This window comes from Candoia aspera, chromosome 7 (assembly GCF_035149785.1).
Source record: "Candoia aspera isolate rCanAsp1 chromosome 7, rCanAsp1.hap2, whole genome shotgun sequence".
Classification (NCBI taxonomy): domain Eukaryota; kingdom Metazoa; phylum Chordata; class Lepidosauria; order Squamata; family Boidae; genus Candoia; species Candoia aspera.
Genome location: NC_086159.1, coordinates 78032250 through 78320607, shown reverse-complemented (window position 1 = coordinate 78320607; position 288358 = coordinate 78032250). Strand labels below are relative to the sequence as shown.

At 40.3% G+C, this 288358-nt stretch overlaps 1 protein-coding gene and 1 pseudogene across 1 annotated transcript; both read right to left on the bottom strand.

Moving 5' to 3' along the window:
- Window positions 1-76508: 76508 nt before the first annotated feature.
- SEMA3A (semaphorin 3A) lies at window positions 76509-279596 on the bottom strand. Its single transcript, XM_063309367.1, has 18 exons — window positions 279575-279596; window positions 273432-274127; window positions 199910-200067; window positions 194508-194570; window positions 176497-176616; window positions 142138-142231; window positions 131544-131663; window positions 103419-103561; window positions 101251-101365; window positions 101073-101142; window positions 100284-100428; window positions 97950-98169; window positions 92680-92771; window positions 89635-89676; window positions 87234-87391; window positions 83646-83713; window positions 79908-80050; window positions 76509-77893 (listed from the first exon to the last, which is right to left on the bottom strand). The coding sequence occupies exons 1-18, from the start codon at window positions 279594-279596 to the stop codon at window positions 77438-77440; spliced, it is 2925 nt and encodes a 974-aa protein (XP_063165437.1). The 3' UTR covers window positions 76509-77437.
- LOC134501685 (U4 spliceosomal RNA) lies at window positions 163785-163949 on the bottom strand (annotated as a pseudogene).
- Window positions 279597-288358: the final 8762 nt, after the last annotated feature.

The window sequence follows — 288358 nt, the reverse complement described above, 5'->3', positions numbered from 1 at the left end:
ATTAACTGGCAAGCAAATATTGATTTAACTTTGGCTGCATTTTAGCTGGTTGACATAATTAGTTCACAAATGAACAATTTCTAACTGATAGGACAGGTGTATTGATTCAATTTTGATACTCAAGTTTCCTTTGAGAGAGTTATATAAACTACCAGGATTAATTAAAAGTAAACTCAGGACCTTACCAGACCAAGATTCAGTCCTGATTTTGGTAAGAGATGAACAAGACATTTCTAGTTAACCCTGTTCTTTGTGTGCCATAGAAATTTCATTTTTAAGGAATGATGGCTGCTTTATCTGGCAGGTGGCATTTCCTTGCAACTGAACCTGCGTTCTGAGCTCTCATTGGGATGTACTGTCTTGCTCTAAACTCCTAGAATCCCACTGGAGCAGTAGGTAGTAGTCATTTTATTTTATTTTATTTTTAACGATTTATATGACTGCCCATCTTACAGTAGTGATTGTAGGCAACAAATAAAGAATGAAAGCCAAAAGATAACTCAATCCAGTTAGGTAAAATAAATAATCCAAACTATCAATACACACAATCCTGAGATCCAAAAAGATCCCATATTTGCCATCAGAAACAAATCACCACCAAAGAAATCAACCAGCAGAGCTGACTTAACATCCTGGCCCAAATGCTGATGTGCATTCATGGCTCTCTTATTGATGCACGGATTAGGGCTAAAGAGGGCTATTAGGTGCAAGTTACTGACAGCAAGCGTTGCAGTAGCCGAAGCTGATTTCTGAAATGTGAGCAAAATATTTCAAATGCCACCTGCTCCTGGAAAAATCAGTAATTCCATCGTGGTGATACTATGTAACTGTAGGTTCCTTAATTGCTGTAATTACCTAACAGTGGGATGCTATGCATGGCTAGGCTGAAGTGAGGCCTTTTAGTTGAAGTCCAAGGACGTGTAGAAGGATTATGGGGCAACGTCTGCGAGGGCCCATGGCCTGGCCTGCCGGGATTGGTATTCTGCAAAGCTCTTAACAATCAGCTCTTTCTCTTTTCTTTTTGTACATATTTTCTGGAGCCACCTGACAAAACCTTTGCGTTCTCAAAGAAGCATTTTCACTTGTCGTCCAATGACCCTTTGGGGAAAACTAATTTCTACCTCAACAGCAGCGTGCTCACTGGCCTGAACGACACCTTGACTGTTCAATCAATATTTCTTTTTTCTCTGCTTGGTCTGCTTCCTTCTGATCGCCCCAGCACCAAATGGCACCAGCACTGCCTGGCAGGCAGATGTTTGTAGTAAATTCATGAAAGATTGTCATGAAAAAGGAGCCTCTGGAGCATTTTTCCTCCTCCTTTTCAAATATCCATAAATTATCAAATGCAGCAAGGAGTGCGCTTGACTCCAGTCCTTATTCATCACTTTTAGCCACCCTAAAACATTTTCAAAAGGAAAACCAACTAAACATCAAAAATTCGACCTCTACTAACAAAGTTTGGATGCCATAGTCTTCTTCTACATTTGTTGAAAAACTTCTTGCAGAATTGTTTCTAAAAAAATCCAATCCTTTAAGTTTAAGGATTTGTAAAAACTAATACAGACATAAAGAAAGGGCCCTATTTCCAGAGTAGCCCTGCAGATGCTTCTGCGGTCCAACGAACAGGACGTCAGCTCTTACAGCCTCCTGCTTGCAGCCTTACCGTGAGGCATTCTGGCTCCAGGACTGGAAGTGGGACTATACGTAGGGAGCATAACTCATAGGCCTGGTTACGCTAATCATGGTATTATCCAAATTATCAGGAATATGGCAGATCCATTCTTGTGTGTGTATGTGATTGTTACTATTTCACAAATAGATTAATAATTGAATACTCTAGGATGGATATTGTATGGGATAATTTTTTTTTCCATTTGTCAATATTATAACTTGATCTTGATCTTCTCACGTATTTTTTGGAATTATTTCTGAAATGATCAGTTCATTATTTATTTGTTTGTTTGATTTATAGGCACCCCAATCTATATGATTCTCGGTAGATTTGCTTCTTTTCCTGTAGTAATATTTAGTATAACACAATACTTCTCTACCCAATCTTCTAGTTTTTTAAATTATCTGATTTTTTAAAAATAACTTCATGCATCATCTTAAAAACAAACGTATTTTTGGTTGACTGGTAGATTGCAAACATTTTCATCAATCTCAGTCTTCTTCACCAGATATTTGATTGATATAAATAAATATTATGTCATAAATCACTTTAAGATACCCCAAGATTCTTGATTTTGTTGTGCTGTAATAGATTAACATGGTTATCCTTTTTTCAAAAGTTTTATTTTTATAAACAATTTTTATTATTTATAAAAAATGATAGGTTCCTGGCAATCCTGTCTGGCACTTCTGTTATCTCCTCCAATTTCCTTTGTGCAGGTCTCAGTTCAGTATTCAGTTCAGTATTCTGCCCACTGACCCTTGAAGTCAGAATTCATCTCCAATTTTAAGATTGCCTGTAAATGCCAGTTCAAATTAACATGATTTTTTTATCACTGAACTTCTGTGGCTTTGTGCTGGAGGCAGAGCAAAGTTAAGACCCTTGTAGGCCATATCTATGTGGGTTGGCCCTTGTTATGGTAGTAATTTGAATGTGTAGGGTTATAAAGGTATTTTCTAGACCTATATTTTTCAATAATGTTCAGGGAATTTTCTGTTTACTGTTCAAAAGCAGTACATTATTGAAAAAAAAAACCTTCAAAACAATTTTTGGAGGCCCCTAAAGGTTCATAGGTTGTAGAGACTGTGCCCACTGTGCTTGATGGATCATACAGTATAGGCACGACATGGTCAACACAGACTGTCAGTACTGGGCAAAGGAAAAGCAAAATCCTTATTTGTTCAGTTATTTGTTAGTTTTCTGGATGTTGCTTGTTAATCATGCTGATGACCACTTGGGTTCTAGACCTTACCTGAACTGGGTAAACGTTCCATCAGAGCATCTTTTTTATTTTTGATGCAACCTTTAAGTGGTTTGAAAGATCTGACTCTCCCCACTTTCCTTTTCCCTTTTCACCAATCCCCTTATAGGTGATACAGTTACACAGTTTCCTGTATTATTGTACTGGATTCCATTGCACTTTCTACTTGCACATGCACATTTTTTCTGCTCAATATTTACACACTGATGCAAACAAAGGAAAAGGGAAAACTTCTTTGCACTATGCCCCAAAGTTGCTACATAATTGGGAACCTCTAATTATTAGGAAAGTGCAAAAGTATGATGATGTTTTTGTTGGTGTGTGTGTATGATCCTGAGGATCAGCAGCAGAATTTCAGAAGAGCTCTGCCATTGAGAGAGAGATCAAAAAATCATGCCAGCAACTTCAACAAATATAAACTGTATTTACAAAATAGAGAGTAAAAGTTCTGCCTCTCTCCACGCAGGGAGATAAACTGTTCAAGCAGGACACAGAAGCAGGAGCAGGAAAGCCAGAGAGAGCAAGCACAAAAAAATCACCTTTATCTAGGCTACTGACAATTAGTTACCATAGTAACTATTAGCATATCAGTTTGGAAGACAAAGGATTTGACTTCTTGACCTGGCCACACTCAGACATTTTGGCTCCAGCAAGAAAAAACTACACCCACCAGAATTTTTTGCTTCTTGATTCCTGAGCTATAAAAAAATGAAATAACAACAGTTTTTCCGGACTAGTCTTTAACAGCAGGTAGGTATGGAGCAGAAGTAAAGCAGTCCCGCAGAATGTTCTGTCCCCAGAACAAAATGTTTTATGTATTCTCAAACACTATCAGAATGTTAAGAGCCCTCGCATGTACAGCTATGCATGCAAAGTGTTTCCTTTTGCAGACCTCTGTTATCGTACAGTGAGTCTCCAGTAACTCTAAAATGCTTGTCAACTGGACTGCTTGTTTAGTTGAACTGCAATGCTGTAAAAAACAGACTATTAAAATATATTTAATAGTATTTCAATGATGTTATTGCAATACAAATATAGTATATGAAATGAATAATTTGTTTTTATTTTGTAGATCCTATACTGTACATGTATACAGCTGTGCAGAAGTAATACAGTATAATGTATTTTTATTCTATGCAGTTAAAATTATTTCATGTTCCTGGCTGCTTTGAGCAATAAGAAGAACTAGGGCACCTGAACAGGAACTGTTTCCTAGTACACTTGGGGTGTTTTGTTTTATATTCCTTTCAAATATTAAAACTAGAGAATTTGGAATCAACACAGATACCAAACTTTGGGACTCCTCAGAGATTTAAGGACTGACTTTGAAACAGTTGTGGTTCACAGCAGTTGAACTTATCAGTGAATTCAAGAGATAGATTTAGCGAAACAAAAGCATCTAGTTGATTTTGGCTGATTTTGGAAAAAAAAACTAAGGGTCAGTTCTGCTTAGGTTAGATTTTCAATTTAAACATTCAAATGGTGCAGTAGAAGATACAGCACTGGCTCATTTTTAATGCTGTACCAACCTGTATGGTAGCAGTTTATTATTATTTATTATTCTGCTAGTTCTTTGTGAACATAGCTGTACATTCTGTGTCTTGTAGTTTCAATTCCTTCATTTCCAAGTGGTGCAGTGCTTTAGACAAATATGATCAGCAGTTCCCTCTATGCCCACTTCTCTTTCCACTCAGATATCTCAAAGCAGAATCACGTGTGTGTGTGTGTGTGTGTAATAGGTTGGAGAGGCATTGCATGTGCTCTCCTGCATGTTATGCTTTGTGGCATGCTTGCCCGCAGATTTACTGGGTAGTACAATCCCTTCTGATCCAAAAGGTATTTAGTCACCATGGAATCTTTGGGCTAGAAATAAGTTATCTTTCCTGTTGACATTGGGTTTGACTTGGAAAGGGTATATCTTTTGTATTCAATGAATTACTTCCAGCTCTTGTCACTTCTCGTTTGGTTTAAATCATTGCAATAGCAGCTAGCTAAGGAAGGTTTGTTTTAGAAATCGCTCTTAAAACATTTCAGAGTGAAAGGAGATGGTGAATGTCTCTGAACTCTGTAACACTGCCAGGAAGAAAGAACCCTTGTGCAATGGAATGCATTTTTTTTTCCAAATAAGAGTTTGAGATAGTTTAAATATGATCCATGAATTCTTCTCAAAATGGATTAACTTCTGATTATTAGCTTTTGCAGCATTATTATTCACATCTGCCCTTAAAGTCTACTGTATAAAAGGAAGTTCTATTCATATAATTTTTCATTTATAAACTTATTCTGTACAGATGCCATTAAAACTGCCCACATTAACTTTCCATAATCATTTAATGAGAACCTGAAAATAACAGCACCGATTCAGACCCAGATTTTGAAAGCTTACTACGGAAATATTTAGTTCTTTGAAAGCAGATATGTGGACAAATGTTTCCATTGGGATGCCTGACCTAGCTAACTCCGAATTCTTAAAATATTTAATATGCTATGGCAGGACTGAATTAATTTTAAATATTTTGTTTCATGTTGCTTAGCATTTTAGTGTTTCTTTTCCTTTGCAAGATGCTGAATGCATGAACATGAACAGGGAAAGCAACCAACCCACCAACAGTGCTGCAAGAAAAAAAAGACGGTTCTGTTCAAAAAAACTTCAGAGAAGAGCCAATTCACTTGCTGAAAAACATTGTAAAAGACAGCTAAAGAAGAAAAAAGTTGCAATGTAATGTCGGAACATATCCACAATGTCTTGTACTGTATTTGCAGAATTTTCTGTGGGAGGAAAAAGGGAAATAGAGAACAGGATCTCCTTCTCCACGATAGGAACTCTCTGTCTTCAACTCTGGAAGGGAATTTCCAAGGACTGTACTACCAGGCAACTTTCACACATCACCAAACTTAGCAGGTGAAATTTTAAAGATTAAATACATCATTTCAGTTGCAAGTAGGATCATGAAGCTAAGAATTGAACATATTTGATTGGTGGGCCTCCATTGGTTGATCTTGAAATATCAATGCTAAATATTTATTTTTCTTTTCAACCAGAATCTTTTCAAATGTGAATGGCCACATTAGGCCAATTGTCAAATCTTCAGATCTATCCTGTCTGTCTAAAATTATTACTGAGGAATGAAACATTGAATGCAATATTTCATATTTTTAGTAGAGACTGCTGAGGAACATTTTGGGGAGATGGTGCAACTGAAGCTCCACCTGTTTTTTTTATGTACATTGCACATGAAATAACACATAAAATAACCAGGCGGAGCTTTGATCACACCTTGACTTTTTTTTAAGCACACCCTATGGCGATCCCTGCACCTCTTGAAAAAGCCATGTCTTTTTTCAGACTTGGCCCTATCAGAACAACAAAATTCCCTTTGGCTTCCAGTGCGTTGTTCTGTGTGATACATACATACTGTTTATTTCTCCCCAAATTTCATTAACCTTAAACTTTGTCAGAATCAGCCTTTAGCAGACTTCCCCTTAAATTATTCCAGTTTAAGCTTTATAGGATCTTACATTTTATTTATTTATTTATTTATTTATTTATATTTCGAATTTTGCACTGCCCATCTCACTCAAAGAGCGACTGGGTGGTTTACAATAAAATCTATATATACTATATTATATAGATTTCATGTTTCTTGAGTATAATTAATGTGCATTTACCATTAGTTCTCATTTGTTTCTTGCACTGCTAATACCATCTATTCCGTGGTTATGCATTATTAGATTATATTACTAGTTGTTTTTAATGGGAAGTAGGAGAAACTTGTACCATTGTTTCCAATTTTCTTGTTCTTGTTCTTAATTAATGTAGAATTAATTGTATTTTGTACAGCATTTAATGTACAATAGCTGGGTTTCTGCCCCTGGCCTCTGTATTGTTCCAAAGGCAATGAGCTGGCCCAGGGGACAATCTGTATCCTCTAATCCTAGCTGGTATTGGGGAGTTAAGTGATTGAAATATATAAAGACAATTTCTAAATCAGATGTTAAATCAGTTAGCTGTGCATTTAAATAAAGGTGGTTTCCTCTTGATTATCAATTTTATTAATTAGTGCTTGCAAAAGACAAGCTACTTCTCTGATGTTTTATGTTCTGAGCAGAGCAAATGTTGAGATAACATTGCTTGGCATCTTCTAGTTAGAGCTACCAAGTGTGGGCTGCCAAAGTCCAGGCAAGGCCCCGCTGGTCAAGAGAAACAATGTTGCAAATAGTTGATGCTTCTGGGGCTGCATGGCCAATCCATGCAAGGATAAGTATTGCATTCAAAATTCAGCAAGACTCCAGGAAGCAAGGTGAAAGCATACTGGATTTATTTTTCAGAGCTCCCATGTGTATCATGTCAATTGCTTATAAGATTGCTTTTTTTAAAAGGACGGCTGTAAACCATGAAAAGAAACAGGCATACATTGGATTATACTGCTGGAATCCTATGCAGTAAATAAATGAATTATGAAGTCTGAGGAGCAATGGGAACATCATACTTCTTTGTTAGGAAGCAGCAGGTATGTCCATGAGGTATGGTAAAAAAATCGATGCTGTGATGACTCTTTGCTCATTTTTTATGTGAGATGCACACACAAAAAAAAGAAAGCAGAAATTCGATCACACCGTTGGGGTCACCATCTTGACTTTTTAAACCATATCCTGCTGACACCACTGGAAAGCTGGGATATGTGTTACAGATTAGAGCATATCACTGTGTTACCTTAGAGCCCTTGCAGGAAAGGGTGAGGGAGCTGTAGTTTAGGAACATCTAAAACACCACATATTGCCTGCCTGTGTTATGGTCTTTTTCTTTCTCCGTTAGAAATGTGGAAGGAAATTGTCCCATAATGCCATTGAAGGAAATCCTGCCTCCTAAGAAGAAGTAGAGAACATCCAGTGTGTGAAGCCTGTGTTTCCACTACCTGCTGGTTCCTTCTTCATCTAGAAGTCTGATAAAATTGAAGGAATGTGAACATTCTTCAAGGCAAGGATTGCTTGCATTATTATTTCATTAACTAATGATTATTACTTAATTTAATGATGATGATAATTATGCTTTGATTATATGGGTTAAATACTATAGATTGAAAAAATACGTTTTTTCAAGATTTGAAGCACTTTTGACCAAATCTTTATAAAGATCCTATAATTCAGACATGTCTAACATGTGCATTTCTCCCCCAGCTGGCTAAAAAAATGTTAATTTTTGTTTATAATAGAAAGGGCAGGAAATTAGTAGGTGTGCATTAATGTGTAAGGAAATACCTTGATCTTCAAATTACTTTTGTCAAACTTGGTTGGCAAGCAAATTATTCTGCAAAGGAAAGAAAGGATAATCACTGAGTTTTTAAAAAGAGCAGCTGATGTGGCAAAGTTGAGGAAAAAGCAAATAATTAGGTTTACTCCTTCCCAAAGTTTCAGAGTGTTTTCACTGAGATAAAGCAGCTGCTTGTTCAGGCTGTTCCAGTTATATCACTACTGCTTTACATGCAAAAGTAAAATAGGCCATTATGTATTTGTGTACTTGGGGAAAAGCAATTAAGAAAATGCTCTCAAAATAGGATGCAGCATTACAAGCTCAGCAAATACATCCATAGCCTCTTTCCTCTGCAAACTGCATTAAGAATCGATCCGTCCCAGAAATAATTACTTTCCCGGTTGTTTACAGTAAAGCTGCAGTATTTTCCAGATCTGCCAAACATTTGCCTTCTCTTGCAAAATATTCATTTTATATTTCAAGGCTTTGACTGGGCCATGAACTTAGTGTTAGGTGAAGGCCTGGATTAATTCTGCTGAAGCTCAAGATTATATTTGTGGAGAGTAGAAAGCAGTCTGCATCGTAGAGCCGCAGGGAAGATGGGGAAGAAGAACCACTGCTAGCAAAGCTAAGAAGAGCCATTAACTAGATTGCTGGGTAAGATTTCAGGGTACCAAGTCTCACACTTTAAAAATGATTAAGGGCTCAGTTGTATAGTACCTGGGGAAGCATCTCATGCTGTCATAGGAAATGTTGGACTCCCATCTCCCTGCCATTTTCTATTCTGTAATGGGTTTTTACCAATGTCATGAATCTCTGATGTCTGAAAAGTTCCAAAATAGCAAGAGGTGTGGCCCAAAGTGCTTAAGATCCGAAGTTGGCTTACATTCTTCCATGACCCCAAATATACTGAGAATGTTGACAAGAACTGATTGCCATGGGGAGCCAAAGTAGAAGAGAATGGAAAGATACAGATATTTCCCAGTCTTCAGAGTCTCATTATCGATTTACTGCTGACAGTATGTTCAGCCTGTTGGATGTTTCTGAAGTCTATGAATGAAGTGGGTGCTCTGTCCATTGAGGAACAGGCCTATATAGGTTAGTTCCTATACATTAATGTTTCTGAGTTTGGAAGCAAGGTAGGGGTGGGCCTGTTAGTAATTGGAGGGAAGGTCTTGATAAAGGAATGTAGAGATAACTTTGATGAAGGAATGTATGAGCTGTAAAGAGAGAAAAAATGACAACTCAGTCTGCGAAAGAGGCAAGAGTGAGAAATAAAATAACACTCCCTTGATTGTATTTGGCATAAGGTAAGTTAGAGAGATATTCTGGCAGGCTTTAAAGATTCTACCATTATACCCTACAACAGTGAAGCAACATTCCTGGAATCCTTGAAGCATCTGTTTCTTGATCTGGCCTACCCCAAAGGGCTGACAACCCCTGGGGAATTCTGAGGATGTAGGCTAGAGTGGAAATTGAAAAAAACTTCTTGGAAGAAGGCAATGGCAAGCCTCTTTCACATTCTTGCCAAGAAATCAACATTGCTGTGTCAGTGACTACTTTGTACATGTGCATTCAAAGTGAGTCCTGTTGATTAAGGGGGCTTATTTCCAAGAATCTGTATACCGTATAGGTTACATCCTGCTGATTGGCTAATTCTCACAGCAGCGAGCAAACAAGCAGATGTACAGGAAGGCAATAACAGCTCAGTCTAGTGGCGAAATTGCATCCTGTCATCTCAGTTGTTCTATCTAAGGCTGTAGCTTAGAGGCCATATTATGGTTTGGGTTCCAGGTTTAGGGGAAGATTAAGATTTGAGATTAATTTAAAATTCAACCTAAGATTAGGATGATTTTATCACTAAAATCTTTCCTCATCAATCCATACAAAGCAATGAGAATGCCCCCTGGAGCCCAGTGGCTAAAATTTTAGGATTTTTAATGGCCAAACAAACACGTTCTTTTCTGTCATGTAAAAGAAAAACCAGACAAGGATTTTGACATCCATCTCCCCCTCTCCTTTCTCTGATATTGCTGTAATATTCCCAAATATTCTTTTTTAGACACAAAACAGATTTGATGGCCCATTCTCTGATGTCAGGACCTGAGAATGGAGGCATGTTTGTGCGTAACGGATCAGGTGAGTGATAGTATGTTGAGATGAGAATTGCCTTGGTGCTTCAGAATCATAAACTGTGAGCAGATCTGAAAGGAAGATGAGGACAAGGGCAGCCTGTTAGAAGATGAGGCATGGTAAGGAGGTAAAGAGGAGATAGCAGAAAAATGCATGTGGAGAAAGTGTTTTGAAATAGGGGGAAGGGGGAGAGAGATTAACCTGGAAGGAGACAGGGAGCAGCCGGATTAGAAGCAAAAGCTTGCATCTCTATTTCATATGAACTGTTGGGAGGCAAGATGAGGGGGAAACTGCACAGGCTAGCTAGGTAATAATGTTAGGGTAGAGCTGGAATTTTATCTCTACTCTCCTCCCGTCCTAGCCTGTCTCCTTTGATCTTTATCTGTGGGGAGGACTCTCCCTTTTGCCAGAACTACTGGCATGGTGCAAGCCTAGATTACTATTAAAGCTGTCCTTTGGTTGGCCCAGCTTTTTCTTTCTTGGGAAATGCAAAACATACTCCCACAGGAAAGACATAACTTCTTTTGTGGCTTTGATTGTTCTCCTGGGGTTTTTTTCTTCCACAGCTGGATTTCCAGCAATGGTTTTGCCCAACTTTGCCTGCAGAAAACTTCTTTTTCTGTCTGTCACTTTCATGAACCTTCAAGCATTTTGCCAATTAACACTTCCCAGTTCTCTATATGTGCATATTCTTCAGCCCATGCTGTTTTAAGTAAAAGTGTGGCTATAATTCATCCAGAATTATGGCTGCAGTCCTATGGACATTTGCCCAGGAAGAGGCTCTCTTAATAAGATGTTCACCTGGACAGAATCAAACTGTTGACTGTAGAAAGTTCTGGGGCATTAAATCGATCATGAAAACAGCACCCAGAAATGACTACGGGACTAATTGACAATTAACAATACAAAGCCAATCACATCAGCTTGCAACCTTTGCCCCATTTGGAAAGCAGGGGCTTCTCAGTTGCTCAAAGGCAGCATGCTGAGGACAATTGCAGAGAAGGACCTGCTTTGTCTCCAAGCTGGCCAGTTTATTTCACAGTGTAGATTCTCAAGCAAAACATGGTTCACTGAGCATCCCTATTCAGTAGGGATTAATAAGTAGTAGGTAGAGCAGGGGTGTCCATGAAGCATATAAAAAAGGAGTGGAGGTTTAATCATGTGGCCACAGCTGACCTCTCGACTTTTTGGACCCCACTTCATGGATGCCCATGAGGCAGTGTTCAATAGGCCTCCCTAATAGCATGCATCCAATTCTAATGGAAGGTGCCCCATACAATTCCTGATTGCACTTCAGTGTGGTTGTATTACGTAAACGGGTGAAAGAGTGGATGTCTCTTCCAGTCAGATGGTTAGAGTCACAATCCGTTAATATACAGTATGTATGAATAATTCCAACATTCTGGGGTAGCAAACACTTCGGGAGGACTAGCAAAGGAGCCCACTGAGCTTACCAAACTAGCTGGTAAAATGCAACCATGAAACCTCCAGAGTGTCCTATTTTGGGGGGAAAATGTGCATTTTCAGACTAGCATTCTGCCTTCTCTCCTGCTCAGCATTTATAAAAATTGAATGTAATAAAGGAAAACGTGGCTGAAGCCATCTTATTCTAATGGAAGAAACTATTAAAGCCTGTCCCCTCTATGGATTTTTAAAAGAAATGTTTTCTCATTTTGGAGTCTCATGGAAATTAATTTGGCTCAGGAGCCAAATTAAGCCCTGGATTACTTGGATTGGAGAAATCCCAGGAAATCCCAAGGTTGTGGCTAGACTGAAGGTTGGAAAATATTCCAGACGGCAATGGCAAATCACTTCCTATGGCTGCTAAGCATTCAACATGGACATGTCCATGGAGTTCACCAGGAGCCAAGCAAACTTCAAATGAAATAATGTTTTATTCCCTAAACAAATGAAATGGAACAACCCAGATGAGTTGCTTGAATCCAGTGTTGACTGATGGGGACCAATGTTGGCATCACAATTTAACTTTCTGGAGAAAGCAAGCCAACTGCCTAGGATTTGGGGCATAGCAGTTGTCATTCCATCTACCCAAAAGGGAAATTATTTATTGATCAGATTTTTATGTTTCTGAATCTTCTGTACTCACAGCAGCTTGTAACAGCATACTAAAATACAATTCTAAATAAGAGTAATACAATACAGTATACCACAAGAAAACCAATAGTATAATATTTAAGAATAAATAAATGATATCTGAGTAAAGTTGGTGAACATCATTCCTAAGGCCCTCTGGCAGAGTTCAGTCTTTAGCCAAAAATACAAAGGATCTACAAGCCCTAATACCAAAAGTCAAAGAGCACAGTGAAAACATGGGACTAAAATTAAACATAAAGAAGACCAAACTAATGATAACAGGTAGAACAGCCAGTCTCAGAACTGACAAGATACCAAAATGGTGGATAGCTTCTGCCTTTTAGGATCAACCATCAACAGTAAAGAAATAAGCATTCAAGAAATACACCACAGATTAGCATTGGTAGAGCAGCCATGAAGGCCTAAGTTGGACTTTAAAGAAGCAGGATAGGAAGAGTATTGACACCTTTAAACTTTGGACAGCCATGGACAGCCAAGAAAACAAACTGATGGATCATCAAACAAATCAACCCTGAGTTCTTATTTGAGGCACAAATTACCAGGCTCAAATTATCCTACTTTGGACACAGGATGCAAAGACCCAGCTCTTTGGAAAAGGCTTTAATGCTGGGAAAGATGGAAGGAAAGAGAAGAAGAGGATGACCAGCTTCAAGGTGGATGGACTCAGTTACAGTGGTGATGTCATGAGTGCCGTTGAGCTAAAGTCATCAGCGCAATGGCACTCATGACAATGACAAGGAAATAAGTGAAGGGGCACAAGTTAAGTAGCCATCAACCCACAACGACTAACGGCTAACAGACAATAGCTAAACTAATCACGGAGCCACCCAAGCCATCAGCGACAATACAACGGGGATCGCCCAGCTGAAAGCAATCAGCAGAAGAATGGAAACCTGAGGATGGGCGATCCTGGAAACCCTCAACCAATGGCAGGGCAACGCATGGGACAAAGGGGGGTGACGTGACCGTGAGCGAGGGGGCGCTGACCGGCGCGGGGTATTTAAACCCCGCACCGGCGCGCTCCTGTCACTCTCAGCTTTTTTCTACCAACGTTGTACCTAACCTGAAATAAACCAGAACCTGCTTTGCAAACCAGCGTCTGAATGTTATTCAGAGGTAGGCAGCGCATGACATAAAGCTGAGAGTCATAAACTCAGCCTCGCCGAGCCCCACCGGACGACAACGAGCCGAGGGAGGAGTAGACGGCGAGAAGACCAGCAAGATGAGGCCGGAACGGCGCGGGCAAGGAGGGCGAGCCGCGCGGCAAGAGACAGAGGAGGACCGACCGAGGCCAGAGGCACCGCGGACTCCCGGAGCCATGGACGCCCACCCCACCCGACCCGAGCCTCAGCTCCAACCCCAAGGGGAGATGGCGACGGAGGCAACCCGACCGCGGGAGGGAGCAGCACGACTTCCGAAACCAGCGGAGGACCCCGCGCCCCACATCGCACCCCAGCAACGGGCGTGGAGCGACAGCCCCACGGTGCTCAACACGGAGGAGGACGACGGAGACACCCATCAGACGGAGGAGGAAGCGGACCCGCGGCGGAGGGACGATGAACCCCACCGGCAACCCACCCCCGAGGACGCGCCAACGGAACCGGCCCCAGCGGCGGCGCGGGCTGTGGACGAGGAGGCACGAGCTGAACTCGCGGCCATGCGGGCTCAGCTGACGGAACTCCGGACCATGCTCCAGGCGCTTATGCCCCCCACGCCACCCAACGACGTCCCCGCACAAGCCCACACCCCGAGCGAAGCACCGAACCCACACGGGCCAGCGGAGAGCCAGCAGACGGCACAGGCGGCCGACACCACACCCCAGGAAGCGAGAGGCGGGGCCGCACAAAACGCCCGGGCCCCAAAGGACTTCCCCATCTTCTTCGATGGGACCCCCTCAAAACTCTCGTTTTTCATCACCAACGCTAGGGAGTTCATGGGGAGGCACGGACACTCCTATGACTCCGAGGCCGACAAGATCGCCGCCGTGGCGATCAAACTCCAAGACAGGGCGGCGGACTGGTACGTCCAACTGTACGAGTCCAGCTCCCCCGCCCTCGCCACCTTCCCTGCTTTCATCAAAGAGATGAAAAACTACTTCGAAGACCCCCTAGCTAAAGTACGGGCGAAAAGCGCACTCCAGAGACTTAAACAGGGCACACGCACGGTCCCTGACTACGCCCTGGAGTTCAAAGCCCTCGCGGGAAAGGTCTGCGACTGGTCTGAGACCACCCTGCTGGAAATCTTCAAAAGGGGGCTCAACCGCGACGTTCTCCAATGGGCCCTCTACCGCGACGACCCAGAAACGTTACACGGGTGGATCCACCTCGCGGGGAGAGCCGAACACGCGCACCGCACCTTCCTTATGACAACCACGGAAGACACAAACTATGTCGGGGAAAAGGTACCCGCACCACACGGGGGGATGGCCGGCCCCATATACCCAAAAAAGAGGTTCAACCGGGAGCCCTGCGGGAGGTGTGGCAAATTAGGGCACAAGACGGCGGATTGCTTCGCCAACCGACCGCCGACCAGCGCGCCCAAGCCCGCCCCGAAAATTAGCCCCAAACCACCCAACCCGGGGCCGCCCCCTCACCGCCGAATGACCGTGGCCACAGCGACACCGGAAGAGGGCTGGGACGCGTACTGGGGGGAAGAGGACAATACCGACCCCGACCAGCCGGCGGGAAATGCTCCCCGCCTGCTCTGAGACGCGTGGCAAGGCAGGCGGTGGGACAGCAACGCGGACCACCTCAACGAAACGACAAAAGCTCCGTAATATTGGCAGCAATCCAACTCTCTGCCGGCAACGGAGCCACCACGGCCGCGGCACTAGTGGACTCGGGGTGCTCAAAAAACCTCATCCACCCCGACCTAGTTGCCAAACTCGACCTCCGCTGCTTCCCCCTCCCCACGCCGCTGGCATTCCACCAGCTGGACGGCTCTACAGCGGGAGGGAAACCAGCCACGCTACAAACCGAGCCGGTCACCCTGCAAATGGGCACTCACACCGAGCGCACATCGTTCGTAGTCACGCCCATCGGACGGCCCATTGCAGTCCTGGGGATGCCATGGCTCGCGAAAAACAACCCGCGGATCAACTGGGCGACCCGCACCTTCACATTCGGCGACGGCGAGTATCGAGCACCAGCACCAGCTGGCAAAAGCAACCCCACGGTAGGACGAGCGGAGGCGACCACACAAGACAACGCCGCTACCACAGCAGACCTACCAGAACAATACGCCGACTTCTCCGAGGTCTTCGGAGAGGCAGAGGCAGACCAACTACCCCCCCACCGCAAGACGGATTGCCGGATCGACCTACTGCCCGACGTCCCCCTACCTAGACCAAAGATCTATTCGATGACCCCGAAGGAGATGGCAACCCTCCGGGAGTTCATCGATAAAAACCTAGACAGGGGATTCATAGAGCCAGCATGCTCACCGGTCGGAGCCCCCGTCTTATTCCGGGAGAAGAAAGACGGGACCCTACGGCTCTGCACCGACTACCGGGGCCTAAACGCGGCTTCCCTGTCCAACAAATACCCCTTACCCCTGGTAAAGGACATGCTCGCCCACCTCTCCACGGGCAAAGTCTTTTCCAAATTGGACCTTCGCGAAGCGTACTATCGCATCCGAATCAGGGAGGGGGACGAATGGAAGACGGCGTTTAACTGCCCCCTAGGCGCCTTCCAGTACAAGGTACTGCCCTTCGGACTCGCGGGGGCCCCTGGGGTGTTCATGCAGCTCATCAATGAGGTACTGCATGAACATCTGTTTAAAGGGGTCCTGGTCTACATCGACGACGTCCTCATTTACACAAAAACACACGAGGAACACGTAACCTTAGTCAGGCAAGTCCTCGACAAGCTCAGAAGGGCGCAGCTCTACGCAAAGCCTACAAAGTGCGAGTTTCACAAAGAGCGCCTAGACTATTTGGGGTATCGAATCTCCGGGGACGGCATCGAAATGGACCCCGCAAAAGTCGAAGCGGTGCTAAACTGGGAGCGGCCCCGCAACAGACGGCAACTACAGAGCTTCCTGGGATTCGCGAATTTCTACAGGTCCTTCGCCCGGGGGTTCGCTGAGATAGCCCTCCCCTTAACGGACCTCCTCAAAACCAAAGGGGTGGGGGACACCCGACGCGCCAAGAACCCAGGCACAGTGCTGAATTGGACTCCCGCGTGCCAGACCGCATTCGACAAGCTGAAAGCGCTGTTCACGACGGAGCCAATCCTCGCACACCCGGACCCAGAACGGCCGTTCGTGGTCCAAGCCGACGCCTCAGACTTCTCCCTGGGAGCCATCCTGCTACAAAAAGACTCCACGGGGCTCCTGAAACCATGCGCCTACCTGTCAAGGAAGTTCTCCGAGACAGAGAGGCGATGGCACGTCTGGGAGAAAGAAGCCTTCGCGGTGAAATCGGCACTAGAGACATGGCGTCACCTACTCGAGGGAGCCACCCAACCATTCGAGGTCTGGACGGACCACCGGAACCTCGAGGCCCTACGAACGCCTAGACGCCTTAGCCCAAAACAGGTCCGATGGGCCCAATTCTTCAGCCGCTTTGATTTCCAGCTGAAGTTCATGCCGGGCAAGAAGAACTTCCTGGCCGACGCCCTCTCCCGGCTGCCCCAAGACGAAGAGCCCGCCCCAGACACCATTGGGACGGTCCTATCCGCCTCGCAACTGGGAATGGCCGTGACCACCCGAAGCGGCGCACGGAGGCAACTCGACGCTACGGCGCAGCCGACGGCGGGACAACCGGCGACGGAAAGAAGCCAACCGCAACTACCAGGGGGAATGCGCACGGACCTCGCCGCCGCCCTCAAAACTGACCCCTGGTTCCTGGCAAACCCCGACAAGGTAACGATGGCGCAAGACCTGGCATGGGGGGAAGGCAGAATCTACGTCCCGGACTCGCAACGCCAGGCGATCTTGCATAGGTCACACGACGCCAAGCAAGCGGGACACTTTGGGTTCCTCAAGACCCTACACCTAACACGGCGCCAATTCTGGTGGCCCGCGCTCAGGCGAGACGTAAAAACCTACGTGGCGTCCTGCCCAACGTGCGCTAGGGCCAAACGGGCACCAGGCAAACCCGCGGGGCTATTGCAACGAGTGGCAGAACCCTCCCGCCCATGGGAGGAAATCTCTATGGATTTTATAGTGGACCTCCCACCCAGCCAGAAGAAAACGGCCATTTGGGTGGTGAAGGACTACTTCTCAAAGCAGGCCCACTTCATCCCCTGCACGTCGGTCCCATCCTCACAACAACTAGCCAAACTCTTCCTCATCCACGTGTACAGGCTACACGGATGTCCCGCACGTGTGGTGACCGACAGGGGCACACAGTTCACCTCCAAATTCTGGCGGGCCTTCCTGAAGCTGACGGGGACCCAACAGGCCCTATCTACGGCTTGGCATCCGCAGACGGACGGAGCCACTGAGGTTCTTAATGCCACCTTAGAGCAATTTATACGATCATATACGAACTACCACCAAGACGACTGGGCTGAACTGCTCCCGTTCGCCGAAGTCGCATACAACAACGCCGTCCACACGAGCACGGGGAAAACCCCGTTCGAAGTAGTCTCGGGGCGCGACTTTGTCCCCATACCGGAGCTACCTCAACCCCCGGAACCCCAGGTGGACGCCAGCGACTGGGGACGGAAGATCGCGGAAGCATGGCCAGTAATCACGGCGGCGCTAAAGGAGGCACAGGCTGCTTACAAAGAGCAGGCCGACAAGCACCGGCGCCAACAACCGCCGTTCCAGGCGGGAGATATGGCCTATCTCTCCACCAAGTTCCTAAAGTCAACCCAACCCTCGAAAAAACTGGGGCCTAAGTACATCGGGCCGTTCCGAGTCACGCAAATAGTGAACCCGGTAGCAATACGCCTGGACCTGCCACACAACCTCCGGAGACTCCACCCGGTGTTCCATACCAGCCTCCTAAAACCGGCAACCACCTCCCGATGGCACCCAAGCACGCCACAGCCCGCACCGCTAATGATCGACGGGCAACACCACTTCGAGATCAGGGACATCCTCGACTCCCGCAAGCAACGAGGAACTCTACACTATCTGGTCAGGTGGAAACACTTCCCCCACCCGGAATGGGTGGCGGCGCACAACGTTAACGCGCCTGACCTGACCAGAGCATTTCACCGGGCATACCCCGACAAACCGCAACCAAGGTCAGCAAATCCAACCCCCCCCCCGCAGGCCCCCCCCCGCCTCCCGTGCCCCAAGGGAAAGGGCCCCCCCCAAGCCCGCGACTTGGGTGGACCTTCCCCCCCCGCCCCGGGCCCACGGGGTGGTGACAAACGATCGCCAGCACCCTCCCCCCGCCCCCCCGGCCGCGGGGGAGTGGCAAGCAAGTCAACAGGGCAACCTGGGGGCAACGCCCAGGAGACACAACAAAGGCGACGCACTCTAAATAAGAAAAGAAGGGCCCTACCTGGAGCTGAGCAGCACCCGACCAGCCACGCCTCTCGCCTCGCCGAACTGAGCCAAACAAACAGGGTGTGGTTGGAGCATGCGCACGCCAGGTCAGAACCCGAGCATGCGCACCATGGACACACCCTGGGAAGGCACGTGGTAGAGGGAGGAGCAAAGGGAGGGGCGACAACTACTCCGGCGGGAACTTTGAAAAAAAAAAAAAAAAAAAAAATGTGGCGCTTTGACAGCTCCACGGGGAAAACCCAGAAACCCGAGGGAGAACACTATTCGGAAAGGGGGCAGTATGTCATGAGTGCCGTTGAGCTAAAGTCATCAGCGCAATGGCACTCATGACAATGACAAGGAAATAAGTGAAGGGGCACAAGTTAAGTAGCCATCAACCCACAACGACTAACGGCTAACAGACAATAGCTAAACTAATCACGGAGCCACCCAAGCCATCAGCGACAATACAACGGGGATCGCCCAGCTGAAAGCAATCAGCAGAAGAATGGAAACCTGAGGATGGGCGATCCTGGAAACCCTCAACCAATGGCAGGGCAACGCATGGGACAAAGGGGGGTGACGTGACCGTGAGCGAGGGGGCGCTGACCGGCGCGGGGTATTTAAACCCCGCACCGGCGCGCTCCTGTCACTCTCAGCTTTTTTCTACCAACGTTGTACCTAACCTGAAATAAACCAGAACCTGCTTTGCAAACCAGCGTCTGAATGTTATTCAGAGGTAGGCAGCGCATGACAGGTGATGGGTATGCTGTTGGGAGACATGAAAGAACAGGTTACGGATAGTTCATCATGGAGAAAATCTATTTTATGTGGTTGCTAGAGTCAAAAACGACTTGATGGCACCTAGTCATCATCAATCATCACAAAGGGATCCAATCTAACTTCTAAGAGGGAGGCTGTTCCATAATGTAGGTGACATTTCAAAAAGCAACACTTTCTGGTCTCAGCACCCCTTACCTCCCAGAAGTACAATATTTCTCCTGGGAGGATCTTCTCAAGCAGGGTGAATCTGGTTGGAGCAGCTGTGGTCCTGCAAGTACCTGGGTGCCAAACCACATAATATAGGATTTATAAGTCAAAACTAGCAGTTTTTGAATGGTTCTTCAAAGCCAACCCTTCCAGACTGCATTATTGTAGTCTAGTTGTGTAGTTATAAGGGCATGCATCAATATAGCCAGACTTCCCACTCCAGGAAACACCACAAATGGCACATCCCTGGCCAAAGCCTCCCTCTGCCTCTCCAGCAGTAGCTGTGAATTTGGATAGACCTCCAGGTTGCAGACCAACTCCCTTCGGGTAGGGCCACCCCTTCAAGCTGCTGGAGATATCACTGGAGCTGGCAGAGAACCATGAGGAATGAACAGCAGCTCCAACTTGCTAAAGTTGAGCATTAGTATGTTTCATCCCATCTAGATCTCAACAGTCTCTGGACACCAAGACAAGACTTCAACATCATTTCCAGGGTAGCAATTCAATGCTCATTCATTCATTCATTCATTCATTCAGTCATTCATTCATATTGGCTGCCCAACTCCAATGGACTATCATCAGAATATAATGGCATCACACCCTGAACCTCTAGATTACATTTCCCAGAGCCTTCTGTTAAATAACGGGATTAAAGGAATAATAACTTGTGGCACCTATAAGGGAATGGCCACCGGGCCAGGCTCTCCTTCCAAATTACCACTGACTGGCACTATCCACTGAGGTACAAATGGAACAACTTCAGAACAATTCCTCCAGTCCTTCACTCTTTAAGTGGCCCAGGAGGATATTATAGTTGATGATATCAAAAGCTGCCAAGAGGTAAGTAGCACCACTCCCCCAATCAAGCTCAAAGTCATCCATTGCCTCTGTTTCACTCCCATGCCCGAATCCTGCCTGAAAAATGGTCCACTTCCCCCAGGGTTCTCTGCAACTGATTTCCACCATGTGCTCAATGCGTTTTCTAGGAAGAGAAGGGTAGAGACTAGTGGTAGTAATCAAACCCCACTGGATCTGGCGTGCCTTTGAAGAAAGGAGGAGCACCACAGCTTCCTTTGATGTTGGTGGCAGCACTCCCTCCCAAAGAGGGGCACTGATTATTTCCTGGATCCTGATTGTCATACACACTCCAGCTTCATGTAAGATCTAGGAGGGTATGGATCAATCCACAGGTGGATTATCCCTTCATCCATTTCTTTGGAATCAACAAAGCAAAAGAAGTCACAGATGATTAGTCATTATTTCAGACTCTGCCCAGGAGGAGTCAAGATCTTAGCAAATCTGAGCTACTTTGTCAGCAAATGTCCAAAATTGTCACAGAGGCCAGGTAGATCTTCCCACTCATCTTCCCCCAAAGTCAGACCTATGAGGTCACTGTCTGAACATTACAATAATGGAGCAACAGTTAAAAGTTACTTGCTTCTGTTATTGCCATGGCTTGGCCCTAATTTAGGCTCTACTTAATGCTCAGCCAGCTTCACCTCCACAGGTGCTCTAGGTGCTTTTTCAATTGCCTCCAAGCTGCTCCAGAGCAAACAGGGCTGGCACAGGGTAACCTGCCTTCCTTGGGACAAGCCCATGGTTGCCATGGAGTTTATGAGTTCCTTGTCTTTCCCAGCCCAAGCCCCCAAGGGATGGGGGTTGAGGGGACTCCAACACCACACTGACCACCAGATCAAGGAGTCCAGAGAGGGATCTAACTGCGCAGCAGGGTAGCTGGTATACCAGAATACCCAGCTTGTCCCTACAGTCCACTTTCACATGCAGCGCCTCACCCCCCACGCCTTAGGAGCGGTAACCCTCGTTGCAAACAAGAACAATGCTATTTCTTTCTGACTCTGGCCTTGAAATTGTGGTTGCTGCAGAATCTGGATCCCAGCCAGGCAAAAATATGTTAAGGGGCTCACCCCGCCACCCCACCTCAAGATAGTCTCAGTAATACATGGCTGATCTGCAGATGTGCACAGTTTTATTTCAAACAAACCTGGCATTTACCAGCAGCAGCAGCTTAAATGCAGAGTCACCAATGATCCAATTCCAAAGCCAAAAATGGAGATCGACACTAAGTTATTCATCTTCCTTCCCACAATCCAGGATCAAGATGCCTGTTTTTCCCAAAACATGGCCCTATTCTTCTTTCCACACCCAGTCATACCCAATCGTGCCCACACAATGAAAACACCCACAATTCATAACATGCACACTCTCAATTGACACCACCCAAAAACTCTCACTACAACCTGATTTCCTCACTCTGTCTCACCACCTCCTCATGGCTATAAGTTACAAGCTACAAGGTGTGGATGTATTACTCTCCTGAACACAATCTAACTTACAGGTGAAGCATCTATATTAGCCATTAGTCTGGATCTCTGTTGTGAGCGCTTTATTACATTTTTATGACACTTCTGATGAATTTTAAATGTATCTCATCTGTATTAGTATGTATGAAGGCTAGTCTTGGACCAAAACAAAGAGTTTTGTTCATACTATCAGTGATTTGTTGTTAATAACATTTCACTATTTTATCTCCCATGTTGCTGAGTTTTATTTTATCATCTCTTTAAATAGTACCCACTTATAAATATAACTTTCCTTTATATCTTTGCCTCCTGGGTCAGAGCAGGAAATGCAGAACAAAAGAAGCATCAGATTCTGACTTCATTGTATATTGGGTGTCCAACTGCATCCTGCCTTTACAAGTGTGGCTGGAGAAGCCTTGTGCAACCTTTTCATTAGATGTGTCAGAAAAACCATTTGCTTCCTCGGTAATTTTGAACTTTCAGACTTGGCCAAGTACTGAATCTGATTTCATAATGACCATTACACACTCATCATAGTACATCTGAGCTACAAATTCAGACAGTAAGTTATAGAGATATAAAAGTCCTTTTTAAAAGAGTTCATGGCCTTCCCATAAAGAAAATCTTTGCTTGCAAGCTTCTAAGGTTATTTTGCTCCCATGACTGGCTGCCAGTGCAAAGGAGTCTTGTGATCCTAAATCTAGAAAGCTATACATGAGTCAGCCATCAGCTAAAGGAAAATTAGCTGTTGCTCAACTTCTAACATACTCCTAAGGGGAAAACAATCTATCATCATTTATAAATATTTATAGTATAATTTTATTTCCTTATATTTTGGGATGGATGCACCTTGAATTCACATCTCGATCTCCCGAATTCTGCAGAAACCCTCACTAGCTGCTTTTGTGCTTTCCAGAGCATTGTTTTTGCCCATAAACCCAGAGAATGTGTTTTCAGTACGTTCTGTAGTTTCTCAGCTATGCGGGAGTCTTTGAAAGGCAGGGGTGTCCGCAGGGCATGATCAAAAAAGTCAGGATCGCACATTATGATGGTGTGTGATTGAAGCTCTGACCACTTTTAATGTGTGTCACAATATACATAAAAAACAGGCAGAACTTTGATTGCACCATTGTGGCTACCATTTTGACTTTTTTGACCACACCCTGCAGACAACCTTGTTTGAAAGGGTGTGGAGCTCTTTAAATGTGGATTCAGTAGCAAGCTGGGGTGAAGCTACTTAAAGCCTCAGTTAGGCCTAATCAAATGTGGAAACAGCAGCTGTTTTATCCAGAGGTGGACCTGGTTGTTAAAGTCAGGTGAAGAAGAGTTCATTTTTGATGAAGTCTGGAGTGTAGCACACCCTCAGTGCAAAAGCAGCCCCTCACTTTGAAGCAGGAGAACAGCCATGCTAGACCTACCTAGTCTGCCTAGTAGATTTAGCGCAGGAGAAATGCATGCTCAGCAGCAGGTGTGCAGAAGCTTTTTTCTTCCAGGTGAGCCCCTGGCCTTGGTTCCACTCTAATCAACAGAGTGGGGACAGGGTTCACCTGCTTCATGCACAGCAGCTGAAAAGCTCCTGTAATGGACTGTCATGGCCTAGAACCTGTTTAAACCCTTCATGCTGACTCTTCAGGACTAATCCCTTCCCTGGCCCAGGCAGGACTGGATGAGCAATTATAAAACTGGGAAAACAGTCCTTTATGGTCGTGCATGTAATGTTTTTTAATGCTCAGTTTCTATATACACACACCAGTTAAGATACAGATAGTCCTCATTTAGCAACTGCCTTGTACAACAACTGTTCACAGTTATGACAGTGATGAAAAAGCGACCAATTCTCACATTTACAACCTTCACAGGTCTGTAAAGCAAAGGAAAACTGAAGTGAGATCATAAGCACCATTGCAGTTTCATTTAGCAACTGCTTTGCTTAACGACTGAGTTGCCAGTTAGGGTTAAGGTAAGGGTTAGGGTTAGGGTTGCTAAATGAGGACTACCTGTACTCAGTTGAAGTCACTTCCAGCTCCCAGTGTCACAGTACACAGGACTGAGTGAGGGCCTTAAGCAAAGCTGCTTCTGTCTTGTGCGAGAATAAGCAGAACAAAGTGCCTTGGAGAGAAACTTGTCCTTTGGATTTTCTTGGATATGAACCTGAAAAGCAAAAACAGACTGAAAAACCATGATGATGCTGATGACGATGGTAATACTGTAGTGGTAATAATAATTGAGGAGGAGGAGAAGGAGAACAACAGCAGTATAATTGGCAAATTATACTTGGGAAAAGATACAAATAGTAATTGTCCTTCTCTTTTGCCATCTTTTGCAATTTTTCACCATAGAATCAGATGTCAGAAAAGACTTTCCCACGTAAATACCACCTAGCTTTGCTTTTGATATGTTAGTTAGTCCTTTGGGGTGTGAAACAGCTTTGAAGTGAAACAAAGCTGGTTTCTCCTCTGACAGATGTCAAAAGAAGGCTCCTCAAATTCTGTCTTAAGCAAAAGCAGTTTCTCTTATCTGGCACAAAGTGAGTATTGATTCCCATCACGCTTTTAAAAATAAAATCAAGAACAACTCTCCCTTTCAGATGCTTGGGTATATTGAGTTGCAGTAATGGATGTTATGATATCGTTTCAGAGGATAGGTCACTTTGTTCGGCATCCAACTACATTAGAAATCCTAGTATTTGTGTAAGCAAATGAAAAAATATTCTCACCACAGTGTCTGGGCTGTATCAAGAAGGCTGGCCTGTCCTGTTGCTTCCCTGGTCTTTCAAATGTCAGTTGAAAGACGGAGGACATCATACTGCCAGATTCCAAAATTAGGCTGGTGCTTCCTTGTTTCTGTCTTGCTATAGCAGACCAGCAGGACATCAACATGAACAAACACTAGGTAAAGGTAAAGGTTTCCCTTGACGTAAAGTCCAGTCGTGTCCGACTCTAGGGGGCGGTGCTCATCTCCCTTTCTAAGCCTTAGAGCCGGCGTTGTCCCTAGGGACACTTCCGGGTCATGTGGCTAGCATGACGACACGGAACGCTGTTACCTTCCCGCCGAAGTGGTACCTATTGATCTCACATTTGCATGTTTTCGAACTGCTAGGTTGGCAGGAGCTGGGGCTAGCAACGGGAGCTCACCCCGCCGCACAGTTTCGAACCGCCGACCTTCCGATCGGCAGCTCAGCGGTTTAACCCGCAGCGCCACCGCATACTATAAATTCAAGTAAAGTCCTGGGTACCAGGTGTTTTTAAAAATTATATTCTTATTGCATCTGTCCCAGAGGGAAATATACCAGATATCATCTCTTGCTTCTACTTCCAAAACAGAGAATGTTCACAAAAGCAGGTTCTGATACCCTTCCATTGATAGGATTACAGGGAAGATTTTCAGATATCCCATATAAGGAAAATATAATTGATAGAAATGCTTATGCATGTTTTACCTTTCAAGAGAGTGCTCAGTTAAGTATACTACAGCTTTTTTTGCTGCAATTCCCAGATCGTTCAGAGAACTTTTATATGCCTTTACTTTGGTCAGGCAAAAATGATTTTGTCAAGGATAATGTGCCCAGAGTGTCCTGGGGTATGGTTAAAAAAAAGTCAAGACAGTGGCCGTAATGGTGCAATCACAGCTGTGTGTCATAGCTGCCATCTTGACTTTTTTGACTATACCCTGCAGACACCCATGATGTGGCCACATCTTCTCTGTGGGTGCTCTGCCCTCTAGAGCCAGATTGCTCCTGATGTCTGTAGGCCTGGTGCTGATGTCCTCCTCCAGCAGGCATTGGAGGATGGAGATTTGTGACCCCTGCATTGGATATTGACTTGACTGTGACTGAGCAATGCATCTATGTTGTGCAGTTGTGCTGCTTCCCCAGCGTATGTCCTAACTTCTTCTGTTGCTAATTTAATTCTATCTCTGTGGCTTTTTAAAATTTCATTCATTATATTGTTGTATGTTGCCCAGAAGTGCTGCAGCCATTCAGCTGACATATAAAGTGATATAATAATAATAATAATAATAATAATAATAATAATAATAATAATAATAATATACATTTTGTGCCACTGCTTATAGAGTCCAATAGGAGATAATGTCAAGATTATTCTGTTGGCTGATGGCTGATAGTTGAGCATAATTTAATTCTTTCCTTGTTTCCATCATGTGCCTGATAATGAGCGATTTAATAATTCATGAATTTTATATTATTTGTAAGAATATATTTGACTGTAATAATAAAATATTGCATTGTATTCCCTGGCAGCTTGTCAGATATGGTGCAGTTGAATAAAAAAAGCACAAGATATAGGATAACTGAACCCATTTCCTTTTATTGCATTTTTACTGATTTTTATGAAATTGCAATAGCTTGCCATAAAATTCACTAAGAGATTACTGATTTATAGTGTAAACTTTAATAATATTTTAATATATTAGTATTTTATAAGGTCATTATCTAGTGTTAATAGTGTTCAGATAAGCTTTAATTTTTAGTGGTAGTTCAGTATTGATACTGTATTAGTGTTTTAGCTGTTGCATTTTCCCAATAGTATATATTGATATTATTTTAAAGCCTATTTTATTTACATTTAATTTACTTACTTAGCATTTTATTCTTTCTCTCCTCTTAATCTCCTAATCCTTTATGTTTAAAATATTTGATATGAAATTGTAAAAAGTGCTGGTGAGTGACTAAGGATTTGATTTCACTGTTTAAAGAAAGTATTTATATGCTGTCCTTCATCAAAATATAATATCAAGATTATTCCAAATAATATGAGACTGACAAAATACAACCCAAATAAAATTACCTGAGATGGAGACAAGATAGAAGACAAACATTTACAGATGTGTCTTAGCATGTGCTATATATCTATCATTTTTAATAAGTGTCTGTGTTGGTTCTGATCAAGCTATTGAAAAATAGGCTTCATGAAATACTAGCTTTTGGTTAGGTAACACATTTAGGGCCAATATCATAAGAGTCATGGATCCACATGCAGAATCAGGTTGACTATTGTAGAGTGGTAGTTGGGCTGAACTGAAAGAATTGTTTTAAATATAATATGGAGCAAATAAAGAGTAAGTCCATTTCCTCTTCTGTGTGACAACCCTTCAGATATTTGGAGACTTCTATCATATTTCCCTGCAGCCATCTTTTTTGTAAGAAAAAAACATATCCAGATCCTTTAACCGTTCCTTGCATGGCTGGGTGTCTGGACTCTACCATCTTCAGAGCTCTCTGAAGGCCATGTGGTGTAGACCATGGCATTTTTGATGTAGAAAAGTGCAGGCTCATGGCCATGTGGTGTCGAGTGATTCAGGTGTTGGACAAGGACTGGGGAGACCCACACTTAGCTACAGAAGGGAGAAAGCAGAAAAAGCATTTGGTGGGATTCTGGGTGACTTTGGGCCATCTGACATTTTCTCTTAGCCCAACCTACCTCACACGCTCTTCTGAACTGTGACACCCAGAACTAGACATGGTACTCTAAAGGGTGTCTAACAGGGACAGAGTACAGAAATTAGAACTTCGTATTACTGACTTCGGAATATTTTATTTGGTAAACAGAACTATATCCCTGATGATATGAGTTGGATCTCCAGCTGTCATATGGGAAACAAGATGTTAGGAGTGAATATTTTGAAAGTGACATGGAGAATTACATTTGGTAGCTTGGGGCATTATTTTTATTACAAAGCATATTTTTCATTCCTATTCAAGATATTCTGTTTGATTTGGAAGCTTTATATACTGAGTTTATATTAAAAATCTGAAGTTGACTGATATGAGAAATGTTAATTGCAAGAATGAAAGATCCCTGTGCTTATTTCAAGATAATTCAAGTTTTTTTTAACTTGCTTTTTTCACAGTAAGAAGCTTTAGAAAAAGTAGGTTGACCCTTGTGTGATGGGTCCATTGGAAAAACCATCCAGGTTGGATAATATAAAGGCTTAACCTCATTCTGCGTTCCTTGTTTCACTCTATAATGGGGAAATAATTATAGATATTATAAACTTTTGGCAAGGATGGTGTATGTCCAGTATTGTGGACTATTTGAAGTGCTGTAGAACCGCTGAGCTGCTGATCAGAAGGTCGGCGGTTCGAATCCACGCGGCGGGGTGAGCTCCCGTTGCTCGTCCCAGCTCTTGCCAACCTAGCAGTTCGAAAACATGCCAATGTGAGTAGATCAATAGGTACCGCTTCGGCAGGAAGGTAACGGCGTTCCGTGTCGTCATGCTGGCCACATGACCCGGAAGTGTTTACGGACAACGCCGGCTCCAAGGCTTAGAAACGGAGATGAGCACCGCCCCCTAGAGTCGGATTCGACTGGACTTTACGTCAAGGGAAACCTTTACCTTTACCTTTACTCCTGCATCAGACTACAGAAGTGTGAAAGAACTAGACACGCCCCAATTTTTTTTTCTTTCCCCCCCCAAGTGCTACAGAATGTCTATGACTGTAAAGCAGGGCCAAGAAGGATATCAGGCTATTTTCTGAGAAAAGCAACCACAGGTTAAATCTTTGAACATTTCATTACCAAGCAATGCCATCTGCCTCAAAGGGAATTATTTATATGGGATTTTTTTTCCTGTTAGTCTTACCTTCCAAAACCATTACATTTCTCAAGCATTCCAACTTAACTTTGAATTGTATCATTTGGAACAGATTCCTGAATTTGAGATATCAAGGTAATGAGAAAGAGCAGTCCTGTTTGAAACTAGGCAATTGTGGCACCTGTCTTCTTGGTGTTGTGACTTGTCATGTTTCTAACTTTGTTGAAATGATGCAGTTTTCCTTAAGGCACTTTTGTACATCCTGATTATTAAGCAGTTTGATTCTTCTCATTCTGAAGAGCTAACATGACAAATTATTGTCAACACTGGTTGTTGCCTAATTTAAATAACACCCCTGGTTATCTCCAAGGAAGGAATTTTGCCTTCTCTTTTCTTTTGGCCTGAGTTTTGTAGACAGTTTTCTTCTTTCTAAGCAAGAGACAGCTGTCCAAGCTTTTTGTTACGTTGCTACTCAGGTGTATCGTCTTCTGAAAACTGACTCTCTTCTCAGTTCTTGTATCCTAAAGTAGCAATAAAGAGAGATGCCGAACTGCTTGGCAGATCTGATTAATGGGCAACAGTCCTTTGCTTTGAATCCCACCAGATGCTTTTTCTGCTTTATCCCTCCACATTTTTGGTCTGCTTTACTTAGTTGGAAGACCAAAACAGAAAACAGGAAAGAAGTATTTCTGCTTCAGTAAGTATTCCAGGAAATGCAAAATGTAAGAGCTTTAGTTTCCTGGGAGGCAGATCAATGGTGAACATGCAATGCTGATTCAGAATTATACCTGAATGGCCTTTCATGTTCATCAAGGCTTCCTAATGTGGTTTTGTTCACTGTACTCAGATAGAATTTATTTGGGGGAGAATTGAAGTCTAATGTGTGTGTATTACCCCACTAAGCCACTGGTTGCTGCATTGTATTGGAGCCTTAGAATTCAAATAGTTTTCACAGGGCAGGATCCCACGCAGATTTGGCAATTCCCTACAAAACAGGTAGATGTGTGGCAGGGGCAAGGGAAAGAGGAAACCAAACCTTCACCTTCAATCTGTTCTGACTTGAAAACAACTTTTAAGCTGTACCTCCCATAGAGGCATCCATAGCTAGGATGTGGCAAGTTCATGATACAAGCTCTGCCCTTTCACACTTGAGCTGCAGTGTAGCATACAAGTGTGTAAGAGTGGGGTGGAGCTTGTGTTGCACTGTCATGATGCATGTTTTGTCACTTGCCCAGCTTTGTCCCTTCTCAAATCTCTATGTCAGTGTTGTCTGCAGAAAGCATCAAGAGAGGTAGAATGAAGAAAGCAGTGCTGGGCTATCACAGTGCAAATCCCACCCCTTTTGCACATGTGTGGTAAGTTGCACACATGACCAAAGGGGATGAAGCTTGTGGCATGATGGCATGGCACTGCGTTTGTTATTTTGATGATAGCATATTATTCTGATTGACTGATTTGCATAGATTTAAGACTTGCTTGGTTCCCAATGACTCCGGTGCTTTATATTAGAAAAAGGTAGAACAATAAAATAACAGAATAACAGAATATTTTTCTCTATTTCTTTATTTGATTTATATGGCTGCCCATCTCAAGAAACACAACTCTGCGTAACTAACAACAGCAATACCCCCTCCCCCCAATAGAAACAATAAAACAAAGCAGCAGCCTGACGCCTCAGCCATCTTCTTTCAGCCATCTTCTTCTGTATCCAACAAAACCACCCCAAGCTCCAACCTTACCCCATCCTGACACTTGGGAGAAGAGCCAGTTCCAGAGGGCTAAAAGGGTAGGGTCCTGACAGATTCGGGGGGGGGAGGGTTTTTCCATAGGGCAGGAGCTACTCTGGAAAACTACTCTGGGGGGAGATTGGTGGTGACAAAATTTGATGAACAAAAAGGCACATCTCCCACCAGAAAGCAGGGACGCGGTGGCGCTGCGGGTTAAACCGCTGAGCTGCCGATCGGAAGGTCGGCGGTTCGAAACCGCGCGGCGGGGTGAGCTCCCGTTGTTAATCCCAGCTCCTGCTCACCTAGCAGTTCAAAAACATGCAAATGTGAGTAGATCAATAGGTACCGCTTCGGCGGGAAGGTAACGGCGTTCCGAGTCGTCATGCTGGCCACATGACCCGGAAGTGTCTATGACAACGCCGGCTCCAAGGCTTAGAAACGGAGATGAGCACCGCCCCCTAGAGTCGGATTCGACTGGACTTTACGTCAAGGGAAACCTTTACCTTTACCTTTACCTACCCACCAGAAAACTAAGCTGTTGGTCACTTCCCAAGGATCTGCCCAGCTGGAGTCCAACTCCAAGTGAAGTTGAATGAGTTTATTTGTGAGATGATGAGAATGTTCCTCACAGCGGCCCTGCAAATGCTTCCCTGGTCCCTTCTTACCCAGGAGGGTCCTGGTCACCTGAAAAAGGGCTACCAGCTGGTTATCTGCAGAATGCAGTATGAGTGGTGAAGTGGATTCTCTTTGCTGCCCTTATCACCGCAAGGTAAGTCCTAATGAAGGCTTTTAGTTGTGCTCAGTTAGCTTCACTCTTTGTCTTTTGCCAGTGGCACTCTTGGCATCTCTTGTGTTGCTTCATCTCTTAGAGTTCCTCAGTAGACCATGGTGATCTTTCGGATCCACAACCTCAGAGCATCTTCGTTGGTGCAAATTGGTCCAGGGACCCTGCCACATGCCCATTCCACATGTGACAAGGGCCTCCTTTATTTTGTTTCCATGTGTCATCACTTTTAATGTCAATAATTCCATCAGGACAGCTTCATAAAATAAGTGTGGATATTTAGCCTTAGGAACGCAAGATATACAAATATGTGACTACAATAACATTAAAAATGATATTAAAATGACATTAAAACAGTAACTATATTAATATTAAAGCTATATACAGCAAATACAACCAAACTGATATCTCGAGAGACCAAGTATTCTGTTCCTCAAAGAACAGATCCTAGAGGCTTCTCCCTTCCGTTTCTGATACCTTGACAAATTATTTGTTGGGATGATGTTTTGTTCTGTACTTAGAACATGGGGCTATTGGTTCAAAACTGGTTCAATATTATTTGCAGTCTCTTGCAATTACAGAAGAAAGCAGGAAAAAGAGAAAAACCTGTTGATTAGAACCAGAAATATGGATGCCTCAGAAATGCAATGGCTTAACATGAGTTTTTAGAAGCTACATTACTCCTCTTTTGTGTAAACATAGGCTGATGTTCCCCTATTTATTCTTTTGCTTTGTTTACTAGCTGTTTATTTTTCAGAAACCCTTTCTCCTCAGCTGATTGCTTAGATTATTTTCATTTTTAGGTGGATGAGAAAATGGAAGGCAATTCTTTTCCAAGTAAAACAAATATGGAATTTTTAATCTTCTCTCTTTCCGTCTTTATTTTAAGAAAGGGCTTGAACAAAGCAAATCTTAGGGTAACAGAATGGGTTTCTCTTCTCCTGTGGCTTAAGGAAAAGCTGGCTTTTATTTTAAACATCTTCTCTAAACTGAAGCTCATTTCCCAGTCTGCTTTTTATCTTCAGAGGCTGTTGCTGTGGGGCAGCTTTGCAAGCAGCTTGTTTCTGTTCTTATTTTGAATCCAAAATTGTTTTAATAAATATTCTTATAATATCAAGAGATAATTAGGCAAGTGATAATGGCCTAGATTTATATAGCACTCTGTTGGAGTGAAGAACTTTTGTTTGCTACAGAGACACATTCAAAACCAGCTTACCTATAAAATGAACATAATCTAAAGTATGAGAATTTCAGAACACTGAAGGTTTAAGAGAGAAAGGGTGAATGTGTGCATCTATCTAAATGAAATATGTGAAAACTCATGTGGAAATGGGAATTAAGAAATGAGGTGAAATCAAATTGATTCTTCCATATTGGAGATTAATCTATAGATGCAGCATAAGAAGGAACTATTACTTAATTGACATGAAGACTTTACTATATTAAATGCAGTATTAGGCTTAAATTTCCTAGCCCTATCTGACTGGAAAAGTGGTGATGTCAATTCATTAACCAAAGTTGCTGTGATACAAAAAAGGAATTGATCAAGCATAGGCATTTATGAGATGTTAGCATTACAGCTTTCCCCCAAATACATGAATGTTCCTATTTCTCTTCAAATCAGCCAAATGAGTTGAACCAGTGAAGTAAATCAGATGGCAATTGCAAGTTGTTTGCCAAAAGTTGACCAACTGAATGGAAACCTAAATAATGGCTTTTACAAGGAATTGCCTGTGCAAAGCATGTTAGTGTGGGTGAAAGACCCCTCTAGGCAGCTGTGTCTTCTAGAAGCTTGGGGCAGTTGCTTCTCCACATGCACATGCATGCCCTGTCACTTTGCTTTGCTGCCAGTCCCAATGGAAGTGTTGCTTGTGCTTGTACATACACAAGCCTGGACAATTCTGAGAAACACTTTGAAGCAGGTGGGCCATCCTTACTATTGACCTTGATTAGGTTCCTTGTGACTTAAGGACTTAAGTTACAAGGACTCTGATAATTATTTCAATAACCAGTCCAAATGCCGTGTGGAAATACAACTAGTGAGAAGTGTACACATCACATCACCAGAAGATAATGTTCAAAAAGCCCACACTAATTTTTTTAAGTGCACACATACAGCCAAGCATATACAAACTGATTTGCCTGAGCCCTTCCTTTTCATACGCTGGTAGAAAATGAATGTGTTTATTTTTTAACTAAAATCAAGCTCTCAGAAGCTAGTGCATAGAAGTGCTAAAAATCTAAGTGGTGAACCCTTTCTTTAGTTATCCTGAAGAAAGTTAAAATGAACTGGGTTAAAATTCTTTTTAAGTCTTTCTTGCCTTCAGCACCAGATTCCCAAAAAGGAGGTGATAATGCATAGCAGCATCTTACAGGATTATAGTAAAGAATTTGGACATCCCTGAAATGCTTTGACCATTTAAAAAAATGCTATGAAAGTATTTTAAATATTCCAATACCTACTCAGAGTAGCTGAGCATGCCATGAATAATGAGAAAATGTATAAAGCTAAAACTCTCCTTCAAGATGGACTCCTAGTGACTTCATTGACACACTCATATACTTTTCTTGGTAACAATATGGGAAGTGGCTTATCATGGCTTGTTTTAGATCTCCCAGTCTAGTTATAGTCCTGGGATCTCCCAGCAATTTCCCATTGATGATCTGATCCTGCTCAGTTTGTTGAGATCTGCCAAGATCAACTGTGTGTTGTAAGATCATCCCAGCATCATACTCTTCCTTTGTCTAACAGGATTACAGAGGAGAGCTCATTTAATCAAAGTGTCACTGTTTAGCTGTATGTGTGTTTTTTTTAATCCGTTCAGTCATGTCCGATTCTCAGAGACCGCCTGAACAAGAATCCCTGCAGTTTTCTTGGCAAGGTTTTTCAGAAGTAGTTTGCTATTGCCTCCTTCCCAGGGCTGAGAGAAGGTGACTGGCCCAAGGTCGCCCAGCTGGCTTCATGTGCAAGGTGGGACTAGAACTCATGGGCTCCCAGTTTCTAGCCTGATGCCTTAACCACTACACCAAACTGGCTCTTTAGCTGTGTAATATGGTTCCTAAGTGCATCCCTTGTATGTAAGAATGATAATAAAATTCAGAAGCTTGGAGTTGTGCTCTGGATTGCACAGGACATATCTTCTACTGTAAATGAGATCTTCTCATACTGGTGTAGTTCACTACCTTCAGCTGACTTGGGAATTGCTGCTTGTTCACCATGGTAAAATGTGAAAGTTGATCTTTTCTAGCTACTTGTTATTAAAGTAATGCCTGCTCACCACCACTTATCCTGCTGTTCCACATTTGGCTTTCATTATTATAGTTGGAAACAAATAGGAATTTTAGAGAGTTCTTTTAAGCAGGTAATTTTGCATGTGTTGTTTTTTTTCTCCTGCATGTAGCAGAAAATATAAGCATAATTTATGGGCAGCTGTTTAGAACCAAATTTCAACCTGAAAAATGTCCAGGAGGAAATAGTCCATCAGTCTTCATTGCTTAAATTCCATTCCATTTATTCATTTAACATTAATACAATTGTAAGCAAGACTTCAAATACTGAAAAGTCTGTGTTGGACTGAACAAGATTGCAAAATGCCAGATTCCTAAGGTGTATTTGTGTGTGTGTGTGTGCGTGTGTGTGTGTAAGAGAGAGAGGAAAAGAAAATCTGGGCAATGTGTGCTGCTATGATCAATTCTAGTGTGCATATTTGATTTGCACATTTAAAGAGCCAGTTTAGTGTAGTAGTTAAGACAGCAGGCTAGAAACCAGGAGACCATGAGCACTAGCCCCCCACCCCCTTAGGCACGAAGCCAGCTGGGTGACCTTCGGCCAGTGTGTGGATCATGGGTTCAGATATCCCAATAGTAAGAAATCCCTCTGGAACCAGTCAGGTCTCAGTAAAGTATTTCTTTTATTGAAATATACAGTTCCATCTCCATCTACAGCTAAAGACTCAAGTGAATGAGATTTCCAAGTTCCCTCCTCTTACTAGCCCGTTTTCCACCTTCATTTGAAATTTATTTTTATTTATTTATTTTTATCCTGCCTTTATTGAATATTTACAACTGCTGTTGGTTTTACAACATGATTCTCAGCAAGATTCTTCACTGATAAGGAGTTAGCCACAACATTCTGGCATCAGCCTGTTGGGTCACTTCTAGATGTCTCCATTTCTCACACAACAATCAAACCTCCCCCTCCCTCCTTTACAATCCATGACAGGAGAAGGACCAGAAGGGGTTTTATGGCTTCTGAGGCCAAACCTCTGACAGCCAGTCACTCTCAGCCCTAGAAGGAGGCAATGGCAAACCACTTCAGAAATCTTGCCAAGAAAACTTCAGGGATTTGTCCAGACAGTTGCCAGAAGTCAACAGTGATTGAAAGGCGCCAAAGAAAGAAGGAAGCCATTTAAAAGAACACGATTAATCTGTTACAAACATCTCTGGTGTTCTACTAATTCCTTTAAAAAATATCATTATTTTGTCAGTCTTTGAAATAAAAAGTGGATATTTACTGGAATCAGGGACATTTGCAGGTGGTGTCAAAAAAGTGAAGATGGAAGCTGCAACCACACAATCACAAACCCACCCACACATGTAAAAAGGAATGAATGGAATGAAAACAGATTTGTTAAAGTCCTTAATGAAACCCTTTAGCCAAAAAACAGCCACAAGAGAAAGAATCCAGAGATGGAGAAGAACTCCACTGCCCACCAGTGCTTGAACGCATGGATACTACTGCATCCTGAGTCGTCAGCACAAGCATTGTCTTCCAGCTCTTCTGGTAATTCTTCTTCCAAGAAGCACATTGTCATGTTCCCCGTTGCAAGGCATAAGTGCATCACAACGGGGAACATGCACATCAGGAAAGAGGAAGGGATAACCATTATCCTTTAAACACACACATCATCCCTTAAGCACCCAAACCCATAAATAAATAATCAGGACAATAGAAGCGCACCTCGGACAGGATCTGGAAACCATTAACAGATTGGGGGAACTCCCACCCATTACCCCGGGGGACGCACCTGCACCAGACGAAGGCAAGGAGACAAAGGGGAACGTCGGAGATTGCCCGAATCACCCATCGCCGGACCCATACCAACGCTAATCACCCATCCGGACCTGGCTGGGGGGATAATAGGGGGTGGAGGAGAACAAGGTCCGCCACCAGGGTATAAACGGGGGACCCTGATACCACACCCGCATTCCCGTCTTTTTCTCCGCATGCATTCTGCTTCAATAAACCTGGAAATCCTTAAACCCTTTAAGCGAGTCCGTGTCTTATTCGGAGCAAGGCTGCCCTGACACACATTCCCTCCAGGTGAGAAATGTTTCTAACATTATTTATGTCAGTTAATTCTTTGATCTTTGTTTTCTGGGTTTGTGATTGCCCTTTTCCTAGAACTGATGGATAAAGACAGACAGACAATCTCCTGCATTCTTGAGCTGGCCTATGGACTCCCCCACTGAATGAATCTTAGAAACTTGCTGGGGGTTCATTTCATTCAAATGAAAAAGAGAGGGAAGGAAGTCAGCAATGCAGTTGGTCTTAATTTCTGATGAGTAAAACATGCATGAAATTAGCATTTCCCCTTGATCTGTAAAGGAAACTATCTCCAGGAAAGGAAATTACATAAATAGCGCCTAATTGATCTGGTTCAATGAATTAATTTATTATGTCCTTTTCAGTTCACTTAGATACATGCTCCTACAGTGAATGGCTTCATTTGAATTCAGGCAGTTCCAAGCTTCATTTATTTGGGGAGCCTATATTTCAAGAAGGGTTAGGATAGAATCTGATGTTTGCTCATTCACTACAAATCACCAGAGATCTAGAAGATGAAGTAAATTATATGTTTAAACATGAAGTTTACTTCGCATCAAGTTTGACTCCTAGCAACTGCTTGGATGCAGTCATAGAGTGTTCTTGTCTACAGTGTGCAGAATTGGTTTGACACCACCTTTTTCTGGATTTCCCCCCCCCCCCCCAACTTTGTGGTCCAGCCCTGGAATTCCCTGGTGGTCTCCGATCCAAATGCAAACCAAGACCAACCTTGCTTAGTATTTTAAAGACATGTCAAATTTGGCTAAGTGCTGCCACCTAGCTGACCAAATTATACATTTAATAATATTAAAAATACATATATACACAGCTATGTCACGAATATGATGGTATATATCTTATATGTTGCAGGGCAAACTTTTAAAGGACTGACTCACACACAATGCTAAGTAATAATGTGGTTTATTACTTTTGGTTTAATAATTTTTATTTCGTGAACTCACCCTAAATTAACCTTGGTAAAAAAGAATGGTTGAAAATCCTACGTGAGCATTGGGTGTAAATACAGCAACTGTCTTTGCTATTTCAGTTTCACAGTGGTATAGTGAAATATGCTTACAGGCTTGGGCTGTGTGAAGGCTTGATTCAAAGAGAATGAAACACATTTTAATCCAGATGAGTGCTTTCGGACAGATTTAGAGCCTTGATGAAGATGCATGAAAATACTTTTTACTGAATCTATTTGATTTCACTTGAATCAAATGATTCAGAAACTATTTCTTCCAATTCAGTTCAATTTGATTTGAAGCTGTTTCTCACTTGAGATAAAACATACAAAATCACAAACATTCACATTGTTAGCTCAAATCAATTGTTTTATCTCAAGTGAGAAACAGCTTTTTTTTTGTATAGAACTTTATTATTTTTCAGAGTATAATTAAGATACAAAAAAGGAAGTATAGAACAGATAGAAAACAGGACTAAAGGAAAAAAAACTATAAAAGTGTCAATAGAAAGAAAACAGAAATGGAAAGTGACTTCTGACTTTCTCTGATACAGATATAGATAAATTTACAAATCTAATCTTTTACAATTGATTCACCTATCATAACATCATTTCTGTTACAACAAACCATTTAATCACTAAAACCCAAAGTCAAAGCATCATTTTTTTCTATTACCAGCAAGTACTCTAAAAGTGGTTGCCAAGTAGATATAAATCCAGAAACAGAACATTCTCTTATTAAAGCTGTTACTTTCGCCGTTTGAGCCAAGTCCATTAATTTAACAATCCAATCTTCAACCGTAGGTATTTGTGGATCTTTCCATCGTTGTGCATATAACAATCTTGCCATCATAATCATGTATAACAGCAAAGCTCCATGTTGTTTCTTAACTCCTTCTCCATCAGTCCCAGAAGAAAAAGTTCTGGGTTTTTTTGTATATTTACTTTAAGAATCTTTTGAATAATAATACATATTTGATCCCGGAATTTTTAGCCTTCTCACAGGTCTGCCAGAGATGATAAAAGGTTCCTTCACCCTGTAAACATTTCCAACAAACGTTAGTTACACCATTATATGTTTTTGACAACTCATCAGGAGTCATATACCAACGGTACATCATCTTATAAAAATTTTCTTTTAGATTATAATTCAATGTAAATTTCAAACCTTTCATCCACATGTTTTCATATTGTTCCAACATGATATTATATCCAAAATTCTTAGCCCATTTAATCATGCAGTCCTTGACTTGTTCATCCTCCATAATCATCTGTAACAAGATCTTATACATCTTAGTAATAACATGATCATCATTTATACAAAGATCCATTTCAAGCTGAGTTATTTCATTAACAAATTTATAGTTCTTTTTATCTAGTTTAAAATGTTCCACCAATTGTGCATAGGTGAACCAATGACATGTGAACCCATCCAACTCTAGCATTTCCCTTGTTTTAATTTTTGGTTCACCTTCTTCAAACTTTATCAAGTCTTTATATTTTAACCAGCTTGTTCCTCCCACATTTTCTCTTCTAACAAATGCTTCTTGAGGTGACAACCATAATGGTACATTTGGAGACAATCTTACCTTATATTTATTCCAGATTCTCAGTATGGCGTTCCTAACAAAATGATTCTTAAAATCCTTATTAACTTTAACTTTATCATACCATAGATAGGTGTGCCACCCGAATCTTAGCTCATGTCCTTCAAGCTGTAATAATTTCCTGTTCTCCAGAGTAATCCATTCCTTCATCCAGAGCAAACAACAGGCATCAAAATACAATTTCAAATTAGGCAGGCTCAACCCTCCTTGTTCTTTGGCAACTTGTAGCAATTTATATTTAATTCTTGGTTTCTTGCCTTGCCAAATAAATTTTAAAATATCTCTCTGCCATTCTTTAAATGGTAAATCTGTTGACAAAATTGGTAGAATCTGAAAAAGAAACAACATCCTAGGCAAAACATTCATCTTAATCACAGATATTCTTCCCATGAGAGATAGTTGCAATTTCCCCCATCTTATCAAATCTTTTTTCATATCATTCCAAATTTTAACATAATTATTCTGAAATAACATACTATTCTTAGTTGATAAAATTACCCCCAGATACCTGACCATTTTTTCAATCTGAAATCCTGTCTTAGCCATCAATGAGTCTTGGTTGGACAGAGTCATATTTTAGTTAACATTTTAGTTTTTTCTTTATTTACTTTAAGACCCGCTAATGACCCTAATTCTTTCAGTTTCTTCATCAGTTGTTCTGCAGTATCCAAGGGATCCTGTAATATCAAGACTAGATCATCAGCAAAAGCCCTTAATTTAAACTCCTGTTGTTTGATCTTTAAACCCTTTATTTGTTCATCGCTTCTAATGTCTCTGTTTGGAACTTCCAGTACCAAAATGAATAGCAAAGGTGATAGAGGACACCCTTGTCTTGTTTCTTTTTGTTTCTGGCATGGTTCAGTTAATTCATCATTCACAATGATGTTTGCCTTTTGTGGTGTATAAATTGCCTTAATTCCTTGAGTAAGATGTTCTCCAAAGTCCATCATTTCCAAAACTTTAAACTTAAGGTTTAAAATCCTCTTCAAATGATCAAAGGCTTTTTCTGGATCCAAAAAGATAAGAGCCGCCTGGCATTTGTTATGCTATTGTAGATATTCTATAACATCCAAAACCACTCTAACATTGTCTTTTAACTGGTTTTTTGGCAAAAATCTACATTGATCATGATAAATAATTTCTTGTAAAATCTTTTTAATTCTTTCTGCCAACACTAATGCAAATATTTTATAATCATTATTCAACAATGATATTGGTCTATAATTTTTAAGTATGCAGGGATCTTGTCCTTCCTTTGGTATTGAAGCAATATAAACTCTTTCTGTGAGTCTGGCATTAAAGACCCTACCAAAATAGAATTCATCAATACTTTAAAAGGTAACAAAATCTGATCTTCAAAACATCTGTAATATAATATGGATAAACCATCAGGTCCTGGAGCTTTTCCCAACTTTTTTTTTTATAGTCTCAGCTATTTCAAAAGTAGTTATAGGATCATTCAGTGTTGATTTCTGTGACTGTGTAAGTTTAGGTAAATTTTGTCTATTCAAATACTCACCTATCTTTTCCAGAGAAACTTGTTTTTTATACAAATTAGAAAAGAAACTAAAAAATACTTCTTTAATCTTTTCGTTGTCCAAACGTCCCACATCTCCTTCCTGAATCTTTAATATCATTTTCTTTTCTCTCTCTTTCCTTAATTTATATGCTAACCATCTTCCTGGTTGATTAGCAAATTCAGAGTGTCTCTGTTTATTATTTCAACTTAGTTTTGATTTCTTTCACAGTCAATATTGAAACTTGTTGGTGTAATGATCTAAGTTGATATACAATATTAGTATCTGATGGTTTTTTCTGTAGCTCTATTTCCTTCAATTTAATCTGGTCCAGAAACTTCTGCAACTTTAGTTGAGTTTTTTTTTCTTAAGAATAGAATTATGATACATAAAATGTCCCATCATAACACCTTTACTAGTATCTCACACAGTCTTCAGGTTTTTTTCTTTGTCTAAACTGATTCCAAAAAAATCTTTTAGTGTCTTCTTACAATCATTCACAGCCTCACCTTTTTGCAAGATAGATTCATTCAATCTCCATCTATATGCTCTACAAACTCATTTTATCAACATCTTAACAGGGTTATGATCAGAAAAAGATCTTGGTAATATATCCACTTTAGAGATTTTCTTCAAGTCCTTTGAGACCCATATCAGATCAATTCTAGAAAAAGATTTATGTCTCTCTGAATAAAAGATATATTCTTCTACCAGCCCATTTTTATATCTCCGTGTATCCACCAAAGACAAATTATCCATCAAATCAAAAAAAGATTTTGGTAATTTGCCTTGTTTTATTTTAATTTGTTTTTCAGATGTTCTGTCAATTAATGGGGACGTAACTCCATTCCAATCCCCCAATAAGCACCAACTTTGATATGAAAAAGCTGACAAGTCACTCAAAAGTTGTGTAAAAAACTTTACTCTTATCTTCATTTGGAGCATATACTCCCACAATAATAGTTCTTCTCAAGTGAGAAGCAGCTTCTGAGATGAACCTGAAGGCACATCCATCAGTTCTTCCACCATTGTGGAAATCCTTTCAGTGAACGTAAAACATCTTTTTAAATATACAATTTTACAATGTACAATTTTGGATCCATCAAACCAGTATTATGACTTATCAGGAATATGGCTTATCAAATACATTTTATATGGCTACAGCTCTTACAATCACAGAATGTACAGTAAGAGTTGAAAGGGACCTTGGAGATAATCCAGTCTAATTCCCTGCCAAGTGTAGGAATCACTATTACACCATCCCCAACAGATCCAGCATCTGTTTGGCCACTTTCAGCAAGGGAGATTCCACCTTCTCCCAAGGCACACTGTCTGTTGACCATTTTTACCATTAGGAAACATTCTGGTGTTCCGCTGAAATCTACTTCCTTATAATTTAGTTTTTGTCTTGTCTTCTGGAAGAATTCTGAACAATTCTGTCCCAACTTCTTCATGACAGTCCTTCAGCTACTCGGAGACATCTTTCCCCACATCTTTCTTTCCTCCATGCTAAATATGCCCATGCTTCCAACTATTCTTCATTAGCTTTTCCTTCCAGATCCTTGTTTGCTTTCCTCTGCACATAGTCCAGCTTTCAATGTCCTTCTTAAAATGCAGTGTCCAGAACTGGATGTAATATTCTAAGTGTGCTTTGACTAGTGCAGAAAAGATAATAATTATCACTTCTCTTGAACTTGAGATTATCTTTCTATGGATGTAGCCTAGGACTGCGTGTGTTGTTTTCTGTTGCATTACACTGTTGTCTCATCTTCAGTTTGGGATCCACTAAGCTTTACTGAAGTCAAGATACATTATATCCACTTTATTCCTGTGGTCTCTAAATGGGTTACTCTATGAAAAATGGCAACTTGCTCCGGCCGAAGAATTTTTCTCTAAATGCTCAGAAACAAACTGCTGTTCCAGAGTTATCAATATAAAGCTCTGTGACCAGTGTGGAGCTACCCAATTCCTTCCTCCCCATTCCCTTTTTGAAGATAGGAGCTACATTTGCTCTTCTCCATTCTTCTGGTACTGTGCCTGTCTTCCACAATTTTTCAAAGATCACAGAAAGCCTCTCAGAGGGAGATTCAAACGCATTCATGGAAGCTGGTACTCCCTAGCTATCACTTCTTACTGCCACTCACTGCCACTCTCACCTTGCCTCAGATGTTCTGCTTTGGCGCATTTGGAATCAGGTCCCCTCTGAGGAGTAGACCAAAGCAACATGGGACTTAAGGAGCTCTACCCACCTCCTGTCACATATTACAATTCTACCACCTTCTCGAAGCGGCAGGCTCGCCTCTTCTTTCCCTTTCACTGATTTTACCTTCCCTTGAGTGCTAAATTTCTTTTGTGGTGTAACTTTTCTGATTTTCTCTACGCAGAATTTTATCTGCCTGCTGGCATACCTCCTTGGTATTACGCCCTTTCATTTCCTATTCTTGTCTCTTGTAACTGTTATCTCAGTCAAAAGTTCTCAATGCATTCATAGTGTTTTTGCAAGCTGCAAAACTTGCAACATTTTTTCTTCTCATTGGAATGATGTGCAATTGTACTTTGCTTGGCAGAGCTGGTAAAGTCCTCTTGCACAGTCCTGAGGCTTCTCGCAGCGGCTCTTCATCTGGGGAGACAAGAAGCTTCATCAGGGGGTGCTCCAGAACCTGTTCTGAAGCTTGACAGAATAGCCTTTCTTGACAATCTTGGTCCTTTACAAGATGTCTGTCCATCTTTCCATCCCCTTTGCCTCACTCTCTTCTGTCTCCTGGGAGCTTCTTGTGAGCATCATCCCTCCACAAATGCTTCTTGGGTTCTATCCAAGATTTCTCACTGTTCCTAGAGACCTTTGCCTCCGGCTCCTCCATCTTGCCTGCTAGGTGGGCCCTCTTTACTGCCTGCATTCCTCTCCTCTCCTCTCCTCTCCTCTCCTCTCCTCTCCTCTCCTCTCCTCTCCTCTCCTCTCCTCTCCTCTCCTCGGAAGGAAACAAACAGGACACAGACCTTGTAGCTCCCAAAAGCATTCTCTCCACCTCCATGTCTTCAGATAAACAGAAGGGGGGGTTTCATTTCTGTGGACCACTCCCCACCTTTCAAAACCCCATCCCGAATACTTGATTGGCTGTCTCTGTCACTGTCTTTTGAGAGGAAATGAGAGAGGTGCCTTTTTGTTAGGTGCTTTGCCCTTGAATTCTGCCAAATTCTTATTTGCTTCCCCTGTTTACTCACGCAGCTGAAAAACAAAGGCTTTCCCCCCAGATAATTGAAAGGATCAAGCACATGTCATTTTGAATATTGAGCAAGGACAATAACCCTGTTTTCTACCACATACATACTCTAAATGACAATTTTGCTCATATGACCCATATAATGCGTGTATGTAGGAAACATGATTGTGGTACAGGCATGATCGCTACAGGATCAGTGATAGGGCATACGGAGCATGGTAAGGGCAGACTTCAGCAAAGACATAAAGCTTGAATGACATTTTAGGGAAGAAGGTGGGATTGGAAATTGATTGATTGATGATTGATTGATTTTTGATTTTATTTTTGGCTTGGCAAGATAGTCATAGTCCCCAACTGGTTGCCAGTTATTTAGGCTGAATGCCTATAAAGCTTGTGTTCCCTTTTAAGCAGTACAGAATTCTGAAATGGGGTAGAATGCCTCACCACTATGAACGTATTTATATTTTCTATGTGGAGCAGGGTTATCCAGCAAAGAAAATCCATTCTGTGCTCCAGTTAAAACATCTGCAACTTTTTAGTTATAAAAGTAAGTGGCCAATTCACATGGTAATTTAATTCAGACCAATCTTTGAGAAAGATGGAAAGAATAAGTGTCCAGACCAATCTTTTCAGAAAACATTTTGGGAGCTAAGTGGTATTTGATAAAGGCTGAGTGCTTCCAAATGTTCATGATGTTGCATGCTTTCACCTCTCTAAATGATGTGCAGTCCCATGAAAGTGTCCTTGGCATAAATAATAGGAATGGAGGTTATATGTGCATGCGTTATGTAATAATGTGTTAATTTTAAGAACTTAAGATTAAGTATATATGGTACAGGAATCACCCAAGAGCCAGTTTGTATTGTTAATTAAATTCAAATCGTAGGTTCAACTCAACAAGCTCAGTTTGATTCAGGTAATTGGTTTGATCCATAAAATGTGCATGTTCATGTCCAGCAGTCCATCAAATTGCATTGAAGAACCTGTTTGAATTTAGGACACCAAATCAATAAGAAGACCAGTTAATCCTCATCAGTTCCTCAAAAGATAAGTGAGAACTAACTTTAATTAAGATACAGTTAATTAGTTAATTAGACAAAGACAACTCCTGGTTTTGATGTGGATTAAGCTGACTGAATATCAAATAATACTGTGAGGTAGGAGCCTGTATTTTAGTGAATGCCATGAATGATAAACATCTGTTTCAGCTGCTTTCTCCAAAATTAACCAATCATAAACCAACAGCTTGGTTAGCCTGTCCCCTGACAGAGAAGAAGGAAGGCCTCTCTCTCCTGCTTGGAGAAAACAGACTGTTCAGCTGGTCTATTCTCAATCTGCTCATTGCGATATGGACAGCAAGCTACAGAACGTTGTTTCAAGCACCATTCCCTACGGGTGGAATTGCCAGTCAGAAGAAGACTTTCAGCTGTTAAAATAACATCAGAGCTATTTCGGAAAAGTTCCTGGAAATCATCACTCATCCATTTATTGAGATCCAAATAGCTAAGCTAATTTGTTTTGATCCCTGTGAGTGGAGGAATATTCTGCTTTTCTGTGGTGTTTTATTATGTTTTTATACGTAGTAAATATTGTTGTAAGCTAGGCTGAGTGCCCAAGTTGTGGGAGAAAAATATTTTACATAAATACAAATAAAACAAATGCTGGGTTTGCATGTGCAAGCTGTGTTTTCAAAGAATGTGGAAATATGTAGCCAAGTGGGAGAAAACATTGCCAGAGGTTCAGATATGAAAGGATCAATCAATGAATCAATCTAGCTAGATGGTGATATGTAGCAAATACCCATCTCAGAAATTTAGAGTGAGATGCCCAGTGTGGTGTAATCATTAAAGATGTTGGACCAGGACCAGTGAGACCCATCTTCTAGTCCATCCTCAGCCACAGAAGCTCACGGGGTGGTTTTTAGCCAGTTACTCCCTCAGTCCAACCTACCCAGCAGGGCTGTTGCTGCAAAGAAAAGTAAAACTGGAGGAGGGAGAGCTACATCTGATGCCTTGAGCTCCTGAATGAAAGGTGGGATATAAATCTGGTAGACAGATAATTTACTACAATCTTTTTAAAAATATATAATTGATAAACCTGAATAGTTTGCTGCTTTGTATCTTTAGTCCTATTTTGTATTATATGTGTGTCTGCATATGAATTTCTGCTTAGAAGAATACTTTGAGTAAAAAGCCTATAGAATTCATGGTATTTTCATCCTTGATTTTCATTATAAACAACCTGTATCTTTGCCTGTTATCTGTAGTCTCATTCTGACAGGGAATTCAGCTTGTCATGCATCTCAGCCAGGACATCCGTGGGGAGGGGGTAAAAAATTCAAGATGGCAGCCACGAACTCACCATCAAAGCCGTGGCCATTTTTTGACCTTGTGGTTGTGGCAAGATCATCTTCACCTTTTTGACACCCCACCCAGTGTCCCAGCATCTTAGCTGGCCTGCTAGCCATAGAAGGACAAGTTCAGGAGAGCCTGCTAGCATCCTCCTGAATGAAGCTGCAAAGAACATTTCTCTGCAAATAATGTTTGTCCCCTCCAAGATTGTGGGAGGGAGCAACAGTAGGGATTTTGGGGTAAGGGCTTAGGATTGGTGCCTGAGAACCCACCACCACCCTATTCATGCATGTGTAAATTCATGTTGTTTTCCAACTGTCAGCCCTTTGAGGTAGGCCAGGTCAGGAAACAGATATTGCAAGGATTCCAGGAATGGTACTTTACTATTATAGGATATAATAATAGAATCTTGAAAATCTTCCAGAGTTTTCCCTTGTCCCCCTCTTATACCAAGCACAATCAGTCTCTTTCTCACATTTTCCCCTTTCCCAGGACTGAGTTGTCATTTTTCTCTGCCGTAACAGCTCTTGCATTCCTTCATCCATGTTATCTCTGCACTCCTTTATATATTTTGCCATTTTCATTTAGATAGCAGAGAACAATCAATATATGTATCAGACTGTAATTGGAAGCTCTCTTCATCTAGTGGTTAAGGCAACGGGCTAGAAACCGGTCGGCTGTGAGTTCTAGTCCTGCCTTAGGCATGAAAGCCGGCTGGGTGACCTTGGGCCAATCACTCTTTCTCAACCCAAGAGCCAATCAGACATGGTAGGAGAGTTCTAGTCCCGCCTTAGGCATGAAGGCCGGCTGGGTGCCCTTGGGCCAGTCACTCTCTCGCAGCCCAACTCACCTCACAGGGTTCCTGTTGTGGGGAAAATAGGAGGAGGAAGTATTTGGTTTGTTTGCCGCCTTGAGTTATTTATAAAAATAATAAAGGTGGGATAATAAACAAATAAACAAAGAAAAAGAAAGAAAGAAAGAAAGAAAGAAAAAGAAAGAAAGAAAGAAAGAAAGAGAGAGAAAGAAAGGCATTTGGTCCTCAGGCCTAGGCTGAACAGATACTTCAAATCTTTTTGCCCTGTGGGCACACTATGGTAATAAGGACCTAAATATTTTAAAATTAATTCTTTGCAAAGCCATTCCAGCATAATATGGCACATTCTTCAAATTTTCCTAGAAATGGTTCCCAAATTTATGAGTTTTTATACTGTGCTAAAAGCACCTATGTTAGATTTCAGAGGTCATTCATATCAAATGGTTGGAAGGAAACACTAGAATATTAACTGTGAAATTAATTTCTCTGTGTGGATACATATACCTGCCACATATTTTCTTTTTCTATCAGCTGCATAATGATTTTATTATATTGCAACCTTAGTAACAACTATAGATAAATAACAGTCAGAGAAGCCACTCAGGTGTTGATCAGCCTTTTCCGAACTGGTGCCTTCCAGGATCTTCCAGGATCTGGCAGCTTCCAGGATCCCCAAGTAGAATGCCATGGAGGCACCAGGCTAGGAGGGATTGATGTTCATCAGGAACTAGTTCTGGAAGTTTTAAAAAAATGCCTGCAATAGGAACTGTCAATCTTGAAAATCCCAGTAATATGGGAAAAGAGATCTCTTCAGTCATCTGATGTTGTGTCTTGAAACTCTGAAAGAATCTGATTTGCAATCCTGCTTCCCAGGTTTCCTTGTAGGAGAAAGTACAGCTTTATGGAGGCTGGTTTCTGACAGGATGACCTGGAAACAGGACATTTCCTCTTTTGACCTTCATATTAGATCCTTCAAGGTCCACCTTTCCTCCCTTCCCCTGTTCTTTAATATGTGTATATGAATTGGCCATAACAATGATAGATGATCAAGTGTCATCTGATGAAAGATGATGGATAGACAGATAGATAGATGATATAGGTATAGATATAGATAGATAATGATTTAAGTGTTATCTTAGTGTGTCTACAAGAGTTTGATCATAATATAAGTTAGTTGAAAATGATCCCTCGAAGCTAAATCCAGAGAATCAGTTGGTTTAGAAAGTTGTAATAAAGGGTGTTGGCACCTCTGGTTACTGAGGTACATTCCTGCACTTTAGGCTATGGTCAGGATGCTGAGAAGGAATTCAGTTCAGCAATAATGATTGGTGGCCATATTGTCACAGCACAATCCACCAGATACTATCCATGTTTTTTGTCACTTCTCAGATGGGTTCTGAGAAGAATGTATGAAGAAGTGATGAAGAAACCTGTGGCATTCTTCCTACACTATTATTGTTGATAAAGGGAAAGATCTACAGCAGGGACGGGACACCTTTGGGGCGAGGATGGGGGTGGTTACATTTGCATTTCTAGATGGAAAGTCAAGGATTGTGATTGGCAGGCAATGATGCAAGTGAAGGGCTCTGTGCAGTGGGAGACCATCTGTGTGTGTGTGTGTGTGTGTGTAGAATTAAACTACAATGAAATTGTTTTGGTCGTACACTACAGCTTTTGTATACTTGCTACCTCAAAGTACTAGGAAACTGCACTACCAATTTGCAGCCACAAAGGGGCTCAGGAAACCCTTGAGACTAAAGGCCAGAGTTTTCCAGCCTGATCCACAGCAATTACTTTTGGCTGGACATGGATAAGCATTGGAACTGGGGCCACTGATTGGATAAGATGACTGGTCCTTTTAAGCTGGTAACCATATTTAGCTGAACACAATGATGCCTTCAGCTACAGTCCTTCCCTATCAAGTTAGACAGACTTGGTATGAAAAGGTTGGGAGGGTGAAATGAATACCCCTTTCTCCCCATATGTTATTTTTAGAATATCTGTGAAGGACTATAAAGGAATTAGAAAGCATTCTGTTCTAAACTTTGATATTCTTCTTAGACAAAACTACATTTTTAAATGGATTAAAGCTGAAGAAGGCTGAGGATTTTAATGCATTGGGGCTGTCTGACTCATATCTGAATGATTTTCATTCTCTCTTGGTGGATTTATGCCAATTTCGAAGTCTGATAGACCCAGACTAAATAAATATAACAGACCATGTAAAGGGGGCAGTTATTGAAAAGTATTAAGGAATATCTCGCCTATTATAGTATAAAGGGGAACATAACAGAGGCTGTACCAAGAAAGATTTGGTTCGTGCTGTTGTCTACGCATTATGCCCTTCACTTCTTCCCCAAAATATAAATACATATTATAATCTACTAGGTTGAAACCTTGCAACCAAAAAACAGGATTTGAGGGATGGAAGGAAGGCTAAAACTTAACATTTGCTTAGGCCTCAAAATGCAACCTGGTTTTCTTAAGATAGTTGGATTCAACGTCCATCAGCTATAGGTTAAAACTTAAATCTAATATAAATTAAACTCACTTTTTAAAAAAATGTAAAAGGTGTTTCTGTTAAATCAAATTCAATTAAACCGTGTTAGTATTATTACCTCCTCATGTACTTAAGAATTTCCTTTCCTATCACATTGGAAACTAATGTTTGGTGGCAACTTTTGAATAAGCTTCTAAGGCTTTGGGAAAGGGGTTGGATGCGGCTTTGATATCAGGCTTCTCCAGAGACAGGGACTACTTAGCTTAGAAATATTTGTTTAATGTATACAGGATATGGCTGATATATCAGGTAGCTGACAGTCTCTGAGCAAATGGGAAAACACTGTGGTTGTATGTTTACATTCTCTGCATTCATGCTCTCCTGTCTAGATAATTCCCACAGTCTTCCTGCCACTAATGGATCCCTCAACATCTGCTATCTTAGATTGTTTACCCCTGATTTGTGGAATTTCTTTTTGCTTAAAATTTATTAAAATTAAATACAAATTAAAAATTATTTTTTTCAAAAATTTTTTCAGTGAAAATTTTAATTTCATGCATTTATTCCCTAGCATTCCATGCTCCTGAATTTATTTAGGAATTTATAGAGGCGAGGCGTGTTAGTTTCAGATTATATTATTATTTATTGCTTTGTTTTTGCCTTCTTAAGAAAATTATTTTGTCCCACTTCACTTGGCTGCATACTGCCCTCCCTTGAGAATGAATTGTTCTGTGCCCAATGGCATCCAGGACAGGGATTTCTTTATGCTGGTCTTCTCTCTTCCAAGCCAAGTACTTTCCTACCTTCTCCAATTATTCATCCAATATGGGAACTGAAATGATTACGAAACAGACTCACAGTAATGTCTGAAAAGGGAACAATTTCAAGGTATATGGAAGGATTGAAAATGAAGCACCTGGCTCTCTCCAACATGTTGGTGGAGAAAATAGACCCAAATCAGTTGTATGCATGACACCAGGTCAGAGTAGAGAAGTGTTAAGCTATTTATCTGTGTAAAAAGCTGTAAGTTTAATATGTAAGTTGGATTTCTATGGAATTTGTATGAAATTGTATGGATTTGTATGGAAAAGCTCTAAGTTCAAGATATATATATATAAACAAACAAACAAACAAACAAACACATAAATAAAAGTTAGGGGCTTTTTTTTACTATTTTCTCTTTCTCTGTCTCCCCCCCCCCTTTTTCCCATTATTTTCTTATCATTTTATTTGTATGGATTGTTTAGTTTAATTTTGTTATTGTTGTGTATCTTGGTACTTTGCTTATATTTTGTATTCTTTTAAAAGAATAAAGTTTGAGAAAACAAAATTCTAACATTCTGATCTGTTTTCTCAGGAAATCCAGAAAGATTTCTTCATAGGTAGCCTATCTACATAAACAGCTGGGGCTACAGGAGGTAGAAAAAAGTAAATTAGTCACTGTCTCAAGAATGTGTTCATTGCATTCTTTAATTCTTTTTATATAACTAAATCTTGCCATTTATTCCTATGGAGAAGAGTAAACCCTGAGCTTCGGGTCACCATCATGCTGGGAGATGGGCATGGATACTTGGCAGAAAAATGTGGTCTCCTTAGGAGTCCTTGCAATCCACAGATTTTCTCTCTGCAGGATGACTTTCTATCTTTTAGTGCATATTTCTGTTATTTGAAGTCATAAGGAGGACTCAAAGAAAATTAAGGGCGCCTTGTAAATTGTCAAATCAAACTAAATCATCACAAGGAAGAAAAGCCTTCCTTAGCCTCCTCAGCATTGTAAGATAGAAAGGATGAAGATAAAAACAAGAATTTATGTCTACGTGCATGTATTTATTTATTTTTTTACACTCATGTATGGACCTCAGATGGACTTAATTCAATGCTAGAATTTCTCCCTTGTGGACAAAGTACCTAACAATCAGTCCTTCCCATTTCACTCAGAGTCCTTATGTAGGGAGAACAGAGCTGACTCTTTCCTACCAGCCTTGAAAGCAAAGCTAGACTCAGCGGTTTTATCAGAAGAGAATTGCTGTTGTCCATGACATTCTCACAGCATTTTTTAAAAGGAAGTTGCTTGTTTTTTTCCAGTTGTAATTTTGTCAGTGCATGCAATGCACTAGGATTTTGGATGTGACAGAGCCTACTGAGGTTCCAGTTTGTGCTAACATTTAATCCAGCCCACTAGCCTTTAGAAAGAACGTCTGGAAAGACCAAAAGCTGGAGCACTTGGACCTTCGGAATGGGGTCATAGCATCATGGAATGAAATGTCCCAAAGCAGTTAATATCTGCACATACAAAGTCAATTCAAAAAGGCAAATTGGAAATGGTTTTATTTCCAACTGTTGGAAATGTTTCAAGAAGTTTAATTTCCAACATTTTAAAGGTTAAATTTGCTACTGGTTATAACCACTAGATGGCAGGCATGCACTTTTTAACTTTTAAAATTTACAATTCCTCCACATTAAGAAATGCCTGTTTGCCCTCCAGATGGAGAAGGTTGTGTGAAGTGCAGGTGTGCAGAATCTTTTCAGAACTTATGAAAGCTCGATAAAACCCTTCTGTGCTGCTTACGGAACAGCACATGCATCAATACTGAATGTTTATTTTAGGATTCTTCAAGTCATGGTGAAGAATGGAAGCCTTGTATCCTGCAGAAGCAAAGACAATTCTCTGTTGTCTTCCAAACTCTGGCAGTTTGAAATTTCCATTTTTCTGTTCTCCAGTGTAATGTGTAAGACCCAGCTTTTAAAACGAATTGGTAGGATACATCTCCGCTTAATCATCATATATATATTAAATACGTAACAAAACTTTAACCTATTTCATTTGCACTCTACAGCATTTTTTTCAGCACTCCAGTAATAGTTAGATAATTTCATCCTTGCATCTTTTTTGTGAGGCAAGTTTTATTATTCCCCTGTCACTGGTAGACAAAATGAAGAAAAAGGGATTTCTGGAAGCAGCAGAAAGTGCTAGTTTTCAAATGCTGGGTGGGAATTGCTACCCAACACATTTGGAGGCAATACATTGCTATAAGGCTTAGGAAGATCCAACTGCCTTGTTGCCAGAGGTTAAGGACCATCAAGGCCATTATCCTCCTCCCAGCTTTAGCCAGCTGAAAGGCTCAGGGAAAGTTCATGTTTCTACTAAAGTTGGCATCTCTGATTAGTGGCATTTACAAATAAGAGCTTTGTAAAGCAAAACTGTGTTTGTATTTATGAGGTAGATGGTCTCATCCTCAAGGTTTACTCTGTTCATAAGCAATAATTAAGAGCACCAAGTTAATACCCAAATTTTCAGCTCACAATTTTTCCTGTTACATTTGGGAAAGTCCATGTTGTCACTGTCAGTGGTAGGTTCAGTTCAAGAGAAGGGCGAATGGGTGACATGGAGATTAAAAACGCTGGATGATAAAATGTCTGATCCTCTACGCCAGCCATTCTCAACTGGTAAGATGCATCCGATGGGTAGGACTCAAAGGTAGTATAGGTGAGAAACAGGTTTAGTCATTAATTAAGTCATCAAAGCCTACCTTATAAATATAACAATGTATAAATGTGCTAGACCAGATGAGATCTTTTTGGGGGTAAAGGTAAAGGTTTCCCTTGACGTAAAGTCCAGTCGAATCCGACTCTAGGGGGCGGTGCTCATCTCTGTTTCTAAGCCTTGGAGCCGGCGTTGTCATAGACACTTCCGGGTCATGTGGCCAGCATGACGACTCGGAACGCCGTTACCTTCCCGCCGAAGCGGTACCTATTGATCTACTCACATTTGCATGTTTTCGAACTGCTAGGTGAGCAGGAGCTGGGACGAGCAACGGGAGCTCACCCCGCCACGCGGTTTCGAACCACCGACCTTCCGATCGGCAGCTCGGCGGTTTAACCCGCAGCGCCACTGCGTCCCTCTTTTTGTAACTAGCGATAATCTCAGTTTGACTAGTGAGATTGGTGGCTGTAAGTTACAAAAGTCTGACAACGTTGCTCCAAGATGCAACTGCCATTCATTGGGTTAGTGAGATGGCCAGCAGCGTCCCCCAGTTCCAGCTAGCACCTCCAAAGCTGGGACCTCTTTTTCCTCTTCTGCCTCCATGATTCCAGTTAGGAGCCAGGACATCACAACACACAATTAACCAAAGTTAATCAAGAATGATAACTTAGAATTAGGAAACAAGCAGATCTGACAATAATTGGTCATGTTAGCTCTTCAAAGTAATATCAAAGTAGTTAATAATCAGGACATACCAATATGCCCTAAGAAGAACTACATTATTTCAACAAAGATAAAAACATGAAGTCACAAAGACATGAAAAAACACTTTACTGCTTTTGTTTTAAATTGTTTTTCCATTTTAAGTGTAAGCTGCCCAGAATCACTCTGGGGCTGGGCAGCTTCTGACTCAAACAAGCAAGCCAGAGGTGCTCAAACTTTGAGGTGTCCTGAACCATTACAGGTAGTCCTCATTTAGCAACCACCACTGGGACCTGCAGTGCTTTCTTTTCCCCCCTCCCCCACCCTTTGTAATGCTCACCCTGGGGCTGGGATAATTAGCAAGAAAGGAATCAATGTTTGTATTTACTTTCATTGGCAAGGAAGGGATTACAAGAGAGTCAGCAGACACAAAATGGGAAATACACCGGGCTGTTTGCATAGCATGCTTGGGGCTGCTGGCGCCACTGCATTCCTTTCAATCTGTATTTCCCATTGTGTGCCTGCTGACTCTCTTGTAATCCCTTCCTCTTCAATCTCTCCACCCTGCAAGGGGAAAAACAACAACAACTGTAATGGCAATCACGTTACTGTAGGATGCTGTGAAGGTCATAAATGCAACCGTTGGTTGTAAAGTTATATTTTCAGCACAGTCATAACTCTGAACATTCACTGAAGGAGGCAGTTGGTACTACCTGTATTATTTCAAATACAGGACTACCTGAATTATTTCAAATAGGATTGAGCTTCTCAACATCTTAACATAATAAATCCATGAATATGTGAAAATAACCCAAAGTTAAATTAAAACTTTCAAAAAGTTTATATATATAAACTGTATATCTATATCTATATCCCCCTATTAGGAATGAATGAATGAATGAATGAATGACTATATATATATATATATATATATATATATACATACATACATACATACATACATACATACATACATACATACATACATACCATATTAGGAACTTTCTTTGAGCTGGATGGCATTTCTGGATAATAGAAATTTTGATCCTGATTGTTTTATTCAGAGAACTAAGGATATAAGGAGAAATAACTTGATGTACAATAGCAGAATAGTTTACCTACAGAGGTTGTTCTCCATCTCTGGAGCTTTTAAGTGGAGGCTACACTCCTTTTGCTTGGAAGTGGAATGACATAAAACAATTTTGTGCCCAGAGTCCTTTGTTGTTGTTTATTCATTCAGTCACTTCCGACTCTTCGTGACTTCATGGACCAGCCCATGCCAGAGCTTTCTGTCGGTCGCCAACACCCCCAGCTCCCCCAGGGACGAATCCGTCACCTCTAGAATATCATCCATCCACCTTGCCCTTGGTCGGCCCCTCTTCCTTTTGCCCTCCACTCTCCCTAGCATCAGCATCTTCTCCAGGGTGTCCTGTCTTCTCATTATGTGGCCAAAGTATTTCAGTTTTGCCTTGAATATCATTCCCTCAGCCCAGAGTCCTACTGAACTAAATTGGCATATGTACATACCAGAATTTGGGAGAATTATGCACATCACATTTTGTTAAAAAGAAAGCAGAAGTTAACTTCTTCACTAGGTGTAATTAGAGTGAGATACAAATTCACCTGTCTTCACCTCCATGCTGGCTGTCTGGAAAGCCAAGAGTGCAATTCTGGCTGGGTTCTGGTGCCCAGGTAGGCAAAGCTCAATTCTAGCTTTCCTTTCTGCTCTGCCCTGACAAGCAGGAAAATTGTGAGTTTGGACTAAAGAATGAGGTATGCAGCAATTTAACCATCTATTTTCACAAGCCAGGCCTAACTGATCTAGGTAACATCCCTGTATCCAACTGTCAATTGCCAATCCCCCATCACCATTGCTTAGAGGCCCTAGAGGAAGGTTCAGTTTTAAACATCTGGGGAGGTGGATGATAATTCTCTTTAACTGCTTGTGGAAGAAAATTATAATTATTAGCAGACATACAGGTTGAAGGTAGGATGGGTTTCAGCGATCTGTATTTTGGACTGGGTTGTTTCCAGCAACCAAGAGATCTGAACATCTCTTTAGGGATGGAAGGTGCTTCGACTTTAACAGTAGGATTTCATTTTGCCAAGAAACATTGGCAGGAGGCAACCTCCACTGCTTTTCTAGCTCAGAAACCCATTTTCCTGGTGATGACATGAACACACTCTCCGAAGGTAGAGCCGTCCTTTTGCCTTGCCCCATCACCAGTATTGGCTACCCACCACTTGAATGCAGGAATACTCCCAGCCCACACAGATGCACCCAGAGCCTGTGTTTTGAAGCTTCATTTCAAAGTGGCTGTTTTCTGTCTGAAGCTGTCTAAGCCCTTCCGAGCAAACAGCCAGCACTGCTTCCTTCTGGTCTGGTGACAGCTCCAGCTATGATTAGCTCCATTGATGCATGACCCCCTCCCTCCAGCAGCCAGCTGCTACTTTAATCCTGAGGTGGTGGGCTCCTAAGCTCTTTGCTGATTGGCAGCTGCCAGTTTTGTGGTTAATGGCCCATTCAGTCAATCTTTCTTCACCCCGTGTTTTTCCACCCCCTCTGTAAGTTCAATACTCGATTCAATCTTTACATCTCCCAGTGGGCACCCTTTTGCTTCTGTCCAGGCTGGGCAAAGCATGCCCCCCTTGCTTTCCCACCCCCTGCCCACAGGACTACAAAGCTTCCCTTTCCTTTCCTGTTCTCTAAATCTTTTAAGTTGCTATACAGGCAACCGTGTGCCTGGGGAAGATTAATGGGTGTAAGTAGCTTGCAGATGGCCAAGTACCTTTAGCTACCAAGGTTCTGCTGTTCTGGAAAAGGGGACTGACTTTGGCCTGGTATTCAACATCATTCACCTTTGGAGGACAGTCTTTTTTGTCCTGATCAGAACTGGAGGACAGTAATGGATCTCTGACAAGCCCAAGAAGTTTCAGTCTTGGCTGCACTGCTGAGGCCATGGTCAAGGCTGGTCACCTGTCAGAACTAACTACCAGGCAGTTGGGGAAGAATGTAATCTTCAGCCACGATGTCATGAGTAGCCTCTATGCCCTTACCTCTGTCTTGGGCATTTCTGTCTTCAGCCTGAGTGCTGCACTGGGAATGCTCCTTGGAGCCACAGGTACAAACCATAAATTTTTTATTTGAATGGGTTTGTGTACATTTCCCTTCATATAATGTCCACATCTGGGCTCCACTAAGAATGTGAGCAAGAGCTTTAGCTGCTGGAATTCATTCCCTTCCTTTGATGTAAAAGAACCTCTTAACCACTGAGGATTTTGAAGTTCTTTGGGCAAGATGCTCCTGGTGGGCTTTCCAAGTCCCCTATGCTTAAAAGACCACTCCCAAGTATTTGAAAGTATGCACTTGTTCGATTTTATTTCCATTTATTATCCAACTGTGTTGCTTTGCTTTTCTTGCAAATACCAACTGTTTAGATTTTTGGTAGTTTATCATCAGCATATTCATTTTGCTGTATTGGACTGTGGATTTCAAGGCTCTTTTAAATCCCATGGGAGTGTGTGAGATGAGTGCTGTGCCATCCACAGAAAGAAGAAGAGGGATTGTTTATCTAGAGATTTTAGGAACATGAAAGTCAGGATTACTTAAGGGTATTAGAACAAACATACAGAAATGTAAAAATACATTACACTGCATCCAATTTGAAAAGAAAAAAAAAACCATTCAAGCCTGCACAAGATACAGCTAGAAAAACAATCCAGTCCAGAAACTTCTAATTGACATAGCAATGGTACAAAATTTAACTACAATTCTGAGGATTTTCCAGTCCTGGTCATTTAGGAGATAGCAGATGAATGATTGTCATATGAGAGTGGTCCGCATCATTTGTAATTAGAGGGGAGATTTAATACTTTCCTCCAAAAGTGATTGTTGTTTATTCGTTTAGTCGCTTCCGACTCTTCGTGACTTCATGGACCAGCCCACGCCAGAGCTTCCTGTCGGTCGTCAACATCCCCAGCTCCCCCAGGGACGAGTCCGTCACCTCTAGAATATCATCCATCCATCTTGCCCTTGGTCGGCCCCTCTTCCTTTTGCCCTCCACTCTCCCTAGCATCAGCATCTTCTCCAGGGTGTCCTGTCTTCTCATTATGTGGCCAAAGTATTTCAGTTTTGCCTTGAATATCATTCCCTCAAGCGAGCAGTCTGGCCTTATTTCCTGGAGGATGGACTGGTTTGATCTTCTTGCAGTCCAAGGCACTCTCAGAATTTTCCTCCAACACCACAGTTCAAAAGCATCGATCTTCCTTCGCTCAGCCTTCCTTATGGTCCAGCTCTCGCAGCCATATGTTACTACAGGGAACACCATTGCTTTAACTATGCGGGCCTTTGTTGTCAGTGTGATGTCTCTGCTCTTAACTATTTTATCGAGATTTGTCATTGCTCTTCTCCCAAGGATTAAGCGTCTTCTGATTTCCTGACTGCAGTCAGCATCTGCAGTAATCTTTGCACCTAGGAATACAAAGTCTTTCACTGCTTCTACATTTTCTCCCTCTATTTGCCAGTTATCAATCAAGCTGGTTGCCATAATCTTGGTTTTTTTGAGGTTTAGCTGCAAGCCAGCTTTTGCACTTTCTTCTTTCACCTTCATCATAAGGCTCCTCAGTTCCTCTTCACTTTCAGCCATCAAAGTGGTATCATCTGCATATCTGAGATTGTTAATGTTTCTTCCAGAGATTTTAACTCCAGCCTTGGATTCCTCAAGACCAGCTTGTCGCATGATGTGTTCTGCATACAAGTTGAATAGGTAGGGTGAGAGTATACAGCCCTGCCGTACTCCTTTCCCAATCTTAAACCAGTCCGTTGTTCCGTGGTCTGTTCTTACTGTTGCTACTTGGTCGTTATACAGATTCTTCAGGAGGCATACAAGATGACTTGGTATCCCCATACCACTAAGAACTTGCCACAATTTGTTATGGTCCACACAGTCAAAGGCTTTAGAATAGTCAATAAAACAGAAATAGATGTTTTTCTGAAACTCCCTGGCTTTTTACATTATCCAGCGGATATTGGCAATTTGGTCTCTAGTTCCTCTGCCTTTTCTAAACCCAGCCTGTACATCTGGCAATTCTCGCTCCATGAACTGCTGAAGTCTACCTTGCAGGATCTTGAGCATTACCTTACTGGCATGTGAAATGAGTGCCACTGTTCGATAGTTTGAACATTCTTTAGTGTTTCCCTTTTTTGGTATGGGGATATAAGTTGATTTTTTCCAATCTGATGGCCATTCTTGTGTTTTCCAAATTTGCTGGCATATAGCATGCATTACCTTGACAGCATCATCTTGCAAGATTTTGAACAGTTCAGCTGGGATGCCGTCTTCTCCTGCTGCCTTGTTATTAGCAATGCTTCTTAAGGCCCACTCAACCTCACTCTTCAGGATGTCTGGCTCTAGCTCACTGACCACACCGTCAAAGCTATCCCCGATATTGTTATCCTTCCTATACAGGTCTTCTGTATATTCTTGCCACCTTTTCTTGATCTCTTCTTCTTCTGTTAGCTCCTTGCCATCTTTGTTTTTGATCATACCCATTTTTGCCTGGAATTTACCTCCAATGTTTCTAATTTTCTGGAAGAGGTCTCTTGTCCTTCCTATTCTATTGTCTTCTTCCACTTCCACGCATTGCTTGTTTAAAAATAATTCCTTATCTCTTCTGGCTAACCTCTGGAATTTTGCATTTAATTGGGCATATCTCCCCCTATCGCTGTTGCCTTTTGCTTTCCTTCTTTCTTGGGCTACTTCTAGTGTCTCAGCAGACAGCCATTTTGCCTTCTTGGTTTTCTCTTTCTTTGGGATGTATTTTGTTGCCGCCTCCTGAACAATGCTGCCAACTTCTGTCCAGAGTTCTTCCGGGACCCTATCTACTAAGTCCAGTCCCTTAAATCTATTCTTCACCTCCACTGCATATTCCTGAGGAATATTTGTGAGCTCATATCTAGCTGATCTGTGGGTCTTCCCTAATCTCTTTAGTCTGATCCTAAATTGTGCAAGAAGAAGTTCATGGTCTGAACTACAGTCAGCTCCAGGCCTAGATTTTACCGACTGTACAGATGTCCGCCACCTTTGGCTGCAAAGGATGTAATCAATCTGATTTCGGTGTTGTCCATCTGGTGAAGTCCATGTGTAAAGCCGTCTCTTAGGTTGTTGGAAGAGAGTGTTTGTTATGCAGAGTGAATTGTCTTGGCAAAATTCTATCAGCCTATGTCCTGCTTTGTTTTGTTCTCCCAGGCCATACTTACCTGTAATTCGAGGTGTCATTTGACTGCCCACCTTAGCATTCCAGTCTCCTGTGATGAAAATAACATCTCTTTTAGGCGTGTTGTCCAGTAGGTGCTGCAGATCCTCATAGAACTGCTCTACTTCAGCTTCTTCAGCATTTGTGGTTGGGGCGTATATTTGGATCACTGTGATGTTAGATGGCTTGCCCTGAATTCGAATTGAGATCATTCTGTCGTTTTTGGGGTTGTATCCAAGCACTGCTTTAGCCACTTTACTATTAATTATGAAGGCTACTCCATTTCTTCTGTGGTCCTCTTGTCCACAGTAGTAGATCTGGTGGTCATTTGATGTGAAGTGGCCCATTCCAGTCCATTTCAGTTCACTGACGCCCAGAATGTCTATCTTTAATCTTGACATCTCACCAATAACTACATCCAATTTGCCCTGGCTCATAGATCTTACATTCCAGGTTCCAATGGTGTGTTGATCCTTAGAACATCGGATTCGCCGTTCACCACCAGCACCGTCGGCCGCTAACCGTCCTTTCGGCTTTGAGCTAGCTGCGTCATCACGACTGGGGCTAGTTGAGCTCATCCTCTGTTCCTCCCCAGTAGCATTTTGACCATCTTCCGACCTGGGGGTCTCATCTTCCGATGGTATACCGACATATCTCTGGTTGTACTGATCCATTTAGTTTTCACGGCAAGAATACTGGGGTGGGTTGCCATTACCTTCCCCAGGGATCGCATTTAGTCTGACCTCTCTGTCATGACCTTCCCATCTTGGGTGGCCCTTCACGGTTTAGCTCATGGCATCATTGAGGTGCTCAAGCTCCAGCACCACGACAAGGTAACGATCCTTTGCGGAGTCCAAAAGTGATAGAGGGGGCATTTCAGAAGCAGGTGGTCTCAATTTCAAAGTCTGAGCAGATACACAAATGCACTTGGTAAGGGATCCCATTGTACCTCTCCAGAGTATTACTGAGGGGAGAGCATCCAAGTGTGCCAGTGTGAAGGCTGTCCTGGGAGATAGGATTAATAAAAGATACAGGTACTGAGGAACTGTAAAAGGGGAGCGTGGGAGCTTAATTGTAGCAGAGATGAGTACTGTTGATTCTGTCTCTTTGTAAATCAAGATCTAAATTGAATTAGTGAATAGTTTACTTACTACACTCCGTAGACTGGTGGGTCTGTAGTTAGCTATCCCCTTTCCTGCATATTGGGATTATTATGGCCAGTCCTCAGTCCTTGAGGATATGTCCTATCTGGTCACTGTGGGTAAAAAAGAGGTGCAAGAAGGAGTGTCCATCATGCACGGTTGGTTTTAAGCAATTCAGGTTGGATGTAATTGGTGCCTGAGGCCTTCACAATCTCTACAGTTTTAATCAATTTGGCCACTTCAGAAAAAGAGAGAGGCAGATCAGAGGGTCAAGAGCAGCTCATCTTGGATGACCTCCTGAGCTGATTCATCGTATAAGGTTCTGAAGTAATCCTTCTAATATGCAACAGCACATTTTGCCTCCCTTTCTCTCTCTCTCTTTCTCTTCTGGGTTTAACAGCTTGCCCACTAGTATGTTAACCTACTGTTGGCCTTACCTACTGTAATAGGATTTTGGATTAAAATCACACTTTGATTCTTCCTGCATGCTTCCAAACGATGCATTTGAGAATGAGCACTGGCAAAAGCTGCTGTATACAAGACCACAGAAATAACCAAGATAGTTTGTGGCACCTGCTCACTGTTAGATTCCTAGCTGACCTTGGCAGGATAAAAAAAAGTTAAGCCAACTAGTTGGATCGATGGCCACCAGAAAATCCCAAGATGGTAAGTGAGACTCGGAAGTTGAAAATACCAGAAATAGGCAAGGGCAGAACTCATCCAAAAACACACTACATGGACAGGTATGTGAAGTCACAAGAGTCAGTCTTGACTTACTACTTTCAATCACCAGGATATTTCTATGTTGTCAGCCAAAGAAAACAACTCCTACCTGAATTGAGTTCCAAATTTTAAAGAGAAGAAAATGAGGGTGTTTACCACAAGGAGTAGTAAAAATAAATATAGGTAGATATTGTAGTTGGTTTTCATGGTAGACATTGCAATAGATTTTCTTTTAAATTTTTCATTCCTTTCTCTCTACCATAAATTTTTGTATGAAGACATAAAGGGAGGGAGCATGATTAGCAGCAAGGAATTTTTGTTATCCAGACACGATATCATCATTCTGAGATTTCTAAGTGTTCATAGTCAGGCATGACCCTTAGTGGCTTCCTCTATTCTTGTCCAGCTGGATTCCTGACTTCCTTAACTGTGGTTTGCAACTACCCTAGTTGCCTAGGTCTATTACATCCCCAAATGAAACATTCAACCCCCCTCAAGTGCAAACCAAAACATATGGAAAAATCATAGTTCTTCTCTGTTTCCTCAAACATATTTCTCAATTCCATAAAATATGTGCAATATAAGGATGAAGTTGGCCATGGCCCATACCACAAGTCATTTCTTCTATGGAAAATGATACCTTTCATATAGAGCAATCATTCCAAATGTATGAAAATTTAAGGGACATTCTGATTGTATATAGAAGGGGAGGGAGCCAAGCAGAGCCTTTAATCAAATAATCTATGGCATAAAGCCTACCTGAATTGATATAACTGATGAATAGCACATGCAAACAAAGTAGAATTGCTACTTTTTTTAGCTGTATCATAACTTAAAATGTTTCATGCAGCCGGCAAAGACTTGTAGCATGGATACTGGTCCTCAAAGCTAAGCAAGTTACAAGTCCATGTGGGACCTCTGAAGCAGAGGCTGAGCTGTATGTCATTAATCTCCCACATCTTCTTTCCACACACCATGTATGTTCAACCCTCTGTGCAACTAGAGTTCAGCACCCATATTATCTATAGGAATGAAAATGTTAAAAAACCAGATCCTTTGACACTTTTGGTTCTACTCTCAAGAACTATCTAAACATAATATAAACCGTGTGTTTGTGTGTCCTGCAGAAAAGGAGGATTGTTGTTAGCATTGTAGTATGCTGGAAGGGGTGTTTAATTCTTTCCTATCCTGCTATGATTTTCATTAAAAATGCATCTCCTACAGAAATGCTAATGGTGAAGACTCCTGGTGAAAGAATGAACATACTCATGTTGTTTTCTTGGCAGCAACACAGGAGTGATTTGCCATTAAGTTTGATGTGTGTGTGGGGGTTCCCAGCTCCAAAGTCCATCTTACAACCCTGGGATTTCCAAGTGGGAATAGTCTCCCATCCAAATACTAATCAGGTCAGATCCCATTTAGCTTTCCAGGATCAATCAAGGTTGGCTCAATCTGCCACCTCTTGACTTGGCAGCAGGAATTGGTTTTTTTTTAAGAAAAATCCCTCTCTTGGTTTGAATGGGATTTTTTTCTCATTGGAGTTGGATTTAAAAAAAGAAAAAGAAAAATGGAACTGGCAGCCAGGAAAGGAAAATATTTTTTTAAAAAAATAAATAAATAAGCAACCACTTATCCTTGTATGCCATGGTACCAATGTGTATTCTCCAGCCCACCTACTATTCAAAACCCAACATGACCACTAATTCCTTTTGCACACATGAACTTGGGTCCTCACGGCCTCTTATTTCTCCTGGCCACTTAAGGGTTGCATCTGCATATTGGCAGGCCTTCAACAATTTATGCATAGGATGAAGCTTCAGGAAAAGGGTTGCCTCTGCTGGATTGTACTCTCGGAATATCATGAGAGTTACAAAGTATTATGGACTTCAGTGTTTTGGCTGAGGCGGATTGAGTAGTCACACTGAAATATTGTTATGGGAATCAATAAATACCTAGCTGTACATGATGTATGTTCTGTGTGTGTAAGTGAGCAGGGATCTGCTCTGCACAGTGATTAGGGAAACAGGTTTTATAACTAACAGAAATGAGAACCACTTTGGTGTGGTGGTTAAGGCACCAGGCTAGAGACTGGGAGACTGCGAGTTTTAGTCCCGCCTTAGACCCAAAGCCAGCTGGGTGACCTTGAGCCAGTCCCTCTTTCTCAGCCCTGGGATGGAGGCAATGGCAAACCACTTCTGAAATCTTGCCAAGAAAACTGCAAGGACAGGTCCTGGTAGTCATCAAGAGTCAACACTGACTTGAAGGCACCTCCCCCCCAAAAGCCACCCAGAAATGAGATTTACTTACAGGATATACATTATAACAGGCAAAACCTAGCACCTAGCCAGGTACATCCTACCAGAAGGAGACTCCAAAGTCTGGGGGAAAAGGCAAAAGTAAATGAATTCAGATTAGCAAACTCACATGTACAAACAGCCCATCATTCTTCTTCTACCTTGTGGTCAGTAAGTCACGAGGTTCTGAAGAGTCAGTGCCATTAGATTTACCTCTTGAGCACTCTTCTCTCTGGCTCATGCACTGATCCACAACTCCCAACATCTGTTCAAGAATTCTGTGTCAATCTCTGGGTGAAGGTCTAGTGGGGGCATGTTCCTGCATTCATTCAGTTCAGGGATTCATCATCTTCAGCATTTCAAATGTGTTTTTTGGTGTATGTTTTCTTTGTTCTGGATATTTTCCATTTGGGAGGGCCAAATACATCCTTGATGGTCCTCAAACAGGGCTTCAATTGCATTGTTGTGGCTGCCATCTTAACCTTTTGACCAGAAATCTTTGCACACAGATCTTGCAACTGTTTTATTACAAAAATACTATCTGCTGCTTCTTTCTTCTCTGTTGTGTGTGCCACAGCTTGGCAATTTCTGGGCAATGAATTTAAAATGAAGGCAACAAGTGTTTCTTGCTGTAATGAATGTTTTGCCTCTTATTTTGACAATCCATATACAACATATTTTATTTGATTTATGTGCAGATCCAGATCTCACCCACTCCACCAGATGCTTGTTGCATAGCTTTCTGAAAAGTCATATTTTGGAGGCTGTGTGTCATGTTCGCCGTTTCAATGTCTTTGATACATCGTAACGTTTCTCATGTCATTAGCTGGATGCGTGTTTCATCTTTCTCGGGAGGATGGGAGTATTTATCTTTTGGCTTTGCTCTGGAATGTATTTGCATTATCTACTGCGTTCAAGGTTACTTTCCCAGGCTAGCAGCTCTGACGACTGCTAGCACCTGTGACGGGCGGGGCTGTTACGAGGGAGGCGAGATACGTTTGCACCAAGGGTTTAAGTTTGTATTTGGCGCGCTTTTGCTCATTCTCAGCTTTCTCTGTATTTGCCTTAAGTTCCTTAATAAATCAGATTTCATATAGCAGCCTCTTATGAGTCTGAGTATTTGGGCTGGGGCAATCATTACACTGTGAATATTTTCTCACAAGTCTGAGAGGGTTTTTAGCTTGATCTAAATTATGTAAATCAGGAATATCCATAGGGAATGACCCAAAAGGTCAAGATGGGGCCCCAATGGTGCAATCAAAGATCTGCTGGTTTAAAAATGGGTGGAGCTTGGATCATCCTGTTGCCGCCATATTGTCTTCTTTGAACTCATCCTGTAAACACCCCTGCCTTAAATGCACAAGAATGGGGTGAGTCACCGCCACACAGATCATATGAGCTTCTCTATCATCTGCAGCATCCCAGGCTCTTTGACCTTGTCCTGCTTCTGTAGGTCTCTCCTAATCCAGGACAAAGGCAGTTCTTTGAGATTTCAAGAACATTTTCATCTTGAAAGATTAGAGGGAGAATTCTGCATATTACAACTTCTCCGAAACTGAAACTTTTCTAACTCTGTTTCTGAAAGTTGTCCGCTTTCTTTTTTAAGTTTTCTTTAAGCTGCTTGGGAAACTTACTCTTTCCTTTATGGAACCTCTTTGCAATCTAGAACCCATAACCCTGTTGGAGGTAGAGCATTCTTTGTGTGCTGTGAGTATTCTGAGAGTACAGCTAAATGTGTAACAAAGGCAGAAACAAGAGATCTGAGATTTGCAATCTCTTAGAGCAGGCAGAGAGATAGACAAATAGGAGATGCAAAGGAAATCCTTAACTATCTTTATCTCACTCCCCCTTTATGGTCAGTAAGTTATGAGGTGCTGAAGAGTCAGTGCCATTGGATTCACACTTCCAACATTCATCACCTTAAAGTTGGATAATTTCAATGATCCAACTTACATGGCTTGGCTTCCAGGAACCATGAGGACTGTCCTGCTTTGCTTCACCTCAGCAGGAGGGGATGCTTCACCCCAGAGGTGTTGGGGTACCCAGAGTCAGACCTTGGGGGCTATCCTGTCCTTATGGAATAATCTCCCTCCAGAGGTCCAAACTGTGCCTCTATTGTTGTCTTTCACGAAGTCTGTGAAAACTATTATTTAGGAGGTCATTTAGAGATGAATTCATTACTTTTGTTGTCTTATGGTGAGGGTGCTGAACATACCTATTTTATTTATTTTATTTTATTTTGTTACATTTTATGTAATTATTTAGGGGAGATTTTAATGGTGTTTAGTGCTTTGACTGCATTTTTGATAACTCTAAATTGTGGAGAGTTATATAGAAGTTGGCAATGTACACATACTGTAGCAAAACAATCAATAAAATAAAATGCATATTCCTGAATCAATGCCATGGTCCTCTCTCAAGAGTCTTCTTCAGACAAGGAAGAGGCATTCCTAGCATTCCTGCCCTACCACTCCTGCCCTGGGTCCAGCAATCTGCGACTTAGGCCAGGAGTCTCCCTGCAATCTACTTCTCAAGAATCTGAAGGTGGAAGGTTCAAAGATGGAGGGGTGCAGGAGTCCTCAGCTACATCAGGCAAAACTGCTTCTGAGTATCTACAGAAAGAGTCTGGTGTCATCTTTTCTAACTGACTTCATTAAAATATATAAGCATTCTTGAACTGCAGCTCACTACCAAATTCATGATGAAGTGAGATGCAGCTCGTAAAAACTTATGCTTTTTAATAAAAGTTGTGTGTTGGAAAAAATGCTACTAGAATCTTCCTGATTCTTTGCTACCACAAAGTAACCCAGAATGTCTGTTGATCCACTGATCAACACTGGGTGCTTGGGTTCAATCAGAGGCTTTTGATCCAACCCAAGCTGGGCAAGATCGGCACAACAAAGCTGCTGGGGCAATGTGGGCCTGTCTTGACTTATCAAACTCCTTACTGTACTGTAAAAACATCCTTGGCATTTGACATGGGCTCATGTCTAGAATTAATTTACCTTTTCATGTACTGTTGCTTTGTGGCTGACTCTTGGTGTTCTAAACTTGGACTGAATTTATGACTACAAGATTACCATGACAAATTTAGGCCAGTAATAACCCAGATGACAAGTGACTATTCTGAGGCCAAGAAACTGCGCCACTTTGGACATATACTGTAATTTATGCGTGAAGCTAAGAAAACAAGATTTTCATTGGACTAGTCCATTCTCATGGGTCCTGGTTTGGATACAGAATTTTGTCTTCAGGCTACCAGATAAACTGATAATGGTTACTTTCAAATATGCACCCTTTGGGATGATAGGGGAAAAAAGCTTTTTTGGTAATTTGGGTTCTTAGAAAGGTTTGTTTAAATAAAAAACAAATCACAGTTCACTCAATTTTCCATGAAGATCCATTTGAATCCTTGGAGAGGCGCCATTGTAAAAGTGAAGCGGAAGATGAATTCTTGCTACACGAATGCTCTCATTCATCACAGCTGGAGATGTGCACTAGGAAATGCCAGAATTCTGACTTTTTTTTCCCACCGAAAGGATCTGCTAGAATACTTTTCGAGGTAATTAAAAAGGCAAATGTTGAACAGAGCATGAGATAAGAATTCTCAGTTGTTAATACATTTTTATTTCTCCCTTTTTGTCCTCACCCAGGCAATCTTTTCACAATCTTCTACCAGTGCTCTGGAAAGCCATTTAAAAAACTTTGTCCCAGACTATCTGGGCCTGCTCTCTGGGCCAGACTCTTGCTTAAATGGACTCACGTCCTTTATCATCCTGTTTACTTGTATCTCTACTGATTCTTCAGTCTATCAGCTTTCAGATCATCCTGATGAAAACTGTTGGTTCTTGTGTTGCATTAAGTACGATGTGGCTGGACACAGGGAAATGCTGCTTGACATTGAAATATTATTGAATCCTTACAGAGCTTACTTAAGACAAAGAGAGAATTGTCTGGAGGAGTAACCGAACATGAAAGTGTAATCAATAATATTCAGTTGCTTTTCTTAGTGCCAATGAATTAAGCATCCTGGTGAAAGCACAGTCCCCCAGATGTTTCATTTATTTCCCAGTTGCCCTTCAGCGATGCCTCATTCTTTCCATAGCAACCAACAGCTTCCCTTCAGTGTTTCCTGTTAATTTCCCTTCAAGTGCAAAGGCAAAATACATTCCCTAACACATGAGGAAACAAAAGGGGTGGGTGGGGGGGTGGGATGATTTTGAGCATATGTAAATGTGCAGCCATGATATATGTTGACCCATTCACAGTATTAGGTAATTAGGTGAAAATCTACTGATATTTCATCTCAGAAATATTAGGAGCATATTACTATTCAATAAAATATAATGATGGCAATAATAATAATAATAATAATAATAATAATAATAATAATAATTTATTTTAATAAATTACTTTCCTGGGACCACATAGGGAGATAATATCGGAATCAGAATGTGGGAATTCTCCATTCATGGTTTGGTGACACAAGACCTCTGTTCTAAATATAATCAAGATAGAAGCTGAAAGCAAACACTTCTGGCTTAGGCTATGCAGAGTTAAAAGAAAAGTGACCGTATTATATTGGCAGTAATGCACTCCACACTTCCATTAAGTTTACAGGGAACATTTCTATGTAAACAGTCAAGACAGCCAACTTCAAATATTTTGAAGAAATGTTTATTTAACAACTGAATACATGCTAAAAGAAATAATTTACAGCAGCAGTTTCATAACATTTCCCCTGCCCTCCCTGGATTTTTTGCTCCCATCTGAGATGGAGCAACATAAATACAGAAGTGGAATTGTTTACGGGCCAGTAAGGAATGTGCTTTGTGGACTGGTACAAAACAACTGGAAAAACCTCTAAACTACTTTTCCGTCACTCCTGGCCCTCAGCTGAAAGGTAGACCTAATACTTCCCATTCTCCCTCTTTGCTTTATCAAACCTCTTTGCAGCTCTGCTGGTGTCTGCCTAGTTGCCTGAAGCTGAATTGATCACCTCACACCGTTAGTCATGATCCTTTCTGTCATAAAGCATTTTTATATAAAGGATTCAGTTTATTTCCAATAAAAAATTGACCTGATCTGCTTTTACGGCCTGAAAATGTTGCAAGGAATCTTGAATAAATCTTTGTTTGCTGGATCAAGTACATGATTTTACTTGATAACAAGCTTTGAAGAAAATGTGATTTTTCTACAGTTGATACTGGAACGCTGCAGCCCTGCAGATCTATGCCTATTTCTTTTCAGAACGCCTCACTGAACACTGAGGAACCTCCATTAGAGTTAACAATTTTTAGAATACAATTTAGAAGTCCATTAACGTTGTACTCAGATCTCCACCATGTTTGAGAGGACTGAATCCTTTGTGAGTTTCGAATTAAAGCTTGTTCCTTTTCAGGAAATCACTGACCATGGAAAGCCATGATCCTCATCAGTGCCAAAGAAAGCTATTCAGGGCTCTCTAAAAAGGAAAAGTTGTTTAAATATATACTCACGAGGGTTTGTGTTTGTAAATAAAGAGCACAATGAAATCAAAATGAAGTTTTTAAAAGCCTGCAATCAGAAACACACTTACCTGGGAGTAAGTCTTCTTGAACTCAATAGGAAGTGACACACATCAGTTTGCTGTAAATGACTTCAATGACATAGATCTTCAATCAGAACACATACCTCATGCTTTGTGTTGCAATTCGTAAACCTTAAGAATGTTCTCAGCCTGTGACTGGGATTGCCTCCAGAGGCTTTAAACTCTCCTCCATAAATCAAACAAGAATCTAGTGACTTTCATTAATTTAAAGGAGGAACGTAAATTATGCAAGAAATTATCTCCATATGGATGGGTTCCACATCTCCACAGGGGATTCTTGTTCTCTTTTATAATGTGAAAATAACATTAGTATTGTTCTTGAAGAGCATAGCATGTTTTGTTGTAGTTAACAGAACCAAAAGTTCCATAGCATGGTCTCTAGTGCTGCATTGTATCAATTGTACAGGACTTGCAGTAAAGGATAATGCTGTCCAGAAACCATTTCTGGGCATGGATTAATTTCTTGGATCAGCACTGATAAATGCAGGTAGGAGCTGCAAGAAGGCAGACCACTTCGCCTCAAAGACGAAGCTAGTCTTCCTCTGTGGGGTATAGTGCTCTGGGAAGTGAGACAAGAACTCTCTATTTAAACAGGTGATTAGAAAAGCCAGAATGCAGCTTTGTAAAATTCAGTAGAACATTATATTGAACTAATAAACTATGCCACTGCAGATGAGAACATCCCATACTGAACGGTTACTTTCTCTGAAACAATTTGCAAATGACTGGGCTGGCATGTGGTGCTTTCAGGCATTTTTTCCCCACTTCAATCATGCCAGTCTTCTTATTTTATATTGAACTGCAAAATCAAAAGTAATGAGAGAACAGTTAAATGGCTGTGGGTTTTTGGCCCCATGGATCCTGGAACTGGTAAGATTTCATCTTTGAACCTGGGTGGGACTGCACTACCTTGCTCCGATTCTGTATGTGATCAGGGGGCCCTCCTGGACTCATAGCTCCTGCTTGGGTGGCAGCTGTTGCTGGAGGGCCTTTGCACAACTCTATCTTGTGTGCCAGTTGCACCCATTCCTGAATTAAAGGGCCCTGCCCACAGTCACTCATGTGTTAGCCTCTTGAATTATTGCAACACACTATACAGGGGGCTGCCCTTCATGACCATTTGGAAGCTTCAGTTGGTCCAAAATGGGGTGGCATGGGTTGTAATGGACATTCTTTGTTATGCCCATGTAATACCTCTACTCTGGGACTTGTACTGGCTCCCATTAGGCTTCTGGGTGTGATTCAAGCTGCTGGTTATCACCTATAAAGCCCTAAATAGCACAGAACGGGGATACTTGCAGGACTGCCTGCTTCCACAGGTATCTGCCCTTCCCATACATTCTAAGAGGGATGGCACACGCCAAATCCCTTTGTGGAAACAATGCCATCTTATGGGTCCCCAGAGGGGTGCCTTCTCTGTGGCAGCCCCTACCCTTTGGAATGAGGTTTCCTCCAGACATATGGTTGGCCCCAAACCTGCAGTTTGTCTTTAGGAAGGCAGCTAAGATCTGGCTCTTCCCCTGGGCTTTGGGGTCAGGTTGAGTGGAGTCTTTAATTTAATTTAATTTAGTAAATTTAATTTAATTTAATAATTTAATTTTTTAATTTATAGGTCACCTGCTGTGGGTGGCTTACAATGAAAGTAAAAAAAAATACAAGACATAAAAAAGCCGACACAAATGGCCCCCAAAGCAACATATAATCAAAGAAAAACCATCAAGCAAGGGCTTAACCTTTGCTCTGAGCCCGAGAGAATAACCAATGCAGTGGGTGAGTTGCAGAAGCCTTCAGCTCTGTTAACAAGTTTATTGCTTTGTATGTTTTAATGTGTTACATTATTTTGTATTAATTATTTTTGAGTTTTCATATGCTACCCAGAGTCACAGAGTCTGAGTTGGGCGATTATGTAAATGCATGCATGCATGAATCAAGCAGTCAGTTTTGGAGGATATGAGTGCCAATGAGGATGGGACCACCTATCAAACTCTCAAGCCACCATGTTATTTTTTTTTTTATGCTGTGCTAATGCCTTTGCTGGAAAATCTAGGACATAATGGTAATACAGTGTTCAATTAAAATTAAAAATACAGAATGTATAATTCCTGGAAATTAGATTTTTACTCGAATGATAAAATCACTGTAAAAAATGGGAAGATAATTGATGTTCCCATTCATTTGGGTATGTCAGAATATTAATAGACCCTTAAGCAGAATGGTATTTTAAGTATTACGTATGTGAAGAGTTACAGCAGTGAGGTTTCAGCTTGGAAAGGAAGAATGCGTGTATATGTTTTTAAAAATTCCCAACAAAGTCCAGATGAATTAACATCAGTGGCAGAACTCTCTGCTATTTCAGTACAATGGAAGGATTCAGGAATCTCTAAAGCAGTGTTTCTCAACCTCAGCAAGTTTAATATGTATGGACTTCAACTCCCAGAATTCCTTACCCAGCCTGCTAGCTGGGGAATTCTAGGAGTTGAAGTCCACACATCCTGAACTTGCTGAGGTTGAGAAATTCTACTCTAAAGATTAATGTGGCCACACAAATAGCACTTTGACAGCTTGAAAAGGAAATGGAAAGAAGTTAGGAGTCTTTAAGAAAGTATAAGGAAATTGCAGAAATGTGCTAGCCAAAAATAAAAAATGAAAAATCAGAGAATAAGTTAAGACTAGCAAAGTGCTTTTAGGAAGACTACGGAAGATGTAACATCCCTTTTTGCCTAAGTTTAATGTCCGTATTACAGATTTGGATTAGATGGTTCATAAAGTTAAATTCCAATAGATTGTACCCATTTTCTGTAAACCTTTTCAGTAGAATTTAAATGGACTGAGCCAGTGTATGAGGATGTCTGGCCTAGTCAATTTGGAAGCACTGCATTTTGCTGTTCTTTCTTTTCAAATGACTTCAGAAGCACACAGTCAATAAGTGGCCACACTTTAACAACAGTAGACAAAGACAGTCCCAGAGCTGACTTGAGCAACAGGCATTGGCTCTGGGAGGCATGAATTAAATGAACTTTACTGATTCTGCAACACTCAGAACAAAGCCCCAGTAGTCTAGGATGGTGATGCTAATTAAAATGATTTGCTCTCTTCTTGCTTTATAGTAATCTAATTAATGTTGTGATTTTCTAAATTTCTTTTAGCTAACTAGTTGCCTTCTTATACTCTATATTTTTTATCTCTCTAGTTTCTGTAGCTTTTTCGACTTCACTTTTATGTTATTGCATTTACATAGTTGTTCATATTTGTTGTAGTTTTGTTTTTACTCTTTTCTTTTGTCTAGTCTTGCAGGAAAGATTGTCCCTATTGATCAGCTGCAAATTTTGTTATATACTTTTTTTGTAGTGTTTTGTTTGTAATAAAATGGCATACTTGGGGCAATGGGAGCTGTAGAATCCTTGGTGCTCTCTGAGCCTTGTTGTTTTCTTGCAGACGTTTCATTGCCAGACTAGGCAACATCTTCAGTGCGAGAATGGAGTGGGGTTTGCAGAAGACTAGCAGAGCGCATCCACGAACACCAACTAGCAGTCAGAAGACATGATGAGAACTCCTTAATCTCACAACACATGGACAGACTCAACCACACTTTCAACTGGGAAACTGTGAGCATCCTAGATCCAGCCAAATCCAAAAATGCTAGGGAATTCCTGGGTAAACAATATTTACATACCATTCAAAAGAGACAATAGAAAAGCCAAAAGACCAGAACACCTCCTTGCCAGCAATCAACACCCAGATATACAACGATTAACACCAGGATTAACACCAGATGAACAATACCTAGTCAAGGAACTATTAACTCAGTCAATCAACCAAGCAGCAAACAGCCTAATCAAAGCACTTCCAAGGAGAGAACAACACCCCCGCCAACACAAGCAGGGCAAGCTGCTGCATATTAACAGAGAGCAAGGCCCACTCCCTTTTCTCATGGAAGATGGTGCCTAGTCTGGCAATGAAATGTCTGCAAGAAAACAACAACAGAGCACAGTTCAATCCTGAGCTATAAATATTATCTTCAATGGGAGCTGTATAGCAGCACCTTTGAGTCTCTCCAACTTCCATGGTACACTGGTTTTATGTCAGTGCTTTGAGAAATAGTGGTATCATGACTGCAATAACTGATTATGGAAAGGATTCATGCAGGAAAAGCTTCTGCACCACCGTGATCACCCTGCTACCTCTTCATTTAGAACACTCTCATTTCCATCTTCAGATCTGAAAGGAGGTGGGCTTGCAGTGTGACATCCCTGCACATGTCACTTTTTCACCATTGCAGATGCCCTCCAGATATTTTCAGTGATAACCCTAAGCATCCCAATCATGCTACCTGGGTTTATGAGAATGATATTCAAAACATTTGAAAAGTGCCAAGATGCCTGCACCTGAATTAGAGTATGTATTTTACGACCAGTCCTTGCATTTACTACCTTCACAGATCTGTAAAGCAAAGGAAAGCTGAAGTAAGATCATAAGCACTGTGGCAGTTTCATGTGATGACTGCTTTGCTTAATGACTGAGTTGCTGGTCCCAATTTTGGTTGTGAAACAAAGACTATCCATATGTATTTATTAAATTTATATGGCTGCCCATCTCACTGCTGTGACTCTGAGAGGCTTGCAAAGTTATTTACAATCCAGATTTACTCAAATATATTATTAGGATAGGATTTGTCTTGCCCTTTGACATGTAACATTGGATTATATTTCCAGTGTTATGAAACATTTATATTTATAGCATTATGAATATATGGATTATGTATTGGCAACTGATGGAGGTAAGACTGTTTAATAACATTACATCTGGTGAGTCACATAGATCCTGACTCTCCCAATGTCCTTGTGCACAGTGGGAATGGATTCTTATGAAAGGATCTCTTTCCTTGGTTACAGAACAGTGTAATATGGGGAAGGAGAGCTTGACCTGAGCACAGCAAGATACAGGCAGGCAAGGAGGTGCTCCCTATACCTGACGCCCAAGTAGACATCTAAGGAAAAGAACTAAATTTAGATATTCATATTAGGACTGTGCTTCTTCAGGCGGGCAGGAGACTTAGCTAAGACTTACCTTCTCAGTTGTGTCTAGTTCTAAAGTAAGTTCACATGCATCATTATGTTACCTCATTTTCCATCAAAAAGTTATACAGGTTGACATACCTGCATCTTTGGCATTTTGTGTGCAAGGAGTGAAATGGATACCCATTGAGGGGACAGCAGTTTTCAGTGGATACACACATTGAGCATTTACAGACGTGCTCAGGTTGCAAGTTTGCACAGATCTGCTGATGTTCTCAGTCAAACAGGTGCATGAATTACAAGCTACTTTGTAGAGAGAAGAATAGCTAATTTCAGGGTTCAAACACTGAATTAAGGCATAATTCAGTTTCCTTAGTTTTGATTAGCCTGATGTGTGCACTCAGCCACTGTGGTTTATACAAAAAACCATCATTAAAACCATGACTTAGTGTGGTGGGTGAACTCAGACCATTTCATCCACACAATCAATATCTGCCTGCTTGAATATGCTACTGGGACCACACTTCTAAGCATGTTTAATCAAAAGGAAAGTCCAGTAAGTTCATTGCAGCTCCGCCAAAATAAATGTGCTTAGGTTAGGATTGCAGTATAGTTGTGTACGCACACACAAAAAATAATATTCACATTCAGATTTAATTGCTGTAACATAGAATGCCTGCTGAAGAATAAAAAATATGGTGCATTTTGTCTTTTTAAAAAAGCTTCATTACTAGAAGATACATTAAGTTGTGTAAAAGTTAGCTCTCCTGTTCAAAATCTGTTGGTAGAGGTCATTTATTATCATGGGAAGCTCAGGGCAAAATATTAGTACTTTTGAAATACTGAGTACATTTTAAATAATCCCAATAAATTGGCAAGCTCAAGCATTAATCCGGATGTTTTTTATATTCAAAATGTATGAAATTCTGGGAACACATATTTGAAGATCCAGAAACTGTCCAAGGAGAAAAAAGTATACTGGTTTCTTCTAGACTCAGCATAATTTGGGTTGATCTACTGAAATCAGTGGAACTTTTACTAGTCATGATGAGCTTACAGTTTAGAGAGAAGAAACCTCACATCTAGCAATGAAATAATGCATGAGGTTTATGTTTCTAATCTCCTATAGATCTACTTCACTATAAGTCAGTGCATTACATACCATATATCTGGGGAGATATGACTGCATGTGTTGCACATGCTTTACCCTTCTTAGGGTAGCTTGGACTGGGATCCTAGTTTTGCTAACTCAGTGGTTTCCAGATATTCAGTCTTCAGGGAAATCTCCCTTGAATCTGTGTTACATCACAAGACGTGGGACATGTCCCATGTGCAATTATTGTTTTAGACCAACTTTCAATGTATGAACTTGGATTTGTGTCATACCACAAATATGACACAATATTGCCTGCATAGTAATGTAGACAAGCAAGTCTGGTGTTCTACCAGTTGAGGAATATTATGCTTCTCTAGAACAGTCTGAAAATCACTGCTATATGATGTCAACAAATCAAGGATTTTTCATCCTAGTGTTCTGTTTTTGCCATCCATATAATAAGATCATGAGCAGAAGAAATATTTTAATGCTATTCACAGTCTTCCAAAATTAAAAAGAAAATATACAGCTTAAGTCATTTGAGTTTCCCTTCATTGCTTCAATCTGTTTCTCTTTGTATCAAAGCATAAGATAAGATGAAGGTGCTCATACTGAACATGGAAGAAACAAGGAAAGAGAAATATGTCCATGAGATAAAAATCCTTGCCAGAATAGGTCTGCTAAGAAGTTAGATAAAAGTTACTTATGATATAAATCACCTGCAGTTGAGTTGAGTTTGCTTATTGTTTGAATCAATTTCATAAACAAAGAATCAAAACTGAGCAACAGAAAACTTGAAGCTTTTTTCCTATTAAAAAAAACAATTAGAATATCAGAATATTATCAGACAAAAAGCCTATTCTATCTTTTTTTTTCCAAAAGAGCTAACTTTGACTGCATATTGGTGTGGTATATTTAAATAGTTGTTTAATAAAATACATCTTTAGGTCAAACGTTAGGGAAGCCATCAGTAGTAGGGTCAGAGTAATCCATTTGCTGTTGCCACAGCTTCAGATAATTAATGGTCGATGTCCATATGACTCTAATAAGTAATTGCATACAGTATTAATTTCATTCGTCCAGTACATATATAAACAAGAGAACTAGTAGGCAAAAAGGGTGTAAAAGTCTTGCATACAACCGAAGGTGAAGGTTCCATTCATCAGCTTCCCAAAATCCATGCAGTTTTTTTAGTCAAGTTCAAGAAAAGTCACAGAGCTCCTGAGAGCATTTTTTTCTCCTCCCCTTTTAATTCCTTTTCAAAATGGCAGCATAACAGATGACACTCCTCTACTTCAGTCTAAAGGGTAATGCCAAGTTCATCTCATTGCAGAACCATGAAACAATATGTTACTTTCAGAGTGAGCTTACGTTCCAGAAATGTCAGGGGTCAATGAGACAAGCCTAGTGGGGAACTTTTCAGCAAACTGGGTACATTTTCAACCAAGTGGAAATCATTTAAGCTTCCCAGCTCTTTGTAAACATCCACATAAATGCCATAGAAAATGTTCATCTATATTGCATCTCATTTCCAGTTATGCAAGTTTCTACTTGGAGAAATGGCTTTTGGAGGTAATTGTCGCTCAGACACTTCGTGGTGCCCTCTCAAACTCATGGGTCCTTCTATTCCTACCTTTCTTATTTTCTTGTAGATGCTTCCACTTGTTTGTGTTTACTTGGGCATTAGCAGGTCTTTGTCGGCGTTGTTTGCGGTCCCGTTTCCACACCTGCTCACAGAATTCATCCATTGTATTTAGGTTGGGATGATTGATGAGCTGCATGAAGTCTCTATACCACACTTTTTGGATGGGAGTCATGCTATTGGAAGCCTCTTTGATCTTGGAACTATCACCTTCTTCTTCTTTATGAAGAAGTTCTTCGAGGTGTTCCGTATCTATGATCTCCAAGGTCACCTTGAGGAGTGTTTGCATGAAGCCATGCTCCACAGCATAACAGAAATAAAGTCCTGAATCCTTCCGTTGCAAACTCCGTAGCAGAAGACCTTGCTCTGTCCGAATTAAACGATCATCTACTTTAATCTGTGATGGAAGAAAAAAGTTCCTGTTTAAACAGTGAACTCTAGTTCTGTTCTAATGAAAAGGGTATCAGGGAAACCAGAGTTTGAAACCTTGTTCAGCCATGATATCTTATTGAATAAGAACTTCCTATCCGCCTAGGCTATTTCACAGAGTATTTTGAAAAAAAGAAATAAAAACAGAATGGTGCTCTGATAGTCTGGAAAGTGATTGCATACTACAGTAGTGCGAGAAATGCTTTGCTTCTTTTATTCTACCTTTTATGGACATGTTTAAACACTCGGTAAAGAAACCAAGCTCATTAATAACACCACTGTGATGACTCTGCTCCTATGCATAGCATAGATATACAGGTTTCCATAAGTGATCAGGATTACTGAAATACCTCACATAATCTATTGGATGTTATAACATTCATCTTTCATATGAAAAGAAGCTTAAAACTTTTAAAACAATAAAAACATGCATGTCAAACAAACAAACAAATAATATAATAAATATATGTATGTTTCTCCTCTCCTCTATATTAAATTAGAGCTCAGGTTACATACAAGAAGGGACAGAAGCTGGTGTGCTCTGGCCTAAACTGAGGACCATCTTTGATGGCCTTTATGTATCTCTCTATATCATAGTCAGTAGCCAACACAAACATGCATATTAATCATCAGTTTGAGTGACTGTGGTACTTGTTAAGAAGCAACAGAAGAAAGCAAGGAGTCTGGGGTTTATTAGCAATCTCCTATTCCAGCATTTCCCAAACTGGACAAATTCTGGTCTGTAGACTTCAACTCCCAGAATTCCCCAGTGAGCACAGCTATTGCTGAGAATTCTTTCCCCCCCCCTTTCATTTGTTTATTAACTATATACAAGTGAAACAAACAAACCCCACAAATTATAAAAGAAGGAAAAAAAATTTGCTGAGAATTCTTCCCCCCCTTTCATTTGTTTATTAACTATATACAAGTGAAACAAACAAACTCCACAAATTATAAAAGAAGGAAAAAAAATTGCTGAGAATTCTTGAAGTCTATACATTAGAAAGTTACACTGCAAAATGCTATTTCTATTCTCATTGTTCTACAAGTAAAATTAAATTTGTAAGGAGACATGTAAAACATCAAAAAAATGTCTGTATAGCTATGTATTTGCATTAATATATTTCACTGTGTTATATTTTGAAGTAAAAATACATTTAATCAATGTTTTCCTTATGGTTTCAGAACAAAATCAATGCTACAAGCATTCCCAAGATTTATGTTAATCTTTCCCAGCTTGGTGCCATCCAGATTCACTGGACTATGATTTTCATCTGCACTCAACATGGAATGGTTGTGGATGATGGAAGCATAGCCCAACACATGTAGAGGATACAGAAGTCTGATCTATTCTTTCCAAGCTTTAAAAAATAAATCAGAGAACACTTTGGAAATACAGTCTTACAAAATGCCTAGCTATTGCCAAGGAATGAATGAACTATGGATCCTTCATATAAAATATGGTTTTACTGCCTTTTTCAATTACTCTTTTCTTTCTTTTTACCTCCCCCCACTTTCCCAGTTCAGGTGAAGCTGTCTAGCCTGCTTGGAAAAGATTGCTCTTTTAAAAATGAGGTGATGAAGTGACCTTCCAGGCTACTCAGCAGTCTACATTCTTACTAATCCCCCTGAGCGCCTGGAAACATGCAAAGTATAACCATATTCTGTAGGTAACTATTGAAGGGGAGGAGGGGAGATTTCAGAGCTCATTGCTGAACCACTTCCATCACATGCAGCTCAGGAGTGCTTCTTGTTCCCAAGGAGAACTTCCCACTGGATGTTGAAATGGAATGAGCATTTTTTATTGCTGTCCTTATGTGATGCAAGATAAATGGGTCTCAGGCTAATCTGAAGTTCTCAGATGAAGTTCATAATGAAATATGCGATGATGATGATGAGATGATGATGATAATGATAATGTAAACTATCAGAATTAAGGAGCTGGGGGATGTAAACTTTGGGCATCTGCTGTGGACCCTTACCTCTTCTTTTCGCTCATCATTTTGCTTCTGAAACTGCCAGTAAACTAGAGCACGTTGAGATTTTGGACTGCACTCTAGGAACGTACTGCTGTTCTCTACACCATAGATAATCTTTTCCTCAAGCCCAGTTCCACTTGGATTATCTGCAAAAAGCAGTAAGAAAAGGAATAATTTAAACATTAATTGAGTAGTAGATAGGAGTATGCATTCAGAAAAACAAACAGGAGAACATCTGTATGTGGAAGGGAACTATCTCATCCAAGGTATGTGATCTGAGAACAGAAACAAATCTAGATGTTGCGAAGGAACAAAGCCATGGGAATCCACCAATCCCTTTCTTAACTTGGCCTGTAGTAAGGACGGCCAGCACCACTCACTGCCCTCAGAACATGGAAGAGTAGTAATTGACAAGCAGCACAATTTATGCCAGCAGTTTTCTGCCAGCTCAAGGGATGTAGATAGTATTTAACTCAGCCATGAGGAAGAGCTCACAGTCTGCCTATTTCAACATTGCAGAGAAAGCATTTTGGAATGGCACTAACAGCTCCTTCCTTTCTTCTCATGTGTCTTTGGCTGCAATGTATCCTCCTTGGCATCTGAAAGATTAACATCCTAATGTTATGCAGACTTAGGCATGTCTAAGCCCATTAGCTTGGCATGCCTAACTTTGCATGGGCGGGGACTATTTTATTGTGGCAAGTTTTCATTGGCTGCAGCCTAGTTTGTCAGACAAGTTTGTGAATGCTAATCCCCAAATAAAATGGCTAATCTTTGAACTGCCACTGGATTCTTTGCTTTTGGTGCTAAAATAGGGCGTCTTCTCCTTTAGAGTCAATGACAGTGTCTGGACTCCAGATTATCTTTATTAATGGTGGTCTCTTGGGGGCATTTAGGAGGGTGAGAAGCTTGGCAGTCAAAGTCTTTACAGCTTTTTTGTTCTCCAAATGAAAGATATGTTACCTCCTGCAGTGCAATCCATTGTCCAGTCATGTTGGCTATGTACTACTCTGGCAAACAAAACCTGTTTGTTAAACTGCTGTCCCCAGGAGGAAGACAGCAAGCATGCCAATTGCCTTTATGTTGACAGACTAATCAAACATACCACCTTAGCGTGCTTCAGCTATCAAAGCCCAAGTAGGGAATGTCTCAGAAAAGAAAATAACCAGTAGACCAGCAGATAGTAAACAATTAGGAAGGCAGTGATTCAGATGATCTCTCTCTGTGTGTTCCAGGATGCAAATGAAATGACTTTTTTAAAGGATTGTTTTGAGCAAAACTGATCCATTGGACAGGTATGGGAAAGGGTTTGGAAATTATCAAGGGGAAAAAACGTTGAAAGGAAGAAGTAGACACAGTGCTGTTCAGATGCAACTTGTAGTTAACAGTCTAAACTTTGGATGGGAAGGATACCTCTGTTCCTAGCTGTTATGATAACCCCGTTCACTAACTTTTCTGCTAGCAATCTCTGAAACTGGAAATAAGTCCTGCTGATGTCAAAGATGCTGGGGATGCAGTTCTAGGCATGTGCCAGGTAAAACAATGGGGGGACTCTGTTTGAGAACGTGAAATTTTACAAACTTAGATTTGAACTGAGCCCCTTGGGCAAATCTGCATTTTGAAACTTGTTTATTTATCCATTTACCCATTCTGAATGTTTATGCACAATTCTCTGCCCCCAAACTCTAATTTAGGAACTGTGATTGATTAGCAAAATTTGGCAATGGTTTTCTTTGTCCAGTAGAGGGGGGTGCTGCACTTTGCAGAATGTTTCCCTTCTGGAATGAGAATATGTAATTGGGGAACAGAGACCAGTGTACCACCCTATGTCTGGACTGGTCATTTAAATAATGGATGAATGAGCGAACAAATAGACATTTAAAAAACAATTTCTACTGAAGCCATATATCTGTCAATGGACATGCACTTTCCAGTTCATTTGTTGGAACCAATCCCAAATCTTTCTTCTTAACAATTATTGGTGAAAGGTCCCCTGTGCAAGCACCGAGTCATGTCTGACCCTTTGCGGGAATGCAGCTTTCGCAGCGCTTTCTTGGCAGACTATAGCGGGGTGGTTTGCCATTGCCTTCCCCAGTCGTCACCTTCCCCAGCAAGCTGGGTGCTCATTTTACCGACCTCGGAAGGATGGAGGGCTGAGTCGACCTGAGCCGGCTGCCCGAAGAGAATCTGGCTTCTGCTGGGATCGAACTCGGGTCGTGGGGAGAGTTTCAGTTACAATACTGCCTCCTGCCACTCTGCACCACACAATATTTAGTAGGACTGTGTCCACTTAAAAATGGTTTGGTGGAAGTGCTATAGGTGTGCACAAATGCAACACCTCTCTACTGTTTAATAAAGCAATCACACATTTTTTTATCCATGCCTTCATAGGAATTTAAAGAACGACATAGCTACTTTAAGGTTGTTGACTTATTAAATGATGTTAACTGACTCTTAAAGTGGCCACATCTTTCTTCAGGCTTGTGTGGAAAGCCTGAAAAAAGGACACAAGTGTTTTAGTAAATAGTATAGAGGCAGTCCAATGGGAGAGGGCAAAATCAATCAATCAATCAATCTATCTTTCTATCTTATAGACAGCAAGTCCTATTGCACTGGACATCTGCTTGCAAGTCATTATAGAAGGAATGAAGGCATGCAATCATTTTTTTAAACCGTGCTGTCCCCAGTAGCTGTCCCCATGCCATGGTGGCTGGAGGAATGGGGCATGTATCCTAACAATGCCATTATGGGGCAGTGAAGAGAGGGAAGAGCTGAGTTCGGGTAAGAGGAGGAGGGGTAAGGAGGGAAGAATTCCCTCTGGTGGGAAAATAATATGCCCCAAAGCTCTGCAAGGTTGTGGGGTTGCCCTGATTTCAAATAAACTAACACAGAGCCAGAAATAAACTAACTCAGTTCCCCAAAGGAACTGACCTGGTAGATAAGAAAGGTCTGGAGCTATAGCGGAATGGCTTCAGTGCCCTCCTGTAGATGTAAATGAAGGCTTATTACACATTATAAGATGTGTAGAGAAAGATTTCCTTATCACAGACTGAAAATCAGTTTAGCCCTACCACAGAAAAACAACTTCCAGACACATGGCATGTCTTGAGCAGTCAGAACAGACGGCTGGCCTTGGAAACCACATGCACAGGTGATTTCTAAAGCTCATGTATTTCTTTGCTTTAAAAAGCTGAACACATATCACTAACCTATGAACGAGGCAACTGAATTATTGACAAAGATTAGGAGAATAACCCTACCTGATCAATGTACTTGGAAATTCAGCTCACAAAGTTCAGTGGGAAGTAATACCACCCATAGATAGATTGATTTTCTGAATTTAAGGATCCCGAATGTAATAGTCATACTCTTGAATGAACAAACCAAAATGATACCAAGAGAACAGAGTTAATTTTTTGATGGAATTACGGACTGGCATGGGCAACATATATTCATTTTAATATGCAATCTTGTATTTCTGTTGGATTCAATAGGATTTATTCCCAGGTAAATGTTCATAGCACTGCTGGTAACAGTCATATACACATATACTTGAAAATAAATCAAGTCACTTTTCCTTAAGTTAAAATGCAAAGGATTGGGTGTCTGTATTTTTTTCCTATAGATGATGGGGAGTAAATTTCCAGTACACGGAAGTAAATGTCCAAAACACTGTTCAGTTCCAATCTGGTCCACTGTCAGCTATGGCTGTATGTCTTCACATAATAACCTCTAACTCACCAGGATGCTGTAGGTCTGAGCAATGAGTAAGAGGGTCTCCATTTCGGATATCCTGTCGTCTAGTGCGCCTACAGTAATATTAAAAAAGATAATGATTCATCACATTCATTGTATTTGTGGCATTTTAAAAAGGAAATTAATATTAATATTAAATGCAAGCTGATCACAGAATGAAGACTTATTCACTCGCTAAGTGTATCAGGCCATTAAAATAAAGTACACATTCAGAAATCTGATCCAACAGTATGCCAAAAAAAGTGGAAGAATGAATTCATCAACATTTGTGAAAAAGACATTATAAATAATTTTCAGTCAGTACTGCACTTGAAAATCAATACTTCTGATTCATTATTTCTGGGAATATTTTAGCCAAGACCATAAATGTGGTTTGCTTATAACAAAATTACAGATTGATTTATAGAGAGTTGGATCAATAAGAGTGCAACATGCGCATATAACTTTTATAAATGCACAATAAGTCTAAAATACCTCATCTTGCTTCTGAAAATAAGACCAATCAAGCTTTAGCTATATCAACTAATTTGATTTCTCCACTAAAGGAAATTCCATCTATAAGTTCTAAAGTTAACTTTTTCCAAGACAAAAAGGGTCCCTTCTCTGCATCATTGGTCTTGTTATCCTCCATATGTTCCAAGTAAACTTCTGAAGCAGGAAGCTTTTTCAGTACTGAAGTCTTTATTTGATTTATACACCACCTTTCTTCTCTGGCAAGCATTCTCACAAAGATGATCTAGATCCACGAAAGGCTGAACCAGGGTACTTACTCCCCCTGTTCATATATTCATTTCAGTTTTAGAATATATGAATAGGACTAGATTTGGAAGTGTACTGATGGTCTATACCTAAAACTAATGAATAGTTAGTTCAGGTATTTCTAACAGATTTCTTTGTGCTTTTCTGAAACTCTAAATTCCCAATTTTGAGAATATTCTCTGGGAAATCCTTGTCTGTTATTGGTAGCATATGTAGTCCTAAGAATAGTGCTCTGCTACAATAAGTTCTTCGTGTTTCTGAATTAGCACAATAAAATTGAATCTTAGATGTTCTATTAAGGCAAAAATCTACAAACCTCTGTCAAATAAATTAGAATGTCACAGTATGGTACACTCAGAGTCAAATCTGGAGTTTGAGTTATTATCAAAATCTCTTTATGGTCCACAGCAATAAAACTTTGCCTTGATAATTGAGTTGCTTTGATAACATCTTATGCTATTCTTGTTTTTAAAAAAGGAATTTACAAAATAATTTTAAAAAAATCAAACACTGTTCCTGTTTAGACTGCCACTGTTGCATTACCATTGTCTGTCTCCTTTCTGCCAAAACACCAGAGACACAACAAGACCCCAGTTCAGTCCATAAAAGTGGGATACTTAGGAAAGGAAGAAAAGAGTGAGCAAACAAAAATGTTGCTAGAAAAGGGATACTTAACAAATTTGGAGAAGAGAGGGGATACTTAACAAATTAGAAGACAGTCAGTGGGAGGGAAAAGAAAAGAGGATTAAAAGGCTGTGGTGGAACTGCGGATCCTGAAATCATGAGCAAAAGTCAAAGACCAGGAAGAATGAGACAAAGCTCAGAAATTCTTTTCTTCTTTTCAAGCTACAGTGGCTTCAAAAATGTCAGAAGGAACACTTCTTTGTCCCATTGTTGTCAATGGAACTAAAACGTAAATAAATTAACTGATCTAGAAAATACTGACCAAGACTCAATTCCCATACCATTCCTTAAATTAGAAAAAGAATCAAATTGATTAACAAAGATGTGGTGGTCTGTGCCTGTGCTTACTGTTGTCCTTTATTTATTTACTTACTTACTTACTTACTTACTTACTTACTTACTTACTTACTTACTATCCCACCTTTATTATTTTATAAATAACTCAAGGCGGCGAACATACCTAATACTCCTTCTTCCTCCTATTTTCCCCACAACAACAACCCTGTGAGGTGAGTTGGGCTGAGAGAGTGACTGGCCCAAGGTCACCCAGCTGGCTTTCATGCCTAAAGTGGGATTAGAAGTCAGTCTCATGGTTTCTAGCCCATTGCCTTAACCACTAGACCAAACTGGCTCTCTGGTTCTAGTTTTGTGATTTTATTGACTTTTTTCTCTTATTCTGGTCTTGGTGTAAACTTCTTTGGTAGGCTTTTCTCTGAAAAGGAGCATATCAATTTCTGAAATAAATAAATGCAAAATCCCACCTCTTACAACAGTTCCAGAAAAAGGCTTCCTTTATGGAAATAATTATATAAGAATAATAAATAATGAACAGGCTTAATCTAAGGGGTATGATAAGTAATTCACTATATGAGTCATTGTTTGGGTTAGCGCCACGTTAATATGGGCCAGAACTTGGGATTTTATAAGAAATAATACACATTTGGAAGGAGATGAATTTTTCCATCATTGGCCTAGGAAGACCTTTCCTTGTATGTACAAGTTGGAATCATCTGGCAGTGAATCTGCATAGCACTGGGCTGCATACCTAGGTAATGAAAATATGTAAATGCAAGGATAATATTTTTGTGACTGAAACCCATCTCTGTTAAACAAGGCCTTGTTTTTTGCTTAAGAAGTAAGCATAGCTTAACAGAGAGGTTAGGAGCAAGGGACATCTGTGAAGTAGCAGTTTAATGATCCAGCACAGGCTTCATGCTTTCACCTTGGCTTTTTGATTGCTTCAATAAACAACCCTGCTCACCCTAAAAGACAAAAAGTAAGGATCAAAACAGCTAGTTAAGGAGGGTACAAGGACTTGGCCATGGAGCTTTGAATTTTTCTTCCCAAAACCTTGAAAAAAAAAGTCTGAGGTGAAATTTCAAAGTTGGTACATCACATGGCATATATGGGTGTGGAAGTGCTGGTCTGCGAGAGTTTGCCTTGCCTCCATAGATATACAAAATTAGTTGTGTGTTTCTTTCAATCAATGTTGCTCGTTGTACTGATACATTAGATAATGGAGCTTCTGTAAGAAATGCACCACTGAATACCAGATATTGGAACTGAAAAAAATAGAGAATGAACAGAAGCCTTAGTCTTATCTGACTGAGCAAACCCAATTGTTAATTTTTGTACTCAATCCCATCACAGTAATATCAAAGCAGCACAAAGAATGCTGATTATGGGACTTTAGGAACATCTTGATGACTTGGTCAAATAGATATGAAAGCTGTCATGTTCACCCTTTCAATGTGCACTGTACATCGTAACGTTTCACATGCCATGGTGCTGACGCGCGTTTCTGTTGGGAGGGAGCTGCTGTGAAACCTTGTGCCAAGCCCTGTATCTATGTTCATTTCAATGGAATGTGTTTGGGTTGTGTTCTCTGTTCAAGGCCTTTTCCCGCAGACCATCAGAAGCCGTTAGGAGCACCTGGGATTGTGAGCCTGGGAAGATTCTACGGGGGGAGGGATCTTGTTTGTACGAGTTTGCATTTGGCGCGCTTTTCCCATTCTCAGCTTTCTTTGTGATCCTGCACACTATTCTTTAATAAATCAGATATCTTTGTGATCCTGCTCATGAGTCTGATGGTGTTTAGCATAGGCCATCATTACATAAGCTCACACTTACCTCTTAGCAGTGGGGAAGTAGCGAGAGCAAGAAGCACCATCCCAAGCACAATATGGGTCTCTAGCAAGGCAACACTCAGCACAAGCTTTCCCATATACATCACAGCGATGCAAAGGAAGCTGGGAAACTCCAACAGCTGAGCCAATGTAGAGCTGTTGCTACAGAGTTGGAAAGAGAAGGAAGTCATTGTAAACTGCTCAACAAGAGCAAGATTTTACCAATGTATTTATGAGTAATTTTTACTGCTGTAGAGTGCAACAAAAACAATATCCGTGACACTTGTGGAATTTATGCACCCCTCCAGAGAAAGAGACTCATAATTTTTAATGGAAGTGGAGATCCATAAGGAATCTTTTTGGACATTATAAGATGTACAAACATGACAGTTGAACCTCCTTACACAGTTCCAACTCCACATTTTTTATTTCCCACCTCTCAATCCATCCATTTACACTGTATCCTACAAAGTGTATCCAATATCTTTTACTTCACTATGAAGTGTAAATTTTCTCTCTGTTCAAATACTGAAATCTGCTTTATCAGGCCTAATCTGAATGTATGTACTCTGATACTCACGTGCCAAATGCTTTGCAAGCATTATTTTAAGCCAACAACTACCATCTGCAAATTACTTAATGAAATAGGAAATTATTAGGGCTGTGCAACACTTCAGATACAATCTGCAAAAAGAGCCTCAGAGTACTTGGGAACACAGATGTAAACCTTGTCTGCAACTTTTTAAAGCAGCTGCATCTTTCCCCAGGACTGCACAACAGCAGTGCCTATCCACTCCAAAGCACATTTTGGAGATTAAATCCAAGCACTGTACAGCCCTAGACATTAGGGAGGAAAGCGCACTGGATTCAGTCCAAATGTCTGGGAGCAACTTCAGGGACACCTCACTCCTTTATCCCCGACTGTGAGGAGAAAAGCAACTGTTTCAGCCAAGGGATGCAAATTGGGAAGGTTTGTTCACTGTAATATTTTGCACACCATGAGACAATAAATTCATCACTTCATTCTAAGAAAATTTCCTCCTTCACAAACTAGAAACAACAATGCACTGAAGACATATAGCTTAGAAAGTTCTGGAAACAGGTATCAACGTGTTCCCAAAAGCTCCTTCGGTGCAAGCATGTAAAGCCAGAAACCTGTCAAAGCATATCATACAACTGTGTTCCGAGGCTGACACTTCATAGGCCTCACTTTGCACAAATGACTTGGGCCTTCTTAGCAGAGAGAACTTTAATGTTGCAGATTTGTTTGCTGGAGATTCAGGGGGAATTGTAATCCCTCCTGAATACATGAAGAGATCTTTGATCGAAAAGTCATACTTCAATGCATGGCTTATTATACATGTAATCGGCTCTTTTAAAAAAGAATGTAAAAATAATCAAAAGCAGAGCATTCTGAGACATACATGTATATATATCTCAAGTGTGTGTGTGTATAATGTATATATACACTTGACACCTCAGCTGTTTTTAGCATAGTTTTTCTCATAATAGCACATTCTTTCAAATCTCACTGCTCTCTCTCTCTCACTGTGATAAATTTTGCAGTGGAAGCAATCTCCGACAAAATATTCCATGTCAAATACACCCACTTTAGGCAGCCTCCCAATACTTAATTGGCTTCTCAGCACCTTTATGATCAACTCAGTGTCAGTAAAATACATAGTACATACTTGATTTTTTTAAGCTTAATTTTTTTTAATTAAAAAGGATTTGTTAGAAGGGACTGTAAGTAGGATATCTGCTTTGCATGCAAAAGATCCCAGGATAAACCTCCAGTGGGCAACCTTCAACTGGCCTCAAAAGAGACACACTTAACTATGACTGAGTCCTGTCCAACAGAAACAGTCAGAAACAATCTCTTTTGGAGACACAGAAAGGTTTCCAGTAACCCACCAAAGACCATCTCAAGAATTTAGTTGGTTTTATTGGAACAATTCACATTGTGAATTGTTGGTGTTCTTGAAAAGATTAAGCAGCGTTAGCATCTGCCATTGAGAAATCCAACAGGCAAAAACATGGGTCAGTTGAAGGCCCGACTTCAGCTGAATGGCTGTAATGTTGGACTAGGACTAGGAATCTCAGATGCAAGTCCACCATAATAAAACAGCTTGAAAAAAGAAGCTGCTGCTTTAAGGACTCATTAAAATTAATGCAATTCTTAAAACAGTGAGAATACACAAGCTTGTCATTTCACTTCACTTTTAGGAAAGCATAGAAAAGGACTCTGTGTTTTTCTTGCTTATAGGATTTTATGTGAGAAACCATAAATATTTATGAAAAGGAAATGGGGCAGAGCAGGATTCACATGCAGGAAGCCAAATGAAGCATTTTGAAATCCAGGGCCAGTAAATATTTAAGAATTTTCAGGTTGTGTTTATATGTACCTGCTTCGTGGAAATCTTCATGGCTGAAATAACTGTGGGTTCCTAAAACAAGAAAATAAGAGTTAAAGATGACTTAAAGAGCTGCCTTACTTAATAGGATGATATCTGGATGCTTTAGATTTGAATGTTTGTACTGATGTGGTTGCTATGGATGCATTCAAAGGTACAACTACCCTTACTGAAATTCAGTATATTTTTTTAAGTTAGAGTGTGTCTTTTATAAAGCTGGTATGCAGATGTAACTCTACGGTTTATAAACTGAGTCTCAACAGTGTACAATAATGTATAATAACATTTATGACTTGGCACTGAAGTATCTTCAGGAATGCCTTCTACAACTGGAACTGATCCGCCTAACTCATTTGTCCTGGGAGAACTGCAATGTCCTCTACTTCCACAATGTACATAATGTGGGGGCTTCTAGGCAGTGCCACTCTTCGGAATAGCCTCCTGCTTGAACTGAGGTTGGTTCCTATAGTTTTAGCCTTCCAGAAGCAATGGAAAACAGAGCTGTTCCAGAGGACCTATGGTGATGCCTAATGCTGCTGAGACTCTCAGAATTGTGATGAGTCATAAAATCAATCAATAAACAAACCAATGAATAAATAAATACTATCTCCTTTCTAGTGTAAAAATTATCTCTTTCCTTCTTTGTTAACTATGACTTAGCAAAAAAAGTTCCATCTTATTAGGATTCATAAGCCTACTTCAATAGTTGTGTGTTTCCTTGGATACTACTGAAACTGGTAAGAGAAAAATACAGCCTCTGATAAGTTGATGATGGTGATGGTGATGATGATGATGATATGGAGGAAGGAAGGTTCAGGGTAATTTCTTTCTGGTAGAAATGCAGGGTTGAAATTTCAGTGCAAATCTAAGTATGAAACGTATTTTCTTTCAGTTCCCTGATATTGTTATAATTTCTACCGTGTTCATTCTGGTAGTTGATAACAAGATTCCAGATTTCACCTTACTCAGGGGTGTCTGCAGGTACGGTAAAAAAAGTGAAGAAAGTGACAACACACACAAACAACAGTTGGATAGAAAATAGGCAGAGCTTTGATTACACCTTTGTACCTTCCATCTTGACTTTTTTTTTTTATTAACCATACCTTCAGACAACCCTGACCCCACTAATACCAAGCTTGGATATGGCTCAGTGGATGTTAAACATTTTGAATTTCCAGTACCAATGAATATTTAGCTTGGTATTGGAAGGCATCAGTTACCTGTTAAATGAAAATGTTTGATCAGCTGTTCAGGTAGACAGGTTAGAAGGCATTTGTTTTTCTACAATACCTATGTTTTAAAATTGGACTGTAAAAAAAAGTTTAACGTTTGGTATATTGGAAGTCAAATCTCAAATTCACTGTTCAGTTAAAAAAAGGGATTTATCTTTCATTTCAAACAGAACAGAATTTCTGTCTCTAAAATTAAATCAAAACACTCAATCAGGAACTCTACATTACTCTGACTTTTTGTATACAGTTGTATATAGTGTTCACAGTGACAATGTCCTGAAAGACTTGTCAATTATTTCAGCTTTTCAGCCACCGTATCGTGTGAACTAGGAGCAACTGTTCTGCTAGGCTGAGTAGGTTTTTCTTCTGTATGCCAATCCATGCAAATAAAGAGGAATAGGTTTATTGTATTGTTATATAATTTTTAAAAATGGTGACAATGTTTTCAAGCCAGGTTTGATTCCTGGTGACTACATGGACATGAGTTTTCTTGGCAACAGCATGAAAGTGATTTACCATTAACTTTTTCCAGGAGGTTTTTTGACTTCCCAGGTTAGCCTTCAATCTTTTATCCCAATCATGTGATGTCTATTCGTAGGCCAGTGTAATGGCAATATACAATGGAGTGAAGCAATTCACGTTCTGTTCAAATGTTGGTGCTGCTGTTTACCATTACAGCCTATTTCCTAAATGTCTAAGGGAACCTGATGTTAGGTGACCCACAAGAATCTGCAGATCTTTCATCACCTGCTCAAAGAAATCTCACCAATGATTTGTATGGCTTTCAATGTGATTAATTTACAGAAGAATAAATAATGATGATGAACTGCAGGAAGCAGTGTTATACTGGTCTTATCTAGTTCAGTATTATTTACAGAAACTTGTAGCAGGATTTCTAAGGCTTAGGTACAAGTCTTTTGCAGTCTGATATACCAGGGATGAGGCTGGGAAGCTTGGCATGAAAAAAGTGCTCCACCCTGAGCTATGGGTCACCGCCAGAGGTAGAGGAGGGGGCAGTGACTTCTCATTTTAAATTAACCCTTGCCTGTGTTGACCAGATGCTAACTTGGAGGAGGTCTGCTTTGCTCAGTGAAGGAAGAAAATACTTAAATCATAATAGCTCATGCTTTTTGGCTTTGGGGTTTTTTAAATTTAAAATTATTATTTAAAATAAAACAATTTAATAATTTTAAAGCATTATTTAATGAACCAGACCAATAGTGCAGTTGCAGCACAGAAATATTTTATTCTCCTCTTCTCATGTCACATCTTCTCCAGGATCCTGGACCAATTTTAATAAATAAATAAATGTCTCAGTAATCAAGTTCTGAAATAAGGCCAACAGTATTCAAACTGTGCACTTCATCATAATGATTCTTAATTGCTTTATCATGGGAACCCTTCAACATCTGAAAAATAGACCTTTCACTACACCCTTGTCTTAACATCATTTGCCCATATGTAGAATGTGTTTTGTATATTTTTTTTGTAGAGTGGAAAAGATAGGCAAAGAGGCTTTCAGACATACAGATGATTTTGATTGTAAATTACAAACAGTCGTATCTGCTGGTCTTTTACATTCCAGCAAATAAAAAAATGTCAGCTATATAATTTTTTGTTCTTGGCTTACAGCTGGCACTGAAAGCTGTAAGGTTTATTTTGGCTAGTGCCTGAGTCTCTAATTGACAAGGCTAATGAGGACAGTTCATTGGGCTCTTCCATAATAAGCGCAATCTGCAGCTATCTGGGAAGACTGCAGTGGTGGTAGGACAAAAAAGAATCAGTATGTTTCAAATGCACTCACCCGAAAGACTGTGATTTCTTCCAGTAAAACTTCCTCCAAATCATGCCAGGTTTCCTTTGGAATAGAAACTACTTTCAAAACTGTCCCAATATCTGAAAGAAAGAAATGAACATTTTTGTTTAAAATGGGATGACTTCAATTTTAATTCAATAGAAATGTTGTTTTCATATTACAATTGTCACCTTTCAAAAAAAAAAAAACAGTCATAGACTTGATTTTGACTTTAGACTTGATGCAGAATGCACATTGCTTTCCAAGGTATCTCCAAAGTTCTTAACAGTTTCTGAAGAGCGATTATGCTAAAAACTTTGAATTATAAAACACCTAGGATCTGAATTCTGAACCCATTTAGCCATCAGCAAGGGATCAGGGCAAGGTATTCTTCCCAAGGAAATATCAGCTGCCACAAAAGTGAATTTAAAATTAGTAATGCACTGCATGAGCTAGAGTTATGTTTTATTATTCAGGATCAACTCTAGCATTTTAATTGTTGCATTAAAATTCAAGGGCAGATACTAACAGACATGTTGTTATGGACTGTAGGAATTTTTTAGTTATCATAACTGTCTGAGTAGTGAGATTTTTTAATTGATTATTGTAATAGGTCTAAATTGGCAGAACCAATATTACACTGATAGTCTTTCAACCATGCTGTACAGGCTATAAAGTTCTTTACAGGAACTATGTGCCAGAGGACACATCAATGAATGGTGCAGGTTTGTGGGAGACATTTAAGAGCATCTGGAAGAAAGGAATCAACAGGCCAGGTAATCCTTTAAAGTAGTTTGTTGGAAAATGCTGCAATAGAAGTCTCATATAAATCAAATATCCTTGTAGTATCAGCATGGACTAAATTGCAATTAGCAAGTGATATAAAGAATATAAGAGATAAGAACTTGTTTAATGGCAGGTGGTCATGGCATCTTCCAAAGAATCTCAGGCTCTACCAGCTAAAGAGGACAATGGGAATTCTCTACAACCAAAACCAGTAACTGACATCTAATTAACCATAACTTCTATTAAAATATATCTATATGTGTGTGTGTGTGTACACACACACACACAGACACACACACTATATATATATATTGCTGAATGCCATCCATGTGTGACAGCACAAAATATGAACAATATTTAGGATATACAGTGTGTGTGTGTGTGTCTGTGTGTGTGTGTGTATGTACGTCTATGTGTGTGTGTATATATATAATTTATATAGTAAATTAGCGTCTAAAAAACCAAGCCATCATTCCAATATAAACTTCTAATAGATCTTCTGGAATCAAGGATGAAAAATTAATTCATTTTCTAAAACAAAGGAGTAACAGAGAGAGAGTGCTATTCTTACACTTAAAACACTTCACGGCAGCTGACGTTGATAAAGTTGGAATGTGTTCATGCATATTCTAAGGAGATCCTATGATGACTATTCTAGAATGTCTGTGTGGTCCAAAGTACAGCATGTTACATATTAAAGCCTCAAGCATCTGAAATGAAACTTTATCTGCAGTCAAGATCAGCTTCTTGTTGAGTAATTTTTAAAGCAGTTTCACACAACTGAATTAGACCTTTCTTTTCAGATCAGATGAATAATAATTTACAAGATAAATGTAGTGTTCTGAATGTACTGTAGGTGTATTGATAGATGGGCTCAACCTATGCTAAATGATCTTTCTTTACTTCCCATTTACTCCCCACAAGTGGAGATCGATATGCTAAAACATGTATTTTAGCCTGCTGCAGATTAAATGAAACTTTGTTCATGGAAGAATTAAAATGAACTCTTAATTTAGCCTGCAATTCTAAACCCATATACGTAACAGCACAGTAGAACCTACTTCAATATAAGCAAGTAGTGGGTCTACATAGTCAATATTTATTAGAAAATCCTGCTTTTATTATGTATTTGACCATTGGGAGTCAATTTCCTCCATAGCAGCTCTGGAAAAAATTATTTAAAAGAATGGAAACAATACTTCAAGGCAGTACCAAATAAGATATGTCTTCATGAAGATCATAATTACACTTCGGCCACAAGTTAGAAAGATCATAATTACAATTGCCACAAGTTAGAAAGATGGCCACCAATTTGCATGGCTTTAAAAATGCACAGAAACATAGGATTGGACGGGACCTTGGAAGTCTTCCAGTACGACCACCTGCCCAGTGCAGGAATGTTCAAACCATTCTGGACAAATGGCTGTCCAGTCTTTTCTTGAAAACCTCCAGTGATGGAGCCCCACAGCTTCAGGAGGCAGGCAGTTCTACTGCTTAAGAGCTCTCATAGTCAGGAAATTCCTCCTTATTTCAAGTTTGGATTTCTCTCTCATAAGCTTCTACCCACTGGTTCTTGTCTTACTTTTGGGTGCTTTGGAGAATAAATCCACATCCTCTGCCCTGTCACATCCATTCATGTATTGGAAGACTGCTATCATGCAGGAGAAGCTTAGCAGCTGGTACCAGTCATGTGGGCTAACTCTCCCTCCAGAATTAGAGGCTTATCTCGATCATCTGAAGGAACTAGAGAGATCTCATCTTTCTAAGATTTAGTTTTTGTGGCTCATATCTGATTTCTTCCCAGATTCAAACTTAAAGGGGATTCACATCAAAGATTTCAGCTGTTGGAAAATTACTGTGGGTAACCACCAGTATAATTTGCACCCAGCACACTCCCAGTCAATCCCTAGATCAGAGCAAACACACACATGTCACTCACTTCAGCTTGATATAACTTCATGGCTTTTTATTTATTAAACATCAGCAAACATCAAAACAGTTAATTGGTAGAATACAGAAAAAGCAGGCAAAAATAAGGAGGGAGAGAGAGTCAAAAGATAAAAGGGCAAAGACACAATAATTTAGGAAGGCCTTGGAAATTATATTCAGATATCGTGATGTGCTATAGCTACAAAGATCAGAATACTGCAAGCCCTGGTTATTCCCTATGACACTCTTTGGAAGCAAAAGTTGGATTTTGAAGGAGGAGGATAGGAAGAGTATTGACCCCTTTGAACTTTGGTGTTGGAGAAGACTCCTGAGAATACTGTGGACATCCAAGAAAACAAACTAATGCATCATTGAACAAATCAACTGAGAGTTCTCACTCGAGGCATGAATGTCCAGGCTCAAATTATCCTGAAGTGAGTCATTATGTGAAGACCCAGCTCTCTGGAAGAGGCTGTAATGCTGGGAAAAGTGGAAGGAAAGAGAAGACGAGTTTGACCAGCAGCACGGTGGATGGACTCAGTTACAGTGGTGATGAGTGCACTGTTGGGAGACCTGAAGGACCAGGTTTGGGACAGATCAGCCTGGAGAAAATCTATCCATGTGGTTGCTAAGAGGTGACACCAACTTGATGGCATATAATTCATCAATAATCAATCAATGTTATCTATATCTAATAGGCACAGGACTTTCCAGAGCCATTGGAAACAATACTGTGGGTAATTAGCATGGACAGTCCCAAAAAGTGGGAGCGTCCTTTGGTTTTTCCAGTTATAACCCTTTTATGTACCTAACAGCAGCAGAATAGAGATGGAAAGCAGGGTAGAGGGTGATCCTTTCTCTATTTCGCACCATAAAGAGAACAATTTGGAGTATGGGAATGATGTATCCAACATCAGCAACCTCACCTAGTAATATGAAAGACCTGCGTTCATTCAGGTACCACACTCAATGTATATTGAGTATTGGTATATTGGAGTCATCTAGTCAGTCTCCCATTTCTCACTGTGAGAGCCATCTAGCAGAAACAGAAGTAGAGTGGCGCCATCTAACAATTCATTTTGGATTCACCAATACAGATCAGCCTTTGTGGGAAATGCATGTTGCTTCTACATTTGCACTTTCTGCCAAGATTACTGTAATCCAATAGTTTATAATCCAATATTTTAAGAGCCTCTGGGGATAGATCCCATTTCCAATGGAAGGAAAATCAAGATGTTTGCCTGCTTTGAGGATGAAGTGAAGGTAACCAGCAAATCAATCCAGCCTAGGAGATATCCCTACTTTGCCATGCCTTCATAACCTACAAGCAAAAGCACACTGCTGAAGCCTGAAAAAGACAGTGGAAAATATTTCGTAGGATATGTGCAAAGGACTGAATTCCCTGATGGAGAATAAGTTGCCTTTGAAGAACTGCATCACAGCCTATGGCACACAGAAAGAGACAGCAGAGTGTTCAAAGTTTTGCTGCATCAAATCAGATCAAATTCAAAAGTTTTAACAATTTGATGTGTCACATCAATTCAGTAAATTGAATCAATAAATCAGTTTGATTTATGGAATCAAATCAAATGATCCAATTGATCCGAATAGCAAAATCAAATTGACCTGATTCTATTCAACATTTTGAACTGAATTGGAACATGAAATCAAATCAATTAAAATAATCCAACTGAATTGTACCAATTTTCTGAACCACATCACCATATAAGATAACATTATCCTAACAGACATTTGATATCCATAAAGTTATTACATAAGATGTTTTAGAGCAGGGTTTTTTCAGGGAAAAAGCTGCTTTGTTGCTTGAAATGTTTGGTTATTTCTCATACTTTGGTACCATTCCATTTCAATTCATCACTTGAAAAAAACCCAAAAGTGATCAGTATATCTTGGCCGCTTTCAATGTTGTTTGTTTATTTTATTATTGAATTCATTCCTTGCCTTTATGTTTGATTAAATATGAAAAAAGCCTCCAACACTAAAGTTTGTGGGGCATTTACTAGTTTTTCTTCTGCCAAAACAAAGTTTTAAACCATACCTTATAATTTATAACTTACAAACATATAACACTGGATTATTGGAAAAGACACAAGTCAGAAAGGATTTTGTTTATTAGAAGTGATAAAATTGTCCATGTTTGTTTTGCTACTCGCATTGGTAGGAGAAGCCAAACAGGATCAAATGAGCATTATGCTGCTTGTTTTCAAATTAAACAAGAGTTCTAAAAATTTCCATCTTAACAATATATCCAATGTGGCTGCCATATGTAAATTAGGCCTTTTTCTTATTTATTTATTTGTTTGTTGCATTTATGTTTCACCTTTCCTTCAGGAGTAAAAGACGGCATACACAGCACTCCGTCCTTCAGTTTTAATGTAGACATACAAGTCCATTCTAAAAGAAAACAAATGGGATGTGCTTTACTTCCTGCTACTCTGTCAATCAAAAATCCACCCTAATTCTCACTGTATGTGGAACTTGGTAATTTTTAATTTTCTTTCTAGCAGGTTTGCCAAATAAAACAGGCCAATAAAAAGTCTTACCTGTTCCAATGAACATGACATCATACTGGCCATCTTCTGCATCTACTCGATCCACTACAATTTGTGTGAATTGATAATCCAAATCTGTCTTGATCATAATGGGCCGATTATTAATAGGAAATACAGGGTTGTACATGGCTGGGTGGCTTCTTGCAAATGTGATGACTTCATCAGGTAGGTCCTTGGTTGAGTCAAAGCCTCCAAATGTCTTACTCGGACACTAGTGAGAAGAACAAGAGAGCATTAACAGAAGCACAGTGCCCAGAGTGTGGGAAATAACTGTCCCACTTTCCTCTGCCTTGGTCAGTTCAATGTTCCAGATGGCTTCCATCAACACATCAAATGTTCAGAAAGCATTATAACTATTAAGAGTGCATGTCAAAGCCTTTCTAAATAGTTAAATCAATGCAGAGGCAAACCAACTTAATTTAGTGATATGACTTATGTTAGGGAAGTCAATCCAATTTGGAGTTTTGATTGAATCAACTTCAGACTAAATTATAATGCTTGCTGCCTTTATGAATATACAACTCTTGCAATGTGCTTGATAACTTCTGAACTCCTAAAGTGTACATCACTTAAAAGGCAACATATAATTAAATAATAATCCTGGTCAATATAGAAGAATATTATTACAGATTTTGACTTATAGTTCATCAGAGAGAAAATTAAACACAAACATATGCACCCATACCCCCCACACAACATATCTTCCTAAACAAAAAGAAGAGACAGAAGAGAACAGTAAGCCCATTCTATGTGTTTTATTAAATGTTGGGTATCACTTCATGCTGTGATACTCAATATTTACTTCAGCAACATTACAATATTCATATTAATTGGTGAATATCAAAGCTGGGAGAACTACAGATCAAATGCAATTAAAAAATGCAGAGTGTTCCCTTCTTTTTAGAACTCAGATGCCACATTTTAGCAGTTAAATAATGAGAACTGCCAACCATTTTTCAGTAGCCTGCAGCAATTTTCGGTTTAAAAGAATCCCATACTGCACATCCCTAAGGCAGACCTACTTTTCCCGATGGAGTGCAATACTGAATACTTGCATTAATTAGATAATGATTAATCAGAGAATGTATGTGAAATGGATTGAACAATAAAAGTAATTTAGAAGTACTAACTATTTACCATGCATTTGGAGAGTAATACACATTTGTGAATAATGTTCAATACTTTTTTCATTTTTTAAATGATCTAACTTTATAATTTAAATGATATGGCTTCCTAATTTACAAGCAGCCATTCATTAAGTGTTAAGTTTACATTTATAATAAACACACTATGTGACTTTCCAAAGTGGGCATTTTCCCCTCAAATTCCTAATGTGTAAAATGAAAGCTGTAAGGCTGATACCCTACCCCAGTTCTAGTGTTTACCAAAAATCATGCAATTGTTCTGGATTAATCTATTGACTGACTGATTTGATTTATACACTACCTTTCTACTCTGGCAAGTAAGCTGTCCAGTTGAGCTTAACTCTTGGTGACAACATGTTCTATAGAAGTGGCTCCTATTATTCAATGATTTACAGAAGCCAAACAGTAGAGCAAACAATAGTATCACACTTAGTAGTCTCCCAACTATGATACAGCATTGTATCGGACTTAGTTGAGAGACCACAACTAAGTAGCCTGGAAAACAACAACAAGGACAACAACCCAGAAGAATACAGTAGTAAACTACTTCTATATTGTTGCCAGAAAAATTACTGATTAAGTCTATAAAGTCATCTATGAGTCAAGCTGAGCTCCAAGAAGACTGCATGCTCTAACCTTTTATATAGAGTAAAATTAAAACCTAAATTGGTAGACTCTACTGTGCTATGTTAGCAGTCTATCATCTCATTCTGATGCATGAACAGGCCACGTTGTGATACCAGGTGAGCATGACAACCCTGGTCTGTGCCCAGCTGCAGACACTGCTATTCTATCTAAATTTCAGGCTAGTTTTCCACAGCTCAGCTGAACATTGAAGTTATTTCCATGAAAAGGAGAAAAATACTCTGTGAATTTCCTGGAATAGTTGGACATTGTAGGATTATTGAAACTGAATCTGATGAATGGGAGAGCAACATGAGCTTCATGGACATAAAAGAACATATTTTATATAAAATATATAATTTGCAAGATTATTACCTTGAAAATGATATTTTTAAACCACTGTAGCTAGCTTTTCAGGGAACAACCTAATGGCTATTCATTTAAATATGTGAGCAATTCTCCCATTTAATTTATTTGAAGTTATTCCTGATGTTCCAGTTTAACACTAGGCAACCATTGTGGCATCATCTGATTCTCCAGTAAGAAGGGCACTTACAGTTCCTGGCCGTGGGTACGGCACTCTTCCTTGGAATGGGACCCACTGATAGTTGGGACCATCTCTGTGAGCATATGGACCCAGGAACACCCGTCTCACATCAGTCATGCTATACATACAAACAGCTGACCCTTTGAAGATGTTGCTAATATTGGGAAAAGCAGATGGGGGAAGACAGAAAGAAAAAAGTTTTTACATTTTTTCTAAATTAAGAAGGTTTTAGAAACATCCATGTAATTCACATAGACAGAGCATTACCCCCATTTCTATATACCTGTTTGCTTCAATGCCCTTTGCTCTGTTTTTTCCCTAGATTTCTTTTTCACTTAGATCAGTGAGACAGAGCTGGTCCTGTTCCTATATCACTCTAGGTGCATGGAAAGATTGCTGATGAGGTTCAGTTTCCTGGAGTTACTGAAAGCCAACAGCCAATCAACCTCAGAAAGAGCCTTGGAATTACTTATAATGTTAGTATTCTGTATTCTCTCAAGATCCCAAGCAAGATATAATCTTGGCAATGAAACAAGCTAACATGAAATTTGTACGAGCCAGTATCTCTCTGTAGCTGTATCGATCTATGCACTCTTTTGTACTGCGTGGTCACAATCTTTTTATGACTTTTCTTAAGAAAACTCCAATTCATTAACCTTTCAGCGTTCACTGGATGCTTCCAGTTCAAAGGTTAAGAAAATGCCTCCCTTTTTTCAAGGCATACCCTAACAAAGAAAGCTTTTCAAAACCGCCAGCCCCATTTGAGCTCTTCTATAAGTAAAACAGCATGTGCCATACCTGGAAGTTGTAAACACTGCATAGATTATTGGATTTTTAGGATCTTTTGAGTTCATTAGAAACACATCCTCTGTCAACAAAAGAAAGAAGGAAAAACAATTTAGTCAATTCATAATTAAACATGTAGCTGACCAGAGAATAAATTTGTATTCATAAATACAGTAGTTCATTAACTTACGGAGTTCATCGAAATGAGTGTCTATGCCGTTAGGTCCCGGCACAGAACACATTAATCGTGCTTTCAAAAAAGTTGTCCACTTGTTGACAAGGCTTCTATGTCCACCAAAGTCATTCTATAAAATAAAAAGTTCACACCAAAATTTTAAGAGCCTCCTGACTATCTAACCCTTGATTATGATATCTAAAATTACAGTATAAGATTTGATTTCCACCTTGCTAATATCCATGAGGAAGACTGCTCTACACTGAAAGAATGCCTCCATAGGTTGAAATTTACATTATGTTATGATCTTAAAGAGAATTTTTATAAAATGATGTATTGTTGGTACAAAATGCCAGATAAATTATCTAGAATGTATAAAGGCATTCAAAATGTATGTTGGAAATGTGAACAACATGAAGAGACATTCTATCATGCTTGGTAGACATGTAAAAAAGCTAAAAAAAATTGGATTCAAATGCACACATTGATACAGAGGATTTTAAAGATCAGTATTCAATTGAAGGCAGAATTTTTCCTTTTAGGACTCATGGATCACAATTAGAAAAGAGTCATGGAAGATTATTTCAGTATCTGATTACTGTGGTGAGATTATTATATGCACAAAGATGGAATGATTCAGCATTACCCACCATGGAGAAATAGTTGGTGAGATGGCCAGAACTTGCTGAGATGGCCAAACTGACTTCTTTGATTAGAGAAAGGTTATTATCAATGAGTGGAAACCCCTTATGGACTTTTGAGTAAAAAAGAACATGATTTTGTGATTTAAGGCTTTAATGATTAGAAAGAATAGGTTATAGAAAGAAGGGAATTATGATGTAATCTTAGAGGAGAGGTTTGATTAGAATTCCATGTAGAACTGCCAAGAGGAAGATCAGAAGTCACTTTTTTATATGGTTTTTTCCCATGTTTTCTCTTCCGTTCTTTTATTTTACTTTTTTCTGTCTCCTTGTTTGTCTCTTCTTTTCTTTTCTTTTTTTCTTTTTCACACTTAATATATTTTTTCTTTGAATGTATTTCTTATTATATATGTAAAATCTTTAAATAAAAACTATTAAAAAAAGAATGTAAGTCAGAAGAAGTGCTTCAGATCTTGCACAATCATTGCCCCTTTCTACTATTCTTTAAATATCCTTCATGTAAGCCTCATGTGGCGCAGAGTGGCAGGAGGCAGTATTGCAACTGAAAACTTTCCCTGCGACCCGAGTTTGATCCCAGCAGAAGCTGGATTCTCTTTGGGTAGCCAGCTCAGGTTGACTCAGCCTTCCATCCTTCTGAGGTCAGTAAAATGAGTACCCAGCTTGCTGGGGAAGGTGATGACTGGGGAAGGCAATGGCAAACCACCCCACTCTATAGTCAGCCAGGAAAACCTCAAAGGGTCAGACATGCCTCGGTGCTTGCACAGGGGACCTTTCACTATTCTTTAAGGCAGCCTGCCCTTTTCCAGTTTTTGATATAATCATTAAACTTAGTGGAACTCTTAAAACAACCACATTTTTTTTAAAAGCTCATATGAAAGTCTGGATATAAAAGACTGTTTTAATAAATATTGGAGAGGTAGTACATTAGCACAAAGTCAGAAGCACTTCATCTGGATCATTTTCAAACCATGAAGAGGAATTTTGAAGTACTTCACAAGAGTGCAGATGAACCTTTGTGGTCCAAAAACTGATAATGTGGGATGTAACCACTTTTGTCCCAGAAGAAATTCCATCATTAGGGTGCTATCACTGAGAAGACTTGGTCTTTTGGTCCTCCCCACTGGAAGGACCAGAAATAGGAGCTGCTGTTATTGAGGCTGGTGCTCTTTTAAAGAGTTGAGGCCTAGATGTTGGATTTTTTAGTTGACTATGACTGTAATAGAGAAATAATTGTACATTTGCTACTTTTTAAATTTGTTAGGAGAAAGTAGAAAAAATCTTTTTGCATTTTAGGGCAACCTGCAAATTCATGTTCTGCCTCAGCTTGAGGAACTGAAGTTTGCTCAAATTCATTCAGTTAATTAAAATCAGACTGAACCCAAAGTTATCCCTGATTGCTACATGCTAAATAATAACTGATATTTAATCCCTGGTAATATGCCAAAATATTTTGGTATAATAGTTTTCAGAAATGACTGTCATGACTGTATTTATGCCTCTGTACATCAGTCAAGATTTTACCTTACAGATCTGTCCTATTCTGGCATGCGTGGCTTTTCCAGAATGCTCCCCATCAATTGCATTTTCACGGAAGAAAAAATATATCTTGTCATCTTCTGGGTTGTCACTTTCAGGGATCAGATGAGCACTTATAAACCTGGGATCTGTAAAGGAAATGCAATGTATATCATGTCAGGTGTGCTTAGGTTTTTTCAACCCATGGTGAAGAAGTTCACACTGACTTTTCTCCAAAACTTTACAGCTTCCTGCAGTTCACTGGTGCAGGGTTTCGTGGCTGGTATCTGTTGGGCTTCAGGCTTTAGTGACCGTGGCCTAGAGAAGAGATTTCTGCAGACCACTTTGCCTCTGAGGATGCCAGCCACAGTTGCTGGTGAAATGTCTGGAAATGTGTTCTCCAGAACACGGTCACTAAACCCTGAAGCTCAACACTGCCCAACTTCCTGGAGTTTGCTTACTGCCCTACAGATTTAACTACAAACACATCCTTGGGAGTTATTTCAACCATGATTGATATAAATGACCTGAAAAGAAATGGATGAAGTTTTCTGAGGACTGGGCTGTAAGTGTAGAGACAATAGGGCTATGCAGTGCTTTATAGTCAGTTCTAAAAATTGATCTTGCATTTCACTGGCCTAGAAGACAGCAAATATAGTAAGATAATTTAAAGAAGAATTCAGTTCCCATTAACTCAGTTTTAAATCTGAGAAGAATCTGACTATGATTTAATCACAAAGAACTGAGGGAAAAAAGAAGCTTCTGTCTACACAAGATTTTTTTAAAAAAATTAATTGTATTAAAAATTGGATTGAGTTCTCATGGTATGAATATAAGTGATATATTTTTTCATGGATTTATATGGGTTCTTTCAAGAGGTATAACACATATGAAAACATATGTACAAGCTTCTGTAATGAGAATTACAAACAACACTTGGAAACTGCTTACTTACAACAAAAGAAAATAAATGAATCACCAGGTAGGTTGCAAACCCAGGAACCACTTATGTGTGTTGCAAAGAACAAAGTGTCATTTATTTCTGATCGCCGCTATATAGGACTGTATTATCAAGAAGATGTGCTCCTTAGCTCTGATCTGGCTCTTCTCATGCACTTGCCCAAAGTTACTGGCTCCAAATCCATATTGAAAGATTCAGCCAGCAAGGTTAGTGGGACTATTTTACATGTACATCTGGTCCGTTTGATCTTGAGTGGCTACTGAACATTGTAAGCAGTGTTCCCTCTAAGTTCTGACATGCCATGTGTGGAAAAAATCATTTTCTGCAGCTTTTCCCAAACCAAGGGCAAATGTGTGCACCACAATACGAGTATATGAGTAAATTGCAAATACAAATACGACAGCAATTATAATTTTATTTCTGCTTAATTTCAAATTTATTTATTTATTTATCAAAGGTACATGGCTACCTATCTTAAATACAATAATCCTAGGTGGTCCAAAACAAAACCAATAAAAATGTTACAACAATCATTTCATCCATACACCAAGCAGTACAATTCCCTTCCACTATGCTCCAACTGATAATTGCAATCAATATTTGTAAGCATTTAAAACTGCTTCTTTTTTTGGGGGGGGGGGAATTTGGTATTGTAATGAAAGAAAAAGAAAAAAGAAAAGCATTATACAAAAAGCATTTTGATAGCCTCTTCATTTTTTCCTATTCTTTCTGACTTCACCAAAACTTTAATTGCTATTATTATTAATTTAAAATTTGTAATTTTTATAAAGTTAACAGTGATAATATGAATAGAGCCAGTTTGGTGTAGTGTTTAAGGCATCAGGCTAGAAACTGGGAGACCGTGAGTTCTAGCCTCCCCTTAGGCACAAAGCCAGCTGGATGACCTTGGGCCAGTCACTTTTTCTCAGCCCTAGGAAGGAGGCAATGGCAAACCAGTTCTGAAATTCTTGCCAAAGAAAACTGCAGGGACTTTTCCAGGCAGTCTCTGAGAACTGGACACAATTGAACAGATTAAAAAAAAACAAACAGTGATAATGGATCTCATGTGGTCCAAAACTCAATAGATATTAATTAAACAGGAAGTTGCAAGTCACAGTCATGTGATGTCCCCTTTAATGATTGCAGGTGATTTGTTTAACAACTGTGGTGGAAGTGAGGTCATAAGTCCATCGCAGTCACATGATGTCTCACTTAATGACCGTGTCACTTAGCAACAGAGCTGCCAGTCCCAATTGTCATTGTTAACCAAGGACTACCTGTACTTAGATTTCAGGTACTTTTAAGAACATTCTGCATAATACAAGTAATCCTTGATTTATGACCACAATTGGGATCGGAATTTCCATAGTAAGCTGCTGCAGTTGTAAGCCAGGTCACCATGTAACCAGAACTGATTTTATTACCATTTTTATGGCAGCTGTTAAGTGAATCATGGGTTGTTAAGCGAATCCAGCTTCCCCAATGGACATATTTTTGCCAGAAAATGGCAAAAAAGTTGCAAAACATGATCACGTATGACCATGGGACACTGCAACCAGTTGTAAATGTGAGCCAGTTGCCAAGCACCTGAAATGCAATCATGTGACCACGGGGGTGTGTGTGACATTTTGTGACCTTTTGCAATGCTTGGAAGTGCTTTATGACCCATTCTGAGGCTGTTGTAACTTTGGACCGTCATTAAACGAATGATCGTCAGTGGAGGACTACCTGTAAAAAAGACTTATTTGATCGTTTGTTCCACAGTTTCTACTCTACCCCTTTCACAAGGTCCTGGGCAGTTCACATAAGCAATAACCAGCTGATTGAAACCACAAAATTTACACCCATTATAAATAACATGAAACTTTAGTCATTAAAAAGTCAAATTAAAAACTGAAATAAAACTGAAACCGGCAAAACTTCTTTTATCCAGACTTCTCTTTCCACAATGGCTAATCAGGTTTTTGTGGGGACTGGAATCCTGCTTCCACTCTATTTCCAGCAACTTTCAAGTGCACCATCTCTTTAATCCCACACTTGTTTTAAGCACCATTTTAATATATATGCATGCAGGTGTGATTTGTAGAACCAGTTACAAAGTGGGTTACAGCAGACGTAAAGAGTCCCCTTTGATCCGCCAGCTATACATCTGCCTTCATCAACAACATTAGTCTATAGAGTAATCCAACAATTGGTTTATACATATTCCAAAAAATACACAATGAAGTAAGTGTTAGGATTAAAGGGTTGACAAAACCTTTCCCCTCCCCAGTTTCAATCTGTGGTGAAGTGTGCTAAAAATAACAAAAGCATTTTTAAAGCAACACCAACCATACTTAAACATGATTTAGCATGATCAAAGAAGGATAAAGGCACAAGTTGCTTTTAAGAACATGCCGGTAAGCTTTCTCAACATCAACTGGGCCTCTGATCTCAGTGCAGATGCTGAAAATAGAACTTGGTTTGCAACAATTGAAGTAAGAGAGAGAATTACTAAAAAAAGGAAAAGCAAGCAAGCAATATGTATTTGTTTATTGTTGTAGTGGTGGTGGTGATGATTACTACGATCGTCTGATTAGCATATGCAACATGCACTCTTTTCAATCTCCTTTTCTAAATTCTTGCAACAGTGAAGTCAGGGTGGGTGCTCAGTCAGAACTCCACAGATATTCCTTATGTTCCTTTTCCATTAAGAATTTTAACTGGCAGATCATAATGAGACACCATTGATATAAGGAACATGACTAAAATGGAGACTTGATGGTGAGGACTTTTAGGATTCCTTGTTCTCCTAATAGCACAGCTTTTATTACTCTCAGGATTTCAAATTCACATTAAAACCACACACACTTACTCTGTTCTAATACTCTAAAGACTCTAAAGCAGGGTTGGGCAACGTGTCTACCAGGTACTATTGAACTCCAACTCCCATCATCCCTTATACCTATAGCCAATGAAAGAGAAGTCAAAAGTTGCATTTCAGCAATTCCTTGTCCAACATCAATATACAGGTAGCCCTCGTTTAATGACCACAATTGAGACCAGATTTTTGGTTGCTAAGCAAAGCGCTCATGAAGTGAATCCAACCCAATTTTATTACCAGTTTTTGGTGGTTGTTAAGCAAATCACTGTGGGCATTAAGCAAACTATGTGGTTCCCCATTGATTTTGCTTGCCAGAAGCTGGGTGTGAAGGTTGAAAATGGCTATCACGTGACCATGCGATGCTGTAATTGTCATAAATTTGAACCAGTTGCCAAGCATCCAAATCATGATCACATGACCATGCAGATGCTGCGATGGTCATAAATGTGAGAACCAGTCGTACGTCTTTTTTTTCCCAACACCGTTGTAAGTTTGAACCATCACTAAACAAATGGTTGTTACGTGAGGACTGCCTGTACTGTTAAACTCCCTTCATGCCCTAAAGCATTTCTTTTCTGTTGCAATGATCAAAGAAAAAAAAACAGTAAAAGAAAATAGAATTCTCATCTCAAAACTCCTATAGTGAGACATCCACATACATACTCACATACAGCATGGTAATCTCCCAAAAATATTTAATGAGGGACAACTCTTTTATGGGAATCATGTGCCAGAAGGTGGAACTAAAGCTTTTAAGTTACTACGGTAATAATTCAGATAATTCATTTTGGAATTATTAGCTTACAAGTTTGTATTATTTTACTCTGTTGTAGTGTACAGTGTTGAATGCTTAAGTGCTATTAACCAGTGATGAAATAATAAGCCCAAAGATCTATCAATCTTAAAAATATGTTAACAAGAAGAGTATCAAATAGCTTGCGTCTACCATGAACTAGTACAACATGAAACATCCGACTGAAATCAAACACTGTCTCCAGGAAATATGAAGTTAAAGTTTTATAAACCTTTAAAAATTAACTTCAAACCATGCAAGGAATAGAGGTGTGTATGTGTGTGTGTGTGTGAGTGTGTTGTCATTTAGAGGCTGCCTGATTCCTGTAGGAACAATACAAGAAAAGAGGCAATTCATGAGTGACCCAAAGACAAACTGATAAACAGAAAAGCCACCCAACAGGAGCAAAACCCTGACCTTGATCCTATGCATACCTCTATATGATCAGATCAAGTGTTGTTGTTTATTCGTTTAGTCGCTTCCGACTCTTCGTGACTTCATGGACCAGCCCACGCCAGAGCTTCCTGTCGGTCGTCAACACCCCCAGCTCCCCCAGGGACGAGTCCGTCACCTCTAGAATATCATCCATCCATCTTGCCCTTGGTCGGCCCCTCTTCCTTTTGCCCTCCACTCTCCCTAGCATCAGCATCTTCTCCAGGGTGTCCTGTCTTCTCATTATGTGGCTGAAGTATTTCGGTTTTGCCTTTAATATCATTCCCTCAAGTGAGCAGTCTGGCTTGATTTCCTGGAGGATAGACTGGTTTGATCTTCTTGCAGTCCAAGGCACTCTCAGAATTTTCCTCCAACACCACAGTTCAAAAGCATCTATCTTCCTTCTCTCAGCCCTCCTTATGGTCCAGCTCTCGCAGCCATATGTTACTACGGGGAACACCATTGCTTTAACTATGCGGACCTTTGTTGTCAGTGTGATGTCTCTGCTCTTAACTATTTTATCGAGGTTTGTCATTGCTCTTCTCCCAAGGATTAAACATCTTCTGATTTCCTGACTGCAGTCAGCATCTGCAATAATCTTCACACCTAGAAATACAAAGTCTTTCACTGCTTCTACATTTTCTCCCTCTATTTGCCAGTTATCAATCAAGCTGGTTGCCATAATCTTGGTTTTTTTGAGGTTTAGCTGCAAGCCAGCTTTTGCACTTTCTTCTTTCACCTTCATCATAAGGCTCCTCAGTTCCTCTTTGCTTTTAGCCATCAAAGTGGTATCATCTGCATATCTGAGATTGTTGATGTTTCTTCCAGTGACTTTAACTCCAGCCTTGGATTCCTCAAGCCCAGCATGTTGCATGATGTGTTCTGTGTAGAAGTTGAATAGGTAGGGTGAGAGTATACAGCCCTGCCATACTCCTTTCCCAATCTTAAACCAGTCCGTTGTTCCGTGGTCTGGTCTTACTGTTGCTACTTGGTTGTTATACAGATTCTTCAGGAGACATACAAGATGACTTGGCATCCCCATACCGCTAAGAACTTGCTACAGTTTGTTATGGTCCACACAGTCAAAGGCTTTAGAATAGTCAATAAAACAGAAATAGATGTTTTTCTGAAACTCCCTGGCTTTTTCCATTATCCAGCAGATATTGCCAATTTGGTCCCTAGTTCCTCTGCCTTTTCTAAACCCAGCTTGTACATCTGGCAATTCTCGCTCCATGAATTGCTGAAGTCTACCTTGCAGGATCTTGAGCATTACCTTACTGGCACGTGAAATGAGTGCCACTGTTCGATAGTTTGAACATTCTTTAGTGTTTCCCTCTTTTGGTACGGGGATATAAGTTGATTTTTTCCAGTCTGATGGCCATTCTTGTGTTTTCCAAATTTGCTGGCATATAGCCTGCATTACCTTGACAGCATCACCTTGCAAGATTTTGAACAGGTCAGCTGGGATGCCGTCATCTCCTGCTGCCTTGTTATTAGCAATGCTTCTTAAGGCCCATTCAACCTCACTCTTCAGGATGTCTGGCTCTAGCTCACTGACCACACCGTCAAAGCTATCCCCGATATTGTTATCCTTCCTATACAGGTCTTCTGTATATTCTTGCTACCTTTTCTTGATCTCTTCTTCTTATGTTAGGTCCTTGCCATCTTTGTTTTTGATCATGCCCATTTTTGCCTGGAATTTACCTCCAATGTTTCTTCTTTTCTGGAAGAGGTCTCTTGTCCTTCCTATTCTATTGTCTTCTTCCACTTCCACGCATTGCTTGTTTAAAAATAATTCCTTATCTCTTCTGGCTAACCTCTGGAGTTTTGCATTTAATTGGGCATATCTCCCCCTATCACTGTTGCCTTTTGCTTTCCTTCTTTCTTGGGCTACTTCTAGTGTCTCAGCAGACAGCCATTTTGCCTTCTTGGTTTTCTCTTTCTTTGGCATGTATTTTGTTGCCGCCTCCTGAACAATCTTGCGAACTTCTGTCCATAGTTCTTCCGGGACCCTATCTACTAAGTCCAGTCCCTTAAATCGATTCTTCACCTCCACTGCATATTCCTTAGGAATATTAGTGAGCTCATATCTAGCTGATCTGTGGGTCTTCCCTAATCTCTTTAGTCTGATCCTAAATTGTGCAATAAGAAGTTCGTGATTGGAACTACAGTCAGCTCCAGGTCTTGTTTTTACCGACTGTATAGATGTCCACCACCTTTGGCTGCAAAGGATGTAGTCAATCTGATTTCGATGTTGTCCATCTGGTGAAGTCCATGTATAAAGCTGTCTCTTAGGTTATTGGAAGAGAGTGTTTGTTATGCAGAGTGAGTTGTCTTGGCAAAATTCTATCAGCCTATGTCCTGCTTCATTTTGTTCTCCCAGGCCATGCTTACCTGTAATTCCAGGTGTCATTTGACTGCCCACCTTAGCATTCCAGTCTCCTGTGATGAAAATAACATCCTTTTTAGGTGTGTTGTCCAGTAGGTGCTGCAGATCCTCATAGAACTGCTCTACTTCAGCTTCTTCAGCATTTGTGGTTGGGGCGTATATTTGGATCACTGTGATGTTAGATGGCTTGCCCTGAATTCGAATTGAGATCATTCTATCATTTTTTGGATTGTATCCAAGCACTGCTTTAGCCAATTTACTTTTAATTATGAAGGCTACTCCATTTCTTCTGTGGTCCTCTTGTCCACAGTAGTAGATCTGGTGGTCATTTGATGTGAAGTGGCCCATTCCAGTCCATTTCAGTTCACTGATGCCCAAAATGTCTATCTTTAATCTTGACATCTCACCAACAACCACATCCAATTTGCCCTGGCTCATAGATCTTACATTCCAGGTTCCAATGGTGTGTTGATCGGATTCGCCATTCACCACCAGCACCATCGGCCGCTAGCCGTCCTTTCAGCTTTGAGCTAGCTGCGTCATCACATCTGGGGCTAGTTGAGCTCATCCTCTGTTCCTCCCCAGTAGCATTTTGACCATCTTCCGACCTGGGGGTCTCATCTTCCGATGGTATACTGACATATCTCTGGTTGTACTGATCCATTTAGTTTTCACGGCAAGAATACTGGGGTGGCTTGCCATGACCTTCCCCAGGGATCGCATTTAGTCTGATCTCTCTGTCATGCCCTTCCCGTCTTGGGTGGCCCTTCACGGTTTAGCTCATGGCATCACTGAGGTGCTCAAGCTCCAGCACCACGACAAGGTAACGATCTTTTGCTGAAGTCAGATCAAGTACATGATCTGAAATATTCTGATCTTATTAGTCATTGTAGGAGTAGAGCCAGGCTAGTCTATGGTAACCAAAATCAGGAGGAGTCTGGTAGAAAAGATGCAGCTAGACTCTGGATTTCTGATCCTGTTACTCAGATAACTCAGATTCCTGCAGGTAACATTTATCCCCTGCCCACCTCCTTAACTGGTTGCAGTGACACTGGATCTTCTGTTAAAGCTTTTCCTTCATTTCTGTTCAGAGTAACATAGTATTACTGTCGATGGAAATATTGGCACAAAATATTCCACTATACAGGAGCTATTTTCAGATTTATTCTTGAGAAAAGTCCTACTGAATTAGAAATAGTGAAATGCCAAAAATAGAATTAATTAGACCATATTTGTTAGCTTGGGACTTCTATTTTAATACAGCTGGAGTGTAGGTTATGAGAAGGAGACTGCTTAACGTACAATTAGCTAAAACGCCTTGCTAAATTTATAGGGAAGGGAGAGCTTATCTTTTTTCTTAAAGATTGTTAAGTAAGGTAAGCATCTTTCCTTTTGTTCTATGCTTCTTATGAGAAGGAAAAACATTTCTTTCTCTGGAAAATTGTCAAATGCAATGCTTCATATTCAGAAAAGCCTATTAAGGAGAAAGAAAGGGGAAAATGTTGAGCTGTGGTATAATTAGCAGTTCCCAAGGCCTTTGTTCTTAAGGAGAAAACAATAGTTTTGATTCTCTGTAATGACTAATTATATGACGAAGTGAAAAAAAAGTGTGAAATTATATGTAATTCTTCAAGTAAATTAGATTCCTTACAAAACAATCCCTATCAGCTGCTCAGCCTATTTAATTTTAAGGAGGTAATTTTCTTTGCCAGCCGCATATAGATTAGGTAATCTGAACAAGAAATCCAAAGAAGAAATCTGATTTATACACTGAACTTTAAGGAATCCGACCAGTGCAAAATTGATCCTCAGGAGTTGAGTGATCACTTGACTTTTGCACATGATTTGGCTAATTCAGTTATCATAGGAAACTTCCATAATTTCCACCACATCCATTGGTGGTTCAAGTAATGTCTCTCGGTGGGGACCACTGGATATTTCATTTGCCATCTAGGAATGAGGGTGCATACAGTATATGGAACAGACGCCATATACTGGAGAGGAGTGCCTTGGGTACGATGCACCCAGTGGTCTCCCTTCCCTGCATGTATCAACAAATTATCCTCAGCACTGCCATCTCTTTTTCCTTCACCCCTGGGTGCAGTTACAGTACCACAGAAAAGACAAGAATAGGCCAGAGGAGACCAAGAAAACACAAACATAGAATTTAAAATTCAGAAACTCCAATAAAACACAGCTATAAAATTTAAAATACAGAACAAAAACAAAACAAAATGCTCTGAAACAATTAATAACAAGGATATCACCTGGCTTCTGCAAGCCACAGCTATTGCAAGAAACTTGGCAACCTTTGCAGTTGTTGTCCAAGTTAGGTCTTGCAGAACGAAGACAGTGATTTCTTGATCAGAAAGAAAACTAAGGTTTCTGATAATTGGGTTTATGGGTCATGGGTGGTACAATGGGTAGTGCAGCAATCCATGGGTTATTGATTCTACCTCTGTATCTGAGCAGAAGCACGTACGATGGTTGTGTGGGAGACAAGGCACCAGGCCAGAAACCAGGAGACTGAGTTCTAGTGCCACCTTAGGTCCAAAGCCAGCTGGGTGATCTCGGCCAATCACTCTCTTTCAGCCCTGGGAAGGAGGCAATGGCAAACCACTTCTGAAATCTTGCCAAGAAAACTTGTCCAGACAGTTGCTAGGAGTCAACACTGACTTGAAGGAGTGCATGTGTGCATGGGCATGCACGTGCACGTGCGTGAACACACACACACACACACACACAAAGCTTGGAAAGGATTCTTCACCTCTTCACCAGTGTGTTCAGCACTGGAGGATCATCAATAATGCCAATTATGGGTACTGCTCCTGAACAGACCGAAAGTTGAGGGGAATGCATTAAGTTCCCCTTCAGCTTGAACAGGAATACAAGTGCAAAGTCCTGATCTGGATTTGTGGCAATATCTGATGTCATAAAAGATAAAGGATTTTCACGCAATATAGAATGTGGAACTGATGCTCTGTTCACAATTTATCTTTCCCAACAAACGTGAAGTATTTCTACACCTGCCTAAGTCCTGATTCTCTGCTTCTTGATGTTTCATTTTCACTCTCTTTCTTTCTTGTTCTGCTGCATTTAAACATTCAATACTTTGTAGACACAGAGACAGCTACAAATCTGGGATCACATTGAATATAATTTTGTGGGGCTTGTAATTAATTTTCACAGCTAGTGTAGACAAATTTGACACAAAATCTATTAAAGGAAGATTAAACCCATGGTGCAGTAAAGTTTGAAATAAGCACTGGTTGAATGATTTTGTTGTTTTTTTTTTTTTTACACTAACATGTCATGTTAGTGAAATTCATCACAGCATAGAAACAACAGTTGGAAGGACCGAGCACAAAAAATAATCTTCATTACCCATTTGATATTCAGTGTTTTTGCATCAATTATGACAGCCGTTTGGTATTCATGTGGATAGAATGTATAATTTCCAATTTAATTTAGCAGTAAAAATGTGAGGAACAAACCCCAGTAGTTTCGTTATTTATGGATTGATCTCTAATTGATATTGTTGATTTTTTTTCTGCCTAATAAATAAATTGGAGGGTGAAGGGAGATGGTTGGCATTACACTGAAAAGAATGGAAAGCGAATTGGTTGCCTGACCACACCATTCATCTTCCTGTCACGATATGCGTGCTCTCCTTCTTGGCAGTTTAAAGGTCAACTTCAGTTCACTAAAGTTTGTCGTGCATTCACCCTAACGCACACTCTGAAACATTAACACTCATACACGTTTGCAGAGACTCTGATAATACAGCGAGTTTGCCGTTTCCACAATTGGAATACGTCAGCCTTCTGTTTCCATAGGGAATGTCTGTAAGAAGCCATGTGGCCGTGTCATTATTAATGGAAGGTTAGCCCTTGTACACTTGTAAATCAAGTGTGAACAACTTAAAGGGGCAAATGATTTCAACAGGCTGCATTTGAAACGACAAATTTCTTCATAAACAAGGAACAGGGTGCTTCCCACAGAGGTGCTGACCGGCCACTGAGAATGGGGACCTTTTATAACCTCTCTCCCATCCTTGGCAACAAGTCTGTGTTTAGTAACTTTGCTACGGCCACTGACCAGCATCGGCTACCTACCCTACGTACATTTCGATGTCAGGAGGCGATGCATTTCACTGCCTCATCAAAGGCAAGGAAAACATTTGAACTAGAAAACATATATTTTAACTAGTATTCCCACCGTAGATTAATTCCCTTTTTTAAAGCTGAGAATAAAGGAGGGTGAAGAATCAGAGGCAAAAGAAAAATGGAAATAAATATGAATCCCATGTCCCAGATAAGGCAACAGGTGGGGAAGATGTCTGCAAAAAACCTCCATTGCAGCACGATTCTTTGGGTATGTGGAAAAGGTAGCAATGTTACAGGCTAGAAATGAAGGGGTTATTTTGCTAAAATGGAAATATTCCTCTAGATAGGTAATCACACTGTACTCTTCCACTTCATTTATCTTGCTGTTAAAGTAATTGAAAATACATTTTCTTTACAAAATCGAGACAAGCTGTGCAAGGAAGGAAATAAATCATCATACGCCTAATTCTGACAGCGTTATTGTTGGTTAACTTGCTGGGCTCAGATGCAGATGCATAACTTCCAACCACCTTCAAATCATAATGCAAAAATCTAGGGATGGATGTCTCCCATCTTTCTCTTAGACTGTATTTTAACTTTTCTCGACTCACTTTAAGATCCCTTTATTTGCCTGCTTTGCCAGACTCTGTGTCTGTCCACTTCCATATCCTATTTCTATTATTTCCTGTGATGTTTTCTATCAGATCCCTACCGCTTATCTTTTTATTCCCTGTCCTCTGATTGCCTGTATGGAATCCTCGTGGCAAGTATTTGATCTTCTTGCCAATCGAGACAATACTCTTTGCGTATTTATATACAGGAGACTTGGTTAAGCCCATGTACTGCCTACAAAAGATTCCTGGGTTTTCCAGGGACAAACAACAAATTGGGATAGGAAATCTATTACCTGAAGCCATAGATTGGGCTAAGGGAAGAAATAGTTTTGTCTGATCAAAAGCAGTCGTTGACGTTCCTGCTCAATGTCATCTAGAGTTAATGTCAGAAAGACTCCTGAGTCCTTACAAATATGTAGATGACATCTCAACTTTCAAAGAGATGTTATTCTACAACCATTGAACAAGCATGGACTTAAGATGGACTCTGCCCTCCCACCCAAAAAAAATTCCTATCCCTAACATAGAACACCTTTCTAAGCAGAAATGTTCCATAACCTTCTCTCACCAATTAGCCCTGGACCACTTTCACAGATGTCTTCTCCCAGAGTTCAAGGTGTAAAATGTAGTACAGGGTATAGCACTGTTTTTCACTTGGGGGGAATTAAAAGAAAAAAAAAAGGGGGTCAATAAATAACCCAGTTCATTACATACATAGCTTCTGGGAATCTGCAACACTACATGCACATATGTGTGTGCATGCACACACACACACACATATATGTATATATATTTGTTCTTTCAAGTCAGAGTTGACTCAACAAGTCTGTGCAGTTTTTTAGGCAGTACTTTCAAAAGCCGTTTGCCATTGCCTTCTTCCCAGAGCTGAGAGAAAACAGCTAAGGTCACCCAGAGTTTTGCATGCCTCAGGCAGCTCTAGAAGCCAGGTTTCCCCACTCCTAGAACAGAATCTTAACCACTAGACTAAACTGACTTTTACAAAGCTACTTAGCAAAATTACATCGTTCTCTTAGCACATTCAAGGTATTTTAGTGATTCTTCAGTTTGTTGAAAATACTGTAAACTTCATAAACCAGTGATTATAGATTGTAAACCACTGTCTATAAACCTGGATTAGTTTTTTTCAAATGTAGCTGAAAATTACCAGGTATAATTCTCCTAGTCTTCCCTTCCCTTCCCTTCCCTTCCCTTCCCTTCCCTTCCCTTCCCTTCCCTTCCCTTCCCTCTTTTCTTTTCAACTGCCAGTCGAGCCCTGGTCTTCCTGGTCTTCCACCCAAACACTGAGACTGCTTACCTTTATATAATGGTTAATGGATGGTCTTAATAGATTGTCAACAAATGAGCCTGAAAATGATGGGCTTTCTCATCTTTCCCATAACATAATTGTATGTTGTTTTAATTTTTAACACAAAATGATTCCATTTTCTACCTTGTACATACTGCACAGAGAAAAAGTGAGAAGAATGCTCAAGGGTGCAGTTTTTGAATTGTATTACCTCAATGCCTCCCTTTTAAAAATCTCCTTCACCGAAGCCTAGCCATATAGTACATATGCAAAAAAATCAAATACTATTTAAAAGCTGTAAAATAATCAGAATTATTTTAAAGTGCAGGCAGGATATCATATAAACCTTTATTCTTAGCCTTAAAATCTCCATGGATATAGTAAAATAGCACATCAAAGAGAATGTTTGTACATCCTGTTGAAAATATCCACCCGTCTTTGCCTGTCACCTCCTCGTCTGCGCCCCTGCCCCATCTCTAATTGCCAAGGAGCTTGAGCTGTGGGACTTCTGCATACATAACAGAGGTGAGGAAAACACATGGACCTCAAGAAATGCCATAAATGATTTTGAAAAGGGAGTCCTAGGCTTTCTCTTTATATGCAACAGACCACCTTAAATTAAGCAGAAGACATGCAAGAACATGCAAGTTGGGGGATTCAATACATAACAAAAGCCAGTGTGATATGAATAAAGCAAACTGAACATTGTAATGAGTGGCATGTACATAGTTAATATGTCATATTATCAGCAGGGCCCTAACTATGCATATTTTGAAGGCCGGATACCTAGGAGTGCAGCTCTGGGTAAAGTTTGGCAGCTGTTCTTCCAGTAATGTAGAAGACCACAATCCGAGTGGCTAAATGGGTTGTTGTTATATGCATAGTTTCTATGTCTAAGCTGTGGAACTATATGCACTAGACTTAGACATTGCCGAAGAGGCAACCACCAACCATTACTAATGGGAGTAGTCCTGAGGGCAAGAACTGGACCTGCAGCCAGTAGTTCAACATCACCTTCCATGCCCTAACCTCAATTTTAGGCAACCCTAAAGCTGAGGAGGGCATCTACAACCCCTCTGGGTGCTAAAGTATAGATCTTAAAAATTTTGTTTGGAGTTACTCAGGGGCATTATTGCTAGCATGAAGGCATACCTGGGCTCCATACAGTCCTTCGGCTAAGGTTTTAGCTTGAAACTGTTTCAAAGGAGCCAGTATTAACTTGCCTGCTCTTGTGAAATAGACGTAGCTAAAGCGGTGTCCCTCCAAAGGGTCAGACATGACTCGGTGCTTGCACAAGGGAACTTTCACCTTTCACACAGTGAAATAGAGTCATTTGATGTCATTTAAAGAACTTAATGATGTCCAGGAGACATAATCATGATGAGCCCTCTGTGTTCCCTTGGCGTGGGAGTCCACTCCCAGGTGTTGGAAGGTGCAGACCTATTTGGTTGGGTTCCCCTCTATGTTCCAACTTTGAATTTTGACTCTTTTGAAGAAGACCATAATGTTAGATTTTTGGAAATTTACCACCAACCTATTTTCCTTGCAATATTAGACTGCAGCATTCATTGCCTTTTTGAGTCCTATTGGAGAATGAGAAATAAGGACCGTATAATACTGAGATTTTCTGGTCTGCTAATTTGGGGGCATGGCTGTCAGAGTTGTTCACTGATTCAGTCATGGAATTAATGAACAGATTAACAGGGAAAGGGCCAGGATGCATCTCTGTCATACACCTCACTGTATATTTATCACCCCAGAGAGCACTCCATGGTTGTAACACCTTACTGTCAGAAAGGAATTAGCATATAGTTTCAGTACCAAATAAAATAGGTGTCTGTCTGTAGCAGTGTGTTCTTGAGCTTATCCACAGAATATTCCTAGCTATAGAATCAAAGGCATAGTCGAAGTCCAGAAATGTCACATATATAGATTTTATATTGTGCACATATTTGTGAATAAGATGGTATAATACTAAAATTTGTCTGTAGTTGACAGGCCTTCCCTAAACCCAGTTTGTTCATACCCCATAATTCCTTCCAATTCCATCCATGTCTAAAGTTTGCTTTGCATATAATTTGCTTACAATACTTAATAGACTAATAGGTCTCTAATTTTCAGGATCGTCCTTATTATTTTTCTTATAAATAGGGACAATTCTTGCAATCCCACAATCCTTTGGAATCTGGCCTCTCTGCTGGATAAGTGTAAACAAATTGCCAAAGGTAGTTTGGGAGATCTAGTGTAAATGAAACATTTGAAGAATTTTAAGGCAAATCAGGCCAGTTTTTGTACTACTTGCAAAGTATCATGGAAATAGAAAGGGATTTAACAATTTGTGACCTTTTAAGAAGAAAACTTACTGAATTACTGAAATACTGAATTACTGAAATAATGTGTGGGCATCAACTAATATGAACAATTAAAGATGAAATTCCAAAAAGATTTTATTGATAAAAAACACTTTATTTGCATTCTTAGAAATTCCTTTGTTTTTCAAGCAGTGACCTCTTTTTTGCTGCATGAATCAACCTAGCATTGTTTTAGTAATAAAATTTATTGACAAATGATCTTTGTCAGTTCGTCTATTTATTCAATTTTTACAGCTGCCATGTGATTCTAAAAAACACCAGAAAAATAAACAAAAGTAATTAAAGCACATTGCAGTGGAGGAAACTCATTCAAAGCATTCAAGCTGCACTACAACCCTAGCTGAAATGAACAGGAGTTACGAGAAATAGTCTTCAAGCAGAATAACACCAGGCTTGGCAACTGTGCCAAGGAGATCGGAATTTGCAAACCCCATTCTCCCGCTCACCAATGACATTACGTAGCCTGGTCATGAAACATCTGCAGGATAACAACCAAGAACACAGAAGATCAACCCTGAGCTATATACAGTATATTCTCTACTATAAGAGAATAATCCATGCCCAGGGAAGAAGTTATCTAAAAACCTTTCCATAATAATCTTGCCATAAAAGCATACCATTTTCAATAAATTCAATGCCTCTTGTTTGATTAAATTATTCAGTAACAAAAAGAACCCCTTAAAAATGAAATAAATGAATGGTTGGTATACCTTTTGCTATAACTGCAGAATGAATGATCTGCGGAATTATTTTCATAATTAATTTAATGTAACATGTAGCTGTTTGAGCAATTGGGGAATACAGTATCCTCTTTTTGTTAAAGCTTGTAACAGTACCTAAAGTCACACTAGAATTGTCCTCAGAACTCCATGGCTTTTTATTCCAAATAAATAAGAACTCAGAACTATTTCAGAGTGGAAAGCTGGGCTGCTGACACTGATAGCTTAATAGGATTGCATTTGTGCCCCATAATGGAGCTTCCTCGGTTAAGTATTTTCATCTGTGCAACACTCTAGGAGTCAACTGGTCATGGCTTTATGCACATGGCGTTCCTAATCCCTCTCCTTCCCACCCCGCTTTGTGGTCCATGTGCTGCAGTCTCATCACACTTAACCTTTGCCATGGTGTCTCCAAAGAAGAATTTGCTTCACTCCATTCATGCCTGATCTCTGTTTGGCAAACTACATCCCAGTGTCTCACTAGGCCTTTGTGCTGCACACACTAATCCAATTGTTCCCATTCTGCACACTCTGGGTCAACAATCAGGCTGTTGCCAGAAACTAATTAATTTGCAAACAGTCCCAATTTTCACAGAGGGAGAGCTATTGAGAGTGATGTCATCAGAAGTGATCAGGCCGTGACAGCTGGCATTACTGCAGCTCCCACTTTTCTGTGAAATTCTCCTCACTCATTTTCCCCATACCCAGATCCTCAGCTGAGGCAGTCAGCTGTTCATTTCATCCTGCCCACCAGGCTCTGAATAGGGTGGCCCTAAAGAAGGAATTTGCATTGACAGGGTCAATTGTTAAAAAAAAATTGTTAAAAAAAAAAGGAGGATAGAGCTACAGAGGGAGAAGATAAAATTATGTATGTTGAGTTCTGTGACAAAAATTCTATTGAGATCAATAAGTCGTGCATAGGAAAGGTGAGCTACTGTCTTCCCTACATAAGAAATCTGTAAGGTGGAAATAAGGCATTTTGGTGGCAGAGCATAAAATACTGCCCAACTGGATAATAAATTACTACTTAACCTTTGCTGAATATGAAGACCGACATTTGGGATCAGGAGAGGAGCTTCTTGCTGTCTGTGTGCTCCCAGCCTCTCCTCCAAGGAAGACATGCGCCATCACCTCTAATAATTTCCTGGAAGCTGATTAAGACCTTCCTATCTAGGAAGGAGCTCGGTGAGTAATTGTTCTCTCTGGCTTAGTGAATTCTTTTTTTCAAAGTTTAAGTATTCCTGATAGCTACGAGTTGTGCTTCTCCACCACTGTGTTATACCTTATCTTACAGAGCAGTGAAAGGCAGTGGCTTTTTTTCCCTTTGATCTCTGCGGTGTTCGGTGACCAGAGGACAGCATGAAGGGAAAAGAAAATTGGAGAGGTTGGGATGAAAATAGGTGCTTAAGTGCACACATTTCTATACCATTTGGGGGCACAAAAGATGAACAATTTTACCGACTGTATGGCTATTCCAGTTACTATAGTTCTTGGACCACATCTATATTCTAATAAGGGGAGTGCGTGATTCATAAGTAAGTTGGAGAAACTGTTTTGGACTTCTGCTATTCATTAAAGCATCTTACCATTTTTCAGGCTTCAGCCTGAAAACAAAATGTTGCAGCTGCTTTAAAGTTACGTTTCTTATTAGTTGGACATAAATAGACTTTTGCAACAACACTTTTCAGGCTTAGCAGAAGTCTGAAAAATGGCAGGAAGTTGCCGTATTGAACAGCAGAGATGTCTTGGACCTGTGTTCACGCAAGGTTCAAAGCACTTTTTCCGAATTACTTTTTAAGCGTGCACAACCTGAATTCTTCCAGCAGCTCCAACAATCATTTGTTTCTTCTTCCAGCAAGTTTTGGAGCAGGTCCCAAATTACCACTATAAAATGTTTCAAACTACTTGAAAACTACTATACTGTATTTTTAAAACTATTACTCATGGTAGTCAGCCATGTAGATTATACTAGCACAATTACTGCATGTGTGTGTGTGTGTGTGTGTGTGTTTGTGAAAAGAAGGTACATGACTGGGGTTATATAGAAGCGAGCAGGGGACTGTATACCTAGAGAAACAGACTTACAGTGTGCATAGAAGTTGCGCCTAAAGCCAGCAGGCACAGGCTTGAAACCTGACTACTACCTTTCTTTTTGTAGGTCAGTTCCTGGACTTTGGGGGTTTTGATATATGGTGCAGAGGAGGAATTTGAAAAAAAACCCCTTACTTCTCCCTTGTGTGAATGGAATAATACAGGAAATAATAATCTTATTGCAGAAACTAGGTATAAATTGCTTTTAAGACTAGCCAAACCACTAGGAACATACAGATGCAATCCAGATTTAGATGTACGTATCTGAAAACAAAACAAAACAAAAAGATTGTCTGGATAATGTTACTGAGCTGCTAAGCACATGTGTCTACAGATGGCTTCTCTGGAAAACAAGCCCTTGTTGAATAAGGATCATCGGGGAGAATAAATTCCAAATGTGGTAAAGGAAATTTTCCCACTGTGCCCTTGGCTCTATTCTGCAACAAGGGATAGGCTACAAAGTAGCTTATTTAGCTAACCCAAGCTGTGATCAGTCTGGGGCCTGGGGTCTACTTGCCAACTGTCCAGAAGTTACGTGGCCTTTTACGTCCACCTGCACTCTGTAGTGTATTCCTGCTGCTTCTAATCCTGCTTCTTTGTGCATGTAATGAAATCAATGAAAAGCTGTAGTACTCATATTTAATTAATTTAATTAGTGTTTACCCCTGTTGTTGTTGTTGTTAGTTGCTGTTGAGTTGTTTATGACTCATGGTATATGAGTCATGGTATATGACTATGTATAACAGAACGAAATGCTGTTCAGTCTTGCGCCATGCGCCTGGCTGTTCCAATGTTTGCATCCATTGTTGCTGTAACTGTATCAATCTGTCGCACTGAAAGTCTTCCTCTTTTCCCCTGGCCCTCAACTTTACCAAACGTGATGTCCTTTTCAAGAGATCAGTCTTTCCTGACGATGTGCCCAAAGTATGAGAGTCTAAGCCTAGTTATCTTCACCTCTAGGAAGCTTTCTGGTTGTATTACTTCTAAAACTGATTTGTTTGTTCTTCTGGCAGTCCAGTATTTTCAATAATCTTTGCCAAGACCATAGTTCAAATGCATCAATTCTTCTTCTATCTTCCTTTTTTTAATGTCCAACTTTCACAGGCATATGTGGCAATTGAGAAGACCATGGCGTGAGTCAGACGCACCTTTGTTTTTAAACTGACATGCTTATTTCTGAAAACTTTAGATAGGTCTTTGATGGCAGATTTTCCCAGCGCAATACGTCATTTGATTTCTTGATTACTACTTCCCTTGGCATTGATTGTTGATCCAAGTAGAATGAAGTTGTTGACAACTTCAATTTCTTCTCCATTTATTGTGACATTGTTCATTGGTCCATTTGTGAGTATCTTTGTCTTCTTCACGTTCAGGTGTAGTCCGTATTGCTGACTACAATCTTTGATCTTCATCAGCAAGTACTTCAAGTCTTCTTCATTTCCAGCAAGCAAAGTTGTATCATCTGCATATCGCAGGTTGTTAATGAGTCTTCCACCAATTTATTTATTTATTTATTTATTTGATTTCTATAGCCGCCCATCTCAGCAAGTGACTCTGAGCGGCTTACAACAATAAAACCATAAAACAATTAAAACAATTAAAACAATTACAATTAAAACAGTTAAAATGGCTGCCAAGTGAGCAATGCATGAATGTTAATACAGCCAAGAGATGGGACCATCCACATGCTCGAGGCCCCAGGACTGGGCAGAAAGCCAGGTCTTCACGGCCTCATGAAAGGCCAGCAGGGTCGGGGACATCCTAATTTCTAGAGGGAGGATGTTCCAGAGGGCAGGCACTACGGAAGAGAAGGGACGTCTTCTAGTTCCCAACTTACACTCCCTGGCTGATGGGACCCACAGCATACCCAACCTACTAGATCAAATTGGACAGGCAGAAACAACTGGGAGAAGGCAGTCCGTTAGGTAACCCGGCCCCAAGCCATGAAGGACCTTGCACCTTGAATTGCACCCGGAAGCACACTGGCAACCAATGCAGCTCCCGTAGCAGTGGTGTTACATGTGTTGAGTACCCGACACCATTTACTATCCATGCAGCTGCATTCTGCACCAGTTGAAGCTTCCAAATGCTCTTCAAGGGCAGCCCCATGTAAAGCGCATTACAGTAGTCCAGACGGGAGGTCACAAGGGCATGAGTGACTGTGAGCAAAGCCTCTCGGTCTAGGAATGAGCGCAGCTGGTGCACAACACGAAGCTGTTCAAAGGCCCTTCTGGCCATGGCTGCCACCTGCTCTTCGAGAAGGAGCTGTGAGTCTACGAGGACCCCCAGATTGCACACCGGGTCTGTCTGGGGCAGTGCAACCCCATCCAAGACCAAAGATGGAAAAACCTTAGCACTGGGAGGCCCACAAACCCAAAGCCACTCAGTCTTGCTTGGGTTGAGTCGAAGCCCATTGCACCCCATCCAGGCCCTTACAGCCTCCAGGCACTGGGTCAGGACATCCACAGCATCACTCAGGCGTTCTGGGGTAGAGATATAAAGCTGAGTATCATCAGCATATTGATGGTATCTTACCCCAAACCGTCGGATCACATCCCCCAATGGTCTCATGTAGATGTTAAATAGGAGAGGGGAGAGAACTGAGCCCTGAGGCACCCCACAGAGTAGGGGACGTGGGCTGGACCTTTCCCCCCTATCAACACCGACTGGAACTGACCCCGGAGGAAGGAGGAGAACCAGCACAACACTGTGCCGCCCACCCCCAACTCCCAAAGCCGGTCCAGAAGGATACTATGATCAATGGTATCGAAGGCTGCTGAGAGGTCAAGAAGAGCAAGGATGGTCGCACTGTCCCCATCCCGCTCCCACCAGAGGTCATCTAAGAGTGCGATCAATGCCATCTCAGTCCCATAACCTGGCCTGAACCCTGACTGAAAAGGGTCAATTCTGATACCTCTTCTGCTTCTTGAATTATTTGTTCAGTGTACATATTGATTAAGTAGGGTGATACAACCTTGCTACACACCTTTTCCAATTTTGAACCACTCGGTATCACCATTTTCTGTTCTAACGACTGCTTCTTGATCCATGTACAGGTTCTGCATGAGTATGATTAAGTGCTCTGGAATTCCCATTCTTCATAATATTAGCCATAACTTATTATGGTCCACACAGTCAAATGCCTTTGTGTAATCAATGAAACAGAGGTAAACATCTTTCTGGTATTCTTTACGTTCTGGTATTCTGGTTATTACATTACTTACATTTTGGTGTTTACCCCTAGCTACTATTAAAAGTTATTTTCTGTGCCCTGCACCCTTATAGTCTGGTGTGGTCTTTGGGCCCCCCAGAGTTGCACACTCGGAACCCAACATGTAAGAGGACAATGCATAACCTAGATTGTTTAGACACTGCAGGGGAAGAGCAGTGTTAGTCTATGGTACTCTCAGATAGTTTAGTTAAGACAACAGAATACCCCTGAAAGTATTGCCTTGACCAATATTGCATGACCAATACATTGATATTATACAGTTACATTCTTAACAAATGTTTTATGGAACAAATCTAAGAAATTCCCTATAAAAACAAGAATTCTAGTGGGAACTGAAAGCTGTCAAAAGATAAAAGGAAGCTTATCCAAAACTCAAGGAGGAAAAGGTAACTGTCACGTAAAATCCCTGCCAGAAGAGTAAAAAAAAAAAATTTTTTTTTTCTTGGATGCACAGGGCAGAATCCAACAGATGTGCAAAAAAGAGGGATTCAAAACAGGGAGCCCTGCTGTATCAGACAGTCTTCAATCTAGCTGATTAACAGATGTGGGCATTCATCCCCCCATTTGCTTAGATCTAGGTGAGTGGAGGGGGACAATGGGGGTTGCCACCTGGTATTAGCAGGTATCTCCTTCCTTTGGAAGTGATGATTCATGGAAGCCTCAGCAAGGGGTAGCACCTAGCCCACCACGGCAGTCTAAAGAAAGCTAAACTGGATTGGGGCTAATTCATATTTGGATGGGAGACATCCAGGGAATTCTAGGGCTGCAGTCTCCTGGGATGTAACAAGCAAACCAACAAAGATCCCTAATGCAGATGGGGGAAGCCTCTTCCATATTCTTACCAAGAAAAGTGTAAAGATGGGTCATGGGCCCCAGACTGAGCATGAAACGAGTGTAGAGAGTAAGGAAGATGACTTTGACAGAAATATGCAGGAACTGTTGCCCTGGCAAAAGGGGCTGAAACATGTTTTAAGTCCAGAACAACAAGATAACATTTGGAAGCACCAAAGGCAGATGCCTCCCTGATTTTCTGGAGTATAAGAAAGGGGAGGAGGTCAAGCATAAGCAAGCTTGCAAGATTCTGCCATTATAGCCCATCTCAATAAAAAGTAGTTTTAGCCTTCCTGCGGAGTTGGTTTCCTTGTCTGGTCTACCTGGTGGGGCTGACAGGGATGGAAACGTTACTTTTACTCATGGATGATTCTGTCATGTCAGGTAAAGAAGAGTCATCTATCTTTGGGAAAAGTCCATCTCATCCACTAATGAAACAAATGATGCAATACATTTCTCTTTGGCACAGATTTCAAATTATTTTATAACAATAGAGCAGTATCATTTATTCTCTTTAAATTAAAAACTTTTATATACTGTTTATTACTTGATGCATATGCGTTATGCTATGACAAAGTGCATTTTTCTTGTTTCTTTGCTTTCTTTGTTAAGTTTATTATTATTTATTGTTGGGGGATGCATTTAAAATTAAAAAGGTAAAGCAGAATCACGCCCCATATATTCCAGGTCACAATGAAAGGAGGAGCAGTCACAGCCTCAAGAACGAAAAGCAGGAGATGCTGGCTGAGGAATTCTCTGATGAGGTGGACTGCTGTCCCCGGAAAGGAAGTTTAAGAAGCTTGTTCCTGCTGCCTGTGGCTTTTAAAGGGCTTGGGCCTTGTCCTGCATTTCTGCAGGACTGAGGAATAAGAATTGTGGGTTTATAAGCCCCGATTCAGAGGCTTCATGTAGGGAAGATTGGGAAGGGAATATTGGCTGTATCTGCAGTGGGTTAAACTGTAGCTTTGATTCTAAGCCCTCCTTTCGTGTCTAAGCCAGGATACAGGAAGGAGACCCACAAAGTGGTGGCACAGCACCTTCCAGCAATGTAGGCTTTGAGAGGACTGCTCAGTACAAAGGACCATCACTGGAGCCTGCTATAATTTTTATCCTTAGTCTGTGCTGAGTCATTTATTTATGCAAACCACAGTAACAACAACAAAGCTTATATTACAGTCATAGACCAGCAGCAAACCACAGTAAATTGCAATAACTCATCATTAAATGAATTGTGCAAACTTCATCAGGCCCATGGCAATAGCTATGCAATGCTGCTGGGAGAAGCGGAAGGCAATGGCTGGCAGTCAGGCCCAGTCCAAGAACTTCAGAGAATCAATCCAGCCAAACTTCAGTTCTTTATTTGCTCACACTGTATAGACAGAATCTTGCCAGTCTAAAACTACTCTACCTAACCCAAGGGGGAATAACCTGGGAGGCTCTAGGGCGGGGCTATCCTGAACCTCTTTGTTTTCCCACATTCCAGTCTGGGACTGTGTCTCCTTTTATCTCACCCTCCTCCTTGGAATGTGTTCCCTCCTTCCTGAGAACCAGCAGCATTACTGAAATCCACCACATCAGCAGGGTGAAAAAGGGCAAGATGGTGGTCACAGGAGGGTGATCATATCCCTGCTATGACAACACAAAAAGGGTTGATGCTTTGATCATGTTCCAGTGACCACTATCTTGCCTTATTTCAACCCACTCCCCCACTGGACATTGCTGAAAGGCAGAATTACTGATTTATAATGGTTGGAATATTTCTAAAGGTAACATCTTTTTTGGGTCAAGCTTAACTCTAGTGATCGCCTGGATATTTCCATGCAGATTGTTGTTTTTAAGGTTGGAGGATATTTATTTTTAGATTACCCACTGCAGCCTACATTGGATTCGCTGATGGTTTCCCACCCAAGTACTAGGAAGATTTGCCCTCTGTAGTTCAGACAAGTCCAACCAGGTGCTGCTGTTTGTTTGCTGAGATTAGAAGGTTATTTCATTATTATAAGAGAATCAAGGCCATAATTCCTGCTCAGCTATGCTGACATTTTACAAATGTATTCCTTCCCTCCCTCCCTTCTCTCACCCATTTTCTATAATAAACAGTTGCAATGCACATAAAAAACAGGTGAAGTTTCACCCGCACTGCCTTGGTCACCATCTTCACTCTTTTGACCATATTCTGCCAGCACCCTGGCTGCTTAGGTAACCATAAAGGTTAACCATAACCATTACTAGGATGATGGCTTTGGGGAACTTGGCATCATTATTCTCCCACTTTAAACCACAGAAAGTTTGCTAATGCTTTATTAAATCCTATCTAGAAACAAGAAAATTCCAAGATTAGGCAAAAAATAGACAACCCCCCTTCCCATTTCAAATCCCATGTTTTATTTATTTATTTATTTAACCTACTCTTGACATAAAATGGAGGGGGAAAAATTGCTTCTATTCAATTTCTGCATTTTTATATAGATATTTGCATTTACAAAAAAAAAAAAAGGAAAAATTATGTAAACTCTGCATGCAGGAAACAAGAGGAGAACTTCCCAATCTTTTGGGGGAAAAAATCTTCCTGGAAAAAAAGAAGAACAGGTCAGATAATATAGTATAATAGGCATACTCTATTTGTGCTGGAAAAATGAGAATGGCCACTAGATGGCAGCAAAAGTTTGCATTTTCTATATCTCTTTGCTCCCATCTAGTGGTCATCTAGATTTCTCCAGCCCAGATATGGTGTGCTATGCCTATAAGCACAACAGTGTATAGAGCCTGGTTCTCCAGCATGGAGCTGACAGACAACAATGTGACCAATATCCACTCCTGGCATCCACCAGCCTCCTAGGCTCCCCTAATTTAATTTTGTAACGAAAATGAATAGAAAGCTAATAAGACAAAGCACCAACCCCCAGCATCACCTGTATTCCTATAATGTCTGCCCTGAATGTCTCAGGTGCCTTCTTGGGAAATCCAGTGGTGGGTGCTCCCTTTTTGGTTTGCCTGCTGATAAATTGATGTTTTGTGATTGGCCAAACCACTGTGGCAATCAGTGGTTTCTGTCCATTGGCAGAACAAATGTGGGTGGCCCCTAAAAGATTGGGAGCTCTGGCAGTTCATGAAAGCTTCTGTCCTTTAATAAAATTTGTTAGTCCAAAAAAGGTGCTACCAGGTCCCTCCTGTTTTTTGCCACCATAGAAGGCTCTCCTCCTACAACTGCAAAGATCAGTGAAACAGCTGTTGCTGGGCATGATTTGAGTCTGCACCCTTCAGTAGAACATGTCTTATTCCCATGGCAGACAAACTGATATGGCAAAGTTACACTGCAATTGAAAACCACTGTTTTATGCAGGCTATAATTTACAGGTCACATATTTTAAACAGTCGTATAGATACACTGGCTTTCGCTGAAATGTTGGAAGCACATAGCAGATAGCCATATCCCTCTTCATCTTCAGTCTGTGTCAGTTTCCTTAAATTCTGAGATGTACTAAATTGGGAAAACAGTTTCTCACATTCAGTGCTGACAACCAGCCACATGTATTTGAAAAAGGAGACAGGAATGGCCCTATTTTGGCGATGAGGTGTGGGGACATTGAGTAAGTGGTTTCGGACTGTATAAACCCTTCCAACTTGGTTGTCTGACAGTGAAACTACTGCACAAATTCAGATTTTGCCACATACCTAAGCTTTATATTGGCTGGTGTAGTTTAACCTCAGGACTGGAAAGGAAGGTATTATATATGACAGTAGATGCTGTAGCCCTAAAGTCACAGAACATGGTGGTGGTGGGAGATTCAATGGCTTCTCTTCAACCTTGGCTGAGAATTCTAGCTATCTTGTTGATAATTAAAATTAAAATATAGACCAAAAAGAATGGTTTACTGATGTGTTTTTCACAAATAACACACACACACAAACCTGTCCAGCACTGTTCTTATGCAGATATCAAGCAGAACCATATGTTTGGCAGAGGTTCACAGTTGTTATTTACATTACATTAGCGCCTACAGGACTCCCAATCAGTGAGTCATGTTCTCTGGCACAGGGTGCTGATTTAATTAAAAGGCATCCCAGCTTCTTTGGCTTTGTAAAAAAGTTTACAGTACAAGTCCACAGCTATTTCAGAATTTCTTTGTAACAACACAGCAGTGATTGGTTTTCAAAGACATAGCTTTTATACTTTATAGACTGTCAGCTGGAACTTTTGAAAAACCAAAAGGTGCCCAGATGATCCTGCTCATAAAGATGTGGCTTAAACCAAATAAAATTCACATGTTTGGAAGGAAAAGTACCGTTTGCAAAATGTAATGAAAATGAACAGGGATGGCAGGTTCTGAATACGTAACACAACACATAAAAACTCTCATGTAGTTACAACCTTCATTTATTTTACAGATGCTTAAAATTCAGGGGTGTGTGTGTCAGAACAATTAAGATGGTGGCTATGATTGTGTGGTCATGATTGCCATCTAGACTATTTTTAAACTCCTGTAGATGTTCTGGATGCCACCCTTCAGAACCAGGTTTTCCCAGGGTGGCTGACAGTGCACTCCCTTCCCTCTGAAACAGGGAATGTGAGGGGAAAGTTAAGCAAAAACCAAGCAGAAAGAAAAGAAAATATGTGAGCTGAGATAAAGTGGAAGCCAGAGAACCAGCTGCAATGTGTGGTTCTGGGTGGGAGCCTTGTACGGCCATAGAAGTTAAGAGCACCTTCTGTAGAGTTATGTTCAGAAAAATGACCCAAGTGGTTCTGTTGGTTTTAATTTTGGAACAAAGTGTCACTTCTAAGCTTATGCCGGAGGAGTTTTTGAGAGCTCACCTTTTGGAGAAGTTTATGTTCCCCCCACCCCAATCCCTTTTGGCTGGATATGTGGTAACCAAACTGCAACAAATGAGATCTGATTTGGCTCTGGGAACACCTCTGTTAGAACGTTAAACATTGCTCCTCCATCCATACTCAACCCTGCATGTAAATATTACAAGATGCTTCACCAATAGCCTCATTTTCAACTTAGAAACTGGCTCCAGGTACGTGAAAATTCTGTCTGGCTGAGGAAGAAATGTGACATATTTAACCAAGCAAATATTTGCATGTCAATGAGATTATGTGCTAAATACATTACAACTTTTGGTTTCGTGATGAAAGGCAGGGAAATCAACTAATGTAAAATGTGTTTCCAGTTATCAAGCCATTTTCTACAAGTAAAGCAGAGGTCAACAACTATGAGTCTATGCACTCTCTGGGCACCAGGAATAGCCAAGTAATTAATAGTAAGGTATTATCTTCTTCTATGTAAAGTGACTCCTGTTAATTTCATTGACTACTTTAATATTGTACAGCAAGTTGGTGCTGAGTGGCCAGAAAGGAAGGAAATAGTGCTAGAATTTGGCGAACAGGAGGAAATCTTAGAAGAAAAGTCAGACTTACCATTAAGCCATCGGGAATCATGCTGCTCAGTCCGGATTGGGTGGTGGTGCCCCAGAGTGCGGAAAATAGCGAAATCTCTCCCCATAAAGTCTGCTGCTGTTCCTGAATAAAGCTCACCATCTGTAACATTTCATGAAATTGCACTAGGTCAGAATCAGTGAAGGAGCAAACCTACCATGACGATTTTTTAGGACACAGCAATCTGGCTTCTAATGCTCAGAAATGTACTGAAAAGTTGAGCCAGGGATAAAATCCGGGCTACAGTGGCCTCCCACTTTAGGAACGAAGGAAGAGGACTCTGTCATGTGTTTACTTACGAATACACAAATTTGTATAGCAAAGTGTACACATTTATATTAGTATAAGCAAACAAATGTGTGGTCACTGTTAGTCTTCTCCCACAAAGCAAATGGAACTATGAAGGTGCTGTAAAGACTGACCAGTCACAAAAGAAGGCTGGGCCTCTAAACCTGGAATAACTTTCAGGGGAAAAGTTGTCACCCTTACACAACAACTTTTCCACCTTAAAATCCACCTTCTTCGACCTCTGTTGGAAATGTAATCCCGGAAACTCACGTTGAAATTAAGTGTCTTCTCTTCCTATTATGTATAAAAAGTCTTATTTCCAATATATCCACTCTCATACTTTTACAAAAGATCATATGGGCCATTTTTAAGAGAGTTATTAGCGTAACGCATTAAGGACATAAGATACCTGGCCTTCAGCAAAGCATCAGCAAAGTCTCTCATTGTATCTTCAATAACAAAATGGACTAGATAATAAATATGGACTGGACGAGACAACTCTTACAGATGAATAATGGCCTGAATGACTACAGCCAGAGAATCCTTATAAATGGCTCCATATCAGCTCAAAGAATAGCATGGAGTGGGGTGCTGTTTGTTTGTTTTAGTCTGAACCAGTGACTCTCTTTATTTATGCTGATTGATTAAAGAAAAGAGCTTTAAAAAATGCACTCCAAACACCAAGAACATCTTTGCTTTCAAAAACTGCCTCCTCTTTCTCCCCCAGCACCCCTCCAAAAGATGTTGCATTCATGGTCCCCCCTCCCCTTTGGTAAAGTAGGTAATTGTCACAAGTCCAGAAGTCTGGGCTTCCTGGGTTTCAGTTGATCCCAGATACCCTGCTCTGGACAGAACCTCCTGATTTCTAGAGGGGTGCACTAACGTCAGCAGGGGAAAGGCCTCCATAGCAGGGGGGCTGCTGGCTGGGGTCAGCAAAGCCTTGTCCAAAGCCTCTCAAGTCCTGTCCATATCCAAATTGACTCGAGAGGAAATCTGGTTGGGCAGCGGGAGGCTTGATCATGTCCCAAGTTGGCTGAGATGGTGATGGAGGCAGGGGGAAAGTGAGTGGTGTTGCCCCAAAGGTGGCAGGTGGCAGAGCAACACTGGGAGGAACAAACTGGTCAGGTGGAAGAGGTGGGGCACCATATCCAAAGCTGAAGGATGGACAGGTGCCATATCCTTGTGCAAATTCCCTTGTGTGGGGTGGGAATTCTCCTGGAGGTGTCAAAACAATGTACTGTACGAGCTAAAACGTGGTGGTGGAGGTGGAGCTCCTCTACCTGGTGCTGTTAAACAAATTTACTCATGACCTGGATGAAGGGTTTGAGGGGATGATTATCAAATTTGCAGCTGACACAAAACTAGGAAGAAAAAGAGATGATTCAAAGTGATCTAGGAAGGCTTGAACAGCAGGTCAAATGAACTAGATCAGACTTAATAGGAGAAACTAACAGTCTTGTATCTGTGAAGGAAAAAAATGGAAGTATATGGGAGACCTGGTTTGGCAGTAGGACATGTGAAAAGGGTCTGGGTATTGTAGTAGACTGCAAGTTGAACATGAGCTAGCAGCGTGATGCAAGCACTCAGTGCTATTTTGGAAAGTATTAACCGGACTAATTGTCCCAGCCTACTCTGTCTTGGTCAGGCCCCACTTGGAATAGTATGCCTAGTTACGGGCATCATCACTGCAGTTTAAAAAAGACAAAAACAAAACAAAACTGGAGCAGGTTCAGAGGACCAGGATGATGAGGGGGCTTGAAACCAAGCCCTATAAAGATGTGGAATAAGAACTGGGTATGTTTAGCCCACAGAAGAGAAGAAAATGACTGTTTCCCCCCTCTTCACCCAGAAAGGAGACAACTGGTTTGCAGGTAGAGTCTTGTCTGAAGAAAAAGACATTTGTGGTTTCACAGTGAGGAAATAAGCACTAGAAAGGTGGTTTATATGGCCAAATAGGATGGTTTAAATAAATAGAAAATAAACTGGAACGGGAGTAAATGTGCTTCCCACCAGCCTTGTTTTGACACTGGAGACTTCATGGAGCATTAAAGAACTCTGAGAAGTAGGGTAGGGTATATATGTACATGAATACATATACATATATGTATATATAATCTGCTTTCAAAACATAAATAGTGGAATGAATTGATTGCATATATATTGCAGGTATTCTGTTTTTCATGGTCATAGTGAATGGCCTGAACAGAATTTTATATGACTTGGTTGAACTAACAAGCTTATTAGTTCTGAGACATGCCTGTGTTTTCCATGACAATTTTACAAGGCTGCTCAGCAGCATGGCAACCACGTCTGATCAAGCTGCCTTCCCTTGATAGGTTCAAAACATGATTTTCAGATAGTCTGCAAAGGTCTTTGTATCCTAGAAGTCAGGAAAGGAGAAATCATGATAATGGAATACAAAGAACATTAAAAGCACCTCAAGGACTTATGCCCAGCAGAAGGAAGGGATAATCAAAACGGAGTGAAAGAGAACAGTGCATTAATTACCTATTTATCATTTTTCTGTCTCATCTGCCACTTCATATTTTTAAAGGAGAGACAATCACTTAATTGTAGCCCTTATTATGTGCTGTGCTCCAGCAAATGCCTTTAATGCCTCTTTTAGCCTTTATTTAACTTTACCTCCATTTGCTTGTCAGTCTCTCTCAAGAGATTTGAGATAAATCAATATAAACCAAGGGAAAGTCAAGAAGCCTGCTTTTATTTCAAAGTTGTCAAAAGCGGGGAAAAGGTCACCTGCTGGTGGTGGGAAATGATATTACAAAATCCTAGGCTATTTTATTTGCTCTACCTGTATTTGCCTATCTATATTTAGCAGCATCTTAGCAGGATTTTCAAATGCTGTTCTAGCAAGGGTTGGGGGCAGGATGTTTGAAGGAGCTGGCCCCGTCATTTGCTTCCAACTCATTCCACAGGATTCAGCACATGAACATGGGTTCACTGCAGTCTCTCAATTGTTCATTTGCTTCATTTTTCTCAGTAAGAATAACTGGCACCCATTCAGTTATATGGGAGAGAGGATAAGGAAGTGATCGGGGCAGCCTTCCCTGTCGTGGATGCCAGCTTCCAGATGTGTGGACTTCATCTCCCAGAATTCTTAACAATGGTCATGCAGGCCAGGGAATTCTGGGAATCCACCTGGCTGGAGGGCACCCAGTTTAGGAAAGGCTTCTCAGTCTTCATCTTCTTCCACTTTTTTTAGTTTTATCAGACTCAAAAGTACAATATACTGCATGAATCAGCCAAGATCCAAACTGAATAATTAATTTGATGAATTGAATTAATATGAATCTGTGTTTCAAACAATCAGAATGAATGGCTGGAAACAAATAAAAAACACCTCACATTGTGCCCTAAAGCTATTGTAGCCTAATTTCAGCCACATTAGTCAGCACAGAGTTTCAGTGTTGCATAGTCGTTATGAATTCTGGCTGGAGTCTCATACAGATCCTATCCCTGTGTCTGGATCAGAGAATTTTGAAGGTTTTATTGGAAAATGCAAACACAGACATTGGCATGCACACAGTAGCTGTGCCTTCAACAGTCCATTAATAATGAATGACAGCTAAACAATGCCTCCAAGCTATTTATTTCTCATCCAGAAATGGCATTTTTATAGCACAGATGAAATAGCTCTTAAAAGAATGAAAATCAGTTGCAAGTGCACTGAGTAACAGATACTTTGAATTAAAAAAGGATTAGAACTGCACTAATTACAATGCATTTTTTAAAATAAGTCTGCTCATTATATATTTTTAAAAGACTGCAGAGAACAAATCAGATCAAGTAATTGCTTTCTCATGATTTAAAAAAACAAATAAACCAAAGGGCTCCTTTGCTGAAGCATGTCCAGCTGTTGTATGAGACTGGCCATGCAAGATACACACACTTGCCAAATGGAGGGGTTGATCATTCAAACTACAATTCTAAATAACCTCAAAATGTATCCCAAAGTCTCCTTATCTGGGGTGGCTCACAACTTTATACCAAACATGCCAACAGCATGATTTACCAGTATCTATTGGTCTTGAGAGCTGGACCAGAATCAAGGGTTAAAACTACAAGGAAGTGGGCATAACAAGGAATGTTTAATCAGCCAATGGAACAAGCTGCTTCATGAAGTGTGGGCTGTTCTTTGCTGGAGGACTTCAAACTGGGGCTGGATGGTCATGTATCAGAGATCCTGCTTTGAGCAGGGGTTGGGCTAGATGACCTCTCAGGTACTTCCAAGTCTATGATTATATGGTTCTAAGTGCAGACAGAGAGCTCCCTCCCTCCCTCACCCCTACCAGACAATTCCATATGTATGTGGAGTGTGTTTCATGCACTTTCTGTACTTCGTAGTCTCCACAATCCAGGTGTATACACATGTGCACACAGACACAATATACACACGCACCACCAATTAGCAGAATTCCTCAGTCTCCTGGGCGTTTCATATTCCGGTGTAAAGAGAAAAAGTTGAAGTCTTTCTTGTAGCCAATGTTAAAATGACCGGGGAGAGGGGGCATTTCTACAGCAGAGTGGCTGGACCAAACTAAATCTGAGCCTCATTGCATCCCAGAGTCGTCCCCAAGGAGAGCTTGATCGGGCTTTTCCCAGTTGTGTGCCAGGGACTCAGAGGGCTCTGCAGAACTTCATTTGGTTCCAGGAGAGATGGACGGTAAACAAACAAACAAAAACCCAGTTCGTCAAACATGGCCAATTTTCCATCACTAGGGCTTTGCTTCTTGATCAGGGGTCCTGGGACCTTTTAAAAAAATCTAACTCGTCCCATGGCCTCAAAAAGTTTGAAAACCCCTGACCTAGATTGTCCACATGGGAAGTTTTGTCTTGTAAGAATAAAAACATCACTTCTAAACTGGAGGAACGAAAGGCAGGTCTAGCCTCAGCAGCAGCAGTGGAAGAAATGGAGGTGATGTCATGAGGACGAGTCCTTAAAAATGGTGAGTAAAGTGTCTTTTTTTTCAATCCCACCTTTATTACTTTTATAAATAACTCAAGGTGGCAAACATACCTAATACTCCTTCCTCCTCCTATTTTCCCCAGGACAACAACCCTGTGGGGTGAGTTGGGCTGAGAGAGAGTGACTGGCCCAAGGTCACCCAGCCGGCTTTCAGGCCTAAGGCGGGACTAGAACTCTCATACCACGCCTGACTGACTCTTGGGCTGAGAGTGAGTGACTGGCCCAAGGTCACCCAGCCGGCTTTCAGGCCTAAGGCGGGACTAGAACTCTCCTACTACGCCTGATTGGCTCTTGGGCTGAGAGAGAGGGACTGGCCCAAGGTCACCCAGCCAGTTTTCATGCCTAAGGCGGAACTAGAACTCACGGTCTCCTGGTTTCTAGCCCATTGCCTTAACCACTAGGCCAAACTGGCTCTCTTTCTGCTGTGACAAGCAAAACATAAAAATGAGCCCTATATGGGGCAGATCATTTTGCCCAGACAGACAGACTGGTAGGTGAGCTAGAGAAGGTTTGATGTTATTTAGAAAAATCCAGAACTTTTGATTTTTCTGTTTTATGCTGCTCTTCCATGATTTTTTTAAAAAACCTCCCTGTTTTGTTTAACATTATATTTGAATTATGCAGGATGCATTGATCTTTAGACCATGAATTAGGTATGAGCAATGCAAACTCCTTCTTTTGTGAAATTTGAAAAATTAGGGGAAAAAAAGATTAAAGAATTAGTTGGAAAGAGGTTCAGTACCAAGTAACACCAATGGAGATGCTTTGGATGATTTGGGATAGTAATTTTGTTGAATTCCCAACCACCATGATCCTGGACAAAATAAACACACATGCTAATGTGAGGCAAGGTTATTTGTTAAGATTCATCATCTTCATCTCTGTCTCTTAACTTCCTGCCCCCAATTCCTCTTTGTCTTTTTTAAAAAGCAGAGAATATTTGTATTTTTTTTAATCAGAGCAAAAGGCAAGGAAAGAACACTACTGTATTAGTGTAAGTGCACAAGAAAAAGGCATAAGAAAAGCTAGATTCTGTTTACTTTACATGGCAAGATGCCATAATGTGCTTTGTGCTGATTTGCCATCATACTTTCGGTTGACTGAATATTAAAACAAATTGTAAAGTTAATCTCACTTGAGAAACTTCACCATAAATGTTTGCTGCTCCAGGCACTAATTTATACACCTGTCTTTTAAATACTCCCCCCCCTTTTATTTTGAGTAAATTCAAGGTGCAAGTTACTGCAAAGTGAACAGCTGTATTTTAAAAAGTGCCCTAAGGGTAGTTACCTCTAATCATTTAAATTTCCAGATGAAGAAAATCTAGACAATCTACTCTGCACTCCTTGAGCGTCATTTTTAAAAGTATGAAGGGTTTGGTAAAACACGGAATTATTTCCTTTTCTTAACTGCTACCAAAGAAAAACAATCTTGAAAAACTTTTCATCTTTCAAATAACATGTGGAGGATAGATATTTAAAGTTTCTTCCTGATGCTTAAATAGCATCAAACTATTAATCATTTCTGAATTTCCTGTGCTTTCATGGTAAATCTTACTGACTGGCACTAAGCATACTTTTCAATTTTAATTTTATAGGTTCCAGACCACACCCAGCATTTCCAGTGTGAATGTGATCAAGATTCTTAAAAAGAAAAAGGAAAAAAAGAACTAAGATGGTGACAGAAATCCAAAGAACACAGGCTTAAGTGCTTAGATAGCCTGAAAAGGAACTTTACCAATGGAGCAGAGAGTTGGATTACAGGTAGTCCTTGACTTATGGCTGGCAATTGGGACTGGAATTTCTATTGCTAAGCAATATGGTCATAAAGTGTGACCACATTGCTCAGCAATGGCAATCCCTGCAATTCTGGTTGCCATCATTAACCGAATCCCACGGTCATTAGGCAAGGCAAGGCAGGGTGGGGTGCAAAGGTGCAAGGGAGGTGCGGTGAGGGTCTCAGAGGGTGAGTGGGGTTGCTGGGACAGCTGGAACTAAGATGACCAGTCATAACCACCATTTGTTCAGCGCTCTTGTAAATTCGAACAGTCGCTGAATGAATGGTCATAAGTCGAGGACTGCCACTGCTGTGCTGCTGCTTGCTAGCCCTGTTCTGCATGCATGAAAAAAGTAGCCTGTCCTTCTCTGCACACAGGGGAAAGTTGAGCAGGCACACGAGCCCCCACAAAGCTTTGCCAGGAGCCCACACGACCCGTGCATGCAGGGCTGCCCCATTCATTGCGCAGCCTGACAGGTATCTGCTCCAGTGGTGGGCAGGACCAGGCAGGGTTTTTTCTTCTGGCCTTGAGGGGTGAACTGTGTGTCTTTGGCCTCTGCCCCTTACCGCCACTCCAATAGGCAAGGGTGAGAGAAGGGCTTGGCCTCACCCACGCATGGGACTGCCAAAGACATGTGGGTGGGAACCTTGGCATCGGTCACCTGGCAACTATGGCATGCAAATGCTTGGAATGTGGCACAGAAAACTACTCTTCATGGGGGGGGGGAGGGAGGGGAGAGAGAAAGAAATGTGAAATGTGCTCCAAACTTTGGACATGCCTAAATTCACTCTTGGGTCCTTGACACTTTTTTTTTTTGCCAGCTATTTCAAAACACTCTCAGTGAATACATGGTGGTTAGAGCTGACTTGCAGACCGGAGACACTTGTCCATCAGGATACGTGGAGCTCCAGAGGCCTGAAGAGGCTCCTGTGATTCGTTTCCCTTCCTTTCTCCAACCCTTTGGCAAGCAGCATAAAGTAAAAAGAGCTGGCTTGCTGTCCCCCCCCCCCCCCCATGAAATGTTCTTTGTGCAAAGGAATTCCCAAACATTCTGCCAATGAAAAAAAAATCCCTCCAAAATTTCTGCCAAGAGAATCCAGGAAACATGATGCATGACTTCACTTTAATACTTCACAGGGGGGAGAACAGATCCATGGAAAGACTGGGGGAGGACAGCCATGCCCTCTATGGTAGCCAGATACCAGGAGGACTCTGGGAGCACCTTTTCTGACTAACCATGGCTCAGTTTTATTCAAAGGCATACGCCGAAATGAAATAAAACTGGACAGTTGGAAAACGTGCTGCCAGACACCTCTTGGTTTTTGAAAAGATTGTGTGGATCCTGGTCTGACGTAAATTATCCTTTCAACATTCAAAAGTATCCAAGGATATTCAGAAGTTGTGTTTTAAGATGGTCAGTCGTACAAATCTTTTTAATAAACTATCATTTCCTGGCTTCACTACTGGTGACTTCCAAGTCACACTGTGCAGTTCCCTGCCCAGTTCACAGACCTAGGGCTTTCCGATGAGCTCCCATCCAAGTACCAACCAGGAATGATCCTGCTTAGCTTTTCAAGATCAGCCAACACTGGCTAGAGGCTGCCACATAGGTAGATGTTTAAAAAAACTGCAGCCATAATTAAGCTCTTCGGCTGGGAACTAGTATAGTAAAGTTAAATTTCCAAGTCCAAACATCATTTTCTGCTTGAAATGGTAATTTCATATCATTTAATTCTCCCTGTTACTGTGAGCTTGGAGGCAATTTGGGTAGAAGAGGTTGTGACGTAGCTGGTAATTGATATTGAAGCCCCTGCTTGATTTTCTCCTGTAAATTACCTACACACTTTCATGTCTGGAGGAAGCCCCACAGTTTGGGAAAAAAGTGTGGGCTTAGCTAGAGTGGGAGCACTGAAAGCAATTCAAGAAATCCAGAATTGATGTTTGGGTCACATTTGGGATGCAGCAGGGTCGTATTTGGAAACACTGCATTGCATAAAAGGGTCTTTGGAAGATCCACAGTTCTGCACGGTTGCCGTTACCCACAGGTTCAACCAGAGGATAAAGTTTGCATCCTCATTCAAAGAAATACCCAGGATGCACACTTATCTGCAGAAATGACAGACTGCTTTTGTCACGCAGGATTATGCATGTTTTAACTTGCAATGCAATGCAACTGAAGAACGCCACATTCCAGCTCTTTCTGAAAGACTTTAAATTCAGGAAACAGATTATTCTTAGGACTGTGAAAACCTTTGATGATGATATGATTTGACAAAATGTGATTAAAATATCACAGAAAGGCTAAGAAGCACCTTACAGCCTTTGCAAATGCTTCAGTTTCTATGACTTTTTTGCCACCTCTGGGGGTGTTACAAACAATATACAATGTTGCAATTTTGGTTCCCTGTGTGGAGCCAGGGCAGGGATGAGTGGGGTAAGTTTTACCACCTCCTGAAACTCTCTTGCCCATTTGACCTCTTTCGGGGAGGCTTCATTCACATGCTGCACAGCTCAACTCTTTCATTCTGGCCATCCACATGCTCTGATTTTACCCTCTTGTGTGAACAGAAAGTTACACTCCTAAGCTAATTTACTCAGCAAGCATGATGGGGACTTCAACCAAGCTCTCTCTCCTCTGAACAAGGGCCTGTCCAGGATGCACTCTTGGCTCTTCCTTTTACATCTGGGGTTTTACATTTATTTATAAATGCACTGGCTTGGGACTTACTCTCACATTGGGTATGGTGAGAAGTTCAAGTCTCTTGAAGGAGTGAGTGCCAGGCGAAGCTGGATCTTGGCTCCCATATTGATGTTTTTCAGAAGGGGGGATGGGAGAGCAATGTCACAAACGCCGCCTCCTCAGTACCTGCTCTCCCTTTGTGGATCTCACTCAAGGCTTTTTGCATCAGATCAGCTGGACAATTTGCCAGTTGCTGTGCCAGGTGCCCACAGGTTAAAAAAAAGTCAAGATGGTGGCCAGGATCATGCAATCAAAGCTCCACCTGTTTTTTACGTGCATCACATGGAACACACATAAAAAACAGGTGGAGCTTTGATCACACCATTGTGGCCACCATCTTGACTTTATTAACCACACCCTGCAGGCAACCCTGTCATTGCCTTTATTTCTGCCTTTGAAGTGGTTTGTGAGACAAATATTTCAAAAATGTATTGAAATGAAACCCTTGAAGGTATTCAACTGAATATAATATTCTCTATTGTCCTTGCCATTTTTATCCAATTCTATCAAAAGGCACTTTAGTCTGTATGTATACAGCCTATAGGCATTTACTTATTCTCCAATATATGTATGTAACATACAGGCATTTACTTTTCTTTAGCCAAGATCTTGGAGGGGCTCCAGCTGACCTGGTCTGCTTTCAGATCCTGACTATAAATCAAACCCATTTGTCCTGTCCTCCAATCTGAAATGTGAATCAAATCCGAGCTGACTTGCACTGGGCCCAACAATCTGAAGGAACAGAGATGGAGGGTTTTGCTGTAAAACTATTTATACTACATACCTATTAAAAGAGAAGCTGTCAGAAGTTTGGGGTCATAAGGACTTTTTCCTCTGCCATTTTCAAAATGTGAATCTTCCAGCTTGAAAATGTTGTCCTGTTGAGAAGAAGGGAGAAGCAAATAATTGAGCTAAGCAGAGCGATTACTAGAGATATATAACTTATAAAACCATTTGTCAGTTTATTTTTAGTCCACCAGAAAGCAATTCACCAAGTTTTATAAAGTCATACTTGCTTTGTTATTTAGATAACAAAGCAAGTATGACTTTATAAAACTTGGTGATTTGCTTTCTGGTGGACTAAAAAACTTCTATTTCTTTTTAGGCTTCTATGAAACTTATGTCTCTTTTCTTGCCTGTTTCTACAAAGTGTCTTTTAAGTTTCTATGAAGCAATCTTTCTCGTACTGCTCTCATCATTAGTTAGGTTTGCTGTGACTTCAATCTCTTTTTTCACAGAGATTCCCCCATGCCTGCTCTTACAGGGCAGAGGGAGTGGATTCATTTTCCTAGCACCTGAGGGTAGGACAAGAAACTTTATAGAGGGAGATCCAAACTCGAAATAAGGAGGAATTTCCTGACTGCAAGAGCCATTAAGCTGTGGAGCAGCTTGCCTTGTGGGGTTGGGGGGGCTCAATCACTGGAGGATTCCAAGGCAGGAAGTTGGCCTCCAAGTCCCTTCCAACCCTACGACTGATTTTATATATATAAATTTTAGTCGTTAAACCCCCAACTTTCTAAAGAACTGAAAAAAAAAGGAGTGACAATTTTAGTCCCATCCACTTTGGGGGGTGGGGAGTACTTTGATGGCTGTAAAAGGGATGCTGGTAATTGCATGGGGACCAAAAACATTTTTGCACCCCTGATCTATATGCTTCAAAGCAATGGGAAATAAAACAAAGAAATATCAGACATGTTGGCGATTCTTCCAGAAGCTGTGGTCTGGATTATACATCCATATCTACACAAAACAAAAAGTTCAGTGGGCTGTAGGTGATTTGGGATTATTTGAGATGACATTAAATGCCAGGAATTTAGTTTATCCCTGTCATTAGTAAGATAGTGAGACTCACTTTTCAGACACCTCAAAAGGGTGGGTCAGAGGGAAAGGCTTGTGAAATGAAAGACTGTCTAGACCAGTGTTTCTCAACCTTGGCAACTTTAAGGTGTGTGAATTCCCAGAATTCGCCACCCAGACATAAGTTGGTCCACACATCTTAAAGTTGCTCAGGTTGAGAAGCACTGGTCTAGACTCAGATGGGAACTCCAAACGTGTTTATTTATTTATCAAATTTATCACTGCCCATCTCCCCCACAAGGAGGGACTCTGAGCGGTTTACAATAAAAACACTTAACTACAAAGTAATATAAATACTGTACAATAATGTAAATAAGCAATAAAATATAAGTATTAAAATATAATAGAATCCAGATGGTTAAAATTCTCTGTCTGTAAGCAGAACAGGGCAGTTCTAAGGAGCTAGTTATACCCAAGAGAAACTATTTTCTGTCCCACCCCAACCATGATGGCAAAGCCAGATTTTTAATTTTTTATGGAAGTCTAGGAGTGAGGGGGTCTTCCTCAACTCTGGGGGGAGAATGTTCCAAAGGGCAGGGGCTACTGCAGAGAAGGCACGCTTCCATGACTCCGCCAGATGAAACTCTCTAACAGATGGGATTCTCTGCATGCCTGGGTGGGATGGGTCGATGTAATGGGGATGAGATGGTGTAATGGTTGCCTATTCTAAAACACCATCAGACTCATGAGCAGGAATTCAAAGATATCTGATTTATTAAAGAATAGTATGCAGGATCACAGAGAAAGCTGAGAATGATGAAAGCACGGCAAATTCAAACTAAAAACCCTCGGTGCAAATGAGATCCCTCCCCCCGTAGAATCTTCTCAAGTCCACAATCCCAGGTGCTCCTAATGGTTTCTGATGCTCTGCAGGAAAAGTCCTTGAGCAGAGAAAATAACCCAAACACATTCCATTGTACTGATTTCACATACAGAGCTGGGTACAAGGTCTCACAGCAGCTCCCTCCCAAACAGAAACGCGTGTCAGCGCCATGGCATGTGAAACGTTACGATGTATAAACTACATTGAATCAATGAACATGACAATGGTTTTTTCGGAAGTCAACTTGAGTTTGCGGGAAGGGGATAAGTCAGTGCCTGCAAATGACATTAAGCTGTGAGAGTTTAGTATTGTTATTATTGTTTTAATCCATTCAGTCGTGTCCGATTCTTGGGGACTGCCTGGAAGAGTCCCTTCAGTTTTCTTGGCAAGGTTTTTGGGAAGTAGCTTGCCATTGCCTGCTTCCTAGGGCTGAGAGAGATGGACTGGCCCAAGATCACCCAGCTGGCTTTGTGCCTAAGGCTGGACTAGAACTCAGGTCTCCTGGTTTTTGGCCTGATGCCTTAACCACTACACCAAATTGGCACTCTATATTAAATTACCTGCAGATGGTCCCTCAGGTAGCCTGGCCCCATGCCATGTAGGGCTTTAAAGGTCATAACCAACACCTTGAATTGGACCCGGAAGCGAACTGGCACCCAGTGCAGCTTGCACGGTAAAGGTGTTACATGTGCCACCCTTGGGGCATCTAAAATTACCTGCATGGCTGCATTCTGGACCAGTTGTAGCTTCCAGATACTCTTCAAGGGTAGACCCATGTAGAGCACATTATAGTAGTCTATATGGGAGATAACCAGGGCATGAGTGACTCTTCAAAGGGCCTCTCGTTCCAGGAAGGGGTGTAACTGGTGCACAACATGAAGTTGCGCAAAGGCCCTTCTGGCCACAACTGCCACCTGCTCTTTGAGCAGGAGTTGCGAGTCCAGGAGGACCCCGAAGTTATGCACTGGATCTGTCTGGGGCAACCCCATCCAGAACTAAAGATGACAATTTCCCAGAGACTGAGGAGCCATTAATCCACAGCCACTCCGTCTGACCAGGGTTAAGTTGAAGCTTGTTGTTCCCCATCCAGACCCCCACAGCCCCCAAACACCCCCATGAAAGGGTGGTCATGGCATCACTTACTTCACCTAGGATGGAGATGTATAATTGGGTATCATCCGCATATTGATGATACCTCAACCCGTAGTGACAGATGATCTTACCCAGTGGTTTTATCCTCAGGTATAACCCCCAGCTACCTCTGAAACCCTGCTGGGTCCATCAGTCGCCAGGGGCGGACCAATCGAATGGGTCCTGCCTCCCTGCAGAGGGGGGCAGCATAAGAGAATCTCAAGGTCACCAGGGCTTGATCTGACCATGACAAAGGAGAAAGATGTAACTCTTCCCTCAGATCACATTGCCACTGCTCCAACAAGAAAACTAGATCGATCTGGAGTGAGGCCACTGTCCCAAATCAGCTCCTGAATAATTTGAGACAGGCCCATGGCCACCAGGGTGGCCATGAACTCCCAAGCTGCTTCTGAGGCACTCTCCAAGGAAGGCAGATTGAAGTCCCCCAAGACCATAAGCCTGGGGAACTCCACCACCAAACGGCCTCCAGCAGTCCAGGCAGGGAGGTTGCACGCAGCAGGGAGGCAGGTACAATAGCAACACTCCCAACTGCTTTCGAGAACGCAACTTGAAAAACAAAGTCTCACACCTGGCCACTTGTGGAGCATGGCCCCTGATGGCTTCTAGGAATTCCCGGATGACAACAGCCACCCCTCCTCCCCTGCCCTGAGGTCTTGGCTGGTGCCAAACTCGAAACCCAGCCAGGCATATCTCCAAAAGGGGAACACCTCCAGGCCCAGCCAGGTTTCAGAAATACACGCCAGGTCTGCCCCCTCCTCCGTGATCAAATCACATATGAAGGAGGCCTTGTTATTTATTGACCTGGCGTTACAAAGCAGCAGCCAAAAGTCAGGACAACCATGAGTCTGCTGACCAGGGCCTGGGTTTGTGCACGGAGGGCCGGAATATGCCACAGGTAATAAACACTGGAGGCATCTTCCTCGAAGATGACCTGCCCTCTGGCACCTGTCATATTGTCCCCTGCCCATCACCACCTCAATAACCTGCCCTGTCCTACACCCTCCAGATCATCTGAATCCATTAGTCTCCACTCCTGGACTCCCGAAAACACTGGTTGAGAATAGGGATTCCTCCATACACTCATACAGCCTCACTCCCTCTCAATCACATGCTGATGGATGTTTATGAAGTAAACAGCTAAGAAACACAAAGGGGAGGGACACATAAAACATATAGGTCAAAATAAAAGTCACAGATTAAAGCAATTTAACCAACCAAAGGATCTGGTACACCTTAAAGAGCTAAGGAACATAAGGAGGAACATAAAATACATATGTCAAAAGAAAAGTCTTAGACTAAATATTACAGGATGAAAAGAAACTAACAAAGGATCTTTTAAGAATAACAAACCTATTTTGGTTTAATGATTTTGTGGATTGGAATCCACTTCAATAGATGAATAAAGTGTTTTGCTGAATTACAGCATAATTTTATATATCTATGTGGTTAGGGGCAAAAGCTTTGCAATATTATTCATTTTTCTTCTAGTTCTTTTTTTAAGGATCTCAAAGTATATTATTTTCTTTCTTTCTTAAGGCTCATTTAGGTATTTAGTAAAATTGCAGTATGGTTTCTTCTGGGACTGTCTATTTCAGGCCACAGATAATAGGTAGCTTTTCTGAATATTTCCTAGAAAAAAAAGTTGGAATGAGTTACTAAAAGCTTTCCTATAGGCTATTCTTCTGTCTTTCTCTGTGTATGTAAAAGAGAGGAAAGCAATGAAAAATGTATATGTGAGGGAGTTAGGAAAAATGTGATGATGTCATCACAAAAATGGTAGAACTTTGTATCTGAATCAGAAGTCGTGACACAAGTACATCACTACACCATTTGCATGATGATGTCATGATGTACGAGTTGTTACTTAGCTTCTTATAGATGGCTATGAGTGTGCTGATTTGAACAGCAGAATCTGAGCTTTTGATTGCTTGTAGGGAGCAACAGGAAAACAGAGGGTGGTGATTGTAGGTCTGTTAGTGAAAAAATATTGGAGGAGCAAAGAGGCACAAAGTTACAAACTTGCCTGAAGTCATACCATTGGTTTATCTATCTCAATTTTCCCCAACTTTTTGCTTTGCAAATGAATTGAAACTACATCTCCCAGAATTCCCAACCAACTTGGTCAGACAATCTTTTATCCCTGCTATCTAACTCTAAGTGACAGCCTTGCTACCACTGTTAATCACTGTTATCAATATAATGGACCTCATTTTCAAGATATTTTTTTTGTCTTGGATTAACCGTACACTTTCCTTCCTTCCTTCCTTCCTTCCTTCCTTCCTTCCTTCCTTCCTTCCTTCCTTCCTTCCTTCCTTCCTTCCTTCCTTCCTTCCTTCCACAGGCTTAAAGGCTGCTCCAATCAGAACTTATTCTGAGTGACATGAGTGTCAGGATTAAAACAATACAAAAGAAATTTATGGCCTTACAGCATTATTTATTTTTATTTGTCAATTTTTTTATCACCGCCCATCTCCCCCCTAGGGAGATTATCAATAAATCGCCTATGTAAGACAAAGAATGAAAAAGATATTGAGGGTCTGACCTATGAAGAACTTTAAAGGTGCTGACCAGCACCTTCAGTTGCATCCGGATTTATGGATCTACCTAAGTACTTAAGCAGGCCCTTGCTGGATATACCTACTTATTCCAACAAACTGTGTCATACAAGATGTGTTTGGGAAGTTCACACGTTTGGACCAAAGGGTGATAACTACCTTCCATTGACACTACTAGCAACCAGCATTTAAGACCTGCTGCTTATAATTCAGCACCCAAATCTATTAGTAGCCAGTGTGAGCCAGATCTACCCTAAACCTATCCAGTCTTCTTTTAAAACCATGCAAGCTGGCTGCTGTTACCCCAGCTGTTGGCAGTGGATTCCATAGTTTAATCATGCATTGGGTGAAGAAACTGTTTCCTTCTATTGGTCACTAATTTCCCTGCATTTAGTTTCAATGAAGGACCTAACACAGTGAAAGGGAGAAAATTTGCTCTCCTTCTGTGTCAATCTATGCCAATCATGCACTACTGGAAGACCTGAAAGATCAGGTTAGGGACAGATCGTCATGGAGAAAATCTATCTATTCTGACGTAGACTTGATGGAAAATAATCAATCAAACAATGCCATTCATCATTTGGTCTATCTGTAACAAGCACCTCTGACTTGATAAGCCCCCAGAGATCTATGCTGGATAAGAGTGCACATACCATTGACTGTAGCTCACATATTTCCTCTACTTAGGAAACCCAGGAAGGATGCTGGGCCAAATTCTTGGGTGTACACAATTCTGTCCCCCTATCCTGTCTCCCTCTACCTTTGAGGTTAACTGCCCAAGAAAGACCTTCCTGGAAGCTTTGTCTTAGTTTTAAGTCTATATATAAAAAAAAAAATTCAGGAGTCATGAAAGGACAAATCACGTGCAGACTTCTAAGAACAGTAAATGAGGCAGAGTGTGTTTGTTAACTCTCTTTTGTGTTGAATGTGCTCAAAACCTGGCCTGATTTGTTTTGCAACTATTTTTCCTTGAGGCTCAAACTTCATTTTGGATTAAGCTACCTATAGGTTTTTTCCCCTTCTCTTTTTCTCTCTCTCTCACTACAACACCTATCCATGTTTCTCTTTACTGTTGTGTGTTTTCTAATAAAATTAATACTATTTTAAACAGATACTACAGGTGTCAGTCTGTGTTTTGGGGGCTGAAATGAATCAGATGGCCTAAACTTCCACAGATTGATTATAAATTGTTGCAATTAAACTCTACCTGTGTTTTCAGCTGTTCATAGAAAGGGAGTAATGTTTTCCTTCCTTGACTGACCCAAAAGAAAGAAAAGAAAGCAGGGGGGGAATTCAGTGAAAGCGAACACTGCTGTGCTAGCCTGTCTCAGTTGGTTGAGTCAGGCCTCTATGGAGAAGGGAAACCTTTACAAGGCTTCTACCTTTCTTTATTCCAACCTGAAAGATCTTAGGTCTGGGTTAGTCCATACAGGGTGACTGCCCCATCATTCTGCTTGTGCTCTTTTCGGACCCTGTCTAGCTCTGCAATATCAGTTTTAAGTGTGGGAACCCGAACCAGGCATGGTACTCTGTCACTGGTGGCTGGAAGAGTCCTCCTTATGTTGAAAGACTCTTCAGAATGGTGGAGCAGGAAGGTAGATACTGTAAACAATCATCCACCCTCAATGGGCCCTTAGGATGGATGTGCATTGGGTGAAGGCTGGATATAAAAGGAAATTCAAGCCTCCTCTTCTGAGAGCACAGCATCACAAGAAGGTGAAAGGCTCAGAGAGTTGCCCTAGTACAAATACAGGAATTTGAGCAGGAGGAGAATATCTGAGTTGAAAGCATTTAGATAACAGTACAGAGAAGGGACACAACAGTGATATTATTCCTATAGTTTGCCAAGCCAGGCAGAAGTTCTGGATAATGCCTCCCTGAACCAGATTAGGGAACTTTCTGAGATAAAAGACGTTGGGAGACAACAGCCGAAAAACCAACTCCACCAAGACTGCAAGGACTGAAAGATTCCTCAGTGGTCTTGCAGACTTGTTTCATTTTCCAGAAATTTGGGGGGGGGGGGAAGGTACATGTGGATCTGAAATCCTAGATCTGATTCTAACCAATAGATGGTTGAAGAGATAAAAACAGTAGGAATCTTGGGAGGAAATGGCCACAGCATCTTGAAGATGGTAGGTTGGTAATGGATGACAGAGAGTGCAGACCTCAACTCCTATTTTGCTTCAGTCCTTTCCCCATGGAGAACAGTATTCAAATGGACCTAAGCAGAACAACTTGCAGGTGGGGTGCTGGTGGTGAAAATCCAAGATAAACAGAGAGATGTTTAGGAAGAGCCTGACTATCTCAAATGAGTTTAAATATCCAGGAACAGACCAATTCCATTTGAATGTCTTCAGTGACGTGCAGATGTCATTCCAGAGCACATTTCTATGATCTTGGAGAAAACACAGAGAACTGGCATAGTACCAAGCAACTGGAGTAGGGCAAATGTTATTGCTATCTTTACATTGAGGAAAAAAGAGGATCCAGGTAACTATAAACTGGTCAGCTTAATGTCAGAAACAGGTAGAATTTTAGAGCCGATTACTAAACAGTCAATTTATGAGCATGTAGAAAAGAATGCAGTGTTGGCAGGAGCCAACATGGGTTTATCAAAAACAAATCATACTAGACCTTCTTATGCCGGACTTTATCTAATGTCTTTTTTTCTTTGATATTGTTAAACCACTTTAATTGGCCACAAGAATGAGGTGAATATAGTGTACCCTGACTTCAGCAAACCATTCAACAAAGTTTCCCATGAGAGAAAAGATGACAAGATGTGGGCTGCGCTATGCTACCAGATACTCAGCCGCGTGAACACTTGTACCCAATGAAAGTACATTAGTGGCTCTACATCAAGCTCAAAGGAAACTCTGAGTGGCATACGGTAGGGCCCCACTGTAGATCCTATGCTGCTCAACATATTTTAAGTGATAAGGATGAGGTGATAACAGATTTGTGGATGATGCATATATTGGGAAGGGTAGCTAACATCTTAAGAGAACAAAATCATGATGCAGAAAGATCTTGACAAATTGGAATAAGAGTAGAAACCCACAACATGAATTTCAACAGGAACAAATTTTTATTTATTTTATTTTATTGTAAGCTGCCCAGAGTCCCCCCGGAGGGGAGAGATGGGCAGTGAATGAATGAATGAATGAATGAATGAATGAATAAATGAATAAATAAATGCAAAGCCTTAACTTTGGATAAGAAATTCAAAAGCATGAGTATAGGTTGGGTGAGACAATACAGGGTAGCAGTACAAATGAAAAGATCTGTGTCTTGGTGGGTCAAAGCTGAACATTAAACAACAGGGTGATACAGCTGCAGAAAGATCAAATGAATTTCTAGGCTGCATCAACAGAAGAAGAGTGTCAAAATTAAGAGAAATCAACATTCCTTTCTATTCTTCATTGGTCAGGCCACACCTAGAATATCATGTCTGCTGCATTTTAGGAAGGACAATCAGAAACTGAAGTGTGTCCAGAGGAAAGCAACCTAGATGAGGGTCCTGGAAAGAACAACTTACAAGGAACAGTTGGAGGCATTATGTATGTTAACCAGGAGAAGACTGCATGACGTGGTCACTGTCTTCAGGTATCTAAAATGCTGGACTATGTCATGTAGAAACAATGCAGAGTTTTTCCAGAAGACAGGAGAAGGAACAATGGAGTTAAGTAGATTTAACTTCACTTGGACACCAGGAGAAACTGTAATGCTAAGAGCTGTTCAGCAATGGAACAGACTGCCTTAAGAGCTGATGAGCTCTCCTTTGCTGGAGGTATTTTAAGAGAGGCTATATGACTACCTGTTGAGGGTTGCTGAAGTAATGCATTTCTGCATTGGACAAGGGATTGGACTTCTAGGTCCCTTAGAAGTAACCTTTCCAACCCTTCCATATTACAGTTCTATGAAATTCTGAACTATCTTTCCAGTTCACTCAGAAGCTGTCAGCTATTTTATATGCTACCTATTTCCTAGAATACAGGAATATAGTTTCTAGGCATGTTCTTCCTTGTCTCAATGGGAGCCTCACTGTTGCACACACATGGATTTAATGTTATAGTTCAATCTAGGAAAGAGTTTTGTAGTTTAGCTAATTGCTTCTAGTTATTACTTAAGTAAGAGACAGAATGCCTTCAGTGGGAAAGGTGGCTTATCCAACTTGTCCTTGTCACCTGGCACAAACAATTATGGCAAGAGAGTTGCCACCTCTCAGTTAAGGTCACCTCTCTGGATGGTACAGGCTTCCTTGCTTACCTTTGGGTGAGTAGGCAAGTAAAAGCGGACATTAGTCATTGAATTGATGCAGTCTTTGGAGCCAGCAAGCTCCACTTAAGACAGAAGGCAGGAAAATGTCTGCCTTGCTCTCAGATTACTCATTAAGGGACCTGCACTTTTAGATTGGATGTTTTGGAATGCATTGCTTCTAGTAGATCTCTGCAAGTTTTCATAACATTTTGGCTCCTTTTAGTCCCATAAATGTCTTGTGTCTTGATTCCAGGGTGTACACTTTAATATGTTCAATAATATGGGACATGGATTTGTTCTTTGGTTCCTGGCCAATTTTTTGGGTTTGCTTGGGGAGAGGAAGAAGCTGTGGAAAGTGGAGGGAGGACTTGGCAAGCAGACCTGATGAATGGGACCTCTGAGCTAGCATGTAGGATAACTCACCAATTTGTATAATCAAAATATTTGATTAGTTTGAAATATTGATAGTTTTTGAGCAGTCATCAAATTTCTTAGGATGAAGTGCTTACATTTCTGAGATCTATACAGAATAGAAGATCTCATGCTCCTTGTATATGAATGCCCAAAGTGATCCAGCAGAAGTGGAGTCATCTAAAAACTGCTTGAATGTCATGCTATATTTGACTGATTGCTAAGGACGTCAAAAATGCCATATCCTAGGCGTTCCAGACATAAGATACCATCAAGAATATTGAAAAATTCTCAGAGGGTGCTGAGTATTGGAATCTCTTTGTGTAACAACATGCAGGGTTGTCATGTATAATCTATCACCTCCATTGCTTTCTGCTTCTATACAACAACCTCTGGAAAAATAAATGCAATGCTATGCTGTAATGAATGTCTGTTTTTTTATGTGTTATTAAATAGACAGCATATGCAAGCAATAAGATATGCAATCATCTCTGTGCCTGCCGTATTAATCTTGTTCTGTATTTTCAAACCACATTTGGACAAGGATTTATAAGGTATAATTGTTTTTACAGAGACTATTCCTATGTTAATCCTGCAAAATTGCAATGATTTTCAACTATTATTCTGAGTATTAACATTCTGGTCCTCTTTTGCCCTTTAGATTTCCTGCATCCCATTGGTTTAGTTTAATTTATTACAGTCAAATAGACCAGCCTACAGAAGTTTTATTCAAAGATACAGTCAACTTTCTCAAAATCAGAAAAGAACCAAAATGTCCTAAATATATCTTTAAAATCCTACAAATGTACAGTTCTCCACCAATGTTAAGATTAATCATGTTAACTGACTTTAGACATGCATGACGGGGTGAAAGCACAAAACTTGCCCTTTGCTGCTGGTGATGTCCAATTTTGGGACTGATAAAAACAAAACACATTCAAATCCTGGTTCCTTGCCTGATCACTTGGATTTCTTTAAAAAAAAAGGGACAACATAGGCAGGCTGTTATGATATCTGCCCATCAGCAGTACTGTAGTGAAACTTTAAACCAGGCCAGTGTAAAGTCCCAGCAGTATAAAATTATTCTTAGTGACTCCTTTAAGGAACTAAATGGGAATCAGACTTGGGCCTCTGGAGCTCCACAGTGCAATTTTTTTCTTAAATAGTCTTTTGGCATTGGCAAATCTCCTTGCAATAACACTTTCAAAAGAGAAACCATAAAACTGGGTATTTTTCTCCAGATGGAGTGATTTTTTTCTGTCACATCTAATAATTAACCAGTTGGTGCAAAAACAAGTTTTAACTAAATCTTTTAAAAGTACAGCTAAAGCCAAGCCTTTGTTGAGATTAACCTCATCACAATCTGCAGTATCATCTTTGGAACACAACTAGGAACTGCAAAAAGAGAGCACAATTCCTATTTGCAGCCTGTACAGCAACTGAATTAACAACCTCCCCTCAAAAACCCTTTAAGACAGCAGAACGCAGGACACACTTCTTGTACAGAAGAATCTAAAAATGGCAACCGCACTACTTTGAACGCACTCAACAGAGTACATTGCATATACCTTCCTTGCTGGCATAGCTTGAAAGAGTACCTCCAGGTTCATTTGGATTTCTGTCAGTTCTGAAGATGTTTTTTTTCTCCCCTCAAAAACAGCAACTTCTGTTTTTGGTAATTAACAGACAGCTGTTCAGCCTTACAACTTGCAGCAAACATCTCTAGAGTTGTTATAAAGGAACCATGGCACCACAGAATGGGAGGTTCCTTAGAGGTTAACTAGTCCAGCCTCCCAACTGCAGGAGTACAGGATCCACTGGACTGTCTCTGGCAGATAAACATCCAGCCTGTTTGAAGACTCTAGTAAAACTCAACTCATCATTTCATGTGGCAGCCTGTTCTGACAGCTTGCACAGTTAGGAAGTTTCTTCTGATATCTAGCCTGAACCTCCTTCCTTATAATTTCAACCCTCTGGGGCAACAGAAAATAAGCAGGGTTGTCCTCTTTTGTATGACAACCCTTCAAATATTTGAACACTGCTACTTCCTCTCAGTCATCTCTTCTGTAAGCTTAACATGCCTAGATCCTTTAACTGTTCCTCATGGGACTTAGTTTCCAGACCCTCACTATCTTGGTAGCCCTTTTCTGAACTTGCTCCAATTTATTACTGTCTCTTCGAACTGTCGTGCCTGGAACTGGACACAGCACTCAACCACAGTTCAAGGTAGAATAGAATGGAACAACTATTTCCAATGATCTATGGTCTCCGTGGTCCTGTTAATGCACCACAACAAATGCATTTGCTTTTCTAGCAGCTATATCACACTGCTGGCTCATGTTCTTGCTACAAGAACCCCAAGATTCTTTTCACATGTACTGCTGCCCAGTCAGGTCTGCTCCATCCTATACTTGCGTCTTACATGTATCCTCCCCACATTCAGAACTTCACATTTCTCCTTAGTAAATTCTATCCTATCTGCTTACTATTCAGGTTTGCCTTGATTTTCTTTGATTATTTTGTCTGTCTTCTAAAATATTAGCTCTCAGAATTGTGTCATCCGAAAACTATCCTATCTCATCTAAGTCACCAATAAAAATATTGAACATCACAGGATCCAGAACAGAGCACTGTAGCACTGTACTTGACATTTCCCTCCAAGCTTAAATGCAGCCATTATCAAGAATGTTGGGGGTCCAATCAGCCAAATGTGAGTCCACCTAACAGTAGCATCGCCTAGCCCATGTTTTACTCTTTTATTAAACAGAATATTGTGAGAGACCTTTACTAAAGTACAGCAGGTACAGCATTCTCCTGATTTAGTAAACTAGTAACTCTATCAAAGAAGATTAGTCTGGCACAATTTGTTGGGAAAAATCCATGCTAGCTCTTGATAACTGTAGCATGTCTCTTCAAGTGCTTAGAAACATACTGTTAATCATCTGAGGACCTTGCCTAGTATACTGTAGCTGTCATTCTGACTAAGTTTACAGAGAGGAGGGCAAATCATCCAGATACCGCAAAACATGTTTGTCTCCCACATCTAACCCATGACAACATTATTCTGCACATAATGTAATACGTGAGCTACAGTGATCAACATACTGGAAGTGCCAATCCAATTACTTTAATAACCTGAAATGCTAAAACATCATAAATCTGAGTTTGCAGATTACTCAATTCTTTGAGCAAATTGGCTACAGTTATGCCACCCCAAGAGCTAGAAGCATATTTACAGTAAGAGGGGATCTCAAGAGAGGGCAGGTGTCCAAATGTCTTATGAGTCACCAGGTCTTTGTGGTGATTGCAAACACATTTATCACTTCTGACATCCACTTGCATCAAATGGTTTTGGTGCTGTTACAATTCTATAACAAAAATAATTCATTTTTAAAACCAGGAGACTGTGAGTTCTAGTCCTGCCTTAGGCATGAAAGCCGGCTGGGTGACCTTGGGCCAGTCCCTCTCTCTCAGCCCAACTCACCTCACAGGGTTGTTGTTGTGGGGAAAATAGGAGGAGGAAGGAGTATGACGTATGTTCTCCGCCTTGAGTTATTTATAAAAATTATAAAATAATATTGTACATACAATATTATAATATTGTACGAGAGCCAGTCGGTGTAGTGGTTAAAGGTGCAGATTAGGAGTGAGAAAACCTGAGTTTAGGTCCTGCCTCAGGCATGGAAGCCAGTTGAGAGAATTTGGTTTAAATGTGGAAGTTGAATAAATTATGGAATTATATATGTTCATCTTAAATTTTATACACCAAGTCATCAAATGTGAATGGCTATGATAATCTGATTTTTGCTTTCCAACTTACATCTAACTAGTGCTCTCTCTGGGTTGTAAAGAAAGAGCTGTCCTTTTCAGACACTTTTTCTTTCTCCCTTGTTATTTTTCTTAATAAAAAGAAATAATAACCTCCCACTAATAAATAGCATTGTTGAAGAATAAAATCACCTATGAAAAAATTGACTGCTTTGTATGCTTGAAGATGTATGTTCCAGCAGACATAATTACAATGTCTTCCTTGACAAGTTACAATTACTCTGTAGAATACGATTTTAAAGAAGCCTATAGATTTTCCAGCCCCCTTTTAAGAATATATAAATGGTTCCCTTCTGAACAATACAAATGTGGCTTTATGCAGTAAAAGGTATACTTTAGTGGACTCTAGGCATATTGTATTAGAGATTTGTTTCCAATTCAGAGGTCATATGAATACTTGTACTGGATTTAAATTTACACTTTAAAATGAATTACAGATGGAATTTAGAGCTGTCATTTGATAATGCCCTCATAGTAATCATAGTTAAAGTGGCCTGGAAGACATATCTCTAAAAAGTTTAACCATATTACTCAAAAGTCTGTTTGTTTGTTTTTTTGTCCTCCTGTCTGAAAAAAAAGTCTGCTTATTCAAATTCTGACAAACAATTATCAGTAATTACATTCTGTCCTGGTTGCTTCTAGTAAAAACAGAGACAAATTTCAGAATTCTGTTTCTTATGCCAGTTATTATTTCTTTGTACTGTACCATCAATACCAAAATAATTAAAATGAGTGCTGTATCTCAAGATAAAACTACAGAGAGTGACTGACAGGTTCCCAGAGATTGTTTCTTGGTGTGACCAGCTTACTACAGATGGTAGTAACTGTCCCACCATCCCCAGGCCTCAGATCTCTTCTGGTCTCCTCTTCATAGAGCTGTGTCATATAAACCTCTCCCTCAGCAAATCCAGAGACGTTTCATTAAAACACACCAATTAGCAGTGGAGTACTATATGATTGACATGGCATGAACTAGTAGCACCTCTAGATCGGGTTTACTAGTAGGGGAGTGAGTTAAAATGAGGGACAGTTAGCAACCATCCACCACCATTATTCCTCTGATGTCAACTCATCCCCAAACCACTCTTCCTCCTCCCTGTGACCCTGAGAATAATGGGAGTTAAGCTCTTTCAGCCAGGCACATATTGTTTCTACCCCAAAGAACTCATAAAAAGTGCTAACAAATAACATTGTAGCACTGGCAGCCTGTCAACAGAGAAATATGGTTGTTGAACACCTAGGTGTAATGTAATGGGCTGTGAGAATAACTTGAGGAAAAGGAGGATGAGCTGCACTGAAGGCAATAATCAGATTAGAGAAATCTCAGCCCAAAAGAAGGAATGGAATTTGAGAAATTGTCTCAGATTGGACCCTCCCTAGTTCAGTTTAAGATGAAGACAGGGAGGGGAGAGGAACATTCAGAGGTGCAAGATTCTGTGTTTAAGTCTGGTCTACCTCAAAGAGTTGACTGACATCAGGACAACCTTCTCCAAATTTACTCCTTTTAGTATGTTGGGTTACTAATGGTTCTAATGGCATAGGAAGAACTAACACATCCTCCACTTCTCTATTTGGTATGTCCTGAGTTGCTCTGTTGATGCTGGTCTATGTACATTCTCTACATATTTATGCCTGTGATCTTGTTCATTTTTAGGACTGTGTGAAATTTTGATCTGAAGCTTCAGTTCAAAGGCAATTTCATAACATTATCATACTTTCAAACTGAAACTTTGAACTTCAATTTGATGTGGTAAATCAAATTAGCTGATTGATTGATAGATTAAGTACCATCAAATCTATATCAACTCTTAACAACTACATAGATAGATTCTCTCCAGAATGATCTGTCTTCAACTTGGCCTCAGTGGTGCATGTATTGCTGTTGTAATTGAATCCATCCACCTTGCCACTGGCCATCCTCTTCCTCTTTTTCCTTCCACCCTTCCAATAATTATGGACTCCTCAAAGGAACTCGGTCTCCTTGTGATGTGTCCAAATGTGACAGTCAGAGCCTGGTCATTGGTACATCAAGTCAGAATTCCAGTTTGAATCTATGATTCATTTATTTTCCTAGCTGTCCACGGTTTACCTAAAAGTCTTGTCCGGCACCAAAGTTCAAATGTGTTGGCAGTCTTCTTATGCTGCTTCTTCCAAGTCCATCTTTTGCAACCATTGGGTTTCACAGGAAAAAAAAATGGCCTGAAAAATTCTAATTTTTGTTGGTATTGACATGTCACAGTATTTAAATATCTTTTCCAAGGTCTTCATTGCACCTGTGGTGTATTTTTTGACCAATGGATCTTTTGTTATTGCTGATCTATCCTAAACGGCAGAGACTATTCCCCACTTCAATGTCTTCATTATCAAAGTACTTCATTTTGGTCATTGACCAGAGATGAATAACGTAACAGAATGTCTTCATTATTAGCTTTGATGTTCCTTGCTGAACCTATTGTCATTGATTTAGTCTTCTTTAAGTTTAATTGTAGTCCCATTTCACACCTACAGCTCTTGCATTCTTGGCTATTGGGGAGGGTCATCAGTTTAACACAGGTTATTGAAGTTTCTTCATCCACTTTTAAATCATGTTCATCTTCTTACAGTCCAGCTTCACTTAATATATGTTCTGGGATAGATTATGCAGCCTAGTCTTATTTCTTTGCCAATTTTTGGCCTGAGGAATATTGGTAATTTGCAAGAATTTGGAATACAAAGCTGGAATATCTGTTATGACAAATCAATGCTCATTTGTGTTTTAAGTACATTTAAATGTGTTTCTTGGAATCTCATGTTTATTGGATGGCTCAGAACAGTGTCAACCTTTTGATGCTGGAAAAATATTTGAAGTACTATTATATATATGATCTGAATTTGTTCTATGGTTGTCCTGTTTTGGTCAAATACTCACATGATTGTTAATATGATTTTTGGAAGAAAAATAAAGCTTACAGATGTTAATGAAACATTTATGTATCAAAAATGTGTAATTTATTGTTTATGAAGAACTTTAGACATATCAAGCTTGGGTTGTAGGAGAAATGATAATTCTGCATGGTCAGCAAGAAATTACCACTTGGGACCTTGTCAAGTCTTTGACAAAATGTGTTCGCTCTTGAATAAGCCGATATTTACCAATTAAATGGAAAGACTGATAAACAGGATTCTGTGTGGGCAAGATTTGTTTTGCATATTAATCTGATGGGGGTGTTTCTCTGTTTAATATTGTTTTGTATTTTGTTGTAGTTCTTATTTCATTTTTCTTTTTTTCTTTTTTTTTATTCTGAAGCAATAAAAATAAATGAGACTGTATAGTCAACAGACCCTGAAAAGATTTTTGAACTACAGCTGAAAAGACCCTCCCCACAGCTCAACATTTGCTTTAAAACCTAATCTATTGAAACAAATTGAATAGCTGGATCACACTTATCTTTTTCTGCCACAGCACACTTTCATATTTTCCCCCAGAAGTTTCTCATCTATCCTGTTTTAACAGTGGTCACTGATATCAGTGGGAGGAGTAGGAAGGAGATGGAAGATAGAAGTGGTGGCTGAAGCAGGATAAATCAGACAAAACACTCACATATTCTAGACAGGGGGAAAGTGAGAGGCTGTGGCCTCTCAGCAAAGCAAGTGCCTGCTTTGTTGATTCTAGGATATGGTGAATTTATGTTGGTCTACCTTCTCCCTGGACTAAGACTGTATCTTACCACTGAGCCATTCTCCCTTTGAAATGCAAATGTTTTCAGTATGCAACCATATGAAGAGTTGATTACGAAGTGCCAACTGTGTTTTCTTTAGATAGCAGGCTGCTATTAATTTTATTGCAATGGAATATTTTATTGCCATGGAATATCCAACTGTCTTCTTAACAAATTTAAAACAACTATCAAATCATTCACTGTTTAATCATTGTGGGAAAAGACAATCAACAGCATTTGTCAGTTTTTTCATTGCTGAAAAGACACTTTGCTATTTAGACCCTATCACAAAAAAGCTACATCATATTACTGCCAACTTTATTTTGTTTCTTATATAACTTGTAACTGTGGTAGCAGAACATCACATTGTTGCAGCCTGCAGGGGTGTTTGCTGGGTGTGGTAAAAAAAGTCAACATGGAGGCAGAGCTTTGATTGCACTGTCGAGTTGCCATCTTGATTTTTTTGACCATGCCCTGCGGACATCCCTGACAACCTACATCTTTATCCTTGTATTGGTTAGCTTGTGAACATAACCAGAGCTGAGGATCTCAAATAAGTCCTGAGGCTGTATTCTGCATATATTGGTTGTGTTTCTATAGTTAAGTAGGAAATTATTCTGGACTTGCTCCAAAAAAGCACTTTCTTTTTAACTGTTGCTACAAATTTAAGCCACATTCATAAGTTCCTTGGCTAGTTACACAAACTCTGGGGTTAATTACTGGTCAAATTAAGCCTCAAGGATAACTACATTCAGACAAAAAGTTATCTATAGATCAAGTCTTTCAACCATTCCATCATTCTTAACTTACAACCCAACCACGTCACTCAAATGGAAGAAGTCAAGAACTTCAAAGCCAATTATTTCCCCTGAAGCTTTAACCCTGAAGAATGGCTTTTTTTCAGCAGGGCTGCAATCCTAACTGCACACAGCATGGAGAAAGTTTCAAAAAGAAAATGTGGTGGTGGCAGTGGTGGGAGAGCACGGAAGACTTTGTTAATTAAACAGTATATTCAAGCTAATCACCAATCCTTTTCACTTCAGTCTGTCCACCGACCTCTTTTGGTTGTCACCCCCTCCGCTTTGTCAAATTTTGAAGCGCGTGCTAGTTAATCCCACTGGTATCATGGATGTCATGTTGTCATCCTACAAAGAATGCAAGGATGTCATGTGCTCCCCTTTCTCCCATGGATGCTCATTCACAGTGATATAATAAAAACACTCACTACCTTATCTGCAGTGAGACAGATGGCAATGACATTTACAGGTAAAATGGATCCTATACTAAGAAATATTCATGGCTGATTTCAGGAAGAGAGCTTGATAGGGTAAGGGTTAGTGAATAACGGTTCTCCTGAATACAGTGGAGCTACAGTGAGAAGTGTAGGAGATGAATTTCTTTGTATTTTCCTTAAAAGGAAACAGTGGTCCTTAAGCCAGTCAAGGAGATGACATCCACAAAACCAGATGGAAAACAATGGGGAGCAAATAATTGAAAGTTCTTTTTTAACTTCCCTTTTCTCCTGCAAGCTGTTGTGATTAGGAGAAGGGATGGTTGTCTTATTACAAGGATTGCTGTAACTTAAAAGTCAACCTATTAGTTGCAGAATCTAATAGTTCTTCCCTCTCTCCTTTTATAACAGCAAACAAGTTTTTGGACATGTATCAGAGATCCCAAATTACATTTCAGAGGGAGAGTTTCATGGTAAAGTTTGAATTAGGGAGTGGGCTGCTCAGTCAAAATCTTTCTTGCCTTAAGTGAGTTAAAATTATCCAAATTGCCCCAGTCCACTCTGTACTGGAGGTTGGCACTGAGTTGGCTTATGATCCTAATCATTAGCAATGGGAAGCAGTGATCTGATCTTGGCTGGTGAGCTGACTATACTGTATTAGATAGGAAAATCAAGTGGGTTTCCAGGATGGCTTTTTTGCATCCAAGAGCCAGAAATCTGTTTGTCATTGAATATAGATTCTGAAGCAGAACAGATATTGTTTATTTATTGGAATAATTGTCAGAATTCTCACAGGATTCAGTATGGTCAAGATTTCACCTTTGAAAAATATATTACTTTGGGTTTCCTTTGTGATACTTACTGAATATGACTATTTAGGCAAGAGCAAGAACCCATAAATACTTTAAATCTCTAAGGTGTTGCCTTTCTGACACTCTTCAGACATCTGTTTAAAACTATTTATTATGTCTGACATTTTTGATACATATAGAATTTACAAAAATCACACAAGTGCCTAAATGAGAATTCAAGGTCAGCCATGTAACTTTCTTGGATTATGTAACATACACCATGATATAAAAATGCTTTTTGTGTCCCTTTCCTCCAACTGGACTTTATTACTGTTAAAACTCCTTACATGTCAGTTCTATCACATTGTCTTTTTTTTTTGCATTATGTCAGCCTTAAGATTGGCAGTGCTGCTTGGGTTAGTTTACATTCAATTCCATTTAACTTAGATGTAGGCTGCAAAAGCCCAGGCAGTCACTGAAGGGCACAGAATAGTTAGAGATGTTGTTTTACTACCATCTCCTGTCATTTGGATTTTGGCAGCTCTTATCTGGTAGCCAAATTTTAAGTTATACTACTGAAAAAAATGCTAACCATCTGATCCAGAAAACAGTACAAATCTCCATCTCACAGCTTGTATTGAGAGAGGGACTGCAGGATATGGCTAAAAAGTCAAAATGGCAGTCACAATGCACATAAAAAGGGCAGAGCTTCAAGTGGACCATTGTGGCTGCCATTTTGACTTTTTATCTGAATTAACATGTATTAATGCAGCTCTCCCCTTTTGAGGACTATACAGTATTTTGAAATGCTCCTGCAAAACTGGGCTGTATAAACGTAAATTCTTGGCAGTGCACTTTACACTTAAATTCCTTCCCTAGGCTGAGAAAAATAAAAAAGAAACAAAATAAAACTCTGATATGTCACCAAATACAACTCACCAGTGTACATTTGGAGACCTAAAATTTTTTAAAAATCAAGTTTCCCCCCTGGCTGGAAAAAGTTGCCTGCCTTGATTTACTTCTCCACAAAACAGAAATTCATCTCTCTATGAATTCTGTTACGGGCTTTTAATGCCACAATCTCAGCAACACCCCTTAGGAAATCACACTTGTTGTAAAAGACACTAAGTATAAGTATAGCCTACAAGAGGGAAGACATTCAGTGAAGGACCCCCCCCCCCACATAACAATGATTCATGGAATCCTTTGGGGCAAGAGTTATGGAATTAGACCCAAGTCAAAATGTTAGGAGCTGCACAGATGGATACTGAGATGGACACATGCTGATACACCAGCTGTGAAATAAAGGATCTTGTTTTATTTTTTCAGGGCAAAACTGGACATGATGGAAACAGATCCATGCCTTGGGTTGACAAATGAATCGATATAAAGCAAAGAATGCAGGCAAGTTAAAGCCTGAACAGGCAGGGGAAATTAATTCTCTCAGCTTTTCACACTGCAACCACGGTGATCCTACTTTGGTCCTCTCCTGGGGCTATAAAATAGAAAATAACCCTGGAAGAAGAAAAATGGCAGAGATAGAGCAGTTTCTACAGAGGATCCAGTTGGTGTCTTTTTCATATACATCTTTATCTCTGTTTCAATATCTGCCTCTCTGTAGCTATGTATTTCACCCTCTGAGTATGTCTGTCTTTTATTTATTTATTTATTTTTGAATCTAAAGCCCCTCCTTTATACTAACACTCAAGGCAGCTAACTACATGTAAAATAAAGAATACAAAATGTAACCGTACAATCAATGCAGTTAAAACCAAAACCTAAAATCACTTTGTTTGTTCATTTGTTCATTCATTCATTCATTCATTTGATTTAGATGGCTACCCATTCAATCAACTCATTAAAATAATTAATGTCAACACTTGCTAATGCATCAAGTTATCATAACTGGGTATTGGGAAAAGTTTTCAGTTAGCAATAATTATCTCTCAGGTTAGCCTCATTCGCTATGATACTGCCACTGAGCAAAATTATACTTGTAGTAAGTTTCATATGCCAACATTGCATTTCATTTTAAGGTAGATTAACAAAATCTAATAACAAGGCAACAGGAGACGACGGCATCCCAGCTGAACTGTTCAAAATCTTGCAAGATGATGCTGTCAAGGTAATGCATGCTATATGCCAGCAAATTTGGAAAACACAAGAATGGCCATCAGACTGGAAAAAATCAACTTATATCCCCATACCAAAAAAGGGAAACACTAAAGAATGTTCAAACTATCGAACAGTGGCACTCATTTCACATGCCAGTAAGGTAATGCTCAAGATCCTGCAAGGTAGACTTCAGCAATTCATGGAGCGAGAATTGCCAGATGTACAAGCTGGGTTTAGAAAAGGCAGAGGAACTAGGGACCAAATTGCCAATATCCGCTGGATAATGGAAAAAGCCAGGGAGTTTCAGAAAAACATCTATTTCTGTTTTATTGACTATTCTAAAGCCTTTGACTGTGTGGACCATAACAAATTGTGGCAAGTTCTTAGTGGTATGGGGATACCAAGTCATCTTGTATGCCTCCTGAGGAATCTGTATAACGACCAAGTAGCAACAGTAAGAACAGACCACGGAACAACAGACTGGTTTAAGATTGGGAAAGGAGTACGGCAGGGCTGTATACTCTCACCCTACCTATTCAACTTGTATGCAGAACACATCATGCGACAAGCTGGCCTTGAGGAATCCAAGGCTGGAGTTAAAATCTCTGGAAGAAACATTAACAATCTCAGATATGCAGATGATACCACTTTGATGGCTGAAAATGAAGAGGAACTGAGGAGCCTTATGATGAAGGTGAAAGAAGAAAGTGCAAAAGCTGGCTTGCAGCTAAACCTCAAAAAAACCAAGATTATGGCAACCAGCTTGATTGATAACTGGCAAATAGAGGGAGAAAATGTAGAAGCAGTGAAAGACTTTGTATTCCTAGGTGCAAAGATTACTGCAGATGCTGACTGCAGTCAGGAAATCAGAAGACGCTTAATCCTTGGAAGAAGAGCAATGACAAATCTCGATAAAATAGTTAAGAGCAGAGACATCACAATGACAACAAAGGCCCGCATAGTTAAAGCAATGGTGTTCCCTGTAGTAACATATGGCTGTGAGAGCTGGACCATAAGGAAGGCTGAGCGAAGGAAGATCGATGCTTTTGAACTGTGGTGTTGGAGGAAAATTCTGAGAGTGCCTTGGACTGCAAGAAGATCCAACCAGTCCATCCTCCAGGAAATAAAGCCAGACTACTCACTTGAGGGAATGATATTAAAGGCAAAACTGAAATACTTTGGCCACATAATGAGAAGACAGGACAGCCTGGAGAAGATGCTGATGCTAGGGAGAGTGGAAGGCAAAAGGAAGAGGGGCCGACCAAGGGCAAGGTGGATGGATGATATTCTAGAGGTGACGGACTCGTCCCTGGGGGAGCTGGGGGTGTTGACGACCGACAGGAAGCTCTGGCGTGGGCTGGTCCATGAAGTCACGAAGAGTCGGAAGCGACTAAACGAATAAACAACAACAACAAAATCGTAAGACAATTCAGACAGAAAAACCTAAAAAATCTACTATTGGGTAATATTTTTTATTAGGACAAATCATCATGTCATATAAACTAGTATTAAGCTCAAACTTTTACAACATTTGCCTCAATTACCAAGATGATACAACCATGTAGTTGTGCAGTATTTTAATTATGCTTCACTGCAGAATGATATGGTGATTTTTAACAATTTGTTCATAATAACAATTTGATATTGTTGAATAAACTATTCTATTCTAGAAACAGCATTACATAAGAAAAGTTACTACATCATTTTCTTACAAAGAATTCTTCTTGTAACTGACTTCTAAGAAAAATGCATCTGACTTGTTTGATTCAAGAGTCAAATTAGACATGATATTGTTTCTTACAACTGCTTCTTCCTTATGGCTACAAACGGATAGATATTTTTTCTTCCTCTACCCATGAAGGGAGCCATATTTATGTAGCCCATATTTATTAACAAGTAATCTATTATATGACAGCCTCTTTGATGTAATGGTTAAGGCAACGAGTTAGAAACCAGGAGACTGAGAGTTCTAGTCCCGCCTGAGGCACAAAACCAGCTGGGTGACCTTGGGCCAGCCATTCTCTCTCATAAACTCAACACAACATGCACCACATTCAGTTAACCCGCCTCTTTTTCCATAGGTCTAATCTGCCAGTAGATTTTGCAAGGGGAGAGGGATGGAAAGAAAAAATTAGAAGGAACAGTTGGTAAATTTAGTTTGGAGACAGTGTGGGAGGACATGATAACCATCTTCCAATATCTAAAGGGCTGTCATATCAAAGACAGGACAGGATTGTTTGAAGTTTTTCCTGACTAAAAGAGAAGAAGATCAGTGAGTTTGAATTATAAGGAAATAGATTTAGGTTGCACATCAGGAAAAATATTCTAACAGTAAAAGCTGATCAACAGTGGAAAAGATTGCCTCAGGAAATGGTGAAGTCTTCTTTGCTGGGGATGTCTAAACAGCGGCTGCATGGCCATAAAACAAACAGCAACAAAACTCCACATATTAATACTTTTTTCTTGGATCCCGCTAATAAAATTGATCATTTCAATTTGTTCCTGAAGAAAATTAAAGCTAAATTAATGCATATTTTATAACTTTTGTGCAGGATAGAATCATAGGGTTGCAAGGGACCTTGGAGGTCTTCTACTCCAAGCCCCTGCCAGTGCAGCAATTCTCATACCATTCTGGATAAATGGTTGTCCAGTCTCTTCTGAAAACCTCCAGTGATGGAGCACCCACAACTTCAGGAGGCAGGCTGCTCCATTGCTTAAGAGCATTCACATCTGACACATGGTTTGTATTTTATCTATAATATATTATCTTACTTTTAAGAGTTGGAAGTTTGCTAATAAATATTGATCGTTGAGATTGGTGCAAATAGTAAAGAATGCCCTGGTTTCAGCTTGCAACAGCATCTTTCAGAAGTCTTCTAAAAGGTATCATGATTGAGTAGCATTTTTGGATAATAATCAGCACCATTTGCCGTTACAGTAAACATTTTTTTTCATTTTCTTTTGGAAAGCATAAAGGAAACCACACAGACATTTCAGTGTTTCAGCTAAAATACCTAAGGAAAAAGGAAAGTCCCTACTGTTAATTTTACAGGTTGTTTTTTCAGTCTTCTATCAAGTTGGTGTGCTCTAAAAACTCTAAGGAAAGGTGAAGGCTTAGTCATCAAAATGACATTCAAAAGAGCACTGGGGCCATCTGTCTGAATTATGTGGCCATACGCTTTCTTTTTTTAATATGTGTCTGGTTTGTATTATCTTATACAGAACTTTTGAACACATTTTATTAAAGAGTTGATTACATAATCAAATTCCATTGACTATAGCCATCCTCATTTAATCTGCTGAATTGGACATAGCCATCCTGATTTAATCTGTTGAGTCTCTTTACCTTTATTTGGAATAAATCAGAATAAATGAAGCAAGGAAACTCCTGTAATTCTGTTCTAAGACTTCCTTGTGATTTACAACACAGTATGTGCAACTTTCACAAGAGGATCTGTACTATAACATGAATTCACCCTAAAGGGCTGCATTGTGGATACTCTTCTCAGATACAGTTCATATTTGTGGTTACCAGGGATCAGCATCTGATCTGTTGATCCACTAAATACTCATACACTGAATATATGTAGAAACCTGGCAGGTGAACAAGAGGTTCACACCAAAAGATGCAAGAATAAAGGCGACAGGACTGAATTTGAAGGGCTGAGGCTTATTGGAGATTAAGCCATTTCTTTCATGCAAATAATCTATAAAAGTAATTACAGATGGGTAACCCAGAGCTGTAGAAAGCCCCCAAGTCACATTTCTGTAATTTTCAGATCACCCACTGGTCACAGATATTTAAAACTGCCCAGTTTCTTTCCATTTGGAGTTGAGAAATACATACACTTTAATATAAGGCTTAAAATATCTATATGATAATTAAAAAACGAAGAAAACCCCCAAACTTCCTACCTCAAAACCAAGTTCCATCTGCATAGGTGATGCTGTCCCACCCATTGTTTGGTCCTCCACCATCCCAAAACTACAGCCCAGTGTTTCTCAACTTCGGCAACTTTAAGATGTGTGGATTTCAACTCCCAGAATTCTCCAGCCAGCCATGAGCATTTAGTGGATTAACAGATCATGCTGGCTGGGGAATTCTGGGAGTTGAAGTCCACACATCTTAAAGTTGCCAAAGTTGGGAAACAGTGCTCTAGAGTGACAGCACAACATTGCCTATCCCTGAACTAAAAGAAAAAGAATCCAGCGGCATCTATTCTATATGGTCGAGTGCTTTTCCCAGAAATAAGTAGGTTTCTAACAATCTAATAGTTAACTCCATAAATAAACACACAAGAGCAAGGACATTATTGAAAAAGGCCTCCAAGGTAACCATTAAATAGCTAAGTAATCTTCAGCACTGTAATCATCCATATCTGAGACATGCATTGTTACCCTGCACTTTGACACAATCTGAGTGAGTTAACGTAAGTGTTAGGTGCAAGGTACTTATTAGCATTTCTCTGTGCAAGTGGTATTACAGAGCAGATTGCATCTGTAGAGTGCACTGGACTGGGCTGGTGAATTATAAACTTCCAGCAGGTTTTCCATTGGGCTCCACTGCAAGATTTCAAAATTGAGTTACTTGTTGACTAAAATGTAGAGATTTGAAAGTAGGAACTCCTGTTTTGAGTGAGAAAGCACAAAAGGGAAAAACTCCAATAGGGCTGATGAAGATTACTTTAAGATAGGTTACATTAAATCTGTTAAACAGACAATACACTTTTGATTATGATTATTCATTTAGTTCACCTAGTTCTGCAACATGTAGTACCAGATTTCTGAAAATAACCTTCTTCAAACTATTATGATATTTTGCACCCATACGAGGTAGTACAAGTAGATTCCTGCACTGGCTAAGACTGTTGATCGCCTAGGTCCCTTTCAATCCTTATATTCTATGCTTTTAAGATACGTTGATTTTAAAAATGAGAACAGGCAATGAGATAGCCATGCATACCATGTCAGTGCTAAAAAATGTTGATGGGGCTTATGTGTATATAGTAAATATAAAGCTATCAGTCAAGAGCAATGAGCAAAAGACATCCTCATTCCCAAATACAATAATGAAAATGTCCTTCAGGTTGTGCTCAATTCCTGGGAGTTTCAATTGCAGATTACAGTTGCTCAGTGAAATACATTAAACAGATTCTAAATAGTCCAGCCTTTTCTTTATTGCTTACTAGCATTTTGCCATCTTCATTCAGCAATTGGTATACACATATTTTTCTTAGTGCTCTCTCCCAACTTTAGTTCAGTCTAGATTTTGTTGATGCCCTCTGTTGACACCTCCTGAATGGACTGTTCCTATGTGTCCTTTTTGTTTTCACTGTCTTCCTCTACTACACTGACTTTTTTTTTTTTTTTACTTTTCTCCATTTTTCTCACTGAATTATTTGCAGTTGTGCTTTGCATATCTCCCTTGATTTGGACTCCCATGCCTCCTTTTCCCATTAACTTTATCATGGTCAATAAGAGTTGATACTGACTTCATGGCATATATTCAATCAATCATGCTCAGTTTTAGTTTCTCTTTTTTGCAGAGAAGAATCTCTGACTTTTTTACAGAGAAGACTCAAGCCAAGGTCAGCTAATCCTCTTGTACCTTCTTCCACCTTTTTAGGGAGAAAGTTGTTGGCAAGCTAAGCCCAGAATTTCCTGGGGGAACCATGCTTGGAAACATTTGTTTCTCAACAGATGTTAGGGTACTTAAAGTCTTCATCATTATAGCTATTTGCCTTTCTGAAATATCATTTAGACCAGAAAGTTCAAAGACCAGCTTCTAAAATTCCAGTCATGATAATTGAGATTACTGGATATTAAACCTTGATAAGTACATGGTCAATTATGAACTATGTGAAGCAACATCCACCAGAAAATGTAGTATTATCATTTAAAAATAACAACAAGGGTCAACAGGAATCAGTGAAGCTGGATAGGATTGCACGACTGTACAATCATGCTAATTGATTGCTGAATCAGTGAAGGTGAAGGTGCTCACAAGATGCTGTGTGAATATTCATTTCATGTAGTAGTCAAGGACCCAGGCTAGAAACTGGGAGACCATGAGTTCTAGTCCTGCCTTAGGCACAAAGCCAGCTGGGTGACCTTGGGCCTGTCCCTCTCTCTCTGACTTGGGAAGGAGGCAAGGGCAAACCACTTCTGAAAATCTTGCCAAGAATACTGCAAGGACTTGTCCAGGCAGTCGCCAGGAGTCAAGACTGACTCAAAGACACACAGACACACAGACACACAGAAAGAGTAAGAAATGATAAGTATTCTTTAACCAGAAGGATAAATATTTAGCACCTAAGCTGTGAATTGTTGTGTGTCCAACTCTCACCAAGTCATAAGGAGAATGGTGATGAGAAGCTTCCATCCTGCTACATTTTACAGGAAAAAAAAAGTTACATTTTAATGTGTTTTGTGTGTGTGTGTGTGAGAGAGACAGAGAGACAGAGAGGAAGGAAAGAACTAGACAGTGTTAATTTCTTCCCTCTTGGTTACTATGGTGCATTAAAGAAGGCAAGGAATGAGAGGGAAAAGAATATGCAGGGAACAGTGTTAGGCAGGGTTTTTTCCTACAATAATAGCCAAGAATTGCTTTCATTATCAGTTCTGTGCCCTTTTATTATGTAGTTATTATTATCTATGAACATTTTTTTATGCTGAGAGGCAGGAAAACAAGGATTCAAGCAACTGAGCACAATGCGTGGCCAAATCAGGAAAATAAATCATGAGTGCATCCCTACCTATGAATTTGCTTTCATGGCATTACCCTTCCTACTTGATAAGGTACTTGTAATCTGTTTCACATGTCACCTGCATCTGCATAACCAACCTGTCTTCCCCAAATTCCCTCCAATTTAAATCCTGTATTAGTCTAGGCATCTGATGAAGTCAGCTGTTGCTCACAAGAGCTGATGCCTTTTAATAAAATTGGTGAGTCAGAAATGGTGCTACCACACCCTTTCTGCATTTTTGCTTTCATGGCAGCATCCTCCCTCCCTTCCTCCTCCTCCTCTCCCCCCTCCTCCTCCTCCTCCCTTTTCCCTCCTCATCAGCCTGAATAAAAGGTTTCCCACAGGGCTGGAGCTTATTGCTTTGAACCTCATAAGAAGGTGGCCCAGGTTTGGTTTCTCATTTACAGAAGTCATTCAGCTGTGGCAGGCTATATATAACTTCGTAGTCATGATTTACCAGTATGTCTTAGCAATGGGGAAGTGGAGTGTAATATATACCCCCAAAAAGGGATGAATATAGAATTCCACTCCATGGACCTTGGAAGGTCAAAATGGATATTATTTTTCTATATGGTTATGCTGCATTGTGGTGGACGCAATGGGAGATACTCTTTATTCCAGAGTCAAAAAAGCTAATATGGCTAAACATAGGACTACTTTGGGAGTGTAATAACAGAATCCAACACTATTTCAGAATTGTTAACATCTTTCCCTTCCAACCCCTGCTTAAAGGCTAGCTCCACCAGGATGTTCCTCTCGCTGAACCATGCCTAGATCATCCTAATACAAGACTATTTATTATGCTTTAAAAATTGGTTGTCAGTTGCTTTCTTCCTTTTATTAAGTCTTCTAAAATTCTGAACACAGGGGAGGATTATTCCTTATTTCATTGATTGAATGAAAGCCACTCTTACATTCTCTTTGGCTGACAAGCAGAGAAAAATGCTTATAATAAAAGATATTAAATAGTATTCTTTGTTCCACAGACGTGGCTTACCTAAAGGAAGTATGGATACACTGACTGCTGAATACTGTCAAAGAGATAATACTGCAGTAATTTGCTATCAGATTTTTGGCTCTCCAAGGCTTAAACAGACTGTCTTAGCAGTCTGTCAGATGCTCCCAGATACCAACACTGCATGTGCATCAGCTGGTAGTATAAACTCAGAATTTGATCCAGACAGCCTGACTTCTAAACAAATGCATTTTATTCTTAATGGATTTGTTCCTGACTTTGCCAACTTCCGTATTTCCCTCATAGTCCCTTCAAGAGACCCTCCCTCTCTTCCTCTTCCTCTTTATCTCTCTCATGCATACAGACTCACATTCCAATGTTTACAAACAGCTTCTAAATCATTCTTCATGCTCTATCAAAAAGTTGCATGTATGATGTTTGGCTGATCTTTCTTAAACATATATTTCTCATAGAACATTTGCTTTCTGAGAAAAGCAATTCAAGATGTGACATCAAAACATATAACATCTACTATAAATGATGGGCTTTGCTGAGTTGCAAATCTGATACAAAGAAAAAACGTTCATTCATTCATTCATCCATCCATCCATTCATTCATAACATTTATGTAGACTATTACCCACAGATATTTGGGAGTATGACTTGTTTACTTTGTTGGACCCTGCAGAGGTGGCATCACCTAGCTGACCTTGTCTAAGCAGGATGACCTAATTAATACTTGGATGGGAGACCACCAGGAGGTGAGGAAAAACCTCCCAGAAGCTGGCAGTGACAAATTCCTTCTGAACTGTTGCCAAGAAAACTACATGGGTTTGTCCAAGACAAGTTTGACTTGAAAGAGCCTGCTTTTGATTTAGTTGTGATCAGGATGAAATTGTCAGCTTCAAAAGATTTTAGTATAATAAATGGATAGGTGTGTAATTTTAAAAGGTAAACTAAGTGGGTTTCTTCCACTAGCTATTATTATAACTAGAGTTATAAATATGTCACATAGATATCTTATTTTCTAATACCATCTTCTGATTACTTGTTTAGCTGTTTATTAGAATGATTGGAATGTGTTTTAAGTGTCATGTAAAGGTATTATAAATTAGAGAAAAGGCAATCTGACCCATAAGTCATACAAAAACATCATGGAACAAATGCTTGGATGTACATAATGATGCTTTGATGATGCTTTGTGGATATAGGCCAGATGAACCTCATAACTAAACAATCTGCATTAGCTGGTAATGCATGATATATGCAACTATTCATCTGGATGCAGAAAGCTCGAGGAGCTGGATTTCTTCTGTAAGGCCCTACTAGGTCCTTCCTTTAACAAACTGTATAGGCTGTTCTTTGAAAAAAGTTGGGCAAATAGTAAAATGTGTTACTGAGAATTTCCAACTCAAATTAAAGGAAGTTGCTAAAAAATCCGAACTTCCACTGGGTAAAAAGACTTGATTTATCTTGCATGCAATCAACCTCTTTTTTCTCTTACTGCTTTTTCATATTCCAAGTTCAATCCTTTGTGAACAGTAGAGTTAACACTGGCATCATTTACTTGCTAAAATTGGAATATAACTGAATACATGCCACTTCAGCTTTCCTTAAGCAATCTATAATTCGCAAGTATCTGAATTTTCAAAAAGGCTTTCAAAGCTGATGAATGTCATGGGGTTCATTTAATGACATATAATTTATCTTGTCAGGCACAGAGATACGTTCCCAGTTTCATTGCTAGAAACAGTTTCAGTCTGTAGAAAAGCACAAGCTTTCTTATCTATAATTTAATCAGCTTGTGTGATGTACAGATACGCCACTTAACACAACTGCACAAAACCGATGCAAGGAAAGAGATATTTTGCAACAATAGTTTGTGTGAGCTGTTTTTATTGTTATAGTACCTTAATACAGTGGTACTCAAACACTGAATATTTGAAGTGATGAATAGAACTTCTAGTGCATTCAGAAAGATCCAGATCTGATTTAGAAATTTACGGGAATGAATGAACCACATTAAATTATGGGAACTGCTAAAAGATGTATGTTCGAGGAAAAATTGCCAATGGGATTTAGGAGAAACTCACACCATTTTTGTGCTGCATTAAAATAATTTGCAAACTTTTTGACCAATTAGTTAATCTAATCTTAAGAGAAAGAATCCTTCCAAACCAAGCAGTATGGATAAAATTAAAGATGCAGGAGTAAGTCTTCATGGATAATGTAATGCTGTTCTACTGAAGAATTCCTTCTGATGGAAAAAAAAGTTTCTCTTCTCTAATATTTATTTCTATAAATTGTTTATTAATTATCAGTATTCATATATTCATTTATTGGATTTATGTACTCTCTTGCACATGGTCTTATTTATATTTGTTGAATTGTTTTTAATGGTTTGTTTTATTATACACTGCCCAGAGTCACATTTGTGAGATGGGCAGCTATATAAATTTGATAAACAAACAAACAAACAAACAAACAAAGCCTTTCATTCAGGAGCTTCCTTCTCCTATTTTCTTGCATGACAACATCCCTGTGAGGCTGGTTGGCATGAAAAGGAATGGCTGGCTAGTGAGTTTCTGTGGCTGAGCATGAACTTGACCATGAAGAACATTGATCCAAGCCCAAGACCTTAACCACAGCACCACATCCATCTGTACAGTGAATATAACAGTAATTGTATATACAGGTTATCTTGCATGCTCATAAAACTATAAAAGTAAATGATCTCAATTTGCCATCTATTCATCAAAAATCTTGGCAGCCACTCGACCAGTGACTGACATGCATGTTAAGGAACTAAGTTAAGTAACATGTCTACCAGTTCCCAAATGGAGCACAGGAAACAAAATTCCATTGAATGCAGCCAGCAGTGACATACCCAGTGGTGTGTGGGTGTATGAGTTTGTGTGGTCTAGGGACAATTGATAATTGACAAATACATGTTGAAGTAAAGCATTCAAGCACATAACAAGAACTTATGCGAAATTCCTTTTCAGATAAAACCCTATGCCTAGAAATAGAGGCCTGGGAATAGAAGGGTTTTAAAAAATAATAGCTTTTTAAAAATTATATATGTGGATGAGGGGAAAGAAATAATCTTCCCAGCTTTTAATATGTTAATTTTTCTGCCAGATAGTAATCTGATGTTTAAGTGATCAGGCATAGCCTTATTCACTTGAATAATGATATTCTCTTCTTTTAACATCAATTTACAATCTTGAACGTCAAATCCATACGATGGCTGCTGATATCTTAGCAAGTAAATGCACTATAATGATCAGCTGAAAAACAACCCCATAAATTAAATGGCAAACCTTCCAAAAGAAGATCAAACTAATTTGAAATGTTCTTGAAGCCATAACTGCAAATGTTACATGGGAGGAAAGCAAAACTTTCCTTTTTTTGGTCATAACTGTCTTCATGAGCTATGATTAATATTTATATGCTAATGACTTAGTGGTAAGTATTCTTGTGCAAACTTTCCATCTTCTCCTATTTAGCTCCCCCAATAATGATGACAGTTTAATAAATCAGAGCTTGTTTGTGGCTTGTTAAAAGAGTAAGAAACTGGAGTTCTTATTTTGAATTCCATGCTAAATAAATGGATCCAAACATTTATGTTGTGAGGACCAAGAATAATTGAGCAGCACGAGGCAGCTGAGTCATGATAAGCCAGAAGAGGCCACAGGCTTCTTGCACTGTTAGATCCATTTTATTTATCTTACGTAACCACAGAATTATCAAATTGGCTGTGCCATTTAGGCCACAGAGTCCAAGTCCTTACACTGTGGAGAAATCCAAATGAAACTTTCTTGTACCAGGACACAGAAAGATCTCACCACCTCCCTTGGTCATTGGCTCTGCTGTCAAACTGTCCTTACCGGTTAGAGGATTTTCCTAAAATACAACCAGAGGCCCCTTCCTATTACTAAGGCCCTTTATTATGTCTCCTGCATTCCAGGATGACAGAGATTTCCCTGTGTGACACCACTTCAAGTTTTTGGAAAAAGCCACCATATCCCACCTTAGTTTTCTGGTTGTCAACTTACCCAGTTTGCTCAGGCTCTCCTCATCAGAAAGGAAAGGAAAGGAAATGTACTAGTTCCCAGTCCCTACTCATCCTCTATCCTTTTCATCACCTACTTCAGTTTTCTCTGAATTTTCTTAAGATCTGGAGCCCAGAACTGAACCTAAAGCTGGAGTTTGCCTATTGCAGAATAGAATGGAACTATACTAGTAGCAACCTAGCTAGGTTACAACACTGAGTAGCCTTGACGTAGCTCAAAAAACAAAAACAAACCCTAAATAGACTCAAACCTGGTTAGTACCTCAGAGGGAAAGTACAGATATTAAACAAATATTATCTGTTAGATTTTAACAGATAATACAAACAAATATTATCTGTTAGATTTTATCTGAGAGCTCAGTGCAGCTTTTAGGGAGGTTGTCTTTTGTTTTCATACCACAACAACAACCCTGGGAAGTAAGTTGTGCTTGGGAGAGAGTGACTGTCCCAAATTCACCCAATGAGCTTCCATGCCTGAAGATGTACTTTAGCCCGAGACTCTAAATTACTGCTCCAGCATCTCCACCATGACCCCACACTAGTAGAGTCAACAGCGATGAACTGGAGTGTCCATTTGCAGTTACCAATCAAAGGCATGGCTAAAAGCAGCTAACTTAAAAAAAAGACTGAATTTAGGTGTCCTTACCTCAGGATGTCCTCCAACTTCAATGTATGTGCACATGGGATGAAAAGCTCCAGTTCCACAAACATACAAATGAGTCTGGTTATAAGCTTTAAGCACTTTGATGAAGTTAGCACATTCTTTCTGCAAAGGGAAAAAAAAAACCAAGGTAACAGAACATTTTTATTATTTTCTCTTCTCTTTTGGTTATGTAAGCCACCCAGAGTAATTTTGGAGTTGGGTGGCTTTCTAAATCAAATCAAATAAATAAATGGTTAATATTAATAATTTATAATAATATAATTTAATATAGAGTGCCAATTTGGTGTAGTGGTTAAGGCATCAGGCCAAAAACCGGGAGACCTGAGTTCTAGTCCGGCCTTAGGCACAAAGCCAGCTGGGTGATCTTGGGCCAGTCTATCTCTCTCAGCCCTAGGAAGCAGGCAATGGCAAGCTACTTCCCAAAAACCTTGCCAAGAAAACTGAAGGGACTCTTCCAGGCAGTCCCCAAGAATCGGACACGACTGAACGGATTAAAACAATAATAATAATACTAAACTCTCACAGCTTAATGTCATTTGCAGGCACTGACTTATCCCCTTCCCGCAAGCTCAAGTTGACTTCCGAAAAAACCATTGTCATGTTCACTGATTCAATGTAGTTTATACATCGTAACGTTTCACGCGCCATGGCGCTGACACACGTTTCTGTTTGGGAGGGAGCTGCTGTGAGACCTTGTACCCAGCTCTGTATGTGAAATCAGTACAATGGAATGTGTTTGGGTTATTTTCTCTGCTCAAGGACTTTTCCCACAGACCATCAGAAACCATTAGGAGCACCTGGGGTTGTGGACTTGAGAAGATTCTACAAGGGGAGGGATTTCATTTGCACCGAGGGTTTTTAGTTTGAATTTGGCACACTTTCATCATTCTCAGCTTTCTCTGTGATCCTGCATACTATTCTTTAATAAATCAGATATCTTTGAATTCCTGCTCATGAGTCTGATGATGTTTTAGAATAGGCAACCATTACAACCATAAACTCAAATAAAACAGCAGTATCAAAAGGACCATTTGCAACAATGATAATACAAGATGTTCTGAAAGGGAATCTGCTATCGACTAATAAGTAGGTCTTGCATCTTCTTAGAAAGGCCATGAGAACAGAGGATCTTTAGACCTCATCAAGTCCTTGGCACTTTTAGATCTCTTGGCTTAAGAAAAAATGTCAGCCCAACAGCCAACATAAAGTTCCTCGGACACACAAAAATGGAAGACTTTAAGGTTTATATAAGACACAAAATCTGAGCCAACTCTTGCTATATAAAGTTGCTAATCAGGTCAGAGTTGCCTGGAGAAATGTCCAGTCAAGTGGGGATTTTCATATGAGAATGAGAGTTCACAGAACAAGCATTATAGTCAGAACTCTCAGTCTGTATCCTCTAAAATGTAACGTAAACTGAGTGTCTTGGTACATTCATATATTCAGCTGTGAGTCACAAAGAAAGCAAAATGAAGCATAATCTGCACATCTGTGACCTAGGTCACAGAACTTTCAATCTGCATCTTCACTCCAACCCAAAAAACTATATTGTTCTATAAAGACAGAAATAAGTATTTCTCAAGTTAACAAATCATTGCAGAGACCTCCTTCTTTAGATGTTCCCCTTGTATCTTTGTAGGCTTTCCTCTGGGTGTCTGCCAAATGAAGTGATACAGATGGCAATCAGAAAAAGAGGGTTCCCAATTATGGGGTCCAATTTATGGAATGGGCTCCTGACAAAGACATTGACAAATTTTCTTCTAGGTAGTTTTAATAACTGTCATAGTTCTGTATTCAGTCTGATTTTACATGGCCCCTTTTTGATGCAGGAATAGTAGATTTCATGTTCCCTGTGTAATGTACTGATTGCATGTTATTGATTTATTATTTTTCATCTCATTTTAAATGTCCTTAGAAAAAATTAGTTAATCACATTGTGATCTGCAGAGAGGAACTGGTTATTGGATAGATTAAATATATAATTAAGAACAGTAACAAAAGATGTAGATTTCTTTTAAAAATGAGCCATACCCAAAGCATGAAAGCATGCTGCGTGATGACTGCGTGATGGACCCTTTTGTTTCCTCATGTTAATGGGCTTTTCTGCAGAGGAGGCTTAGAGGAGGTAAAAGCAGTATTTGCCCAGGCAACATGAACATATATACAGCTACTACATGAACAAGTTTTGTATAAAAGTTACAACAGATGTTTGCAGTTAGCTGCCATTCCACTGAACCCAATCTCACTCTTTTGCATGGAGGTTGATCTGCGTAGGGTCCAGTACAATCAGTAAGCCAAGACTGTTGGTTATTTTGATCAATAGATCAATACCTGCAGCCTCTGGATACCAGGCTTTTCCCTAATTGTCTCAGATTACATCTCTATAATCTGAATCCAGAGAGAGAAGAGAAGAGACACTGTTAAATCAGACTAACCAAAACTGCCCATATGTAAGACAGTAGATATTAACAACTGATAGGTAAAAGTAAGTATCCCTCAAATCAAGCTTGACTTCTGATGACTATGTGGATATTCCCATGGTGTTTTCTTGGCTGAAATACAGAATCTGTTTGCCAGTGATTTCTTCCAGAATGATTTTTAGAGTTCCCAGTTTATCCTCCAGTCCTGGTAGATTTCCTGGTGGTCTCCCGTATAAATGCATTGAGCCATCCTATCATTAAGCCAAAACTGATTCCATTCTCAGCTCATAGAGTTTTGGTCTAATACATTTGTAGCCACTATGCTAGGGAAGGCAGCCCTGCTCCCTGGAAACTGCATATGAATTCAAAGTGCTACTAGATGTCAACCATTATCTGACCTTAGCTGATCTTGTAAAGCCAAGTTTTGGCAGTCAGGGGGAAAAAAAAACCCAGAATAAGGCACTGGCAAACCACCTTTATATTATTGTATTGCCAAGAAAACTGGCAGGATCTCCTATAAGACACTAGGAGTCCACCTCAACTCAAAAGAGACATCACAAATACATATTTAGAGCATTTGTTTTTCAAAACACCATTAATGGTGTTTGGTTTGTTATCTGTATTCTGCACTCATTTCTGAAGATGAAATCCACAATAATTCCCCCAAGGTGAACAGAATCCTGCTAGTGAGAAGCTAATTTGTTGATTGCTAGTCTGCCTTTACAATTCTTAGATAGTGATTCACAGGTTACTTACATTTCCATAGCTACAATGAGGTCAAAAAGGCTACAAACAATGTCAGATAGTATGAGAATTGCTCCCCTGGCTAAGTACTTCCCTCACTGCTCTTCTATTACTGTCAACAGTCTGGTCTAGGTTAATGCCAACATAACTGACAGCAAAATATGCATCCCCACCCAAAAATATGTCTCCCATTTACAATGCACAATATTTTGGTTATGGATTATAGAAATAAAAGAGCTAATGAAGTACTAGGAGGGGCTGGTAAGAGGATCAAACCTTCAGCTGTTAAATGTATTTATTTACTATTGGAAGTTTCTGTTCAAACTCTCATGGATGAAGTAGCTTTCCCATGTTTCCCAGCTGTTATTTTTTTTAAGCTTTCAGCTCTACGGGAGCCAAATAACAACCACAGCAGCAGATAGTAGATTAAGCTCCTGTATACACTTCAAGCCTTTATAGAGCTGAAGGATGGTATCCAGCTATTAAAAACAGTATGGCAGATGCTTCACCTCCACCATGGTAATCTGTTCAAAGGGGCATTTTCTCCTTTTTCTAGCTGAATCAATACTATAGTACAATTCTATAAAAGTTAATTTATTCCAATGACCCAATGGAATTAATCAGTGCTAATTTTTGTGGCAATCAGAAGATCCTTTGCATGGCCCTTGGGAGCCCATCTGATTTCAGCTTCAGTCAAGATGAACCTTTTCACAGGCTGTACATTATCACTCATGAGCATATTTGTACTCAAATATTACCTGAGTACAAATATGCTCATAAATGACAATGCACAAGCATCGCAACAAGATAATTAGCTATTTCACTTTCAACCAATCATGTCATTTAGTGCTTTATAAAGTCTTTTTATTTATAAGGGTTTAATTTGCTTCAACTGACCTGAAGTATAAGAAGAATACCAGCATTTTACAGTATAACCTAGTTGCCTTTTGGGTAGACCAACTCCCAGAATTCCCCAGCCAGTGTGGCCAGTGCTGAAAACTCTGGGATTCTAGATGTGAAATCTAGTCCATAATCTGGAGGGCATTCAGTTGCAAAATGCAAATTTGCATTACAAGTATCCATGTTCTGCATATATGATCTATCAGAATTTTATATATAATCCACCTTTCCTTAAGATGAAAGACACACACACACACACACACACACACACACAAACAAACATATGTTACATTATTGTCATCTCCCCATGTATGAAGTTCTACATGACTTGTACCCCACTGGAGTAGGGGAACAAATTCACTATTTGTACAGAGTGTATCATGTTATATTGACCCCTAGAAGCAGTACATGACTGGTTTCATCCTTATTAGGAATCATCAGATGTACATAGCCTGTGGGTTCTGTACTGTGGGTTCTGTACTGTGGGTTCAAACCCTCCACCAGGAATTGAATTTGTGGATGATTGCACTTTAGATTACTATATATACTGCATTAGTTTTAGGATTTATCTAAAAGTATTGCAGTATAAATTGTTGTGGTTCACTGAAAGATGTTTCTCTAGTTCCTGTTCTGTGAAAAGTATAAAGCTGCTGTTTTTGCAAACTGCAACAGGGCTGTTCACTGCTTCTCTCTTTTATGGGTTGAAAACCTCCTGTGCCTATAGAATCTCGATGCAAGAGATGTCCCACTCCCACTCCCTGAATGCCTGTAAGATAAGCACTTTTTATTAGGCATGTATAAATCACCCAAGTTCAGTCCAAATGATCAATCCTATTCAGTTCATTGAATTATTTAATTCTGATTGTTAAACTGAATCACCAGATTGTGTTGCTTCAGTTCAGTACATCAAGAGTCCATTGGAGTTGGGCAGCCATAATATATAAACAAATGAACAAATAAAGAAGCCATGAGGGCACGCATGTGCGATTCATCCACAGAAATTCATAAAATTACCTAATCAATTCACATGTACCCAATTCAATTCAATTCAATTCAATTCAATTCAATGAAACAATTTGATTCAGCAGTTCAGTTAGAGGATTCAACTTGAAAGGAAGATTCAGTTACATCACCTTTAAACTATCTATCTAGCGATGGTTGAAATCCAATTTGCTTCGATTAAAATCCAATAGTCATATTCATTTGGAAGCAGAGATAAAAATACATGGGTACAATGGCCCTTTAAATGCAGACTTATATAAAACCTAATTAAATTTGCATTTGTTACATGACTGCCAAGTAGTATAGGAAAGCCTCCCTGTGGGCAGACATTTCATTAAGATATTGCCAAGACTGAGTGACTCTGCCAATTTATTAGCATTCTTCCTTTCCCTCCATCAGACATTGGCATGATGATATTTAGACATGTCTTAGCTGTGAAATTTGGCATTCAGAATTATTCTCAATACTGAGGACAAGGTATGTCAACTTCAGTGCAAAGCAACTACTCATGCTTTTTGGCTGTGAGCCTGAAATGGCTTAGCCTATCTCAAACTGGTTTTTCCGACTTGGCGACAGCTCCCTGTTGCAGCCTTACCCTCATGGTAAAAGGATATTTGTTCTTAATGGGAAAACCAGTGCCAGCAACACAGAGTAGTTAAAATATGTGTTTGAAATGCTGGTAAGAGCAGCAAAGATTACACTTGCACACATGCAGACACAGACATCCACCATCATACGTGCAACTTAAACGCAGAATTTTGAAATGTAGGGACACTTGACACAATACTGCTTTTGAGCTAGAGCACTTCAAATTGTAAGCAGGAAATCTTGTCAAATGGATTCAAAATATAAATGTTCTAGATCAGAGTCTCCAAATGTTGGCAATTTCCAAATGTGTGGGCTTCAACTCCCAAAATCCCTCAACCAGCATGGCCATCTGGAAGTTGCCAACATTTGGAAACTTTGCTCTAACAAAGTTACATTCAGGTTCTTGTTGTTGGAGGAACATTCAACTATAACCCTTCTCCACAGCACCTTGTTATATCTACAGCTCAGTGAATATTGTTATTTAGCTTGAGTGCAAATAGATGTCCTCAAATTGAACTAGATCCTTGGTGGGCTCTCTGATGCAGTCTTCTTGACAACAGTATGGAAGTGGTTTCCCATCGTCTTCTTTTTTAATGCTCTCTCTCTTTTCTTGTCTAGACTACATTTCCTGAAGGTCTCACTCCCAAGTACTAAACAGACCCAATACTGAATAGCTTCTGAGCCCAGACAAAGGTCCTTAAGACTGAAACTCTTATTTGGATTTACATACTTTGAGTCATTTGTTATTATTTTTATACACATGGGAACCACCTTCTTATTAAAAAGTATTATGATGAGGCATTGTTTCAGTTGTCCTAGAGCTCCCAAAAAGAATCTATAGTTGTGCTTGCAATGGGCATGTTCCAGTGATCCATGACAATCCCAGACACTTGCAGCAGGTGCCTATGCTTGAACCTTCACCCAACAACATTAAGATTTGTTGTGAGCCATTTAAAAAGATGCTTTCAGAATCACTAACAATATTCAGTTGCCTTGTGACACAGACTTCTGTGAAACTATCATTCCCTTTTTATACACATCTTAGATATAGTTCCAGAATTGCCACCGTTCTTTTAAGTGAGTCATAACCACTCTAGACAATGTTTAGATCCCCCTATAGACAAACCTCTCTTTTTACTTATTACTGTTTCTCAATATTTTTGCTTCAAGCAGAGAGAAGGAACTACATACAGAGAGAATAGCCTGAGCAAACAATAAAAGTATCTCTAAAGAAAAAGCACAAGAGGTAAGCACAAAATAATTCAGAACAGAAAACACACAACACAATCACAACACAACATGAGGAAACATAATACAATCACAACATTGAATATGATGTGTTACATCAGATTTTTTGGAGGGGGAACAATAAGAAGATAAATTCTATCCATCTATTAGAACACCTGCATGTAGAAAAAGTTAAAATAGAAGTTAAGTCTACTCACTATGCCTCAGTAGCAACTAACCCAGTGAGAGAACATACTGTAATGTAGTTTGGGCTCAGTAAGGAGGATAAATTTTGAAGCCACATCAGTACACAAATAAAAGCATTCTGACTCCCAAACGGATGGACAACATTGGTACTCAATATTGGCAGTACCTAGTTGGCCTTCACTGATCTCAGATGCTAAGCAGGATTTCAGGGCTGTTAGCCACACTGGAAAATTAAAAAAAAATCATCTCAGAAAAAGGCAATGGTAATGTACTTTGTAACACTGGCAAGAAAACTACATAGATGCCAATAGCCAGAGCTGAATTCAATTCAAGAGTGTTGTTACCTTTGAGGATAAGTCAATATACCACCAAGATGATTGATTAATTGATTGATTGACTGATTGATTTGCCTTCTTCCAGCTGCAATTAAAGACTCTGGGTGGTTGAAATGTCATCAATCTATGCTAAAATGTCCACAGTACAAAACATTATCAAAACTAAACAAGAAATGAAAAACAACCCAAGAACACAATATCTTAAAATCAGAGACCACAAACCCAAATAAATATACAGCGACATCCATAGCTGCATATTTAGAGCTGACTGAATATCAGAGGAAAGTTTTCCAAAAGATGCAGAAAAATAGTGCCCGACAGGGAGATGGGATTCATGCTAGCCAGGGTTGGCCTTCACAATGTGGAAGTACACGCAGAGTCTCAAACAACATGAAAAGTGAGATAGAGGGTCTTCTGATACAAGGGGAAGCATACTGCATGCAGGGCATGCAGTTCAGGGGATGCAATTCCCCATTCTCTGGGGAAGCATATTGCATCCAGGCCAAATGGATGCTGTAGGAGGGGAAATAACAGAAATTATGACAAGAAACCTGGACTTCCTTCTTGCCTCAGACAATGTCCTGGGAATGTTTGGAGTGAAGCTGATAGGGTGGAGATGTTGAGGATCTATTTTTGGAGTCTGACACTTCTCATTCTAAGTTTTGCTATCTCTCTGATTAAGTGTTCCCTGACCAAAGTGACTCAGCTTTATCTTTCTGATTTCTTGATACAAAAGTGCTTATGGGAAGATTTTTTTTCTAAGTAATATACATAGTCGATAACCATTTTAAATTCTCTCAGACAAAAGGAGAGAGAGAAAAATATATAGGAGATAATCCACAAACAAAGACTTATGTAATGGAGATAATAATTTCATGCAATCAATTCAGTTATCTGCCTAACTCCACAGAGGATCAGATTCAAAGATAACTATTCCACATCCTGATCTTAAAACATAACTTTGATGTCCCACATTTCAACTTACTGATGAAGCAAATGTTCTTAGGACTGGACACCATGCCTCAAAGTTATTTTATTTATTTATTTATTTTATTAATCGAATTTATCACCACCCATCTCCCAAAAGGGACTCTGGGCAGTTTACAATAAAACATAAATAAGAAAAATATAAAACTGTAAAAATACCATAATACATAATGAAATAAATATGACAAAACCCCCAATGGCTGAAGTTCTGTGTGATTTGCAAGCAGAGCAGGGTCCTTCTAAGAGACTAGCCATCCCCAGGAATGACTACTCTCCCTCCTGCTCCAGGCATGATGACAGAACCAGGTCTTTAGTTGTTTCCTAAAGTCCAGGAGGGAGGGAGCCAATCTCACTTCCGGGAGAAGGATATTCCAAAGGGCAGGGGCTGTTGCAGAGAAGGCCCACCACCTGGACCCAGCCAGATGGAGTTCTCTTACAGACGGGGTCCATAGCATGCCCTCTCTGCATGACCGGGAGGGACGGGTTGATATGATGGGGAGGAGACGGTCCCTTAGGTAGCCTGGACCCATGCCATGTAGGGCTTTAAAGGTGATAGCCAACACCTTGAATTGGACCTGGAAGCATACTGGCAACCAATGCAGCTCACGGAACAAAGGGGTGACATGTGCTGATCTTGCGATACCCAAGATAGCCCGTGCAGCTGCATTTTGCACCAGTTGGAGCTTCCAGATACTCTTCAAGGGTAGCCCCATGTAGAGCGCATTGCAGTAGTCTATATGGGAGATAACCAGGGCATGAGTGACCATTTGAAGGGCCTCTCGCTCTAGGAAGGGGCATAACTGGCGCACAACACGAAGTTGCACAAAGGCCCTCCTAGCCACAGCTGCCACCTGCTCTTCAAGCAGGAGCTGTGAGTCCAGGAGGACCCCTAAGTTACGCACCGGGTCTGTCTGGGGCAGTGCAACCCCATCCAGAACTAAAGATGACAATGTCCCAGAAATCGAAGAGCCATTAATCCACAGCCACTCTATCTTCCCCGGGTTCAGCCGCAACCTGTTGTCCCCCATCCAGACCCCCACAGCCCCCAGACACTCGGAAAAGGTGACCATGGCATCACTTACTTCACCCGGGATGGAGATGTATAATTGGGTATCATCTGCATATTGATGATACCTCAACCCGTAGTGACGGATGATCTCACCCAGTGGTTTCATGTAGATGTTAAAAAGGAGCGGAGAGAGTACTGAACCCTGTGGGACCCCACAATAGAGGGGCCGTGGGCCGAATCTCTTGCTCCCTATCAACACTGACTGGGACCGACCCTGGAGGAAGGAGGTGAACCAGCGCAGAACCACGCCACCCACCACCAACTCCCTAAGTTGGTCCAGAAGGATACCATGGTCGATAGTATCAAAAGCCGCTGAGAGGTCAAGAAGAGTAAGGATGAATGCACTGCCTCCATCCTGTTCCCACAAGAGGTCATTCATAAGTGCGACCAATGCCATTTCTGTCCCATAACCGGGCCTGAAACCTGACTGAAAGGGGTCTAGATAATCCGTTTCATCCAGAATCCTCTGGAGCTGCAAAGCCACCACTTTCTCTATTTCTCTTTTACTTTTCTATCATAAACTGTGATGCACACTCTCCAGAGAGAGAGATTCCCATTGAAATCAAAGTAATCAAACTATAAGGAAGGCATACAATGTAATTCCTAAAGCAATATGCAACACTAAGCTTAAGGACTGCAGTTTTGGCTTCCTATACTGTGTGAATACAGATAACTGTGGTTCATTTAATAAGCCATGATTACCCAAACCTAGGTGAATGCACTTAACAACTCGAGCTAAAGTTTGGCCCTTAAAAAGAACCTTGATGTTGTATATGAGTGTTGACATGGGATACTGGATGAGCTTTTGCTATGGTCATAGCGCAGTGCTTTGGGTCAACTTCCACAGGACAAGTCTCCTCTAAGTGACATATCCAATGGATCTGTACACAAGGCCACTTAAGCAACTTCCATATCACCAGTATTTCTATTCTCTAATCTCTTATCAGTAATTTGAAGCCAACCCACAATTATCTTCACTTCCACTTAAAGCATTAAGAGGGGCCAATGCAAAATAACCAAGCCACCACTCCTCTGTCCCATTGAAACAGGAGTTGAGGGAGGGGGAGGGAAGAGTTCCAATCCGTGAAAAAGTAACCTGCCTTTAAGTTATACCAAACTACACCAAAGCAGAAAATATTTCTCTGCATTCAAATATGCCTATAGATGACTCAGAAATAGATCAATGCAATATATGAAGACAACCAATTTTGTGAGTTTGGACAAGATGGGCTCTGATTTCTGAACTGGTGAAAAGCTCTCAGGTAGAAGAGCCCTTAGACAAATTCCACTCCCACCCCCAACCCAACCCTCCCCCTGAAACCAAAAACAAAAACAAAAGGAAAATCCACATCCCCTTCTCTGCCCCCCTCCCCCAAATACACACATACACTGCAGCCTTTTGGTGGAGTCTCATGAAAGAGAGACTGCACCAAAAGAGATTTTTGTGTCGTATGTATGCTATAAATATGTAAAATCCATATATCAGCAGTTTATTTATTTATTTTATTTTATTTATTTATCCCACCTTTATTATTATTATTATTATTTTTATAAATAACTCTAGGCGGCAAACATACCAAATACTCCTTCCTCCTCCTCTTTTCCCCACAACAACACCCCAGTGAGGTGGGTTGGGCTGAGAGGGAGTGACTGGCCCAAGGTCACCCAGCTGGCTTTCAGGCCTAAGGCGGGACTAGATGTCCTGACTCCCAGGAAACACTCTGAGACAGGGAACTGTTCTCTAATGTTTTATTGCTAATACATAACAGTAATCCTAACAAACTGAACAAGCGTGGGAAAAACCCAGCCATATAAACCCCGCAGGTTAAGGCGGTCCCAATCTGTGCCTCTTGGAATGGCTCACCAATTCCTCAGTGCTACGCATGCGCTTAACAGTCTGGAAAGCAGCCCCCTGCTCGCCATCCTTACTCATGACACTAGAACTCTCCTACTATGCCTGATTGGCTCTTGGGCTGAGAGAGAGGGACTGGCCCAAGGTCACCCAGCTGGCTTTCAGGCCTAAGGCAGGACTAGAACTCTCCTACCACGCCTGATTGGCTCTTGGGCTGAGAGAGAGGGACTGGCCCAAGGTCACCCAGCTGGCTTTCAGGCCTAAGGCGGGACTAGAACTCTCCTACTACGCCTGATTGGCTCTTGGGCTGAGAGAGAGGGACTGGCCCAAGGTCACCCAGCCAGCTTTCATGCCTAAGGCGGGACTAGAACTCTCCTACCACGCCTGATTGGCTCTTGGGCTGAGAGAGAGGGACTGGCCCAAGGTCACCCAGCTGGCTTTCAGGCCTAAGGCGGGACTAGAACTCTCCTACTACGCCTGATTGGCTCTTGGGCTGAGAGAGAGGGACTGGCCCAAGGTCACCCAGCCAGCTTTCATGCCTAAGGCGGGACTAGAACTCTCCTACCACGCCTGATTGGCTCTTGGGCTGAGAGAGAGGGACTGGCCCAAGGTCACCCAGCCAGCTTTCACGCCTAAGGTGGGACTAGAACCCACAGTCTCCTGGTTTCTAGCCTGGTGCCTTAACCACTAGACCAAAGTTTACTCTGTAAAACTATGATGCATGCTGGGGTTTGTCTTTAACTGATCCCTACCTCATCCCATGTACTACTTGTATCATGCCTAAGACCATATTAAGGGATTCTACTGGCAAAATGCATGAGGCAATTTTTGCCAGCCTGACTATGCTTATAAACCACTTAGATTTTGTATCAATGAGCCAGTCTTTTTAATCCCAAGGTGGTTTCTACATATCCGGTAAAGATTTCCAGATGCAGTCATTTGTGATAAATGCCCTTCAAAGTTCTCAGTCAAAAGGGGAGAGGGAATGTAACATGCAGGATGTGTTGAAAGAGAGTAACAGATTGCTGAATCTATATGAAGCAGTTGCTTAGCAATGTCTGTATGTTTTCAACAAATACCCCACAGAAGCTCAACAATGAGCTTGCTTACACCTCACTGTACGACTTTAGAATGTTTAAAGCAACTTTGATTTTGCCTTTTCTTATTTCCCATAGGAAAAATTAGGATGAAACACCTTAATAGAAGGAAGTTTAAAATTTCCCTTCAATTAAGATCTGGCACCAAGTCACATTTGTTGAAACAAGAGTTGCCAAGTTGCTTTTTCAAACATGCCTGTAATATCCTTAGAGGTTCTAAAGCTGTGGAAATCAGTTAATCTGGAAGAGACTAAGTGAGGCAGGAAGCATAAGTAAGTTTTATTACAACAGAGATGAGGTTACTTGGCCTCAAAATAGAAAGGATCACTTAACCCTTTGTGACATCTCCATTTTTGAACACAAAGTTTGCATAAATCTACCATATCCTTTTTCTTCACATTGCAAATTAATGTTTTTCAAAATTAAAGATACTGTCTGAGACAGCAGATGACTTCAGAAGAGTGAGTAATTCTTTACAAAATCAATGGGATTTACTTCTGAGTAGACATGTACCTGTGCTGTAATTATATGAAATTGATAGCTCTTGCTTTGGAGAGCTGCATCATGTCAGATCAGGAGCAACTGGATTTGAGGTAGTGCCCTGCATGTGCAGAAACTGGTGAGCCACTTTAACTCCTTGGCTTCACTAGGAGGGCCACTGGAAGCCTCCTTCTGCATAAGAGTATACATGAACATAAGACCACCAAGGACCTTCAAAGCAGCTGCCAAGACCTGAGTAAGTGCGGAACACCATGTCATCTCTGGAGCACCTATGAAGGGGTGCTCTACCCCAGGCTTCCTGTTGTACAAGTTAATTTTACCCTTGTGGGTGCTGCCTTACACATCCAGCCACCAAAAGGTATGGTGGGGCACATTCCCCTTGGTCCTTATGACCATCAGACAAGGGATCTTATCCACACTTGTCGGTAATACATCTCTGCTTAGAGCTCCTCAAGCAAAGACAGCCAGGATCCAAGTGGAGCGTGTCTCATGAACAAGAGTTATTCCAACAGGGGAGAAGCATTTTTTGTTGTAGAGATTGACATGGGATTCAGGGATGCTTTGTCTTTTCAAGACTTAATACAAAGATGATTTGAGCAAATTCCTTGAATCATTTTGATATCTTGAACTGAAAGATATGCCTTTCAAACAGTTTGAAGGTTCAAAGGATTTTTGTACATGTGCATGCACAGACAATTCTTACTTCATACCTAAACTGAATCATAAACTTGAATTGGGTCTTAGATAATTCACACAGCCCAAGCAGTTACAGTGCCTGTCATAGCATTGGTACAAGTCGTCCTTGCTGTCTTACGCAGCTCCTTGTGTCTTTTTCAATTTGTTTGCAAGCTGGAGGGAATTGTGTGAACTTCCTATTATGTAAACATCCTTTTGTAACAGTTAATTTTCTTGACCAGCAAAGTTGAAGCTGGTCTACTAGTTACAGCTTGGACAATTTAACCTTTTATTGTAGCCACTGCTCACCTAATCATTCTGGAGAGAAACCCTGAATGGGTCTCTCAGCTCTTATACTGGGGCAGTGAACATCTACTGATTCTTCCCAGGATCAAGTGTACAAGCTTGACGGTGTCTTATATTTGTCTGTATTTCTCTTCCTAAAACTGAAAAAGCTGCAAGCTTGTACTGAAGTTTATGATGACTCTTATTCTAAAAGACGGAACAGAGGAATGTAGTTTCTCATGCTGGTATCAGAATATTCTCATGACATTCTGTGCTCAGCATATTTTAGGGATTAAGAAGACTGGCACTAAACCAGAGCTGATTTAATGGAAAGAACTATTAGTGTTTTCCCTCACATCATGTTGAACATGGGCTCTCAACTGACAAATTTAAAAATGAAGCAGAACATGTGAATTTGTGAAGGAACAACGGATTTCAGCAATCATTTTATCATTAAAAAAAAAAACAAACTTCAAGACTGTAATACAGTGTTTTTCCACCCTGGGCAACTTTAAGATGTTTGGACTTTAACTCCCAGAATTCCCCAGCCAGTCATGCTGGCTGGGGAATTCTGGGAGTTGAAGTCCACACATCTTAAAGTTGCTAAGGTCGAGAAACACTGGTCTAATACAAAGAGTTTTATATATATGAGTTGTGTCAAGTCTAGTTCCGTTCATGGAAAGCATCCAATTTTCATCATTTCCAACCAATTTGGATGCATTCAATTTGATGAACTGAATCAATCCATCAATTTGATTTGTTAAATCCATTTGAAGTTTTGAATCTGATTCAGAGCATTAATTACCTGAAGAGGCCAAATCAATACTATATATGATTATTATAAAGTGATACTTATAAATGTTCCATAAAGGAATCTAGTAATTTATATACAAATTCTATCTCTGGGGAAACATTAGTTAGACGTATGGAATTTGGCAACCAACTGCAAATGTATATGCAAAGAGATGACAGATTCTTAATTTACAATGGATTAGAAGGTGTATGCCTCATCTGAATTTGGTCTCATTTTACTTTGGAAGTGAAGTCTGTAAAGATCTGAAACAAAGGCTGGGACTGCAAAGGTAAGCATTTTGCCTTTACCCAGAAACCAGTTACCCCCAAGGAAAAGCATTAAGACCAACTGGCTTCAATTTCTTAGTGAAAGGAGGAATCTATCCTTGTTTTCCCTGCAAGAAAGCACTTTGTGGCCCACCCAGCAGGCAGGGGCCCAGGGGCTGCTGACTGGTGTCATTCTGTGCTGTGGGTTTGTGTGTGTATATGTGTGTGTGTGTGTGTGTGTGATATATTATGAGCAACTCTGAAGACTATTAAATTGAAGGGCAGAATATAAATATGCATACAGCAGCTTTTGTATGTATGATTCATCAGTTGATCATGGCCAAAGCACCTGAAATTCTTCATTTGTGAATGGCCAGTTACAAGGTTTACAGCACACACACACATATACACAGACACACAAGAAAAGCACAGAAAGAAAGCTATGACACACTGGATGGAACAGAAGTCAGCCACTTCTTTATGAATAAGGCTTTCCTTGCCAAGAAAGGATTTTGTGAGTTGGGACCTATGCATTTTGGATTTTATGTGTACATGATTTTTCCAATGTTAATTCATGTATAGATATTCTTTGGCAGGTTGTCATTGTGGAGAAAATAGGAGGTAGTTTGCTGCCTTGAGATAGATAGACAGACAGACAGACAGACAGATACAGTGTGTGTGTGTGTATGTATATATGTGTGTGTGTATAGTGGGAAATAATAATAATAATACTTTCTAGCTGCTTGTCACAGTTTCTTAGCATAGGAATAAGCAGTGAAAATATAACATAGAGATAAGAATTCTAAGATTTGATTCAGATTCAGAAACCAAATTTCTGAATTGGTTTTCTAAACTAATAGGTAAATCAAATTAAATGAAATTTTATACTTCTAAATCAATTTTTTGTTACACCTATGTCCTACGTTTTATTCAGGAGCTCAAGGAACTATGCAGGGTTCCTCCTCTGCCTATTTTATCTCACAACAATTGAGCTGCAAGATTGTTCGGGCTTAGAGAGAGTGACTGGCCAAAGATCACTCAGGGAGCTTCCATGGTTGAGGGGCAACTAGGACCCAGGTCTCCCCAGTGCCAGTCCAACATCAGCCATTTGGACTGTATATTTCTGGCCAAGCTATTCTGCTTGGCCAGAAATATACTTTTTCTCTTGGATTGATTTGGTGCAATGATTTGATTCAGGCATCTAGATCAAACTGGGTCAATTTTTATGAATCAAATCAGAAATATGAATCAAACTGAATCAAATCAATGACTCAAAGCATACCCCAGTACAACACAACTTAGCACATTATGTAACATTTCCAATAGAGGTAGGTGGTTGCATTACAGAAACATGAGAAACTGGATGGCCCATCTGCATTTTTATGTCCTCCAAATTGTTAACTCTCTTTTCAGAAAAGCAGGCTGAGCTGTTGGAGAGCCTCCATATTTATCAGTGTCTGGTACAACCCTTGAAATGTCAGACCCCCAACTATATCGATTTCATGGTACTCTGTGATTGACGTTAATGGAGAAGGAATTACGTGGACTCCAGCAGAGTGAAAATGCAGCCTGCTACCTAACCTAGTTACCAAAGAAAACTTTAATCTTAGGTCATGTTTGAGGTTACCAGTGAGGTTCATACAAGCTGCATATAGTTAATATTCATTATGAAATGCAGTAAGCAATATAGCTGCTGCAAGTAGGCTCCTTACTGCTAGGAAAGTTGTTCAGTATAGAACTGTTACTACTTGAGATTCATAACGACTTCAATTAAAATTTAAAAAACAATATTGTTAAAACCAAACATTTGCGATTTATTAACTTCTAGGCATTCAAAAATGTCAAATACTTGTTATCATAAGAATACCTTCATTATATTGCATTGAATGTTCTTTAGACTGTATTTCCCATTTTCTCCTTGATAATAACTAAAGAAAAAGCCTACTGAATATTTTTTTAAAAAATTTTTCCTTGGGGGTAAAATGAAGAATTCATTTTCTGGATTCTTAAAACTTGGCCTTACAAAAGGCATCACCTCATGCTTGTTCTAGGGGAAAAGCAGTTGCTTTGGTTTAAGCATAAGACTCATTCTTCAAAAGTCAGCCTAACAAGATCTTTAAACGGCCACTGTATGATTTATGATTCTCTCCCTTCTCTATTCAGGAAGTTTTTCCTCTTTCTCTGGATACAGATCAACTCAGCTATTTTAAATATTCAACTCCTGATTCTGAAACAAGTTCTGGTTTATGAATCCATTTCCCTTACAACTTGAGACAGAATACAGATCTCTAGCAGCTGTTGTTATGAATATTTTACTGAACCATCTCTAAAAATTCACTTGGGGCAAGTTCTATGCTGCCTTTCCCTACTGCAAACACAGTGATTTTCCCTTTGTCTTATTAGAATGTGTTCAGTTTCTGTACAATTACAGTGAATTCCATCCCTTTATTTATTTATCCTCCCCCAGTATTACAATGACACCCAACAGTATTACAAGTTTCCATATTATCTAATAAATAATATGGAAGGGCTGAAAAGATTAAGGAGGAAAGAGTGGTGATATAAGAAAGAATGCATAAAATAAATGTTTTCCCCCTTTTTTCAACCACAATAGGAAGAAGGAAATTAACATCAGGAAGGCACCCGTGTGCTCTTGTCAAGGAAGACCCCCTGAGGCCTTCAAAGCTTCTTGACATTAATGGCTTTTACTGCATTCACAATGGCCTGCCTATTCCATGCGCCTGCAAATTAAGAGCCTCTGCTGTGTTACAGGAATGAGGTCAAACTCTTAACAATTCTTAAATAAGGGGACAATTATATGCTCATTCCCTCATTCCATTACATGTAAATCTACCCTCACAGGGGTGCAAGGGGAGAAAAAGAAGCCCTGGTGTCCAAGCTTAACCCAACATGAAGTTATTTAAGAAAAAGGCAGCTAGTGAGTGCAAGCCAAAGCTTTAAAATTGAAACAGACAAGAGGTCCCAAAATACTGACCAGCCCTATCAAGAAGAAATGGGAGAGAGATGGTAAAGATTTCTACTTACCAGAACATCTTTTCCAGCCCACTTGCACTCATCCCGACGGCTGTGAGACACAGGCCAAGCAATCTGAGGATGGAAAGTCAAAATCACATTATGTCATGTCATGCTTTAGCAATCCAGAACTATAATCACAATCCAAAAAATGTTTCCTCTTTAGGATTATTTTTTTCTTTAATGAAACTCACTTTATATAGTATCTTCCTTTGTTCACTTCATCACCATAGGGACTGCAGTGTCCATCTCCATGCGATTTGAGTTTTATTGGCTTTTTTGGGATTAAAGCCCTATAGACCTAAAAGCCTCAAATCTGATTTCAGGGAAGATAATATCCAGTACAAAAATTGTCAGTGGAAGAGAGGCAAGGTGTGAAAATTAACTAAGAATAGAAGCAATATTGCAATATTGAAAACAAGCAAAAGGTGCAAATGGATGTAGAAAAGTGGGGAAGACTTTGAAGATTAGACTGAAGATCAAACATCGCTTCTGCCACTAAGTGTATCCCTTTGGGCAATGGTCTGTTTTCCCCCTCTTACCCTTCCCTGTTCAGTTAACCCCTTCCATTCGCCATGCACTTTCGTTTCCTGTCTTCTCTTTCTTTCTCTCCTTTCTCTAGTCTTTTCTGATGTTTTTGTTGGAAGGAGGAAATGGGGCATCTGTGGATGTTTTGTGTCTGAGAGTAGTTTGTGGGTGTGAGAGAGGATAGTTGATATATGCAAATATGGAAAAATCAATTTCATAAATGAGGTTCTTTATTTTATAGGCAATTAATTTTAATCAGTAGCTATTCATTATACCCTGTACTCCAAAAAAACATATAGGCTATAATCTACAGCCCTGTCCTTACTTGTAGAGTGTAGGGTATATATTAGAGGTGTACAGGAGGTTGCAAATATGTGCACATACATAGGGCCACATAAGTATTTCACATGGAAAATTTATTGAGAGCAAATTTCCTGGATTAAATCCAACTGGAATTGATCAGCCTGGATGGATAAGATAGGAAAACTGGGCATTGTGCAGGATTTTGTTTTGGTTTTGATAGGTATATAGAGATAGATGATATAGATATAGATATAGATTTCTGTTTGCTTAGAAAAAAGTAGAGGGAATAGCAGAGGGGGTGTCATTTTACATCCAAGATTGTCCTCCTTTCCTAGATGGCCTGGAATATGTTATGTCAAAAAAAAAAAAAAAGGTATGCATGACACACCATGTTTTGTACCCTAACAACAGCAGTAATATTTTATTTATAGTTAGAGACCAGATGGCCAGAATATAGCACACTCAGATAAAAGAAAACAAAACAGAGAAGGAAAAAATATATATAAAATTATGCAAGCAAGTAATAAAGTAAATAGACTATTCCATACCTAGACAGCATACTCTATCTATCTATCTATCTATCTATCTATCTATCTATCTCTATCTATCTATCTATCTATCTATCTATCTATCTATCTATCTATCTATCTATCTATCTGCCTATCATCCATCCATCTATCCATCCATCCTCAAACTTATAACCCATTACACCATAGTGATCAAGGAGAATATAGAAATTTAATCTCTAAATATGGTGGATATTTCTGTGTTTAGAGTAGACGATAAATACCAAGACAAATAGAGGATAAATAAATACCTTCCTGCTGGCTTGTAGATTCTGAAAAAAATATCTGACAATTTTGGAAACCAGAATGTTAGAGTGGATGGAGTGTGATCTGTCCCATGGAAGAAATGCTGTGGCACTATGGCTCCTCATAGGCTTGTTGGACCCCAACTCTCCTAAACTCACCCGGCATGGCAATAATGGAAGATGTCATTCAATAATAACTAGAAGCCAACTCCTGCATTAAAGATGTTCTGAGGTTGTTACTATCATGGATTTGTGCTAATTATTCTACAGTGATTCACAAGTTCATTTCTGACTATGTTTGTGATTAGTTCTTAACAATCAATTTCATCTTCTAATGCAAAAGCCGAAAGACCCCCTTTAGTTAATTATTTATGTATTTTAAAAAGCTCTTAGAATTGCACATAGAATAAAACATGATCAAATTTCAGCATCATGCAATATAAATGGGCCATGTGGTTGGACTATAACTTTAATCTTAAACCAATTCACAAAAAAACAGGGAAAAGTTCATTTAAGGTCAACAAGGCAAATAATAGCAAATGCAGGTGGAGGTTTCATGATGGATTTTGAAGTTGGAACATCTGTAACAAAATACATGGGTGTTTTCAGGAAGGCCTGAAGCTGTGGTTGAGCAAGATTCCAGGCATCTTGGACTACAGTGTGCACAAACTGCAAATTGTGCCAAGTACCAACAATCCCAGTTGGTTCTTCTGCACGCTTATTGTCCACCATCTCCATAACAAACCAGAGCGCCTTCTCCATCATGCCCAAGGCCAGCACTATCAGGAGGTCTTTCAGCATTACAAAAGAGTGTCAGAAGGAAGGGCTGGAGGGGTGTTTTGCCTTGCCTCTTGCAAGGCAATAGCTTTTGGAATGGGAGCAGGAAGCCATGGCAGAGGGGATTATTCTGGGAGGGTGTAAACAAAACATACAATAGCCTGGATGGCTTATACCCATCAGAACTCTTCCCTCACCAAGTTCCACAGGCAGGGAGACCACCTGTGCCTTCTTCATGACAGACAGTGGTGAAGAGATAGGGAAACCAGCAATGGAAAATGGGAGCCTGGGCAAAGCAATTCATAAAACAGGCACTAAAGGGGGAAAGAAGCAAGCAGACTCTTGCAGGAAGAAGTTTAAAAGGTGGAGCAGGACATCTAAAATGCTTTGGAAGAGCAGTTAATGGTAATTAAGTATTTCTTATTTGTGCCAAAGTCCGGTTTGTTGAATGAGGTGAGAAGACCACCATTAGAATTCTGAGTGTTGCATTTTCTTTAAGCCCAGCCTTTTTCTTTGGAAAACTTGAGCAAATGTAGTTGTACTTCATCAGAAAAAGAAAAGAAACTCTATGTTCAGAGGCAGTACTTCTCTGAATTCTTGACGTTGGATAAATTCTGGTCTTGGATTTCCTGGATATATCTGACAAGTACTGGAAACAAGATTCTGAACTCAATAGAGACTGATTTCTGCTAGCTCAGCCCAAATATCCAGTTGTTCATGACCTTTTTCCAAAAATGGACAGACTGTTGCATCCAAACATGGCAAATAAGTACTCAAGGCAGCAACCTCCCCCAAGCTGTTCCCAGGGTCAAATCTTTCATCCACATTGGTGCCTCTGTAGGCTTGTGAATCATGAATTTATCCAATCGCTATCTGGGGCCACCACGCAGGTGTGAACAAAGAACAGCGTCCATGTGTGAATTCACCCTAAATTGTTTACACTTTTTTACTTACAGCAGCAGTCTGTTTCTTTAATGATTCCAGATGTTTCTGCATTACATCCTGAGCCTCACAGAATATCCAAATAAATAACTCATTTCTTTTATGGTTACTCTATACAGAATAGGAAATAGCCAACTTTGCTTTGATCTTGATCTTCAGAGAATACAAATCTTTGCTTAGGACTTTGAAAAAAAATACTTTATCATTTAAGGAATTAATGGGCCATGGACTAATACAAAGTAGAACTAACCTTGCCAGTTTTAAAGCAATAATTTTATAATATGGTTTATTTTTATTTGCACTCTGTCTCTTCTTAACTCTCTCCCACAGATAGCTAGTTAAATGTTTTCTCCTTAAACCAGCTCATCTTTCTGACTGAGGATTCATGAAAATATAGTTATATTGTACATAACTTTAATGTTTTATTAAGTACACATATGCTTTCATAATTGAGATGTGTATAACCTTCCAACCTAAATCTCTTATTTTCATTCAAAGCCAAGAACATCCATCATGATGCTACCATCAACATTCCATCTATAATGGTTTATTAATAGCTTTAACCTTCTGAATGGAAGCATCTGAAGTGATAAAATGAAAAATTAAATCAGATTCATAGTCTTTATGTAATTTAGTGATTTCAAGTGCCTCTGGCATTTACCATCTATATTTTGCATCTCTATTTGAACGAACTGGATTTTGAGAACTTGAACAGATATGAACATCCTTCTGATGAATGGTCACTATTCACTGGATTGGATGTATATAAATTAATCTGGTGTCGATGTCAGGAATGAAGAATAGAGCTTGTAAGATTCTAAGGATGCTGTCATGAGCACTGATGGTGAGCAGAAGGGGGCCCCTATCCAGGGGGGAAAACGTATGCGTAGTAGTGAGAAGTTGAGCAGTCATCAAAGAGACACAGAACAGACCTGCCTTGACTTTTGGGGTTTATCTCTATAGGTTTTCTCACGCTTCTTCAGTTTGTTAGGATTTTCTATCTAATGTAGCAGTAATAAAACACTAGGGACTTATTCCTTGTCTCAGCTTGGTTTCTTACTGTTAGGACAGATGACTTACAGAGACTTGTGGTGGATGGAACAGTCCATTTCTACTCTCTGCCAATTTTGTATGTGTTTATTCATAACTCATTCTATTTTTTCTCAATAGTTAAAAAATGGAACATCACAGTTTTGTCATCCTTTTTGTGTGAACCAACCAAGAGTAGATTCACATTTGCAATTTGATTCAGAGTCCATTTGAATGTTGTGATTCAACAGTGAAATAAACTCAAGTAATTCATAGAATTCTAAAATAATACAGTTGGAAGAGAGCTTAGAGGTAATCTTTTCCAAACTCCAGTTCAGTGTAGGATCCACTAGAACATCACTGGCAGATGAAGACCTCTAGTGATGGAAAACTCATGACTTCATGTGGCAGCCTGTTCTAGTGGCTGACAGCTGATACAGTCAGAAAGTTCCTCCTGACATCTAACCTAAACCTACTTCTTTGTAGTTTTAACCCACTAGTTCTGGTCCTGCCCTCTGGGGTTAGAGAGAATAAGTCTTCTGAAAACTTTTCAGGTATTTGAATCCAATTCTATAAAGTGTTAACATACTTGTAGAAAAGTCCATCTAATCTTTGAATCAATTTGAATGCATTTATTTCAATTCAACACATTAAATCAATTCTGTAATTTAATCTGAATATCCTATTCAAAGGGGTTATTTGCCCAAATTGCCTTTGAATACATGCATGTTGAGTTCCAAATATAGTGATACAAATGTAGAAGACAAAAGAGAAAAGGAAACTATATCCTGCTTAGCTTTTTCATGTTCTGTATGTCTTGGAATGGGTTCATATTCTATCTATACGGAATATTTTTTATGAATGTTATGATATGCAAATAGACCTGCATAACTAAGTAACTAAGTGGCTCAACGTTCAGCTCACACTGTACACTCTATCACATTTTGATACTCTAAATATTCAGTCATTTTACCCCATCTGCCGACATGTGAAGATGAAAAGTGATTAAAAAGGCTGAACGTACCGTTTGAAAATCCTTGATGTTGACTAGGTTGAAAGAAAATATGTGATCCTTTGCTCCAACATAAAGTCTACTCCGTTCCTCATCCAAAAGGAATGTATGGTAACTAGAGCTATTGACCACTCCATGGAAAGTAGCTATATTGCTAGATTCGTACATTTCTGTAGGATGAAAGACAAGAAAATTATTGTTAATTTAAAGAACAGTGACCCTGGTTCTGATAAATAAATAGATGAGTAGCAACCATATGGAATTTCTTAATTTATTTAGGCAGGATTTTTCAGGCTTCTGTCCCTTTGGTAATAGAGTTAGAGCCCAAAACTGGGAGAACGTATTTTTTAAGACGTTAAAACCTCGGTTTTAATGCATCACTTTATTAACTCTCCTTTAATGCATTGCATTTATAATTGAGTGACCTTTGACCTTTGATCCTAATTAAGCTGTGGGAGGATATAAACTACTGCTAATGTGATAGAAATGTTCTCCACTTGCCCAGTCCAGGAAGAGAGTGAAATGCATGCCAATTAGAAAATGAAGTAATGGTGGGGAAAGAGGAGACTATAGAATCTTTTGCAGTAATGCCAGCATCCTTTTTCAGTAAGGGAGAAGAGTTGATGATACTTTGATGGAAAAAATTGCTCTGGATTTAACTCTGCTGTTTATCTTTTTTCAGTTTGATTTGACTTTACATTTTGCATTTTTTACAGTTAGCTATTACAGCTATTACAGCTATTATACATTTCTACCAACCTTTCTGCTAGACCATGTGTGATGGTTTACATCATCCTAACTGTAAAAAATGCAAAATGTAAAGTCAAATCAGACTGAAAAAAGATAAACAGCAGAGTTAAATCCAGAGCAAATTTTTCCATCAAAGTATCATCAACTCTTCTCCCTTACTGAAAAAGGATGCTGGCATTACTGCAAAAGATTCTATCGTCTCCTCTTTCCCCACCATTTCTTCAGGATGATGTAAACCATCACACATGGTCTAGCAGAAAGGTTGGTAGAAATGTATAATAGCTAATAACAACAATGGCGTTGATCCAGACTAAATTAGTCATGGTTTAGGGCCCCTAAAAGTGATGAAATAAGTGAGTGAATTGTAACTTACTTGAAATCTGTTTATTTCAATAGGCCTAGAGTATGATCAAACCCAATATTAACATTACTAAGCAATTTCTTGACTCATTTTAACAATGAACAAAATATTGATGACAAGTATAAAATACTATGCAGATGGTTAACTTTAGCATTTGTCTACTTATTGCACTGAATTTTATCACGTGTCTTCACCAAATCAAAAATTCAGGGAAATGCACCAATTGAAATAAGTCTTAGGCTCATAATGGGATTCAAAAACGTGAATTATATTGGTTTTGTCAAAGATATTCTACCAAAGTTGTCAACGCAGTGCAGAATAAAAAGCAGTGGACTTCAGGAGAAAGAAAGCTACCTCTAGAATAAAGAAAGAACAGGCTCCATAAATTGGTTTATCATTGCTGTCTTTTTGAGAGTATGGTGGAACCTTAGGTATAATAGGTAATAAATAGTGGAACGATTATCATTGCAAGAATTTATTTATTTTATTTATTTATTCTTCAAATTTCTATCACTGCCCATCTCTCCCAAAATACACATTTTATTTAGGAAAAGCTTATGGATAGCCATGGACAACTAAACATATTAAAAGCTTGGGTAACAAATAAATATAATAGCTTCTAAAAAAATAGAAATGGCAAGTATTGTCATAAATAAGTCAGACACATGGACATTATGTGATGAAATATTGACATTTAGGGGTTTTGAATCCAATATTTGGGATGTTGAATCCATCCATTTTGGTTTCTCATTTTTGCAAACTTGTCAAAAATAAGATTTCCTTAAATGAAATCAAACTTATACAGTATGCATTTTGGTGCACATTTTTCTTATATGGACATTTTTGTTGAAATTTTGTGCCGATTTTGCAAACAACTTCCCTTGTATAATGCATACTCTATTTTAATGTTATTTGCATTAATATAGGCAGATGTTTACATTATTATTAGTAGTAGTATAAGTAGTATTGCTGCATAGCAAAATTCAGAGAACTGCAAAATTTGAATGATAATTAAAAATTGAGTTTGTGTTAAAGGTGAAAAAGTTGACTTTGTCTTCACATGCCAACTCAGTGAATTTCTCTTTCATGCTTATCCAGGGTGTTAGTTGGCCCGCTAAGACCTTTGAAGTGGGGAAAACAGCAGCAGCAATTCATCCCTACAAGGACTATGAAATGGCAGTGTCCTTCCAGAGATGATCACTTTTGCAGCAGCAGCAAAAAGAGCAGGGTAGCTAACCAGTCCTGCCACTTGCACCTGCCACAGGGGACCCTGATGCAGAGGGATACTGCAAAGGAGTTTAAATTGCAGGACCAGCACCCTGTGCGAAACTGGGTGGTTCATCAGGGGTTGGATTCTGGAAGGTCAGTTTATTAGCTCTATGGTGGCTGAGATTGTTGTGAAAACCCCAATGGGCATAGGCATCAGCAATGGCGATAAAGGGATGTTGTGTGCCTTGTGAGATGCAGATGATGCAAGAACCTAATTTGGGTTCTTTGTGTGATGACATCATGGAACAAGCACTATTGTCTACCAGGTAAGAGGTAAGCCGCTAACCGGGACCGTGGTCAAATAGCACTAACATTAAGACACTGCTGTGCTTATTCTCTGATTTCATTTCCCTTCTTTTGCAACCTAGCTGTTCAGTCAGTGCCTGCTGTAACACTGGCAAAGGGCAACTGAAGAACACAAGGATGACATTGGTTTAATCAATGCAAATTCAATCTTCTGGGTCCTCACATTAATTAGTCTCTACATGTTCATTATAGAAACCTTATTTTTAATGTCTCGAGATCAAGTAGCATCAAAGGACAGCACAAATACAAATGAAAGGACTTGTTTTTGGACAAAGAAAGCTTTTAAAGCAAAACCATTTTAAAATAAAAGAATAAAATCAATAAAGCATCCAAAGTAATGATGAATGTTTTAAAATAATCAGCCAAATTAATACTGAAGGAATACAGATGAAGGACCACATTGGGGTGGAGAGATGCTGTGAACCTGACTTTTACAGTATTCACCTGTTCGTACTTGCTTCATCCCTGCTTTCCCCAGTTATTTTTTCTTATTGTAACTGTAATTGTATTCTAGTACTTGGCTGTAAAGAGACAAATTTATTTCTTTAATAATGGTTTTAAATGCCATATCCTTGCTATGTGCATCTAGCCTTCAAATTTTTCTTCTCTTCCCAAACTTTCTTTGTCACATTGTCATTAATATATTCTTTATACCATACTGTACAAGGGAGGCTAAGTTTTAGCCAATTATCCAATTTGAAAATTTGAAAGTTGAAATGTGAATTAATGTACATATTTCAAAACTATCAGTATAGATGCTGCTTTTTTCAATAAGTATTATAATGCTATTGCTTATGGGTGGAAATTCAGTCTTCTCTTTTTTCTTTAATCTGGAAATGACCAAACATCAAGATAATATTCCAAATTAGCAACTGCGCTCATAACTTTCAACCTCCAGTCTTTCTATGTAAGGAGGATTTTCTATAATACCACTACCAATATGGGCTGCAGAAATATGAACACCCACTAGATAGTAGCTCTAAACTATCACTATTCCCAGCTACAGATATTGAACTCAGAGAAGCCTACTTCTGAGTAAACATCATATTTTACCTCGCTTTATTTTGTCATAAGTTCTAATGGACCAAGTGGAAAATAGGAATAAACATACAGAACATGGGGATGTTAGATGATTACACTTAATATCAAGACAATTTTTGCAGGGGGCCCATTGCCTAGAACTGTAATATTAATTTCACAGTTAACACAGAGACATTTGATAATATCCAGATTATCTACTAGAAAAGGGGGACATATTTAAAAGGAAGGTTTTCAAAGATCTGCTTACCCTTACTGGCTTCGGTAACACTGTTCATAAAATCCAAAACTAGGCAGAATAATTTATAAACTCACAAAACACAAGAAGACCCAAACCATCCAGCATGTCATGAGTAAGGATGGCGAGCAGGGGGCTCCCGTCCAGACTGTTAAGCGCATGCGTAGCACTGAGGAATTGGTCAGCCATTCAAAGAGACACAGATCAGGACCGCCTTAACCTTTGGGGTTTATATGTCTGGGTTTTTCCCACGCTTCTTCAGTTTGTTAGGATTCCTGTTATGTACTAGCAATAAACATTAGAGACCAGTTCCTTGTCTCAGCGTGTTTCCTGGCTGTTAGGACACAGCACTTCTCAGAGGTGCTGAGAACTGTAATCTTAATTTTAGAGCAGGGGTGTATAAATTGTGGCCCTCAAAAACTATTTGAATTCCATCAAAGTTACCTCCACATTAACGTTTTTAGCATGTTAAATGGGAAATTATTTTTTTAAAAAAAGAATACATGGAATAACTGTCAGGGGATTGGCAGTGACTGGGAATAGAAGCAATAGAAGCATCATAAAGTTTGGCAGAGGAGTCTGCAAATTTCATGCCAGTAGAGTTTTCTGCTGACTCAAAGATTGGTCGAAAATTGTTCAACTCAATGAGAAAAGACACTTAGTCTCTTTGGCATTAGGGAAAACCCAGAAAAACCATTGTATAGATTTATGCGAATGCCCAAATATGCAGAAGATAAGAACACAGCAAAGTACTATAGCCTCTTCCTTTTCAGAAGTGAAGGGTCTCAAAGCTGCCTTGAGACACTGCTTCATTCAAACCTTCTAAGTAAAGCACAACCTCAAAAGTCTGCACTCCTATTACTTACTGATTGTTTTTGTGCTCTGTAAGCCAAAAAAAAAAAAAGTATGGTGAACAGTCACAAATCATGTTCCATGAACCAATACCATTTAAGTGTTTTGTTTAAAGAGAACTGGATTAGGTCCAACTATCTAGAATGTATTAGATGTCTGTGTTAGAACTTGCTTAATACCAGAAAGTGATGGCTGCCAGTCACACTAATTTCTCCATCATCATTGCTTGCCTCAAGAGAGAATATTCCTCAATAAATACGATTATGAAACTGCAGTGGGGTTTCCTGAAATGATTCTTTCACAAAAAGTACTTTTTGAAATTTTCATGGTTTATTTTTAAAACAACAATATAGGTGTTGCCTTACTATCTGCTGATACTTCAATAAGTAACAAGTTGCTATTTTGCTTCAAGTTTCAGTCTTGTTTCTGTCCATGTAAATTTGATATCATCACTTCTCTGACCGTTTTTTAAATTCAGCTAAGGGAGGCTTTCCAAGAGACAAACAAGTATAAAAATAAATCTCCTTTCATACAAGGCAACATGTTGCAGAAGGAAATATACTTATGTGTTGACAACTTTTGAGTCTTTTCAAAAACAATCATTTGCCTGATGCTTCAAGTGTTCACTGTCAGAAAAGACAGAAGACTCTCCTTGATCCACCAAAGCCAGTTATCCTGTGAAAACAAGTATTTCCAGTGACTAGTGACTACTAACAGTCAAGATTTCATTTTAAATGTGAGATTCAAAGACAAGATAAAATTTGATCGAACAGATTCAAGACACAAAAACATGGCCATTGTTATAATGCGAGAGTATCAAAACACCTGGCTGTTTCATCTTGTAGCAGAACGGGAAAATAACACAGATGGTTCCTTCTTTAGAAGGCATCAGAGAATGTTTCAGATGGGTAACTTCCAGGTTTTCATTGCAATACTGTATTTATTTAAAATATTTCCCCTGAACCATACTCAGATAGATAGGATGATGTAAGAAAAAACAGCATAGCAGTTCCACTCCATCTTAAAAATAGTAACAGTCAAAAATTATTTCAGAAGTAAGCTCTTACTAAATACCAAGGAGTCCAGCGCTCCCTGGACATTTACTCTTTTGACAAAGTTCACTGACCAACTCACATCTCTTCGGGGAATAACTTGTTACCTTCTTCTTATGCAATGCTTCTCCCAAATGAACCTGCCTAAGCAAATTTTAGCAAAAGAGGGAGTTATGAACACAACTACAGGATTTGTAGAGGCGATATGAGTAATACCTCCAGTAACAAACCATGCACAGGACACTCAACCCCCTCAGCTTTCTCTACTTACAGAAACCAAGTTACAGCAATGTTTGCATCTTGCATCTGATTCACTTTGATGCCTCAAATGGATTTGAAGATTTGAGTTAACTGAATGTCCTACAAGTCAAATTACCCCTTTGTGTTAGGAAGCTGAACAAAATGACTACATTCTAGATAATGCTCTTCAATATAGCTTCTAATTCTTTTTTTTAAACCTCGCTTTGCTAAAGCTTTCATGTCACTCGTTATTTGTATTCTGATCAGATCAAATGTGGTTCAAGAAAATAATGACAGAAATTACAACAATAATATGTATTTATAAAATATCTTGAGAGCTTGAAATTTATAATGGATCTCCTTTAATTATATTTTCACAATTAACCCTGTGAAGTAGGTTGAGCTAAGGAAAAGACTCTTGTATAGAGATGCTTGATGAACTTTATGGTGAAGGGAGACTTAAATCTATCCAAGTCCAATCCACATTCTAACCACTACACTACATGGACCTATCTAAGGACCTATCTACCAGTGAGGATACATGAACAGGATATAGATGCAAATAGCCTATTCGTACTCATACTTTACAGCACATGGTACTGAGAATCCCTTGCCTCTGTTGCTGGATGGATTAGATAGCCTTCAAGACTCACAGCCTTAAATTTTCTTATCTGCCATGAATTTGTTTGATTTCTCTGAAAGTTGTCCCAGTTGTATACACTGCTGAATCCTGTGATAGTAAAATAATAGGTTAATTATGCACTGAGTGAATAAACACTTCCTTTTATCTATCCTTATTCTTCCACAGTTCAATTTTATTGGCTGACCCTAGTTCAAGTAGTTTGAGAGGATAAAACCTTCTCCCTTATGAATTCTTCACCTATACAGGATCATATAAACCTCTACTATGTGATACAATGTGTTGGAAATGACCTTAGAGTTTAACCTTTTGTTCTGTGCAAAATCCACTAGAGATCTCTGAAAATAACCATCCAGCCAGTATGTAGATCTTCAGTAAAAGAAAACATGAAAATTATGTCATGTAGCAGCCTATTCCACTAGCTGATAGCTTGTACAGTAAGGAGGCTCTTCCTGACATCTAGCCTGAACTTCCTTCCTTGTAGTTTTAACCCACTGATTCTGGTCCCCTTATTCTCTTACTTCCTGTAACAACCCTTCAGATATTTGATGAGTGCTCTCATATCTCCTCTCAGTTGTCTCTTTTGTAGGCTAAACAAGTCTTCCTTAATCCATGCTCACCTTTTGTTTTACCAATTTTTGTTTTTCACAAGAATAGTAATTTCCATTATTTTATTAGGGATGAACCTTACTGCTCCAGTGGTGTGTTTTATCTACAACTGACAGTGCTTGATTTTATATTTTAAAACTGGGGACACAGCACTCAAATTATTCAAAGCCAAGCTAATAGCACAATTTCTCTGTGGTGCCCAGCTTGGTCCCTTCTCCAATTTTGCATCATTAGAACTTGTGCAATCCACATTTCTAGGATCGGCCCTTTAAGTCCCAAAATGTGTCTCTAATGCCACCCTGAGACTAGAGACAGGCCTCATGAAAATGGAGGCTAGGGTGTGGGTGGTAACTGCTAGATTTTATATTTTCAAAACTGGGGACACAGCACTAGTCTTTATTTTAGCATAATTAGGATCAGATCAGAGTAGAACTTAATCCAATAAAATTTGCTACCTCTTCCTATAGCTCACTTATTTATTTTTAATTTATTGTTACCATCAAAAGACCAGAAAAGCAAATATCAAAGGAAAAAAAAAACACAGAGAGAAAATGAGACAGCATCTAAAACAAAAGTTGAAAGGGGACACAAACCTCTACCAAAAGCTGGCATCTTACATTGTGTTAACTAGCTTGTGACATGCAAGCCAAACAATGGCTCAAAGGTTTATGACATTGTGGGAGATGATTAACTGTTGGTCTGAAAGACAATGAACATAAAATTCAGATTCCTTCCTTTAAAATTCTCTCCCTCCTTAAAAGGCATGTAATCAGTGTCTCACAAGTATCTTTTTAAAATAGGAGATCAGGTTTCATTGTTTCCACCTCACCAGTCCCATAAGGGCAGAACCATTGCCCAGATGGTATCTTACGATATCTGGCAATCATTAGCACTGAGGGAGGATGGAAGTCCTATGCCAGGTCAGCAGTGTGATATGGGAGAGGTAGATGGGGAGGTAAAACAGTTATACCATATTATATTTTAAGACTGTAACTAATTCTAGCTCACAAATCCCAGATTTTTTTCTCCTCATTGTCTCCATATGTTGATATGGAGAAAGCTTATCCACCATACTGATATTTGGGCTGGTTGAAAAATAGGAGGTTTCAATCTAAGAAGAGCTAAAAAAAACAAGAAAAGGAAGGGAAGGGAAGGAAAGGAAAAGAGTAACAGGAGAACATTATTTGGCCCTGTATATTTATGTACATACATACGGACTACAGTTTACCACCAATTATGATTCAAAAAATCTTACATGCATACCATCTAATGGCGTTTCTCTTGTCCTCCCAAAAAGCAGATTAGATAACAGACACTGAACAGATCCTTGGCAAATGGAGACAGTTGGAGCCGGGTAAAGGTGGGCATAATAATTTTTGGTGGAAATGTTCCAACCTCAGAATAGAGATTTTGGAGGTGACCTGATCCCAATCAGGCCATGCTTGGAACAGCAGATTTTGATGCTGGATAACCCTGGCTGTGTGACATGACCCTCATTCTGAAACTGGTAGAAACACGATAGCAGACTAAATGCCTTGAAGCCAAGCAAAATCCAGCATCCCTCCTAATTTTATTGGTTCTTATTAATACTTAAGTTTCCCCTGGATGTCCTGGGAAAGCTAAAACCTCGCAAATCCTGAGAATAAGCAAATTCATTGGGACTGATGCTTTCCCGTCTCTCCCCTCAGTAGTATATTCTGTCAATCTATTGTTTAATTTGGGATAATCATCTCATCAGTCATCCAATAAATACAGGGGGACAGACCTTTTGCAGCTGTTCAATCAATCCTTGCTTTCATCCTACTTTATCATCACAGCTGCCAATCATGTAATTACTGAAAAGAAAAGAAGAAAAGAAAAAGGCGCACATCTGCATCGGTCCAAATTGATATGTAAACTTGTTCTTTAACTTTTGAGACAAACAATCATACTAAGCAATTCATTTATCATGGATATTAGCATAAGAATGTTTTTAGATTCATATTGGTAAAGAAAACAGGAATGATCCAGCACATCTACAGTACATAGTGATCTGAGAAATAGTGCAAAGCTATGAACAGGTAAGTTTTGTTGAAATATGTATAATATAAACGTGAAAACATACCACTACCTCTGCTTTGCCAGACCCAGTCTGGAAAAAAACAAAGACAGGGAAGGGTACTACAAAAATTGAGCACAGATTTTCCCCAGAAAGATGAAATCAGGAAAGATGTGATCAGGCACCTGAATTTACATCTAGCAAATGCAAAAACCAGGGGTGGTGCTCAAAAAGGCTGTGTACCACATAGTCATTTTTCAAGCCAAACAGTAGTTTCTCAAACCAAACAGAATGCGATTTGGTTTTAGTCATGAAATTTAGTCTTACTAAAAGTAGCATAGAGTACAAGAAGACATTCAGTCTTGAACCAGATGAAAAGCAACTGTTTCCTTTTGGTTGAGATCGGTGGGCAAAAACTCCGAACACGGCGTTCGTGTCGCAAGCAGGTGCTGGGCTAGAAAAAAGGATGATATCTGGCAACTTTGAGAGAGCATTCAAGGACATCCACAGGGACTTCCAAAACATCAAGATGACGGCTGCACCATGCAATTGAAGCCTCACCTTTTTTTTCATGGAGCAGGGCCTCAATCGCATGGTCACAGCTGCTTTTTGACTTTTTGACAACCCCTCTCCTCAGAGGCCTTGTTCTGGTGGCAATAAAAAAATGGTGTCTGGGTCCCTCTCTGAGCTCTGCTTTATTTCAAACCCTGTTGGAAATGATTTTTCATCCAAAGTATGCATTATAAAATTACTTTGAACAGAGAAATTATATTTCGGTACAATGCCAAATCCAACAATAACGGCACAAATCAAGTAGTGGTTTCCATTTTGAGGTAAGCCCCTGCATTCAGTGAAGCTTATGCTCTGAAGTGGTATTTTTTCCATTGGCCACACTTCAAGGTAAAATTAAATTGTTCCTGAGTTTCACTTCAACTTCTGGTAATTAGAAGAACATGCCTAGATTACTGTCTTCGCAACAATATAGATTTTTTTTTCAACTTCCCAGGCTAGCTCTGGAATTTCCTGGTGGTCTCCAATCCAATTTAGCTCCTTTCAAGATCAGTCAAAGTCAGCTAGGTGCTGACTATACTTGAGTAGCAGGAAATATAACATGGGGGACAGCTTCCTACTTATAGTCTAAAGACACACAAAAAAGGAGGAAAGGGGATTGGTGTTCATCAGGATAAGCTAGCATAGATATGCTTCAAAGTGGATCTTAAATAAACGCAGGGAAGCTTTGGAGATGCTTTTGTTAACCCACACAAATTCTGAAGAACTCTAAAACAACTGAGGAGAGAATAAAAGTAGCAATCTCTGCACAGGAAACATAATGCAGTGTCTGTTAGATGCTGACGGATACAGGGGGCCCATCTTTTTTGCCTCCAAGTGTTGTAATGAACTTCTCATCCACGTCAAATATCAAGTAATAACAGGCCTATGTCAGAGTAAGGCACACCCTTAACATGCCCCCTGCTGTAAGGTAATAAACATATGGTGTTAAACAATGGGTGCATTCATATATTTCATTAGGCCATGGTTGCTTAATCATAACTTCTTGAGTAGAGCACAAGGGGTGGGGTTTTCACAACATGCTAAGCCATCAGCCATAGTTCACAAGACAGTGCTGATGCTAAGCTATCTTTTATGAACCAGACATTACGTTTTATAAATAATGGTTTAGCATACAATGTATGAACTGAAGCATCAAGCAGTTTAACATGCTAAAATCCCATGGATTACTAAATAAACTAAATCAGTCACATAATCTGCTCAACCATAATTTATAATTTACAAGCCACAAGGATTGAGTTCAGTGCAGTACCCAAGCCAAAAAAACCAAACCATATTTCGATTAGCACAATGGGGGAACCAGCTGGTGTTTCCATACTGAGCAGACAATTTAATAACTTTTGCCTAAAGCTTTTATTATTTACTTAATAAGTAATACACTGGAATCTTTCTGGAATCTTAATCATGCCTTCAGAGTTCAACCATTGCTTGACTTTTCGTGGTTTTAAGAATGGATTTCTCACCTTTCACTCAGAAATAGTGATTTGCTGTCCTTTATTTTTAAAGCGAGGGACCTCAGATGAGATACAGGTGCATAACAATTCTTAGGAGTCAGGGAATCCATGCAAAGATATCAGCCATCACTCATTTTACATAGAGGCAAATCTCTGTCCTCAATAAACCAGCTGGTTTTGATGGACCCTGGCCAGGTTGTCTCTCTTGGGTGCTGTCTGGGACCTCATGCATCCCTGCTTCAAGACCTTGCTATCAGCACTGTTTCTTAGGTTAGAATCTGGTTCAGCAATTCCCTCTCTGATCACATATCCAGCACTTTGGGAAAGTATCCTTTTTAATTATACTGAAGGCCAGATGAGATGTATATGTTGCAGGGGCCTTTATTATATTCTCCGTTGTTGTTTATTCGTTTAGTCGCTTCCGACTCTTCGTGACTTCATGGACCAGCCCACACCAGAGCTTCCTGTCGGTCGTCAACACCCCCAGCTCCCCCAGGGACGAGTCCGTCACCTCTAGAATATCATCCATCCATCTTGCCCTTGGTCGGCCCCTCTTCCTTTTGCCTTCCACTCTCCCTAGCATCAGCATCTATTCTCTGTTACAGCAGAAGAAAATATGGATGATGGTCTGTGGTGAAGAGACAGAGTTATGGCAGAAGCTAAGATATTTCTTTCTAAAGCAGCCACTCTATTAATATATTTTACTTGCAATTTGCAGAAGACTGCTTTCATTTATTTGGAGTCCCTCCCAATAAATGTCTCTGATCCCTGGACTTGGGGAGGGAGACCCCACTTTCTTCTTTCTTAAAACATGGTTGGTGCATCAGGCAGCAAAGAAAATCAGGGACACAGAGGGTGTAAAACTGGTATCAAGACTGAAGGACAGTTATGATAATCGCCTGTATGTGGTGATTTTCTGCCACATACTGTTAACCACAGACTTCCTGCCTTGTGCACATCATGGCTTTTAAAGAGGTTTTGGCTGAAAGCCTTTGTTTCTTTCTGGATCTGTGTGTGATCAACATTCATCAGGCTACATATACATCAAATATTACTAACATCTGCATCTTTCTTTTTTTTCATACACATGTAAAAGCCAAATATGATGAATAGACTCCTACAGTACATCTGTTCTTGGGCTACACCACTTCAGAATGAAAAGGAATCAAATGTTTGATAGCTTTCCCATATTTTTAAAAACTCTTCACACAGGAAACTAGTACATTCTAAGTTAATCTTTTCTATATCATGCTAGCTTTTGTTTTTTATATACAGGATCTTTTTAATGTTCAGTTCATTTCCATGTCTACAATCAGGTGTGGGAGAGCCCATGTATAACTCAGTCACCTCTGTTCACTGAATCATATTGATTGACCTTAAATCACTGGTAAAGTTGGAGTGAAGCTATATATTTGCAGAAAATGTTTCTTATACCAGGACATGAGAGATTATATGTATTACCCTACTGATTTGAATATATTTTGTTATAAACAGAAATACAGCTTCCAGATTAGCAATTTGGAACTTTAGGTTTACACCCCTCAAATTATACTTGCAGACCAAGAAGTGAGAAGCCCAAAATAAGCCTTCTACCAGACATCTGATTGCTTCTAGACAAGCTTTAATTATGCAATTTCCTGGGCTAGTTTACATAATTAGGCTGGGTGTGGGATATCTAGATAATTATGTTTTCCAAGTACAGGGCTAAATATAAGTCATTATAAGCTCTGAGCATTCTCATAATCATAGACCACAAAGAGGGATATGTAAATGAATAGTTGTGAATAGTTCTATTGTTGGCAAAATATAGGTATATCATTGATCTACAAATCACCTCTGTAGATTAGAGGTGTCTGAATTCTAAGTTTCCCAAACTCAGAATGACTGTTCTGATTCTGGAAGATTTCCAAGCTTGAGAGAAGTATTCTGAAGTCAAAATACGGCTGTTTCAAGTTCAGAACATTTCTGAAGTGGTGGGAACAACCCTTTTTTTTTTAATGATGAAGCAGCTGTTTTGAGCTTGAAAAAATGAGTTTTGAGCACAGGTTTTGAACTCAATATATTTTGCATTCTTCTAATAAAGATAAGGGACTGGAGTCTAAATGTAGGCTATTGGGAGTTTTGTAGAAACCACAAATGGTTAAACACTTCTATCTCCACAAGTGATCCTCCAGAGTTTTCCATGAAAATATCTGGGATAGCTCCATCGTCTCTCTTGGTGGTACAATAAGGAGTTATTTATCTAGATGTATCTTAGACAAATATTTTGTTTCAGTGCTTTTCTGTTAAAGTACAAAGAGATCTTTGAGGGGGTCTTCATTTGCCTGGCTGATCCATTTAAAGAAGATATAAACTAGCAGTCTTCAAAGCCTCACCAGTGTTCTGACTTGCCAAATATATCCTGAAGAGTTTTAGCTTGTTGGCTCTTGGTTACACCTTTATCAAGGAAAGCACCTTGCAAGGTTTTGCCTCTGCCTGAACATTCAGTTGAATCTGTATTTCCTTCAGACAGAAGAAGAAAAGGTGAATGTTTTCTTCACTCTCCTTAGAAACTGACCCAAAAGCCAGTTATCCCATTGGGATAATTATCTTTGGATCTGCCAAAAAAAGAGTTAAAATCAAATTTCTTCCAGGGAAAATATCAAACTCTGAAAATTTTTCTCTCCCTCTCCCTCTTTCCTTCTCTCTCTCTCTACTAAAGATCCATGAACCAAATGGAGATCTTTAGTACATTCTTTAGTGAAAGAATGTACAGAGCCTTTTTTAGTATTACATATAACTGATCGATGTTACAATGACTTGCACAATAATGCATTGAGAATTAATAGGTAATCTGATGCTGTTGGCATTTTTAAAATATACAAATCTTTCTGATGTCCAAAGCATTAATTGTATCTGAAACAGAGATCTGGTCTTCTCAATTTACTGTATAAATGTTCATCAACTTTACATGAAGAGACCACATGACTGCAACTGAGCATGCATGCTGAATGTGTTTAATTGCTATTTTAATTTATCTAGGCAATCTAAAATCTGCCTCCTTTTTTCATACTGAATATCACAGAGTCCGGTAACAGAGAACCTGGTAACCATTATTTAATTCTGAGAGTCCCAGCACTCAATTTGGGGTGACAGGAGAAGATGCATTCAGTGTTATATCTAAAATATTTTCATATGATTTGTAGGAAAATTTAGCAGAATTCTGATGCTCCCTCCTCTGTAAATTCCATCCTCTATAAAGACTTTCTCCTCTACCTCAAGCCCGCATTCTGCAAATTAAAGCCCAGTATCTAAGATCTAAGACATAGTAATAATGGATTCTAACCACTATTGTTCCTAATTTTAAAACTGAAACAAAAATATAAAAACCCTTCATATTAAAGCTATTCCAATGCAGTCTGGAATAAAAATATCTTTAAGAGAACTTTGCAGATTTACAACAATATTTCATATTGTTTCCAGAATTTGTTCCAGGAACATGGAACAACTAAAGAAGCTACATCCATTCTACTTGCCAATCAAACAGCATTTATGCATAGCCAGGAGAGAAAGATTACTAAATAGTATAAAGAAAAATAATACTAAAAGAATATACATGTACGGAAGCTTATCTCATTGGATTAAGGAGAAATGTGATGACAGCAGCAGTTAGATTGATGAAAGAACTGCACCTTTGTCATCACATTTCACCTTAATCCAATAAGATAAACTTTCATGATTGGATGAATTTGTAGATTGGAAGAGAAGCAAACTAAATAAGAATATTTATTCCTGTCTTGGCCTCTCCTCTGCCTTCATACAAGTTAATCCATTTATCCTTTTTAAAAAAAAACAAAAAAAACCCCCTCCATTCTGCATATTACATGATTCTGTTCCTCATGGAAGGTGGTTTTCCTTTTTTTCCTTCTCATTCCACCTTCAGGCTTTGCGGAAGTCTAATTAAATTAATTAATTAATTAAATTAAATTTATTAGACAAACTGAGGGCTGGATACCTTCCCTTTCGCGCAAGAGGCAGGAGTTTGGCACTTGCAAGGAAGTTGCCCCTGCCTAATCTCAGACTCGGATTTTGGAACACACGGAGAACTCTGCAAATTGGCTAAGATTTGGATTGCCGATTCAGTTTGGTTTATATCCATTTGATTCAGAAAATCAGGTCATTTGGAAGTTTAAAATTTAATTGTCATATTGAAACTATCTGATTTGGAACATTAAATTGACACTGAAGTATCCAGACTGCCAGTCTGGCTAAAAAGTTGTTTTGATTTGGATGTTCAGCTGAATTATTTTTGAATCAAATTTCCAAACGGAGGCTTTGCACAGCTTTGTAGAACTTACTCACATCAGCCCTCCACCCATTTTAGAGCTTTCCCTCTTCTGTCACGTTCAAGACACACAGCACCTGTATGTGACACCAAATCCAAACACCATTTTTGGCTGAAATTCTAAGTGAAGAACATGATGAACATGAACCTCAACCAGCACAAAAACCATAGCCTTACACAACTCAGATGAGCAATGAGTGTATGAGTCTTTTTCCACTTATCAAGAGGATAAGTGTCTACAGAAAATTATCTAAACATGGTTTGTTCTGCAGATTGGCTATCCACCAACTCGCTTTTTCCTTTCTGCCATTAAACCAATCCAACAGTGCATTTAAAGGCATATTCTGAAAGAAAATGCACAACAAAACATATTATTTAATATGTATCAAAATCCAGAGGGTTTTTTTGTGTGTGTTGTTAATTACTGTGAATAGTTAGGAATTTTAATGGGAGATAAGTATTTTAAAGGAGAAATAAAATGTGTGGATTAATGTACAATGAGAAATAAAAACATGCAAATTTACTTTAATACATGTATGGTCTTTATAGATACATTACTATTGGGTATAGTGATCAGCTAGACACTGAAACAAGTGAGGAAGTTATTTTGTGAACTTGAGAGGCCGATACAAAAACTGCGTTTGACATAGATGAATACAGTACCTCTTTCAAGAAAGGCAACTGAAATGTTCATGGTCATTTCCTTCAAAATACCAGTCTCAGTGAAGTCTGGACAAGTTTCAAAGGGGGTTGCAAACTACAGTGAAACACACAGTTTTCCTGTACAGAGATTCTTGCCAACCTACTATTTTAAAAGAACACCTCAAGAGCATTTTCTGGAACATGCATCTGCCAAAAGCGTTCAATAGGAAATGTGTGGTTAATATTCTTAATGCTCAGAGGTCCCATTCAAGCCCTACATGAAGACTTTACCCAGGTAGGTATTCTCTGCGGCTGTTTTGAACAAGGTGCTTGCCGCACATGCCAAGTCATAACGATAACATTAATGTGTCAGCAACTGTAGCCTGGGCAGACATGTTACTGGCACACTCAGCCTACAAACATCTGGAACATCAGTGCAATCAAATGAGATGGGAATCACATGGAACACCTACGGTGTTTTCATTCTTGAACTGAAATGGAAATTTCTGAGTAAATTTTCACCTTCCCTATCACATCTACACTAATGTTGGCAGTTGATAGGATTGTTACAGTATATCTACCTGTTTTGCCCCTGTTATGGGAATTGAATTAAACATAAATGTATTGTCGTCATGATTTGGTAGGTTTCTCACTCTCCTGCTCTCATTTATTCCAATCCTCCTCCAGCTATTTCAATGATCCAAGTGTCACAGAATGGATTTAATGATGTCATACCAGCTATAGACAATGAGGTTGTAGTCATCAATCAATTCTAGTTTTGTGCTGATAACAGTAAAGGAGAAATGATGCTCTTTTAGTGCAAAACTTTTGCAAGCTGCATTTCTGCAGAAGCTATGGACTACAACTGCTGACAGGTTGGGAGGGAGGATGGGACTTGTATTCCACAAATATGCTAAGGGAAGGAAAGGCTGATTTGGTGGGACAGATGATAAAGATAATTTTAGCAATCCAAATTAACACCACTTTTGCAACCATTTTGGATTATTGTCTCTGGGGGGCTATTTTTTTACCTGTACTTTTACTCCTAATATTGGAAAGGCAATCCAAATGTAAGACAATTGCTTGCTAGATTTCTTCTCTACCTTGCAAGAACTTCCAACTCCAAGAAAGGTCCAAATTACTCCCCCAAAGTATCTCTTTGGATAATTTCACACAACCTATTTTTCAGTTAGGTTGATCTGGATGCCCCCTACTTGCTGGGTTTCAGAAAGGCCCTCCAAACCTGGCTTTTTTGATAGGCCTTGGGGGTGGGGATGTTGTTAGCTGCTCTTTCCTGTAATCTGGAGATTCACAAACACAGAAGTTTTTTCCACATCTGAAGCTTTGTATTTGTATTGTTATTTATGCTTTAGAATATGCACTTTTTAATCTCATTTATATAAATACGGGATGTCATTTGCACACAGCCAATTTCCATTAGAGTTATAGAAGCCCTGCAAATCAATAAAGAATAAATCACAGAAATTATATGTAGAATATTCCTGAATCAATTTATCTCCTCCTGCCCCAATTTGAATTTCCTCCTTAGTTCCTAATATGAAACCTTTCTTTCAAAGTTGAGTCAAGCACACCTGCAATTCTCTTCAACTTACACTATTTTGTCAGTAGCTGTGAGGAATTTAGAAAAAAAATATTCAAAACAATTACTTAAACCTCATTTCATATTTGGTCTTTATGTTCACAAAAGCTGGTTAAGTGCTCAAGATGTATAGAAGGAAGAAAGGCAAATCAGTACCCTAAACTGAACTAAAATATTATAATAAAGTATTATCATCACAGCTAGCCTGTGCAATCTTAAACTGAGCCACGAAAGCATTATTCACAGCTTCAGAACATGAGACCATTCACACCACTGCTTTTCATATTTCCACGCATGCTTAAAAAGCTTCACAGTCACAATGCTTTTGCTTCTTCAAATAAACAGGCTGTGCTTTTAAGGCCCGTACTGGATTACTGGAAATAGTCACATAGTCACTGTCACTTTGAAGGAAGCAGCTTATATTTTGTATGTATTTTATATCAGTCCCTGAATTTATACAGGTACTATAGTATAGTACTTGGACTGAGATGGGCGTCTGCAGAGGCCAGAGGCCAAAAAAGTCAAGACTGCGGCATCGTGGCTGCACTATTGAAGCTCCACATTTTTATATCTATGTCACATGCATGGCACACATAGAAAAAGAGTGGGCTTTGATCATGCTGTCATGGCCATATCCTGTTTTGATACTGCTGCCCCCACCTCCCATGCCCCTTTGGACTGATTTTTCTCAGAGAGGTGAGCTTTGCTCTTCAGAAATATTTCATGCATCAAAACAGGTTCAAAATACTCATAAGCAAAACTGAATTTAACATATTTTTAAAAAATTTGGTTAACAAATAATAAAGATGATGATGTCCATCTTCTGCTGATTTAGAGACACTCCTTAAGACAGAGTGGATTTCATTTAATACAAAAACAGTCTCCCATGGCAGAGCAGACTGAATGTGCACGGAGGTAACATGGGGTGAATTTAAGGAACTGACCAAAAAGAACCCAAATATCACCATCTAATGATGAATTCAAACTGGTATTTTACTAAAGACATATTATTTCAGATAATTAAGATGATTATGATTATTTTACAAATTTTTATATAGTATGTTCATCTTGAAAAAAAGATTGATGCAATAATTTTATTTACAATATCAAAAGAGAACAAAAAACCTAAATATAACTGAGAAGCTTGAAACAATCAAGTAGCTGAAAATGCAGTTTCAAATTTAATTCATTTTTAAAATATAAATGCTGCCTGTGCATATAAGGAGTTCTACCCATTGCTGAAAATAATACAATGCTTGGCCAAACATTGCTTTTTTTAAAAAAAATATTTTTATTGCTTTTTAATTAATAGCAAAAAGAAAAAAGAAAAAAACACAATGATAATACTGATGGAGATACATACATTGCCATAGAGAGGGAAACACATAAAAAGTGCTTTACAAAAAAGGGGAAGAAATGCAACAAGAAAAGAAAAAAGAAATGAAAAAAACATAGTACGATATGTCATTATAGCAGTAACCATTTACAATTCTATATTTCTAACAGAAATATTATTCAAAGATGTATATATTTCTAATACAATTGTATGACTATCATACTGTAATTTGTATAAATGAGTTTCATTATACTGAGAGCCAGTTTGGTCTAGTGGTTAAGGTGCAGGCCTAGAAACCAGGAGACTGAAAGTTCTAGTCCCGCCTTAGGCCTGAAAGCCGGCTGGGTGACCTTGGGCCAGTCCCTCTCTCTCAGCCCAACCCACCTCACAGGGTTGCTGTTGTGGGAAAATAGGAGGAAGGAGTATTTGGTATGTTCACCGCTTTGAGTTATTTATAAAAATAATAAAGGCGGGATAGAAAATAAATAAAAATACATACATACATACATACTTGCCCATACAAAGTCTACATCTACAGGCAATCTGTTCATAAGTGGCAAGTGCATGCTTGGCCAAACTTTGCTTGACTTTCTCTACCCAACCTCCTTTCCTAAATTCTCTAGTTTCCTTTGGCTTGCTGCCATTTAGTTAGTTAATTATTTATTGGATTTTATGTCTAGATTTCTTCCAGAAGCTAAAAAGCACTCACTTCTCCCATTTTTCCCAACAATAACAACTTGCGAAATAGATTGGGTTGGGAGAGAGTGAATGTCCCAAAGTCGCTCAATGAGGTTCCATGGCTGTAGTTTAAGATCACACCTTGACCACTGTATCACCCTAGCTGTTTTCTCATTCATCCCACACTGTATCGTCCTCCTGCCCGGCCTCCTCTCAGTGAACCCCGATGTTTCCATTATGACCAAGGAAACGCAAATCAATTTTTCTGCCTCATCACAGTTTCTGGGCAAGCCTGGGCCAATCACATTCCGTTCCTTCAATCTGTCTCAAAGAGTTTTTGTGAGAAAGCTTTTTGGCGCCCCCCCAGCACTCATTTTGGCGCCCCCCCAGCACGGTGCCCAGGGCACATGCCCCGGTTGCCCCCCCCCCCAGTTGCAGCCCTAAGAGCCTGGGTGGGGTGAGGCTGCCTCTGGATGTCTATATGTCCTTGAAAAATCCACGGTGGGGCTCAATTATCACAGGCAGCTGGAACGCCAGTTTGGATGCTTGTGAGTAAAGTTATAAGTGAATGAATGAGTGTATGAGGGAAATGGGGTGAGAAGCGTTCCTGCCTGGCTGCAGATTCTTTTCCCAACTTCTCTCCCTCACAGTGATTTTAGGAGTACTTTTAGAGAACTATTTGAATAAGAAGCAAAGAGAGAAGCAGAGGGAGAGAACAGAATTAGCTGTTAAAATAGGCAATTCAATACATTGTAAGAAATAATGGTTATAAATTACAATGTCAGTACAAGAATAAAAAAGCAAGTAGCAGTGAAATATTAAATATCTTTTTCCTTCTCATAAAGCCAGTTTGGTTTAGTGGCTAAGGTGCTGGGCTAGAAACCAGGAGACCATGAGTTCTAGTCCCGCCTTAGGCATGGAAGCCGGCTGGTTGAGCTTGGGCCAGTCCCTCCCTCTCAGCCCAACTTGGTGCAATGCAGACTAGCCTCATTGTGGTGCACCCCGGGCAACGTGACTTGTCACGACTAAATGGTCCACACATCTGGCTGCTGGACCTCACAAGGATTTCCCAGCAAGAAAAAGCAGCATGAACACCAAACTGCTACGCCATATGATTAAAAAAAAAAAAGATTGGCACAGCAGGATTCCAGTACAACTAATTACGTGTACGTACTTTTTAAAGAGCTTTTCATTCCATTGGCAGCACCGGAGTCTATATCAATGCCTTACATCCTTTTCTTTGATCCAAAGCAATGTTCAAAACCAACTCAAGCTACACTAGAAAAAGCAGAAGAATAACTCCTTGAGCTTAAGTGACTTTGGTCAAAAAGAAGGTGGGCACAACTGTTCAGGCTTCAGCTTCAATACGATAAACTTTTGACATGGTGCAGGAGTTAAAAGTAAGTTTTGAAAATCCAGGTGGTAACCAGGGCCAAACAAATTGCTAAACAAACAAGCAAACACACTGATTCACTCCCAAACTCAGGATAAAAAAAATCGCCTGCTACTTCCCCCTTCCTCAAAACTGAGAATAATATCAAGCAATAGTTTGGCTAATCCAGCCATCCAGTTTCTACTCCTTACTTAACTTCTCATCATGTAATCAACTTCTCTTTGTTAAATTCACAGTTGGTTCAGATATAAAATGGCATTTGGGTAGCTAGGACCTGAAACAATGTTGTATCTGATTCTACAAATTGTTTAATGTGGGCATAGCAAACTTTCCTCCAACTCAGCTTCAATATACTTTATTAGTGAAGTGAGAACTAGAAGGTGCCATTTCCTGCTCTTCACACTTTGGATCAGATGAATGATATAACCAACCACTTCCTTGTATAGACCACAGACATGGAAGGATGCTTGCCAAGGTCATCCTCTGTGAACCAGAAAGCCATAGGATCAAGGTGTTTCCTATCTCTGGTCCTTTCTAGTATGCCATGTTGGCTTGCCATGGACCGCATTCTTCTGCTTCTCAGTCTGATTCTTTGAAGTTTTCACCAATTATTTCCTGTTTATGAAAACAGGAAGGTTTTTCACACAGATGTAACAAAGTCACCCTTTAAGCACAACTGACCGAACAGTAGAGTTTAGTATCAAACTCCCAGGAATGAGCACCAAATATTTCACCTAAACTCTTTCTGCACCATGAAATTCAGGGGGGTCTAAGGCTGGAGCACATGACTATTTATAGACACTTTCATGCTTGTATAGACAAGTTCCCTTGTTGAGAGTAAAGGCAAATCCCTTCCCCTTGACAGTTATCGTCCCAGGAGATTGTAGTTGGATTTTCCAAACAGAGGGAGAATGCTCATTTGTTAAAAGTTTGTGTGGAACCAGAGATTCGATTATTTGAAGCAACTGTTCCAACATATATTAAAGGGACATAATAATATATATAATAAATGAGGTTATCAGGATCTCAACTTGTGTTGACTCATGTCTCTTGTAATTCTGTTACTACCGTTACTTGGTTTTGCCACCCTTTGCTTATTTGGTCATAAACATATTATCCCACTGGCATATATCTGCTAGCTTTCACAAAGGGTAAGGAGCTGGGTCACTTGTCTCGGCTTAGGCTGCCAGGCTGGTCAGTTCTTGCACAAGTCCACCAGGAAATGCCAGGGTTATGGGCTAGCTCGGAAAGTTGAAAAAATTGTGGGAGCCTGTAAAAGGCAACCCTCTTCTCTATTACTGCCAGGAAAATTGCATCGAGGTGTCCTTGAAGGCACCAGGAGATGAGCTCAATTCGAAGGAGAATTTATCTTGTTAAATGTGTTAATAACTGTGTACCAAAAAGGGGCCTGTCACTAACTCACAACTGGAAAGAAAAGCAAATTCAGTGTATCAGCCCTTTGAGATAGTTCAGGCAAGAAACCAAAACCATGAGCACTGACACTACCTTTAATTGTAAGGTTTCAGTAACAGACTCTTGTAAGTCTGAAAGCTCTTAGGCCCTCCCCTGCCTTTCTTTTTGAGAGAACTAGGGAAGGTCCCTTGTGAGACACTTTCTCCACTCCCCTCCCTCCTTTGGACTCAGATTGCTCTTACCAGACTGTTGTGTAGGCTATGGCTCTTCCTCCCGGCTCCCATGGTTATTCTTACAGCCCATTACAATTTATGAAAGAGTAATTCATACAGCATACAGAGCAGCAAGATAAGATAGCTCTGCATAATTTGGTGAGAACGAACCAGGGGATGGGTCCAATTACTTTGGCATAATTTCTATTCAAAAGTCAGATGAATGGTATTGTGGGTATATCTACACTTAACAGGGATGCCCTAGAAAAGGATGATGTCACTAAGGAAGATGCCATAATGGACAGGCAGTTAGATTAAAGTTGTGTTCATATAACGGACCACTGATTCATCTTTAAAGTTGTATTCATATACATGAGTACTTATTTTCTAAAGGCTGCCATTAAACACAGTTCTCAGATTTGCAGAGGCAACTTAGCCCACTTTCTTCTATTGTTGTGCAGCTAATTAATTCTCTAGAAAGATTTAATTACTAATGCTGAATCCTGTCCCATTTACTCATAATATAATTATATGGAGCCTCTTCCCACATTGGTGTGCAGAGATTTGTAAACTACAGATACCAGATAATGGATACCATAAAACTCCTACAATTAATAACAGAAGAATCACTCTGAATATCACTGTGAACTTACTTTCTGGGTATGTCATCTCTCTGCCTCTTTATGGATAGTGCTAACCATAGTGATTCTGCATATTTTTGACTTTTAATGGCCCCTCTAAGTACTGGAATTTAAGTCACATCCAAGGTGGGCAGTGAAAGAATAGATTTCATTGTTAGGGATGTACAAATCCTTGTTTGAGGAACAGAACATTCCAGGGAACACAGAAAAAAATCCATTTTGATTCCAGACCACACCATCTACTGTTGGAGTCTGATCATATCTGAAATGTCATGAACTACTTCTGGTTCTGGAATATTTTCTTCTGGAAAACTCTGTATCACATGGAACAGCTGGATCAGCATGGTTTGTCAGAAAAATAGAACACTTTGGTGTTCCTGGAACATTCTGACCCAGAAACAGGAGGTTTTCCACAGCCCTTGGTGCACTCTTAACACTTTTCAGGAATGAGAATACATATATTTATTTACATTTGGGATTAACTGGAGAAGATAATTAAGAGTTTTCTGGCTGTCAAGACTATATTCTGTGAGAGTGGCATTGCCAAAATAATGCTGCTTTGAGATTAGTGAGGTTTAGGAGGCCCATATAGATTGACTCTGATGAAGGTGCCATCTCAGTGCAGGGAAACACCTCATTTTGCCTCAGTGAAATTTTATGGTGAAGCCAATTTCCCACATTTGGCTACTGTGATTTGCTAACAAAGTCTTCTCTGCATCCACTCTGCATGCATGGTAGCCTGTGGATGACTGGAGTGCAGAAGTGTGGTTGTTCTGCTGCAACAAATAGAAAGGGACATCATTTCACTTTTAAATGACACTTCAGTCAATAGACCAGCAAAGCAAAAGTAAGCCCTACTGCTTATCTATTTTCTTGCTGCCTATTCAGCAGCAAGTTTGTAGCTAGACTGCAAAGTCATGTCCATGACATCACCAAGAGTTGAGCTCAATTTGAGGGAGATTGACTTGACATTGTGCATAACAATAACTGCATTCCTAGTTTGCTTCTGGCCTTTCTGTAGACAACTGTTTGGTTATGCTCACCTAGCTGGTCCTCAACATTTAGCTGTGCTTATCTGATTTAGGTCTGATGAAGCCTAAGATTTAACTTCACAGTGGCAACAGTGGTGAAAAATTGTTATCTGCAGGGACGTAGAGTCATCCACAAGAGCTTTTTCAGATGGTCAAAGGCCTACTGCATTCTGATCTATGGGCATGAAACTCAGAATGACTTTTGCTTGATACTTTTCATTAAAGTTGTCCAGTTCTGCACCAACTTGAATGCAGTCATAGGTCTCTGCTTGTCCAGTTAAAATTGACATTTTTCAGTGTGCATAGCTTGAAGATGTGGAAAGAATCTTTAAGAGATATCAAACTTATAACTGGTGTTGGGGTGGTTGTGTATGGCTGTTACCTCAGGCAGTGTGAGTGATAGTTTATTCATTGATTAGTCTTACAACCATATCAAAGAAAATAAAATAAAGGTAAAATACAAGGTCTGTTTCCAGGATAAATAGGTAAAAGAAAATATAATAATAATATACCTATGTGATAAATACAAAGACTCAATGTTCAGCTAAATGCATTGCCTTTACATGATAATCTGATCTCTTCAATATAATGGATTCTTAGCTGAACTGCCTTGTCTATAAACTTAGCAGTTCTGTTAACAATGTGTATGTTAGAGCCCAGGAGGAAATAGGACTTGAATTGCAGATTGTCCTATTTCTTCCTGGGCTCTAACATATACCTAAGGCAGTGGATTTGGAGAAAAGAGCAGCTAGTAGTAACTTGCTTAGTGTATTATTGTATTTTTACAGCCAGGATAGATGAGAAGTATCATAATATTCTGTCAAAATAACTCAATTTGGCATTGACTTCTTTATGCTTTGATGGAGGTTGAACTAGGTGACCATATCTAGCCAACCTTGGCTAATTTCAAAAAGCTACAGTAAGGACTGGGCCTATTTAGTGTTTGGATAAGAGACTACCAGGAAATTCCAGGACTTCAGGTTAGATTGTGAAGTAAAAAGAAAAAAGAAAAAAAGCCCACCATCCCTGAAGAAGTTCAAACCCAACCACTTCTATAAGTCTTCCACAAAACCTACATTGATATATCCATAAAGGTCAAGTTCAGTCAAAAGGAGACTGAACTCAGCCTATACACTTGCTCAGAAGGAAAGTATTCAGCATTCTCACCTCAATTTTCTATTGCTTAAAAACCTAAAGATACACAAAAACACTATTTCCCAAACTTTACAAAAGGAAACAAGAAATACTGCTTGGATCCAATCTAAGGATCATGAGAAGACTAATACAAAGAAAAAATACATATAAAATTGATTTTTCAAGTTTTGTGCAAATATTGACATTGGGATTATATTCCTGTGGAGTAATAATCAGAGGCACACTTCTAATGCTCATTACCTATATTGTTTGAGCAAGACTGTTGGGATAACACGAATATGACAGAAAAGAGAAACCTCATTAAAAGCTCTGCATGAAATCAATTCCCTCTGGATCATCTGATTACACAGACATTTCTATTATCCAATTCCCGATTAAGTGCTACCAGCTGTTTTAGAGACTAATAAATATTATTTTGACACAAGGAACTCAGACCTTTCATTTAACCTCTGGACTATGTCTGAATATATTGAGTGCAACCCACTTTTGCACAGCTTAATAATTTTGCATCTGTCTCTGCAGTGAAAAGTACTACGTGGAACCCAAATGCCATTCAGAAGGAAAAAAAAAGGCATTTCCAGGTGCAAATATAAATAAGTATTCAAACAATACAGTTTTCCACCAGGTACATATTGCAACTTGGGTTTATCATCACTTTTATTATTAAATATATCCTAGCATATGCTACAGTTATACATTTTTAATCCACTGCTACAAGAAGTCCTCATTTTTCATCTGTGATTATTAAACTGTAAGCCTGAAGGAAAGCTTTATTTCCAGGTTTGTGCAAAACCTGTTAAAATAAGGAGAATAAAAATAATGTTACACATTGCAAGGTGTGATAAAAGTGGTTTCAGCATCCACAATATGTGTTCTAATCTACTTATTTTCAGGGCAACAATTTTTTTTAAAAAAAATCACTTTTCACTACTCTAAATATCTCATTGTCTATCAGTTAAAGAGTTGTTATACAATTCCTGTATTTTTTTTAAAAAAATAATGTTATTTGTCCTTACCATCCATTTTAAAATGGTGAAAAGTCACATGATTAGCAACATGTCAATCCTTTGAACGTAAAAGTGAGTGGACTTCAATTACACTGTCAAAGCTGCCATTTTGGACTATATCCCATGGATACCCCTGCCAGGATAGCAGCTGCATTCACATAGGACACTCCTGCTGCATTTGCCCAGGCTACTAGTCTTGGTTTATGCTACTTTCATTTAGTTTTTCTGTGGCTTAGCATGTTGTACAAACCCAGTGTAAGGATGGAGAACCCAGGGGCAATGGTTAATTGCACCTGGGTGCTCTAACCTTACACATCAAAGGGAAGGAAGGATAGAGGAGAGACTACAAGCAATGAAGGGGCAAGGGATAAGAAGAGAGCAGATGGCAGCAACCCCATTCACAACTGAGAGACTGAGAGGCCACCATCACGCAAGCTGTCAAGCAGATACAATGGGCACAATTTTTCCGACAGTTTAACTTCACACTGAAATACTTACCGGGAGGCAGGAAGTTCTTGGTGGATGCCCTCTCTCGCTTACCCCAACACAATAGCTTACAGAAGGAGGTAGTAGACTCCATCATCCCAACTACCCAATTTGGGCTGGCAGCTACTACATGGAGCCAAACAGCAGCAGCAAATGTGGACAAAGACTTGAGAGCCAAGATCCAACTCGACTCTCAACAAGATATCTGGCTGACTTCCAATAAAACTTTCCTCCAATAAAACTTTCCTTGTGGAAAGGATGGGACTGTGGTGGAAGGGTGAGAAATTGTACATCCCAGAGACCCTACGAAGGAACATCCTGGAGCGTTGCCATGACACCAAAGTGGTGGGACATTTTGGATTTGTGAAAACCCTTCATTTAGTTTGATGACAATTTTGGTGGCTGACCTTGAGGAAAGATGTGGAGGAATACACAGCAGCTTGCCCCATCTGTGCCATAGCTAAATGTATCAGAGGCAAGCCTAGAGGCCTTTTACAAAAAGTGGCGAGTCCAAGCTGCCCATGGAAACAAATCACCATGGATTTCATTGTTGAACTCCCTGAGAGCAAATGGAAGACAGTCATATGGGTGGTCACCGACCTTTTTTCAAAACAGTCTCACTTCGTCCCATGTGCCACACTTCCCACAGCCAGTCAACTGGCCAGGATGTTCATTCACCACATCTATCACCTTCACGGTACTCCTGAACGTATCATAAGCGATAGAGGAATGCAATTTACTTCCAGATTCTGGAAGCAATTTCTCAAGGTAATTGGTGTCGACCGAGGCCTAAGCTCTGCCCACCAGCCAGAAACTGACGGGGCGAGTGAATGGAGGAATCAAATCTTCGAACAATACTTGTGCTGCTACGTCAGCCACCAGTAAAACAATTGGGTCAATTTACTTCCGTTCGCCAAGGTAGCATATAATAATGCAGTATGTGCAAGCACAGGATTTACGCCATTTCAGGTCGCCACTGGACAAGACTTCGTGTCCATCCCAGAACTCCCACAACTCCGCACCAAAATACTCTCCTTGGATAATTGGATTGCACAACTCAGGGACAGCTGGCCTACAATTGTCAAGGCACTTGACGATGCCAAGGCTGATTACAAAAAATATGCTGATAGAAAGACGTCTACTGAGTGGCCCCTAAAAGTGGGAGACATGGTTTATCTTTATACTAAATACTGGAAATCAAATCAGCCGTTGAAGAAACTCGGCCCAAAGAATGTCGGCTCATTTCCAATCATGAGACTTATCAACAATGTCATAGTGCAACTCCGACTTCCAAAAACATTGCACAATATTCACCCAGTCTTCCATTGCTGTCTTCTTAAACCAGTACAAACGTCGACGCGATGGCACCCTAAACCACCCCCCCACCCCCACACTGATTGATGGTGAACTGCACTTCAAGATACAAGAAATTCTAGACTCCAGACTACATCAGGGGGGCTTACAATACTTAGTATGCTGGAAACACATACCAGACACAGAAAATGAGTGGGTGGCAAGCCACCTTGTCTGAGCACCCCGCCTAGTCAGGGTGTTCCATAAGCAATATCCCACTAAACCTACATAGCTTAAACAATGCTTTGTCATATGTACCTCCTAATTAGCTCTTCTTTTTTTTTTTTGCCAGGTGCCTCTATATCCAGGGGACGAAACGGGGGGGGGGGGGAGGCCATCTTTCCGCAGGGAGGTGGCATGTAAGGATGGAGAACCTTACAAGGCAATGGTTAATTGCACCTGGGTGCTCTAACCTTACACATCAAAGGGAAGGAAGGATAGAGGTGAGACTACAAGCAATGAAGGGGCAAGGGAAGAGAGCAGATGGCAGCAGCAACCCCATTCACAACTGAGAGACTGAGAGGCCACCATCATGCAAGATGTCAATGCAGAGGAAGGGGTGGGACAAAGAAAAGGCGGGAAGACAAAGGAGGGAGGCAGGAGGAAGTGGAGCCAATTGTGGCTTTGACAGTCTGAGGTAAAGACCTAATAAAGAACTTCGCATATCCATCGCGGCTTGTGCTGTGAGTTTCTGAAATGAGGCCTTAAAATAAAAACCTCACACCCAGTCTGTATTTTATGAATGCAGAAAATGTGTAACTAGGTTATGTGTGATCTGAATCCTGCCACTGAGTAGTGTATCTCAGAATTCAAGCCAGAAGAAAACAAATCTAGATCACTCAAGTCTACAAACTGCACATCCTAAGTCTAGGTATCCATAATAGAGTCTAGAACAATTTAAATCATTTTGCACGAAAAAGAGAAGCAGAGGAGAACTCTGAAGAAAGGAGGGAGAGGAGGGAGACAATCCGCTGCATATCATTTTCTTGACTTGGTGCTCTTCAGATCTCTTGGACTATGACATTCATCATCCTGATCCAATACTGTATATTTGGAGGACACTTCTACCCATAACAAAGTAAAAACGCTAAAACAAATGCATAGAGATGGTCCTGCCACCTACATCTGAAGGCCTCTAAAGGACCACTGATTGCCTGTTATTCACTACTGGATGTTAGAAGCCTTTTAGAGACTCTGTCTATGGCACCCAAAATTATCACTTGGAGGAAAAATGAGGTCTCCTTAATGTTATATTCAGCTTTGGATGTAAAAGCTAAATCATCTTGACCTTATTAACATTGACATTTTAAATCATAGTTAACGCTGATAATAGTTAAAGCTGCTAACCTTTAAAAAAAAATTAACCATCTAAATTAACTAAACATTAGAGCAGTGTTTCTCAACCTTGGCAGCTTGAAGATGGGTGGACTTCAACTCCCAGAATTCCCCCGCCAGCCATGATGGCTGGGGAATTCTGGGAGTTGAAGTCCACCCATCTTCAAGCTGCCACGGTTGAGAAACACTGCATTAGAGTATTAATAAACTCTAGTCGTCACTGTATAAGTACCACTGTATCAAAATACTATAATGCATTGTGTATGTCTTAATATAATATAATAAAACAAATTTAAAAGAAAAAAAGAAAAGAAAAATGAGGCCTCTTGGCAGTAGGCACTGGATCTCTCTTTATGAGGGTGAGCTTCAGGTTAAGCCTGCCCTCACTGCGAAGAATCAGTGCTTTCAGAAGTTTGTGGACTTTGTAAACTGACCCTTATTAAATTAAACTTAGCATATAAGGAAAAATAAGTATTCTTTTGCTTTGTGCTTCAGATTCATAAATACGCAGCCTTATAAAGATTTGTCCAGGAAACCGATTACATTTCATAATTAATGTTGCCCTGCAGTTTCACTGACATTCATCTTGCCTCTCAGAAAGGTATCTAAGCTCATCTTATCAGATGGCCTGTCATTATAGAGACCTTCCATATAATAAATGACACACTTGATGATGACAGACTTTCATCTTATAAACCTTATCTGAAGGGCAAAAATTTAGGGCTGGTTTTTAGAGGCACTGAAGTGGGCTTCTTCCTTCTGGCAGCTGCAGATCTAATAGAAGATCTAACAGAATACCCCGTCCCAGATGCCAGAGATACTAAGTAAAAAAGAAGCATCAAATGTAGATGTGGCAATACACAGAAAGGAAAAAACCTTGGTCAGAATCCAAGAATGTATGGGATTCTCGGGTGTTGAGAGTTGGGCTACTAGTCAACCCTGGCCAATTTTAAAAAGATAAGTAGGGACAGAACTGGTTAGTGACTGAGAAATATTTAAAGTAGATAAAAGGACATTTGGAATGGAACAACATAGGACAGAATGATGTGCTAATGATGTACATGTAATTGCTAAAATGTATGAACTTTTCTTCAAATTTGAAATGGAAGAAGAACAAGTGAAAGAATGTATGATAAAATGGGCCAAGACCTTTGGACATAATATCCTGATGAGCAGTGGGAAAATATGTGACTAAAAGGACTGAAATTTACATTAGGTTAAAAGAGAATTTTTTTATAAAATGATGTACCGTTGGTACATGACTCCAGAAAAATTCTCTAGAATGTATAAAGGTACTTCAAATCTATGCTGGAAATGTGGAAAACATAAAGGATCATTTTATTATGCCTGGTGGACTTGTAAAAAAGCCAGACAGTTCTGGGTTCACATACATACAGTAACACAAAGACCAATATTCAACTGAAACTAGAGCTTGTCTTGCTGAGATTAATGGACAAACAACTAGAAAAGATTTACGGACGATTGTTTTTGTACAGGGTACCTGCGGCAAGATTATTACAGGCACGAAGACGGAAAAACTCTGAAATACCCACAATGGAGGAATGGTTGGTGAAGGTGACAGAATTTGCAGAGATGGCTGCACTGACTTGTTTAATTAGAGAAAAGACAATAACTACACTTGTTAGCGACTGGTGACCCTTTATGGACTTTTTGCTGAAAATGGAAAAAATGTACTTGTGATTTATGGGTTTGATGATTAGAAAGGGTAGATTATGGAAAGAAAGGAGTTATGGTGTAACCTTAGAGAGAGAGGATAAAATTCAAATGCATTTATAACTGCTGTAAAGAAGACCATTTCTTTATATTTTCTTTCTTTTCTTTTTCTCTTTTTTCTATTCCTCTCCTTTCTCTCTCCTTTCTTTATTCTTTTCTCACCACTTTTCCTTTCCTTTCTTTTTCTTTTAAATGTTTTTCTTCTGCAAAAATCTCTTTAATAAAAAATATTTTTTTAAAGAAAGAAAAGAACTGGTTAGTAGTTGTGTGAAAGGAAATCCCAGGGCTGTAGATGAGACTGGAAAGTCAAAAAGACATCCCCGAACAAGTTATGGCAAACCACTGTTGTTGTAAAAAAAACTAAACAAAGCCATATATGACACCACTTTTCTATGTAGTTGTTTTATCACAGGAGCCAAGTTGATAAAGCAACCAAAAGGATTTGTGACTGAACTCAAGATTTTAAGAAAGATCTTCCAGAGCCCTACTGGGAGGCAAGTGGGGTTGAAACTAGATCACGAGCAAAGTTGTTAAAAGACTGCCCTTTCCAGGCAATGGCAGAGTACAGAGGGACAGGGCAGAGCTACATCAAAATGTGCATGGCCAAGTTCTCACACTGTTAGAACTTGAAGCCAGCCATTTGAAATTAAGCGCAGGATGGTCAGGACTAATGGAAGGATAGGCTTTTTTACAAGCATCTGGTTAAATTGTGGACTTGGGTGGCAGCAGCTGTAGTAATAGCAGGCATTATGGGTGGTTTTAAAAAAGACCTGCACAGGTTCATCTTCTTTTAGGCTCTCCATGGTAATTAATATGGATGGCTGGATGGCTATCTCCTGAATTATAATCAGCAGGCCTGGTTGCTGAAAGTGACAGTGGAAGGAAGATTGCCAGAACAGGCTTGTGATTGACTACCTCATCCCCATCCCCCAAATTGTTTCTTTAATGCAGCAGAATAAAGGAAAGATCACTTGGTGTCCTACTTTCCATCTCTATTCTGCTGATGTTAGGTACATAAAAGGGTTAAAGCTGGAATAACCAAAGGCTAATCCTTTTGGGTCTGCCCATGCTAATTATCCACAGCATTGTTTCCAGTAGTGGTTATATCTATTGATATAGACAGTGGTATAAGTAATGTAAATTCTTGTTTTTCATGTCTTTTTCTCTTTTGCCTGCCTTTTATCCTGTTTTTGCCAGTTAAATGTTTCTGATGCTTTTTGATGTTTAATAATAAACATCAGAGAGCCAGTTTGGTGCAATGCTTAAGGTATCAGGCTAGAAACCGGGAGACTGTGAGTTCTAGTCCCACCTGAGGCACAAAGCCAGCTGGGGGACCTTGGGCCAGTCATTCTCTCTCAGCCCTCGGAAGGAGGCGATGGCAAACCACTTCTGAAAAACCTTGCCCAGAAAACTGCAGGGACTTGTCCAGGCAGTCTCTGAGATTCAGATACAATTGGACAGATAAAAAAAAAAGTAAACATCAAGCTATACTTTTGCTAGTTGAACTGAGTTGATGTATACTTGCTCTGATCTGGTTAGAGGGATTGACTGAGACTGGGAGTATGCTGGGTCCAAACTAAACTGGAAATTACCCAGACTAATTTTACAGCAACTGAAGGTGTTCAGTTGACCTCTGCGTGATGCAGAAGGCAGACTATGTGAGCCTAGGGTTTGATGCAGCAAGGTCTTCTGATGTGCTTAAGTCCTCACCAACTATCACTGTGGCAGTCTGGATGAAAGTGATGCCTCAAGGTGGAACACAGAAGGGCTAAGCAGTGTTTTGGATTCAGTTTTCAAGAAGTATTTTAGAGCATGTGAGAGTGTGATGTAACACTTGTCTATAGCACCTTACAGCAGCTGTTCCCGCATGCTCTGAAGCACTTGTTGAGAATGAATCTGAAGGACTACACAGTCTATCCTTAGATGAGCATTATATTTTCAACATAAGTATTTAGCTTTATAGATCATCCCAGTTAGCTGTTTACATTTTTTTAAATTAAAGCACCTTTTCATATCCTCCAAAAATAACAAATGATCAGGCACAAATTATCCTACTTCAGACACATCATATGAAGACCTAGCTCTCTGGAGAAGGCTGTAATGATGGGAAAGGTGGAAGGAAAGAAGAGAAGAGGATGATCAGCAGCAAGGTGGATGGACCTGGTTACAGTGATGATGGGAGCACTGTTGGAAGACCTGAAGGACCAGCTTAGGGATAGTTGTTCATGGAGAAAATCAATATATGTGGTTGACACTGACTTGATGGCACATAATCAGTCAAGGTCACTGGGTCTAGTCCTTTATATCTCCAGCTAAAGCAGGAGACAAGCATGTGTTACTTCTTCTATTCAGTCCTTCTGAGATCTCTGCAGCCTACTTTCCTCTGCCATTTGCTGTGGAGCACAGCTGGAAGCTTCTCATCTCATGTCTAGGAAGTAGAGCTATGGAGTAGTGCTGTCGCATAACAGTACAACATCTGTTTGCATTCAGTTCCCATCATGAACAATTAAAGGATCCAAAAGCAGGAGTCTTTGCTTGCCTAAGACCAAATGGATAGGATGATGCTACACTTTTGGAAATGACATCTGAACAAAAAAAGCCACAGGGGGCAGTGAAAGGCCATTTGGTGGATCTCCGCCTAGTTTCTTGAATGGGAAGCCTTTCAGATGGTTTACAGCCATCATATTTCTGTACAACATTGTACTTCTATAGTAACTTTTGGTTGTATGCCCAGGACTGCTCTTTGTTTCAGTCATTAGTCAGGTTCCATCTATTTATAATCCTGATGTGGTAATGTTATCTGCTGCTCAGACTACTGGATTTATCATAATGAATGACTCTGAGAGGCTGGACATCCAACAGGTTTGCTTGGAACTGGAAAACTTCAAAGAATCCTCAAAGTGCCTCTTCTATTACAAGGAGCTCTGTCTCTAGCAACAAAGCAGAGCTGTATTTCTTGTGTGCGTACAGCCACAAGAAGCTGCAGAAATAGGGACCTTCTTTATAGCTTCCCATGGGTGTCCTGCATGTGAATTATGCACGCACAGAACGTATGCTATATTCCACAGTAATGACTAATGGCCTCTCCCAACTGCAGCTACAATGGTCTTCAAATAAATCAAAACCCTTCTCCCCCAGCCCGAGAAGTTTAAAGAGTCCAGTTACACGTGTTGCATTACCTGACTCTTGTTACAGTTTCAGAACAAAGATAACTTTTTCTAATAGTTTTGTTTTTCTTGCCAGATCTGCAAATCTTTCCTGTTCTGTGTTTCAGACCTGCTTGGCTGCTAACTGATCCTCTTTTACAGAATGTACACTGGTTTGGCCAGCCTTTGAGCCAAGCAGAATAAGAATGTAAAATTATAAAAAAACTAAAAAATAGGCAGAAATAAGAAACTGAGCTTTAATGTATGCTTTTTTTTAAACGCAGAACATGGAGTGAACGAAAGTGATGTTATGCTAGATCAGTACCCTAAAATCAAGTCAGGAGAGTGAAAGAAAACAAATATGGTTTCCTCAGTCTGACTGCCACTAATGAAAAAGCTCTCCTTACGTTTATAAAATGTTGACCAACTTTGCAGAGTTAAATGTGATTATCAATTTGCAGCTAAAAAGAAGCATATGTGGCAGACACGGGTCGGCCTATGATGAGGAGGGAATCAGTTGTACTCAGATCTTGATAGCTTCATATTTAATTTGTACTTCTTAAATGCAATCTAGAATGCACTGGTCTACTTTTTAAAATGGTATAATTCAATTCTTAGGGGTTTTTTTTCAACATAAGAGCTTTAAAATGTGCATATTAAGAAAAAGTGCATTCAAAAAGCTGTTTGTTAGGTCAAAGTATGAACAAAATTCTATTATGCCAGGGAAGCATCATTTGCAAAAAAACATTCATGCCAGGAAATAATAGAAATATACATGAAAATGATTGTTCCTTCTCACTTTTCTTTTTAATTTTGGAAACTGATGAAGAAGAACAGATTTATGACTGGGAATACAGAATTCAAAACCCACCAAAAAATAAGTATTATGTTTGGGAGAGGTCAGCTTAAACTATTGTAATCTCTTAGAATAAATATACGTTACATGTGATGAAACTACATTAAAGGAAAAACTTGCTACTTACTTAAACAGTGGCCCTAATAAAAGCTACTCATTACAGAATAGTCAATTTTATTGGTATTTTTCTACCACCATCTTCACCACTACCCGCTCCTCAGCAGAAAGAAAAATGGTGCCAGTTTCAGAACATAGTATAGCCCCGAAGGACAGGAGGATGAATACCTTTAAATAAGCACCTGAACACTGTGCCGTTTTGTTCAATCCTCTTTCTCTGATCATTTTCTAACCACCCATACGGTTTCTTTGCTGCTTCTCCAGCTCTGTGAGCAATGTTCTGATTCAAGCAAAAGTACAATATACTGAAGTTGGTGGAATAGCTATAAAGGTGTAAACTCTGATATGTTTCATGGGCCTTTTATTTACATCTTATATAAACTTATATCTGCCCCTAAATGTATTTACAGAGTGGATTTATACTACAGACGAGATGATGTCCAAGAAGGCTGAGGTCTCTGTCTGTTCTACACTGATATGCTGAGCGTAGAGACTAGAGAAGCTGTTTTGAGCTTCAGGGGACGCAGGCCACGCAGCCCTGCAGTTTCAGTTAAATGCTGTCATTGGAAATCACTTCAAAGATGACATCCCTTCTGAGTGTACAATAGACTTCAATGAACCACATGGCTCTCCGTTAATTAAAGCCAAAAACAATTAACTGTGCTCAGTTTCATCAATTTTTACAAACACAAGAAGAATTCTGAATGCCAATGCCAAGAAAAAGCATAACAACAAATGTTTGAGGGCAGAAGCACAAAGCAAAGTTGTCATGGCAAGCATGAGGCTTCCTTCAGTTTTATATGCCATTTTCCTGAAGTTACTAGAAGCCAGGAAGAGGAACCTGAAGGCCCCTACACAGAGGAGTATCTTGGAGAGCAGGCTGGGCTTTGGGGAGAGCCATCCATATCCAGTTATAGTAATTTATTCAAGAAGTAAAAATTGCATTGTGCTTTTATACAGTATATTCTCAAACCAGGGAGTAAGATTTCCTTTTGGCTCTTTATAGAGCCAAAATATATTTTTTATGGTTGTTCTTTTATTAATTTTGAAAATAATGTAATAAAATAAAATTGCAATCCAGTGATAAGGAGACTTGATTTGATTTGAATCCAGCTAGGATTTTACTGGGTCACACTGACAAGTTATTCTCTTATTCAGGCACTGAATGGAAGGGAAGAATGAGTTATCTGGGAAAAGTTGGATGACAGTTTCTGGGAGAGAAATGGTGAACTGAAGACAGCTGCACTAAAAGCAGAGCCGACAACCATGGCAGAATGAAGAACCGGCCAGGGGACCGGCTCTTAGGATTCCTCTCAGACAAGGAGGGGACTTGAGATCACCCACAAGTGCTCCAGACAGCTGCTCCTCATGAGGAGACCGCAAGACAGTGGACTCCAGCAGGGTTAGAGCTCTGGGAGATGAGGGAAGAGCCGTCTTGCTCAAACTGCAGTTGGCACTTTCAGAAGGACACAGCAAAAGGGTGATTAGAACTTTGATTCTGGAAAGTTACAAATGGACTAAGGGTCCAGATAGATTTGAAATAAGATTTGGGAATTAATCATAAGAATCTTTCCCGTGGGAAAATACTTTTGTTTTAGATTCTCTTAAAAAAAAACATGATAATGATGAGATTTAGAAGGTTGGACACTAGAGGGAACCAGAAAGAACTAAAGATCATGGTTAAAGGAGAAGAACACACAAACTCAACTTACTAATACAGAATGAAGCAAAATATTTTAACACTGAACATATTGAAGGATATTTTTGAACAATGGACCCAGAAGTTAATTTTAAGAGTGTCGGCCTCTATAGATAGACTGTGTTCAAAAAATGTTATGGAAAAGGAACAAGTTTAACCAACAAGACTGAGACTGATCTGAAAGTGGATTTAAAAATGACAGGCTACAAGAATAATATGGAAAAAGATGCTACACTGGATGTACAAAAGAAACTGACTGATGTCTTAATAATGAAAAAGGATATACAAACAACAAACCAAGAGAGTGACCTGGATAATTTTCTTATATTGGATTTTCAAAAGAGGCTTTTTAAAGCTTTGAAGAATTTTGTGAAAAGGGACAAAGAAAAAAAAGAAAAGAAATCAAGTTCTACGGCATTGTTTGAAGGGACTAAAGATCAAGATCGTTAAAAGTAAAAAGAAGGAATATAAAGTTGGTTTATTTGATCAAGGTTGAAATAGATATGTTTTTATGTCTGGTAACCCTTAATGGACTTTTGCTGATCAGGATTGAAACAATGAGGCTTTAAAGTTTTGTTTATAGATAAGAGATGGGATATGAAAAAAGATAATTTGTTGTATTTTAAGAGAAGTTGGTAAGTTACTAAAATTGTTTATACTTGTGATAAAGGGGAAGCCATTTCTTCATATATTTATTTTATTTTCTTTCTTTTCTATTTTTCTATTTTTTTCTTTTCTGCACTTTCTATTTTTTTTTCCCTTTCCCTTTTAGTTTGTATTGGTTTTTATCTTTTTAATAAAATGATTATTTAAAAAAAAGGGAAACATTGGATGACAATTATAGCAAACATGATATATCTTTATCTGGGATGTGACAGAAGAGGACTGTAGTTTCAGAAAAGTATCTAGAATGTCTGTTTAGTCAGAGAGAAAGCTGGAGTACTCCAGGAAGAAGTTTCTCAATTGCTTCTCTAAAAAATATTGATTGGCAGGGAGCGGCAGAGCCAAGGCAGGGTGGGAAGGATCTAGACATGCCAGGTTCCACCATCATAACAAGATGTACTCCTGTGGACCATCTGGGATATTACTCATTTGCCTCCCAGCCAATCAGAATTCAGAGAGATTTCTGCAGACCAAACAGAGGGGAAACTACATAAGTTGGATCACTAAGGTCTCCCTTCAGCTTTTTAGCAAGATTCTGGTTAGAAAGATGGAGCTAGCTTCTTATAACACTTGGGTTACTCAGTAGACCTGAACGCAACTGCATCTTTTCCAAAATATCATGTCTTTGAAGATGAATCCTATTCAGGATGCAGCTTTTCTTCACCAAAAAGCAGGTCTAGCATGTGTCTCTGAATGGGGGTTGTGTGATCAAAGAAAAGGGAGAATTATTCCAATCATCTTAAAACTATGATTTCTGCACCCGCCGCTTGATTGAAGGAAGAAAGCTAAAACAAAATTGCCTTGGCAACCAATTAATTTATGTGAGATTTTCCCCTTGAAATTATTCTTGTATGTTGGAAGTAGAATACAGGTGGTCATTCTGATCTTGGAAATGGAATGTTTACTATTCATCTGCGTAGAGTTTCCTAGACAAGAAACCTGAAAGGTCAGTAGGCTGTGCGCGACGGTGTTACTGCACTTGCAGAGAGACAAGCAGCCGATTTGCTGAGCCCTCCCTATACCACAGTCCCTCCTCAAAGCTTCAGAGGGCTTTAGTCAAAGATGCCCGGAGGACTGGGGGAGACTGAATTAGGTGAGGCTGAATGGCCTGTGGCAATATGCCTTCTGCATAAGTAGTCATGGTGTTCATAATAACACGATGGTGTTATTCTTAGATATTCTTATTTAGCCGCATTTTGAATGTGCCAAGTTCTTTTTGGAATTAACTGGTCATTATTGTTATTTTCTGAACCAGCTTTTACATGAATAAATAACAACTTTTCCTCAGGCAGTTAAGCATCACAGTGTTAGTATTATAATATAGGGAAGTGGCTTGCAAATATAGGAAATGAATGCTAAATAAAATAATCATGCCCTTGCATCCCTGTTTTGAAAAAGAAATAACCTCTACATTCAATCCTGCACAAATAAGTTGAAAACTGGTAGGATATTCCTGATGCTGCTGTTGTGATTACTATTATAATAACTGGTGATGCTTTAATTTTAAAATGTACTCAGCTGGAGCCCTTCAAAGAAATCCTAAAGCCCTCCTAGCTATAGACAGGGAGGGTAGAATGAACAAAATGGAAACGATTATGGTTTTAACAAAAGCATTCCACCAATTACACCTCATGGGAATTTGCATAAACTGCTTCAGTCAACGCTACTTCTAAGTATAAATACCAGTGTTCCTCAACCTTGGCAACTTTAAGTTGTATGGACTTCAGCTCCCAGAATTCCCCAAACAGCATGTTGAGCTGGGAGCAGCTGGGAGCAGCATGCTGGCTGAGAAATTCTGGGAGCTGAAATCCATACAGCTTAAAGTTGCCAAGGTTGAGGAACACTGTGGTATATAAAGGCAACAACCACAGTCAGTGCAATAATAACAGGAACATTAAATAACCTCTAATAAAAGAAATAGGATATCAAATTATGGTAAAAATTCTAATTAATACAATATTCCTGGCACTAGGAGCTCTACAGCACTCATGTCCCAAACGCAACTAGCTTCTGGAAAGCCAAGAGGATGGGAGCTATCCTTGCGATGGAGACCAAATGGTTTCATAGAAGGGAAGCCCCTGTTGAGAATGCTTACTTTCAGGCCCTTTTCTGTTGCGTCTTTCAGTAGCTGGGGACCTTCAGGAGGCATTCTCTGTGTTCTCATACTGGGTAGGCAAAATTTATAAAGGACAGGTAGTCTTCCAGATATCCAGCCCTGAGCTATGTAGGGATTTAAGATCTTGATTTTGCACTTAGAAACACATCACTCCTGCAGCAATGGTGTTGCATGGCCATAGTGAGACTGCCCAGTAAGCACATGGGCTGCTGCACCTTGCACAACTGAAGTTTCTTCAGTACCCCTGTTTTAACTAAGGCTACAATCTATGTTACAGCCAAAGTGTGCAAAGACCCTTCTGGCCACAGTTCTCCGTCAGCAGGAGCCCTGAGTTCAGGAGGACCTCAGATTTAGAATAGTTCTCAGTTTCTTATAAATCAAAGAAGGGAATACACAGTGGGATGTGCTCTGATTTTTTGGGATTAGAGCTCTCATAACCCTAGCCAACATGACGTATTGGGAATATTTAAAATGCACCATATTATGCCTAACCTCAGAGGTCTTTTGCCGGATATTTGCAACCCTCTCCAATGAGCCCTAAATTTAAATTTGTTGTTTTTCTATAGAAAAAGAAAAGAAAAAGAGTCCCAAGTGAGGTCTGGGACATCAATTCAAGACAATAGCATCACTTGTTTTGTTTTGCAGAAGACTTCAACACAAGGATGTCCCCTCTACATTAAAAAAAAAAAAAATCCCTTCTCATCCCTATGAATAGTGTGCCAACCTCAGGTCCTTAACCAGAGAGAGAGAGAGAGAGAGAGAGAGAGAGAGAGAGAGAGAGAGAGAGAGAGAGAGAGAGAGAGAGAGAGAGAGAGAGATGATAGACAGACACACAGACAGACAGATAGTGGAATGGAAGCCTTCCATATTCAGTATTTATAATGTCATCTGGGCATTGCTATGGAGAGATCAGGCCTGCATTAATGATTTATCACATTAGATATTATGCCTGTGTGAAGTGGCCAAACTTTGCCTTGGCAAGGAGCTTTATGCTGTCAGGTTTTGTTGTACTATTTTCTTTTTTTTAAATTTTATTGTACACTATTTGCCTCCTCTGGCACTTCCTGTAGATGGAAGAAGCTTTTGCCCATGTGAAAGCCAGTCTTTTATGGGGGGTGGGGGATGGGGAGCAAAGATCCATCCAAGTGATGCAAAAGCAAAGCAATGTGGCAGCTTTGCTCTGCTCTTTGTGGGGGTGGGGAATAACTTGGCAAAGCAGCTTCAAAGGATGGGTCCTCTTGAAGTAAAGCACCTTTTTGAAGTTTTGCTCAGCTTTATTATAAACCACCAGCATGGAACTCCTCACTAAGAGCCATTGTTCCAGATTGTTGTTGTTGTTTATTCGTTCAGTCGCTTCCGACTCTTCATGACTTCATGGACCAGCACATGCCAGAGCTTCCTGTCAGTTGTCAACACCCCCAGCTCCCCCAGGGACGAGTCCGTCACCTCTAGAATATCATCCATCCACCTTGCCCTTGGTTGGCCCCTCTTCCTTTTGCCTTCCACTCTCCCTAGCATCAGCATCTTCTCCAGGGTGTCCTGTCTTCTCATGATGTGGCCAAAGGATTTCAGTTTTGCCTTTAATATCATTCCCTCAAGTGAGCAGTCTGGCCTTATTTCCTGGAGGATGGACTGGTTTGATCTTCTTCCAGTCCAAGGCACTCTCAGAATTTTCCTCCAACACCACAGTTCAAAAGCATCGATCTTCCTTCTCTCAGCCTTCCTTATGGTCCAGCTCTTACAGCCATATGTTACTACAGGGAACACCATTGCTTTAACTATGCGGGCCTTTGTTGTCAGTGTGATATCTCTGCTCTTAACTATTTTATCGAGATTTGTCATTGCTCTTCTCCCAAGGATTAAGCGTCTTCTGATTTCCTGACTGCAGTCAGCATCTGCAGTAATCTTCGCACCTAGAAATACAAAGTCTATTGTTCCAGATGCAAAGTCAATGAACATCCATTCCTGAGAAATACTCATTCCAACATCCAAAGTTAAGCTACACAAAAATCTAGAGAAAAGAGGAGAGATACAGAATTTACATTTCAAGCAGTCAAATCTCACTTGTCCCATCTTTCATTTCTACATACTGTGTCAGAAGCATTAAAAAAAAAATGAACTCAACTTATTTTTTCTTTCCCACTAATTCACCATCAAACATTCCCTACCAGGAGAAGCTGAAGAGATTTATGTTCAAGTAGATTGAGATTTTGCTAGGCAAGGTAACAAGCTTCATATGCGGTCTTTTATTCATAAGAGTAAACATTTCCATGCATTTGGTGGGACACAGTAGTTGGGTCTCTGAAGGCTTGAGGTGAACCATAACACAGGTTGTTTCAAAGTAACACATACTGTAGCTTGTCACTTATTATTACTGAAATGCACTATACTTAAGTAAAGGAGCTATATCTATGAATGCATGCATTTTGGAAAGTGGAGGAGCAATTCTTAGATATTTCATGTGGAAACTAAAGGAAATATTTAGTAACTAAGGACCATTGTTCCAGATTTAACTCCGGTAAAGGCTAATCCCACTGGAACAAGCAGATGTGTTTTAACATGCACATGTGCACACAGCAGGGTTTATGATTTTTACTATTTCTATCTGTGTGTCTGTCTATGATTGTTTGAAACAGGTATGCCTGTTACAGAGTTACAGAGCGAGAGTTACAGAGTTTGTTTTAGGAAACAGCAGGGCTTTTTTTCTAACTTCTTTGCCTCTCTAGAGACTATGGGGAGTCTAGTTTACTGACATTTTGAAGAACCCCTAAAAAGGATTAGGATTTTCTTTAGATAAAGTTCTTCAACCTCAAGAACATTCCTAATGAAGTTAGGTAAAGGTAAAGGTAAAGGTTTCCCTTGACGTAAAGTCCAGTCGAGTCCGACTCTAGGGGGCGGTGCTCATCTCCGTTTCTAAGCCTTGGAGCCGGCGTTGTCCATAGGACACTTCTGGGTCATGTGGCCAGCATGACTCACGGAACGCCGTTACCTTCCCGCCGAAGCGGTACCTATTAATCTACTCACATTTGCATGTTTTCGAACTGCTTGGTGTGCAGGAGCTGGGATTAACAACGGGAGCTCACCCCGCCGCGCGGTTTCGAACCGCCGACCTTCCGATCGACAGCTCAGCGGTTTAACCCGCAGCGCCACCGCGTCCCTTCCTAATGAAGTTAGGACTCATTAAATGCAGCCATTTAATTCAGCGAGTTTTGTGAGTATCCTGGCAACATATTGTACTTTTTCCCTGCTCAAAAAATTGCATAAAGCATTTTTATAGGACTTTCTTATTGAATGAACCCCTTCACATAATATATGAGATCTAAGTCATCCATAAAATAAGGCTGCAATATAAGTCAGCATGAAGACTGAAAATGGCAGAGAAATGTATGTTCAAGCAAGCGGGTGTTCCATTTCTCCATCTGCAACTCTATGAGCTGAGGACAAACTTTTGAAGAGAGGAGCCTTTCTTGCTCCAGAACATACAAGATTAAGGAACCTTCCAGAAATGGAGGGAGATGCTACCTTCTTCAGAAGTGTAGAGTTCATGAAGAGTCAAGTTTATGAAGAAAAGGCAGCGTGCTGAAGAAAGCAAGGCTTGCTCTCCCTCAAACTTCTATGAGAAAAAGAAGAAGATTCGCTTGGCAAGTGGGCAACCAGATGGATGGATGGATGGATAAGATGTAGGCCAATCCATTCTTTGAACTTCCCAAAAGAAATTCCCTCAGGAGCAAAATTATCCCAAGAGAATTAACTTTCTTTTGAAATTAGGAGGCAAGAAGAGTAGTAAGAATGAACCAAGTATGATTCCATATGAGTATTAGTGATAAGCCAATTATTACTTCTTTGTGTAAATCAAAAGACATAGGTGGTGGTGTTGATAAGCATACTTCATCACTCTTTGCCACTATACCAAATTAGCCCCCTCAGTACACAGAGGTGCTATTCCCAGTCCATGCATATTCGGTTTATTTTTCACATTTCAGAATATAAATCTCTCCACTATAGTTCACATAATACAACAATTGATTGATTGATTGAATCAACCAGAGGCATAAAAACCCAAAATAATGAAAACAGAATTAAAACTATACCAAACAGCTAAAAAGCACCTCAGCATGAAATATCTAGCAAGAATAAAAGTAACTCATCAAGACTCTTGCAGAGTAAGTGTTCAGGGGTAGATGGCGCTTGCTGTAATGCCACTGATGGGGACTTCAAAGACAGAGCGAATGAGAAGGTGCCATCAATCTGTTACCTGGGAATGGCAAATCCAAGCAGGCTGCCAATATTGAATTTAGGGCTCAGGTAGATTGATATGAGTGCTCGCATCATCATAGGTGCTTATGTAGGGCTTGAAAGAGTGACACTAATAATCTAAACTGAGCCCCACAACAAATATGTAACTAGTAAAAGATTCTGTTTTCCACTATAAAAATATGTGCTAAATTTAAATTGTATTTTATTTACTTTCTATGAGTATTTAAATAAATATCATATTTAAATAAATACTTAAAAGATCCTTTTATACTCTTGTATCCTTGAAACTACATTTTGAATTATACTTTTCAAATTACAGTATCCTTAGAAGCAGGCTCATATATTAAAAATACAACATTATAGTAGTCCAGCTGGGATAGACAGCAAATAATCTACCAAAAAAGCATTCAGAATCATGCATGTCAGATCCTGGCCTCTGGATGACCTCTTGGGTAGAACATACCAGTTATTATGAGTGTGTGAATCATCCAACATGTGATTTGAATTGTTGGTTAGATTTAATGTCAAGTCCATTTGATTTCTATTATTGTTTCTGTTCAAAGTGTTGAACCGATTCACATTTTTGAATTGCTTTGAATCCATTTGAATTGTCAGTCTGATAAAAATATGCGTGTAAGCAAAAGTCCACTAAATTATTGAATTAGTGCAAATGTCATGTTCATCGTTCCAATGTTTCCGCTGCATCGTAACGTTTCGCATGTCATTTGGCTGATGCGTGTTTCGTTTGGGAAGGGAGGAGGATTCTATCTCGTGGGATTGTTATATGTTGGCAGCTGGATTGGAATGTGTTTGGGTTATCTCGTGTGTTCAAGGTTTCTTTCCCAGGACATCAGCAGAAACGGTTACCAGCACCTGGGGGTGGGGGAGTTTGCAACGGCCGGGCGAGGGGAGGGATTACGTTTGTGCCGAGGGTTTTTAGTTTGTATTTGGCGCACTTTTGCTCATTCTCAGCTTTCTCTGTATTTGCATACTATTCTTTAATAAATCAGATATCATTAAGTTCCTGCTTGTGAGTCTGAGTCTATTAGGGTAGGCAATCCTTACATAAAGCTGAGAATCCAAAAAATTTACCGTTAGCCCCTTTCCAGATTTATTTTGTGAGGGAGAAGTGCTAGCGATGAGCAAACCAAATCCCCAAACCGCAGAAAGTGAGGAATCGAGCGAGGGGGAACCCGACTCCACGGTGATAAGAACAGAGAGGGTCCCTACTCGGGAGCTCTCGGAAATTCGGGAGATGTCGAGCTCCAGCCTGGGAGAAGAGGAGGTTGGAGGTAAAAGAGCCCCTGAACTGACTGGCGAGTCACCAGGCGAGCTGATCACCTGGGATGAAACCCAGGGACCCCTACCAGGGACGTCCAAAACATCTTGGAAACAGCGATACCCGATGTCCCCAACCATGGTGAGGCAGGAGGGAAAGGAGGATTCCCAAACCCCTGACTGTATAAGAGTGGTGGAGGCCAAATTGGAGTCAATAGAATGTATGCTTCAGAAAATATCAATGGACTGGGGTCCTCAGGAGAGGAGGAGAGGGGAGTCTAGTAATAGTCATTCGTCCCCTTCTTTGACCCCCCCCCTTCTTCGGAGGAAAGGAGTAGGACCCGGCACAGAGAGGAGGCAAGGGCGCCGAGGGTGCGAATTTCAAAGTCTCTTCCTCAAGAGCGGAGATCCCTGGGAGCTAAAAGAAAGTCCGACCACCCAGCTGTGGTGAAGGGACCACCCGGAGTGGGGGTTAAGGACTTTACAGTTAAATTTGACGGAGATCCAACTAAGTTATCGTTCTTCCTTGCAAGGAGTTATACGGACGAATGGGAACCGTACTTTCGTTCAGAAAGAGCCAAGATTAATGCCATTGCCACTAAGCTGAAGGGGTGGGCTGCCGATTGGTATGTGCAGTTATGTCAATCGGATGCTCCTGAGCTGGAGGAGTTCGAAGAATTCCTGTGGGCATTGAAGCTACACTTTGAAGACCCATTAGCTAAAGAAAGGGCAAAACGGGTGCTGAGGGAACTTAGCCAGGGGACACGATCGGTAGTGGACTATGCTCTGGAATTTAAGGCTCTGGCTGGGAAGGTTGAGGATTGGTCCCAATCTACCTTAATAGAGCTATTTAAGGATGGTCTGAACATGGAGGTCCTGAGGTGGTCGCTTGGTAGGGACGACCCAGATACCCTGTATGAATGGATACAGTTGGCAGGGAAGGCTGAATATGCCCATGAGACTTCACTCACAGGAAGGTGATGAGATATTCTGGGCTCAGCAAGGGTTCCTGCCTTGCTGCGCCTACTGGAAAGTCTGGTCAACGTGCCTGGGAGGAGGAGAGGAGCGCCGTTATGCGAAAGGGCAGTGCCTCCGATGTGGAAAGGAAGGTCACCAAGTGGTGGCATGCCTGAAGGGCAAGACCGAGGATCGTTCGGGGAAGCCGGTGGGGAAATCTCCCTCCCTACCCAGGAAAATGAAAGCAGCCAAGGCTGAAACTGAAGTGGAGGAGGTTCGTTACTACGGGTGCGAGGGGGAGCCCGATCTACACCAGCCGGTGGGAAACGCCAGCCACCTGCTCTAAAGAGCGCCTGTGGGCAGGTGGTGGAGGACAGGCATGAACATGTTTCGGTGAGTGCCAACTGTCCCACACTGAACGTGAAAGTGAAGTTAGGCTCCCGCACCAGGACTGTTGAAGTTTGGGCATTGATCGATTTGGGGTGTTCGCGTTGCTTGATGCACCCTGATGTGGTGGCTGCTCTGGAGTTACTCAGCTTTCCACTGCAGCGTCCCATGATTTTCACCCAGCTGGATGGTTCTATGCGGGAGGGAAACCGGTCACCCATTTCACGGGAATGGTGGCGTTGCAATTGGGCGGCCGTGAGGGGCTGCAGTTTGTGGTGGCGCCTGTGGGGCATCCCCTAGTCATTCTTGGGATTCCTTGGTTGGTCCAACAAAACCCCTATATAAATTGGGTGCACAGGACTTTGACTTTTGGGGATGGTTTCTTTCAAGCCCCTGGGGAGGACGACGCTCCGCAGGCTGCAGTGGGGAGGGCGGCGGCAGCAACCCCGCATTTCGCTGTCACACCACTGGAGGGCTTGCTGGAGCGATACCAAGGCTTTGCGGATGTGTTTGGTGAGAAAGAAGCGGACCAACTCCCACCCCATCGAAAAACTGACTGTGATAGAGTTGGTTCCCCGACGCTCAACTGCCCAAGCCAAAAATTTATGCCATGACTCAGAAGGAACTGGCGGCATTGAGGGAGTTTATGGACAAGAACTTGGCCAGGGGTTTTATTGAACCAGCAAATTCGCCAGTAGCCACCCCCGTCTTGTTTCGGGCGAAGAAGGATGGGACATTGAGACTTTGTACAGATTACTGCGGATTGAATGCGGTCTCAATATTAAACAAATATCCTCTGCCATTAATAAAAGACATGTTAGCACATCTGGCTAAGGGGAGAATCTTCTCTAAGCTGGATTTGCGGGAAGCCTATTTCCGCATCCGCATACGGGAGGGGGATGAATGGAAGACTGCTTTCAATTGTCCACTGGGTTCTTTTCAGTATAAAGTTTTGCCTTTTGGGTTGGCGGGGGCACCAGGGGTGTTCATGCAATTGATCAATGAAGTGTTACATGAACAGTTGTTCAAGGGTGTACTGGTCTATTTGGATGATGTTTTGATTTATACTGAAACGGAAGAGGAACATGAGCGCTTGGTGAAACAGGTGCTTAGCAAACTGAGAAAGACTGAGCTCTATGCTAAGCTTTCTAAGTGTGAATTTCATAAGACTCAGCTTGACTACCTGGGGTACAGGATCTCTGACAAGGGCATTGAGATGGATCCTGCGAAGATTCAAGCCATTTTGGGGTCGGAGCGTACCCATAGGCAGCTCCAAAGTTTCCTTGGGTTTTCCAACTATTACCGCCAATTCATCCAGGGGTTTGCAGAAATTGCGTTGCCCCTTACTGACTTGTTACGTACAAAGGGGTTGGGGGACACACGCAAGGTAAAGAACCCGGGGGCATTGCTCAATTGGACAACTGACTGCCAGTTGGCTTTCGACAAACTCAAAAGCCTGTTCACTGCTGAACCCATTCTTCAACACCCTGATCCCACTAAACCCTTTGTGGTTCAAGTGGATGCTTCCGATTCTTCAGTTGGAACGCTCTTGCTACAAGCGGATGCTGACAACCGCCTGAAGTCGTGTGCGTATCTGTCCTGGAAATTTTCCGAGACGGAAAGGCGGTGGTATGTTTGGGAAAAAGAAGCTTTTGCAGTCAAGGCTGCTTTGGAGGCATGGCGCCACCTCTTAGAGGGGGCTAAATGTCCTTTTGAGGTTTGGACTGACCATAAAAATTTAGAAGCGCTCAGTACGCCCCGTAAGCTCAGTCCTAAGCAGATTCGCTGGGCTCAATTTTTTAGTCGCTTTGACTTGGGAGGAGGTTTCTATGGATTTCATTGTGGATTTGCCTCCTAGTCAGAGAAAGACTGTGATTTGGGTGGTAAAGGACTACTTTTCCAAGCAAGCCCATTTCATTCCATGTGCTTCTATTCTGTCTGCTCAGCAATTGGCCCACCTTTTTCTAATCCACATCTACCAGATTCACGGTAGCCCCTCCCGCTTGGTCACGGACCACGGGACACAGTTCACTTCCCAATTTTGGAAGGCATTTTTGAAGCTGGTGGGCACCAAGCAGGCGTTGTCCACTGCGTCGCATTCAGAGACTGACGGATCTACGGAGGTTCTTAATTCAACCCTGGAGCAATTTTTGAGGGCATTTGTCAACTATCAGCAGGATAATTGGGTTGATTTGCTGCCTTTTGCTGAGGTGGCTTATAACAACGCCGTCCATCAAAGCACAGGACACACCCCTTTCCATATTGTTTTTGGACGGGATTTTGTCCCCATTCCTGAGTTGCCTCAACCCCCCACGCAGCCCTGCTCTGCTTCTGATTGGGCTGCTCAACTGGCAGATTCATGGCTTGTAATTCAGCAGGCGTTGGCTGATGCCCAGTCTACTTATAAATTGCACGCTGATAAGCGACGAGCCCTTCAACCTGATTTTAAAGTTGGTGATCAGTTGGATCTACCTTTCCACCAAGTTTAAAGTTGGATCTACCTTTCCACCAAGTTCATTAAGTCCCCACAGCCCTCGAAGAAGTTGGCTCCTAAGTTTGTTGGTCCTTTTCCCATTGTGGGAGTTGTGAACCCTGTCACGTTTAAATTGGATTTGCCTCACAATCTGAAACATTTGCATCCTGTTTTTCATTGCAGCTTGCTTAAGCCTGTCAGCCACTCGTCCCATTGGCATCCACAGCCTCCACCTCCTGCTCCGATCATGATTGACGGGCAGCAGCATTTTGAGGTGAAGGAGGTCCTTGATTCTCGCAGAATTTGTGGCACCCTGCAGTACCTCATTCATTGGAAACACTTTCCCCACCCTGAGTAGGTGTCTGCCCGTGATGTTCAATCTCCTGTTTTAGTTAGACGCTTTCATCTGGCTTATCCTCTGAAACCTGCTCCTTAATGTTTCATTTTTGGGGGGGGGGGGGTATGTCATGTTCATTGTTCCAATGTTACTGCTGCATCGTAACGTTTCGCATGTCATTTGGCTGATGCGTGTTTTGTTTGGGAAGGGAGGAGGATTCTATCTCGTGGGATTGTTATATGTTGGCAGCTGGATTGGAATGTGTTTGGGTTATCTCGTGTGTTCAAGGTTTCTTTCCCAGGACATCAGCAGAAACGGTTACCAGCACCTGGGGGGGGGGAGTTTGCAACGGCCGGGTGAGGGGAGGGATTACGTTTGTGCCGAGGGTTTTTAGTTTGTATTTGGCGCGCTTTTGCTCATTCTCAGCTTTCTCTGTATTTGCATACTATTCTTTAATAAATCAGATATCATTAAGTTCCTGCTTGTGAGTCTGAGTCTATTAGGGTAGGCAATCCTTACAGCAAAGGCACCTGATTCAATTTGATGATTCAATCAAATTGTCTTTAAATTAGAGCTTTGAGTTGAAGCTTTACAGCTTCAGTTTACCCTAACAGTTCCCAAAGCCAGTTCTTCAGCCACTCTGTGTTCCTTTTCTACATTGATTTATAGATGGACAGATGGATGTACATATGGCAAAAATCCACAGTTCTGTAGGTATTTATTATTGTGCCAATAAGCTGAGTGTCAAGGCCTTTGATACTGGTATGAGTCATGCTTTAATGAAAAGTGTTCTATTACTTGTTTGAAAGAGAACAGCCCATATTTCACTTGATAATTGAATTTCCAAACTCATAATCTTCTAAAACTATACTTACTTGAGTGTGTTGGGAGGGTGTTTCTTGTTATTTTACAGAAAACTAAAAGTGGATTAAAAAATCAAAAAGGCCAGAGAAATAGGAATGGTATTACTAAAGATTTTTAATATGTTCAGGTTCTCATTTCACCAAAACATAGGGTAGAAAGTAGTTTAAAGCAGGACTAACTACCACTAGATGCATTAATACAGAGGTTTAGGGCATATTTACACTTACTATTTGAGCTGCTCTGATTCTGTGCTTCATGACAGTTTAAGTCTAAATCAATTTAAGAAAATCCTATCTGGAATGAGATATTTTGCCAATGTCTTCTAAGGTATCCAGTCTTGACTGCAGGCTACCACATCTTCCCATTGGATAATTACCTGCTGTTGTGCCCTCCCACCTTTGTGTTCTCTGAAAGCAATGGCCAATGACTTTCTTTCCTGTGGGAGGATCTTAATGTATAACTACAGTTTTATATGTGTGCAATATGCACACACAGATACATGTACCATATGTATCGATTTAAAGTAAAATTAAATTTATACAGTATAAACAAAGTTAAAGGAACAAAATGCACATACATGCAACACACACAACCATCTATAAGACAAAATTCCAGTTATTTTACATTTTAATAATTAATAGACCTCCCTTTTATCATCAGTGCTAAACATAACACAGTAGCTAAGAGTTTTGCCTTATATGTAGAGGTTGCTGGTTCAAAACCCACCAGAAACAACATTGCCACTGCCTCTTCCACTTCCTCTTCTCTATTTCCTTAATCTACTGTAGCCAGCTTTCCCTAGCTAATTAAGACTTTTTCTTAAATAAGAAAAAAACCTTAAATGTTCAGGGTTTCATTGTTTCATCATTCTCCAGTCACTTGGAAATGTTTCACACAGATGTTTCACACAGTGTAAAACACTGCCAAACTGAATGTCACCTGTCCAGTGTGGTCATCTTGAGATGGACTGCTGACAGTCCCTTCTCTTTGTGAGGTTCATTGGGACTGCAGTGGGAAAGCAGCAACCATAGGATGGAACAAGCAGGGGCCAGGAAGAATTCAAAGATTTTAAATGGATATGACAGGAAATGTTGTAAGAAGTTGGGATTGCATACCATGTCATAAGAGTTGCATCCTTGTCCGGTTGCAGAGCAATATGTCAGAATACAGGCAACTCAATAAGATGTTTTAATCAACTCGCTACAGTGAGTCTGATGACCCTAAAACTAGAAAAAGAATGTGAAGAACAGTAATATGTCTATTACAATACATGCACTGTAAGTATATGTCTTTGAGTCAGTCTTGACTCCTGATGACTACAGACAGGTCCTTGCAGTTTTTTGGCAGCATTTTCAGAAATGGTTTGCCATTGTCCTCTTCTTCCTAGTGCTGAGCAGATATGACTGGCCCAAGGCCACCCAGCTGGCTTTGTGCCTAAGGCAGGACTAGAACTCACCGTCTCCTAGTTTCTAGCCCATGCCTGTAACCACTACACTAAACTGGCTGTTAAGTCATAATTAGTAAAAGTAAAGGTTTCCCTTGACATTAAGTCCAGTTGTGTCCAACTCTAGGGGGCAGTGCTCATCTCAGTTGCAAAGCCGAAGAGCCGGCGTTTGTCCGTAGACACTTCCGTGGTCATGTGGCCAGCATGACTAAACAGAACGCCCTTACCTGCCCGCCAAAGCAGTACCTATTAATCGACTCACATTGGCATGTTTTCGAACTGCTAGATTGGCAGGAGCTGGAACTAGCAACGGGAGCTCACCCCGTCATGCGGATTCGAACCGCCGACCTTCTGATCGGCAAGCTCAGCAGGGTTCCATGGTTCCCTAGGGTTCTGTGAGAGGTCACTAGGGGTTCCCTGGGAGATCACAATATTTAAAAATTATTTCAAATTCAGGCAACTTCACATTACAGAGGCAAGTTTCATTCTTTGAAACTTACCTCTTCATTTTTGGTTTAAGGACACCGTTAATGCATATTTACAGGCCTACACATGAAACGAATATAATAATTTGGTGACTTCTGGCCTATATTTGAGGCTGAATGTGCAGGGGTTCTCTGAGGCCTGAAAAATATGTCAAGGGTTCCTCCAGGGCCAAAAGGTTGAGAAAGACTGCTTTAAATGATGCCTGTGATTGCAACATGGACAATGCCTGCAGCTTTCTACTAATTTCTCTTAGCCTGGTCTTTTTGCTTCCTTGTCCTCAATTGTGCCCTCACACCTGCCATACCCTCAGCTAGCCATCTCTCTCTCTCTCTCTGTCTTTCTCTCTCTCTCTTTCTCCAAAGACTTTCGTTATGGTGAAGATGGCAGAATTAGCAAAGTTGGCAAAATTGACTTGTTTGATTGAGGAAAAGACAATAACTACAATGATTAGTGACCGGAAACCCCTTATGGATTTCTTGCTGAAAAAAATTCCCACGTGGCAAGGCAACCAGAGGGGGAGGTGGCAGCGGAGGGGGGTGCCCTGTACAGCTTGGCCAACGGAGCCCCCTCACCGTAGTGCTTGAGGCCAGCCGGCCACAGGGAGCCCAGTGGAGGGGAGACAGGCGAGGAAGACGCCAGAGGTCAGCTGGGGGGGGTGGCGGGCGCACGGTGGTAGGGGGTAATGGTGGGGAGAAGGTTGTAAATGTGGGGCAGTCCAAAGTTTGATCACATGACCATGGGGGTGTTGCCAGAAATTTGCAGACTCGTAATTTTTTCAGTGCCATCATAACTTTGAATGGTTGCTGAATGAATGGACATAACCCAAAGACTACCTGTACTTTCATGGTGTTCTGACTCTAATCTCCAAGGCAGTGCCCTCTTAAGCCTCGACATTCAAAATGCAAAGGAATCCCTTTTCAGCATGTCAAAAAAACAAAAACAAAAAAGCATAGCAAGATTAGAACTTTAAAAATTATAATAAAGTCATCTCCCTGTAAACAAATCAGTTAAGGGTAGTGCACATGCATGTGTAAGCACACTTATGCGTATATGTGCACACAATAATTATATATACATCACCAAATAATCAGAGACCCAGTCGATTCTCATTGGCCCACTGGCAAAATCAGCAAAATGAGAGTGATGTTTCAGTACCTATTTCACTTTGCATTTTAGACGTTGTCTCCACCCTGCACAACTGTTTAGCAAAACCGTTATTGTTCATGACACTTAAAAGTCACCTTTGTCAAATCTTCAGACAAATCAGGTGTGCCCTTCATAGCACAAACTATAAATCTGGCTTCCCTGACACTCTCTCTCTCTCTGTGTATTTTTTAAAAATAACTTCCAAGTAAGCAATCAGGGAAATTCTGCATTCTTTCAAACATTTAATGTGATCATACTGGAAAGTAGGAAACCATGGTTTCGTTGTTCCAGATATCTTGGTGTAGGTTTCTGGAAGTAAGAGAACTGTCCCATTTCTAAGCCATTTAGACATGGATCCCTTTGCACAGGCATTTCTATTAGCTACAGATTTATTACAGTTGATTTCACATAGGAGTGAACCACAACAAATCTCATGCAATATTAGGTTTGATGGGCCATAAAACCATCAAATTTTATGATAGATAGATATCCAAAGGATGACATGACATGAAAGGAATGTTTTCTATTAGGTATGGGAACCTAAATGAGCTATGGCATAAAACTTGATAAGAAACATTTGCTTTGCATCTGATCTCTGTGACATCTGGAAGCCACATCTTAAAAGAGAAAAAAAAAATGACTCTAAATAAAGGTTCATGTCATTTTTTCTAATTTACTAATTTAATAATATAAAGTGCTATAATTGAAAATAGTTACTTGCAGGAGTTAAGAAAATTAAAGAAGTCAGTTTATACAATCATAAGGAAGTGTTAAAACTTGTCTTGTGTTATGTCCAGCTTCACCGAAAACAAATTGATAAATTTGAAACAGAGATGACATGATGAAAATAGCCTGATCTATTGGAAGAGGTACTCCAGACAAGGTAGTATACTAGATTCAATAATTCTAATGCAAAACGATGTTTCAAGTCAATTAGTCAAACTAGACTGAATCAATTTGGACAGTTGATTTGATACAAAGCCCAGTCTGAATTGTCAAATCAGCTTGAATACTCTCCTTCAAAATGATTCTCCAAACCAAATCTTTGCATGGTCTTAATTACTACATTGTTAAAATATATATATATATATATAGTTGTGCATGAGAATTGCCTTATTCAACACTGAGTCATCTCTAAAAGTTAAGAAACAATATCAACCCTGGCTGATACCTGGATAGGCGACCACCAAAAAATCCCAGAGTTACATAGTAGACCAGGAAACCAAAAAGAAATCTCAGTAGACAACAACAGCAAAGTGTTTCTGTACGGTTGCCAGGAAAACTACACAAATACCGTATGTCCGTGAAGTCAACAGGCAGTCATCAGTATCAGCTGGAAGGAGATATTACCTTTTTAATAAAATAAACATGACTTAAATCCAATTTTAAACTTGGTGCTCATTCCAAAAGGATAGACTATCATGTGCAACCCCGTCCTTTTACACGTTTCAGTAACTTATTGAAGAGGCTGGCCGAGTATTTAAGAAGCACCTTTCAGATTTGGAAGTGTGGACTACTTATAAATAAGAGATGCTTGCTACAAGGAACAGCCCAGAAACTTCTCAACAAGTGACTTTTAATATTCATTGAGATCACTGAAACTAAGAATTTATCTGCAAACTGAACTGGAATACTGGGATTTTGACCATACATTGAGTTCCCTGGAATGAATTATTTTGATTTTTAACTGGATAAGTATGGGGAAGAATTTTGTTCTGTCTTCATTTTAAGTGGACTAATCTAATTCATAGTTTCTGGACCTGGATATGCATTGTAATACAGCTGCCCTTCAGTTTATACTTTTATGAATTTTGTGTCTCAATTCTCAATTCAAAAAATGTATATTAAGGAGATAGGCCTGAACTGTAGGCAAAAACACTTAACTATTGCAGTTACACCCCAAAAGTTGGATAGTTATAAATTTGAGGCATTTATAAAACAATCTTACATCCAAGTATGGAAACAGAATAGGAATGAGTTTTGCCCACGTGAAACTGGCCATTAGAAACCTGTCCATTCCTAAACATGAGTCATGGGATTTTCATCTCAACCACCATCATGCATCTTGATCAACTTTACAGAGGATTATTTTATGTATTCACCACCTCTGCTTTTCATAGATATCTTGGAAAAAATTGTGTAAATGATCCCACAATAGGACAGTTCTCTGATTCTAGTACAGCAAAGACTCAAAGTCGTTTCTAAAAGAAACTTGAATTTGATGAAGACCACATGAATTTGCCTTATATCTGATCAGACCTCTGGCCACACAAGTTGCTTAGCTTACCTTCCTTTGAACTAGCATGATCAAAGCAAACTAAGATTCCTTCCATAGTTAAAATATTTTATCTCTCCTTATTGACTGATTTTCCTAAGAATTGGATAAGGAGAAACAAGGAAATCAAAGCTGCTTCAAAAGAGAGATAATGATTGAGAAGGCAATTGCGTCTCCTCTTTTGTTCTGTGGTTTTTACTTAACTCTCCATTTTTTCCTCTGATAGGACAAGCAAAGTTTTGCTGTCATAGGGTGAGTAAAGTCAGACTCAGCTGTATAATACACGTAGACTGATTAAAAGGGAGGGTTTTTTTGCAAAGGATGTTTCAAATCAGCCTTTCCCTGACCTGCCTTCTCCAAGATGGGTTGCATCTGTAACTCCCAGAATCCCAGACTGCCACCTAAAATCCAGTTCATGTTGAAGGGTACTTTGGGAAAGAATGCTTTACCAAGCGTTACACCACAAAAGGGAATACCAATGGGATCTCATGGCATTATAGATGGGAAATGCCTTATTGTAAATGCCCATAAACTAGAGCCTACTTTGCCCAAACTTTTTGAAGGCTCACTCTCTCCACCAAAGAGAGAGAGCATTCATAAGCATTCATAAATGCTTTAGTCTTTAAACTGCCACAAGACCCTGCACTGACTTAGCTATTCATCAATTATTTTTAAAAACCACAGAGCTTTAAATGTTACGTCTCATGCCCGGCATGATTTTAAGTGATATAGCCAGATATTTCCTAATCTACCAATTCCCTCTCACCTTCTCATATAATCTCCTCCTGATCTGAAGCTGATCACCTCCATATGTTTGGCAAAAGGTATAAAACTTTAATAGTGGGTTGGGCCAAACATGGAGAATGCAGAATAACGTCTTCAATCATTCAATGATCTTCAATCATTCCATACGCATGCATGTTTGTTTCTGTGTGTGTATGCCATTACTCAGTAATAAGCCTCATGTTTTGCATATATAAAGTTTGTGAGTCTATTTCCAGCCCTTTTTGTTAATGGATTTGTGTTAAGAGTTCAAAATGACATGAGCTGTTATCTAGTAATTTCCAGTGTGTGTGTCTGGTCCCATCACTAAGTCCCAAGAGAGTTTTCCATGTATTTGAAATAACGCAGGGCATCACTTGGAATAGCCTGTTGAAAGCCAGTCGAAGTGGGTGGAAGTACCAAGATGAACACTAGCTAATCTCAGAAGCTAGGCAGGATTGTCTCTGATGAGCAAGTGGGTTGCCACCAGAGAATTCTAGATCCGTTGCCTATACAGACAGTCCTCAATTTATGACCATTCATTTAGCGACTGTGAAATGAAGTTATGATGGCACTGAAAAAAGTGACTTATGACCACCCCTCGCACTTATGATTGTTGCAGCATCTCCATGGTCACATGATCAAAATTCAGGTGCTTGGCAACCAACATGTGTTTATGATGGTTGTAGCATCCTGAAGTCACATGATTGCCATTTGTGACCTTCCCAGCCAGCTTCCAACAAGCAAAATCAATGGGGAATCACATAATTCACTTAACGACTCCTGCAGAAAATCATAAAATCAGATGTGGTCATGTGATGCCTCACTTAATGACCATACCACTTAACAATGAATTTTCCAGTCCCTATTGTGGTTGTAAATCAAGGACTACCTGTACTAGGAAGTAGACAAACACCCTTCAACAAGGCAATGGCATAAGATGAGCTCATCTGGAAGCCACCAAAAACATTTGTTCTTCTTTTCTACCATTATATAGGGGCTATGATGTCACACCACATTTTTCTCCCCGATTCTCTGTAATCTCAGGAGGAGTTAGCCCACTCACTAATTTTACGCTACATCCTAAGAACACTGAAAAAAGGTAAGTGTAGGTAGGAGCAGGAAACTTTGACTGTTCTTATGTTATTGGACTGTAACTCTTATAAGGCTCTGTGCCATTGGCCAGGGATTAAGGGACTATAATCCCAGGACAAATGGAAGGTCATGTGTTCATTGTCCTGTTCTAGTAGTTTTGGTATCAAACCACACAAGGCGATTTGCACTGCACTTTGAAACTCTGGGAGATGTCTTAAAATCCTCACTCCAGCAGGAATTAAGAGCTTCTTTTCTGAATGTACTGCATTGTCCCAAGGAACAAAATGCATCCTATGAAAAAAGAAGGAAGGCATTGGCTTAGTCTTGAGAAAAGACATCTGGGGGATGGGATATGAATGCACCCTTCAACTACCTCAAAGGATGTCACACTGAAGAAGGCCAACACTTGTTCTTCTCTTCTTCCAGAGTGCAGGGCACAGAAAACAGGTTGAAATGACAGAAAGGCAGGTTGTTAGAAAAACTGCCTGAAAGGGTAGTCCAACAGTGGTATTCATTCCCAGTGGGCTCCTCTTTACTGAATACGTTCAAGTGAGGCAAGAGAGCCATTATCTAGGATGGTTCAATTTGGATACTTGCATTGAGCAGCAGGTTGGATTACACGGCCCAATAATTCCATCAGTCGTTGAACTAAATGGTCCCATTCCACATTAGGAATTTAGGATTCTACAACATTCATGAGATGGGGGGGCTATATAAATTTGACAGATAAACAAACAAACAAATAAATGAGTCTAACAACAAAGGACAACTCTGATACGGGGAGCCACACTGGGGAATATCAGGATTATTTGCCCAAGCACCATGGCTGCGGTCTCAATATTCCCAGCCCAGGATCAGCAGTAACAGGGCCAAGTTTATGTTAAGTCCCTTCCCCCCAATTTTATACCATCTCCCTGGCACAGAACTCCCATATAAAATGTACACTTGTAAAGGGACTTAATATTATCATGAAACAGTTCTGATTTCATCACTTTACATTTCAAAATAATCAGTGAGATCAGAAAATGGATCACATTTCTCATTTACAATGAAGGAGGTGGCTCCATCAGAACGTCACTTATCTCTCAGCATAGTCCTTATACTGGTAGTCCTCGCTTAGCAACGGTAATTGGGACTGGAATTTCCATTGCAACATCGCATGATCACATTGCTAAGCAACAGCAATCCCAGCAGTCCCTGTTGCTGTCATTAAGCAATTACCATGCAAGGGCCTCACGTGACTGGGACTTGCGACTTCCTGCTGGCTTCCAAACAGCAAAGTCAACGGGGAAGCCGGCAGGAGGCTGCAAGTCCTGGTCATGACAGCCCTTTCCTCAGGCTGCTCACAAGCAGGCCGGTGGGCAGGGGAGTGATATGGAGTGCAGGTGGGTGGGGGAGTGCTGTGGCGTGCCGCAAGCGCAGGAAGGCCAGGGAGTGGGCAGTGCGGTGGGGCCAAGCACGAGCGTAGGGTGGCTGGGGGGTGGATGGCATGGCAGGGCGCAAGTGGAAAAAGGCTGGGGGGGGGTGCGGAGTGGTGAGAGTGCAGCTGGCCACTGGAGGCCCACACTCACCCTTCTGCCCAGGGGCTCCTCAGGAGAAAAAATGGTGGGTGCAGGAGCAACTTTGCTTGTGGGAAGCATCAGGGAAGGTCACAGATGGTGATCACGTGACCACAGGAGGCTGCAATTGTCGTAAGTGCAAGACAGCTGCCAAGTGCCCAAGTCGTGATCATGTGACTGCAGGGGTGCTGTGATGGCCAGAACTTCGAGGACTGGTCATAAGTACCACTCGTTTCGTGCCAGCACAACTTTGGACTGTCGCTGAATGAGTGATCAGTATGTGAGGACTCCCTGTAAATTCCTTTCTTGAGTGGCTCCTCCCATCCTTGAAATAAACTAATTACCATTATGAAAGAAGAAAGGTCCACGAGTCATTTTCCCCTTTGGGAAAATTTTCCCGCTTTTGTGAGTTTTCTTGGCAGACTATAGAGCGGGGTGGCTTGCCAGTGCCTTCCCCAGTCATAATCACCTTTCCCCCAGCAAGCTTGGTACTCATTAACATTATGTTGGAGACATCAAATGTGTCCCATTTTTCATCCCCTCCTGCTGAGATGTACCCTGATTTAGCTCATGATTTTGGGTTCCTCTGCCATATCTCTTACCTTTTTAAAGGGAATATCTACTAACTGTAGGGATGGGAATGGGGACATCAATTCAATATAACTAGAAGCACTCAGCTTGAATACTGGCATTAGTAGTAGGCTTGTTCACATGTGTCCTACACAGCAGGTGGAACCTTCATTTTCATTCACAACTTTTATCCTGTTCTGTTTCTAATGTCCCAGTGCAGAGGAATGCAGGTATAACCTTGATGAAGGAATGCAGGAACTGTGAAGGGAGGAGAAACAATTCTCAGTTTTGGGAAAAGGTAAAGTATGAGAAAACTAAAAATAACCACTCCTTGATTCTGTTTGGTATAAGAGGAGGCAGAGGGAAACTCTGGCAGGCTTTCAAGATTCTGTTATTCTACCTTAAAACAGGTATCTGCTTCCTGACCTTAAATGGCTGACATCCTACTGGTATGAGTAATATTCTTTCAAAATAATATTGCAAGCAAGGTAACACCTACAGGCAACACACTGAGAATCTTAGGATGGACAAATGCAACAAAACACAACAAGTCTATAGTTGTGAAATTCTGTCTCATCAGTTCTTCCATTCAAATGCTTTTCCACATGTCTATCATGATGCCAAGCATAGCTGGCAAACATTTACACGGTGAATGTAATTCATTTAATAATTTTCTGTGCTTGCCTAAATGTGGAAGAGGTGGATGGGACAGCCCTGAATGGCAAGAGCCTTCCTCGTTTTTTAGCTTCTGGGCACATCCTATGGTGGAAACCTGACACCTGCTGAGGCCACAACCGTAGAGGAGAACTATACAAATAAAAGTACAGATATTTCAGATATTCAAGTTTAGGGCTGTGCATTATTTGAAAATAATTCAGGAGTGCTTCAGACTTTTCACAAGCATAGCAGCTCTCTTTCAGAAGCAGACATCACTTTTCTGGCTTCTGTTTGAATCTGGAAAAAAAAATGGCTTGTATGCTCTGATAAAAGAATTCATACATAGGGAAATCCAGTTCAAGAAGTTCAGACACTGAAAGGAAAGATAGCTTGCCCATCCTGATGATGGACATAGACAACTAAAGAATTATTTTCCTCTCCCAGATGGGTTATCCTATAAGAGGAGAAGGCGGTCTTTCCTTCCATCTCAATCTTTTGTGGATATCTCCACGTATCAGATCTATATGTTGTACTGCAAGGTGTATTACTAACACTAGTGAAGGCAGGAAACAGAACACGCTTCTGCTTCCTTTATTTGCACAAATGCTGAATATTTAAAGTTACTTTTTGAGAAACTAGCAAGACTGTAACATTAAAAACTCCTTCACATTTTAGCTTTGTGCAAGAAACACTCTCTTCAAAAATGTAATGCTTAATGTTTAATATAGCGGTCACAGCTTTTCACTTATTCACTTACAGGATCATCATTGTCGTTGTCATCAAACAAGGGTCGGCTTTCATGATCAGCCTAATATAAGTGAGAACAAGCTGCTTTACTGTCTCTACTAAAATTATGTCTCAGAAGAATAAATTGATAATTGTGCAGAGGTCACCTGCCAGGGAATAGGAGATCTCAGCAGAGAGAAGCATTCTTCTGATACTCATTTGATGTTTTCCTCCTAGAGATCTAAAATAGACGCTTCTGACAGATACCTTCTGATACTTGTTGAGAACCAGATTTGTAGATTTTCATCTACTGTATGGGAAACAAAAGATAATGTTTCCCCCCATACATAGATAAGGTGACTGTACTCAGATTTATGGAACTGCCATTCCCCAAACTGAGACGCTTTTCACCCTGAAGTAAAATGGGTCTGGGGATATTTTCTTCCTTCACTTCACCTGCCTTCCTCTGGCATTTCCTTCTGGCCTCTATTTTTTAAAGTCACTTCATCACATCTGCTAAGTGGATGCAATGAATGCCTGGAGGACTTGCATCAATACAGGAGATTTTGAAGATAGGATATTTTATTAGAAACATTGGTGGGATGGATGAATTTTCATTTTTCTGGTTACATGCCGAGCCAATTTAATTTTTATCTTGTTCCAGGGAACTCTGAGATTTCTTGGAAGCTGAGGAGGACCTCAGGGAGAAAGTCCAAAACAGATGATATACCTTGGCTACTGCTATGGATTTTCCCAAGATAATAGGGTGTGGGGTGTAAAAGAAAGTAGGGTGCCTTGGGTAAAAGAATAAAGTGCACTTACCACATGTAGCAATGTACAAGTTTTATACAAGTGCAAAAATGAGAGTTGGGTAATCCTACCTAGCAAAAATGGGTCTTATCATTCACATTATTCTTTATAAAATTGTTCTTCACAGTAATAGTGACGTTCATGACTGGGATTATGATTGTGTGGATGTATACTTAGAAATATTTATCTAAAATAAATCCTAACATTACGTGTACATATTTAGATGCATTTAATCACTAAGGAGCAAAACACATACCCCAATGAAGGTAAAAGGAATTAAAGATAGAATGCAACATGGATTTAGCATAAGAAATTAATCCTCAAGCAGATGAGAAGTAAGAATTGTATAACACTGAACATGCCAAAGGATGAAATTCAGATTCATGTGGATGCTAGCTTTACTCTTGAGAATTTATCATCTGGAATTATTGAGGAATCTGGTCCTGCTTTTTTCCCACCTAGAGTTACCACTGAAGCATGTCACCTTTTGCATCTCTTTCCAGCAGTAAGTTCCAACACTGTCAACAGAACTTGCTCACAGGGAAGTTTTCATAGGATTGCATCCTGAATCAATGAGTTTATAAGAAGCAAAGAATTTCTCTCCAGATATGAAAATTGCATTTACAAATATGTGTTGAACCTGATATAGGAATCCAAGGAAAGTAGAAACTCTCTTGAGCTGAACTTGACTCTTGGTGACTGGATGTCACTGTGCAGTCCTTTTCGTGGAAATAATACAGAAATGGTTTGCCTTTGCTTTCTTCCAGTATGTTTTTGCCCTCAGTTTCCCAGTTTAGTTTCCAACCTTGGGATTTCCCAGCCTATGTCCAACCCTACTTAACTTTTCAAGGTCAGCCAGGTTCAGGAATCTGGGGTCATCCAAATATTTTGCATAATTTAAAAGCAATATTTGAAAGAGCTCTCTGCTCCCTCCTCCCCCCCTACCCCAGTTATGGAAAATGGCCTTCTTGCAGGGCTCCCAGATCTGGGCTGCAAAACCCAAGAAGACTGCTGACAGCAAAGCAATGCAGAGAACCCCAGCTCCTGGCTGCCACTTCCTGGTTGTCAAGACTTTTGCAGCACAGATCTAGCATCATTCCTTGGAAACCATGCATTTCTATTACTGTTATATTGTTATTCTTTCTGAATTGGTTCTGTCTTCCTTTATTTTTTGTGTTGCGTCTTAATTTTATCTGATACAGATATGCATTCTGCTGTGAATGTCCAACTGTGCACAAGTGCTCTATTATTAATAATGCATACTATATCAAACATTATTTACAGTCACTGAGTTGTACTGCGTGCACACACACACATGTGCATCTAACGCAGAACGTGCCTCTGGTACTCCCATGATACCATATGCAATCTGGCAGGAGTGGATTGGAAGCAGCCAAAAAATCCAGCTGCTCATGAGCCTTTGCAAATAAGGTCCCCCCCCCTCTCCCCTATGCCATTGTTTCTGGGAGAATGTACACTTGCCTGCATGTCTCCTGCCCTTTGCTTCTTGATGGGTAACTGACTCTGTACCATGCCTCCCAGCTGGCAGCTTGCAAACTACACTGGGGAGAGGAACATGGAGCAATAGAAGAGACAGGAGGGGACATCTTGCTGTCTACGAAACAGCACTAACTTCTCCCTGGTAAGCAAGGGGGAGGAGCACGCAGAGGATCCAGTACTGCACTGACAGTGTCAGATCAGTTGTCACCTACTTCAGTGATGATGGTGACCTGGAATTTAGGAATTAGTTCTCGGTCTACACCAAAGAGGCAAACCATAGTACAAAGTGCTTCAGTATGGAACCTAATCCTAGCTATGCAAGAATTTGGGGTAATGTAAAAGCACAATTATGCTATTAAACAGAAAGAAATGCAGACTAACTTTACAGACTAATGTGAGTAGCTTCTTCCTTCAAATGAGCAGAACTTCAAGCATTGAATGAACAACACTGGCTAGTTCTCACACTGAACTAAGCCATAAACCACAGTTTCTAAATCATAATGCCTAGGATCATACATCATGCTAAGCCTGCCTGCCTGCCTGCCTGCCTCCCTTCCGATATATGAATTCTAGTGCCAGAGCAATTTTACAGGATTAAAGCACATACAAAAGAGATGAATAGAAAAGAACAGCTGGGAAAATGAAAAAAAGAAGTATCTGACACTCTCAAGAAAGAGGCCGATGTGTAATTTTATACTGAATATAAGTTGTCATATCCTTACTGATCCTTTTGAATATCTTTAAATACAATATACTCATAGTTCAAAAAATTGTCCTAGTTGCACATTGGTAGCATTGCTGATAATGCTGGTAATTTCTAAATCTTTTGAAATTATTAGCATAAGAAACCATAGGGTGTTAAATAATTTTTTATTCTTACCCAAATTATATTCTATGTAGAGTCTGAACTGAATATAAAAGCAACTGGTTTGTATGAAAAAAAAATGATTTGGTTATATGGAGGGAATGAATGAGGACTGAATTACAAAAACAATCTATGAAGGAAGAATAAATGGGTCAGGAGGAAGGGGAAGACCAAAAATCATGGCTGGATGGAGTTGATGAGCATCTAAAAAAAAAGCATTGAGAAGTTTAAAGAAAAGGCAACATGTGAATAAGGGTAGAAGGAATGATAGTTCACAAGGACAGGAGGGTAAACTTTAAGGTATGTTTTCATCTCATGCCTTTAATTTATTTGATTTTCTTCTTTACTCTTTTTCTGCACTTTGTATAACATTGTTTGCCCCCAAAGGGAATAGTATGATGTACATACAGTACATATTTGGGCTACAAAAACAGGGGAACGTGACTACTAGATAGCAGCACAAGAGTTAAGAGTCTTCACTTACCATTTCTTCACTGTCATCTACTGGTAATCTTGATTTTTGCAAAATAGATGTCTTGGCCCTATGTCACAGGGTCTTCAACATGCCAAGTATGCTTTCCATTTGGAGCTGAAGTCCCTCTAGATTATATTTGTATCTAAATGTTCTGGTATTAATAATATATATAGACACATACATATACCTTTGGCTCGGTCACATCTTAAAGCAATAAACCTAGTGGTATATATGTCCTGGAAAACATCTGTCAAAATAGGTTTGCTACAGAAAACAGCCACACTGGTTTGACTTCTACCTAATTAATATTCTGTAAGTGCCATGAATCTTTTTGGGTACATGAAATTGGGTATATGAAGAGGAGAAAGAAAGAAAGAAAGAAAGAAAGAAAGAAAGAAAGAAAGAAAGAAAGAAAGAAAGAAAGAAAGAAAGAAAGAAAGGAAGGGAGAGAGAGAGGGAGGGAGGAAGAAAGGAAGGAAGGAAGAAAGGAAGGAAGGAAGAGAGAGAGAGAGGGAGGGAGGGAGGGAGGGAGGAAAGAGAGAAAGAGAGAAAGAGAGAAAGAGAGAGGGAGGGAGGGAACCGATTTGATACTTTACTTAGATAGTATATGCTGTCTTCCTATTTAAAGATCAGGAATGCAAAAAACAGGCTGTTAATGTCTGTTCTCTAACTACTGACATGCCAAACAAGTCATAAAAAGCTTGCTGTAACCTTTTTACCCATGCCAGAACATGAAAAAGGACATCTGCACTTCAGCCAGATACCTTGTGAAATGCAGCCCCTTAGTGATTCCATCTAGCTGGCATTCATTAATAGTTACCTTGCCACCTGTAACCCTCCACCCCTGCATGGTGACACTGGCAAAGCACAGAGTGCCAAGCTCTGGATGTCTGCAGCAGCTGGAAGAAGGCTGTAAATGGCCCTCGGCACTCATGGTGTGGGAGGGGGGGAATAAATGATGTCACATGTGTCATGATGTCATTGTGACTTCTAGTGGACATCTATCTATGTAGCATACTCTGCTATCCTATATTTTCTACTTGCCAAGTGCAAAGATTACATTTACTCCATCATTCCATTTACAAAGCTGAAACATTTATGAAACATAAAATTCACCAAGTCCTTCAAACCCTTCTAGACAAGCCTCCAACCTAATTATGGGAGAGAAATATTTTAGGATGCATGCTCTCACAAAGCTAAGAACTGCTGACAGACTGATATAGGAAGCCTGTTCATATGTGTAAGGTTTGACCATGACTGTTGCTGGCAAAGGGCTATTAAAGGTGCTCTTGAATTGAGTTCAGCCCTTGGTGACTTTGCGGACATGAATTTTTCTTGGCAACAATATGGAAGTGGCTTGTCACTGTTTTCTTTTGGGATTATTTTTTCAATTTCCTAATCTAGTCTAAACTCTGGGACCTTCTGGTGATCTCCCATCCAAGTTCTAACTAGACTTGATCCTGCTTAGCTTCTGAGCCCAGACATCATTGGTTAGGTGCTGCCATCTCCTGTGAGGGGGCAGTTATTACTTAACAGTAAAGCATGCACCCTCAATAAGGGTTACAGCTAGCCCCAGCTTTGCAACATGCACATGACACAAACCTGCTGGATTCATATTTTATACTTGTAGATAGCAATAGTGGAGAAAATGTGTAGCTCACGAGTGAAATGTTAGGAACTTGGAGTTTGCGGAGCTTACAAACGTTTCATTACCAAACTAGGTAATATTGTCAATTATTTGACATAAGGGCCTGGGGCATGCTAGCTTTATATGTGGCAGCTAGCCCAGCCAGAAACAGTCACATAAATTACAAAAACCTTGATCAAGGCAGGTAGGACAAGCTGCCACACATCTTTGCAAGAACACCAAAGTTAGTGAACAACAGGATTCCAACATACTAGTAAAAAATGAACCGTTTTGTGAAGTTTACCCAAAAAGTAAGAATCTAAAATTTGATAAATGAAATTCTCATACATGCAGCTCTGTGACTGCACAGTAAACTAAGTCAAATACTCATCTTGCTAATGTTAAGAGAACTTGCTTTAGTTTCACTGGCTTTTGCTATCTGTTACTGCTGTCACTCATATTTTCATCTTTCTGAGGAAATGATGAAACAGCCAGTTTGGTCTAGTGGTTAAGGCAACAGGCTAGAAACCAGGGGGGCGTGAGTTCTAGTCCCACCTTAGGCATGAAAGCTGGCTGGGTGACCTTGGGCCAGTCATTCTCTCTCAGCCCAACTCACCTCACAGGGTTGTTGTTGTGGGGAAAATAGGAGGAGGAAGGACTATGAGGTATGTTCCCCACCTTGAGTTATTTATAAAAATAATAATGGCAGGATAGAAAATAAATAAATAAAATAAATAAAATCATAACGCAACGTGAAAGAAAAGCAGTAGGAAGTAAAAAGGAAATCTGTGTGCCATCATTTTCCAGTTAATTGTCCTGGAATTAGGCAGCAATAGCAACAAAATGACTAATCTCAATCATACATGAAACAATGAAAAATATTCAAGAGATAGAAAAGGTTGAGGCAGATAGACTTGAGAAACTTTTGGTTTATACATAGAAAATCTGAGCAAAAGTAAAAAAAAATCAGAAATGTTCTCAGAAGGGGGAAAGGGAGGGTAGGATTTCAACCCAAATCATCTTAAATGGATGTCTAACAATTGGCTCCCTCAGATCCTTAAAAAAAGAAAAAGAAAAAAGAAGGGCAATTGGAGAACTGGAGGAAGACTGTTCTCCCTGGCTTGATGTAGACATAACTCTGGTTCTGCTGCCACAGGCACTTGGGACTGGATTTTGCAAAGCAAGTGTGAGATCACACACAGCTGGGGGTTCTGTGTGAACAGTCCAACTTGGGGCACAGCCAACCACGTGGCCTTTCCCATCCAACTGGAACACCACCAAAGGAAGGCTTCCAAGTGAGTTAGGACAAGACATGCAAATGGTTACACCCACGATTGCTTCATTCAGCAACTGCATGATGGAAAGATAGCTCCAGCTAAAAGGAGAGTGGATCTTTAGCTTCAATCTAACCATGGTTAAGATGTGAGGATTAGGATAAGGGCATGGGAACTCACCTCTTTAGCTTTTCATCATAACCGCTTAACCATCAATAGATATTACATCTTACAGGCCTTATACTCGAAGTGTAGCTTTTGTATATTTTATAGCATTCTTTCCATGCTACTTACCCAGATTCGTCTTTGATGCTTTAAATAACTATGTAAGCTGCCCAGAGAACTTGAGTTACTGGTTGGATGAGGAGGATGATTAGGTGGCCTTTAGCAGAGAGCACTGGAAAATTCTACATCTGAGGCAGAAAACTGAAATTGAAAATTGAAAGGCACAAATATAGGATGTGGGAGACCTGGCTTGATAGTAGTAAATGTGAAAAGAATCTGGGCATCCTTGTAGCCCACAGGTTAAACATTAAACATGTTGCTAAAATAGCAAATACTATTTTGGGGTGCATTATTAGGAACATAGAGTCCAGATCACAGAAAGTAATAGTTCTACTGTACTCTGCCCTGGTCAGACCCCACTCGGAATGCTCTGTCCATTTCTGGTCACCAAAGTTCATAAGGGACAGTGACAAACTGCAGCAAGTTCAGAGGATGGCTGCCAAGATGGTGAGAGGTCTGAAAATCAAGCCCTATGAGGAATGGACATGTTTAGCCCGCCAAGGAGAGGTAAGATAGCTGAAGGACAGTCACATAGAAGGGGAAGTTGGCTTATTCTCTATTGCCTTAGATGGCAGGACCAGAAGCAGTAGAAAAGGAAGTTCAGGTTAGATGTCAAGAAGATCTTCCTGACTATACAGGCTACCATATGAAATTGCCAGAGGTCTTTAGAGTGTTCAATCATCTCAGATGCTCTAGTAGAATCCTGCAGTAGGAGGTTTAGGTTTGGAGTAGATGACTCCTAAGAGCCATTCCCATTCTATCATTCTATTATGAGCCAGTTCATGGTGGCTGATGATAATTATGATGATTCCCTTATTTCTTCTCTTCCATTACAGCAGTAAACTCATACTTCCAGCCTTCACTTCAGTGAATTAAAAAACAAAAATGCTAAAGCCTCCTTCAAGTGAAGCTCATGTTGGTGACTTCATAGCCATGCCCATGTAGCTTTCTTGACAAAAATACCGAAGTGGTTTGCCACTGCCTCCTGGGACATTGTTTGCTGTTGTGCCTTCCCAGTCTACCCTGCTTCCCTGGAATAACCCAGAAGTCTCCCATCTAAGTACTACCCAGGTCTGACCCCACTTAGCTTCCAAACCCACACATGGTACCACCACCTCCTGAGTTGGCATTGGCAATTTTATAGCAGCGAAGTAGGCAAATGAAGACGTGGATAGTTATGACTGTAAGGGAATAGAAACTTCTTCCTTGGGTTGCAAACTAGAACAGAGGCAGTTGGCATTGGGCAGCAAAATCTGTGCTGGTTTAGTTTTCTCTTGGCTTACTGATGGGACAGCAGCCCTTAAACCAGGTTTCTCAACCTTGGCAACTTGAAGAAGTGTGGACTTCAATTCCCAGAATTCCCCAGCCAGCCTTGCCTTAAACAGTTGGAAAGGGCCTTTAGAAACAGCTCTGGAAAATCAAAAGCTTCAGGGGACATTTCAGTCATCAGTCCTAAAACGTATCAGCTCACTTTTGAATCTGTTTTTCTGGATGGACAAATGCCACCTAGATGGTATAAGGACTCACGAGCAAAGAAGACATGGAAACGTTAGTCTGGCAACCTAAGCAATGATAGAGCTACGGCAGGCCATAGGAAGATAAAGCAGGGAAGGATTTAACTTTTCATGAATCACTTTCAAAATGTGTTAAGGGAAATCCCCTTTCTTATTTCAGTATATCCAGCTCATCAGGGGAAACAAAAATCTGCTAATGAAGAAATCCTTAATATTATTTTTGCAGTAGCTCCCTGACAATTCATTAGTACAATCCCTTGCTTTGGCCCAAACCCCAAAACACGTGATCATATATAAAATAAGAAGGCAGTGACTAAGATAATAATGGCTTGGCATATTTCCAGCATGTGCATGTGTACGCGTGCACACACACATGTTAGTTTCAGGTTTTGTTATTAAATTAGTTGGCTTCCTGTCCCAAAAGAATCTTGCCATCCAGCCAAAGGGCAATGTTTCCATATCGTAAATAGCACTTTAAGAAGCAAAACACTTTAGCTGTCCCCAGGGGAGTGAACATACCTTGTGGGGTTGTCATGCCAAAACACCCCATGATGTGTTCAGCGTATTAATCTGCTGCTCAACATCTCTCTGTTAATATGCAGACCACTTAAAGAGAGACTGCTGTGCTGGTTTCACAGAGAAAATATTCACAGTATGAAGCATAAGGGCAATTAATTATCCCAAGTTTTATTAGCTAATGTTGTCTCATCTCCCATATCCCCCAGTAACTAGATATTTATGGCACTTTGACGCTGCTTCCCTGGATACCCAGTCTAATATTCAAATAATGAAATCAAGTTAACAGGGATGCGATGAGCTGATCAAATCATCGTATGCTCACTATTAGCCCTCAAACACCTTCAGTGCTAAAGCATCTCTTGTCCTTTATCTCATCCTCCCTGGACCTGGTGTGTTCCCAGACATGTGGTGTTACAACTCCCATAACTCCCAGCTAGAGGTGGCCATACTAGTCGAGAGTGATGGATACTGTACTGTAGCAGGAAGTGCCAGTGAAGCAGAAAGTTGCATTACCTTCTACTAGCATGTTTATATTTAAAGCCTTTGCTGAAGTACTTGATCAAGGGAGCAAGAAGATTCTGTGGTGCTGCTTGGGCTGTCAGAGATTCAGACTCAAGGTGTTGGGCAGATTCAGAACCAGCCTATGAAGTGAGCACGTGTACATAGTCTTACAATCCCTTCACTATTGTTAACTTCACTGCATGGCGGTATCCAAGATGGTAATTCAGACTCAATCTACCTCATAGGGATGTCGTTGATAGTACAGTGTTAAGGAAATGCTGTGTCCGATTTATTTTATTAAAACATTTTGTATGCCGCTTAATTTAAAAACAACAACAGCCTTGAAGTAGTTTAAAATAAAAATGCAGTTGTGAGATGTTTGGAAGACTAAGAGATAAAAATGGAAAATAAGTAAACCAGGTATGTAATTGTAAATCCACATTTGGGGAAATAAATCCAATTAGATATAACACAACTGTTTAAAGTGGAATTTGGTTAGCAGCAGGCTGCACATCTTCCAGTTAGATGTAAAAGTTGATTAATATTAAAATTTAATGGCAAAAGCAGGAATCCCTCATAAAAAAATATCTTCATTAAAAAATAAAAATAAAACATGTGCTATTGGGTTGGGCAACAGAACTGAGGTTCAACCTGAATAGAGAAATCCTGTATATAGTCAGAAGCTAGTCTATTTTAAGTGGGACTTAATCCAAGGTACAGGAGCACTCCTCTATCCACTCACCTGAGAATACAGTCCATTCATCTGCACTGAAAACTTTTACAGAATTGCTCTGCATGAGAGTTAAAAATAGCACAGCGCAGCTTCTAATGAGCCGCTGTTCTTGTTAACAGATTGTTTTTAAATCCGCAACTTTAATCCCGTCTGTGTAATTGCATTTCAATAGGAACATTAAAGTTAATTAGATCATAAGCAATTAAATATCTATTCAGAGGAACTTAGGAATCAGAAACTGATATTAGGCAGCAAAAGGTAACTTGCTTAATTCTTACATTTCTATTATATATTTAGCTGTCTCTTCGTGGCAGCTTAATTAGCATCTTCCAAGAACTACAGAATGTTGTTTTACACACGCACAGTTTCGGAAAGACACATGCGTGTGACTGCGACACACTCTTGTTAACATACCCACATGCACTGATTTCTTAATTCAAGCACAACCCACACGCTTTTTTTTCTTGTTCCAACAAAACGTTTAGACGACTTTTGCTTTGCCTTCTTACGAGCAGCCACGGCGCAGATTTACACAACCGCCCCCCCCACGTTAAGAAATGCACGCCCGCGTGCACACACCCCAATAAAAAGCCGGTGGAGAAACCAATGGCGAAAGAGTTGGAAAACGAGCTCCCGAAAACCTAATTCATTACATCCCACAGACCGAGCCTGTCCTTGTCTGCTGAAGGAATACAGGAGGCCCGATGGCTTGTCTGTCATCCGAAGCCAGAATGCGAAATAAAATGATTTTTAAAAAACCTCTATTCCTTAGGACGAATTCCAGTCTTCCATGTGCTAGGATACACACGGGGGCGGGGGAGGACATCCAATACTGAGCTTTTCAATCGGGGGAGGAAGGCGGGGCAGAAGTGGGTGTGCCCCGAGCGGGGAACTTGTGCAACGCCGCCGTGTCAAGTTGACTGCAGGCTGCAGTAGCCCCTTCCCTTCCCTTCCCTTCCCAAAAGCGGCCGATCTGAGCGCTGCTCCGCTATTTCTCGCCTCCTTCCCACCTACCCCCGCGCTTTTCTTCAACTTCAGCGCAATTCACACCCGCGCGGCGCTCCGGGCAGACAAAGTTGGAGGACCGCGAAGGCGCGGCCGCGTGGAGCCCCCGCGCCGCGCCCCCCGCGCCCGCTTGGCGTTTCCAGGACTCGGGGGTCCGTCGCTTATCTTTGGCCCCTGACCGAAGGCTTGCGCCGTTTCGACAGGCACGCTTTACCATGAACTCTTCCCACGCCACGCAACAATTGATCAGGACACCCACGGGGAAAGGGGTGGGGGGACGCGCGAGCGCCCATCGCAGCAGCAGCAGCAGGGTAGGGTAGGGGCGGCGAGAGCAGCAATGACAAAAGAGTAGGGACGCCCCGGAGTTACGCTGGACTCCCACCTCCCTGCCGCTTTCTTGGCAGTGGGCTGCCACTGCTTTCTTGGTTTCTGACTCTCCAGCCCTGGCCTCTCCTGGTGGTCTCCCATCCCAGTACTAATCAACTCTGACCCCCTCGGCTTCCGATAGCAGGCAAGCTCGGCCAGGTGCAGTACAGCAGCGAGGAATGGGTCCGACCGGGAAGCCAAGGCTCCCCGCCCCGCTCCCCGAGAAGCGCCGGGCGCGATGGCGAAAACGCCTTTGTCTGCCAAGGGTGCGCGCCAGGCAGCCGTCTCCAGGGACAGAACCTCCGCGAGCCGTCGCAGACCGGGGACCCGAGACTGGGGCGGGGGCTTGGGAAAGAGCCCCGAGAGAAGCCGCCCGCCGCAGCGGCGAGGCGGGCGGCCGGGCGGCCGGGCGGGGTGGGAAGCGCAGGCTTACCTTTGTAGGATAATTTCAGCCGCGGCACGTTTTTCGTGGCGTGTTGGCAGCGGTCTTTTTCGGCCAGCAGGAGTACTCCCAAGACCAGCGCAGTCACCTGGTCGATCCAGCCCATGGTGAGGCAGAGGGTGGCCGTCGGTTTGCCCCGGTGCCACGAGCCGATTCCCTCCCGCGGCCGGGGACGGGGGCGCTGAAGCCGCCGAGAAGTTCTTCCGAGAGATCTAAAAACCGGGGAGGTAACAGGTGAGCCGGGCCAGGTGCAAGCAGACCTCCGGGGCGCGGACTTGGGCGGAGAGGCGGAGGCGCCGGTCAGGTCCGGAGCATCGCCGCCGCCGCCGCCGCCGCCGCGCTCGCCGCCTTCCCTCCAAACGGTCCCGGGAGCGGCGGAGCGGGGGGTTCGACCCCCCCTCGAAAAGATGAGAGGATTACAGCCCTCCCCGGCGGGTCTCCTGCCCGTCTCCACCCCCGCAGCGGGGGGAAAGCGGAGCGGGGCGCGCCGTGGCGGAAGGGAACGGGCTCCTCGGCGCGGCCGGGGAGTTGCGAGCGAGGAACGGACCGGCGGAATGGACCGGAGCCGCCCGGCCCCGGCCTCTCCCCTTCGCTCGCTTCGGTTCTCCTCTCCGTCGGGGCTCGACTCGGCGATCGCTCTGTGGCGCAAACCAATCGCCGCCGCCGCCTCTTCCTCCTCCTCTCCGGCTTCGGCGGCAGGAGAAGGGGAAGGCGAGGGAAGAAAAAGCGGGCCGGGAGAGATGCAGCCACGCGGAGAGAACGAGGAGAGGAATCCCCGCCTCGCTCTGGCTCCCTCTCGCTGCCGCCCCTTCCCTTCCTTTCCCTTCCCTTCCCTGCCTCCTCTTCTTCTTTAACCCGCGCTCTCAGTCTGGAGAGGCGGGCGGGCGGAGCACAACCCACTTCGCTCCTTCTGCTTCTGTCACCGAACAGATGCAAAACCCATCTGGGCAGCGGCGAGGAGGGACCCGCTGGGGAGGCAGGCAGGCACCTATAAATTTGACCGGTGAAGAACCCGGCCTTTTCTCTCCCCTCCTTCTCTCCTCCCTATATTTTTTTCCTTTAAAAAGGTGGGGGGATTTTCTCTTTAAAAAACTTGCATCCTTCTATCCTCAACATCTGTCTGTCTGTCTGTCTAATCTTCTATCTACCTATCTTCATTGCACAAGATTTTTAAAGGAGGCTTCTAGCAACAAACTCCAGCAGGAACAATTGAAGGGCTTGTTTAGCAGAGCCCCTGCTCCTTTCCTAACAACTCAGCAAGACTTCCTGGCCAAAAGTCAGGTCAAGACAGAGAGACAAATCCAAGTGGTCTAATAAGTTGGACAGGAAAGTTCTCCCCCTGCCCCATTAAAATCCTAACCCCAGCACCCTTCCCTCCAACAGGGAAAGGCAGAGCCAATATAGATCTCAATGTGGAGCACACATGCACACCCAGAAGCTCAGGAAGAGGTGCTGGTGAGTTCGCAGGTTTGTGGTTACTGAGGGTGTGAAGTGTGATTGACTAGAATGGCTTTTTTGCAACCTGGCACCTTCGGAGTTGGACTGCGAGCCTCAAAGCCCCAGTGGGAAATGCTAGCCAGGGGAAAAAAATCCTTGTGCTCCTTATTATTTTTTATTTTGTAAGAGAAGAGCTATGTCAATGTACAGAAATCAAAAACCAAAAGGAGTCTGGTAGCACCTTTCCCTTTCAGTGTAAGGCACAAGCTAATGCCTTTTGATGAAACTTACTGGTCTGCAAAGATGCTACCAGACTCCTGATTCTTATTCTTCATTTGTACATGTGTGTTGCCCCCTTTCACTAGATGGCAGCACTGGGCTGGCCTCACCTGAAGTCAGGAACTAAGGAGACTTAGGTCTGGTTAGCACTTGGATGGGGGACCACCAGGAAATCCCACAGCTGAAGGCTAGATGTCAGAAAGAAGAAGGCATGGTTGTAACCATGAAGTCACTGGGGCTCTGGGAGAGATGGGATCTTTTGGGTTTTATAAAAAGGGCTCCAAGGGAACTTGCTTTCTCCAACCTCAGATAAAAATGTTAATAACTGAGTAACCAAAGACTATTTTAAATAAATGAATGAGCAAAGACTCTTGCCTGTTAGAGACTATTTGCTAATTACCTTTATAGCATGGTTGCCATTTCCTTGTGGTTGGGTCTCATGGAGATGAAGGGCTGGGATTTCCCTACCCCCTCCATCCCCAGATTTGGGGTACTGTAGAGTAACATGGCTCACCTCCTACAAGGTAGTGGAGGAAGATGGTCTTCTGTTGGACACTTCAGCTCTTTAGAGCAATTGCTGGCTAGGGAAGCCTGGGAGTTGAAGTGCACATGTCTTAAAGTTGCCCAGGTTGAGAAATATCAGTTTAGAGATTCATGGAAAGAAGACATCTGGTCCCTGGAAAAAGGCATCATGTCTAAATACCCATACAGAATTTACTATTTTTGGATTCCCAGATTTTCTAAGCGATACACAGCATAATCAAGTATGCAAGAATCCCATTTTCTTCTAAACATGTTTGTTGTTCCAGAATCTACATATGTTTTAGGCTAGTTATGCAGCGATTACATTGGTCACAAGGTTACTCACATAAGCAGGGAACTTCTGTTGATTTAAAACATCTTTTTTAACTTTGCTTCTCAAGGTTACAAAGCTGTACAAACAATTTGATTTTTTTAAAGAAAAACCTACACAACAATGAGAATATTTCAACCAGGCTATAAACAAGCTTTGCAATCCATGAGACGTTAGGCCCTGATCCAGTTTTACAAAGAAGCAAATGTTTATGGGGTCTCAGGAAGAAATGATATACTCATCCAGCTGATTGCTCATGAAAGGGTGGGGTGTCCATTGTTGAAAGCAATGCAAAATAAAGAATGTGCATCACTTTCAGCTCTTGCAACCATCTAACAGCTTCATGCAATGCTACTGATGCTCTGAAGACTCAGAATCGCAAATCTTCAACCATCATCAGCTTGGTACCTTCCAGATGTTAGACTTCAACATTAACATGCCAATCTGGTTAAACTGCCATAATTCCTGACCAGCATGTTCCATGGCCATTTAGACAGGGTTTATGGGGATACCAGTCCAAGTTAGGTTGCTTTGCACCATCCTAAAGAATGCACGTCTTGTGCTTTTCCTGTGACCAGTATCCTATCTTCTGTGGATGGCAGGAAAAAGTGAATCACCAATATGGAGGAACAGATGTCCAGAGTGCATAGAGAGGACTTGATGGATTTTGACTGGGTGTGGTCCTTAAAAACATCCATGGTTTTACAGTACTGTTTTGAATGGGAACCAACACAGGTTTGTGTCTCCCCTGACATAGGTGGCTTATCCTTATCCACACTATTAAAACATAGGATGCTGTTTTATAGGGCCATTGTTGCATCTCACTACCATTTTTTGGATAGGACTGGCAGCTTTGATCACCTGATGGCAGCTGCCATCTTGAGGTTTTTTTTTTCTTTTTCTTTTACACCCCCTTGCCTGCAGACACCCTTCCCATAGTCACAGGTAAGGATCTTTCCCAGTCCTGGATCAGAGTCTTCTACCTGAAGATGTGTTATCCCTGAGACTTGGCCTGTAGGGATTATAATGTTTTGCATTGCATTGCATTGCATTACACTGATAGATTGGGGTTTGGTCTGATAAAGTTTCAGGGTGTAACAAACGAGATACTTCAGGATGAACCTCATAAAATAAAGCAGAAGTGAGAATCTACAGATATTTCAAATTCTGCAAAATATTAGAATTCTGCTCTTCTCTTTTGAAATGTACTTCTGAGAAATGTTTAATGCTTTAAATTTAAGGTGTGTTGATTCTTAAGAAAAAGAACGCTGGTATCCATATGTTAAAATTAAATCCCTTTATGAAACTGTTTCTACAACCTGTAATGCTGGAAGATATTTTGAATATGGAAGCCAATTAAACTGGGGAAAATTTGGTATAAATAAGCTAAATTCAAGTCAGCTCTTAGTGACTTCATGGACATACCTATAACAAGCAACTAAAGGAGATGGTGATGATGATGATGATGTGCCCTCAAGTCCAGTTTACTTTACTCTGGATGCCAAACATAAAATGGAGTAGCTTTTTAAATTTCCAGGCAAGAATTTAACCATTTATTTAAGAAGCAACACCTAAGCATTTTATCCCTGCTGCTTTCACCTTATAACCAGACACTACCCAAACATGGTAAAGTGGAGATGGATGGCCTCACCCACATCTGCTTCCTGAGCTGAATTCATGAATGTTGCCACTTCTTATCTGAACCACTCAGCAGTTCCATTGATCTGTGTCACTGTTGAGCAAACAAGATCTAAACATGTTAGTTTTGGTCATTCCCACCCTTGTTATCCTTGTGGACTTTTATGTGCATTCTGGAGCCCTGGATTAGCACTTGTAAATGACAAGAAACACTGTCTGTTTCCCATGGATTACTGGCTGCAGGGATTTGCTTGACAGAGCAACCCTCTGACACAAGGAGATGATTTGAAGAGGTGGCCCAGTGGATTACACTTTTGTGTTGGGACACAATGCAAACAATACACCAAAGATGACCCACAGTTGGGACCTAGTCCAAAGCATCCTTTTCTCCATGCTGCCAATGCCTCTGTTTTTGGCTGCAATCCTAAACTACTGAAATAAAATTTAGCATCTTTTCAGCCTTCCAATAAAGTCAAATGGAGGTTTCAGTCCATTGTAATTCTAGCCTGTCTGTTAAAAGGGGGCAGAGAGAATTCAACTCATTGAAAAGGATTCTGGAGCATCTTCAAATGGAGAGCTGTTCAAGTGTGAATGTCTTGATTTTCTCCCTAAATTCCATGACGGCTCCTCTAACCTGTATCCTAATAGTGTGCTAGTTATCTCTTATTATCTTCTTTGGGTATGAGGATTTATGGGTATTGTAGCCAAGCAACACATTGCTGACTTTGGCTAATCTCAGAAAGTTAAGCAGGATCAGGCATGCTTAGGAAATTCCAGGGCACTAGACTAGATTGGGAAGTCAAAACAAACAAACAAACAAAACTATTCAGGAAAAAGGTGATGGCAAATTGTTGCCAAGAAACCAGGGAAATGTGACTGTGAAGCCACTGGTAGTGAGCTTTCAGTCCAATGCAACTTGAGGATACCTAAGAAGAATTTCTTAGGCCATACCTAACACTCTCAAGTACTGGGCATCATTCGCAAAATAATAATAATTTTATTTAATAATTTAATAATCCTAGGTTCTTGAGAAGAACTCGTGAATGAAGGCCAACACCAGCTAAAGAACTGGCAGTTGTGATTTCACATTGTTGTGTAATAATAATAACTCTATTTACACCTTATTCCTTTTTGTTCTTCTATTCAAAAGGCTGAATGTTTTATCTGTTATCAAAATAAAGCTTTCCTTGAGAAAGGAATAATCTGAACCACATCAGAAAGAAAAGAGGTGCAGCAGGGATCTTGATGAGAAAACAGCAGTCCTTTTTCTGAAGTGATCTAGAACTTCCTTGGTTCCCTGTTTCCTTTTGGATCAGTAATAACTGATGTTCAGAGGAGCTTGTCCATCATTTGGAATGTCACTGAACTTCCTGCCTTGTTTCCGAACTATCTCAAAAGTCCTCTGGACACAGCTTGAAGCCCACTGCTTTAGAGTGCTCCAAAGAATTTCATATTTTTACACTCCTTGTAACCTTTCCTACGATTTTGTACAATTGCAAAATAGGTTGCTGTTATCATGCCTATACTCTACATGACAGGGTTAAGTATGAAGAAAATGTCTAAAACCACCTACTAAGTTCCTGGTGTAGGTAGCATGTGAAGCAGGGTTTTTTCCACTACACTAGCTTAGCAAAGGCTTTGGGATATAAAGAGCCTCATTCTATATAAGATTGGAGGCATTGGTTGCAATCCAAACTTTGCACACATTTTGGAATTTTGGTTCATTTAGACCAGTGTTTCTCAACCTTGGTAACTTTTGGACGTGTGGACTTCAACTTTCAGATGTGTGGAGTTGAAGTCCACACATCTGAAAGTTGCCAAGGCTGAGAAACCCTGATTTAGACATTCCCTAATAAGTGAAACATGGGATCCCCTTGGATAAACGTATCTCCCTTCTACTGGCATGCTCAAAGAGGTCATAACTCACCTTGCAAACAAGTTACTACCATCTCACAATAATTTGACTATCCTGTTTGACCTTCTCAAGGATGCAACATTTAAAAAAAAGGGGTGTGTGGAGAGGATGCTCTCTTGCCTGTGTCATCTGGACACAATTTTTTTCCAGTTCAGCAACGAGACAAGTAGCTGTCAGCAGCTTCAGCCCATAATCCTGATGGTTCAAAACAACTTATGCCAAACAATTCTTTTTATTTTCCCCCACCCCAAGCCAGTGAATTTGAGATAAGAATTGTTTTTAAAGAAAGATTTTGGAATTCTTTTAAAACTGAATGTGCTCTGCTTCTTGGTCAAAGCCTCTCTTTCCAACTGACAAGTTTTTAAAATAAGAGTCTATGGCTATGAGATGAAACAAAGATAGAGGAAATGTTGGTGATTTAATAAAATGGAATAAGCTCAGTATTTTAATGACTGAAGGCTTCATGTCAAAAGAGAAAGCAGCACTATATTTAGCTTTAAATAATTTAGACCACAGGGGGGCAGAAAATTTCCTTTCCTCAGCCTGACATCAGTAAAGTACTTAAGCAGATGCTTAGCATTTAAGCCTAGATAGGGAATCCTTGGTTGTAAAGTGTTTCCTAAGGTGATCTTTAGTGAAGGGCGAAGAGGGGAAGGGAAGTGTGTTTGACTCAGAATATTAACCCTTCCACTGATACATGGATCAAAAGTTAAAGGCATTGAGATAAGAACCACCAACATGAAATGAAGGCCTACGTAACAGAGCACAGGCTGTGTTTGCCTGCTGCATTTATGTAAGATGAATATTGCAATTTGACATTCATTGAAATTAAAGGCTGCTATACTTATGGTACCAGCATTGAAATAATTGACATGTCATTTGTTTTTCCTCCTAAAATAAAGTGCTGGCTAGAACTTGTTCAGGAGTTTTGGAATGATCAACAGGGAAATTTCATCTTCATCAGGAAGACTAGTTGCCTTTGAAATATGAATAAATTGATGCATGTGTATTATTTAATAAAATGGATAGACCTACTCCTCTTTCCCCGTCTTGATACAATGATCCTGATTTTCATTAGGATAGGGGGATGAAAGGTTAATCCCTTTCCTTCTCAGCTGTGGATCCAAACCCCACCCCACCCCTAGTAGCCCCAGGAAGAAAGTTTCCATTAGCATCAAGGTCTGCTTGACAGCAGGATTTGGGGGCAGGGATTTTTTGAAGCAAGGGTTAAATCTGCTTTTGCCAAACTACAGTCCCAAAGAAAATTGCCCTTCCTTACATTCCTGCTGTGATTTAGGAACTAGAATACCCAAAGACATAGTTGCTCGTGATGTCTAATTGGACCCTGAGTATTCCTGTTTCCCAAGTCCCCTATCAGGTTTGAGAAGCAAAATTATTTCAGATACCAAGTTATTTAGTTCCCAGCTTGCCAAATATTTCTTTTATTTTAAATACTTGGGCAGGTGGAATAGTCACCAATGGATGTGCAACCCACTCCTATTAATATACTCAACCCTGTTTCTGAATGAATCCATTTTCTGGACTGACAGAATATTTGGTACCGTAGGCTGGGTTTGCACAAGACACACACAAACACACACACATGCACAAAATCTAACTAAGCTTAGCCAGTTAAGCAAATTAATCTGCATTTTTCACTGAGCATGATTAAACATGTTGTGTGAAGAGGGTTGCTAAGAATCTTGGAAATGGCTGAGGTGGGTTTGAAGCAAAGTCTGCGTCAAACACAAAGAAGATTCCTTCCATCTCTTCCATTGTACAGTTCTGAGAATCTCAGCATAAGAGCTGCTGTTAACATTGCTCTTCTCTTCCCCTCATCGCTCCAGCCTCTTACAGCTGGATTCAGAATTGTTTGTTAATTCTTAAAAATACTGCAGAACAATTATCTAACAGGTTATCATTACTACACATGTTTTCTGTAGCTGACCTCCTTCCTAAGCATGATGGTGGGGGAGAAAGTCTGTTTAATGAGACCTTCTCTGGTGTGGAGGATTAGAAAGAGGGATTCTGTTTAATAGTGCATGGGGGTGCACAATTGTATGCAGACGGAAAGAGATCATACAATGAGCAAAAGCCAAGTAATTGGTGTAAATCAGTCTGAGGCCCCAGACTGATTGGTACCTAATTATAGTAGAGGAATTTGGTAGAGGCAGGTGTGGTAGGTAAATGGTGACTGTTCAGGAAAACTCAAAGCAAACTTTTAATAATGTGATGTTTTCTTGAGCCAATCTAAAAAAAAATGTATAGGCTGGCAGTGTGAGCTGGGTCATTAAAAAACTATAGACATAAATGATAATACTGTAATACTGTACATGCTTCCATCTTCACCTATCTCTGTGAGTATCAGAAGGCTTTTTTAAAAAGGGAAAGAAAATTTCCTGTGTTGAACTGTTTCTGTGACAAATTGGGAAAAAAAAGACCCTTCTGCTCCTTTGTCTCCAAACAACCTGTGAAATGAAAGTTTCAGATTTTCAAGTTAAACCCAGACAAAAGGATGAAAGCCTCTTTTCAGAAAAGTTATATAACAGCAAGGGGAACAGATGGATGGGCTGAGTTAGTCATAAAATAACAACTAAAAGGAAGCATAAAGTTTGTGTCAGACCCAGACACTGATGTTTAATGTTTTGCAAATAGACTAAAAAAAAAAAGGTAATAAGGCTTCAGAGTAGCACTAGCATCCTCATCAGCAAGGCAACAAACAGCTCAACAGCTGGAGCCAGTCCACAATAGCTTATTCTCAAGGCTTTGATCTCAGTGTAGGACCACAGCCAAATAGGTTTAACACTTAAAAGATGGAACCCCTAACAATCTGAGAAGGCATTTAAAAGAATAGCTTATTATTTCCATCTTCTAGTGTTGACTGTTGGGGTTGGTTAAGGCTTTGGATTCCAAGGCAAATAGATACTTCAGAGAACTTCAGGTTGAATGTTCCACCTGTCAGCAACTCCATGAAGCATCTATTTTTTTTTTTCCTGGAAGCAAAAAATGGCAGCCGCAGCTTGATCCTGAGAAAAAACACATTAGTTTGAGGGGACCAGGGGTGTCCACAAAGAGAGGGTCAGAAAGTCCAGATGTGGACTACAGTCATGTGATCAAAGCCCTGCCCTTGCAAAGGAGTGAGGCTTTGGTCACATGGTCTGGCTACCATCTGGATGTTTTTGACCTCTCCAATACCCCTAATGGGGCTATGCGCATGGCACCTTCTGCTTGGGGTACCAAGTGCTGCCAAGCCCTTATGACAGCATCTGGCATCTGGAATATTGAGACTGTTCATTTCAAGAAACAGGCTGAAGAACTCAAACTGGTCCAGAAGAGGGCAACTCAGATAGGAAATAATTTGGAAACTGAATCCTAGCAGAAAGAATGAGATATGCATGTGAGAAGTAGAGAAGATTTAATGGGAAGCATGAGAACTTCCTTCAGAATTCAGACAGACTGTCATGGAGATGAAACAGCCTTGGTTTGGAACTGCTCTCCCTGGGTGAGAGTAGCATGGGCAGAAATGTCAGGAAAACTGAGTTTGGGGAAAACATTAGGAAACAGTTCCTAAGAATGAAAGCTGTCTGAGAGTGGAGATGATTCAGAATTTCTGTAGAATTGTCCAAACTTGGATGAATTCAGTTGACAGCCAACATTCTCCTATCCTTGGCAGAGTCCTTGCATTGAGTTGAGAGAATTTAGGAATGAATCTCACAGACACCCTCAAGCATCTATAATTATTGCTTTGTTTGTTTTCCTGTTTCCCTTGCTGAGATGCCTGCGCATTGTGAATATAAAAAAAATGTTTGGGGGATTCAATTTGTGTACAACACAACTACAACTACATAAGGGTACTCCATAGGTGTAGATGTTTCACCTCAAAACTGACTCCATAGCAACAGCCCTCCTGGCAAAGGTACTGATTTTGGTTTGCTCCTACCTATTTCTAGGATGTTTTCTGACCCCCCCAGTCTAACTTTCCACTCTGGAATGTCTTGGTGGTCTCCCATCCAAGTCCTGATCAAGCCAACTCTGAGGTACATTCTAAATATATATTCCTACTAAATCATCTTTTAAAATGTTCATCTTCTACAGTCATACCTTTAACTGGGAGTGGATTCTCCAGATTTAAGATAACTTTCAGTCATTTGATTTGCATTCCCTCCCTACAGTTATCCACCCCCTAGCTTTCAGCAACAATAGAAGTTACTTCCATCAATTTCCACTGTTGCTGAAAGCTTTCTGTACTATTTTTCCCTTTTAAAGTCTAAATACTACTTCATGGTGCTTTTTAAAGTGTTTATCTTCACCTGCAAGTGAAATGGAACAAGAATATATTCATGAGAGACAAAACTTCCATTGTTTATACAAACTAGGCAATGAAGAGGAAAAAAATGAGGCATCTGCTGAATACAGATGAAGACAGAAAAGTCATGGGCCTTGAAAGGGCTGTCCCCACCCCACATTTGCCCTTGAACAAACAACTACCTTAACTTATCTCCTTGTAATGTGGAAAAGTCCCTTCATTTGATTAGCTATCTGGTCCGCTGAGCTACCTTCCTTGGTCTCCAATGTTGGGACTTCCAGGGAAGTTGAAGTTCCAAAGATCTGGAGGTCACCAGCTTGGAGGAAACTGATCTATCCAACCTGACCCAGCTTTCCTATATCATATTTTTGCACTAAAGATGCAAGAGACTCTCTGGACCTGGAACCCAGATGACTATGCAAAACTTTTCAGTTGTACGATAAGTCAGTCCTAAAGAGGCTTGCAGGATGACAGTTTTCTGACCTGAACAGGAAAAATACATATCTGTGTGTACATGTTTTCCAGACAAGCAATTAGTTCAATAGTGTTTCAATGGAACTTCTGAGAAAATAAATCACTGCATACACCACAGGATGTGCAAGTAAGCAAATTATACATGTGATGCTCAATGGTGATTCACACTGGCAACAATCACTTGAGCGTTACTTCAACATTTCTGTATTTATTCTAAAACACTGATTCACTGTATCATCAGCGAGAGGAGCATGTTTATACTACTTGAATTAAATGATTCTTTTTAGTCTGCCTTTTCCTAACACCCCTTTTTCTCTAGGTCCCAAAGATGCTTTCTCCTTTTTCTCTCCATTAACACAGATATTTCTGGCTTCACCACACCTTTTCTTGAACCATTCTTAAAAATCTTGGTTTCTTCTTTTTCCTATTCTTACTGTGCATATTTTTCTATTGCTTTTCTGGGCATATATTAACATTTCTTTGTATCTGCAAAAATTTGGGTAGCAATATGTGCCATCTCCAATGTGCAAGTGTCATCTCTTTGCTCACATAAAGAAATGGCTGTCTAGTTACGGACACCTTAGTTTTACCCTTAAAATCCCTTTGAACTCCTGGAAAAATGCTTTAACCTCCTTGTAGTTCCTCATGACCAACAGGGCAGGGCAGGTGGAAACCTTATATTAGCTTCCTAAAAGGATATATTATGTTAGCAGAAAAAAAACCTGACTGCTTACCAAGTGCCTGAAGTGTTTCTCTTTTAATTCTCTCCCCTTTTGCTCCAGCAGAGATGGAGGGGAGAGATCCTCAAAGACCTCCATCTTTTGTCTAAATACTAACAGTATGTTTTCTCATAATCCTCTTTCACTCTGGTGCCTATTTATCAACATTAGTGGTCAGAGGGTGGTGGATTTGACAATTATTGTGACTCATCATAGTCACTGCAGTTGTAGCTCACAGTCAGACCGTCTTGCATGGAGGGGCCATGGGTATCAAGACACTGGGGGCACTCCAGAATCTCTTCCAAATGTGCCAGGAACTCTGGGGAGCTCTTGTCTTGAACTCCTCACCAGCCATATCCCTGCTTCTTCATCTCAGGACATTTGCCCCAAAAGCTGGGAGCCAGCTTCTCCTGCTGAGAGAAGAAGAGGAAGTGTCTGGCAGTTTTTAGAAAGTCCATAAAAATCAACACATCATCTGCACTATAATTCTGGCCTAGCCTGCTTAGAAAAGGAGTAGAATTTACTCCCAGGTAAATGTGTATAGAATTGCACTTTAAATTAATAATTATAGTTGTAGAATAAATGCAAAGTTGTGTTCATTCTTTTTCTGATGTGGTTAAGGTGCTGAACTAGTGCTATAACAAATCTAAATAATAATAATAATAATAATAATAATAATATACCAGGTGACAGTAAGTTCTAGGTATGAATGCTGGCTGGGTGACTTGGGCAAGTCTCCCTCGTCCAACCTACCTCACAGAGTTGTGGGGAAAATAGCAGGTGGAAGCATTAGGTATGTGTGCCAACTTGAGTTGACCAAAATGCAGGATTTGAATGTAATAATAATAATAATAAGCAAATGCTATGTTACTGCTGGTTTTATATTCACATTAAAATGAGTAAAGATATCAAGTCAAATTGAACTCCTGGCAATTAGATGATCAGATCCATATAGTTTTCTTGACACTGGAGCAGGGATGGTTGGCCTGAGATGTCTGAACGGGAGTCAAAAAAAAAAAGTCAAGATGGCTACCACAATCATGTCATCAAAGCCACACCCCTTTTTATTTGCATTGTGACTTTGGGGGGAATTTGATTACATGGTTGTAACAGCCATCTTGATTTTTTTGACTCTCTCTCTGCAGATACCCCTGTGGTTGGCTTTTGCTGTCTTCCTCTGCTTTTTTTCCACTTCTAATCTGGCCTGCAGCCTGGGATTCCCAAGCCAAAAACTAACCATGTTTTGACCCTGCTTAACTTCAATGCCCAGAAGGTAAATAAAATCCTGCAGCCTCCTGAGACTCTATTTGTATTGTAGACAATCTAATCCCCTTTTTCATTTCCATAACATTTTTTCTTGCAGGCTGTATTAATAATCTTTATAATGATAGGAGGCTGTGCATGCTTCAAAAATGATTTGGAAGACTTGGACCTACCTTTTTCAGGGTTCCTCATGAGGCTGACAAGGAGAAGTAGCTGCTTTAAAGAACCCACTCATTAAAGCAACACTACCATTTTCCAGCTTGTACAGACCCCCCCCCCCCAAAAAGGTTGCCTACTTTAATAAATAGCAGAAAAGTGCTGCCTGTGTGCTTTAGTGAAAGTTGAAGTATCATTTTCAAAGCATTCACAGCCCTAATTACTACCATCAACATACTAAAGAGGGTTGAGGCTCAGGATGATTTGTCCTTATGATATAGTGATTCTTGAAAGAGGTAAAATATGAACATCTCTGCCTTCTGCTGATTCCCTTAGTCAACAGGCCACACTAGCCTGATTAGAAAAAATGTGAATTGGGCATAACAAAAAGGCTAAGTACCAAATAAAATATGATCTTTGGAACAGCACCTGTTGTTTTTAATGGAAACTTCTGGGGAAAAAATGTATAGTCCATAAAGGAATAGGAGGTATTTTGTAGCCAACGCAACATATTCACTCAGGTTCCCATGTTTCATCCTTATTGTGTTTAAGGGAAAAAAACTCAACCAACCATGGCATTTACTTTAGTTATACTCTTTTATACTTGGCTGAGATGTTTAGAGCTCCCCATTGGAAGGCTGAAATATATATGTTTTTTCAGTGTCTCCCTTATGACCTGCACCACTTACAGGACTTTGGCTGATCCTGAAAAAGGTAAGCATATTTGGAATCAATTAGGATTTGAAAGGAAGGTAACTAAGTTACTAATGCAACTGCTTAAGAAACAAGAGATATTTCTTCTTTTTACACTCTCTGTTTTCATTAGGAACATAGGAAGATTCTTTATTCTGATTTAAAGCAGTAACTTGGAATGAATTGCAAACTCCCAAACTAATTAGAATTAGAGTCATAGGATTGAAAGTATCTTAGAGGTCCAGTGTTTCTCAACATTAGCAACTTTAAGATGTGTGAACTTCAACACCCAGAATTCCCCAGTCAACATGGGGAAGTTGAAGCCTATGAGTTGAAGTCCACACATCTTAAAGTTGCTGAAGAGAAACACTGATCTAGTCCAACTTCCTGTTCACTAAAATGTGTTCTCAAGTTCAGAAACTAGAACAAGATTATATGAAATAGCCTTCCAGTGATAAGTGGGAATCTTTCTAACATACCCTTTCTCTTTTAACCCTTGCTACAGATGTTGGGGACTGAAATGAGGACCATCTGTATGCAAAGTAGAACCTTCCTCATTGAGCTAGGGCCCTCTTTCTCACATTTTATGGCCTTTTGTCTGACAAGATGTCAGATATATTCTTCATGATGATTTTCTCTTTCAAAAAGTTGAGGTGGTCTCTAGGAGAACTACTGTCCTTACTAAGAGGGAAGATATTAAAATGGTGGGAACTTTGGGGTCAAGTAACTGAGCATTGTATGACATCTTGATTTTAAAAAGGAATTTTGTTAAAAAAACAGTTAAGGCCAATTTTAATAACTAAGAGAAATAGTAAGAACATGCAGTAGGAAGAGAACCTTAAAGGCAAAGGTGTTGAAGCTGGCTGGACTTTCTTGAAAAGGAAATTAAAAATAGCATTGCCTCAAACAACACCACTGAGGAAGGAAATTAGAAGATATCTAAAGAAGCCAATATGGTTATATTGGCAGTATTCAAAGGAATTGAGGCTAAAAAAGGGTACTTATCGGAAATGGAAAGAAGGGCTAATTACCAAGGAAATCTACAGAATGTCAGCCCAGACATGGAAGAATGTAGTTGGGAACGGAAAGGTGGAAAATGAAGTAGGGGTAGCAAAAGAGGCAAAATCCAGTGAGACTTTTTCTTGAAATATGTCAACAGTAAGAGGAAAACAAATGGAAAAATGT

Excerpts from the sequence above, each read along its gene's own strand:
- SEMA3A (XM_063309367.1), bottom strand. The coding sequence starts at position 279,596 with ATGGTAGTAACTTGTTTGCAAG. Across the intron at positions 142,232-176,496 it reads AAGTTGGAGGACATCCTGAG|GACAACATTTTCAAGCTGGA; the intron begins GTAAGGACACCT and ends TCTTCTCAACAG. Across the intron at positions 89,677-92,679 it reads AAGAAATCACAGTCTTTCGG|GAACCCACAGTTATTTCAGC; the intron begins GTGAGTGCATTT and ends TTCTTGTTTTAG.